The sequence below is a fragment of the Zootermopsis nevadensis genome, unplaced genomic scaffold, assembly GCF_977971745.1.
Source record: "Zootermopsis nevadensis isolate Lab colony 2312 unplaced genomic scaffold, Znev_1.0 Znev_ptg000025l, whole genome shotgun sequence".
NCBI lineage: Eukaryota > Metazoa > Arthropoda > Insecta > Blattodea > Termopsidae > Zootermopsis > Zootermopsis nevadensis.
The window spans coordinates 126277-397278 of record NW_028259157.1 but is presented as its reverse complement, the minus strand read 5'-3'; the positions used below and the strand labels follow the sequence as shown (position 1 = coordinate 397278).

At 51.3% G+C, this 271002-nt stretch overlaps 2 non-coding genes and 1 pseudogene across 2 annotated transcripts; 1 reads left to right on the top strand and 2 right to left on the bottom strand.

The window, feature by feature from the left end:
- The first annotated feature begins 39960 nt into the window (after nt 1–39960).
- LOC147872594 (uncharacterized) lies at nt 39961–171586 on the top strand (annotated as a pseudogene).
- An 82923-nt stretch (nt 171587–254509) lies between these two features.
- LOC147872593 (signal recognition particle RNA) lies at nt 254510–254803 on the bottom strand. The gene has a single exon (XR_015537141.1).
- Nucleotides 254804–270685: 15882 nt separating this feature from the next.
- Nucleotides 270686–270979, bottom strand: LOC147872592 (signal recognition particle RNA). Its single transcript, XR_015537140.1, has one exon.
- Between the last annotated feature and the right edge of the window lie 23 nt (nt 270980–271002).

Sequence of the window (271002 nt, the reverse complement as noted above, 5' to 3'; positions counted from 1 at the left end):
CCAAGGCAAGCCAAGCTTAACCAAGCCAAGGCAAGCCAAGCCAAGCCAAGTTAAGTTAAGCCAAGCCAAGCCAAGGCAAGCCAAGCCAAGCCAAGCCAAATCAAGCCATACCAAAGCAAGCGAAGTCAAGCCAAACCAAGCCAAGGCAAGCCAAGTTAAGCCAAACAAAGCCAAGCCTAGATAAGCCAAGCCAAGCCAAGATAAGACAAGCCAAGTCAAGCCAAGGCAAGCCAAGGCAAGCCAAGGCAAGCCAAGCCAAGGCAACCAAGCCAAGCCAAGCCAAGCCAAGCCAAGCAAAGACAAACCAGGCTAAGGCAATCCAAGCCAAGCCAAGGCCAGCCAAGGCAAGACAGGCCAAGCCAAGGCAAGCAAAAGCAAGCCAAGCCAAAGAAAGCCAAGCCAAGGCAAGCCAAACTAAGCCAAGCCAAGCCAAGGCAAGAGAAGACAAGCCAAAACAAGCCAAGCCATTTAATCCAAGGAAATCCACGCCAAGCCAAGTTAAGACATGGCAAGCCAAAGCAAGCCAAGCAAAGGTAATCTTAGTCTAGCCAAGCCAATCCAAGCGAAGGTAAGGCAATCCAAGATAAGTTTACCCAAGCCAAGGCAAGCCAAGCCAAGCCAAGACAAACCAAGCCAAGACAAGCCAAGCCAAGCCAAGGCAAGCACAGCCGAGCCAAGCCAAGCCAAGCCAAGCAAAACCAAGCCAAGCCAAGAAAAGGCAAGCCAAACCAAGCAAAGCCGAGCCAAGGCAAGCCAAGAAAAGCCAAGCCAAGCCAAGCTAAATCAATCCAAGGCAAGCCAAGCCTAGGAAAGCAAAGCCAAGGCAAGCCAAGCCAAGAAAAGCCAAGCCAAGCCAGGCCAAGCCAATCTAAGCCAAGACAAGCATACCAAAGCCAAGCCAAGCCAAGGTAAGCCAAGCCATGCCAAGATAAGCCAAACCAATCCAAGTCAAGGCAAGCCAAGCCAAGCCAAGCCAAGGCTGCCAAGCCAATCCAACTAAGCCAAGGGAAGCTAAGACAAGGTAAAGCAATACAAGCCAAGCTAAGGAAAGCCAAGCCAAGCCAAGCCAAGACAAGCCAAGCCAAGCCAAGCCAAGCAAAGTGAAGACAAGCTAAGCCAAAGCAAGCCAAGCCAAAACAAGCCAATCCAAGCCAATCCAAGAAAATCCAAGCCAAGCCAAGCCAAGACATGGCAACTCAAAGCAAGCCAAGCCAAGGCAAGCTTAGACAAGCCAAGCCAATCCAAGCCAAGTTAAGCCAATCCAAGAAAAAGCAAGCCAAGGCAAGCCAAGCCAAGCCAAGCAAAGCCAAGCAAAGCCAATCGAAGCCAAGGTAAGCAAATCCATGCCAAGCCAAGGTAAGCCAAGCCAAGCCAAGTCAAAGCAAGTCAAGACTAGCCAAGACAAGGCAGCCTAGCCAAGCCAAGCCAAGCCAAGGCAAGCCAAGCCAAGCCAAGTCAAGCTAAGCTAAGCCAAGAGAAGCCAAGCCAAGCCAAGCAAACCAAGCCAAGGGAAGCTAAGCCAAGCCATGCCAAGCCAAGCCAAGCTAAGACAAGCCAAGCCAAGCCAAAGCTTCGCCAAGGCAAGCCAAGCTAAACCAAGCCAAGGCAAGCCAAGCCAAGCCAAGTTAAGTTAAGCCAAGCCAAGCCAAGCCAAGCCAAGGCAAACCAAGGCAAGGCAAAACAATCCAAGCCAAGGCAAGCCAAACCAAGCCAAGCCAAGAAAAGTGAAACCAAGCCACGGCAAGCCAAGCCAAGCCAATCGAAGGCAAGCCAAGGAAATCCAAGGCAAGTAAAGCCAAGCTAAGCCAAGCCATGCCAAGGGAAGCCAAGCTAAGCCAAGCCAAGCCAATCAATCCCAGCCAAGTCAAGCAATGCCAAAGCAAGAGAAGTCAAGCCAAACCAAGCAAAGGCAAGCCAAGTCAAGCCAAAGAAAGCCAAGCCTAAATAAGCCAAGACAAGCCAAGATAAGACAAGCCAAGGCAAGCCAAGGCAAACCAAGGCAAGCCAAGCCAAGGCATGCGAAGCCAAGCCAAGCCATGCCAAGCCAAGGCAAGCCAAAACAAGCCAAGCCATTTAATCTAAGTAAATCCACGCCAAACCAAGCCAAGACATTTCAAGCCAAAGAAAGCCAAGCCAAGGCAATCTTAGCCAAGCCAAGCGAATCCAAGCCAAGGTAAGCCAATCCAAGCTAAGGCAACCCAAGCCAAGGTAAGCCAAGCCAATCCAAGCCAAGCCATGCCAAGCCAAGCCAAGACAAGCCAAACCAAGACAAGGCAAGCACAGCTAAGCCAAGCCAAACCAAGTCAAGCCAATAAAAGGCAAGCCAAACCAAGCAAAGCCCAGACAAGGCAAGCCAAGCCAAACTAAGCCAAGCCAAATCAAGCCAAGGCAAGCCAAGCCTAGGAAAGCTAAGCCAAGGCAAGCCAAGCCAAGCCAAGCCAAGCCAAGCCAGGCCAAGCCAATCTAAACCAAGCCAAGCCAACCAAAGCCAAGCCAAGCCAAGGCAAGCCAAGGCAAGTCAAGGGAAGCTAAGACAAGGTAAAGCAAGGCAAGCCAAGCTAAGGAAAGCCAAGCCAAGCCAAGCCGAGACAAGCCAAGCCAAGCCAAGCCAAGCCAAGTGAAGACAAGCTAAGCCAAAGAAGCCAAGCCAAGAAAAGGCAAACCAAGCCAAGGCAAGCCAAGCCAAGCCAATCGAAGGCAACCCAAGGCAAGCCAAGGAAATCCAAGGCAAGTAAAGCCAAGCCAAGGCAAGCCAAGCCAAGACAAGCCAAGGGAAGCCAAGCTAAGCCAACCCAAGCCAATCAAAGCCAAGCCAAGTCAAGCCATGCCAAAGAAAGCGAAGTCAAGCCAAACCAAGCAAAGGCAAGCCAAGTCAAGCCATACAAAGCCAAGCCCAAATAAGCCAAGCCAAGCCATGATAAGACAAGTCAAGGCAAGCCAAGGCAAACCAAGGCAAGCCAAGCCAAGGCATGCGAAGCCAAGCCAAGCCATGCCAAGCCAAGGGAAGCCAAAAGAAGCCAAGCCATTTAATCCAATTAAATCCAGGCCAAGCCAAGAAATGTCAAGCCTAAGCAAGTCAAGCCAAGGCAATCTTAGCCAAGCCAAGCCAAGCCAAGCCAAGGTAAGCCAATCCAAGCTAAGGCAAGCCAAGCCAAGGCATGCCAAGCCAAGCCAAGCCAAGCCAAGACAAGCCAAGAAAAGCCAAGACAAGCCAAGGCAAGCACAGCTAAGCCAAGCCAAGCCAAGCCAATAAAAGGCAAGCCAAACCAAGCAAAGCCCAGCCAAAGCAAGCTTGGCTTTGCTTGGATTGGCTTACCTTGGCTTGGATTTGTTTGGCTTGGCTTGGCTTGCATTGGCTTGCCTTGGCTTGGATTGGCTTAACTTGGCTTCGATTGGCTTTTATCGGCAAAGCTTGCCTTGGCTTGGCTTGCTTTGGCTTGGCTTGGCTTGGATTTACTTGGATTTGCTTGGCTTGGCTTGTTATGACTTGGCTTGTTTTGGCTTGGCTTGGCTTGGCTTGGCATGGCTTTCTTGGCTTCGCATGCCTTGGCTTGGCTTGGCTTTCCTTTTCTTGGCTTGGATTGGCTTACCTTGGCTTCGATTGGCTTGGCTTGGCTTGGCTTGGATTGCCCTGGCTTGGCTTCGCTTGGCTTGGCTTGGCTTGGCTTGTCCTAGCTTGACTTGGATTGGCTTGGCTTGACTTAGGTTGGCTTGGCTTGGCTTGGCTTGCTTTGGTTTGCCTTGGCTTGGCTTGGCTTGGTTTAGCTTGCCTTGTCTTGGCTTTCCTTGGCTTGGCTTGCCTTTGCTAGCCTTGGCTTGGCTTGCCTTGGCTTGGCTGGCCTTGGCTTGGCTTGGATTGCCTTGGCTCGGCTCGGCTTGGCTTGGCTTTCTTTGGCTTGGCTTGGCTTGGCTTACCTTGGCTTGCCTTGGATTTCCTTGGCTTGGCTTGGCTTGGTTTGGCTTGGCTCGGCTTGGCTTGGCTTGGCTTGGCTTGTTTGCCTTGGCTTGGCTTGGCTTGGCTTGCCTTGGCTTTCCTTGGCGTGGCTTGGCTTAGCTTGACTTGCCTTGGCTTGGCTTGACTTGGCTTGCCTTAGCTTGGCTTGGCTTTGCTTGCCTTGGCTTGCCTTTGCTTGGCTTGGCTTGTCTTGAGTTGGCTTGGGTTGCCTTGGCTTGGTTTGCCTTGGCTTGCCTTTTCTGGCTTGCCTTGTCTTGGCTTACCTTGGCTTGGCTTGTCTTAGGTTGGCTTGGCTTGGCTTGGCTTAGATTGGCTTGGCATGACTTGTCTTGGCATGCCTTGCTTTCCTTGACTTGGATTGTCTTGGCTTGGCTTGCCTTCGCTAGGCTTGGCCTGCCTTGGCTTAGCTTGGCTTGGCTTGGCTTGGCTTGGCTTCGCTTGGCTTGGCTTGGCTTTGCTTTTCTTGGCTTGGCTTGGCTTGGCTTGGCTTGGCATGACTTGGCTTGGCTTGCCTTGGCTTTCCTTGGCTTGGTTTGTCTTGGCTTGGCTTGCCTTCGCTTGGCTTGGCTTGCCTTGGCTTGGCTTGGCTTTCCTAGAATTGGCTTGGCTTGGCTTGGCTTGGCTTGGCTTGGCTTGGCTTGACTTGGTTTGGCTTGGCTTTGCTTTTCTTGCTTTGGCTTTCCTTGGCTTGGCTTGTCTTGGCTTGGCTTGCGTTCGATTGGCTTGGCTTGGCTTGGTTTGTCTTGGCTTGGCTTGGCTTGGCTTGGATTGCCTTGGCTTGGCTTGACTTGGCTTGGCTTGGCTTTGATTTTCTTGGCTTGGCTTTGCTTTTCTTGGCTTGGCTTGGCTTGCCATGGCTTGGCTTGCCTTGGCTTGGATTGGCCTGGCTTGCCTTGGATTTGTTTGCATTGGCCATGGCTTGGCATGTTTGGCGTGGCTTGGCTTGGTTTTTTTGGCTTGGCTTGACTAGCCTTTGCTTCTCTTTTTTCTTGGCTTGGCTTGGCTTGCCTTGGCTTGGCTTAGCTTGACTTTGTTTGCTTTAGCTTGGCTTCGCTTGGCTTGGCTTGAATTACCTTGGATTGGCTTGCCTTGCTTCTGTTTGCCTTGGCTTGGGTTGCCATGGCTTGGCTTGCCTTAAATTGTCTTTGCTTGGCTTGCCTTGGCTTGGTTTGTCTTGGCTTGCTTTGTGTTGCCTTGGCTTGGCTTGGTTTTGCTTGGCTTGTCTTGAGTTGGCTGGCCTTGACTTGGATTGGATTTCCTTGGCTCGGCTTGGCTTGACTTGGCTTGTCCTGGCTTGGCTTCGCTTGGCTTGGCTTGACTTGGCTAGTCCTAGCTTGACTTGGATTGGCTTGGCTTGGCTTGGTGTGGATTTACTTAGATTAAATGGCTTGGCTTGTTTTGGCTTGCCTTGGCTTGGCATGGCTTTGCTTGGCTTCGCATGCCTTGGCTTGGCTTGCCTTGGCTTGCCTTGGTTTGCCTTGGCTTGTCTTATCTTGGCTTGTCTTGGCTTATTTAGGCTTGGCTTTGTTTGGCTTGACTTCGCTTGCTTTGGCATTGCTTGACTTGGCTTGGCTTGATTGGCTTGGCTTGGCTTAGCTTGGCTTCCCTTGGCATGGCTTGGCTTAGCTTGGCTTTACTTGCCTTGGATTTCCTTGGCTTGCCTTGGGTTGCCTTCGATTGGCTTGGCTTGGCTTGCTTTCCCTTTTCTTGGCTTGGCTGGGTTTGGCTTGCCTTGGCTTGGATTGTTTTGCCTTGCCTTGGTTTGCCTTGGCTTGGCTTGGCTTGGCTTAACTTAACTTGGCTTGGCTTGGCTTGCCTTGGCTTGGTTTAGCTTGGCTTGCCTTGGGTAAGCTTTGGCTTGGCTTGGCTTGTCTTAGCTTGGCTTGGCTTGGCATGGCTTGGCTTAGCTTGCCTTGGCTTGGTTTGCTTGGCTTGGCTTGGCTTCTCTTGGCTTAGCTTAGCTTGACTTGGCTTGGCTTGGCTTGCCTAGGCTTGGCTTGGCTTGGCTAGGCTGCCTTGGCTTGGCTAATCTTGACTTGCTTTGACTTGGCTTGGCTTGGTTTACCTTGGCTTGGCTTTCCTTGGCTTGGCATGGATTGGCTTACCTTGGCTTCAATTGGCTTTGCTTTTCTTGGCTTGGCTTGGCTTGCCATGGCTTGGCTTGCTTTTTCTTGGATTGGCTTAACTTGGCTTGGATTGGCTTGGCTTGGCTAAGCTTGCCTTGGCTTGGCTTGCTTTTGCTTGCCATGTCTTGGCTTGGCTTGGCTTGGATTTTCTTGGATTGGCTTGGATTGGCATGTTTTGGCTTGGCTTGCTTTGGCTTAGCTTGTCTTCACTTGGCTTGTCTTGGCTTGGCTTGTCTTGGCTTGGCTTGGCTTGGCTTTCCTTAGCTTGGCTTGCCTTGCTTTACCTTGTCTTAGCTTCCCTTGGCTTACTTGGATTGGCTTGGCAGCCTTGGCTTGGCTTGGCTTGGCTTGCCTTGACTTGGTTTGGTTTGGCTTATCTTGGCTTGGCTTGGCTTTCCTTGGCTTGGCTTTGCTTGGCTTTGGTAGGCTTGTCTTGGCTTAGATTGGCTTGGCTTGGCTTTTCTTGGCTTGGCTTGCCTTTGCTAGCCTTGGTTTGGCTTGCTCTGGCTTGGCTGGCCTTGGCTTGGCTTGGATTGCCTTAACTCGGCTCGGCATGGCTTGGCTTCCTTTGGCTTGGCTTGGCTTGGCTTACCTTACCTTGGCTTGCTTTTGCTTGCCTTAACTTGACTTGGCTTGGCTTGGCTTGACTTCGCTTGGCTTGGTTTGGCTTGGCTTGCCTTGGCTTGGCTTGGCTTGCTTTAGGGTGCCTTGGCTTGGATTGGCTTGGCTTGCCTTGGATTGGCTTGCCTTGGCTATGGCTTGTCTTGCGTTGGCTTGGCTTGACTTCGCTTGGCTTGGCTTGCCTTTGCTGGGCTTTGCTTGGTTTGGCTTGCATTGGCTTGGCTTGGTTTGGTTTGGCTTGGCTTGGGTTTGCTTGCCTTGGCTTGGCTTGACTTGCCTTGGCTTGGCTTGGCTTGCCTTGGCTTACCTTGGCTTGGATAGGCTATTCTTGGCTTGCCTTGGCTTAGCGTGCCTTGGATTGGATTGGCTTGCCTTGGCTTGCCTTGGCTTGGCTTGGCTTGGCTTGGCTAAGCTAGCTTTGGCTTGGTTGCTTTGGCTTGCCTTGGCTTGACTTGGCTTATCTTGGCTTGTTTTGGCATGCTTTGGCGTGAATTGGCTTGCCTTAACTTAACTTGGCCTTGCTTGGCTTGCCTTTTCTTTTTTGGCTTGGCATGGCTTGGCTTGGTTTGCCTTGGATTCGCTTGCCTTGGCTTGCGTTACCTTGGTTTGCTTTGCCTTGACTTGCCTTGGATTGGCTTGCCTTGGATTGGCTTGGCTTGGCTTGTCTTGGCTTGCCTTGGCTTGGCTTGGCTTGCCAAGATTTGGCTTGCCTTGACTTGACTGGCCTTGGCTTCGCTTGGATTGACTTGGCTTGCCTTGGCTTGGCTTGCCTTTGTTTGGCTTGTCTTGGCTTGGCTTGCCTTGGCTCCGCTTGCCTAGACTTGGCTTGTCTTGCATTTTCTTTTCTTGGCTTTTCTTAGCTTGGCTTGGCATGCCTTGGCTTGGCTTGCCTTGACTTGCGTTAGCTTGGCTTGGCTTGGCATGGCTTGGCTTCACTTGGCTTACCTTGTCTTGGAATGTCTTGCTTTGGCTTGCCTTGGCTTGGCTTGCCTTGGCTTTGCTTGGCTTGGCTTAGCTTGGTTTTGCTTGGCTTGGCTTGACTTGGCTTGCCTTGTCTTGGGTTGGCTTGTCTTGGTTTGGCGTGCCTCGGCTAAATAGGAATGACTTGGCTTGACAAAGTTTGGCTTGGCTTGACAAGGCTTTGCTTGTTTTGGGTTGCCTTGGCTTGGCTTGGCTTGGCTTAGCTTGGCTTGGCTTGGCTGGGCTTGGCTTGGTATGTCTTGGCTTTGCTTGCCTTTTCCTGCATTGGCTTCTCTTGGCTTGGCTTGACTTTGCTTTGCTTGGATTGGCTTGCTTTGGCATGGCTTCACTTGGCCTGCTTGGCTTGGCTTGGCTTAGCTAGCCTTGACTTGCCTTGGCTTGGCTTGCCTAGGCTTGATTGGCCTGGCTTCGCTTTGATTGCCTTGGTATGGCTTGGCTTGGCTTGGCTTGCCTTCTCTTCGATTGGCTTGGCTTAGCTTGGATTGGCTTTTCTTGGCTTGACTTGGCTTACCTTGGCTTGGTTTGGCCTGGCTTGCCTTGGCTTGGCTTGGCTTGGCTTCTCTTGGCTTGGCTTGGCTTGGCATGGCTTGGCTTGGCTTGGCTTGCCTTGGCTTGGCTTGCTTTGGCTTGGCTTTGATTTGCCTTTGCTTTACTTGGCTTGTCTTGGCTTGGCTTGGATTTGTTTGGCTTGGCTTTACTTGGCTTGGCTTGCCTCGGTTTGGCTTGGCTTATCTTGGCTTGCCTTGGCTTGCCTTTGTTTGGCTTGGCTTGTGTTGCCATGGCTTGACTTGGCTTTGTTCAGTTTGGCTTGGCTAGGCTTGGCTTGGATTGGAATGGCTTGGCTTGGCTTAGCTTGGCTTGGTTTGGTTTGGCTTGACTTGGCTTGCCTTAGCTTCGTTTGGCTTGGCTTCGCTTGCTTTGGCATGGCTTGCCTTGACCCGACTTGGCTTGGCTTAACTTGACTTGGCCTGGCTTGGCTTGCCTTCTCTTGGCTTGGCTTGGCATGGCTTACCTTCTTTTAGCTTGGCTTTTCTTGGCTTGGATTTGATTGGCTTGGCTTGGATTCCCTTAGCTTGATTTGGCTTGTCTTGGCTTGACTTGGATTGGCTTGGCTGCCTTGGCTTGGCTTAGCTTGTCTTGTCTTGACTTGGCTTGGCTCTTCTTATCTTGGCTTGGCTTGGCTTTCCTTGGCTTGGCTTGGCTTGGCTTGCCTTGGCATGGCTTGGCTTGAATGGCTTGGCTTGGTTCGACTTTTCTTGGCTTGGCTAGGCTTGGCTTGTTTTGGCTTGCCTTGGCTTGGCTTGCCTTGGCTTGGCTTGTCTTGGCTTTGCTTGGCTTGGCTTGGCTTGATTTAGATTGGCTTGGACTTACTTGGTTTGGCTTGGCTTGGCTTGGCTTGGTTTGCATTGTCTTGGCTTGCCTTTGCTTGTCTTGTTTTGGCTTCACTTGGCTTGGCTAGGCTTGGCTTGGTTTGGCTTGGCATGACTTGGCTGGGATTTGCTTGGTTTGCCTTCCCTTGGCTTGGATTGGCTTGACTTAGCTGTGCTTGCCTTGGATTGGCTTGGATTGTCTTGCCTTGGCTTGGCTTGGCTTGGCTTAGCTTCGATTGGCTTGCCTTGGCTTGACTTGGCTTGGCTTGGCTAAGCTTGCCTTGGCTTCGCTGGCTTTGGCTTGCCATAACTTGGCTTGGCTTGGCTTGGTTTTTCTTGACTTTGCTTGGTTAGGCTTGGCTTCGATTGCTTTGGAATGGCTTGACTTGGCTTGGCTTGGCTTGGCTAGGCTTGACCTCTTTTGGCTTGTCTTGGCTTGCCTTGCCTTGGCTTGGTTTGGCTTGGCTTTGCTTGGCTTGGCTTCGCTTGTCTTGTTTTGGCTTGGCTTGGCTTGGCATCGCTTAGCTTGACTTCGCATGCCTTGGCTTTCCTTGTCTTGTCTTGGCTTGGCTTGGCTTGACTTATCTTTTCTTGGCTTGGCTTATCTTTGCTTGGCTTGAATTGGCTTGCCTTCGCTTGGTTTGGTTTGGCTTCGCTTGCTTTGGCATGGCTTGACTTCACTTGGCTTGGCTTGTCTTGGCTTCCCTTGGCTACGCTTGGCTTGGCTTGGCTTGACTTGCCTTGGATTCCCTTGGCTTGCCTTCGATTGGCTTAGTTTGGCTTGCCTTGGCTTGGCTTGCCTTGGCTTAGCTTGCCTTGGCTTACCATGTCTTTTCTTGACTTAATTTGTCTTGGATTTAGATTGGCTCGGCTTGGCTTGCCTTGGATTGGCTTGGCTGTCTTGGCTTGGTTTGTCTTGGCTTGCCTTGACTTGGCTTGCTTTGGCTATCCATGTCTTGGCTTGGCTTGGCTTGTCATTACTTGGCTTAGTTTCTCATGCCTTGGCTTGGCTTGCCTTAGCTTCTCTTGGCTTGTTTTGGATTTGGCTTGGCTTGGCTTATCTTGGCTTTTCTTTGTTTTGGATTGACTTGGCTTGCTTTCGCTTGGCTTGGCTTGGCTTAGCTTGGCTTGGCGTCCCTTGGCTTGGCTTGGCTTGGCTTGACTTGCCTTTAATTTCCTTGGCTTGCTTTGTCTTGCCTTCGATTGACTTGGCTTGGCTTGCCTTGGCTTGGTGTGCCATGGCTTGGCTTGGTTTGGCTTGACTTGGCTTGGATTAGCTGGCTTGCCTTGGCTTGTTTGCTTTTTCTTGGCTTGTTTTGGCTTGGCTTGCCTTGGCTTGGCTTGTCTTAACTTAACTTGGCTTGGCTTGAATTGTCTTGACTTGGTTTGCATTGCCTCGCTTTGTCTTGGCTTGGCTTGTCTTGGCTTAGCTTAACTTTGCTTGGCTTGGCTTGGCTTGGCTTGATTTAGCTTGTCTTACCTTGGCTTATCTTGGCTTCTCTTGTCTTAGCTTAGCTTGGCTTGGCTTGACTTGGCTTGGCTTCGCTTGGCTTGGCTTGCCTTGGCTTGGTTTTATCTTGGCTTGGTTTGACTTCACTTGGCTTGGCTTGGCTTGGCTAGCTTTGACTAGGCTTGCCTTGGCTGGCTTGATTTAACTTGAATTTTCTATCCTTGGCTTGGCTTGGCTTGGCTTATCTTGTTTTGGCTTAGCTTGCCTTGGCTTGACTTGATTTGGCTAGGTTTGGCTTGGCTTGCCTTGGCCTGCCTTTCCTTGACTTGGCTTGCCTTCGCTGGGCTTGGCTTGGCTTAGATTTGCTTGGCTTAACTTGGCTGGCCTTATCTTGGCTTGGCTTGGCTAGACTGCCTTAGCTTGGCTTGTTTTGGCTTGCTTTCATTTTCCTTGGCTTGGCTTACCTTGGCATAGCTTGTCTTTCCTTGGCTTGGCTTGGCTTTCCTTGGCTTACCTTGGCTTGGCTTGGCTTGGCTTGGCTTAGCTTTCTTGGCTTGGAATGGCTTGTCTATTCTTGTCTTGTATTGGCTTGCCTTGACTTGGCTTGTCTTAGCATGGCTTGACTTGGCCTGGCTTGGATTGGATTGGCTTAGCTTGCCTAGGCTTGATTGGCCTGGCTTCGCTTGGATTTCCTTGGTATGGCTTGGCTTGGCTAAGCTTCCCTTGGCTTCGCTTGGCTTGGCTTGCATTGGTTTCGCTTGGCTTTTCTTAGCTTGGATTGTCTTGGCTTGGCTTGGTTTGGCTCGGTTTGGATTAGCTTACCTTGGCTTGGCTTGGCTTACATTGGCTTGGTTTGGCCCGGCTTGCCTTGGCTTGGCTTGGCTTGGCTTGGTTTGGCTAGACTTGGTTTGCTTTGGCTTGGCTTGGCTAAACTTGTCTTGGTTTGGTTTGGCTTGGTATGGCTTGGCTTTAATTGGCTTGCCTTGGCTTGGCTTTAATTGGATTGCCTTGGCTTGGCCTCCCTTGGCTTGACTTTGCTTGCCTTTGCTTTACTTGGCTTGTCTTGGCTTGGCTTGGATTTGTTTTGCATGACTTTACTTGGCTTGGCTTGCCTTGTTTTGGCTTGGCTTGGCTTGGCTTGGCTTGCCTTTGTTTGGCTTGGGTTGTGTTGCCTTGGCTTGACTTAGCTTTATTTGGTTTGGCTTGGCTAGGCTTGGCTTGGTTTGGCATGGCTTGGCTTGGCTTAGCTTGGCTTTTTTTGGATTGGCTTGACTTGGATTGCCTTAGCTTGGTTTGGCTTGGCTTCTTTTGCTTTGGCATGGCTTAACTTGGCACGGCTTGGCTTGACTTAACTTGCCTTGGCCTTGCTTGGCTTGCCTTCGTTTGGCTTGTCTTGGCTTGGCTTGGCTTGGCTTTTTTTGGCTTGGCTTTGCTTGGCTTGCTTTGGCTTGACTTGCCTTGGCTAACTTGTCTTAGCTTGACTTGGCTTGGCTTGGATTTGATTGGCTTGGCTTGGCTTCCCTTGGCTTGCCTTTTCTTGTCTTGGCTTGACTTGGATTGGCTTGGCTGCCTTGGCTTGGCTTGGCTTGCCTTGACTTGGCTTTTCTTGTCTTGGCTTGACTTGGATTGGCTTGGCTGCCTTGGCTTAGCTTGGCTTTGCTTGCCTTGACTTGGCTTTTCTTGGCTTATTTTGGCTTGGCTTGGCTTGGCTTTGCTTGCCTTGGCATGGCTTGGCTTGAATGGCTTCTCTTGGTTTGGCTTTGCTTGGCATAGCTAGGCTTGGCTTGTTTTGGCTTGACTTGGCTTTTCTTGCCTTGGCTTGGCTTTGCTTTGGTTGGCTTGGCTTGGCTTAGATTGGCTTAGCCTAGCTTGGCTTAGCTTTGCTTGGCTTAGCTTGCCTTGGCATAGCTTTCCTAGGCTTGGCATGCCTTGGCTTGATTTGGCTTGGCTTGGCTTGGCTTGGCTTGGCTTGGCTTGCTTTGGCTGGGCTTTGCTTGGTTTGGCTTGCCTTTTATTGGCTTGGCTTGAATTGGCTTGGCTTAGCTTGGCTTGGCTTGGCTTAGCTGTGCTTGCCTTGGCTTGGCTTGGCTTTTCTTGGCTTGTCTTGGCTTGGCTTGGCTTGACTTGGCTTGCCTTGGCTTGGCTTTCCTTAGCTTGGATTGGCTTACCTTATCTTGGCTTGGCTTGTCTTGGCTAAGATTGCCTTGGCTTGACTTGCTTAGGCTTGACATGTCTTGGCTTGGCCTGGATTTAATTGGATTAAATGGCTTGGCTTGTTTTGGCTTCCCTTGGCTTGGCATGGCTTGGCTTGGCTTCGCATGCCTTGGCTTGGCATGCCTTGGTTTGCCTTGGCTTGCCTTGGCTTGTCTTATCTTGGCTTGGCTTGGCTTATTTGGGCTTGGCTTTGTTTGGCTTGACTTGGCTTGCCTTTGCTTGGTTTGGCTTGACTTCGCTTTCTTTGGCATGGCTTGACTTGGCTTGGCTTGGATTGGCTTGGCTTGGCTTAGCTTGGCTTCCCTTGGCTTGTCTTGGCTTGGCTTGCCTTGGCTTGTCTTTACTTGCCTTGGATTTCCTTGGCTTGCCTTGGGTTGCCTTCGATTGGCTTGGCTTGACTTGCCATGGCTTGGTTTGCCTTTTATTGGCTTGGCTTTGTTTGGTTTGCCTTGGCTATTATTATTTTGCCTTGATTTGGTTTGGCTTGGCTTGCCTTGCCTTGGCTTGGCTTGGTTTAACTTAACTTGGCTTGGCTTGGCTTGCCTTGGCTTGGTTTTGCTTGGCTTGCCTTGGCAAAGCTTTGGCTTGGCTTGTCTTGGCTTAGTTTGGCTTGGCTTGGCTTGGCTTAGCTTGCCCTGGCTTGGTTTGCAATGGCTTGGCTTGGCTTCTCTTGGCTTAGCTTAGCTTGGCTTGGCTTGGCTTGGCTTGCCTTTTCTTGGCTTGGCTTGGCTAGGCTGCCTTGTCTTGGCTTGTCTTGGCTTGCTTTGACTTGGCTTGGCCTGGCTTACCTTGACTTGGCTTGGCTTTCTTTGGCTTGGCTTGGATTGGCGTACCTTGGCTTGGATTGGCTTGGCTTGGCTTGGCTAGGCTTGCCTTGGCTTGGCTTGCTTGGCTCGGATTAGCTTAACTTGGCTTGGATTGGTTTGTCTTAGCTAAGCTTGCCTTTGCTTGGCTTGCTTTGGCTTGCCATGTCTTGGCTTGGCTTGGCTTGGATTTACTTGGATTGGCTTGGATTGGCTTGTTTTGGCTTGGCTTTTTTGGCTTAGCTTGTCTTCACTTGGTTTGGCTTGGCTTGGCTTGGCTTGTCTCGGCTTGGCTTGGCTTGGCTTTCCTTAGCTTGGCTTGCCTTGCTTTACCTTGTCTTAGCTTCCCTTGACTTGCCTTGGCTTGCCTTGGCTTGGCTTGGCTTTGGTTGGCTTGGCTTGGTTTAGATTGGCTTGGCCTGGCTTGGCTTAGCTTGGCTTGGCTTGGCTTGCCTTGGCTTAGCTTTCCTAGGCTTGGCTTGCCTTGGCTTGATTTGGCTTGGCTTAGCTTGGCTTGGCTTGCCTTGTCTGGGCTTTGCTTGGTTTGGCTTGCCTTTTATTGGCTTGACTTGGTTTGGCTTGGCTTAGCTGTGCTTGCCTTGTCTTGGCTTGGCTTGTCTTGGCTTGGCTTGGCATGGCTTGGATTGGCTTGGCTTACCTTGGCTTGGGTTGCCTTAGCTTGGATTGGCTTACCTTGGCTTGGATTCGCTTGGCTTGGCTAAGATTGCCTTGGCTTGGCTTTCTTTGGCTTGAAATGGCTTGGCTTGTTTTGGCTTGCATTGGCTTGGCATGGCTTGGCTTGGCTTCGCATGCCTTGGCTTGGCTTGCCTTGGTTTGCCTTGGCTTGCCTTGGCTTGTCTTATCTTGGCTTGTCCTGGCTTATTTAGGCTTGGCTTTGTTTGGCTTGACTTGGCTTGCCTTTGCTTGGTTTGGCTTGACTTCGCTTGCTTTGGCATTGCTTGACTTGGCTGGGCTTGATTGGCTTGGCTTGGCTTAGCTTGGCTTCCCTTGGCATGGCTTGGCTTAGCTTGGCTTTACTTGCCTTGGATTTCCTTGGCTTGCCTTGGGTTGCCTTCGATTGGCTTGGCTTGGCTTGCCTTGGCTTGGTTTCCCTTTTCTTGGCTTGGCTTGGTTTGGCTTGCCTTGGCTTGAATTGTTTTGCCTTGCCTTGGTTTGCCTTGGCTTGGCTTGGCTTGGCTTGGCTTAACTTAACTTGGCTTGACTTGGCTTGCCTTGGCTTGGTTTAGCTTGGCTTGCCTTGGCGAAGCTTTGGCTTGGCTTGGCTTGTCTTAGCTTGGCTTGGCTTGGCATGGCTTGGCTTAGCTTGCCTTGGCTTGGTTTGCTTGGCTTGGCTTGGCTTCTCTTGGCTTAGCTTAGCTTGACTTGGCTTGGCTTGGCTTGCCTTGGCTTGGCTTGGCTTGCCTTTCCTTGGCTCGGCTCGGCTTGGCTTGGCTTCCTTTGGCTTGGCTTGGCTTGGCTTACCTTGGCTTGCCTTGGATTTCCTTGGCTTGGCTTGGCTTGGTTTGGCTTGGCTCGGCTTGGCTTGGCTTGGCTTGGCTTGGCTTGGCTTGTTTGCCTTGGCTTGGCTTGGCTTGGCTTGCCTTGGCTTTCCTTGGCGTGGCTTGGCTTAGCTTGACTTGCCTTGGCTTGGCTTGACTTGGCTTGCCTTAGCTTGGCTTGGCTTTGCTTGCCTTGGCTTGCCTTTGCTTGGCTTGGCTTGTCTTGAGTTGGCTTGGGTTGCCTTGGCTTGGTTTCCCTTGGCATGCCTTTTCTGGCTTGCCTTGTCTTGGCTTACATTGGCTTGGCTTGTCTTAGGTTGGCTTGGCTTGGCTTGGCTTAGATTGGCTTGGCATGACTTGTCTTGGCTTGCCTTGCTTTCCTTGGCTTGGATTGTCTTGGCTTGGCTTGCCTTCTCTTGGCTTGGCCTGCCTTGGCTTAGCTTGGCTTGGCTTGGCTTGGCTTGGCTTCGCTTGGCTTGGCTTGGCTTTGCTTTTCTTGGCTTGGCTTGGCTTGTCTTGGCTTGGCATGACTTGGCTTGGCTTGCCTTGGCTTTCCTTGGCTTGGTTTGTCTTGGCTTGGCTTGCCTTCGCTTGGTTTGGCTTTGCTTGGCTTGGCTTGGATTGGCTTACCTTGGCTTGGATTGGTTTGGCTTGGCTTGGCTTGCCTTGGCTTGCATTGGCTTGCCTTGGCTTGGCTTGCCTTGGCTTGGATTGGCTTAACTTGGCTTCGATTGAATTTTCTCGTCTAAGCTTGCCTTGGCTTGGCTTGCTTTGGCTTGGCTTGGCTTGGATTTACTTGGATTTGTTTGGCTTGGCTTGTTATGGCTTGGCTTGTTTTGGCTTGGCTTGGCTTGGCTTGGCATGGCTTTCTTGGCTTCGCATGCCTTGGCTTGGCTTGGCTTTCCTTGGCTTGGCTTGGATTGGCTTACCTTGGCTTCGATTGGATTTGATTGTCTTGGCTTGGCTTTGCTTGCCTTGGCTTGGCTAGCTTTTTCTTGGATTGGCTTAACTTGGCTTGTTTTGGCTTGGCTTGGCTAACCTTGCCTTGGCTTGGCTTGCTTTGGCTTGCCATGTTTTGGCTTGGCTTGGCTTGGATTTTCTTGGATTGGCTTGGATTGGCTTGTTTTTGCTTGGTTTGCTTTGGCTTAGCTTGTCTTCACTTGGCTTGGCTAGGCTTGGCTTGGCTTGTCTTGGCTTGGCTTGGCTTGGCTTTCCTTAGCTTGGCTTGCCTTGCTTTACCTTGTCTTAGCTTCCCTTGGCTTCCTTGGAATGGCTTGGCAGCCTTGGCTTGGCTTGCTTTGACTTGGATTGGTTTGGCTTATCTTGGCTTGGCTTGGCTTTCCTTGGCTTGGCTTGGCTTTGGTTGGCTTTGGTAGGCATGTCTTGGCTTAGATTGGCTTGGCCTGGCTTGGTTTGGCTTTTCTTGGCTTGGTTTGCCTTGGCTTTGCTTTCCTAGGCTTGGCTTGCCTAGGATTGATTTGGCTTGGCTTGGCTTGGCTTTTCTTGGCTTGCCTTGGCTCGGCTTTGCTTGGTTGGCTTGCCTTTTCTTGGCTTGGCTTGGTTTGGGTTGGCTTGGCTTGGCTTGGCTCGGCTGTGCTTGCCTTGGCTTGGCTTGGCTTGTCTTGGCTTGGTTTAGCTTGGCTTGGCTTGGCATGGCTTGGCTTGGCATGTCTTTTCTTGTCTTCGCATGCCTTGGCTTGGCTTAACCTTGACTAGCCTTGGCATATCTTGGCTTGGCTTGGTTTTTCTTAACTTGGCTTGCCTTCGCTTGGTTTGGCTTGGCTACGCTTGCTTTGGCATGGCTTGACATGACTTGGCTTGGCTTGGCTTGGCTTGGCTTCCCTTGGCTTGCCTTGGCTTGGCTAGGCTTGACTTGCCTTGGATTTCCATGGTATGCCTTGGCTTGCCTTCGATTGGCTTGGATTGGCTTGCCTTGGCTTGGTATGTCTTGGCTTGGCTTGGCTTGGTTTGGCTTGCCATGGCTTGTATGGGCTTGGCTTGCCTTGGCTTGCCTTGGTTTGGCTTGGCCTGGTTTGGCTTGGCTTGCCTGGGCTTGGATTGGTTTGACTTAACTTAACTTGGCTTTGTTTGGCTTGGTTTGACTTTGCTTGCCTTGGCTGAGATTAGCTTGGCTTGGCTTGGCTTGGCTTGGCTTGACTTGGCTTAGCTTGCCTTCGCTTGGCTTGCCTCGGCTTTGCTGGGATTGGCTTGTCTTAGATTTGCTTGGCTTAACTTGGCTGGCCTTATCTTGGCTTGGCTTGGCTAGGCTGCCTTAGCTTGGCTTGTTTTGGCTTGTTTGACTTTTCTTGGCTTGGCTTACCTTAGATTAGCTTGGCTTTCGTTGGCTTGGCTTGGCTTTCCTTGGCTTACTTTGGCTTGGCTTGGCTTGGCTTGGCTTAGCTTGGCTTGTCTTGGCTTGGCTTGTCCAGTCTTGTCTTATATTGGCTTGCCTTGAATTGGCTTGTCTTGGCTGGGCTTGGCTTGGCTTTGCTTGGCTTGGATTGACTTGCTTTGGCAAGGCATAACTTGGCCCGGCTTGGCTTTGCTTGGCTTAGCTTGCCTGGGCTTGCTTTGGCTTGGCTTGCCTAGGCTTGATTAGCCTGTCTTCGCTTGGATTGCCTTGGTTTGGCTTGGCTTGTCTTGGCTTGCCTTGGCTTCGCTTGGCTTGGCTTGGCTTGCATTGGCTTCGCTTGGCTTGGCTTAGCTTGGATTATCTTGGCTTGGCTTGGCTTGGTTTGACTCGGCTTGGATTAGCTAACCTTGGCTTGGATTGGCTTACCTTGGCTTGGTTTGGCCTGGCTTGCCTTGGCTTGGCTTGGCTTGGCTTGGCTTCGTTAGTCTAGGCTTCGTTTGCCTTGGCTTGGCTTGGTTTCGTTTGTCTTGTCTTGACTTGGCTTGGCATGGCTTGGCTTTTCTTGGCTTGCCTTGGCTTGGCCTGCCTTGGCTTGGCTTGACTTGTCTTTGCTTTACTTGGCTTGTCTTGGCTTGGCTTGGCTTATCTGTGCTTGCCTTGGCTTGACTTGACTTGTCTTGGCTTGGAGTGGCTTGGCATGGCTTGGCTTGGCTTGGCTTGCCTTGGCTTGGCTTGGCTTGCCTTGTCTTGGCATGGCTTGGCTTGGCATGGCTTGTCTTTCCTTGGCATGCCTTGGCTTGGCTTTTCTTGCCTTTGCTTTACTTGGCTTGTCTTGGCTTGGCTTGGCTGTGCTTGCCTTGGCTTGGCGTGGCTTGGCATGGCTTGGCTTGGCTTGGCTTGCCTTGGCTTGGATTGGCTTGCCTTGGCATGGCTTGGCTTGGCTTGGCTAAGCTTACCTTGGCTTGGCTTGCTTTGGATAGCCATGGCTTGGCTTGGCTTAGCTTGGCTTTGCTTGGCTTGACTTGGCTAGGTTTTTTTTGGCTTGACTTGGCTTGGCATGGCTTGGCTTGTCTTCGCATGCCTAAGCTTGGCTTGCCTTGGCTTGTCTTGGCATATCTTGGCTTCGCTTGGTTAGTCTTGACATGGCTTGCCTTCGCTTGGTTTGGCTTGGCTACGCTTGCTTTGGCATGGCTTGACTTGGCTTGGCTTGGCTTGGCTTCCCTTGGCTTGACTTGGTTTGGCTTGGCTTGGCATGGCGTAGCTTGGCGTAGCTTGTTTTGGCTTGGAATGGCTTGTCTAGTCTTGTCTTGTACTGGCTTGCCTTGACTTAGCTTGTCTTAACTTGGCTTGGCTTGGCTTTGCTTTTCTTTAATTGGCTTGCTTTGGCATGGCTTGACTAGGCCCAGCTTGGCTTGGCTTGGCTAAGCTTGCCTTGGCTTGCCTTGGCTTGGCTTTCCTAGGCTTGATTGGCCTGTCTTCGCTTGGATTGCATTGGTATGGCTTTTCTTGGATTGGCTTGCCTTGGCTTCGCTTGACTTGGATTGGCTTGCATTGGCTTCGCATGGCTTAGCTTAGCTTTTATTAGCTTACCTTGCCTGGGCTTGGCTTACATTGGCTTGGTTTGGCCTGGCTTTCCTTGGCTTATCTTGGCTTGGCTTGGTTTGGATAGGCTTGGTTTGCCTTCGCTTGGCTTGGCTAAGATTGTCTTGGCTTGGCCTGCCTTGGCTTGGCTTGGCTTGCCTTTGCTTTACTTGGCTTGTCTTGGCTTGGCTTGGATTTGTTTTGCTTGGCTTTACTTGGCTAGGCTTGCCTTGGTTTTGCTTGGCTTGGCTTGCCTTGGCTTGCCTTTGTTTGGCTTGGCTTGGCTAGGCTTGGCTTGGCTTGGCTTGGCATGGCTTAGCTTGGCTTAGCTTGCCTTGGTCATGGCTTGTCTTGCGTTGGCTTGGATTGGCTTGGCTTGACTTGGCTTGGCTTAGCTTGACTTTGCTGGGCTTTGCTTCGTTTTGCTTGCATTGGCTTGGCTTAGTTTGGCTTGGTTTGGCTTTGCTTTGCTTGCCTTGGCTTGGCTTGGCTTGTCTTGGCTTGGCTTGGCTTGATTTTTCTTGGCTTGCTTTGCCTTGGCTTTGATTGGATTGGCTTTCCACGGCCTTTCTTGGCTTGACTTTGCTTTTCTGGGCTTGGCTTGGCATGGCTTGGCTTAGCTTGTCTTGGATAGGCTTAACTTGCCTTGTCTTTTCTTTCCTTGGCTTGTTTAGGCTTGACTTGTCTTGGCTTGGCTTGGTTTGCCTTATCTTGCCTTTACTTTGCTTTGCTTGGCTTGGCTTGGCTTACCTTGGCTTGGCTTCGCTTGGCATGGCTTGGTTTGCCTTGTCTTGACTTCGCTTGGCTTGGCTTGGCTTTTTTTGGTTGGCTTAGCTTAGCATGTCTTGGATTGACTTGGCTTGACTTCGCTTAGCTTGTCTTGGTTTAGTTTGACTTTTCATGGCTTTTCTTGTGTTCGATTGGCTTGGCTTGTCTTGGCATGGCTTGTCTTGGCTTGGCTTGTCTTGGCTTGGCTTCGCTTAGCTTGTCTTGGCTTGCCTTGGTTTGGCTTGCCTTGAATTGGCTTGGCTTGCCTTGGCTTGTCTTGCCTTGGCTTGGAGTGGCTCCTCTTGGCTTAGATTAGCTTGGTTTGGCTTGTCTTGGCTTGGCTTGGCTTGGCTTAACTTCGCTTGGCTTGCCTTGCCTTCGCTGGGCTTGGCTTGGCTTAGATTTCCTTGGCTTAACTTGGCTTGGCTTGGCTAGGCTGCCTTAGCTTGGCTTGTTTTGGCTTGCTTTGATTTTCCTTGGCTTTGCTTACCTTGGCTTAGCTTGGCTTTCCTATGCTTGGCTTGGCTTTCCTTGGCTTACCTTGGCTTGGCTTGAATTGTCTTGGCTTGGCTTTTCTTGGCTTGGAATGGCTTGTCTAGTATTGTCTTGTATTGGCTTGCCTTGACGTGGCTTGTCTTAGCTTGGCTTGACTTGGCCTGGCTTGGCTTGACTTGGCTTAGCTTGCCTAGGCTTGATTGGCCTGGCTTCGCTTGGATTGCCTTGGTATGGCTTGGCTTGGCTAAGCTTGCCTTGGCTTCGCTTGGCTTGGCTTGTCTTGCATTGGCTTCGCTTGGCTTGGCCTAGCTTGGATTGGCTTGGCTTGGCTTGGATTGGTTTGGCTCGGTTTGGATTAGCTTACCTTGGCTTGGCTTGGCTTACATTGGCTTGGTTTGGCCCGGCTTGCCTTGGCTTGGCTTGGCTTTGCTTGGTTTAGCTAGGCTTGGTTTGCATTGGCTAGGCTTGGCTAACCTTGACTTGGCTTGGTTTGGCTTGGCATGGCTTGGCTTTTCTTGGCTTACCTTGGCTTGGCCTCCCTTGGCTTGGCTTTGCTTGCCTTTACTTTACTTGGCTTGTCTTGGCTTGGCTTGGATTTGTTTGGCTTGAATTTACTCGGCTTGGCTTGCCTTGTTTTGGCTTGGCTTGGCTTGGCTTGGCTTGCCTTGGCTTGCCTTTGTTTGGCTTGACTTATGTTGCCTTGGCTTGACTTGGCTTTCTTTGGTTTGGCTTGGCTAGGCTTGGCTTGGCTTGGCATGTCTTGGCTTGGCTTAGCTTGGCTTGGTTTGGTTTGGCTTGACTTGGATTGCCTTAGCTTGGTTTGGCTTGGCTTCTTTTGCTTTGGCATGGCTTAACTTGGCACGGCTTGGCTTGACTTAACTTGCCTTGGCCTGGCTTGGCTTGCCTTCTCTTGACTTGTCTTGGCTTGGCTTAACTTGGCTTGGCTTGGCTTTTTTTGGCTTGGCTTTGCTTGGCTTGCTTTGGCTTGGCTTGCCTTGGCTTACCTTGTCTTAGCTTGACTTGGCTTGGCTTGGATTTGATTGGCTTGGCTTGGCTTCCTTTGGCTTGCCTTTTCTTGTCTTGGCTTGTCTTGGATTGGCTTGGCTGCCTTGGCTTGTTTTGGCTTGGCTTAGTTAGTCTTAACTAGCCTTGGCTTGGTTTCGCTTACCTTAACTTGTCTTGGCTTGTCTTGAATAGGCTTGGTTTGGCTTGGCTTGCCTTGGCTTCGCTTTCCTTGGCTTTGCTTAGCTTTGCTTTCCTTGACTTACCTTAAGTTAGCTTGGCTTGGCTTGGTTTAACTTGGCTTGGCGTGGCTTGGCTTGGTTAGTCTAGGCTTGTATAGGCTTGCATCTACTTGCTTTGCCTTATCTTGGCTTGGCTTGGCTTGGCTTGGCTTTGTTTGGCTTGGATTGGCTTAGCTTGGCTTCGATTGTCTTGGCTTGGCTTAACTTGTCTTGGCTTTCCGTGCCTTGCCTTGGCTTGGCTTGGTTTGGCTTGCTTTGGCTTGGTTTGCCTTGGGTTGCCTTGGTTTGGATTTGCTTAGCTTGCCTTGGCATGGCTTGCCTTGGCTATGGCTTGGCTTTCGTTGGCTTGGCTTGGCTTGGCTTAACTTTGCTGTGCTTTGGTTGGTTTGGCTTGCATTGGCTTGGCGTAGTTTGGCCTGGCTTGGTTTGGCTTTGCTTGCCTTGGCTTGGCTTGGTTTGCCTAGGCTTGGCTTGGCTTGGCTTTTCTTGGTTTGCCTTAGCTAGCTTAACTTGGCTTCGAATGGCTTGCCTTGGCTTGGCTTGACTAAGCTTGCTTTACCTTGGCTTGCTTTGACTTGCCTTCGCTTGACTTGTCTTGGCTTATGTTGACTTGGCTTGGCTTGGTTTGGCTTGGCTTGACTTGGCTTGGCTTGGCTTGCCTTAAGTTGCCTTGGCTTAGATTGGCTTTTATTGCCTTGGCTTCGTTTGGCTTGGCTTGGCTTGGCTTGGCTTAGCTTGCCTATGCTGTTCCTTGCTTGGTTTGGCTTGCATTGGCTTGGCTTGGTTTGGCTTGGCTTGGTTTGTCTTTGCTTGCCTTGGCTTGGCTTGGCTTGCCTTGGCTTGGCTTGACTTGCCTTGGCTTGGCTTGGCTTGGCTAGGCTTGGCTTGTCTTGCCTTGGCATGGCTTTCCTTAGCTTGGATTGGTTTGCCTTGGCTTTTCTTGGCTTGGCTTGAGTTTGATTGGTTTGCCTTGGCCATGGCTTGGCTTGGCTTGGCGTGGCTTGGCTTGGCTTTTCTTGGCTTGGCTTGGCTAGGCTGCCTTGGCTTGGCTTGTCTTAGCTTGCCTTAACTTGGATTGGCTTGGCTTAATTTTTTCTTGGATTGGCTTTCCTTGGCTTGGCTTGGATTGGCTTTCCTTGAATTACCTTGGCTTAGCTTGGCTTAAATTGGTTTATCTTGGCTTGGTTTGGCTTAGATTGGCTAGTTTCGGCTTGTATAGGCTTGCATTTACTTGGTTTGCCTTAGCTTGGCTTGGCTTGGCTTTGTTTGGCTTGGATTGGCTTAGCTTGGCTTGGCTAGGCTGCCTTGGCTTGGTTTGTCTTAGCTTGCTTTGACTTGGCATGGCTTGGCTTACCTTTTTCTTGGATTGGCTTTCCTTGGCTTGGCTTAGCTTGGCTTTCCTTGACTTACCTTGGCTTAGCTTGGCTTGGATTAGTTTATCTTGGCTTGGCTTGGTTTGGCTTGGCTAGTTTTGGCTTGTATAACCTTGCATTTACTTGGCTTGCCTTAGCTTGGCTTGGCTTGGCTTTGTTTGGCTTGGATTGGCTTAGTTTGGCTTCGATTGCCTTGGCTTGGCTTTAATTGTCTTAGCTTGCCGTGACTTGCCTTGGCTTGGATTGGTTTGGCTTGATTTGGTTTGCCTTGCCTTGGGTTGCCTTGGTTTGGATTTGCTTAGCTTGCCTTGGCATGGCTTGCCTTGGCCATGGCTTGTCTTTCGTTGGCTTGGCTTGGCTTAGCTTAACTTTGAGGTGCTTTGCTTGGTTTGGCTTGCATTGGCTTGGCGTAGTTTGGCTTGGCTTGGTTTCCCTTTGCTTGCCTTGGCTTGGATTGGTTTGCCTTGGCTTGGTTTGGCTTGGCTTGATTTGCCTTAGCTAGCTTGCCTTGGCTTGGAGTGGTTTGCCTTGGCTTCTCTGGGCTTGGCTTGGCTAAGCTTGTTTACCTTGGCTTGCTTTTGCTTGCCTTAACTTGACTTGGCTTGGCTTGGCTTTACTTGGCTTGGCTTGGCTTGGCTTGGCTTGCCTTGGCTTGGCGTGGCTTGCCTTGGCTTGGCTTGGCTTGGCAAGGCAAGCCAAGCCAAGTAAAGTCATGCATCCAAATCCAAGCCAAGCCAAGACAAGCCAAGTAAAGCAAAGGCAAGCAAAGCCAAGCCAAGGGAGGCCAAGCCAAATCAATCCAATTAAAGCCTAGCCAAGGCAAGCCAATTAAAGCCAAGCCATACCAAGCCAAACCAAACCAAGACAAGTTTAGCCAAGCCAAGCCAAAGCAAACCAAGTCTAGCCAAACCAAGCCAAGCCAAGCCAAGCCAAGGCAAGCCGGGCCAAACCAAGCCAATGTAAGCCAAGCCAAGCCAAGGTAAGCTAATCCAAACCGAGCCAAACCAAGCCAAGCCAAGCCAATCCAAGCTAAGAAAAGCCAAGCGAAACCAATGCAAGCCAAGCCAAGCCATGCCAAGCCAAGGGAAGCTTAGCCAAGCCAAGCCATACCAAGGCAATCCAAGCGAAGCCAGGCCAATCAAGCCTAGGCAAGCTAAGCCAAGCCAATCCAAGCCAGGCCAAGTCAAGCCATGCTAAGACAAGCCAAGTCAAGGCAAGCCAATACAAGACAAGAATTGACAAGCCATTCCAAGCCAAGAAAGCTAAGCCAAGCCAAGCCAAGCCAAGCCAAGGTAAGCCAAGGAAAGCCAAGCCAAGCCAATTAAAGACAAGCTATGCCAAGGTAAGCCAAGCCAAGGAAAATGAAAGCAAGCCAAAACAAGCCAAGCTAAGGCAGTCTAGCCAAGCCAAGCCAAGATAAGGCCAGCCAAGTTAAGCCAAGCAAATCTAAGCCAAGCCAAGCCCAGCGAAGGCAAGGCAAGCCAAGCGAAGGCAAGCCAAGCCAAGGAAAGGCAGGCCAAAGCAAGCCAAGCCAAACCTAGCCAAATCAAGTCAAGCCAAGGCAAGCTAAGCCAAAACAAGCCAAGCCAAGCCAAGCCAAGCCAAGGATAGAAAATTCAAGTTAAATCAAGCCAGCCAAGGCAAGCCTAGTCAAAGCTAGCCAAGCCAAGCCAAGCCAAGTGAAGTCAAACCAAGCCAAGATAAAACCAAGCCAAGGCAAGCCAAGCCAAGCGAAGCCAAGCCATTCAAGCCAAGCCAAGCTAAGCTAAGACAAGAAAAGCCAAGATAAGCCAAGGTAAGACAAGCTAAATCAAGCCAAGCCAAGCCAAGCCAAGCCAAGTTAAGCTAAGCCAAGACAAGCCAAGCCAAGACAAAGCGAGGCAATGCAAACCAAGTCAAGACAATTCAAGCCAAGCCAAGTTAAGTTAAGACAAGCCAAGCCAAGGCAAGCCAAGCCAAAACAAGCCAAGAAAAAGCAAACAAGCCAAGGCAAGCCAGCCAATCCAAGCCAAGTCAAGCCAAACCAAGCCAAGCCAAGGCAAACCAAGCCAAGGCAAGCCAAGCCAAGTCAATCGAAGGCAAGACAAGGCAAGCCAAGGAAATTAAAGGCAAGTCAAGCCAAGCCAAGCCAAGCCAAGGGACGCCAAGCCAAGCTAAGCCAAGCGAAGCCAAGCGAAAGCAAGCCAAGTCAATCCAAAACAAAGCCAAGCCAAGATAAGCCAAGCCAAGCCAAATCCAAAACAATCCAAGAGAAGCTAAGGCAAGCCAAGCCAAGGCATGAGAAACCAAGCCAAGTAATGACATGCCAAGCCAAGCCAAGACATGGATAGCCAAAGCAAGCCAAGTCAAGGCAAGCCAAGACAAACCAAGCCAAGACAGCCAAGCCAATCCAAGGCAAGCCAAGCCGAGCCAATCTAAATCCAAGCCAAATTAAGTCAAGAAAAGACATGGTAAGCCAAGGCAAGCTAAGCCAAGGCAAGCCAAGCCAAAGCAAGCCAAACTAAGCCAATCGAAGGCAAGCAAAGGCAAGCCAAGGGAATCCAAGGCAAGTCAAGCCAAGCCAAGCCAAGCGTAGCCAAGGGAAGCCAAGACAAGCCAAGCCAAGTGAAGTCAAGCCATGCCAAAGCAAGCGAAGCCAAACCAAACCAAGCGAAGGCAAGCCAATTCAAGCCAAGCCAAGATAAGCCAAGCCAAGAAAAGATAAGTCAAGCCAAGCCAAGCCAAGACAAGACAAGGAAAGCCAAGGCATGCGAAGTCAAGCTAAGCCATGCCAAGCCAAGCCAAGCCAAAACAAGACAAGCGAAGCCAAGCCAAGCAAAGCCAAGCCAAACCAAGCCAAGGCAAGGCAAGCCAAGACAAGCCAAAAGAAGTCAAGCCTAGCCAAGCCAAGCCAAGCCAAGCCAAGTCAAGCCATTCCAAAGCAATCGAAGCCAAGCCTAACCAAGCAAAGTCAAGAAAAACCAAGCCAAGCCAAGCCAAGTTATGGCAAGCCAAAGCCAGCGAAGCCAAGGCAAGCTTAGCCAAGCCAAGCCAAGTCAAGCCAAGGCAAGCCAATCGAAGCTAAGCCAAGCCAAGCCAAGCCAAGGCAAGACAATCCAAGCCAATCCAAGGCAAGCACAGATAAGTCAAGCCAATCCAAGCCAAGGGAAGGCAAACCAAGCAAATCCCAGCCAAGTCATGCCAAGCCAAACCAAGCCAAGCCTAGCCAAGCCAAGTGAAGCCAAAACAAGACAAGCAAAGGCAAGCCAAGACAATGCAAACCAAGCCAAGCCAAGCCAAGCTAAACCAAGTCAGTCCAAGCCAATCTAAATCAAGCCAAGCCAAGCCAAGCAAAGCCAAGACAAGCCAAGCCAAGGCAAGCCAAGCCAAGGCAAGCCAAAACAAGCCAAGCCTAGCCAAGCCAAGAAAAGTCGAACCAAGCCAAGCCATTCAAGCCAAGCCATGCCAAGGCAAGCCAAGCCAAGCCAAGCCAAGGAAGGAGAAGCCAAGCCAAGATAAGAAGAGCCAAGCCAAGTCAAGACAAGACAAGCCAAGCCAAGCCAAGGCAGCCAAGCCAATCAAAGTCAAGCCAAGACAAGCCAAATCATGCTAAGGGAATCCAAGCCAAGCCAATCAAATCCAAGCCAAGAAAAGCCAAGCTAAAAGAAGGTAAGCCATGCCAAGCCAAGCCAAGAGAAGGCAAGCCAAGCCAGGCCAAGTCAAGTTAAGCCAAGCCAAGTCGGGTCAAGGCAAGCCATGCCAAAGCAAGCGAAGCCAAGCCAAACCAAGCTAAGGCAAGCCAAGTCAAGCCAAACCAAACCAAGCCAAGCTAAGCCAAGCCAAGCTAAGCCAAGCCAAGCCATTCCAAGCCAAGGCAAGACTAGCCAAGCCAAACTGAACAAAGCCAAGTCAAGCCATGGCAACACAAGCCAAGCCAAACAAAGGCAAGCCAAGGCAAGCCAAGATAAGCCAAGCCAAACCAAGGCAAGCCAAGCCAAGTAAAACCAAGCCATACAAATCCAAGCCAAGCCAAGACAAGCCAAGTAAAGCAAAGGCAAATCAAAGCCAAGCCAAAGCAAGCCAAGCCAAGGCAAGCCAAGCCAAGCCAAGCCATGCCAAGCCAAGCCAAGCCAAGACAAGCCAAGACAAGCCAAGCCAAGGCAAGCCAGGCCAAACCAAGCCAAGGCAAGCCAAGTCAAGCCAAGAAAAGCCAATCCAAGCTAAGCCAAGCCAATCGAAGAGAAGGCAAGCCAAGCCAAGCCAAGCCATACCTAGGCAATCAAAGCGAAGCCAGGCCAATCAAGCCTAGGCAATCCAAGCCAGGGCAAGTCAAGGCTAGCTAAGCCAAGCCAAGCCAAGCCAGGCCAAGTGAAGCCATGCCAAAGCAAGCCAATCCAAGCAAAGCAAAGTCAAGCCAAGCCAAGAGAAGCCAATGCAAGAAAAGGCAAGCCAAGCCAAGACATACCAAGCCAAGCCCAGCCAAGCCAAGCCAAGGCAACCCAAAACAAGCAAAGCCTTGTCAAGCCAAGCCAAACTTTGTCAAGCGAAGTCATTCCTATTTAGCCGAGGCACGCCAAACCAAGACAAGCCAACCCAAGGCAAGGCAAGCCAAGTCAAGAAAAGCCAAGCAAAACCAAGCTAAGCCAAGCCAAGCAAAGCCAAGGCAAGCCAAGCCAAGGCAAGCCAAAGCAAGACATTCCAAGACAAGGTAAGCCAAGTGAAGCCAAGCCATGCCAAGCCAAGCCAAGCTAACGCAAGTCAAGGCAAGCCAAGCCAAGGCATGCCAAGCCAAGCTAAGAAAAGCCAAGAAAAGAAAATGCAAGCCAAGCCAAGGCTAGCCAAGCTAAGCCAAGCCATGCCAAGGCAAGCCAAGCTAACGCAAGTCTAGGCAAGCGGAGCCAAGGCAAGCCAAGCCAAGACAAGCCAAACAAATGCAAGCCAAGCCAAGGCAAGCCAAGTCAATCCAAGCGAAGCCAAGGCCAGTCAAGTCAAGGCAAGCCAAATCTTGGCAAGCCAAGCCAAGCCAAGGCAAGCCAAGACAAGCCAAGCCAAGCCAATCCAAGGCAAGCCAATCCAAGGCAAGTCAAGGCAAGACAAACCAAGGTAACGAAAGCCAAGGCAAGCGAATCCAAGGCAAGCCAAGCCAAGCCATGCCAAGCCAAAAAAGAAAAGGCAAGCCAAGCAAGGCCAAGTTAAGTTAAGGCAAGCCAATTCACGCCAAAGCATGCCAAAACAAGCCAAGCCAAGCCAAGTCAAGTCAAGGCAAGCCAAAGCAACCAAGCCAAAACTAGCTTAGCCAAGCCAAGCCAAGCCAAGCCAAGGCAAGCCAAGGCAAGCCAATCCAATCCAAGGCAAGCTAAGCCAAGGCAAGCCAAGAATAGCCTATCCAAGCCAAGGTAAGCCAAGGCAAGCCAAGCCAAGCCAAGGCAAGTCAAGCCAAGCCAAGGCAAGCAAACCCAAGCCAAGCCAAACCAAACCAAGCCAAGCCAATGCAAGCCAAACCAAGCAAAGCCCAGCAAAGGCAAGCCAAGCCAAGCCAAGTCAAGCCAAGCCAACGCAAGACAAGCCATGGCCAAGGCAAGCCAATCCAAGGCAAGCCAAGCCAATCCAAGCCAAGGCACCCTAAAGCAAGCCAAGCCAAGCCAAGGCAAGCCAAGCCAAACCAAGCCAAGCGAAGTCAAGCCAAGCCAAGCCAAGTCAAGTTAAGGCAAGCAAAAGCAAGCCAAGGTAAACAAGCTTAGCCAAGCCAAGCACAGACAAGCTAAGGCAAACCATTCCAAGCCAAGGCAAGCCTAGCCAAGCCAAGGCAAGTCAATCAAAGCCAAGGCAAGCAAAGCCAAACCAAGCCAAGCCAAACAACGCCAAGCCAATGCAAGCCAAACCAAGCAAAGCACAGCAAAGTTAAGCTAAGACAAGCCAAGCCAACGAAAGACAAGCCATGGCCAAGGCAAGCCATGCCAAGGCAAGCTAAGCCAAACGAAGCCAAGGCAACCCAAGGCAAGGCAAACCAAATCAAGCCAAACCAATCCAAGCCTTGGCAAGTCACTGCAAGCCAAGACAATTTAAGCCAAGCCAAAACAATCGAAGCCAAACTAAGAAAATCCAAGCCAAACAAAGCCAAGCCATGCCAAGCTAAGGCAAACCAAGTAAATGCAAGCTTATACAAGCCAAAACTAGCCAAGCCAAACCAAGCCAAGCCAAGATAAACCAATCCAAGCCAAGCTAAGCCAAGGTAAGTCAAAACAAGCCTAGCTAAGCCAAGCCAAGGAAAGCCAATTTAAGAAAAAGGTAAGCCAAGACAAGCCAAGTCAAAGCAAGCTAAGACAAACCAAGCCAAGGCACCCTAGCCAAGCCAAGCTAAGCCAATCCAAGCCAAACAAAGCCAAGCCAAGCCAAGCCAAGCCAAGACAAGTCAAGCCAAGCCAAGGCAAGCACAGCTAAGTCAAACCAATCCAAGCCAAGGCAAGGCAAACCAGCAAATCCCAGCCAAGTCATGCCAAGCCAAACCACGCCAAGCCTAGCCAAGCCAATCGAAGCCAAAGCAAGGCAAGCAAAGGCAAGCCAAGACAAGGCAAACCAAGCCAAGACAAGCCAAGTAAAACCAAGTCAGTCCAAGCCAATTTAAGTCAAGCCAAGCCAAGCCAAGCAAAGCCAAAACAAGCCAAGCCAAGGCAAGCCAAGCCAAGGCAAGCCAAAACAAGCCAAGCCTAGCCAAGCCAAGCGAAGTCGAACCATGCCAAACCATTCAAGCCAAGCCATGCCAAGGCAAGCCAAGCCAATCCAAGCCAAGGAAGGCCAAGCCAAGCCAAGATAAGCCAAGCCAAACCAAGTCAAGGCAAGACAAACCAAGCCAAGCCAAGGCAGCCAAGCCAATACAAGTCAAGCCAAGGCAAGCTAAGGGAATCCAAGCCAAGCCAATCAAATCCAAGCCAAGAAAAGCCAAGCTAAAAGAAGGTAAGCCAAGGCAAGCCAAGGCAAGCCAAGACAAAGCAAGTCAAGCCAAGCCAAGCCATGCCAATCCAAGCCAAGAGAAGGCAAGCCAAGCCAGGCCAAGTCAAGTTAAGCCAAGCCAAGCCGGGCCAAGGCAAGCCATGCCAAAGCAAGCGAAGCCAAGCCAAACCAAGCTAAGGCAAGCCAAGTCAAGCCAAACGAAACCAAGCCAAGCTAAGCCAAGCCAAGCCAAGCCTAGCCAAGCCAAACCGAACTAAGCCAAGTCAAGCCAAGGCAACACAAGCCAAGCCAAATAAAGGCAAGCCAAGGCAAGCCAAGCCAAGCCAAGCCAAGCCAAGCCAAACCAAGGCAAGCCAAGCCAAGTAAAGCCAAGCCAAACAAATCCAAGCCAAGCCAAGACAACCCAAGTAAAGCAAAGGCAAATCAAAACCAAGCCAAAGCAGGCCAAGCTAAGGCAAGCCAAGCCAAGCCAAGCCATGCCAAGCTAAGCCAAGCCAAGAGAAGCCAAGCCAAGCCAAGCCGGGCCAAGTGAATCCATTAAAGCAAGTCAATCCAAGCCACGCAAAGTCAAGCCAAGCCAAGAGAAGCCAATGCAAGCCAAGGCAAGATAAGACAAGACATACCAAGCCAAGCCCAGCCAAGCCAAGCCAAGCTAAGCCAAGCCAAGCCAAGCCAAAGCAACCCAAAACAAGCAAAGCCTTGTCAAGCCAAGCCAAGCTTTGTCAAGCCAAGTCAAGCCTATTCAGCCGAGTTACGCCAAACCAAGGCAAGCCAACCCAAGACAAGGCAAGCCAAGTCAAGCCAAGCCAAGCAAAACCAAGCTAAGCCAAGCCAAGCAAATCCAAGGCAAGCCAAGCCAAGGCAAGCCAAAGCAAGAAATTCCAAGACAAGGTAAGCCAAGTGAAGCCAAGGCATGCCAAGCCAAGCTAAGAAAAGCCAAGAAAAGAAAATGCAAGCCAAGCCAAGGCAAGCCACGCCAAGGCTAGCCAAGCTAAGCCAAGCCATGCCAAGCCAAGCCAAGCTAACGCAAGTCAAGGCAAGCGAAGCCAAGGCCAGTCAAGCCAAGGCAAGCCAAGCCAAGCTAATCCAAGCCAAGGCAAGCCAAGACAAGCCAAGCCAAGCCAATTCAAGGCAAGCCAATCCAAGGCAAGTCAAGGCAAGACAAACCAAGGTAACCCAAGCCAAGGCAAGCGAATCCAAGGCAAGCCAAGCCAAGCCATGCCAAGCCAAAAAAAAGCCAAGGCAAGCCAAGCCAGGCCAAGTTAAGCTAAGGCAAGCCAATCCACGCCAAAGCATGCCAAAACAAGCCAAGCCAAGCCAAGTCAAGCCAAGGCAATTAAAAGCAACCAATCCAAAGCTAGCTTAGCCAAGTCAAGCAAAGCCTAGCCAAGGCAAGCCAATCCAATCCAAGGCAAGCCAAGCCAAGGAGAGCCAAGCCTAGCCTAGCCAAGCCAAGGTAAGCCAAGGCAAGCCAAGCCAAGCCAAGGCAAGTCAAGATAAGCCAAGGCAAGCAAACCCAAGCCAAGCCAAGCCAAACCAAGCCAAGCCAATGCAAGCCAAACCAAGCAAAGCCCAGCAAAGGCAAGAAAAGCCAAGCCAAGCCAACTCAAGACAAGCCATGGCCAAGGCAAGCCAATCCAAGGTAAGCCAAGCCAATCCAAGGTAAGCCAAGCCAATCCAAGCCAAGGCACCCTAAAGCAAGCCAAGCCAAGCCAAGGCAAGCCAAGCCAAGGCAAGGCAAGCCAAGCCAAGCCAAGCCAAGCCAAGTAAAGCCAAGCCAAGCCAAGTCAAGTTAAGGCAAGCAAAAGCAAGCCAAGGTAAACAAGCTTAGCCAAGCCAAGCCCAGAGAAGCCAAGGCAAACCATTCCAAGCCAAGGCAAGCTAGCTAAGGTAAATCAAGCCAAGCCAAGCCAAGCCAAGGCAAGCCAATCCAAGCCAAGGCAAGCAAAGCCAAACCAAGCCAAGCCAAATTACGCCAAGCCAATGCAAGCCAAACCAAGCAAAGCACAGCAAAGTTAAGCTAAGCCAAGCCAAGCCAACGAAAGACAAGCCATGGCCAAGGCAAGCCATGCCAAGGCAAGCTAAGCAAATCCAAACCAAGGCAACCCAAGGCAAGGCAAACCAAATCAAGCCAAACCAATCCAAGCCAAGGCAAGTCACGGCAAGCCAAGACAATTAAAGCCAAGCCAAGGCAATCGAAGCCAAACTAAGCCAATCCAAGCCAAACAAAGCCAAGCCAAGCCAAGCTAAGGCAAGCCAAGTAAATGCAAGGTTATACAAGCCAAAACTAGCCAAGCCAAACCAAGCCAAGCCAAGATAAACTAATCCAAGCCAAGGTTAGCCAAGGTAAGTCAAGGAAAGCCAAGCTAAGCCAAGCCAAGGAAAGCCAATCCAAGAAAAAGGTAAGCCAAGCAATGCCAAGTCAAAGCAAGCTAAGACAAACCAAGCCAAGGCAGCCTAGCCAAGCCAAGCTAAGCCAATCCAAGCCAAACAAAGCCAAGCCAAGCCAAGCTAAGGCAAACCAAGTAAATGCAAGCCTATACAAGCCGAAACTAGCCAATCTAAGCCAAGCCAAGCCAAGATAAACCAATTTAAGCCAAGCTAAGCCAAGGTAAGTCAAGGAAAGCCAATCCAAGCCAAGCCAAGGAAAGCCAATTCAAAGAAAAAATTAAGCCAAGCCAATGCAAGTCAAGGCAAGCTAAGACAAGCCAAGCCAAGGCAGCCTAGCCAAGCCAAGCCAAGAAAAGCCAAGCCAAGCCACGTCAAGCCAAGCCAAGCCATGGCCAAGGCAAACCAATCAAACTCAAGCCAAGCCAAACCAAATCAAGCCAAGCCAAGAAAAGCCAAGGCAAACCAATCCAAGCTAAGGAAATCCATGCCAAAGCAAGCCAAGCCTAGCCTAGCCAAGCCAAGCCAAGCCAAGGCAAGGCAAGCCAAGCCAAGGCAAGCCAAGCCAAGCCAAGGCAAGCAAAGACAAACCAAGCCAAGCCAAACCAAGCCAAGCCAATGCAAGCCAAACCAAGCAAGGAACAGCATAGGCAAGCTAAGCCAAGCCAAGCCAAGCCAAGCCAAGCCAAACGAAGCCAAGGCAATAAAAGAAAATCCAAGCCAAGGCAACTTAAAGCAAGCCAAGCCAAGCCAAGCCAAGCCAAGCCAAACCAAGCCAAGCCAAGTCAACATAAGCCAAGACAAGTCAAGCGAAGGCAAGTCAAAGCAAGCCAAGGTAAAGCAAGCTTATTCAAGCCAAGCCAAGGCAAGCCATTCGAAGCCAAGTTAAGCTAGCTAAGGCAAACCAAGAAAAGCCAAGCCAAGCCAAGCCTAGGCAAACCAAGCCAAGCCAAGGCAAGCAAAGCCAAACAAAGCCAGGCCAAACTACGCCAAGCCAATGCAAGCCAAACCAACCAAAGCACAGCAAAGTTAAGCCAAGCCAAGCCAAGCCAACGAAAGCGAAGCCATAGCCAAGGCAAGCCATGCCAAGGCAAGCTAAGCAAATCCAAACCAAGGCAACCCAAGGCAAACCAAGCCAAAGCAAGCCAAACCAAGCCAAGCCAAGGCAAGGCACTGAAAGCCAAGACAAGTTAAGCCAAGCCAAGACAATCGAAGCCAAGCTAAGCCAATCCAAGCCAAACAAAGCCAAGCCAAGCCAAGCTAAGGCAAAGCAAGTAGATGCAAGCCTATAAAAGCCTAGATTAACCAAGCCAAGCCACGCCAAGCCAAGTTAAACCAAGCCAAGCCAAGCTAACCTAAGGTAAGTCAAGGAAAGCAAAGCCAAGGAAAGCGAAGCCAAGGCAAGCCAAGCCAAACCAAGCCTAGGCAAGACAAGCCAAGACAAGTTAAGGTAAGCGAAACCAAGCCAAGGCTAGTTAAGACTAACTAAGCCAAGCCAAAACAAGCCAAGGCAGCCAAGCCAATCCAAGACAAGCCAAGACAAGAAAAGGCAAGCCAAAGGAAGCCAAGCCAAGCCAATCAAATCCAAGCCAAGCCAAGTCAAGCTAAGACAAGGTAAGCCAAGGCAAGCCAAGCCAAAGCAAGCCAAGCAAAGCCAAGCCAAAAAAAGCCAAGCCAAGCCAAGTTAAGCCAAGCCAAGACAAGTCAAGAGAAGGCAAGCCAAGCCAGGCCAAGGCAAGTTAAGTCAAGCCAAGCCGTGCCAAGTTAAGCCATGCCAAAGCAAAAGAAGCCAAGCCAAACCAAGCTAAGGCAATCCAAGTCAAGCCAAACCGAACCAAGCTAAGCTAAGCCAAGCCAAGCCATGCCAAGCCAAGCCAAGCGTAGCGAAGCCAAACCAAAGAAAGCCAAGTCAAGCCAAGGCAACATAAGTTAAGCCAAACAAAGGCAAGCCAAGGCAAGCCAAGCCAAGCCAAGCTAAGCCAAAACAAGGCAAGCCAAGCCAAGTAAATTCAAGCCAAACAAATCCAAGCCAAGCCAAGACAAGCCAAGTAAAGCAAAGGCAAGCAAAGCCAAGCCAAGGGAGGCCAAGCCAAGGCAAGCCAAGAAAAGCCAAGCCATGCCAAGCCAAACCAAGCCAAGACAAGGTTAGCCAAGCCTAGCCAAAGCAAAACAAGCCTAGCCAAACCAAGCAAAGCCAAGCCAAGCCAAGGCAAGCCGGGCCAAACCAAGCCAATGTAAGCCAAGCCAAGCCAAGGTAAGCTAATCCAAACCGAGCCAAACCAATCCAAGCCAAGGCAAGCCAATCCAAGCTAGGCCAAGCCAAGCGAAGCCAATGCAAGACAAGCCAAGCCAAGCGAAGCCAAGGCAAGTTTTGCCAAGCCAAGCCATACCAAGGCAATCCAAGCGAAGCCAGGCCAATCAAGCCTAGGCAAGCTAAGCCAAGCCAAGCCAAGCCAGGCCAAGTCAAGCCATGCTAAGACAAGCCAAGTCAAGGCAAGCCAATACAAGACAATACTAGACAAGCCATTCCAAGCCAAGAAAAGCCAAGCCAAGCCAAGCCAAGCCAAGCCAAGGTAAGCCAAGGAAAGCCAAGCCAAGCATAGGAAAGCCAAGCTAAGCCAAGGTAAGCAAAGCCAAGGAAAATCAAAGCAAGCCAAAACAAGCCAAGCTAAGGCAGCCTAGCCAAGCCAAGCCAAGATAAGACCAGCCAAGTTAAGCCAAGGAAATCTAAGCCAAGCCAAGCCCAGCGAAGGCAAGGCAAGCCAAGCGAAGGCAAGCGAAGGCAAGCCAAGCCAAGCCAAACCAAGCTAATCTAAGCCAAGAGAAGCCACTCCAAGCCAAGGCAAGACAAGCCAAGGCAAGCCAAGCCAATTCAAGGCAAGCCAAACCAAGGCAAGCCAAGACAAGCTAAGCCAAGCCAAGCCAAGACAAGCCAAGCCAAGACAAGCCATGCCAAGACAAGCCAAGCCAATCGAACACAAGAAAAGCCATGAAAAGTCAACCTAAACCAAGACAAGCTAAGCGAAGTCAAGCCAAGTCAATCCAAGACATGCTAAGCTAAGCCAACCAAAAAAAGCCAAGCCAAGCCAAGCGAAGTCAAGACAAGGCAAACCAAGCCATGCCAAGCGAAGCCAAGCCAAGGTAAGCCAAGCCAAGACAAGCCAAGCAAAGTAAAGGCAAGCTAAGGCAAACCAAGCCAAGCCAAGACAAGTCAAGCCTAAACAAGCCAAGGAAAGAAAAGACAAGGCAAGTTAAGCCTATCCAAGACAAGCTAAGCCAAGCCATGCTTACCAAAGCCAAGCCCAGAAAAGCAAAGTCAAGCCAAGAAAGGCCGTGGAAAGCCAATCCAATCAAAGCCAAGGCAATGCAAGCCAAGAAAAAATCAAGCCAAGCCAAGCCAAGACAAGCCAAGCCAAGCCAAGGCAAGCAAAGCAAAGCCAAACCAAGCCAAACTAAGCCAAGCCAATGCAAGCAAAACGAAGCAAAGCACAGCAAAGACAAGCTAAGCCAAGCCAAGTCAAGCCAAGCCAATCCAAGCCAACGCAAGACAAGCCATGACCAAGGCAAGCCAAGCCAAGGCCAGAAAAGCCAAGCTAAGCCAAGCTAAGCCATGCCAAGCCAAGCCAAGCCAAGCCAAGCCTAGCCAAGCCAAGCCAAACAAAGGCAAGCCAAGGCAAGCCAAGAAAAAGCCAAACCAAGGCAAGCCTAGCCAAGTAAAGCCAAGCAAAACAAATCCAAGCCAAGACAAGCCAAGTAAAGCAAAGGCAAGCCAAGCCAAGCCAAGGCAGGCCAAGCCAAGTCAATCTTAGCCAAGCCAAGCGAAGGCAAACCAAGCCTATCCAAACCAAGCCAAGCCAAGATAAGCCAAGGAAAGCCGGGCCAAACCAAGCCAATGTAAGCCAAGCTCAGCCAAGGTAAGCTAATCCAAGCTAAGCCAAGCCATGCGAAGCCAATGCAAGCCAATCCAAGTCAAGCGAAGCCAAGGCAAGCCAATCCAAGAAAAGCCATTCCAATGCAATCCAAGCGAAGGCAGGCCAATCAAGCCTAGGAAAGCCAAGCCAAGGCAAGCCAAGGCAAGCTTAGCCAAGCCAAGCCAAGCTGGGCCTAGTCAAGCCATGCCAAAGCAAGCCAATTAAAGCCAAGCAAAGCCAAGCCAAGCCAAGTTAAGACAAGCTAAGTCAAGGCAAGCCAGTACAAGACAAGACTAGACAAGCCATTCCAAGCCAAGCCAAGATACGCCAAGCTACGCCATGCCAAGCCAAGCCAAACCAAGTCAAGCCAAGGGAAGCCAAGCCAAGCCAAGCCAAGTCAAGCCATGCCAAAGCAAGCGTAGCCAAGCCAAACCAAGCGAAGGTAAGCCATGTCAAGACTAACAAAGCGAAGCCAAGATATGCCAAGACAAGCCAAGGTGTGCCAAGCTTAGGCATGCGAAGACAAGCCAAGCCATGCCAAGCCAAGTCAAGCCAAAAAAAACCTAGCCAAGCCAAGCCAAGCAAAGCCAAGCTAAGCCAAGCCAAGCCATGGCAAGCCAAAGCAAGCCAAGCCAAGGTAAGCTTAGCCAAGCCAAGCCAAGCCATGCCAAGGCAAGCCATACCAAGCCAAGGCAAGCCAAGCCAAGCCATGCCAAGCCACGCCAAGCCAAGGCAAGCACAGCCAACCCAAGCCAAGACAAGCCAAGTAAAGCAAAGGCAAGAAAAGCCAAGCCAAGGCAGGCCAAGCCAAGGCAAGCCAAGGAAAGACAAGCCATGCCAAGCCAAGCCATGCTAAGACAAGGCAAGCCAAGCCAAGCCAAGGCAAGCCAAGCCAAGCCAAGCCATGCCAAGCCACTCCAAGCCAAGAACGGCCAAGTCAAGCAAAGGCAAGCACAGATAAGCCAAGCCAAGCCAAGACAAGCCAAGTAAAGCAAAGACAAGTCAAGCCAAGCCAAGGCAGGCCAAGCCAAGGCAAGCCAAGAAAAGCCAAGCCATGCCAAGCCAAGCCAAGACAAGACAAACGAAGCCAAGCCAAGCCAAGGCAAACGAAGCCTAGACTAACGAAGCCAAGCCAAGCCAAGCCAAGACAAGGCAAGCCAGGCCAAACCAAGCCAAGGTAAGCCAAGCCAAGCCAAGGTTAGCTAATCCAAGCCGAGTCAAACCAAGCCAAGCCAAGCCAAGATAATCCAAGCTAAGCCAAGCCAAGCGAAGCCAATGCAAGCCAAGCCAAGCCAAGCGAAGCCAAGGCAAGCCAAGACAAGCCAAGCCAAACCAAGGCAATCCAAGCGAAGACAGGCTAATCAAGCCTAGGCAAGCCAAGCCAAAGCAAGCCCAGGCAAGCTAAGCGAAGCAAAGCCTAGCCGGGCCAAGTTATGCCTTGCCAAAGCAAGTCAATCCAAGCCAAGCAAAGCCAAGCCAAGCCCAGCCAAGACAAGCCAAGTCAAGGCAAGCCAATATAAGACAAGAATAGACAAGCCAAGCCAAGACAAGCCAAGCTAAGCCAAGCCAAGCCAAGCCAAGCCAAAATAAGCCAAGGAAAGCCAAGCCAAGCCAACAAAAGCCAAGCTAATCTAAGGTAAGCCAAGCCAAGAAAAGTCAAACAAGCCAAAACAAGCCAAGCTAAGGCAGCCTAGCCAAGCCAAGCCAAGATAAGGCCAGCCAAGTTAAGCCAAGCAAATCTAAGACAAGCCAATCCCAGCAAAGCCGAGGCAAGCCAAGCGAAGGCAAGCTAAGCCAAGTCAAGCCAAGCCAAGCCAAGCCAAGCCAAGCTAATCTCAGCCAAGGCAAGCAAAGTCAAACCAAGCCAAACAAAGCCATGTTAAGTTAAGTCAAACGAATCCAAGCCCAGGCAAGCCAAGCTAAACCAGGCCAAGCCAAACCAAGGCAAGCCAAGGCAAGCCAAGCCCATACAAGCCATGGCAAGCCAAGCCAAGCCAAGCCAAGTCAAGCCATGCCGAAGCAAGCGTAGCCAAGCCAAACCAAGCGAAGGCAAGCCATGTCAAGACTAACCAAGCGAAGCCAAGATATGCCAAGACAAGCCAAGGCAAGCCAAGCTTAGGCATGCGAAGACAAGCCAAGCCATGCCAAGCCAAGTCAAGCCAAAAAAACCTAGCCAAGCCAAGCCAAGCAAAGCCAAGCTAAGCCAAGCCAAGCCATGGCAAGCCAAAGCAAGCCAAGCCAAGGTAAGCTTAGCCAAGCCAAGCCAAGCCATGCCAAGGCAAGCCAATCCAAGCCAAGGCAAGCCAAGCCAAGCCAAGCCATGCCAAGCCACGCCAAGCCAAGGCAAGCACAGCCAAGCCAAGCCAAGACAAGCCAAGTAAAGCAAAGGCAAGAAAAGCCAAGCCAAGGCAGGCCAAGACAAGGCAAGCCAAGGAAAGACAAGCCATGCCAAGCCAAGCCATGCCAAGACAAGGCAAGCCAAGCCAAGCCAAGGCAAGCCAAGCCAAGCCAAGCCATGCCAAGCCACTCCAAGCCAAGACAAGCCAAGTCAAGCCAAGGCAAGCACAGATAAGCCAAGCCAAGCCAAGACAAGCCAAGTAAAGCAAAGACAAGTCAAGCCAAGCCAAGGCAGGCCAAGCCAAGGCAAGCCAAGAAAAGCCAAGCCATGCCAAGCCAAGCTAAGACAAGACAAACGAAGCCAAGCCAAGCCAAGGCAAACGAAGCCTAGACTAACGAAGCCAAGCCAAGCCAAGCCAAGCCAAGGCAAGCCAGGCCAAACCAAGACAAGGTAAGCCAAGCCAAGCCAAGGTTACCTAATCCAAGCCGAGTCAAACCAAGCCAAGCCAAGCCAAGATAAATCAAGCTAAGCCAAGCGAAGCGAAGCCAATGCAAGCCAATGCAAGCCAAGCGAAGCCAAGGCAAGCCAAGACAAGCCAAGCCAAACCAAGGAAATCCAAGCGAAGACAGGCTAATCAAGCCTAGGCAAGCCAAGCCAAAGCAAGCCCAGGCAAGCTAAGCCAAGCAAAGCCAAGCCGGGCCAAGTTATGCCTTGCCAAAGCAAGTCAATCCAAGCCAAGCAAAGCCAAGCCAAGCCCAGCCAAGACAAGCCAAGTCAAGGCAAGCCAATATAAGACAAGAGTAGACAAGCCAAGCCAAGTCAAGCCAAGCTAAGCCAAGCCAAGTCAAGCCAAGCCAAAGTAAGCCAAGGAAAGCCAAGCCAAGCCAACGAAAGCCAAGCTAATCTAAGGTAAGCCAAGCCAAGAAAAGTCAAACAAGCCAAAACAAGCCAAGCTAAGGCAGCCTAGCCAAGCCAAGCCAAGATAAGGCCAGCCAAGTTAAGCCAAGCAAATCTAAGACAAGCCAATCCCAGCAAAGCCGAGGCAAGCCAAGCGAAAGAAAGCTAAGCCAAGTCAAGCCAAGCCAAGCCAAGCCAAGCCAAGCTAATCTCAGCCAAGGCAAGCAAAGTCAAACCAAGCCAAACAAAGCCAAGTTAAGTTTAGTCAAACTAATCCAAGCCCAGACAAGCCAAGCCAAACCAGGCCAAGCCAAACCAAGGCAAGCCAAGGCAAGCCAAGCCCATACAAGCCATGGCAAGCCAAACCAAGCCAAGCCAAGCCAAGACATACCAAGCCAAGGCAAGCCAATCCAAGCCAATCGAAGGCAAGCCAAGGCATACCATGGAAATCCAAGGCAAGTCAAGCCTAGCCAAGCCAAGGCAAGCCAAGGGAAGCCAAGCCAAGCCAAGCCAAGCCAAGTCATGTCAAGCCATGCCAAAGCAAGCGTAGCCAAGCCAAACCAAGCGAAGGCAAGCCAAGTTAAGACAAACCAAGCCAAGCCAAGATATGCCAAGGCTAGTCAAGGTTAAGCCAAGCCAAGGCATGCGAAGACAAGAAAAGACATGCCAAGCCAAGCCATGCCAAGCCAAGCCAAGACAAACCAAACCAAGACAAGCCAAGCCAAGGCAAGCACAGCCGAGCCAAGCCAAGCCAAGCCAACCCAAACCAAGCCAAGCCAAGAAAAGGCAAGCCAACCAAGCAAAGCCGAGCCAAGGCAAGCCAAGAAAAGCCAAGCCAAGCCAAGCCAAATCAATCCAAGGCAAGCCAAGCCTAGGAAAGCAAAGCCAAGGCAAACCAAGCCAAGAAAAGCCAAACCAAGCCAGGCCAAGCCAATCTAAGCCAAGACATGCCTACCAAAGCCAACCAAAGCCAAGCCAAGCCAAGGAAAGCCAAGCCAAGCCAAGATAAGCCAAACCAATCCAAGTCAAAGCAAGCCAAGCCAAGGCTGCCAAGCCATTCCAAGGAAGCCAAGGGAAGCTAAGACAAGGTAAAGCAAGGCAAGCCAAGCTAAGGAAAGCCAAGCCAAGCCAAGCCAAGACAAGCCAAGCCAAGACAATCAAATCCAATCGAAGCCAAGGTAAGCCAATTCAAGCCAAGCCAAGGAAAGCCAAGCCAAGCCAAGGCATGCGAAGCCAAGAAAGCCATGCCAAGCCAAGCCAAGCCAAGCCAAAACAAGCCAAGCCATAACAAGCCAAGCCAAACAAATCCAAGTAAATCCAAGCCAAGCCAAAGCAAGCCAAGCCAAGGCAAGCTTAGACGAGAAAATTCAATCGAAGCCAAGTTAAGCCAATCCAAGCCAAGGCAAGCCAAGCCAAGGCAAGCCAATGCAAGCCAAGGCAAGCCAAGCCAAGCCAAACCAATCCAAGCCAAGGTAAGCCAATACAAGCCAAGCCAAGGAAAGCCAAGCCAAGCCAAGGTAAGCCAAGAAAAGCCAAGTCCAAGCAAGCCAAGACAAGCCAAGCAAAGGCAGCCTAGACAAGCCAAGCCAAGCCAAGGCAAGTCAAGCCAAGCCAAGCAAATCCAAGTCAAGCCAAACCAAGCTAAGCTAAGCCAAGTGAAGCCAAACCAAGCCAAGGCAAACGAAGCCAAGGCAAGCTAAGCCAAGCCAAGCCAAGCCAAGCCAAGCTAAGCCAAGCCAAGCCAAGCCAAGCCAAGGCAAGCCAAGCTTAACCAAGCCAAGGCAAGCCAAGCCAAGCCAAGTTAAGTTAAGCCAAGCGAAGCAAAGGCAAGCCAAGCCAAGCCAAGCCAAATCAAGCCATACCAAAGCAAGCGAAGTCAAGCCAAACCAAGCAAAAGCAAGCCAAGTAAAGCCAAACAAAGCCAAGCCTAGATAAGCCAAGCCAAGCCAAGATAAGACAAGCCAAGGCAAGCCAAAGCAAGCCAAGGCAAGCCAAGCCAAGGCAACCAAGCCAAGCCAAGCCAAGCCAAGCAAAGACAAGCCAGGATAAGGCAATCCAAGCCAAGCCAAGGCCAGCCAAGGCAAGACAGGCCAAGCAAAGGCAAGCAAAATCAAGCCAAGCCAAAGAAAGCCAAGCCAAGGCAAGCCAAACAAAGTCAAGCCAAGCCAATTCAAGCCAAAACATGCCAAGCCATTTAATCCAAGGAAATCCACGCCAAGCCAAGATAAGACATGGCAAGCCAAAGCAAGCCAAGCAAAGGTAAACTTAGTCTAGCCAAGCCAATCCAAGCGAAGGTAAGGCAATCCAAGTTAAGTTTACCCAAGCCAAGGCAAGCCAAGCCAAACCAAGCCAAACCAAGCCAAGACAAGCCAAGCCAAGCCAAGGCAAGCACAGCCGAGCCAAGCCAAGTCAAGCCAAGCCAAACCAAGCCAAGCCAAGAAAAGGCAAGCCAAGGCAAGAAAAGTCAAGCCAAGCCAAATCAATCCAAGGCAAGCCAAGCCTAGGAAAGCAAAGCCAAAGCAAGCCAAGCCAAGAAAAGCTAAGCCAAGCCAGGCCAAGCCAATCTAAGCCAAGACATGCCTACCAAAGCCAAGCAAAGCCAAGCCAAGCCAAGGAAAGCCAAGCCAAGCCAAGATAAGCCAAACCAATCCAAATCAAGGCAAGCCAAGCCAAGCCAAGGCTGCCAAGCCATTCCAAGGAAGCCAAGGAAAGCTAAGACAAGGTAAAGCAAGGCAAGCCAAGCTAAGGAAAGCCAAGCCAAGCCAAGCCAAGACAAGCCAAACCAAGCCAAGCCAAGTGAAGGCAAGCTAAGCAAAAGAAAACCAAGCCAAAACAAGACAATCCAAGCCAATCCAAGAAAATCCAAGCCAAGCCAAGCCAAGACATGGCAAGCCAAAGCAAGCCAAGCCAAGGCAAGCTTAGCCAAGCCAAGCCAAAACAAGCCAAGTTAAGCCAATCGAAGAAAAAGCAAGCCAAGCCAAGGCAAGCCAAGCCAAGCCTAGCCAATCAAATCCAATCGAAACCAAGGTAAGCCAATCCAAGCCAAGCCAAGCCAAGGAAAGCCAAGCCAAGCCAAGGCATGCGAAGCCAAGAAAGCCATGCCAAGCCAAGCCAAGCCAAGCCAAAACAAGCCAAGCCATAAAAAGCCAAGATAAACAAATCCAAGTAAATCCAAGCCAAGCCAATCCAAAGCAAGCCAAGCCAAGGCATGCATAGCCGAGAAAAGCCAATCGAAGCCAAGTTAAGCCAATCCAAGCCAAGGCAAGCCAAGCCAAGGCAAGCCAATGCAAGCCAAGGCAAGCCAAGCGAAGCCAAAGCAATCCAAGCCAAGGTAAGCCAATCCAAGCCAAGCCAAAGAAGGCCAAGCCAAGCCAAGGTAAGCCAAGCCAAGCCAAGTCAAAGCAAGTCAAGACTAGCCAAGACAAGGCAGCCTAGCCAAGCCAAGCCAAGCCAAGGCAAGCCAAGCCAAGCCAAGTCAAGCTAAGCTAAGCCAAGTGAAGTCAAGCCAAGCCAAGCAAACCAAGCCAAGGCAATCTAAGCCAAGCCATGCCAAGCCAAGCCAATCTAAGACAAGCCAAGCCAAGCCAAAGCTTCGCCAAGGCAAGCCAAGATAAACCAAGCCAAAGCAATCCAAGCCAAACCAAGTTAAGTTAACCAAGCCAAGCCAAGCCAAGCCAAGGCAATCCAAGGCAAGGCAAAACAATCCAAGTCAAGGCAAGCCAAACCAAGCCAAGCCAATAAAAGGGAAACCAAGCCAAGGCAAGCCAAGCCAAGCCAATCGAAGGCAACCCAAGGCAAGCCAAGGAAATCCAAGGCAAGTAAAGCCATGCTAAGCCAAGCCATGCCAAGAGAAGCCAAGCTAAACCAAGCCAAGCCAATCAAGCCAAGCCAAGTCAAGCAATGCCAAAGCAAGCGAAGTCAAGCCAAACCAAGCAAAGGCAATCCAAGTAAAGCCAAACAAAGCCAAGCCTAGATAAGCCAAGCCAAGCCAAGATAAGTCAAGCCAAGGCAAGCCAAGGCAAGCCAAGGCAAGCCAAGACAAGGCAACCAAGCCAAGCCAAGCCAAGCCAAGCCAAGCAAAGACAAGCCAGGCTAACTCAATCCAAGCCAAGCCAAGGACAGCCAAATCAAGACAGGCCAAGCCAAGGCAAGCAAAAGCAAGCCAAGCCAAAAAAGCCTGGCCAAGGCAAGCCAAATAAAGCCAAGCCAAGACAAGACAAGCCAAAACAAGCCAAGCCATTTAATCAAAGGAAATCCACGCAAAGCCAAGCTGGCATGGCAAGCCAAAGCAAGCCAAGCCAAGGTAATTTTAGTCTAGCCAAGCCAATCCAAGCGAAGGTAAGGCAATCCAAGTTAAGGTTACCCAAGCCAAGGACTGCCAAGCCAAGCCAAGCCAAACCAAGCCAAGACAAGCCATGCCAAGCCAAGGCAAGCACAGCCGAGCCAAGCCAAGCCAAGCCAACCCAAACCAAGCCAAGCCAAGAAAAGGCAAGCCAAACCAAGCAAAGCCGAGCCAAGGCAAGCCAAGAAAAGCCAAGCCAAGCTAAGCCAAATCAATCCAAGGCAAACCAAGCCTAGGAAAGCAAAGCAAAGGCAAGCCAAGCCAAGAAAAGCCAAGCCAAGCCAGGCCAAGCCAATCTAAGCCAAGACATGCCTACCAAAGCCAAGCAAAGCCAAGCCAAGCCAAGGAAAGCCAAGCCAAGCCAAGATAAGCCAAACCAATCCAAATCAAGGCAAGCCAAGCCAAGCCAAGGCTGCCAAGCCATTCCAAGGAAGCCAAGGAAAGCTAAGACAAGGTAAAGCAAGGCAAGCCAAGCTAAGGAAAGCCAAGCCAAGCCAAGCCAAGACAAGCCAAGCCAAGCCAAACCAAGCCAAGCCAATTGAAGGCAAGCTAAGCCAAAGAAAACCAAACCAAAACAAGACAATCCAAGCCAATCCAAGAAAATCCAAGCCAAGCCAAGCCAAGACATGGCAAGCCAAAGCAAGCCAAGCCAAGGCAAGCTTAGACAAGCCAAGCCAAAACAAGCCAAGTTAAGCCAATCGAAGAAAAAGCAAGCCAAGCCAAGGCAAGCCAAGCCAAGCCAAGCCAATCAAATCCAATCGAAACCAAGGTAAGCCAATCCAAGCCAAGCCAAGCCAAGGAAAGCCAAGCCAAGCCAAGCCAAGGCATGCGAAGCCAAGAAAGTCATGCCTAGCCAAGCCAAGCCAAGCCAAGCCAAGCCAAGCCAAGCCAAAACAAGCCAAGACATAAAAAGCCAAGATAAACAAATCCAAGTAAATCCAAGCCAAGCCAATCCAAAGCAAGCCAAGCCAAGGCATGCATAGCCGAGAAAAGCCAATCGAAGCCAAGTTAAGCCAATCCAAGCCAAGGCAAGCCAAGCCAAGGCAAGCCAATGCAAGCCAAGGCAAGCCAAGCGAAGCCAAACCAATCCAAGCCAAGGTAAGCCAATCCAAGCCAAGCCAAAGAAGGCCAAGCCAAGCCAAGGTAAGCCAAGAAAAGCCAAGACCAAGCAAGCCAAGACAAGCCAAGCAAAGACAGTCTAGACAAGCCAAGCCAAGCCAAGGCAAGCCAAGCCAAGGCAAGCCAAGCCAAGCCAAGCAAATCCAAGTCAAGCCAAACCAAGCTAAGCTAAGCCAAGTGAAGCCAAGCCAAGCCAAGGCAAACGAAGCCAAGGCAATCTAAGCCAAGCCAAGCCAAGCCATGCCAAGCTAAGCCAAGCCAAGCCAAGCCAAGGCAAGCCAAGCTTAACCAAGCCAAGGCAAGCGAAGCTTAGCCAAGTTAAGTTAAGCCAAGGAAAGCCAAGGCAAGCCAAGCCAAGCCAAGCCAAATCAAGCCATACCAAAGCAAGCGAAGTCAAGCGAAACCAAGCCAAGGCAAGCCAAGTAAAGCCAAACAAAGCCAAGCCTAGATAAGCCAAGCCAAGCCAAGATAAGACAAGCCAAGGCAAGCCAAGGCAAGCCTAGGCAAGCCAAGGCAAGCCAAACCAAGGAAACCAAGCCAAGCCAAGCCAAGCCAAGCCAAGCAAGGACAAACCAGGCTAAGGCAATCCAAGCCAAGCCAAGGCAAGCCAAACAAAGCCAAGCCAAGCCAAGGCAAGCAAAAAAACAAGCCAAGCCATTTAATCCAAGGAAATCCACGCCAAGCCAAGCTAAGACATGGCAAGCCAAAGCAAGCCAAGCAAAGGTAATCTTAGTCTAGCCAAGCCAATCCAAGCGAAGGTAAGGCAATCCAAGATAAGTTTACCCAAGCCAAGGCAAACCAAGCCAAGCCAAACCAAGCCAAGACAAGCCAAGCCAAGCCAAGGCAAGCACAGCCGAGCCAAGCCAAGCCAAGCCAAGCCAAACCAAGCCAAGCCAATAAAAGGCAAGCCAAACCAAGCAAAGCCGAGCCAAGGCAAGCCAAGAAAAACCAAGCCAAGCCAAGCTAAATCAATCCAAGGCAAGCCAAGCCTAGGAAAGCAAAGCCAAGGCAAGCCAAGCCAAGAAAAGCCAAGCCAAGCCAGGCCAAGCCAATCTAAGCCAAGACAAGCATACCAAAGACAAGCAAAGCCAAGCCAATTCAAGGAAAGCCAAGCCATGCCAAGATAAGCCAAACCAATCCAAGTCAAGGCAAGCCAAGCCAAGCCAAGCCAAGGCTGCCAAGCCAAGGCTGCCAAGCCAATCCAACTAAGCCAAGAGAAGCTAAGACAAGGTAAAGCAATACAAGCCAAGCTAAGGAAAGCCAAGCCAAGCCAAGCCAAGACAAGCCAAGCCAAGCCAAGCCAAGTGAAGACAAGCTAAGCCAAAGCAAGCCAAGCCAAAACAAGCCAATCCAAGACAATCCAAGAAAATCCAAGCCAAGCCAAGCCAAGACATGGCAAGCCAAAGCAAGCCAAGCCAAGGCAAGCTTAGCCAAGCCAAGCCAATCCAAGCCAAGTTAAGCCAATCCAAGAAAAAGCAAGCCAAGCCAAGGCAAGCCAAGCCAAGCCAAGCCAAGCAAAGCTAATCGAACCCAAAATAAGCCAATCCACGCCAAGCCTAGGTAAGCCAAGGAAAGCCAAGTCAAAGCAAGTCAAGACTAGCCAAGACAAGGCAGCCTAGCCAAGCCAAGCCAAACCAAGGCAAGCCAAGCCAAGCCAAGTCAAGCTAAGCTAAGCCAAGAGAAGCCAAGCCAAGCAAACCAAGCCAAGGCAAGCTAAGCCAAGCAATGCCAAGCCAAGCCAAGCTAAGACAAGCCAAGCCAAGCCAAAGCTTCGCCAAGGCAAGCCAAGCTAAACCAAGCCAAGGCAAGCCAAGCCAAGCCAAGCCAAGGCAAACCAAGGCAAGGCAAAACAATTCAAGCCAAGGCAAGCCAAACCATGCCAAGCCAAGAAAAGGGAAACCAAGCCAAGGCAAGCCAAGCCAAGCCAATCGATGGCAACCCAAGGCAAGCCAAGGAAATCCAAGGCAAGTAAATCCAAGCTAAGCCAAGCCATGCCAAGGGAAGCCAAGCTAAGCCAAGCCAAGCCAATCAAGCCCAGCCAAGTCAAGCAATGCCAAAGCAAGCGAAGTCAAGCCAAACCAAGCAAAGGCAAGCCAAGTCAAGCCAAACAAAGCCAAGCCTAAATAAGCCAAGACAAGCCAAGATAAGACAAGCCAAGGCAAACCAAGGCAAGCCAAGCCAAGGCATGCGAAGCCAAGCCATGCCAAGCCAAGCCAAGACAAGCCAAGCCAAGACAAGGCAAGCACAGCTAAGCCAAGCCAAACCAAGTCAAGCCAATAAAAGGCAAGCCAAACCAAGCAAAGCCCAGACAAGGCAAGCCAAGCCAAGTTAAGCCTAGCCAAATCAAGCCAAGGCATGCTAAGCCTAGGAAAGCTAAGCCAAGGCAAGCCAAGCCAAGCCAAGCTAAGCCAAGCCAGGCCAAGCCAATCTAAACTAAGCCAAGCCAACCAAAGCCAAGCCAAGCCAAGGCAAGCCAAGGCAAGTCAAGGGAAGCTAAGACAAGGTAAAGCAAGGCAAGCCAAGCTAAGGAAAGCCAAGCCAAGCCAAGCCGAGACAAGCCAAGCCAAGCCAAGCCAAACCAAGTGAAGACAAGCTAAGCCAAAGAAGCCAAGCCAAAACAAGCCAATCCAAGCCAATCCAAGTAAATCCAAGCCAAGCCAAACCAAGACATGGCAAGCCAAAGCAAGCCAAGCAAAGGCAAGCTTAGCTAAGCCAAACCAATCCAAGCCAAGTTAAGCTAATCCGAGCCAAGCAAGCCAAGCCAAGGCAAGCCTAGCCAAGCCAAGCCAAGCCAATCCAAGCCAAGGTACGCCAATCCAAGCCAAGCCAAAGAAAGCCAAGCCAAGCCAAGGTAAGCCAGGCCAAGCCAAGTCAAAGCAAGCCAAGACAAGCCAAGACAAGGCAGCCTAGCCAAGCCAAGCCAAGAAAAGGCAAGCCAAGCCAAGCTAAGCTAAGCCAAGAGAAGCCAAGCCAAGCCCTTGCAAACCAAGCCAGGGCAAGCTAAGCCAAGCCAAGCCAAGCCAAGCTAAGCTAAGACAAGCCAAGCCAAAGCTTCGCCAAGGCAAGCCAAGCAAAACCAAGCCAAGGCAAGCCAAGCCAAGCCAAGTTAAGTTAAACCAAGCCAAGCCAAGGCAAGGCAAGCCAAGCCAAACCAAATCAAGGCAAAATAATAATAGCCAAGGCAAACCAAACAAAGCCAAGCCAAGAAAAGTCAAATCAAGCCACGGCAAGCCAAGCCAAGCCAATCGAAGGCAACCCAAGGCAAGCCAAGGAAATCCAAGGCAAGTAAAGCCAAGCCATGGCAAGCCAAGCCAAGACAAGCCAAGGGAAGCCAAGCTAAGCCAAGCCAAGCCAATTCAAGCCAAGCCAAGTCAAGCCATGCCAAAGAAAGCGAAGTCAAGCCAAACCAAGCAAAGGCAAGCCAAGTCAAGCCAAACAAAGCAAAGCCAAGCCAAGGCAAGCCAAGATAAGACAAGCCAAGGCAAGCCAAGGCAAACCAAGGCAAGCCAAGCCAAGGCATGCGAAGCCAAGCCAAGCCATGCCAAGCCATTTAATCCAATTAAATCCAGGCCAAGCCAAGACATGTCAAGCCTAAGCAAGTCAAGCCAAGGCAATCTTAGCCAAGCCAAGCCAAGCCAAGATAAGGTAAGCCAATCCAAGCTAAGGCAAGCCAAGACAACCAAGCCAAGACAAGCCAAGCCAAGCCAAGTGAAAACAAGCCAAGCCAAGCCAAACCAAGCCAATCCAATCGAAGCTAAGCTAATCCAAGCCAAGGAAAGCGAAGCCAAGGCAAGCCAAGCCAAACCAAGCCAAGGCAAGCCAACGCAAGCTAAGTTAATCTAAGACAATCCTAGGCAAGGCAAGCCAAGACAAACAAAGCCAAGCCAAGCGAAGCCAATTCAAGCCAAGCCAAGCTAAGTCAAGCCAGGCAAAGCCAAGCCAAGGCAAGCAAAGCCAGGCCAATCCAAGCAAAGCCAATTCTATCCAATCCAAGCCAAGGCAAGCCAAGACAAGGCAAACCAAGCCAAGCCATGCCAAGCCAATCGAAGGCAAGGGAAGCCAAGGCAAACAAAGCCAAGGCAAGCCAAGACCTCTAAATCCAAGGCAAGCCAAGAGAATCAAAGCGAAGCCAATCCAAGCCAAGGCAAGCCAAGCCAAACAAAGCCAAGCCAAGCCAAGCCAAGGAAAGCCAAGCCAAGTCAAGCCGGGCCAAGCTTAGCCATGCCAAAGCAAGCGTAGCCAAGCCAAACCAAGCGAAGGCAATCTAAGTCAAGCCAAACCAAGTCAAGCCTCGCCAAGCCAAACCAAGCCAAACCAACCAAGCCAATCCAATCCAACTTAAGACAAGCCAAGCCAAGCAAAGGCAATTTAAGGCAAACCAAGCCAAGCCAAGCCAAACCAAGGCAAGCCAAGCCAAGTAAAGCCAAGCCAAGCCAAGGGAAGCCAAGCCAAGACAAGCCAAGCCAAGACAAGTCAAGCAAAGACAAGCAAAGTCAAGCCAAACCAAGTCAAAGCAAGCCAAGAAAAGCCTAGCCAAGGCAGGCTAGCCAAGCCAAGCCAAGCCAAAGCAAGCCAAGCCAAGCCAAGCAAATCGAAGACAAACCAAACAAAGCCAATCCAAGCCAAGGCAAGCCAAGCCAAACCAAGCCAAGACAAGCCAAGCCAAGCTAAAAAAGCCAAGAGAAGCCAAGCCAAGCCAAGGCAAGCCAAGCCAAGCCAATCCAAACTAAGCCAAGCTAAGCCATCCAAGCCAAGCCAAGCCACGGCAAGGCAAGCCAAATTAAACCAAGCCAAGGCAAGCCAAACCAAGCCAAGTTAAGTTAAGCCAAGCCAAGCGAAGGCAAGCCAAGCTAAACCAAGTTAAGCCAAACCAAGGCAAGCCAAGGCAAGACAAAACAAACCAAGCCAAGCCATGCCAAGACAAGCCAAACCAAGGCAAGCCAAGCCAAACCAAGGCAAATCAAGTTAGCCAAGAGAATACAAGGCAAGCCAAGGCAAGCCAAGCCAAGCCAAAACATGCCAAACCATCCAAGCCAAATCAAGCCAACTCAAGACAAGCCAAGCCAAGCAAAGGCAAGCTAAGGCAAACCAAGCCAAGCCAAGCCAAACCAAGGCAAGCCAAGCCAAGTAAAGCCAAGCCAAGCCAAGCCAAGGGAAGCCAAGCCAAGCCAAGCCAAGCCAAGACAAGTCAAGCAAAGACAAGCAAAGTCAAGCCAAGCCAAGTCAAAGCAAGTCAAGACAAGCCTAGCCAAGGCAGACTAGCCAAGCCAAGCCAAGCCAAAGCAAGCCAAGCCAAGCCAAGCAAATCGAAGACAAACCAAGCCAAGCCAATCCAAGCCAAGGCAAGCCAAGCCAAGCCAAGCCAAGACAAGCCAAGCCAAGCTATAAAAACCAAGAGAAGCCAAGCCAAGCCAAGCCAAGCCAAGCCAAACTAAGCCAAGCTAAACCAAGCCAAGCCTAGCCAAGCCACGGCAAGGCAAGCCAAACTAAACCAAGCCAAGGCAAGTCAAACCAAGCCAAGTTAAGTTAAGCCAAGCCAAGCGAAGGCAAGCCAAGCTAAACCAAGTTAAGCCAAACCAAGGCAAGCCAAGGCAAGACAAAATAATCAAAGCCAACGCAAGCCAAACGAAGCCAAGCCAAGCCAGACTAAGCCAAGCCAAGTCAAGTCAAACCACACCAAAATAAGCCAAGGCAAGCCAAGGCAAGTCAAATTAAGCCAAAGCAAGTCAAAGCAAGCCAAGGCAAAGCAAGCTTAGCCAAGATAAGCCAAGGCAAACCAAGCCACGCCAAGCCAAGCCAAGCCAAGGCAGGCCAAGCCAAGAAAAGGCAAGCAAAGAAAAGCCAAGCCAAACCATCAAGCCAATGCAAGCCAAACCAAGCAAAGCCCAGCAAAGGCAAGCCAAGGCAAGCCAAGCCAAACCGATTCAACGAAAGCCAAGCCATGGCCAAGGCAAGCCAAGCCAAGGCAAGCCAAACCAAGCCAAGTTAAGTTAAGCCAAGCCAAGCGAAGGCAAGCCAAGCTAAACCAAGTTAAGCCAAACCAAGGCAAGCCAAGGCAAGACAAAATAATCAAAGCCAACGCAAGCCAAACGAAGCCAAGCCAAGCCAGACTAAGCCAAGCCCAGTCAAGTCAAACCACACCAAAATAAGCCAAGGCAAGCCAAGGCAAGTCAAATTAAGCCAAAGCAAGTCAAAGCAAGCCAAGGCAAAGCAAGCTTAGCCAAGATAAGCCAATTCAAACCAAGCCACGCCAAGCCAAGCCAAGCCAAGGCAGGCCAAGCCAAGAAAAGGCAAGCAAAGAAAAGCCAAGCCAAACCATTCAAGCCAATGCAAGCCAAACCAAGCAAAGCCCAGCAAAGGCAAGCCAAGGCAAGCCAAGCCAAACCGATTCAACGAAAGCCAAGCCATGGCCAAGGCAAGCCAAGCCAAGGCAAGCCAAACCAATCCAAGTCAAGGCAACCCAAGGCAAGCCAAGCCAAAGCAAGCCAAATTAAGCCAAACCCAAGCCAAGCCAAGGCAAGGTACGGCAAACCTAGCCAAGTTAAGCCAAGCCAAGCCAATCGAAGCCAAGCCAAGCCAATCCAAGCAAAGCAAAGACAAGCTAAGTCAAGCCAAGGCAAGCCAAGTCAATGCAAGCCAATATAAGCCAAGACTAGCCAAGCTAAGTCAAGCTAAGCCAAGCCAAGCCAAGCCAAGACAAGGTAAGCCAAGGAGAGCCAAGTTAAACCAAGAAAAGGAAAGCCAAGACAAGCCAAGGTAAGCCAAGCCAAGCCAAGTCAAAGCAAGCCAAGACAAGCTAAGCCGAGGCAGCCTAGCCTAGCCAAGCCAAGCCAAGGCAAGCCAAGCCAAGCCAAGCAAATCCAAGCCAAGCCAAGCCAAGCGAAGGCAAGGCAAGCCAGGGCATTCAAGCCAAGGCAATCCAAGCCAAACCAAGCTAAGCCAAGACAAGCTTAGCCAAGCTTATCTAAGCAAAGAGAAGCCAAGCCAAGCTAAGGCAAGACAAGCCAAGGCAAGCCAAGTCAAGCCAAGCCAAGCTAAGCTAAGCCAAGCCAAGCCAAGCCAAGCCACGGCATGGCAAATCAATTCAAGAAAAAACAATCCAAGCCAAGGCAAGCAAGACCAAGCCAAGCCAAGGCAAACCAAGCCAAGGCAAGCCAAGCCAAGTCAATCGAAGGCAAGCCAAGGCAAGCCAAATAAATCCAAGCCAAGCCAAGGCAACACAAAGCAAGCCAAGCCAATTAAAGCCAAGCCAAGGCAAGCCAAACCATACCAAGCCAAGCCAAGGCAACACAAAGCAAGCCAAGCCAAACCAAGCCAATGCAAGCCAAGCAAAGACAATTCAAGGCAAGCCAAGCCAAGGCAACCCAAGCCAAGGCAAACAAAAGCAAGGCAAGCCAATCCAAGGTAATTCAAGCCAAGCCAAGAGAAGCCAAGCTAAAGCAAACAAAGTCATGCTAAGCCAAGCCAAGGCAAGCCAAGGCAAGCCAAGCCAAGCCAAGCCAAGCCAAGCCAAGCCTAGCCAAGCCAAGCCAAGCCAAGAAAAGCAAAGCCAAGCCAAGCCAAGTCAAGCCTAGCCAAGCCAAGCCAAGCCAAGGCAAGCCAAGCCAAGGCAGCCAAGCCAAGCTAAGGCAAGTCAAGCCAAGACAAGACAAGCCAAGGAAAGCCAAGGCAAGCCAAACCAAGCCAAGCCAAGGCAACCAAGCCAAGCCAAGCCAAGAAAATCAAAGCCAAGCCAAGCCAAGTCAAGCCAAGCCAAGGCAAGCCAAGCCAATCCAAGCCAAGCCAAGAAAAGCCAAGCCAAGCCAAGCCAAGCGAAGGCAAGCCAAGCCAAGACAAGCCAAGCCAAGGAAAGCCAAGGCAAGCCAAGCCAAGTCATGCCAAGCCAAGCCAAGCCAAGCCAAGCCAAGAAAAGCAAAGCCAAGCCAAGCCAAGCAAAGCCAAGCCAAGCCAAGCCAAGCCAAGCCAAGCCAAGCCAAGGCAAGCCAAGCCTAGCGAAGGCAAGCCAAGCCAAGACAAGCCAAGCCAAGGAAAGCCAAGGCAAGCCAAGCCAAGTCATGCCAAGCCAATCTAAGCCAAGCCAAGCCAAGCCAACTTGAAACAAGGCAAGCCAAGCCAAGTTAAGCCAAGACAAGGCAAGCCAGAAAAAGGCAAGCCAAGGCAAACCAAGCCAAGGCAAGCCAAGCCAACTCAAGACAAGCCAAGCCAAGCAAAGGCAAGCCAAGGCAAGCAAAGACAAGCCAAGCTAAGGCAAGCCAAGTCAAGCAAAGTCAAGGCAAGTCAAGCCAAGCCAAGCCAAGCCAAGGCAAGGCGAACAAGCCAAGGCAAGCCAAGCCAAGCCAAGCCAAGCCAAGCCAAGCCAAGCCAAGCCGAGCCAAGCCAAACCAAGCCAAGCCAAGCCAAGGAAATCCAAGGCAAGCCAAGGTAAAGCCAAGCCAAGCCAAGCCAAAGGAAGCCAAGCCAAGCCGAGCCGAGCCAAGGCAATCCAAGCCAAGCCAAGGCCAGCCAAGCCAAGGCAAGCCCAGCCAAGGTTAGCACAGGCAAGCCAAGCCAAGGAAAGCCAAGCCAATGCAAACCAAAGCAATCCAAGCCAAGCCAAGCCAAACCAAGGCAAGCCAAGCCAAGCCAAGCCAATCCAAGTCAAGCTAGGACCAGCCAAGCCAAGCCAAGCGAAGCCAAGCCAGGGCAAGCCAAGCCAAGCCAAGCCGAGCCAAGGCAATCCAAGCCAAGTCAAGGCCAGCCAAGTCAAGACAAACCAAGCCAAGGCAAGCAAAGGCAAGCCAAGCCAAGGAAAGCCAAGCCAAGGCAAGCCAAACAAAACCAAGCCAAGCCAAGGCAACACAAAGCAAGCCAAGCCAAACCAAGCCAAGGCAAGCCAAGCAAAGACAATTCAAGGCAAGCCAAGCCAAATCAACCCAAGCCAAGGCAAGCAAAAGCAAGGCAAGGCAATCCAAGGTAATTCAAGCCAAGCCAAGCGAAGCCAAGCTAAAGCAAACAAAGTCAAGCTAAGCCAAGCCAAGCCAAGCCAAGGTAAGCCAAGCCAAGCCAATCCAAGCAAAGAGAAGCAAAGGCAAGTCAAGCCAAGCCAAGAAAAACCAAGCCAAGCCACGCCAAACAAGCCAAGCCACGCCAAACAAGCCAAGCCATGGCCAATGCAAACAAATACAAGGCAAGCCAGGCCAAGCCAAGCCAAGGCAAGCCAAGCCATGGCAAGCCAAGCCAAGCCAAGAAAAGCAAAGCCAAGCCTAGCCAAGCCAATTCAAATAAAGCCTAACCAAGCCAAGCCAAGCCAAGTCAAGCCAAGCCAAGACAGCCAAGCCAAGCGAAGGCAAGTCAAGCCAAGACAAGACAAGCCAAGGAAAGCCAAGGCAAGCCAAACCAAGCCAAGCCAAGGCAACTAAACCAAGCCAAGCCAAGAAAATCAAAGCCAAGCCAAGCCAAGTCAAGCCAAGCCAAGGCAAGCCAAGCCAAGCCAAGCCAAGCCAAGACAAGCCAAGGCAAGCCAAGCCAAGCGAACGCAAGCCAAGCCAAGACAAGCCAAGCCAAGGATAGCCATGGCAAGAAAAGCAAAGCCAAGCCAAACCAAGTCAAGCCAAGCCAAGCCAAGCCAAGCCAAGCCAAGCCAAGCCAAGGCAAGCCAAGCCAAGCGAAGGCAAGCCAAGCCAAGGCAAGCCAAGCCAAGGAAAGACAAGGCAAGCCAAGCCAAGTCATGAAAAGCCAAGCCAAGCCAAGAAAAGCAAAGCCAAGCCAAGCCAAGCCAAGCAAAGCCAAGCCAAGCCAAGCCAAGCCAAGGCAAGCCAAGCCTAGGAAATGCAAGCCAAGCCAAGACAAGCCAAGCCAAGGAAAGCCAAGGCAAGCCAAGCCAAGTCATACCAAGCCAATCTAAGCCAAGCCAAGCCAAGCCAACCTAAGACAACCCAAGCCAAGCCAAGGTAAGCCAAGACAAGGCAAGCCAGAAAAAGGCAAGCCAAGGCAAACCAAGCCAAGGCAAGCCAAGCCAACTCAAGACAAGCCAAGCCAAGCAAAGGCAAGCCAAGGCAAGCAAAGCCAAGCCAAGCTAAGGCAAGCCAAGTCAAGCCAAGCCAAGCCAAGCCAAGGAAAGCCAAGGCAAGCCAAGCCAAGCCAAGCCAAGGCAAACAAGCCAAGCCAAGCCAAGCAAAGCCGAGCCAAGCCAAACCAAGAAAAGCTAAGCCAAGGAAATCCAAGGCAATACAAGGTAAGCCAAGCCAAGCCAAGCCAAAGGAAGCCAAGCCAAACCGAGCCGAGCCAAGGCAATCCAAGCCAAGCCAAGGCCAGCCAAGCCAAGCCAATCTAAGCCAAGACAAGCATACCAAAGCCAAAGAAACCAAGCCAAGGAAAGCCAAGACAAGCCAAGATAAGCCAAACCAATCCAAGTCAAGGCAAGCCAAGCCAAACCAAGCCAAGACTGCCAAGCCAATCCAAGGAAGCCAAGGGAAGCTAAGACAAGGTAAAGCAAGGCAAGCCAAGCTAAGGAAAGCCAAGCCAAGCCAAGCCAAGACAAGCCAAGCCAAGCCAAGCCAAGTGAAGTCAAGCTAAGCCAAAGCAAGCCAAGCCAAAACATGCCAATCCAAGTGAATCCAAGAAAATCCAAGCCAAGCCAAGCCAAGACATGGCAAGCCAAAGCAAGCCAAGCCAATCCAAGCCAAGTTAAGCCAATCCAAGAAAAAGCAAGCCAAGCCATGGCAAGCCAAGCCAAGCCAAGAAAAGCAAAGCCAATTGAAGCCAAGGTAAACCAATCCATGCCAAGCCAAGGAAAGCCAAGCCAAGGTAAACCAAGCCAAGCCAAGTCAAAGCAAGTCAACATTAGCCAAGCCAAGGCAGCCTAGCCAAGCCAAGCCAAGCCTAGGCAAGCCAAGCCAAGCCAAGTCAAGCTAAGCTAAGCCAAGAGAAGCCAAGCCAAGCCAAGCAAACCAAGCCAAGGCAAGCTAAGCCAAGCCATGCCAAGCCAAGCCAAGCTAAGACAATCCAAGCCAAGCCAAAGCTTCCCCAAGGCAAGCCAAGCTAAACCAAGCCAAGGCAAGCCAAGCCAAGCCAAGTTAAGTTAAGCCAAGCCAAGCCAAGACAAGCCAAGGCAAACCAAGGCAAGCCAAAACAATCCAAGCCAAGGCAAGCCAAATCAAGCCAAGTCAAGAAAAGGGAAAGCAAGTCAAGGCAAGCCAAGCCAAGCCAATCGAAGGCAACCCAAGGCAAGCCAAGGAAATCCAAGGCAAGTAAAGCCAAGCTAAGCCAAGCCATGCCAAGGGAAGCCAAGCTAAGCCAAGCCAAGCCAATCAAGCCAAGAAAAGTCAAGCAATGTCAAAGCAAGCGAAGTCAAGCCAAACAAAGCCAAGCCTAAATAAGCCAAGACAAGCCAAGATAAGACAAGCCAAGGCAAGCCAAGGCAAACCAAGGCAAGCCAAGCGAAGGCATGCGAAGCCATGGAAAGCCATGCCAAGCCAAGGCAAGCCAAAACAAGCCAAGACATTTAATCTAAGTAAATCCACGCCAAACCAAGCCAAGACATTTCAAGCCAAAGAAAGCCAAGCCAAGGCAATCTTAGCCAAGCCAAGCCAATCCAAGCAAAGATAAGCCAATCCAAGCTAAGGCAAGCCAAGCCAAGGTAAGCCAAGCCAAGACAAGCCAAGCCAAGGATAGCCATGGCAAGAAAAGCAAAGCCAAGCCAAACCAAGTCAAGCCAAGCCAAGCCAAGCCAAGCCAAGCCAAGCCAAGCCAAGGCAAGCCAAGCCAAGCGAAGGCAAGCCAAGCCAAGGCAAGCCAAGCCAAGGAAAGACAAGGCAAGCCAAGCCAAGTCATGAAAAGCCAAGCCAAGCCAAGAAAAGCAAAGCCAAGCCAAGCCAAGCCAAGCAAAGCCAAGCCAAGCCAAGCCAAGCCAAGGCAAGCCAAGCCTAGCAAAGGCAAGCCAAGCCAAGACAAGCCAAGCCAAGGAAAGCCAAGGCAAGCCAAGCCAAGTCATACCAAGCCAATCTAAGCCAAGCCAAGCCAAGCCAACCTAAGACAACCCAAGCCAAGCCAAGGTAAGCCAAGACAAGGCAAGCCAGAAAAAGGCAAGCCAAGGCAAACCAAGCCAAGGCAAGCCAAGCCAACTCAAGACAAGCCAAGCCAAGCAAAGGCAAGCCAAGGCAAGCAAAGCCAAGCCAAGCTAAGGCAAGCCAAGTCAAGCCAAGCCAAGCCAAGCCAAGGAAAGCCAAGGCAAGCCAAGCCAAGCCAAGCCAAGGCAAACAAGCCAAGCCAAGCCAAGCAAAGCCGAGCCAAGCCAAACGAAGAAAAGCTAAGCCAAGGAAATCCAAGGCAATACAAGGTAAGCCAAGCCAAGCCAAGCCAAAGGAAGCCAAGCCAAACCGAGCCGAGCCAAGGCAATCCAAGCCAAGCCAAGGCCAGCCAAGCCAAGCCAATCTAAGCCAAGACAAGCATACCAAAGCCAAAGAAACCAAGCCAAGGAAAGCCAAGACAAGCCAAGATAAGCCAAACCAATCCAAGTCAAGGCAAGCCAAGCCAAACCAAGCCAAGACTGCCAAGCCAATCCAAGGAAGCCAAGGGAAGCTAAGACAAGGTAAAGCAAGGCAAGCCAAGCTAAGGAAAGCCAAGCCAAGCCAAGCCAAGACAAGCCAAGCCAAGCCAAGCCAAGTGAAGTCAAGCTAAGCCAAAGCAAGCCAAGCCAAAACATGCCAATCCAAGTGAATCCAAGAAAATCCAAGCCAAGCCAAGCCAAGACATGGCAAGCCAAAGCAAGCCAAGCCAATCCAAGCCAAGTTAAGCCAATCCAAGAAAAAGCAAGCCAAGCCATGGCAAGCCAAGCCAAGCCAAGAAAAGCAAAGCCAATTGAAGCCAAGGTAAACCAATCCATGCCAAGCCAAGGAAAGCCAAGCCAAGGTAAACCAAGCCAAGCCAAGTCAAAGCAAGTCAACATTAGCCAAGCCAAGGCAGCCTAGCCAAGCCAAGCCAAGCCTAGGCAAGCCAAGCCAAGCCAAGTCAAGCTAAGCTAAGCCAAGAGAAGCCAAGCCAAGCCAAGCAAACCAAGCCAAGGCAAGCTAAGCCAAGCCATGCCAAGCCAAGCCAAGCTAAGACAATCCAAGCCAAGCCAAAGCTTCCCCAAGGCAAGCCAAGCTAAACCAAGCCAAGGCAAGCCAAGCCAAGCCAAGTTAAGTTAAGCCAAGCCAAGCCAAGACAAGCCAAGGCAAACCAAGGCAAGCCAAAACAATCCAAGCCAAGGCAAGCCAAATCAAGCCAAGTCAAGAAAAGGGAAAGCAAGTCAAGGCAAGCCAAGCCAAGCCAATCGAAGGCAACCCAAGGCAAGCCAAGGAAATCCAAGGCAAGTAAAGCCAAGCTAAGCCAAGCCATGACAAGGGAAGCCAAGCTAAGCCAAGCCAAGCCAATCAAGCCAAGAAAAGTCAAGCAATGTCAAAGCAAGCGAAGTCAAGCCAAACAAAGCCAAGCCTAAATAAGCCAAGACAAGCCAAGATAAGACAAGCCAAGGCAAGCCAAGGCAAACCAAGGCAAGCCAAGCGAAGGCATGCGAAGCCATGCAAAGCCATGCCAAGCCAAGGCAAGCCAAAACAAGCCAAGACATTTAATCTAAGTAAATCCACGCCAAACCAAGCCAAGACATTTCAAGCCAAAGAAAGCCAAGCCAAGGCAATCTTAGCCAAGCCAAGCCAATCCAAGCAAAGATAAGCCAATCCAAGCTAAGGCAAGCCAAGCCAAGGTAAGCCAAGCCAAGCCAAGCCAAGCCTAGCCAAGACAAGGCAAGCACAGCTAAGCCAAGCCAAGCCAAGCCAAGCAAAGCCAAACCAAGTCAAGCCAATAAAAGGCAAGCCAAACCAAGCAAAGCCCAGCCAAGGCAAGCCAAGCCAAGCTAAGCCAAGCCAAATCAAGCCAAGGCAATCTAAACCAAGCCAAGCCAACCAAAGCAAAGCCCAGCCAAGCCAAGCCAAGCCAAGCCAAGCCAGGCCAAGCCAATCTAAACCAAGCCAAGCCAACCAAAGCCAAGCCAAGCCAAGGCAAGCCAAGGCAAGTCAAGGGAAGCTAAGACAAGGTAAAGCAAGGCAAGCCAAGCTAAGGAAAGCAAAGCCAAGCCAAGCCAAGCCAAACCAAGTGAAGACAAGCTAAGCCAAAGAAGCCAAGCCAAAACAAGCCAATCCAAGCCAATCCAAGTAAATCCAAGCCAAGCCAAGCCAAGACATGGCAAGCCAAAGCAAGCCAAGCGAAGGCAAGCTTAGCTAAGCCAAGCCAATCCAAGCCAAGTTAAGCCAATCCGAGCCAAGCAAGCCAAGCCAAGGCAAGCCAAGCCAAGCCAAGCCAATCCAAGCCAAGGTACGCCAATCCAAGCCAAGCCAAGGAAAGCCAAGCCAAGCCAAAGTAAGCCAAGCCAAGCCAAGTCAAAGCAAGCCAAGACAAGCCAAGACAAGGCAGCCCAGCCAAGCCAAGCCAAGGCAAGCCAAGCCAAACCAAGCCAAGCTAAGCTAAGCCAAGAGAAGCCAAGCCAAGCCATGGCAAACCAAGCCAAGGAAAGCTAAGCCAAGCCAAGCCAAGCCAAGCCAAGCCATGCCAAGCTAAGCCAAGCCAAGCCAAGCCAAAGCTTCGCCAAGGCAAGCCAAGCAAAACCAAGCCAAGGCAAGCCAAGCCAAGCCAAGTTAAGTTAAGCCAAGAAAAGCCAAGGCAAGGCAAGCCAAGCCAAACCAAGGGAAGGCAAAATAATAAAAGCCAAATCAAGCCAAACAAAGCCAAGCAAAGAAAAGTCAAACCAATCCAAGGCAAGCCAAGCCAAGCCAATCGAAGGCAACCCAAGGCAAGCCAAGGAAATCCACGGCAAGTAATGCCAAGGCAAGCCAAGCCAAGCCAAGCCAAGCCAAGGGAAGCCAAGGCAAACCAAGGCAAGCCAAGCCAAGGCATGCGAAGCCAAGCCAAGCCATGCCAAGCCAAGGGAAGTCAAAACAAGCCAAGCCATTTAATCCAATTAAATCCAGGCCAAGCCAAGACATGTCAAGCCTAAGCAAGTCAAGCCAAGGCAATCTTAGCCAAGCCAAGCGAATCCAAGCCAAGGAAAGCCAATCCAAGCTATGGCAAGCCAAGCCAAGCCAAGCCAAGCCAAGTCAAGCCAAGAAAAGCCAAGCCAAGCCAAGGCAAGCACAGTTAAGCCAAGCCAAGCCAAGCCAAGCCAAGCCAAACCAAGCCAAGCCAATAAAAGGCAAGCCAAACCAGGCAAAGCCCAGCCAAAGCAAGCCAAGCCAAGCCAAGCCAAGCCAAGCCAAGCCAAGCCAAGCCAAATCAAGCAAGGCAAGCCAAGCCTAGGAAAGTTAAGCCAAGGCAAGCTAAGCCAAGCAAAGCAAAGCCAGGCCAAGCCAATCTAAGCCAAGCCAAGCCAACCAAAGCCAAGCCAAGAAAAGGCAAGCCAAGCCAAGTCAAGCCAAAACAAGCCAAGCCTAGCTCTGCCAAGCCATTCCAAACCAAGCCAAGCCATTCAAGCCAAGACATGCCAAGGCAAGCAAAGAGAAGCCAAGCCTAGGAAAGCCAAGCCAAGCCAAGATAAGCCAAGAAAAGCCAAGTCAAGACAAGCAAAGCCAAGCCAAGCCAAGGCAGCAAAGCCAATCCAAGGAAGCCAAGGCAAGCTAAGACAAGGTAAAGCAAGGCAAGCCAAGCTAAGGAAAGCCAAGACAAGCCAAGCCAAGACAAGCCAAGACAAGCCAAGTGAAAACAAGCCAAGCCAAGCCAAACCAAGCCAATCCAATCGAAGCTAAGCTAATCCAAGCCAAGGAAAGCCAAGCCAAGGCAAGCCAAGCCAAACCAAGCCAAGGCAAGCCAACGCAAGCTAAGTTAATCTAAGACAATCCTAACCAAGGCAAGCCAAGACTAACAAAGCCAAGCCAAGCGAAGCCAAGGGAAGCTAAGCCAAGCTAAGCCAAGCCAAGCAAAGCCAAGCCAAGGCAAGCAAGCCAGGCCAAGCCAAGCCAAGCCAAGTCTAGCCAATCCAAGCCAAGGCAAGCCAAGACAAGGCAAACCAAGCCAAACCAAGGCAAGCAAGTCAAGCCAAGCCAAGGCAAGACAAAGAAAAGCCAAGCCATGCCAAGCCAATCGAAGGCAAGGGAAGCCAAGGCAAACAAAGCCAAGGCAAGCCAAAACCTCTCAATCCAAGGCAAGCCAAGAGAATCAAAGCGAAACCAAACCAAGCCAAGGCAAGCCAAGCCAAACAAATACAAGCCAAGCCAAGCTAAGGAAAGCCAAGCCAAGTCAAGCCGGGCCAAGCCAAGCCATGCCAATGCAAGCGAAGCCAAGCCAAACCAAGCGAAGGCAAGCTAAGTCAAGCCAAAACAATCCAAGCCAAGCCATGCCAAGACAAGCCAAACCAACCAAGCCAAGCCAAGCCAAGCCAAGCCAAGCCAAGCCAAGGCAAGCCAAGCCTAGCGAAGGCAAGCCAAGCCAAGACAAGCCAAGCCAAGGAAAGCCAAGGCAAGCCAAGCCAAGTAATGCCAAGCCAATCTAAGCCAAGCCAAGCCAAGCCAACCTAAGACAAGCCAAGCCAAGGTAAGCCAAGACAAGGCAAGCCAGAAAAAGGCAAGCCAAGGCAAACCAAGCCAAGGCAAGCCAAGCCAATTCAAGACAAGCCAAGCCAAGCAAAGGCAAGCCAAGGCAAGCAAAGCCAAGCCAAGCTAAGGCAAGCCAAGTCAAGCCAAGCCAAGGCAAGTCAAGCCAAGCCAAGCCAAGCCAAGGAAAGCCAAGGCAAGCCAAGCCAAGCCAAGCCAAGCCAAAGCAAACAAGCCAAGCCAAGCCAAGCCAAGCCAAGCCAAGCCGAGCCAAGCCAAGCCAAGCCAAGCCAAACCAAGGTAAGTCAAGCCAAGCCAAGAAAAACCAAGCCAAGGGACGCCAAACAAGCCAAGCCATGGCCAATGCAAACAAATCCAAGGCAAGCAAGGCCAAGCCAAGCCAAGGCAAGCCAAGCCATGGCAAGCCAAGCCAAGCCAAGAAAAGCAAAGCCAAGCCAAGCCAAGCCAAGCCAAGCCAAGTCAAGCCTAGCCAAGCCAAGCCAAGCCAAGGCAAGCCAAGCCAAGGCAGCCAAGCCAAGCGAAGGCAAGTCAAGCCAAGACAAGACAAGCCAAGAAAAGCCAAGGCAAGCCAAACCAAGCCAAGCCAATGCAACCAAGCCAAGCCAAGCCAAGAAAACCAAAGCCAAGCCAAGCCAAGTCAAGCCAGGCCAAGGCAAGCCAAGCCAAGCCAAGCCAAAACAAGACAAACCAAGCCAAGCCAAGCCAAGCGAACGCAAGCCAAGCCAAGAGAAGCCAAGCCAAGGAAAGCCAAGGCAAGACAAGCAAATCCAAGCCAAGCCAAGCCAAGGCAAGCCAAACCAAGCCAAGCCAAGGCAAGCCAAGCCTAGCGAAGGCAAGCCAAGCCAAGACAAGCCAAGCCAAAGAAAGCCAAGGCAAGCCAAGCCATGTCATGCCAAGCCAAGCCAAGCCAAGCCAAGCCAAGAAAATCAAAGCCAAGCCAAGCAAAGCCAAGCCAAGCCAAGCCAAGCTAAGGCAAGCCAAGCCTAGCGAAGGCAAGCCAAGCCAAGACAAGCCAAGCCAAGGAAAGCCAAGGCAAGCCAAGCCAAGTCATGCCAAGCCAATCTAAGCCAAGCCAAGCCAAGCCAACTTAAAACAAGCCAAGCAAAGCCAAGGTAAGCCAAGACAAGGCAAGCCAGAAAAAGGCAAGCCAAGGCAAACCAAGCCAAGGCAAGCCAAGCCAACTCAAGACTAGTCAAGCCAAGCAAAGGCAAGCCAAGACAAGCAAAGCCAAGCCAAGCTAAGGCATGCCAAGTCAAGCCAAGCCCAATCAAATCAAGAAAAGCCAAGCCAAGCCAAGGAAAGCCAAGGCAAGCCGAGCCAAGCCAATCCAAGCCAAGACAAGCCAAGGAATTCCAAGGCAAGCCAAGGTAAGCCAAGCCAAGCCAAGCCAAAGGAAGCCAAGCCAAGCCGAGCCGAGCCAAGCCGAGCCAAGCCAATCCAAGCCAAGCCAAGCCGAGCCAAGCCAATCCAAGCCAAGGCAAGCCAAGGAAATCCAAGGCAAGGAAAGGTAAGCCAAGCCAAGCCAAGCCAAAGGAAGCCAAGCCAAGCCGAGCCGAGCCAAGGCAATCCAAGCCAAGCCAAGGCCAGCCAATCCAAGGCAAGCCAAGCCAAGGCTAGCAAAGGCAAGCCAAGCCAAGGAAAGCCAAGCCAAGGCAAGCTAAACTAAGCCAAGCGAAGCCAAGGCAAACCAAAGCAAGCCAAGCCAAGCCAAGCCAAACCAAGGCAAGCCAAGCCAAGCCAAGCCAATCCAAGTCAAGCTAGGACAAGCCAAGCGAAGCCAAGTCAGGGCAAGCCAAGCCAAGCCAAGCCGAGCCAAGGTAATCCAAGCCAAGTCAATGCCAGACAAGTCAAGACAAGCAAAGCCAAGGCAAGCAAAGGCAAGCCAAGCCAAAGAAAGCCAAGCCAAGGCAAGCCAAAACAAACCAAGCCAAGCCAAGGCAACACAAAGCAAGCCAAGTCAAACCAAGCCAAGGCAAGCCAAGCAAAGAAAATTCAAGGCAAGCCAAGCCAAGGCAACCCAAGCCAAGATAACAAAAGCAAGGCAAGCCAAACCAAGGTTATTCAAGCCAAGCCAAGCGAAGCCAAGCTAAAGCAAACAATGTCAAGCTAAGCCAAGCCAAGGCAAGCCATGGCAAGCCAAGCCAAGCCAAGCCAAGCCAAGCAAAGAGAAGCAAAGGCAAGTCAATCCAAGCCAAGAATAACCAAGCCAAGCCAAGCCAAGTCAAGCCAAGCCAAGGCAGCCAAGCCAATCGAAGGCAAGTCAAGAGAAGACAAGACAAGCCAAGGAAAGCCAAGGCTAGCCAAACCAAGCCAAGCCAAGGCAACCAAACCAAGCCAAGCCAAGAAAATCAAAGCCAAGCCAAGCCAAGTCAAGCCAAGCCAAGGCAAGCCAAGCCAAGCCAAGCCAAGCCAAGACAAGCCAAGGCAAGCCAAGCCAAGCGAACGCAAGCCAAGCCAAGACAAGCCAAGCCAAGGAAAGCCAAGGCAAGAAAAGCAAAGCCAAACCAAGTCAAGCCAAGCCAAGCCAAGCCAAGCCAAGCCAAGGCAAGTCAAGCCAAGCCAAGCCAAGGCAAGCCAAGCCAAGCGAAGACAAGCCAAGCCAAGCCAAGACAAACCAAGCCAAGGAAAGACAAGGCAAGCCAAGCCAAGTCATGCCAAGCCAAGCCAAGCCAAGCCAAGCCAAGAAAAGCAAAGCCAAGCCTAGCCAAGCAAAGCCAAGCCAAGCCAAGCCAAGGCAAGCCAAGCCAAGCCAAGGCAAGCCAAGCCTAGCGAAGGCAAGCCATGCCAAGACAAGCCAAGCCAAGGAAAGCCAAGGCAAGCCAAGCCAAGTCATGCCAAGCCAATCTAAGCCAAGCCAAGCCAAGCCAACCTAAGACAAGCCAAGGTAAGCCAAGACAAGGCAAGCCAGAAAAAGGCAAGCCAAGGCAAACCAAGCCAAGGCAAACCAAGCCAAGGCAAGCCAAACCAACTCAAGACAAGCCAAGCCAAGCAAAGGCAAGCCAAGGCAAGCAAAGCCAAGCCAAGCTAAGGCAAGCCAAGTCAAGCCAAGCCAAGGCAAGTCAAGCCAAGCCAAGCCAAGCCAAGGAAAGCAAAGGCAAGAAAGCCAAGCCAAGCCAAGGCAAACAAGCCAAGTTAAGACAATCCGAGCCAAGCAAGCCAAGCCAAGGCAAGCCAAGCCAAGCCAAGCCAAGCCAATCCAAGCCAAGGTACGCCAATCCAAGCCAAGCCAAGGAAAGCCAAGCCAAGCCAAGGTAAGCCAAGCCAAGCCAAGTCAAATCAAGCCAAGACAAGCCAAGAGAAGGCAGCCCAGCCTAGCCAAGCCAAGGCAAGCCAAGTTAAACCAAGCCAAGCTAAGCTAAGCCAAGAGAAGCCAAGGCAAACCAAGCCAAGGAAAGCTAAGCCAAGCCAAGCCAAGCCAAGCTAAGCCAAGCCAAGCCAAGCCAAAGCTTCGCCAAGGCAAGCCAAGCAAAACCAAGCCAAGGTAAGCCAAGCCAAGCCAAGTTAAGTTAAGCCAAGAAAAGCCAAGGCAAGGCAAGCCAAGCCAAACCAAGCCAAGCCAATAAAAGGCAAGCCAAACCAAGCAAAGCAAAGCAAAGCAAAAGCAAGGCAAAATAATAAAAGCCAAATCAAGCCAAACAAAACCAAGCCAAGAAAAGTCAAACCAAGCCAAGGCAAGCCAAGCCAAGCCAATCGAAGGCAACCCAAGGCAAGCCAAGGAAATCCAAAGCAAGTAATGCCAAGGCAAGCCAAGCCAAGCCAAGCCAAGGGAAGCCAAGCTAAGCCAAGCCAAGCCAATCCAAGCCAAGCCAAGTCAAGCCATGCCAAAGCAAGCGAAGTCAAGCCAAACCAAGCAAAGGCAAGCCAAGACAAACCAAATTAAGCCAAGCCTAAATAAGCAAAGCCAAGCCAAGATAAGACAAGCCAAGGCAAGCCAAGGCAAACCAAGGCAAGCCAAGCCAAGGCATGCGGAGCCAAGCCAAGCCATGCCAAGCCAAGAGAAGTCAAAACAAGCCAAGCCATTTAATCCAATTAAATCCAGGCCAAGCCAAGACATGTCAAGCCTAAGCAAGTCAAGCCAAGGCAATCTTAGCCAAGCCAAGCCATTCCAAGCCAAGGAAAGCCAATCCAAGCTATGGCAAGCCAAGCCAAGCCAAGCCAAGCCAAGACAAGCCAAGAAAAGCCAAGCCAAGCCAAGGCAAGCACAGCTAAGCCAAGCCAAGCCAAGCCAAGCCAAGCCAAACCAAGCCAAGCCAATAAAAGGCAAGCCAAACCAAGCAAAGCCCAGCCAAAGCAAGCCAAGCCAAGCCAAGCCAAGCCAAGCCAAGCCAAATCAAGCCAAGGCAAGCCAAGCCTAGGAAAGTTAAGCCAAGGCAAGCTAAGCCAAGAAAAGCAAAGCCAGGCCAAGCCAATCTAAGCCAAGCCAAGCCAACCAAAGCCAAGCCAAGAAAAGGCAAGCCAAGCCAAGTCAAGCCAAAACAAGCCAAGCCATTCAAGCCAAGACATGCCAAGGCAAGCAAAGCCAAGCCAAGCCTAGGAAAGCCAAGCCAAGCCAAGATAGGCCAAGAAAAGCCAAGTCAAGACAAGCAAAGCCAAGCCAAGCCAAGGCAGCCAAGCCAATCCAAGGAAGCCAAGGCAAGCTAAGACAAGGTAAAGCAAGGCAAGCCAAGCTAAGGAAAGCCAAGACAAGCCAATCCAAGACAAGAGAAGACAAGCCAAGTGAAAACAAGCCAAGCCAAGCCAAACCAAGCCAATCCAATCGAAGGTAAGCTAATCCAAGCCAAGGAAAGCCAAGCCAAGGCAAGCCAAGCCAAACCAAGCCAAGGCAAGCCAACGCAAGCTAAGTTAATCTAAGACAATCCTAAACAAGGCAAGGCAAGACTAACAAAGCCAAGCCAAGCGAAGCCAAGGGAAGCTAAGCCAAGCTAAGCCAAGCCAAGCAAAGCCAAGCCAAGGCAAGCAAAGCCAGGCCAAGCCAAGCCAAGCCAAGTCTAGTCAATCCAAGCCAAGGCAAGCCAAGACAAGGCAAACCAAGCCAAACCAAGGCAAGCAAGTCAAGCCAAGCCAAGGCAAGACAAAGAAAAGCCAAGCCATGCCAAGCCAATCGAAGGCAAGGGAAGCCAAGGCAAACAAAGCCAAGGCAAGCCAAGACCTCTCAATCCAAGGCAAGCCAAGAGAATCAAAGCGAAACCAAGCCAAGCCAAGGCAAGCCAAGCCAAACAAATCCAAGCCAAGCCAAGCCAAGGAAAGCCAAGCCAAGTCAAGCCGGGCCAAGCCAAGCCATGCTAATGCAAGCGAAGCCAAGCCAAACCAAGCGAAGGCAAGCTAAGTCAAGCCAAAACAATCCAAGCCAAGCCATGCCAAGACAGGCCAAACCAACCAAGCCAAGCCAAGCCAAGCCAAGCCAAGCCAAGCCAAGCCAAGCCAAGGCAAGCCAAGCCTAGCGAAGGCAAGCCAAGCCAAGACAAGCAAAGCCAAGGAAAGCCAAGGCAAGCCAAGCCAAGTCATGCCAAGCCAATCTAAGCCAAGCCAAGCCAAGCCAACCTAAGACATCCAAGCCAAGCCAAGGTAAGCCAAGACAAGGCAAGCCAGAAAAAGGCAAGCCAAGGCAAACCAAGCCAAGGCAAGCCAAGCCAATTCAAGACAAGCCAAGCCAAGAAAAGGCAAGCCAAGGCAAGCAAAGCCAAGCCAAGCTAAGGCAAGCCAAGTCAAGCCAAGCCAAGGCAAGTCAAGCCAAGCCAAGCCAAGGAAAGCCAAGGCAAGCCAAGCCAAGCCAAGCCAAAGCAAATAAGCCAAGCCAAGCCAAGTCGAGCCAAGCCAAGCCAAGCCACCCAAACCAAGGTAAGTCAAGCCAAGCCAAGAAAAACCAAGCCAAGGGACGCCAAACAAGCCAAGCCATGGCCAATGCAAACAAATCCAAAGCAAGCAAGGCGAAGCCAAGCCAAGGCAAGCCAAGCCAAGCTAAGCCAAGCCAAGCCAAGCCAAGTCAAGCCTAGCCAAGCCAAGCCAAGCCAAGGCAAGCCAAGCCAAGCCAAGGCAGCCAAGCCAAGCGAAGGCAAGTCAAGCCAAGACAAGACAAGTTAAGGAAAGCCAAGGCAAGCCAAACCAAGCCAAGCCAATGCAACCAAGCCAAGCCAAGCCAAGAAAACCAAAGCCAAGCCAAGCCAAGTCAAGCCAAGCCAAGGCAAGCCAAGCCAAGCCAAGCCAAGCCAAGACAAACCAAGCCAAGCCAAGCCAAGCGAACGCAAGCCAAGCCAAGACAAGCCAAGCCAAGGAAAGCCAAGGCAAGACAAGCAAATCCAAGCCAAGCCAAGCCAAGCCAAGCCAAGGCAAGCCAAGCCAAGTCAAGCCAAGGCAAGCCAAGCCAAGCGAAGTCAAGCCAAGCCAAGACAAGCCAAGCCAAGGAAAGCCAAGGCAAGCCAAGCCGTGTAATGCCAAGCCAAGCCAAGCCAAGGAAAGCCAAGGCAAGCCAAGCCGTGTAATGCCAAGCCAAGCCAAGCCAAGCAAAGCCAAGAAAAGCAAAGCCAAGCCAAGCCTAGCGAAGGCAAGCCAAGCCAAGACAAGCCAAGCCAAGGAAAGCCAAGGCAAGCCAAGCCAAGTCATGCCAAGCCAATCTTAGCCAAGCCAAGCCAAGCAAACCTAAGACAAGCCAAGCCAAGCCAAGGTAAGCCAAGACAAGGCAAGCCAGAAAAAGGCAAGCCAAGGCAAACCAAGCCAAGGCAAGCCAAGCCAACTCAAGACTAGCCAAGCCAAGCAAACGCAAGCCAAGACAAGCAAAGCCAAGCCAAGCTAAGGCATGCCAAGTCAAGCCAAGCCAAGGCAAGTCAAGAAAAGCCAAGCCAAGCCAAGGAAAGCCAAGGCAAGCCGAGCCAAGCCAATCCATGCCAAGCCAAGCCAAGGAAATCCAAGGCAAGCCAAGGTAAGCCAAGCCAAGCCAAAGGAAGCCAAGCCAAGCCGAGCCGAGCCAAGCCGAGCCAAGCCAATCCAAGCCAAGCCAAGCCAAGCCGAGCCAAGCCAATCCAAGCCAAGCCAAGGAAATCCAAGGCAAGCCAAGGTAAGCCAAGCCAAGCCAAGCCAAAGGAAGCCAAGCCAAGCCGAGCCGAGCCAAGGCAATCCAAGCCAAGCCAAGGCCAGCCAAGCCAAGGCAAGCCAAGCCAAGGCTAGCAAAGGCAAGCCAAGCCAAGGAAAGCCAAGCCAAGGCAAGCTAAACTAAGCCAAGCGAAGCCAAGGCAAACCAAAGCAAGCCAAGCCAAGACAAGCCAAACCAAGGCAAGCCAAGCCAAGCCAAGCCAATCCAAGTCAAGCTAGGACAAGCCAAGCCAAGCCAAGCCAAGCGAAGCCAAGTCAGGGCAAGCCAAGCCAAGCCAAGCCGAGCCAAGGCAATCCAAGCCAAGTCAAGGCCAGCCAAACCAAGACAAGCAAAGCCAAGGCAAGCAAAGGCAATACAAGCCAAAGAAAGCCAAGCCAAGGCAAGCCAAAACAAACCAAGCCAAGCAAAGGCAACACAAAGCAAGCCAAGTCAAACCAAGTCAAGGCAAGCCAAGCAAAGAAAATTCAAGGCAAGCAAAGCCAAGGCAACCCAAGCCAAGGCAAACAAAAGCAAGGCAAGCCAAACCAAGGTAATTCAAGCCAAGCCAAGCGAAGCCAAGCTAAAGAAAACAATGTCAAGCTAAGCCAAGCCAAGGCAAGCCAAGGCAAGCCAAGGCAAGCCAAGCCAAGCCAAGCCATGCCAAGCCAAGCAAAGAGAAGCAAAGGCAAGTCAATCCAAGCCAAGAATAACCAAGCCAAGCCACGCCAAACAAGCCAAGCCATGGCCAATGCAAACAAATCCAAGGCAAGCCAGGCCAAGCCAAGCCAAGGCAAGCCAAGCCATGGCAAGCCTAGCCAAACCAAGAAAAGCAAAGCCAAGCCAAGCCAAGCCAAGCCAAGTCAAGCCTAGCCAAGCCAAGCCAAGCCAAGGCAAGCCAAGCCAAGGCAGCCAAGCCAATCGAAGGCAAGTCAAGCCAAGACAAGACAAGCCAAGGAAAGCCAAGGCAAGCCAAACCAAGCCAAGCCAAGGCAACCAAACAAAGCCAAGCCAAGAAAATCAAAGCCAAGCCAAGCCAAGTCAAGCCAAGCCAAGGCAAGCCAAGTCAAGGCAAGCCAAGCCAAGCCATGCCAAGCCAAGACAAGCCAAGGCAAGCCAAGCCAAGCGAACGCAAGCCAAGCCAAGACAAGCCAAGCCAAGGAAAGCCAAGGCAAGAAAAGCAAAGCCAAGCCAAACCAAGTCAAGCCAAGCCAAGCCAAGCCAAGGCAAGCCAAGCCAAGGCAAGTCAAGCCAAGCCAAGCCAAGGCAAGCCAAGCCAAGCGAAGACAAGCCAAGCCAAGACAAGCCAAGCCAAGGAAAGCCAAGGCAAGGCAAGCCAAGTCATGCCAAGCCAAGCCAAGCCAAGCCAAGCCAAGAAAAGCAAAGCCAAGCCTAGCCAAGCAAAGCCAAGCCAAGCCAAGCCAAGGCAAGCCAAGCCAAGCCAAGGCAAGCCTAGCCTAGCGAAGGCAAGCCAAGCCAAGACAAGCCAAGCCAAGGAAAGCCAAGGCAAGCCAAGCCAAGTCATGCCAAGGCAATCTAAGAAAAGCCAAGCCAAGCCAACCTAAGACAAGCCAAGGTAAGCCAAGACAAGGCAAGCCAGAAAAAGGCAAGCCAAGGCAAACCAAGCCAAGACAAACCAAGCCAAGGCAAGCCAAGCCAACTCAAGACAAGCCAAGCCAAGCAAAGGCAAGCCAAGGCAAGCAAAGCCAAGCCAAGCTAAGGCAAGCCAAGTCAAGCCAAGCCAAGGAAAGTCAAGCCAAGCCAAGCCAAGCCAAGGAAAGCCAAGGCAAGCCAAGCCAAGCGAAGCCAAGGCAAACAAGCCAAGTTAAGCCAAGCCAAGCCAAGCCAAGCCAAGCCGAGCCAAGCCAAACCAAGACAAGCCAAGGCCAGCAAAGGCAAGCCAAGCCAAGGAAAGCCAAGCCAAGGCAAGCTAAACCAAGCCAAGCTAAGCCAAGGCAAACCAAAGCAAGCCAAGCCAAGCCAAGCCAAACCAAGGCAAGCCAAGCCAAGCCAAGCCAATCCAAGTCAAGCTAGGACAAGCCAAGTCAAGCCAAGCCAAGCGAAGCCAAGCCACGGCAAGCCAAGCCAAGCCAAGCCGAGCCAAGGCAATCCAAGCCAAGTCAAGGCCAGCCAAGTCAAGACAAGCCAAGCCAAGGCAAGCAAAGGTAAGCCAAGCCAAGGAAAGCCAAGCCAATTCAAGCCAAACCAAACCAAGCCAAGCCAAGGCAACACAAAGCAAGCCAAGACTAACCAAGCCAAGGCAAGCGAAGCAAAGACAATTTAAGGCAAGCCAAGCCATGGCAACCCAAGCCAAGGCAAACAGAAGCAAGGCAAGCCAATCCAAGGTAATTCAAGCCAAGCCAAGCGAAGCCAAGCTAAAGCAAACAAAGTCAAGCTAAGCCAAGCCAAGGCAAGCCAAGCCCAGCCAAGCAAAGAGAAGCAAAGGCTAGTCAAGCCAAGCCAAGAAAAACCAAGCCAAACCACGCCAAACATGCCAAGCCATGGCCAATGCAAACAAATCCAAGGCAAGCCAGGCAAATCCAAGCCAAGGCAAGCCAAGCCATGGCAAGCTCAGCCAAGCTAAGAAAAGCAAAGCCAAGCCAAGCCAAGCCAAGCCAAGTCAAGCCTAGCTAAGCCAAGCCAAGCCAAGGCAAGACAAGCCAAGGCAGCCAATCCAAGCCAAGGCAAGTCAAGCCAAGACAAGACAAGCCAAGGAAAGCCAAGGCAAGCCAAACAAAGCCAAGCCAAGGCAACCAAGCCAAGCCAAGCCAAGAAAATCAAAGCCAAGCCAAGCCAAGTCAAGCCAAGCCAAGCCAAGCCAAGCCAAGAAAAACCAAGCCAAGCCAAGCGAAGCGAACGCAAGCCAAGCCAAGACAAGCCAAGCCAAGGAAAGCCAAGGCAAGAAAAGCAAAGCCAAGCCAAACGAAGTCAAGCCAAGCCAAGCCAAGCCAAGCCAAGGCTAGCCAAGCCAAGCCAAGCCAAGGCAAGCCAAGCCAAGCGAAGGCAAGCCAAGCCAAGACAAGCCAAGCCAAGGAAAGCCAAGGCAAGCCAAGCCAAGTCATGCCAAGCCAAGCCAAGCCAAGCCAAGCCAAGAAAAGCAAAGCCAAGCCAAGCCAAGCAAAGCCAAGCCAAGCAAAGCCAAGCCAAGCCAAGCCAAGGCAAGACAAGCCTAGCGAAGGCAAGCCAAGCGAAGACAAGCCAAGCCAAGAAAAGCCAAGGCAAGCCAAGAAAAGTCATGCCAAGCCAATCTAAGCCAAGCCAAGCCAACCTAAGAGAAGCCAAGCCAAGCCAAGGTAAGCCAAGACAAGGCAAGCCAGAAAAGGCAAGCCAAGGCAAACCAAGCCAAGGCAAGCCAAGCCAACTCAAGACAAGCCAAGCCAAGCAAAGGCAAGCCAAGGCAAGCAAAGCCAAGCCAAGCTAAGGCAAGCCAAGTCAAGCCAAGCCAAGGCAAGTCAAGCCAAGCCAAGCCAAGCCAAGGAAAGCCAAGGCAAGCCAAGCAAAGCCAAGCCAAGGCAAACAAGCCAAGCCAAGCCAAGCCAAGTCAAGCCAAGCCGAGCCAAGCCAAACCAAGCCAAGCCAAGCCAAGGAATCCAAGGCAAGCCAAGGTAAGCCAAGCCAAGCCAAGCCAAAGGAAGCCAAGCCAAGCCGAGCCGAGCCAAGGCAATCCAAGCCAAGCCAAGGCCAGCCAAGCCAAGGCAAGCCAAGCCAAGGCAAGCAAAGGCAAGCCAAGCCAAGGAAAGCCAAGACAAGGCAAGCTAAACCAAGCCAAGCTAAGCCAAGGCAAACCAAAGCAAGCGAAGCCAAGCCAAGCCAAACCAAGGCAAGCCAAGCCAGGCCAAGCCAATCCAAGTCAAGCTAGGACAAGCCAAGCCAAGCCAAGCGAAGCCAAGCCAGGGCAATCCAAGCCAAGCCAAGCCGAGCCAAGGCAATCGAAGCCAAGTCAAGGCCAGCCAAGTCAAGACAATCCAAGCCAAGGCAAGCAAAGACAAGCCAAGCCAAGGAAAGTCAAGCCAAGGCAAGCCAAAACAAACCAAGCCAAGCCAAGGCAACACAAAGCAAACCAAGCCAAACCAAGCCAAGGCAAGCCAAGCAAAGACAATTCAAGGCAAGCCAAGCAAAGGCAACCCAATCGAAGGCAAACAAAAGCAAGGCAAGCCAATCCAAGGTAATTCAAGCCAAGCCAAGCGAAGCCAAGCTAAAGCAAACAAAGTCAAGTTAAGCCAAGCCAAGGCAAGACAATGCAAGCCAAGCCAAGCCAAGCCATCCAAGCCAAGCAAAGAGAAGCAAAGGCAAGTCAAGCCAAGCCAAGAAAAACCAAGCCAAGCTACGCCAAACAAGCCAAGCCATGGCTAATGCAAACAAATCCAAGGCAAGCCAGGCCAAGCCAAGCCAAGGCAAGCCAAGCCATGGCAAGCCAAGCCAAGCCATGAAAAGCAAAGCCAAGCCAAGCCAAGCCAAGTCAAGCCTAGCCAAGCCAAGCCAAGCCAAGGCAAGCCAAGCCAAGGCAGCCAAGCCAAGCGAAGGCAAGTCAAGCCAAGACAAGACAAGAAAAGGAAAGCCAAGGCAAGCCAAACCAAGCCAAGCCCATTCAACTAAACCAAGCCAAGTCAAGAAAATCAAAGCCAAGCCAAGCCAAGTCAAGCCAAGCCAAGGCAAGCCAAGCCAAGACAAGCCAAGGCAAGCCAAGCCAAGCGAACGCAAGCCAAGCCAAGACAAGCCAAGCCAAGGATAGCCAAGGCAAGAAAAGCAAAGCCAAGCCAAACCAAGTCAAGCCAAGCCAAGCCAAGCCAAGCCAAGCCAAGCCAAGCCAAGCCAAGCCAAGCCAAGCCAAGCGAACGCAAGCCAAGCCAAGACAAGCCAAGCAAAGGAAAGCCAAGGCAAGAAAAGCAAAGCCAAGCCAAACCAAGTCAAGCCAATCCAAGCCAAGCCAAGCCAAGCCAAGCCAAGGCAAGTCAAGCCAAGCCAAGCCAATTCAAGCCAAGCCAAGCGAAGACAAGCCAAGCCAAGCGAAGACAAGCCAAGCCAAGGAAAGCCAAGGCAAGCCAAGCCAAGTCATGCCAAGCCAAGCCAAGCCAAGCCAAGAAAAGCAAAGCCAAGCCTAGCCAAGCAAAGCCAAGCCAAGCCAAGGCAAGCCAAGCCAAGCCAAGGCAAGCCAAGCCTAGCGAAGGCAAGCCAAGCCAAGACAAGCCAAGCCAAGGAAAGCCAAGGCAAGCCAAGCCAAGTCATGCCAAGCCAATCTAAGCCAAGCCAAGCCAAGCCAACCTAAGACATCCAAGCCAAGCCAAGGTAAGCCAAGACAAGGCAAGCCAGAAAAAGGCAAGCCAAGGCAAACCAAGCCAAGGCAAGCCAAGCCAATTCAAGACAAGCCAAGCCAAGAAAAGGCAAGCCAAGGCAAGCAAAGCCAAGCCAAGCTAAGGCAAGCCAAGTCAAGCCAAGCCAAGGCAAGTCAAGCCAAGCCAAGCCAAGGAAAGCCAAGGCAAGCCAAGCCAAGCCAAGCCAAAGCCAATAAGCCAAGCCAAGCCAAGTCGAGCCAAGCCAAGCCAAGCCAAGCCAAACCAAGGTAAGTCAAGCCAAGCCAAGAAAAACCAAGCCAAGGGACGCCAAACAAGCCAAGCCATGGCCAATGCAAACAAATCCAAAGCAAGCAAGGCGAAGCCAAGCCAAGGCAAGCCAAGCCAAGCTAAGCCAAGCCAAGCCAAGCCAAGTCAAGCCTAGCCAAGCCAAGCCAAGCCAAGGCAAGCCAAGCCAAGCCAAGGCAGCCAAGCCAAGCGAAGGCAAGTCAAGCCAAGACAAGACAAGTTAAGGAAAGCCAAGGCAAGCCAAACCAAGCCAAGCCAATGCAACCAAGCCAAGCCAAGCCAAGAAAACCAAAGCCAAGCCAAGCCAAGTCAAGCCAAGCCAAGGCAAGCCAAGCCAAGCCAAGCCAAGCCAAGACAAACCAAGCCAAGCCAAGCCAAGCGAACGCAAGCCAAGCCAAGACAAGCCAAGCCAAGGAAAGCCAAGGCAAGACAAGCAAATCCAAGCCAAGCCAAGCCAAGCCAAGCCAAGGCAAGCCAAGCCAAGTCAAGCCAAGGCAAGCCAAGCCAAGCGAAGGCAAGCCAAGCCAAGACAAGCCAAGCCAAGGAAAGCCAAGGCAAGCCAAGCCGTGTAATGCCAAGCCAAGCCAAGCCAAGCAAAGCCACGTAAAGCAAAGCCAAGCCAAGCAAAGCCAAGCCAAGCCAAGCCAAGCCAAGCTAAGGCAAGCCAAGCCTAGCGAAGGCAAGCCAAGCCAAGACAAGCCAAGCCAAGGAAAGCCAAGGCAAGCCAAGCCAAGTCATGCCAAGCCAATCTTAGCCAAGCCAAGCCAAGCCAACCTAAGACAAGCCAAGCCAAGCCAAGGTAAGCCAAGACAAGGCAAGCCAGAAAAAGGCAAGCCAAGGCAAACCAAGCCAAGGCAAGCCAAGCCAACTCAAGACTAGCCAAGCCAAGCAAACGCAAGCCAAGACAAGCAAAGCCAAGCCAAGCTAAGGCATGCCAAGTCAAGCCAAGCCAAGGCAATTCAAGAAAAGCCAAGCCAAGCCAAGGAAAGCCAAGGCAAGCCGAGCCAAGCCAATCCATGCCAAGCCAAGCCAAGGAAATCCAAGGCAAGCCAAGGTAAGCCAAGCCAAGCCAAAGGAAGCCAAGCCAAGCCGAGCCGAGCCAAGCCGAGCCAAGCCAATCCAAGCCAAGCCAAGCCAAGCCGAGCCAAGCCAATCCAAGCCAAGCCAAGCCAAGGAAATCCAAGGCAAGCCAAGGAAAGCCAAGCCAAGCCAAGCCAAAGGAAGCCAAGCCAAGCCGAGCCGAGCCAAGGCAATCCAAGCCAAGCCAAGGCCAGCCAAGCCAAGGCAAGCCAAGCCAAGGCTAGCAAAGGCAAGCCAAGCCAAGGAAAGCCAAGCCAAGGCAAGCTAAACTAAGCCAAGCGAAGCCAAGGCAAACCAAAGCAAGCCAAGCCAAGACAAGCCAAACCAAGGCAAGCCAAGCCAAGCCAAGCCAATCCAAGTCAAGCTAGGACAAGCCAAGCCAAGCCAAGCCAAGCGAAGCCAAGTCAGGGCAAGCCAAGCCAAGCCAAGCCGAGCCAAGGCAATCCAAGCCAAGTCAAGGCCAGCCAAACCAAGACAAGCAAAGCCAAGGCAAGCAAAGGCAATACAAGCCAAAGAAAGCCAAGCCAAGGCAAGCCAAAACAAACCAAGCCAAGCAAAGGCAACACAAAGCAAGCCAAGTCAAACCAAGCCAAGGCAAGCCAAGCAAAGAAAATTCAAGGCAAGCAAAGCCAAGGCAACCCAAGCCAAGGCAAACAAAAGCAAGGCAACCCAAACCAAGGTAATTCAAGCCAAGCCAAGCGAAGCCAAGCTAAAGAAAACAATGTCAAGCTAAGCCAAGCCAAGGCAAGCCAAGTCAAGCCAAGGCAAGCCAAGCCAAGCCAAGCCATGCCAAGCCAAGCAAAGAGAAGCAAAGGCAAGTCAATCCAAGCCAAGAATAACCAAGCCAAGCCACGCCAAACAAGCCAAGCCATGGCCAATGCAAACAAATCCAAGGCAAGCCAGGCCAAGCCAAGCCAAGGCAAGCCAAGCCATGGCAAGCCTAGCCAAGCCAAGAAAAGCAAAGCCAAGCCAAGCCAAGCCAAGCCAAGTCAAGCCTAGCCAAGCCAAGCCAAGCCAAGGCAAGCCAAGCCAAGGCAGCCAAGCCAATCGAAGGCAAGTCAAGCCAAGACAAGACAAGCCAAGGAAAGCCAAGGCAAGCCAAACCAAGCCAAGCCAAGGCAACCAAACAAAGCCAAGCCAAGAAAATCAAAGCCAAGCCAAGCCAAGTCAAGCCAAGCCAAGCCATGCCAAGCCAAGGCAAGCCAAGCCAAGCGAACGCAAGCCAAGCCAAGACAAGCCAAGCCAAGGAAAGCCAAGGCAAGAAAAGCAAAGCCAAGCCAAACCAAGTCAAGCCAAGCCAAGCCAAGCCAAGGCAAGCCAAGCCAAGGCAAGTCAAGCCAAGCCAAGCCAAGGCAAGCCAAGCCAAGCGAAGACAAGCCAAGCCAAGACAAGCCAAGCCAAGGAAAGCCAAGGCAAGCCAAGCCAAGTCATGCCAAGCCAAGCCAAGCCAAGCCAAGCCAAGAAAAGCAAAGCCAAGCCTAGCCAAGCAAAGCCAAGCCAAGCCAAGCCAAGGCAAGCCAAGCCAAGCCAAGGCAAGCCAAACCTAGCGAAGGCAAGCCAAGCCAAGACAAGCCAAGCCAAGGAAAGCCAAGGCAAGCCAAGCCAAGTCATGCCAAGGCAATCTAAGAAAAGCCAAGCCAAGCCAACCTAAGACAAGCCAAAATAAGCCAAGACAAGGCAAGCCAGAAAAAGGCAAGCCAAGGCAAACCAAGCCAAGACAAACCAAGCCAAGGCAAGCCAAGCCAACTCAAGACAAGCCAAGCCAAGCAAAGGCAAGCCAAGGCAAGCAAAGCCAAGCCAAGCTAAGGCAAGCCAAGTCAAGCCAAGCCAAGGAAAGTCAAGCCAAGCCAAGCCAAGCCAAGGAAAGCCAAGGCAAGCCAAGCCAAGCGAAGCCAAGGCAAACAAGCCAAGTTAAGCCAAGCCAAGCCAAGCCAAGCCAAGCCGAGCCAAGCCAAACCAAGCCAAGCCAAGGCCAGCAAAGGCAAGCCAAGCCAAGGAAAGCCAAGCCAAGGCAAGCTAAACCAAGCCAAGCTAAGCCAAGGCAAACCAAAGCAAGCCAAGTCAAGCCAAGCCAAACCAAGGCAAGCCAAGCCAAGCCAAGCCAATCCAAGTCAAGCTAGGACAAGCCAAGTCAAGCCAAGCCAAGCGAAGCCAAGCCACGGCAAGCCAAGCCAAGCCAAGCCGAGCCAAGGCAATCCAAGCCAAGTCAAGGCCAGCCAAGTCAAGACAAGCCAAGCCAAGGCAAGCAAAGGTAAGCCAAGCCAAGGAAAGCCAAGCCAATTCAAGCCAAACCAAACCAAGCCAAGCCAAGGCAACACAAAGCAAGCCAAGACTAACCAAGAAAAGGCAAGCGAAGCAAAGACAATTTAAGGCAAGCCAAGCCATGGCAACCCAAGCCAAGGCAAACAGAAGCAAGGCAAGCCAATCCAAGGTAATTCAAGCCAAGCCAAGCGAAGCCAAGCTAAAGCAAACAAAGTCAAGCTAAGCCAAGCCAAGGCAAGCCAAGCCCAGCCAAGCAAAGAGAAGCAAAGGCTAGTCAAGCCAAGCCAAGAAAAACCAAGCCAAGCCACGCCAAACATGCCAAGCCATGGCCAATGCAAACAAATCCAAGGCAAGCCAGGCAAATCCAAGCCAAGGCAAGCCAAGCCATGGCAAGCTCAGCCAAGCTAAGAAAAGCAAAGCCAAGCCAAGCCAAGCCAAGCCAAGTCAAGCCTAGCTAAGCCAAGCCAAGCCAAGGCAAGCCAAGCCAAGGCAGCCAAGCCAAGCCAAGGCAAGTCAAGCCAAGCCAAGACAAGCCAAGGAAAGCCAAGGCAAGCCAAACAAAGCCAAGCCAAGGCAACCAAGCCAAGCCAAGCCAAGAAAATCAAAGCCAAGCCAAGCCAAGTCAAGCCAAGCCAAGGCAAGCCAAGCCAAGCCAAGCCAAGCCAAGAAAAACCAAGCCAAGCCAAGCGAAGCGAACGCAAGCCAAGCCAAGACAAGCCAAGCCAAGGAAAGCCAAGGCAAGAAAAGCAAAGCCAAGCCAAACCAAGTCAAGCCAAGCCAAGCCAAGCCAAGCCAAGGCTAGCCAAGCCAAGCCAAGCCAAGGCAAGCCAAGCCAAGCGAAGGCAAGCCAAGCCAAGACAAGCCAAGCCAAGGAAAGCCAAGGCAAGCCAAGCCAAGTCATGCCAAGCCAAGCCAAGCCAAGCCAAGAAAAGCAAAGCCAAGCCAAGCCAAGCAAAGCCAAGCCAAGCAAAGCCAAGCCAAGCCAAGCCAAGGCAAGACAAGCCTAGCGAAGGCAAGCCAAGCGAAGACAAGCCAAGCCAAGGAAAGCCAAGGCAAGCCAAGAAAAGTCATGCCAAGCCAATCTAAGCCAAGCCAAGCCAACCTAAGAGAAGCCAAGCCAAGCCAAGGTAAGCCAAGACAAGGCAAGCCAGAAAAGGCAAGCCAAGGCAAACCAAGCCAAGGCAAGCCAAGCCAACTCAAGACAAGCCAAGCCAAGCAAAGGCAAGCCAAGGCAAGCAAAGCCAAGCCAAGCTAAGGCAAGCCAAGTCAAGCCAAGCCAAGGCAAGTCAAGCCAAGCCAAGCCAAGCCAAGGAAAGCCAAGGCAAGCCAAGCAAAGCCAAGCCAAGGCAAACAAGCCAAGCCAAGTCAAGCCAAGTCAAGCCAAGCCGAGCCAAGCCAAACCAAGCCAAGCCAAGCCAAGGAATCCAAGGCAAGCCAAGGTAAGCCAAGCCAAGCCAAGCCAAAGGAAGCCAAGCCAAGCCGAGCCGAGCCAAGGCAATCCAAGCCAAGCCAAGGCCAGCCAAGCCAAGGCAAGCCAAGCCAAGGCAAGCAAAGGCAAGCCAAGCCAAGGAAAGCCAAGACAAGGCAAGCTAAACCAAGCCAAGCCAAGCCAAGGCAAACCAAAGCAAGCGAAGCCAAGCCAAGCCAAACCAAGGCAAGCCAAGCCAGGCCAAGCCAATCCAAGTCAAGCTAGGACAAGCCAAGCCAAGCCAAGCGAAGCCAAGCCAGGGCAATCCAAGCCAAGCCAAGCCGAGCCAAGGCAATCGAAGCCAAGTCAAGGCCAGCCAAGTCAAGACAATCCAAGCCAAGGCAAGCAAAGACAAGCCAAGCCAAGGAAAGTCAAGCCAAGGCAAGCCAAAACAAACCAAGCCAAGCCAAGGCAACACAAAGCAAACCAAGCCAAACCAAGCCAAGGCAAGCCAAGCAAAGACAATTCAAGGCAAGCCAAGCAAAGGCAACCCAAGCGAAGGCAAACAAAAGCAAGGCAAGCCAATCCAAGGTAATTCAAGCCAAGCCAAGCGAAGCCAAGCTAAAGCAAACAAAGTCAAGTTAAGCCAAGCCAAGGCAAGACAAGGCAAGCCAAGCCAAGCCAAGCCATCCAAGCCAAGCAAAGAGAAGCAAAGGCAAGTCAAGCCAAGCCAAGAAAAACCAAGCCAAGCTACGCCAAACAAGCCAAGCCATGGCTAATGCAAACAAATCCAAGGCAAGCCAGGCCAAGCCAAGCCAAGGCAAGCCAAGCCATGGCAAGCCAAGCCAAGCCATGAAAAGCAAAGCCAAGCCAAGCCAAGCCAAGTCAAGCCTAGCCAAGCCAAGCCAAGCCAAGGCAAGCCAAGCCAAGGCAGCCAAGCCAAGCGAAGGCAAGTCAAGCCAAGACAAGACAAGCCAAGGAAAGCCAAGGCAAGCCAAACCAAGCCAAGCCCATTCAACTAAACGAAGCCAAGTCAAGAAAATCAAAGCCAAGCCAAGCCAAGTCAAGCCAAGCCAAGGCAAGCCAAGCCAAGACAAGCCAAGGCAAGCCAAGCCAAGCGAACGCAAGCCAAGCCAAGACAAGCCAAGCCAAGGATAGCCAAGGCAAGAAAAGCAAAGCCAAGCCAAACCAAGTCAAGCCAAGCCAAGCCAAGCCAAGCCAAGCCAAGCCAAGCGAACGCAAGCCAAGCCAAGACAAGCCAAGCAAAGGAAAGCCAAGGCAAGAAAAGCAAAGCCAAGCCAAACCAAGTCAAGCCAATCCAAGCCAAGCCAAGCCAAGCCAAGCCAAGGCAAGTCAAGCCAAGCCAAGCCAATTCAAGCCAAGCCAAGCGAAGACAAGCCAAGCCAAGCGAAGACAAGCCAAGCCAAGGAAAGCCAAGGCAAGCCAAGCCAAGTCATGCCAAGCCAAGCCAAGCCAAGCCAAGAAAAGCAAAGCCAAGCCTAGCCAAGCAAAGCCAAGCCAAGCCAAGGCAAGCCAAGCCAAGCCAAGGCAAGCCAAGCTTAGCGAAGGCAAGCCAAGCCAAGACAAGCCAAGCCAAGGAAAGCCAAGGCAAGCCAAGCCAAGTCATGCCAAGCCAATCTAAGCCAAGCCAAGCCAAGCCAACCTAAGACAAGCCAAGGTAAGCCAAGACAAGGCAAGCCAGAAAAAGGCAAGCCAAGGCAAACCAAGCCAAGGCAAACCAAGCCAAGGCAAGCAAAGCCAACTCAAGACAAGCCAAGCCAAGCAAAGGAAAGCCAAGGCAAGCAAAGCCAAGCCAAGCTAAGGCAAGCCAAGTCAAGCCAAGCCAAGGCAAGTCAAGCCAAGCCAAGCCAAGCCAAGGAAAGCCAAGGCAAGCCAAGCCAAGCCAAGCCAAGGCAAACAAGCCAAGCCAAGGCTAGCCAAGCCAAGCCAAGCCAAAGCAAGCCAAGCCAAACCAAGCCAAGCCAAGGCCAGCAAAGGCAAGCCAAGCCAAGGAAAGCCAAGCCAAGGCAAACTAAACCAAGCCAAGCTAAGCCAAGGCAAACCAAAGCAAGCCAAGCCAAGCCATTCAAACCAAGACAAGCCAAGCCAAGCCAAGCCAATCCAAGTCAAGCTAGGACAAGCCAAGTCAAGCCAAGCCAAGCGAAGCCAAGCCACGGCAAGCCAAGCCAAGCCAAGCCGAGCCAAGGCAATCCAAGCCAAGTCAAGGCCAGCCAAGTCAAGACAAGCCAAGCCAAGGCAAGCAAAGGTAAGCCAAGCCAAGGAAAGCCAAGCCAATTCAAGCCAAACCAAACCAAGCCAAGCCAAGGCAACACAAAGCAAGCCAAGGCAAACCAAGCCAAGGCAAGCCAAGCAAAGCCAATTTAAGGCAAGCCAAGCCATGGCAACCCAAGCCAAGGCAAACAGAAGCAAGGCAAGCCAATCCAAGGTAAATCAAGCCAAGCCAAGCGAAGCCAAGCTAAAGCAAACAAAGTCAAGCTAAGCCAAGCCAAGGCAAGCCAAGCCAAGCCAAGCAAAGAGAAGCAAAGGCTAGTCAAGCCAAGCCAAGAAAAACCAAGCCAAGCCACGCCAAACATGCCAAGCCATGGCCAATGCAAACAAATCCAAGGCAAGCCAGGCAAATCCAAGCCAAGGCAAGCCAAGCCATGGCAAGCCAAGCCAAGCCAAGAAAAGCAAAGCCAAGCCAAGCCAAGCCAAGCCAAGTCAAGCCTAGCCAAGCCTAGCCAAGCCAAGGCAAGCCAAGCCAAGGCAGCCAAGCCAAGCGAAGGCAAGTCAAGCCAAGACAAGACAAGCCAAGGAAAGCCAAGGCAAGCCAAACCAAGCCAAGCCAAGGCAACAAAGCCAAGCCAAGCCAAGAAAATCAAAGCCAAGCCAAGCCAAGTCAAGCCAAGAAAAGGCAAGCCAAGCCAAGCCAAGCCAAGCCAAGACAAACCAAGCCAAGCCAAGCCAAGCGAACGCAAGCCAAGAAAAGACAAGCCAAGCCAAGGAAAGCCAAGGCAAGAAAAGCCAAGCCAAGCCAAGCCAAGCCAAGCCAAGCCAAGGCTAGCCAAGCCAAGCCAAGCCAAGGCAAGCCAAGCCAAGCGAAGGCAAGCCAAGCCAAGACAAGCCAAGCCAAGGAAAGCCAAGGCAAGCCAAGCCAAGTCATGCCAAGCCAAGCCAAACCAAGAAAAGCCAAGAAAAGCAAAGCCAAGCCAAGCCAAGCAAAGCCAAGCCAAACAAAGCCAAGCCAAGCCAAGCCAAGGCAAGCCAAGCCTAGCGAAGGCAAGCCAAGCCAAGACAAGCCAAGCCAAGGAAAGCCAAGGCAAGCCAAGACAAGTCATGCCAAACCAATCTAAGCCAAGCCAAGCCAAGCCAACCTAAGACAAGCCAAGCCAAGCCAAGGTAAGCCAAGACAAGGCAAGCCAGAAAAGGCAAGCCAAGGCAAACCAAGCCAAGGCAAGCCAGCCAACTCAAGACAAGCCAAGCCAAGCAAAGGCAAGCCAAGGCAAGCAAAGCCAAGCCAAGCTAAGGCAAGCCAAGTCAAGCCAAGCCAAGGCAAGTCAAGCCAAGCCAAGCCAAGCCAAGGAAAGCCAAGGCAAGCTAAGCCAAGCCAAGCCAAGGTAAACAAGCCAAGCCAAGGCCAGCCAAGCCAAGGCAAGCCAAGTCAAGGCAAGCCAAGCCAAGGCTAGCAAAGGCAAGCCAAGCCAAGGAAATCCAAGACAAGGCAAGCTAAACCAAGCCAATCCAAGCCAAGGCAAACCAAAGCAAGCCAAGCCAAGCCAAGCCAAACCAAGGCAAGCCAAGCCAGGCCAAGCCAATCCAACTCAAGCTAGGACAAGCCAAGCCAAGCCAAGCCGAGCCAAGGCAATCGAAGCCAAGTCAAGGCCAGCCAAGTCAAGACAAGCCAAGCCAAGGCAAGCAAAGGCAAGCCAAGCCAAGGAAAGCCAAGCCAAGGCAAGCCAAAACAAACCAAGCCAAGTCAACACAAAGCAAACCAAGCCAAACCAAGCCAAGGCAAGCCAAGCAAAGACAATTCAAGGCAAGCCAAGCAACGGCAACCCAAGCCAAGGCAAGCAAAAGCAAGGCAAGCCAATCCAAGGTAATTCAAGCCAAGCCAAGCGAAGCCAAGCTAAAGCAAACAAATTCAAGCTAAGCCAAGCCAAGGCAAGACAAGGCAAGCCAAGCCAAGCCAAGCCAAGCCAAGACAAGCAAAGAGAAGCAAAGGCAAGTCAAGCCAAGCCAAGAAAAACCAAGCCAAGCTACGCCAAACAAGCCAAGCCATGGCCAATGCAAACAAATCCAAGGCAAGCCAGGCCAAGCCAAGCCAAGGCAAGCCAAGCCATGGCAAGCCAAGCCAAGCCATGAAAAGCAAAGCCAAGCCAAGCCAAGCCAAGCCAAGTCAAGCCTAGCCAAGCCAAGCCAAGCCAAGGCAAGCCAAGCCAAGGCAGCCAAGCCAAGCGAAGGCAAGTCAAGCCAAGGAAAGCCAAGGCAAGCCAAACCAAGCCAAGCCAAGGCAACTAAACCAAGCCAAGCCAAGAAAATCAAAGCCAAGCTAAGCCAAGTCAAGCCAAGCCAAGTCAAGCCAAGCCAAGACAAGCCAAGGCAAGCCAAGCCAAGCGAACGCAAGCCAAGCCAAGACAAGCCAAGCCAAGGATAGCCAAGGCAAGAAAAGCAAAGCCAAGCCAAACCAAGTCAAGCCAAGCCAAGCCAAGCCAAGCCAAGCCAAGCCAAGCCAAGCCAAGCCAAGGCAAGCCAAGCCAAGCCAAGCCAAGGCAAGCCAAGCCAAGCGAAGGCAAGCCAAGCCAAGACAAGCCAAGCCAAGGAAAGCCAAGGCAAGCCAAGCCAAGTCATGCCAAGCCAAGCCAAGCCAAGCCAAGCCAAGAAAAGCAAAGCCAAGGCCAAGCCAAGCAAAGCCTAGCCAAGCCAAGCCAAGCCAAGCCAAGGCAAGCCAAGCCTAACGAAGGCAAGCCAAGCCAAGAGAAGCCAAGCCAAGGAAAGCCAAGGCAAGCCAAGTCATGCCAACCCAATCTAAGCCAAGCCAAGCCAAGCCAACCTAAGACAAGCCAAGCCAAGCCAAGGTAAGCCAAGAAAAGGCAAGCCAGAAAAGGCAAGCCAAGGCAAACCAAGCCAAGGCAAGCCAAGCCAACTCAAGACAAGCCAAGCCAAGCAAAGGCAAGCCAAGGTAAGCAAAGCCAAGCCAAGCTAAGGCAAGCCAAGTCAAGCCTAGCCAAGGCAAGTCAAGCCAAGGCAAGCAAAAGCAAGCCAAGCCAAAGAAAGCCAAGCCAAGGCAAGCCAAACAAAGCCAAGCCAAGCCAAGGCAAGCCAAAACAAGCCAAGCCATTTAATCCAAGTAAATCAACGCCAAGCCAAGCTAAGACATGGCAAGCCAAAGCAAGCCAAGCCAAGGTAATCTTAGTCTAGCCAAGCCAATCCAAGCGAAGGTAAGGCAATCCAAGTTAAGTTTACCCAAGCCAAGGCAAGCCAAGCCAAGCCAAGCCAAACCAAGCCAAGACAAGCCAAGCCAAGCCAATTCAAGCACAACCGAGCCAAGCCAAGCCAAGCCAAGCCAAACCAAGCCAAGCCAAGAAAAGGCAAGCCAAACCAAGCAAAGCCGAGCCAAGGCAAGCCAAGAAAAGCCAAGCCAAGCCAAGCCAAATCAATCCAAGGCAAGCCAAGCCTATGAAAGCAAAGCCAAGGCAAGCCAAGCCAAGAAAAGCCAAGCCAAGGCAGGCCAAGCCATTCTAAGCCAAAACAAGCCTACCAAAGCCAAGCAAAGCCAAGCCAAGCCAAGGAAAGCCAAGCCAAGCCCAGATAAGCCAAACCAATCCAAGTCAAGGCAAGCCAAGCCAAGCCAAGCCAAGGCTGCCAAGCCAATCCAAGGAAGCCAAGGGAAGCTACGACAAGGTAAAGCAAGGCAAGCCAAGCTAATGAAAGCCAAGCCAAGCCAAGCCAAGCCAAGACAAGCCAAGCCAATCCAAGAAAAGCCAAGTGATGACAAGCTAAGCCAAATCAAGCCAAGCCAAAACAAGCCAATCCAAGCCAATCCAAGAAAATCCAAGCCAAGCCAAGCCAAGCTAAGCCAATCCAAGAAAATGCAAGCCAAGCCAAGGCAAGCCAAGCCAAGCCAAGCAAAGCCAATCGAAGCCAAGGTAAGCCAATCCATGCCAAGCCAAGGAAAGCCAAGACAAGCCAAGGCAAGCGAAGTCAAGCCAAACCAAGCAAAGGCAAGCCAAGTCAAGCCAAACAAAGCCAAGCCTAAATAAGCCAAGACAAGCCAAGATAATACAAGCCAAGGCAAGCCAAGGCAAACCAAAGCAAGCCAAGCCAAGGCATGCGAAGCCAAGCAAAGCCATGCCAAGCAAAGGCAAGCCAAAACAAGCCAAGCCATTTAATCTAAGTAAATCCACGCCAAACCAAGCCAAGATATTTCAAGCCAAAGAAAGCCAAGCCAAGGCAATCTTAGCCAAGCCAAGCCAATCCAAGCCAAGATAAGCCAATCCAAGCTAAGGCAAGCCAAGCTAAGGTAAGGCAAGCCAAGCCAAGCCAAGCCAAGCCAAGCCAAGACAAGCCAAGATAAGACAAGGCAAGCACAGCTAATCCAATAAAAGGCAAGCCAAACCAAGCAAAGACCAGCCAAGGCAAGCCAATACAAGCTAAGCCAAGCCAAATCAAGCCAAGGCAAGCCAAGCCTAGGAAAACTAAGCCAAGGCAAGCCAAGCCAAGCCAAGCTAGGCCAAGCCAATCTAAACCAAGCCAAGCCAACCAAAGCCAAGCCAAGCCAAGACAAGCCAAGGCAAGACAAGGGAAGCTAAGACAAAGTAAAGCAAGGCAAGCCAAGCTAAGGAAAGCCAAGCCAAGCAAAGCCGAGACAAGCCAAGCCAAGCCAAGCCAAACCAAGTGAAGACAAGCTAAGCCAAAGAAGCCAAGCCGAAACAAGCCAATCCAAGCCAATCCAAGTAAATCCAAGCCAAGCCAAGACAAGACATGTCAAGCCAAAGCAAGCCAAGCAAAGGCAAGCTAAGCTAAGCCAAGCCAATCCAAGAAAAGTTAAGCCAATCCGAGCCAAGCAAGCCAAGCCATGGCAAGCCAAGCCAAGCCAAGCCAAGCCAATCCAAGCCAAGGTACGCCAATCCAAGCCAAGCCAAGGAAAGCCAAGCCAATCCAAGGTAAGCCAAGCCAAGCCAAGTCAAAGCAAGCCAAGACAAGCCAAGACAAGGCAGCCTAGCAAAGCCAAGCCCAGCCAAGGCAAGCCAAGCCAAACCAAGCCAAGCTAAGCTAAGCCAAGAAAAGCCAAGCCAAGCCATGGCAAACCAAGCCAAGGCAAGCTAAGCCAAGCCAAGCCAAGGTAAGCCAAGCCAAGCCAAGCCAAAGCTTCGCCAAGGCAAGCCAAGCAAAACCAAGCCAAGGCAAGCCAAGCCAAGCCAAGTTAAGTTAAGCCAAGAAAAGCCAAGGCAAGGCAAGCCAAGCCAAACCAAGGCAAGGCAAAATAATAAAAGCCATGGCAAGCCAAACAAAGCCAAGCCAAGAAAAGGCAAACCAAGCCAAGGCAAGCCAAGCCAAGCCAATCGAAGGCAACCCAAGGCAAGCCAAGGAAATCCAAGGCAAGTAAAGCCAAGCCAAGGCAAGCCAAGCCAAGCCAAGCCAAGGGAAGCCAAGCTAAGCCAAGCCAAGCCAATCCAAGCCAAGCCAAGTCAAGCCATGCCAAAGCAAGCGAAGTCAAGAAAAACCAAGCAAAGGCAAGCCAAGTCAAGAAAAACAAAGCCAAGCCTAAATAAGCCAAGCCAAGCCAAGAAAAGACAAGCCAAGGCAAGCCAAGGCAAACCAAGGCAAGCCAAGCCAAGGCATGCGAAGCCAAGCCAAGCCATGAAAAGCCAAGGGAAGCCAAAACAAGCCAAGCCATTTAATCCAATTAAATCCAAGCCAAGCCAAGACATGTCAAGCCTAAGCAAGTCAAGCCAAGGCAATCTTAGCCAAGCCAAGCCAATCCAAGCCAAGGTAAGCCAATCCAAGCTATGGGAAGCCAAGCCAAGGCAAGCCAAGCCAAGCCAAGCCAAGACAACACAAGACAAGCCAAGCCAAGCCAAGGCAAGCACAGCTAAGCCAAGCCAAGCCAAGCCAAGCCAAGCCAAACCAAGCCAAGCCAATAAATGGAAGCCAAACCAAGCAAAGCCCAGCCAAAGGAAGCCAAGCCAAGCCAAGCCAAGCCAAGACAAGCCAAAACAAGCCAAGGCAAGCCAAGCTTAGGAAAGCTAAGCCAAGGCAAGCTAAGCCAAGCAAAGCCAAGCCAAGCCAGGCCAAGCCAATCTAAGCCAAGCCAAGCCAACCAAAGCCAAGCCAAGCCAAGGCAAGCCAAGAAAAGTCAAGCCAAAACAAGCAAAGCCAAGCCAAGCCAAGGAAAGCCAAGCCAAGCCAAGATAAGCCAAGAAAAGCCAACTCAAGGCAAGCAAAGCCAAGCCAAGCCAAGGCAGCCAAGCCAATCCAAGGAAGCCAAGGCAATTTAAGACAAGGTAAAGCAAGGCAAGCCAAACTAAGGAAAGCCAAGACAAGCCAAGCCAAGACAAGCCAAGCCAAGCCAAGTGAAAACAAGCCAAGCCAAGCCAAACCAAGCCAATCCAATCGAATCTAAGCTAATCCAAGCCAAGGAAATCCAAGCCAAGGCAAGCCAAGCCAAACCAAACCAAGGCAAGCCAACGCAAGCTAAGTTAATCTAAGACAATCCTAACCAAGGCAGGCCAAGACAAACAAAGCCAAGCCAAGCGATGCCAAGGCAAGCCAAGCCAAGCTAAGCCAAGCCAAGCAAAGCCAAGCCAAGGCAAGCAAAGCCAGGCCAAGCCAAGCCAAGCCAAGTCTAGCCAATCCAAATCAATTCAAGCCAAGACAAGGCAAACCAAGCCAAACCAAGACAAGCAAGTCAAGCCAAGCCAAGGCAAGACAAAGAAAAGCCAAGCCATGCCAAGCCAAGGCAAGCTTAGCCAAGCCAAGCCAAAACAAGCCAAGTTAAGCCAATCGAAGAAAGAGCAAGCCATGCCAAGCCAAGCCAATCAAATCCAATCGAAGCCAAGGTAAGCCAATCCAAGCCAAGCCAAAGAAAGCCAAGCCAAGCCAAGGCATGCGAAGACAAGAAAGCCATGCCAAGCCAAGCCAAGCCAAGCAAAAACAAGCCAAGCCATAACAAGCCAAGCCAAACAAATCCAAGTAAATCCAAGCCAAGCCAATCCAAAGCAAGCCAAGCCAAGGCATGCATAGCCGAGAAAAGCCAATCGAGCCAAGTTAAGCCAATCCATTCCAAGGCAAGCCAAGCCAAGGCAAGCCAATGCAAGCCAAGGAAAGCCAAGCCAAGCCAAACCAATCGAAGCCAAGTTAATCCAATCCAAGCCAAGCCAAAGAAGGCCAAGCCAAGCCAAGTTAAGCCAAGAAAAGCCAAGTCCAAGCAAGCCAAGACAAGCCAAGCAAAGACAGCCTTGACAAGCCAAGCCAAGCCAAGGCAAGCCAAGCCAAGCCAAGCAAATCCAAGTCAAGCCAAACCATCTAAGCTAAGCCAAGTGAAGCCAAGCCAAGCCAAGGCAAACGAAGCCAAGGCAAGCTAAGCCAAGCCAAGCCAAGCCAAGCCAAGCTAAACCAAGCCAAGCCAAGACAAGCCAAGCCAAGGCAAGCCAAGCTTAACCAAGCCAAGGCAAGCCAAGCCAAGCCAAGTTAAGTTAAGCCAAGCCAAGCCAAGGCAAGCCAAGCCAAGCCAAGCCAAATCAAGCCATACCAAAGCAAGCGAAGTCAAGCCAAACCAAGCCAAGGCAAGCAAAGTAAAGCCAAACGAAGCCAAGCCTAGATAAGCCAAGCCAAGCCAAGATAAGACAAGCCAAGGCAAGCCAAGGCAAACCAAGCCAAGGCAACCAAGCCAAGCCAAGCCAAGCCAAGCCAAGCAAAGACAAACCAGGCTAAGGCAATCCAAGCCAAGCCAAGGCCAGCCAAGGCAAGACAGGCCAAGCCAAGGCAAGCAAAAGCAAGCCAAGCCAAAGAAAGCCAAGCCAAGGCAAGCCAAACAAAGCCAAGCCAAGCCAAGGCAAGAGAAGGCAAGCCAAAACAAGCCAAGCCATTTAATCCAAGGAAATCCACGCCAAGCCAAGCTAAGACATGGCAAGCCAAAGCAAGCAAAGCAAAGGTAATCTTAGTCTAGCCAAGCAAATCCAAGCGAAGGTAAGGCAATCCAAGATAAGTTTACCCAAGCCAAGGCAAGAAAAGCCAAGCCAAGCCAAACCAAGCCAAGACAAGCCAAGCCAAGCCAAGGCAAGCACAGCCGAGCCAAGCCAAGCCAAGCCAAACCAAGCCAAGCCAAGAAAAGGCAAGCCAAAAAAAGCAAAGCCGAGCCAAGGCAAGCCAAGAAAAGCCAAGCCAAGCCAAGCTAAATCAATCCAAGTCAAGCCAAGCCTAGGAAAGCAAAGCCAAGGCAAGCCAAGCCAAGAAAAGCCAAGCCAAGCCAGGCCAATTCAATCTAAGCCAAGACAAGCATACCAAAGCCAAGCAAAGCCAAGCCAAGCCAAGGAAAGTCAAGCCATGCCAAAATAAGCCAAACCAATCCAAGTCAAGGCAAGCCAAGCCAAGCCAAGCCAAGGCTGCCAAGCCAATCCAACTAAGCCAAGGGAAGCTAAGACAAGGTAAAGCAATACAAGCCAAGCTAAGGAAAGCCAAGCCAAGCCAAGCCAAGACAAGCCAAGCCAAGCCAAGCCAAGCCAAGTGAAGACAAGCTAAGCCAAAGCAAGCCAAGCCAAAACAAGCCAATCCAAGCCAATCCAAGAAAATCCAAGCCAAGCCAAGCCAAGACATGGCAACCCAAAGCAAGCCAAGCCAAGGCAAGCTTAGCCAAGCCAAGCCAATCCAAGCCAAGTTAAGCCAATCCAAGAAAAAGCAAGCCAAGGCAAGCCAAGCCAAGCCAAGCAAAGCCAAGCAAAGCCAATCGAAGCCAAGGTAAGCAAATCCATGCCACGCCAAGGTAAGCCAAGCCATACCAAGTCAAAGCAAGTCAAGACTAGCCAAGACAAGGCAGCCTAGCCAAGCCAAGCCAAGCCAAGGCAAGCCAAGCCAAGCCAAGCCAAGTCAAGCTAAGCTAAGCCAAGAGAAGCCAAGCCAAGCCAAGCAAACCAAGCCAAGGCAAGCTAAGCCAAGCCATGCCAAGCCAAGCCAAGCTAAGACAAGCCAAGCCAAGACAAAGCTTCGCCAAGGCAAGCCAAGCTAAACCAAGCCAAGGCAAGCCAAGCCAAGCCAAGTTAAGTTAAGCCAAGCCAAGCCAAGCCAAGCCAAGGCAAACCAAGCGAAGGCAAAACAATCCAAGCCAAGGCAAGCCAAACCAAGCAAAGCCAAGAAAAGGGAAACCAAGCCACGGCAAGCCAAGCCAAGCCAATCGAAGGCAAGCCAAGGAAATCCAAGGCAAGTAAAGCCAAGCTAAGCCAAGACATGCCAAGGGAAGCCAAGCTAAGCCAAGCCAAGCCAATCAATCCCAGCCAAGTCAAGCAATGCCAAAGCAAGAGAAGTCAAGCCAAACCAAGCAAAGGCAAGCCAAGTCAAGCCAAACAAAGCCAAGCCTAAATAAGCCAAGACAAGCCAAGATAAGACAAGCCAAGGCAAGCCAAGGCAAACCAAGGCAAGCCAAGCCAAGGCATGCGAAGCCAAGCCAAGCCATGCCAAGCCAAGGCAAGCCAAAACAAGCCAAGCCATTTAAACTAAGTAAATCCACGCCAAACCAAGCCAAGACATTTCAAACCAAAGAAAGCCAAGCCAAGGCAATCTTAGCCAAGCCAAGCGAATCCAAGCCAAGGTAAGCCAATCCAAGCTAAGGCAACCCAAGCCAAGGTAAGCCAAGCCAATCCAAGCCAAGCCATGCCAAGCCAAGCCAAGACAAGCCAAGCCAAGACAAGGCAAGCACAGCTAAGCCAAGCCAAACCAAGTCAAGCCAATAAAAGGCAAGCCAAACCAAGCAAAGCCCAGACAAGGCAAGCCAAGCCAAACTAAGCCAAGCCAAATCAAGCCAAGGCAAGCCAAGCCTAGGAAAGCTAAGCCAAGGCAAGCCAATCCAAGCCAAACCAAGCCAAGCCAGGCCAAGCCAATCTAAACCAAGCCAAGCCAACCAAAGCCAAGCTAAGCCAAGGCAAGCCAAGGCAAGTCAAGGGAAGCTAAGACAAGGTAAAGCAAGGCAAGCCAAGCTAAGGAAAGCCAAGCCAAGCCAAGCCGAGACAAGCCAAGCCAAGCCAAGCCAAGCCAAGTGAAGACAAGCTAAGCCAAAGAAGCCAAGCCAAGAAAAGGCAAACCAAGACAAGGCAAGCCAAGCCAAGCCAATCGAAGGCAACCCAAGGCAAGCCAAGGAAATCCAAGGCAAGTAAATCCAAGCCAAGGCAAGCCAAGCCAAGACAAGCCAAGGGAAGCCAAGCTAAGCCAAGCCAAGCCAATCCAAGCCAAGCCAAGTAAAGCCATGCCAAAGAAAGCGAAGTCAAGCCAAACCAAGCAAAGGCAAGCCAAGTCAAGCCAAACAAAGCCAAGCCCAAATAAGCCAAGCCAAGCCAAGATAAGACAAGTCAAGGCAAGCCAAGGCAAACCAAGGCAAGCCAAGCCAAGGCATGCGAAGCCAAGCCAAGCCATGCCAAGCCAAGGGAAGCCAAAAGAAGCCAAGCCATTTAATCCAATTAAATCCAGGCCAAGCCAAGAAATGTCAAGCCTAAGCAAGTCAAGCCAGGGCAATCTTAGCCAAGCCAAGCCAAGCCAAGCCAAGGTAAGCCAATCCAAGCTAAGGCAAGCCAAGCCAAGGCAAGCCAAGCCAAGCCAAGACAAGCCAAGAAAAGCCAAGACAAGCCAAGGCAAGCACAGCTAAGCCAAGCCAAGCCAAAAAAATAAAAGGCAAGCCAAACCAAGCAAAGCCCAGCCAAAGCAAGCCAAGCCAAGCCAAGCCAAGCAAATCCAAGGCAAATCAAGCCAAGGCATGCCAAGCCTAGGAAAGCTAAGCCAAGGCTAGCTAAGCCAAGCAAAGCCAAGCCAAGCTAGGCCAATCTAAGCCAAGCCAAGCCAACCAAAGCAAAGCCAAGGCAAGGCAAGAAAAGCCAAGTCAAGCCAAAACAAGCCAAGCCTTAGCTATGCCAAGCAAAGCCAAACCAAGAGAAGCCATTCTAGCCAAGCCATGCCAAGGCAAGCAAAGCCAAGCCAAGCCAAGGAAAGCCAAGCCAAGCCAAGATAAGCCAAGAAAAGCCAAGTCAAGGCAAGCAAAGCCAAGCTAAGCCAAGGCAGCCAAGCCAATCCAAGGAAGCCAAGGCAAGCTAAGACAAGGTAAAGCAAGGCAAGCCAAGCTAAGGAAAGCCATGACAACCAAGCCAAGACAAGCCAAGCTAAGATAAGTGAAAACAAGCCAAGCCAAGCCAAACCAAGCCAATCCAATCGAAGCTAAGCTAATCCAAGCCAAAGAAAGCCAAGCCAAGGCAAGCCAAGCCAAGCCAAGCCAAGGCAAGCCACCGCAAACTAAGTTAATCTAAGACAATCCTAGCCAAGGCAAGCCAAGACAAACAAAGCCAAGCCAAGCGAAGCCAATTTAAGCCAAGCCAAACTAAGCCAAGCCAGGCAAAGCCAAGCCAAGGCAAGCAAAGCCAGGCCAAGCCAAGCCAAGCCAAGTCTAGCCAATCCAAGCCAAGGCAAGCCAAGACAAGGCAAACCAAGCCAAACCAAAGCAAGCAAGTCAAGCCAAGCCAAGGCAAGACAAAGAAAAGCCAAGCCATGCCAAGCCAATCGAAGGCAAGGGAAGCCAAGGCAAACAAAGCCAAGGCAAGCCAAGACCTCTAAATCCAAGGCAAGCCAAGAGAATCAAAGCGAAGCGAAGCCAAGCCAAGGCAAGCCAAGCAAAACAAAGCCAAGCCAAGCCAAGCCAAGGAAAGCCAAGCCAAGTCAAGCCGGGCCAAGCCAAGCCATGCCAAAGCAAGCGAAGCCAAGCCAAACCAAGCGAAGGCAATCTAAGTAAAGCCAAACCAAGGCAAGCCAAGCCAAACCAAGGCAAACCAAGTAAGCCAAGAGAATCCAAGGCAAGCCAAGCCAAGTCAAGCCTCGCCAAGCCAAACCAAGCCAAACCAACCAAGCCAATCCAATCCAACTCAAGACAAGCCAAGCCAAGCAAAGGCAATTTAAGGCAAACCAAGCCAAGCCAAGCCAAACTAAGGCAAGCCAAGCCAAGTAAAGCCAAGCCAAGCCAGGGAAGCCAAGCCAAGACAAGCCAAGCCAAGACAAGTCAAGCAAAGACAAGCAAAGTCAAGCCAAACCAAGTCAAAGCAAGCCAAGACAAGCCTAGCCAAGGCAGGCTAGCCAAGCTAAGCCAAGCCAAAGCAAGCCAAGCCAAGCCAAGCAAATCGAAGACAAACCAAGCCAAGCCAATCCAAGCCAAGGCAAGCCAAGCCAAACCAAGCCAAGACAAGCCAAGCCAAGATAAAAAAACCAAGAGAAGCCAAGCCAAGCCAAGGCAAGACAAGCCAAGGCAAGCCAAGCCAAGCCAATCCAAACTAAGCCAATCTAAGAAAAGCCATGCCAAGCCAAGCCACGGCAAGGCAAGCCAAATTAAACCAAGCCAAGGCAAGCCAAACCAAGCCAAGTTAAGTTAAGCCAAGCCAAGCGAAGGCAAGCCAAGCTAAACCAAGTTAAGCCAAACCAAGGCAAGCCAAGGCAAGACAAAACAAACCAAGCCAAGCCATGCCAAGACAAACCAAACCAAGGCAAGCCAAGCCAAACCAAGGCAAAACAAGTTAGCCAAGAGAATCCAAGGCAAGCCAAGGCAAGCCAAGCCAAGCCAAAACATGCCAAACCATCCAAGCCAAACCAAGCCAACTCAAGACAAGCCAAGCCAAGCAAAGGCAAGCTAAGGCAAACCAAGCCTAGCCAAGCCAAACCAAGGCAAGCCAAGCCAATTAAAGCCAAGCCAAGCCAAGCCAAGGGAAGCCAAGCCAAGCCAAGCCAAGCCAAGACAAGTCAAGCAAAGACAAGCAAAGTCAAGCCAAGCCAAGTCAAAGCAAGCCAAAACAAGCCTAGCCAAGGCAGACTAGCCAATCCAAGCCAAGCCAAAGCAAGCCAAGCCAAGCAAATCGAAGACAAACCAAGCCAAGCCAATCCAAGCCAAGGGAAGCCAAGCCAAGCCAAGCCAAGAGCAGCCAAGCCAAGCTATAAAAACCAAGAGAAGCCAAGCCAAGCCAAGCCAAGCCAAACTAAGCCAAGCTAAGCCAAGCCAAGCCTAGCCAAGCCACGGCAAGGCAAGCCAAACTAAACCAAGCCAAGGCAAGTCAAACCAAGCCAAGTTAAGTTAAGCCAAGCCAAGCGAAGGCAAGCCAAGCTAAACCAAGCCAAGCCAAGCCAAGAAATGCAAAGCCAAGCCAAGCCAAGCAAAGCCAAGCCAAGCCAAGCCAAGCCAAGCCAAGGCAAGCCAAGCCTAGCGAAGGCAAGCCAAGCCAAGACAAGCCAAGCCAAGGAAAGCCAAGGCAAGCCAAGTCATGCCAAGCCAATCAAAGCCAAGCCAAGACAAGCCAAACCATTCAAGCCAATGCAAGCCAAACCAAGCAAAGCCAAGCCAAGCCAAGCGAAGGCAAGCCAAGCCAAGACTAGCCAAGCCAAGGAAAGCCAAGGCAAGCCAAGCCAAGTCATACCAAGCCAAGCCAAGCCAAGCCAAGCCAAGAAAAGCAAAGCCAAGCCAAGCCAAGCAAAGCCAAGCCAAGCAAAGCCAAGCCAAGCCAAGCCAAGCCAAGCCAAGCCAAGGCAAGCCAAGCCTAGCGAAGGCAAGCCAAGCCAAGACAAGCCAAGCCAAGGAAAGCCAAGACAAGCCAAGGCAAGTCATGCCAAGCAAATCTAAGCCAAGCCAAGCCAAGCCAACCTAAAACAAGCCAAGCCAAGCCAAGGTAAGCCAAGACAAGGCAAGCCAGAAAAAGGCAAGCCAAGGCAAACCAAGCCAAGGCAAGCCAAGCCAACTCAAGACAAGCCAAGCCAAGCAAAGGCAAGCCAAGGCAAGCAAAGCCAAGCCAAGCTAAGGCAAGCCAAGTCAAGCCAAGCCAAGGCAAGTCAAGCCAAGCCAAGCCAAGCCAAGCCAAGGCAAACAAGCCAAGCCAAGCCAAGCCAAGCCAAGCCAAGCCAAGCCAAGCCAAGCCGAGCCAAGCCAAACCAAGCCAAGCCAAGCCAAGGAAATCCAAGGCAAGCCAAGGTAAAGCCAAGCCAAGCCAAAGGAAGCCAAGCCAAGCCGAGCTGAGCCAAGGCAATCCAAGCCAAGCCAAGGCCAGCCCAGCCAAGGCAAGCCCAGACAAGGTTAGCACAGGCAAGCCAAGCCAAGGAAAGCCAAGCCAAGGCAAGCTAAACCAAGCGAAGCCAAGCCAATGCAAACCAAAGCAAGCCAAGCCAAGCCAAGCCAAACCAAGGCAAGCCAAGCCAAGCCAAGCCAATCCAAGTCAAGCTAGGACCAGCCAAGCCAAGCCAAGCCAAGCGAAGCCAAGCCAGGGCAAGCCAAGCCAAGCCAAGCCGAGCCAAGGCAATCCAAGCCAAGTCAAGGCCAGCCAAGTCAAGACAAGCCAAGCCAAGGCAAGCAAAGGCAAGCCAAGCCAAGGAAAGCCAAGCCAAGGCAAGCCAAACAAAACCAAGCCAAGCCAAGGCAACACAAAGCAAGCCAAGCCAAACCAAGCCAAGGCAAGCCAAGCAAAGATAATTCAAGGCAAGCCAAGCCAAGGCAACCCAAGCCAAGGCAAGCAAAAGCAAGGCAAGGCAATCCAAGGTAATTCAAGCCAAGCCAAGCGAAGCCAAGCTAAAGCAAACAAAGTCAAGCTAAGCCAAGCCAAGGCAAGCCAATGCAAGCCAAGGCAAGCCAAGCCAAACCAAGCCAAGCCAAGCCAAGCAAAGAGAAGCAATGGCAAGTCAAGCCAAGCCAAGAAAAACGAAGCCAAGCCACGCCAAACAAGCCAAGCCATGGCCAATGCAAACAAATCCAAGGCAAGCCAGGCCAAGCCAAGCCAAGGCAAGCCAAGCCATGGCAAGCCAAGCCAAGCCAAGAAAAGCAAAGCCAAGCCTAGCCAAGCCAAGCCAAGTAAAGCCTAGCCAAGCCAAGCCAAGCCAAGGCAAGCCAAGCCAAGGCAGCCAAGCCAAGCGAAGGCAAGTCAAGCCAAGAGAAGACAAGCCAAGGAAAGCCAAGGCAAGCCAAAACAAGCCAAGCCAAGGCAACTAAACCAATTCAAGCCAAGAAAATCAAAGCCAAGCCAAGCCAAGTCAAGCCAAGCCAACGCAAGCCAAGCCAAGCCAAGCCAAGCCAAGACAAGCCAAGGCAAGCCAAGCCAAGCGAACGCAAGCCAAGCCAAGACGAGCCAAGCCAAGGATAGCCAGGGCAAGAAAAGCAAAGCCAAGCCAAACCAAGTCAAGCCAAGCCAAGCCAAGATAAGCCAAGCCAAGGCAAGCCAAGCCAAGCCAAGCCAAGGCAAGCCAAGCCAAGCGAAGGCAAGCCAAGGCAAGCCAAGCCAAGGAAAGCCACGGCAAGCCAAGCCAAGTCATGCCAAGCCAAGCCAAGAAAAGCCAAGCCAAGCCAAGCAAAGCCAAGCCAAGCCAAGGCAAGCCAAGCCTAGCAAAGGCAAGCCAAGCCAAGACAAGCCAAGCCAAGGAAAGCCAAGGCAAGCCAAGCCAAGTCATGCCAAGCCAATCTAAGCCAAGCCAAGCCAACCTAAGACAAGCCAAGCCAAGCCAAGGTAAGCCAAGACAAGGCAAGCCAGAAAATGCAAGCCAAGGCAAACCAAGCCAAGGCAAGCCAAGCCAACTCAAGACAAGCCAAGCCAAGCAAAGGCAAGCCAAGGCAAGCAAAGCCAAGCCAAACTAAGGCAAGCCAAGTCAAGCCAAGCCAAGCCAAGCCAAGGAAAGCCAAATCAAGCCAAGCCAAGCCAAGCCAAGGCAAACAAGCCAAGCCAAGCCAAGCCAAGCCAAGCCAATCCGAGCCAAGCCAAACCAAGCCAAGCCAAGCCAAGGAAATCCAAGGCAAGCCAAGGTAAGAAAAGCCAAGCCAAGCCAAAGGAAGCCAAGCCAAGCCGAGCCGAGTTAAAGCAATCCAAGCCAAGCCAAGGCCAGCCAAGCCAGAGCAAGCCAAACCAAGGCTAGCAAAGGCAAGCCAAGCCAAGAAAAGCCAAGCCAAGCCAGCCCAAGCCAATCTAAGCCAAGACAAGCCTACCAAAGCCAAGCAAAGCCAAGCCAAGGAAAGCCAAGCCAAGCCAAGATAAGCCAAACCAAACCAAGTCAAGGCAAGCCAAGCCAAGCCAAGCCAAGGCTGCCAAGCCAATCCAAGTAAGCCAAGGGATGCTAAGACAAGGTAAAGCAAGGCAAGCCAAGCTAAGGAAAGCCAAGCCAAGCCAAGCCAAGACAAGCCAAGCCAAGCCAAGCCAAGTGAAGACAAGCTAAGCCAAAGAAAGCCAAGCCAAAACATGCCAATCCAAGCCAATCCAAGAAAATCCAAGCCAAGCCAAGCCAAGACATGGCAAGCCAAAGCAAGCCAAGCCAAGGCAAGCTTAGCCAAGCCAAGCCAATCCAAGCCAAGTTAAGCCAATCCAAGAAAAAGCAAGCCAAGCCATGGCAAGCCAAGCCAAGCCAAGAAAAGCAAAGCCAATTGAAGCCAAGGTAAGCCAATCCATGCCAAGCCAAGGAAAGCCAAGCCAAGGTAAACCAAGCCAAGCCAAGTCAAAGCAAGTCAAGATTAGCCAAGCCAAGGCAGCCTAGCCAAGCCAAGCCAAGCCTAGGCAAGCCAAACCAAGCCAAGTCAAGCTAAGCTAAGCCAAGAGAAGCCAAGCCAAGCCAAGCAAACCAAGCCAAGGCAAGCTAAGCCAAGCCATGCCAAGCCAAGCCAAGCTAAGACAAGCCAAGCCAAGCCAAAGCTTACCCAAGGCAAGCCAAGCTAAACCAAGCCAAGGCAAGCCAAGCCAAGCCAAGTTAAGTTAAGCCAAGCCAAGGCAAGCCAAGGCAAACCAAGGCAAGGCAAAACAATCCAAGCCAAGGCAAGCCAAACCATGCCAAGTCAAGAAAAAGGAAAGCAAGCCAAGGCAAGCCAAGCCAAGCCAATCGAAGGCAACCCAAGGCAAGCCAAGGAAATCCAAGGCAAGTAAAGCCAAGCTAAGCCAAGCCATGCCAAGGGAAGCCAAGCTAAGCCAAGCCAAGCCAATCAAGCCAAGCCAAGTCAAGCAATGCCAAAGCAAGCGAAGTCAAGCCAAACAAAGCCAAGCCTAAATAAGCCAAGACAAGCCAAGATAAGACAAGCCAAGGCAAGCCAAGGCAAACCAAGGCAAGCCAAGGCAAGCCAAGCGAAGGCATGCGAAGCCAAGCAAAGCCATGCCAAGCCAAGTCAAGCCAAAACAAGCCAAGCCATTTAATCTAAGTAAATCCACACCAAGCCAAGCCAAGCCAATCCAAGTCAAGCTAGGACTAGCCAAGTCAAGCCAAGCCAAGCGAAGCCAAGCCAGGGCAAGCCAAGTCAAGCCAAGCCGAGCCAAGGCAATCCAATCCAAGTCAAGGCCAGCCAAGTCAAGACAAGCCAAGCCAAACCAAGCCAAGCCAAGGCAACACAAAGCAAGCCAAGACAAACCAAGCCAAGGCAAGCCAAGCAAAGACAATTTAAGGCAAGCCAAGCCATGGCAACCCAAGCCAAGGCAAACAGAAGCAAGGCAAGCCAATCCATGGTAATTCAAGCCAAGCCAAGCGAAGCCAAGCTAAAGCAAACAAAGTCAAGCTAAGCCAAGCCAAGGCAAGCCAAGCCAAGCCAAGCAAAGAGAAGCAAAGGCTAGTCAAGCCAAGCCAAAAAAACCAAGCCAAGCCACGCCAAACATGCCAAGCCATGGCCAATGCAAATAAATCCAAGGCAAGCCAGGCCAATCCAAGCCAAGGCAAGCCAAGCCATGGCAAGCCAAGCCAAGCCAAGAAAAGCAAAGCCAAGCCAAGCCAAGCCAAGCCATGTCAAGCCTAGCCAAGCCAAGCCAAGCCAAGGCAAGCCAAGCCAAGGCAGCCAAGCCAAGCGAAGGCAAGTCAAGCCAAGTCAAGACAAGCCAAGGAATGCCAAGGCAAGCCAAACCAAGCCAAGCCAAGGCAACCAAGCCAAGCCAAGCCAAGAAAATCAAAGTCAAGCCAAGCCAAGTCAAGCCAAGCCAAGGCAATCCAAGCCAAGCCAAGCCAAGCCAAGACAAACCAAGCCAAGCCAAGCCAAGCGAACGCAAGCCAAGCCAAGACAAGCCAAGCCAAGGAAAGCCAAAGCAAGAAAAGCAAAGCCAAGCCAAACCAAGTCAAGCCAAGCCAAGCCAAGCCAAGCCAAGGCTAGAAAAGCCAAGCCAAGCCAAGGCAAGCCAAGCCAAGCGAAGGCAAGCCAAGCCAAGACAAACCAAGCCAAGGAAAGCAAGGCAAGCCAAGACAAGTCATGCCAAGCCAATCTAAGCCAAGCCAAGCCAAGCCAACCTAAGACAAGCCAAGCCAAGTCAAGGTAAGCCAAGACAAGGCAAGCCAGAAAAGGCAAGCCAAGGCAAACCAAGCCAAGGCAACCCAAGCCAACTCAAGACAAGCCAAGCCAAGCAAAGGCAAGCCAAGGCAAGCAAAGCCAAGCCAAGCTAAGGCAAGCCAAGTCAAGCCAAGCCAAGGCAAGTCAAGCTAAGCCAAGCCACGCCAAGGAAAGCCAAGGCAAGCCAAGCCAAGCCAAGCCAAAGCAAACAAGCCAAGCCAAGCCAAGCCAAGCCAAGCCGAGCCGAGCCAAGCCAAACCAAGCCAAGCCAAGCCAAGGAAATCCAAGGCAAGCCAAGGTAAGCCAAGCCAAGCCAAGCCAAAGGAAGCCAAGCCAAGCCGAGCCGAGCCAAGGCAATCCAAGCCAAGCCAAGGCCAGCCAAGCCAAGGCAAGCCAAGCCAAGGCTAGCAAAGGCAAGCCAAGCTAAGGAAAGCCAAGACAAGGCAAGCTAAACCAAGCCAAGCCAAGCCAAGGCAAACCAAAGCAAGCCAAGCCAAGCCAAGCCAACCTAAGACAAGCCAAGCCAATCCAAGTCAAGCTAGGACAAGCCAAGCCAAGCCAAGCCAAGCGAAGCAAAGCCAGGGCAACCCAAGCCAAGCCAAGCCAAGCCAATCGAAGCCAAGGTAAGCCAATCCAAGCCAAGAAAAGGAAAGCCAAGCCAAGCCAAGGCATGCGAAGCCAAGAAAGCCATGCCAAGCCAAGCCAAGCCAAGCCAAAACAAGCCAAGTCATAACAAGCCAAGCCAAGCAAATCCAAGTAAATCCAAGCCAAGCCAAGCCAAAGCAAGCCAAGCCAAGGCAAGCTTTGCCGATAAAAGCCAATCGAAGCCAAGTTAAGCCAATCCAAGCCAAGGCAAGCCAAGCCAAGGCAAGCCAATGCAAGCCAAGCCAAGCCAAACAAATCCAAGCCAAGGTAAGCCAATCCAAGCAAAGCCAAGGAAAGCCAAGCCAAGCCAAGGTAAGCCAAGCCAAGCCAAGTCCAAGTAAGCCAATACAAGCCAAGCAAAGGCAGCCTAGACAAGCCAAGCCAAGGCATCCAAGCCAAGCCAAGCAAATCCAAGTCAAGCCAAGCCAAGCTAAGCTAAACCAAGTGAAGCCAAGCCAAGCCAAGGCAAACGAAGCCAAGGCAAGCTAAGACAAGCCAAGCCAAGCCAAGCCAAGCTAAGCCAAGCCAAGCCACGCCAAGGCAAGCCAAGCTAAACCAAGCCAAGGCAAGCCAAGCCAAGCCAAGTTAAGTTAAGCCAAGCCAAGCCAAGGCAAGCCAAGCCAAGACAAGCCAAATCAAGCCATACCAAAGCAAGCGAAGTCAAGCCAAACCAAGCAAAGGCAAGCCAAGTAAAGCCAAACAATGCCAAGCCTAGATAAGCCAAGCCAAAGCAAGCCAAGGCAAGCCAAGGCAAGCCAAGCCAAGGCAACCAAGCCAAGCCAAGCCAAGCCAAGCAAAGACAAGCCAGGCTAAGACATTCCAAGCCGAGCCAAGGCCAGCCAAGGCAAGACAGGCCAAGCCAAGGCAAGCAAAAGCAAGGCAAGCCAAACAAAGCCAAGCCAAGGCAAGCCAAACAAAGCCAAGCCAAGCCAAGGCAAGCCAAAACAAGCCAAGCCATTTAATCCAAGTAAATCCACGCCAAGCCAAGCTAAGACATGGCAAGCCAAAGCAAGCCAAGCCAAAGTAATCTTAGTCTAGCCAAGCCAATCCTAGCGAAGGTAAGGCAATCCAAGTTATGTTTACCCAAGCCAAAGCAAGCCAAGCCAAGCCAAGCCAAACCAAGCCAAGACAAGCCAAGCCAAGCCAATTCAAGCACAACCGAGCCAAGCCAAGCCAAGCCAAGCCAAACCAAGCCAAGCCAAGAAAAGGCAAGCCAAACCAAGCAAAGCCGAGCCAAGCCAAGCCAAATCAATACAAGGCAAGCCAAGCCTAGGAAAGCAAAGCCAAGGCAAGCCAAGCCAAGAAAAGCCAAGCCAAGCCAGGCCAAGCCAATCTAAGCCAAAACAAGCCTACCAAAGCCAAGCAAAGCCAAGCCAAGAAAAGCCAAATAAAGCCAAGCCAAGCCAAGATAAGCCAAACCAATCCAAGTCAAGGCAAGCCAAGCCAAGCCAAGCCAAGGCTGCCAGGCCAATCCAAGGAAGCCAAGGGAAGCTAAGAAAAGGTAAAGGAAGGCAAGCCAAGCTAATGTTAGCCAAGCCAAGCCAAGCCAAGACAAGCCAAGCCAATCCAAGCCAAGCCAAGTGATGACAAGCTAAGCCAAAGCAAGCCAAGCCAAAACAAGCCAATCCAAGCCAATCCAAGCCAATCCAAGAAAATCCAAGCCAAGCCAAGCCAAGACATGGCAAGCCAAAGCAAGCCAAGCCAAGGCAAGCTTAGCCAAGCCAAGTCAATCCAAGCCAAGTTAAGCCAATCCAAGAAAAAGCAATCCAAGCCAAGCCAAGCCAAGCCAAGCCAAGCAAAGCCAATCGAAGCCAAGGTAAGCCAATCCATTCCAAGCCAAGGAAAGCCAATCCAAGCCAAGGAAAGCCAATGCAAGCCAAGACAAGTCATGCCAAGCCAAGCCAAGACAAGCCAAGCCAAGCCAATTCAAGCACAACCGAGCCAAGCCAAGCCAAGCCAAGCCAAACCAACCCAAGCCAAGAAAAGGCAAGCCAAACCAAGCAAAGCCGAGCCAAGGCAAGCCAAGAAAAGCCAAGCCAAGCCAAGCCAAATCAATCCAAGGCAAGCCAAGCCTAGGAAAGCAAAGCCAAGGCAAGCCAAGCCAAGAAAAGCCAAGCCAAGCCAGGCCAAGCCAATCTAAGCCAAAACAAGCCTACCAAAGCCAAGCAAAGCCAAGCCAAGCCAAGCCAAGGAAAGCCAAGCCAAGCCAAGATAAGCCAAACTAATCCAAGTCAAGGCAAGCCAAGCCAAGCCAACCCAAGGCTGCCAAGCCAATCCAAGGAAGCCAAGGGAAGCTAAGACAAGGTAAAGGAATGCAAGCCAAGCTAATGAAAGCCAAGCCAAGCCAAGCCAAGACAAGCCAAGCCAATCCAAGCCAAGCCAAGTGATGACAAGCTAAGCCAAAGCAAGCCAAGCCAAAACAAGCCAATCCAAGCCAATCCAAGAAAATCCAAGCCAAGCCAAGCCAAGACATGGCAAGCCAAAGCAAGCCAAGCCAAGGCAAGCTTAGCCAAGCCAAGCCAATCCAAGCCAAGTTAAGCCAATCCAAGAAAAAGCAAGCCAAGCCAAGGCAAGTCAAGCCAAGCCAAGCCAAGCAAAGCCAATCGAAGCCAAGGTAAGCCAATCCATGCCAAGCTAAGGAAAGCCAAGACAAGCCAAGGTAAGCCAAGCCAAGCCAAGTCAAAGCAAGTCAAGACTAGCCAAGCCAAGGCAGCCTAGCCAAGCCAAGCCAAGCCAAGGCAAGCCATGCCAAGCCAAGTCAAGCTAAGCTAAGCCAAGAGAAGCCAAGCCAAGCCAAACAAACCAAGGCAAGGCAAAACAATCCAAGCCAAGGCAAGCCAAACCAAGCCAAGACAAGGCAACCAAGCCAAGCCAAGCCAAGAAAATCAATGCCAAGCCAAGCCAAGTCAAGCCAAGCCAAAGCAAGCCAAGCCAAGCCAAGGCAAGCCAAGACAAGCCAAGCCAAGCCAAGCGAACGCAAGCCAAGGAAAGCCAAGGCAAGAAAAGCAAAGCCAAGCCAAACAAAGTCAAGCCAAGCCAAGCCAAGCCAAGCCAAGGCAAGCCAAGGAAAGCCAAGCCAAGGCAAGCCAAGCCAAGCGAAGGGAAGCCAAGCCAAGACAAGCCAAGCCAAGGAAAGCCAAGGCAAGCCAAGCCAAGTCATGCAAAGCCAAGCCAAGCCAAGCCAAGCCAAGAAAAGCAAAGCCAAGCCAAGCCAAGCAAAGCCAAGCCAAGCCAAGCCAAGCCAAGGCAAGCCAAGCCTAGCGAAGGCAAGCCAAGCCAAGACAAGCCAAGCCAAGGAAAGCCAAGGCAAGCCAAGTCATGCCAAGCCAATCTAAGCCAAGCCAATCTAAGCCAAGCCAAGCCAAGCCAACCTAATACAAGCCAAGCCAAGCCAAGGTAAGCCAAGACAAGGCAAACCAGAAAAAAGCAAGCCAAGGCAAACCAAGCCAAGGCAAGCCAAGCCAACTCAATACAAGCCAAGCCAAGCAAAAGCAAGAAAAGGCAAGCAAAGCTAACCAAGCTAAGGCAAGCCAAGTCAAGCCAAGCCAAGGCAAGTCAAGCCAAGCCAATCCAAGCCAAGGAAAGCGAAGGCAAGATAAGCCAAGCCAAGCCAAATCAAACAAGCCAAGCCAAGCCAAGCCAAGCCAAGCAGAGCCAAGCCAAACCAAGCCAAGCCAAGCCAAGGAAATCCAAGGCAAGTCAAGGTAAGCCAAGCCAAGCCAAGCCAAAGGAAGCCAAGCCAAGCCGAGCCGAGCCAAGGCAATCCAAGCCAAGCCAAGGCAAGGCAAGCCAAGGCTAGCAAAGGCAAGCCAAGCCAAGGAAAGCCAAGCCAAGGCAAGCTAAACCAAGCCAAGCGAAGCCAAGGCAAACCAAAGCAAGCCAAGCCAAGCCAAGCCATAACCAAGGCAACCCAAGCCAAGCCAAGCCAATCCAAGTCAAGCTAGGACAAGCCAAGCCAAGCCAAGCCAAGCCAAGCCAAGCCATGGCAACCAAGCCAAGCAAAGCCGAGAAAAGGCAATCCAAGCCAAGTCAAGGCCAGCCAAGTCAAGACAAGCCAAGCCAAGGCAAGCAAAGGCAAGCCAAGCCAAGGAAAGCCAAGCCAAGTCAAGCCAAACCAAACCAAGCCAAGCCAAGGCAACACAAAGCAAGCCAAGCCAAACCAAGCCAAGGCAAGCCAAGCAAAGACAATTCAAGGCAAGCCAAGCCAAGGCAACCCAAGCCAGAGCAAACAAAAGCAAGGCAAGCCAATCCAAGGAAATTCAAGCCAAGCCAAGCGAAGCCAAGCTAAAGCAAACAAAGTCAAGCTAAGCCAAGCCAAGGCAAGCCAAGGCAAGCCAAGCCAAGCCAAGCCAAGCCAAGCCAAGCAAAGAGAAGCAAAGGCAAGTCAAGCCAAGAAAAGAAAAACCAAGCCAAGCCACGCCAAACAAGCCAAGTCATGGCCAATGCAAACAAATCCAAAACAAGCAAGGCGAAGCCAAGCCAAGAAAAGCAAAGCCAAGCCAAGCCAAGCCAAGTCAAGCCTAGCCAAGCCAAGGCAAGCCAAGCCAAGGCAGCCAAGCCAAGCGAAGGCAAGTCAAGCCAAGACAAGACAAGCCAAGGAAAGCCAAGGCAGGCCAAACCAAGCCAAGCCAAGGCAACCAAGCCAAGCCAAGCCAAGAAAATCAAAGCCAAGCCAAGCCAAGTCAAGCCAAGCCAAGGCAAGCCAAGCCAAGGCAAGCCAAGCCAAGCCAAGCCAAGCCAAGACAAGCCAAGCCAAGCCAAGCCAAGCGAACGCAAGCCAAGCCAAGACAAGCCAAGCCAAGGAAAGCCAAGGCAAGAAAAGCAAAGCCAAGCCAAACCAAGTCAAGCCAAGCCAAGCCAAGCCAAGCCAAGACAAGCCAAACCATTCAAGCCAATGCAAGCCAAACCAAGCAAAGCCAAGCCAAGCCAAGCGAAGGCAAGCCAAGCCAAGACTAGCCAAGCCAAGGAAAGCCAAGGCAAGCCAAGCCAAGTCATACCAAGCCAAGCCAAGCCAAGCCAAGCCAAGAAAAGCAAAGCCAAGCCAAGCCAAGCAAAGCCAAGCCAAGCCAAGCCAAGCCAAGGCAAGCCAAGCCAAGACAAGCCAAGCCAAGGAAAGCCAAGGCAAGCCAAGCCAAGTCATGCCAAGCCAATCTAAGCCAAGCCAAGCCAAGCCAACCTAAGACAAGCCAAGCCAAGGTAAGCCAAGACAAGGCAAGCCAGAAAAAGGCAAGCCAAGGCAAACCAAGCCAAGCCAAGCCAAGCCAACTCAAGACAAGCCAAGCCAAGCAAAGGCTAGCCAAGGCAAGCAAAGCCAAGCCCCAAGGCGTGTATAGGCAAGGCGTGGCTAAATAAGGCTAGGAGTGGCTAGGCAAGGCAAGGCAGCGCAAGGCAGGGTAGTGCAGGGCAGGGTAGGGCAGGGCAGGGGAGGCCAGGGCAATGCAGAGCAGGGCAAGGAGGTACAGGTCAGGGCAGAGCAAGGCAGGGCAGGGCAGTGCAAGGCAGGGCAAGGCTAGGCAAGGCGTGGCTATGCAAAGAAATGTAAGGTCGGGCAAGGCAAGGCAAGGCGTGTCTAGGCATGGCAAGGCGTATCTACGGAAGGCAAGGTGCGGCTAGGCAGAACAAGGCTTGGCTAGGCTAAAGAAGGCGTGGCAACGCAAGGCAAGACGTGGCTAGTCATGGCAAGGCGTGGCCATGCAAGGCAAGGCAAGGCGAGCCTAGGCAAGGCAAGGCGTGGCTAATCAAAACAAAGCAAGCCAAGGAGTAAATAGGCAAGTCAACGCGTCGCTAGGCATAGCAAGGCAAGGCATAGCGTTACTAGGCAAGGCAGGACAAGGCAAGTCAAGGGAAGGCAAGGTAATGCAATTCAAGGCAAGGCAAGGCAAGGTGTGTCTAGGCAAGGCAAGGCAAGGCGTGACTAGGCAAGGCAAAGCGTGGCTAGGAAAGGCAAGGCAAGGCGTGGCTAGGCAAAGCGAGGCGTGGCTAGGCAACGCAATGCGTGGCTAGGCAAGGCAAGGCAATGCAAGGCAAGGCAAGCCAAAACAAAGCAAGGCAAGGCAAGGCAAAGCAAAGTAAGGAAAGGCAATGCAAGGCAAGGCAAAGCGTGGCTGGGCAAGGCAAGGCAAGGCATGAAAGCCAAGGCAAGGCAATTCCAGGCGTTTCTAAGCAAGCCAAGGCGTGGCTAGGCAAGGCAAGGCGTGGATAAGGACGGCAGGCGTGGCTAGGCAAGGCAAGGTGCGGCTAGGCAAGGCAAGGCGTGACTAGGCAAGGCAATGCATGGCTTGGCAAGGCAAGGCGTGGCTAGGCAAGGAAAGGCAAGGCGTAGCTAGGCAAGGAAAGGCAAGGCGTGGCTAGGCATGCAAGCAAGGCAAGGAAAGGCAAGGCAAGGCAGGGCAAGGCAAGGAGTGGCTAGGCAAGGCAAGGAGTGGCTAGGCAAGGAAAGGCGTTTCTAGGAAAGGAACGGCAAGGCGTGGCTAGGCAAGGCAAGGCTAGGCTAGGCAATGCAAGGCAAGGCAAGGCAGGGCAAGTCAGGGCAAAGCAAGGCAAGGCAATATAGGGCAAGGCAGGGCAAAGGAGGGCAGTGCGGGGCAGGGCAAGGCTTGGCAAAGCAGGGCAAGGCAAGACAATGCAAGGCAAGGCAAAGCGTGGCTAGGCAAGGCAATTCGTGGCTACGCAAGGCAAGGCGTGGCTACGCAAGGCAAAGCGTGGCTATGCAAGGTAAGGCGTGGCTAGGCAAGGCAAGGCAAGGCGTGGCTAGGCAAGGCTAGGCAAGGCAGGGCAAGACAAGGGCAAGGCTAGGAAAGGCAAACAAGGCAAGGCGTGGCTAGGCAAGTCTAGGCAAGGCGTGGCTATGCAAAGCAATGTAAGGCAGGGTAAGGCAAGGTAAGGGAAGGCAAGGCAAGGCAAGGCCAGGCAAGACAAGGAGTCGCTAGGCAATGCAAGGCAATGCGTAGCTAGACAAAGCAAGGCAAAGCAAATCAAGGGAAGGAATGACAAGGCTTGGCTAGGCAAGACAAGGCGAGGCTAGGCAAGGCAAGGCGTTGCTAGGCATGTCAAAGCGTGGCTAGGCAAGGCAAGGCAAGCGTGTCTAGGCAAGGCAAGGCTTGGCTAGGGAAGGCAAGGTGCGGTTAGGCAAGGCAAGGCGTGGCTAGGCAAGGGAAGGCTTGGCTATGCAAGCCAAGGCGTGGCTAGGCAAGGCAAGGCGTGTCAAGGCAAGGCCTGGCTAGGCAAGACAAGGCAAGGCGTGTCTATTCAATTCTAGGAAAGGCGTGGCTAGGCAAGGCAAGGCAAAGGTTGGCAAGGCAAGTTAGGGCAAAGCATGGCAAGTTAGGGCAAGGCAGGGCGGCGGAAGGCAGGGCGGGAAAGGGCAATGCAGTGCAAGGCAGTGCAAGGCAGGGCATACAAGCCAAGGCAAGGCAAGGCAAGGCAAGCAGGCAAGGCAAGGCAAGGCAAGGCGTGGCTAGGCAAGGGAAGGCGTAAGTAGGCATGGCAAGGCAAGGCGTGGCTAAGCATATCAAGGCAAGGCAAAGCGTGTCTAGGCAAGGCAAGGCAAGGCAAGGCAAAGAACGCAATGCAAGGCAAGCAAGGCATTGCAATTCAAGGCAAAGCAAGGCAAAGCAAGGCAAGGCAAGGCAAGGCAAATCAAGGCTAGGCAAGGCAAAGCAAAGAAAGGCAACGCAGGGTAGTGGAGGGCAGGCATGACAGGGCAGGGCAGGGAAGGGCAGTTAGTGTTAGGCAAGGAAAAACAAGGCAAGACGAGACAAGGCAAGGCAAGGCAAGACAAGGCAAGTCAAGGCAAGGCAATGAGAGGCAAGGCAAGGCAATCACGGCAAGGCTAGGCAATCAAAGCTTGGCTAGGCATGGCAAGGCAAGGCAAAGCAAGGCAAAGAAAGGCAAGGCAAAGCAAGGATTGGCAAGGCAATGCGTGTCTTGGCAAGGCAATGCGTGGCTAGGCAAGGCAAGGCGTGGCTAGGCAAGGCAAGGCGTGACTAGGAGAGACAAGGCGTGGCTGGGCAAGGCAAGGAAAGGCAAGGCATGAAAGCCAAGGCAAGGCAAGGCAAGGCATGGCAAAGCAAGGCAAGGCAGGGCAAGGCAGGCAAGGCAGGACAGCGGAAGGCAGGGCGGGGCAGGGCAATGCAGGGCAAGGCAGGGCAAGGAAATTCAAAGCATGGCAAGGCAAGGCAAGGCAGGCAAGGCAAGGCAGGGCCAGGAAAGGAAAGACAAGGTAAGGCAAAGACATGCAGGGCCATTCAAGGGGAGGCGTCGCTAGGCAAGGCAAAACAAGGCGTGGATAGGCAAGGAAAGGCAAGGCAAAGCAAGGCTAGGCAATGCTAGGTAAGGTAAGGCGTTACTAGGCAATGCAAGAAGTGTCTAGGCAAGGCAAGGCGTGACTAGGAAAGGCAAGGCGCGGCTAAGCTAGGCAAGGCGTGGCCATGCAAGGCAAGGCAAAGCGTTTCTAGGCAAGGCAAGGCAAAGCGTGGCTAGGCAAGGCAAGGCAAAGCAAGGCAAGGCAAGGCAAGGCGTGTCTAGGCAAGGCAAGGCGTGGCTATGATAGGCAATGCGTGGCGTGGCCTGGCTAGGCAAGGCGTGGCTAGGCAAGGCAAGGCGTAATTAGGCAAGACAAGGCGTGGCTAAGGAAGGCAATGCGCGGCTGGTTAAGGCAAGGCGTGGGTAGGCAAGGGAAGCCGTGTCTAGGCAAGGCAAGGCATGACTAGAAAAGGCAAAGCGTTTCTATGTAAGGGAAGGCGTGGCTAGGCAAGGCAAGGCGTGGCTAGGTAATTCAAGGCAAGGCGTGGCTAGGCAAGGCAAGGCAAGGAATGGAAGCCAAGGCAAGGCAAGGCAAGGCGTGGCTAGGCAAGGTAAGGCAAGGCAAGGCAAGGCAGGGCAATGAAGGGCAAAGCAAGGCAAGGCAAGGCAGGGCAAGGCAAGGCATGGCAAGGTGTGGCTAGGCAAGGCAATGAAATGTATTTCTAGGCAAGGCAAAGCGTGGCTATGTAAGACAAGACTTGGCTAGGCAAGGCAAGGCGTGGCTAGGCAAGGCAAGGCAGGGCAAAGCAAGGCAAGGCAAGGCAGAGCAAGGCAAGGCAAGGCATGACATGGGAGGGCAGAGCGGAGCAGGGCAGGGCAGAGCGGGGCAGGGCAGGGCAAGACAATGAGAGGCAAGGCAAAGCAAGGCAAGGAAGAGCAACGAAAAGGAAGGCAGGGCAAGGCAAAACAAGGCAGAGCAGGAGAGGTAGGGCAGAGCTGGGTAGGACAGGACAATGCATGGCGGGGAAGAGCGGGGCAGAGCAGGGCAGGGTGGGAAAGGGTGGGTCAGGCGAGGCAGGGCAATTTACGGCAGGGCATAGCAGGTCATGGGGAACAGAGCATGACAAGTGATGATGAACAAGGCAGGTCAGGGCAGGGCAAGGCAAGGCAAGGCAACGCAAGACACGGCAGGGGAGGGCAGGGCGGGGCAGGGAAGGGCAGGGCGTTCAGGTCGTTGCAAGGCAGGGCATAGAGGGACAGGCGGGGCAGGGCAAGACAACACAAGATAGGGCAAGTCTAGGCAAGGCAAGGTAATGCAAGGCAAGGCAAAGCAAAACCAGGCAAGGCAAGGCAAGGCAAGCAGGCAACGCAAGGCAATGCAAGGCGTGGCTAGGCAAGGCAAGGCGTGGCTAGTGTAGAGAAGGGCAGGGCAGGGCAGGGCAAGGAAAGTCAGGTCAGTTCAGAGCAGGGAAGGGCATGGTAGGGCAAGGCAGGGCAAGGCAAGGCAAGCGAAGGCAAACCAAGCCAAGGCAAGCCAAGCCAAAGCAAGACAAGGCAAGGCAAGTAAAGTCAGGGCAGTGCAGAGCAGGTTAGGGCAGGCCAGGGCAGGGCAAGTCAGGGCAAGACAAGGCAAGTCAGGGCATTGCAAGGCAGGGCAGGGCACGGCAGGGCAGGGTAGAACAGGGCAGGGCAGGCCAGGGCAGAGCAAGACAGAGCAAGGCAAGGCAAGGCAAGGCAAGGCAGGGCAAGGGAGGGCAGTGCAGGGCAGGGCAGGACAGTGCAGTGCAGTGCTGGGAAGGTCGGGCAAGGCAAGTCAAGACAAGGCATTACAAGGAAGGGCAATGCAAGGCAAGGCAAGGCAGGACACGGCAAAGCATGGTTATGCAAGGAAAGGCGTAGCTAGGCAAGGCAAGGCGTGGATAAAGAAGGCAAGGCGTGGCTAGGCAAGGCAAGGCATAGCTAGGGAAGGCAAGGCGTGATTAGACAAGTCAAGGCGTGTCTTGGCAAGGCAAGGCAACGCAAGGCAAGGCAAGGGAGGGCAGGGCAGGGCAGGGCAGGGCAGGGCAGTGCAGGGCAGTGCAGAGCAGGCCTGGGAAGGCAGGGCAAGGCAAGGCAAGGCAAGGCAGGCCAAGGAAGGGCAATGCAAGGCAAGGCAAGGCAGGATACTGCAAGGCATGGCTATGCAATTAAAGGCGTTTATCGGCAAGGCAAGGAGTGGCTAAACAAGGCAAGGCGTGGCTAGGCAAGGCAAGGCTTGACTAGGCAAGGCAAGTTGTGCCTAGGCAAGTCAAGGCGTGGCTAGGCAAGGCAAGGCAAGGCAAGGCAGGAAAAGGCAGGGCAAGGCAAGGCATGGCAAGTCAAGACAAGACAAGACTAAGCAAGGCAAGGAAAAGAAAGGCAAGGCAAGGCCAGGACAGGCAAATCAAAGCAAGGAAGTTAAAGGCAAGGCAAGGCAAGTCAAGGCAGAGCAAGTTGGGGCAAGGCAAGGCATGGCAGGGCAAGTCAAGGCAATGAAAGCCAAGTCAAGGCATGGCAATTCAAGGCAGGTCAAGGCAGGGCAAGGCAAGGCAAGGCGTGGGGAGGCAAGGCAAGGCGTGTCTAATCAAGGCAAGGCAAGGCAAGGCGTGGATAGGCAAGGCAAGCAAGGCAGGGCAAGACAGGGCAAGGCAAGGCAAGGCAAGGCATGGCAAGGCAAGGCAAGGCGTGGCTAGGCAAAGCTAGGCAAGGCGTGGCTATGAAAAGCAATTTAAGGCAGGGCAAGGCAAAGAAAGGCAAGGTAAGGCAAGGCAAGGCAAGGCCAGGCAAGGCAAGGCAATGCGTGGGTAGGCAAGGCAAGGCGAAGCTAATCAAGGCAATGCTTGGCAAGTTGTGGTTAGGCAAGGCAAGGCGAGGCTAGGCAAGGCAAGGCGTTGCTAACAAGGCAAAGCGTGGCTAGGCAAGGCAAGGCAAGGCGTGTCTATTAAAGGCAAGTCGTAGATAGGCAAGGCAAAGCGTGGCTAGGCAAGGCAAGTTGTGTCTAGGCAAGGCAAGGCGTGGCTAGGGAAGGCAAGGTGCGATTAGGCAAGGCAAGGCGTGGCTAGGAAAGGGAAGGATTGGCTATGCAAAGCCAAGGCGTGGCTAGGCAAGGCAAATCGTAGTTAGGCAAGGCAAGATAAGGTCAGGCAAGGCAAGATAAGGCTAGGCAAGGCAAGGCAGGACAAGGCAAGGCATGACAGGGGAGGACAGAGCGGGGCAGGGCAGGGCAAGACAATGAGAGGCAATGCAAAGCAAGGCAAAGCAAACAGAATAGGAAGGGCAGGGCGGGCCAGGGCAGGGCGGGCCAGGGCAGGGCGGGCCAGGGCAGGGCAGGGCGGGGAAGGGTGGGTCAGGCGGGGCAGGGCAATGCACGGCAAGGCATAGCAGGTCATGGAGAACACAGCATGGCAAGTCATGGGGAAGAAGGCAGGGTAGGGTAGGGCAAGGCAAGGCAAGGCAAAGCAAGACACAGCAGGAGAGGGCAGGGCGGGGCAGGGCAGGGCAAAGCGTTCAGGTCGTTGCAAGGAAGGGCATAGCGGGACAGGCGGAGCAGGGCAAGACAACACAAGGTAAGGCAAGTCTAGGAAAGGCAAGGCTAAGCTAGGCAAGGCGTGGTTGGGAAAGGGAAGGCGTGGCTAGGCAATGCAAGGCGTGGCTAGGCAAGGAAAAGCGTGGCTAGTAAAGGTATGTCGTGGCTAGGCAAGGAAAGGTGTGGTTAGGTAAAGCAAGGCGTGGCTAGGCAAGGAAAGGGAAGGCTAGGCAAGGCAAGGGAAGGCAAAGCAAGGCAAGGCAGGGCAAGGCAGGGCTAAGCAAGGCAAGGCAAGGTAGGGCAAGGAAGCTCAATGAAAGGCAAAGCAGCGCAATGCAAGGCAAGGCAGAGAAGGGGAGGGCAGGCCGAGGCAGGGCAGATCAGGACGGGGCATGGCGGGACAGGGCGGTCAGAGCAGGGCAGGGCGGAGCAGGATTGGTCAGGCGGGTCAGGGCAAACACGGCAGGGAATAGCAGTTCATGGAGAACAAGGCATGACAGGTCATGGAAAAAAAGGCAGGGCAGGGCAGGGCAAGGCAAGGCAAGGCAAGTCAAGGCAAAGCAAGACACGGCAGAGGAGGGCAGGGCGGGGCAGGATAGGGCATGGCGTTCAGGTCGTTACAAGGCAACGCTGGGCGGAAAAGGCGGGTGATGTCAAGACAAGACAAGGTAAGGCAAGGCAAAACTAGGCATGGCAAGGCAAGGCAAAGCAAGGCAAGGCAAGCTAAGACAAGGCAAGGCAAATCAAGGCTAGGCAAGGCAAGGCAAAGAAAGGCAACGCAGGGTAGTGGAGGGCAGGCAAGACAGGGCAGGGCAGGGAAGGGCATTGCGGGGCAGGCGAAATAGTGCAAGGCAAGAAAAGGCAAGGCAAGAACAGACAAGGCAAGGCAAGGCAAGACAAGGCAAGTCAAGGCAAGGCAATGAAAGGCAAGGCAAGGCAAGCAAGGCAAGGCAAGGCATGGCAAAGCGTGGCTAGGCAAGGCAAGGCAAGGCAAAGCAAGGCAAGGAAAGTCAAGGCAAAGCAAGGCTTGCCAATGCAATGCGTGGCTTGGTAAGAGAATGCGTGGCTAGGCAAGGCAACGCGTGGCTAGGCAAGGCAAGGCGTGGCTAGGCAAGGCAAGGCGTGGCTAGGCAAGGCAAGGCAAGCGTGGCTAGGCAAGGATAGGCAAGGCGTGGCTAGGCAAGGCAAGGCAGTTCAAAGCATGGCAAGGCAGAGCAAGGCAACGCAATGCAGGGCAAGGCAGAGCAGGGCAGTGTAGAGAAGGGGAAGGCAGGGCAGGGCAAGGAAGGTCAGGTCATTTCAGAGCAGGGCAGGGCATGGCAGGGCAAGGCAGGGCAAGGCAAGGCAAGCAAAGGCAAGGCAAGCCAAGGCAATGCAAGACAAGCCAAGGCAAGTAAAGTCAGGGCAGGGTTGAGCAGGTTAGGGCAGGCCAGGGCAGGGCAAGGCAAGGCAGGACACGGCAAAGCATTGTTATGCAAGGAAAGGCGTGGCTAGGCAAGGCAAGGCGTGGCTAAAGAAGGTAAGGCGTGGCTAGGCAAGGCAAGGCATGGCTAGGGAAGGCAAGGCGTGATTAGGCAAGTCAAGGCGTGTCTTGGCAAGGCAAGGCTACGCAAGGCAAGGCAAGGGAGGGCAGGGCAGGGCAGGACAGGGCAGTGCAGAGCAAGGCTGGGAAGGCAGGGCAAGGCAGGCCAAGGAAGGGCAATGTAAGGCAAGGCAAGACAGGATACGGCAAGGAAGGTTTATGGAAGGAAAGGCGTTTATAGGCAAGGCAAGGAGTGGCAAAACAAGGCAAGGCGTGGATAGTCAAGGCAAGGCTTGGCTAGGCAAGGCAAGTTGTGCCTAGGTAAGTCAAGGCGTGGCTAGGCAAGGCAAAACAAGGCAAGGCAGGGCAAGGCAGGACAATGCAAGGCATTGCAAGGCAAGTCAAGGCAGAGCAAGTTAGGGCAAGGCTAGGCAAGGCAAGGCAAAGTAGGGCCAGACAGGGCAACGAAAGCCAAGTCAAGGCAAGGCAAGGCAAGGCAAGGCACGTCAAGGCAGGGCAAGGCAAGGCAAGGCAAGGCAAGGTGTGGCTTGGAAAGGCAAGGCGTGGGGAGGCAAGGCAAGGCAAGTCAAAGCGTGGCTAGGCAAGGCAAGGCAAGGCAAGGCAAAAAACGCAAGGCAAGGCAAGGCAAGGCAAGGCAGGCAAGGCAGGGCAAGGAAAGGCAAAGCAAGGCAAGGCAAGGCAAGGCAGGCAAGTCAGGGCCGGAAAGGAAAGACAAGGTAAGGCAAATCAATGCAAGGCCAGGCAAGGGAAGGCGTTGCTAGGCAAGGCAAAACAAGGCGTGGCTAGGCAAGGCAAGGCAAGGCAAAGCAAGGCTAGGCAAGGCTAGGTAAGGTAAGGCTTGGCTAGGCAAGGCAAGGTAAGGCTAGGCAAGGCAAGGTAAGGCAAAGCAAAGCAAGGCAGGTCAAGGCAGGGCAAAGCAAGGCAAGGCAAGGCAGGGCAAGGCAAGGCAAGGCATGACATGGGAAGGCAGAGCGGGGCAGGGCAGGGCAGAGCGGGGCAGGGCAGGGCAAGACAATGAGAGGCAAGGCAAAGCAAGGCAAGGCAAGAAAGAGCAACGAAGAAGAAGGCAGGGCAAGGCAAAACAAGGCAGAGAAGGAGAGGAAGGGCAGAGCAGGGTAGGGCTGGACGATGCATGGCGGGGAGGAGCGGGGCAGAGCAGGGCACGGCGGGACAGGGTGGGTCAGGCGGGGCAGGGTAATTTACGGCAGGGCATAGCAGGTCATGGAGAACAGAGCATGGCAAGTCATGAAGAACAATTCAGGGCAGGGCAGGGCAAGGCAAGGCAAGGCAAGGAAAGGCAGGGCAAGGGATGGCAGGGAAGGGCAGGGCAGGGCAGGGCTGGCAATGCAGGGCAAGGCAAGTCAAGGCTTGTCTTGGCAAGGCAATGCGTGGATAGGCAAAGCCATTCGTAACTAAACAAGGCAACGCGTGACTAGGCAAGACAAGGCGTGTCTAGGGAAGGAAAGGCGTGGCTAGGCAAGGAAAGGCAAGGCGTGGCTAGGTAATTCAAGGCAAGGCGTGGCTGGGCAAGGCAAGGCATGAAAGCCAAGGCAAGGCAAGGCAAAGCAGGGCAAGGCAAGTCAAAGCAAGGCAAGGCAAGGCAGTGCAAGTCGTGGCTAGGTAATTCAAGGCAAGGCGTGGCAAGACAAGGCAAGGCAAAGCAAGGCATGAAAGCCAAGTCAAGGCAAGGCAAGGCAAGGCAGAGCAAGGCAGGGCAATGCACGGCAAGGCAGAGCAAGGCAAGGCAAGGCAAGGCATGGCAAGGCAAGGCACGGAAAGGCAAGGCACGGCAAGGCAAGGCACGGCAAGGCAGGCAAGGCAAGGCAGGGCGAGGAAAGGAAAGACAAGATACGGCAAAGCAAGGCAAGGCCAGGCAAGGGAAGGCGTCGCTAAGCAAGGCAAAACAAGGCGTGGTTAGGCAAGGCAAGGCAAGGCAAAGCAAGGCAAGGCAAAGCTACGTAAGGTAAGGCGTGGCTAGAGAAGGCAAGGTGTGTCTAGGCAAGGCAAGGCGTGACTAGGCAAGGCAAGGCGTGGCTAAGCAAGGCAAGGCGTGGCCATGCAAGGCAAGGCAAAGCGTGGCTAGGCAAGGCAAGGCAAATCGTGGCTAGGCAAGGCAAGGCAAGGCAAGGCAAGGAAAGGCAAAGCAAGGCAAGGCAAGGCAAGACAATTCGTGTCTAAGCAAGGCAAGGCGTGGCTAGGCAAGGCAAGGAAAAGCGTGTCTAGGCAAGGCAAGGCGTGGCGCGGCTAGTTAAGGCAATGCGTGGCTAAGCAATGGAAGCCGTGGCTAGGCAAGGCAATGCATGGCTAGTCAAAGCAAAGCGTTTCTATGCAAGGGAAGGCGTGGCTAGGCAAGGCAAGGCGTGGCTAGGCAATTCAGGGCAAGGAAAGGCAAAGCAAGGCAAGGCAAGACAGGGCAAAGCATTGCAAGTCATGGCAAGGCAAGGCAAGGCGTGGCTAGGCAAGGCAATGCAAGGTGTGGCTAAGCAAGTCAAGGCGTGGCTATGTAAGGCAAGACGTAGCTTAGCAAGGCAAGGCGTGGATACGCAAGGCAAAGCGTTTCTAGGCAAGGTAAGGCGTGGCTAGGCAAGGCAAGGCAAGGCGTGGCTAGGCAAGTCTAGGCAAGGCAGGGCAAGAAAGGGCAAGGCAAGGAAAGGCAAGGAAGGGAAGGCAAGGCAAGGCGTCGCTAGGCAAGGCAAGGCAATGCGTGGCTAGGCAAGGCAAGGCAAAGCAAATCAAGGCAAGGAATGGCAAGGCGTGGCTAGGCAAGGCAAGGCGAGGCTAGGCAAGGCGTTGCTAGGCAAGGCAAAGCGTGGCTAGGCAAGACAAGGCAAGACGTGTCTAGGCAAGGCAAGGCGTGTCTAGGCAAGGCAAGGCGTTTCTAGGGAAGGCACGGTACGGCTAGGCAGGGCAAGGCGTGGCTAGGCAAGTGAAGGCGGGGCTAGGCAAGGCAAGACGTGGATAGGCAAGGCAAGGCGTGGCAAAGCAAGGCAAAGCGTGGCTAGGAAAGGCAAGGTTAGTCTAAGCAAGGCAAGGGAAGGCAAGGCAAGGTAAGGCAAGGCAAGGCAAGTCAAGGCAAGGCAAAGCAAAGCAAGGCAAGGCAAGGTAGGGCAAGGAAGCTCAATGAAAGGCAAGGCAGCCCATGGCAAGGCAAGGCAGAGCTGGGGAGGGCAGGGCTGGGCAAGGCAGGACAGGACGGATCATGGCGTGTCAGGGCGAGCAGAGTAGGGCATTGCGGAGCAGGATTGGTCAGGCGTGGCAGAGCAAACACGGCAGGGCATAGCAGGTCATGGAGAACAGGGCATGACATGTCATGGAGAAAAAGGCAGGGCAGGGCAAGGCAAGGCAAGGCAAGTTAAGACTAGGCAAGGTAAGTTAAAACTAGGCAAGGCAAGGCATAGCAAGACAAGGCAAGGCAAATCAAGTCTAGGTAAGGCAAGTCAAAGAAAGGCAACGCAGGGTAGTGGAGGGCAAGCAAGACAGGTCAGGGCAGGGAAGGGCAGGGCGGGGCAGGCGAAATAGTGCAAGGCAAGTAAAGGCAAGGCAAGACCAGACAAGGCAAGGCAATGCAAGACAAGGCAAGTCAAGGCAAGACAGTGAAAGGCAAGGCAAGGCAAGGCAAAGCAAAGCAAGGCAAGGCAAGGTAGGGCAAGAAAGCTCAATGAAAGGCAAGGCAGCCCATGGCAAGGCAAGGCAGAGCTGGGGAGGGCAGGGCTGGGCAAAGCAGGACAGGACGTATCATGGCGTGTCAGGGCGATCAGAGTAGGGCAGGGCGGAGCAGGATTGGTCAGGCGTGGCAGAGCAAACACGGCAGGGCATATCAGGTCATGGAGAACAGGGCATGACATGTCATGGAGAAAAAGGCAGGGCAGGGCAAGGCAAGGCAAGGCAAGTTAAGACTAGGCAAGGTAAGTTAAGACTAGGCAAGGCAAGGCATAGCAAGACAAGGCAAGGCAAATCAAGTCTAGGTAAAGCAAGTCAAAGAAAGGCAACGCAGGGTAGTGGAGGGGAGGCAAGACAGGGCAGGGCAGGGAAGGGCAAGGCGGGGCAGGCGAAATAGGGCAAGGCAAGGAAAGGCAAGGCAAGACCAGACAAGGCAAGGCAAGGCAAGACAAGGCAAGTCAAGACAAGGCAATGAAAGGCAAGGCAAGGCAAGGCAAATCGTGGCTAGGCAAGGCAAGGCGTGGTTAGGCAAGGCAAGGAAAGGCGTGGCTAGTCAAGGCAAGTCGTGGCTTGTCTAGGCAAGGCAAGGCGTGATTAGGCAAGGCGTGGCTAGGGAAGGCAAGGCGCGGTTAGGCGAGGCAGGGCAAGGAAAGGCAAAGCAAGGCAAGGCAGGGCAAGGTAATGCAGGGCAAGGCAAGGCAAGGCAAGTCGTGGCTAGGAAAGGCAATGCAAGGTGTGGCTAGGCAAGGCAAGGCGTGGCTATGTAAGGCAAGACGTGGCTTGGCAAGGCAAGGCGTGGATACGCAAGGCAAGGCGTGGCTATTCAAGGTAAGGCGTGGCTAAGAAAGGCAAGGCAAGGCGTGGCTAGGCAAGTCTAGGCAAGGCAGGGCAAGAAAGGTCCTTGCCTTGCCTTGGCAAGGCGTGGCTATGCAACGCAATGTAAGGCAGGGCAAGGCAAGGAAAGGCAAGGTAAGGGAAGGCAAGGCAAGGCCTGGCAAGGCAAGGCGTCGCTAGGCAAGGCAAGGCAATGCGTGGCTAGGCAAGGCAAGGCAAGGCAAAGCAAATCAAGGCAAGGAATGGCAAGGCGTGGCTAGGCAAGTCAAGGCGAGGCTAGGCAAGGCGCTGCTAGGCAAGGCAAAGCGTGGCTAGGCAAGACAAGGCAAGGCGTGTCTATGAAAGGCAAGGCGTGTCTATGCAAGGCAAGGGGTGGCTAAGGAAGTCAAGGTACGGCTAGGCAGGGCAAGGCGTGGCTAGGCAAGGCAAGGCGTTGCTAAGCAAGGCAAAGCGTGGCTAGGCAAGGCAAGGCAAGGCGTGTCTAGGCAAGGTAAGGCGTGGCTAAGCAAGGCAAGTCGTAGATAGGCAAGGTAAAGCGTGGCTAAGCAAGGCAAGGCGTGTCTACGCAAGGCAAGGCGTGGCTAGGGAAGGCAAGGTTCGATTAGGCAAGGCAAGGCGTGGCTAGGAAAGGGAAGGATTGGCTTTGCAAAGCCAAGGCGTGGCTAGGCAAGGCAAGGCAAGGCAAGGCAAAGAACGCAAGGCAAGACAAGGCAAGGCGTAGTTAGGCAAAACAAGATCAGGCTAGGCAAGGCAAGATAAGGCTAGGCAAGGCAAGGCAGGACAAGGCAAGGCAAGGCATGAAAGGGGAGGGCAGAGCGGGGCAGGGCAGGGCAAGACAATGAGAGGCAATGCAAAGCAAGGCAAAGCAAGGAAAAGTAGGGAGGGCAGGGCGGGGCAGGGCAGGGCAGGGCGGAGCAGGGTGGGGCAGGCGGGGCACGGAAATGCACGGCAAGGCATAGCAGGTCATGGAGAACAGAGCATGGCAAGACATGGGGAAGAAGGCAGGGTAGGGTAGGGCAAGGCAAGGCAAGGCAAAGCAAGACACAGCAGGGGAGGGCAGGGCGGGGCAGGGCAAAGCGTTCATGTCGTTGCAAGGAAGGGCATAGCGGGACAGGCGAAGAAGGGCAAGACAACACAAGGTAATTCAAGTCTAGGCAAGGCAAGGCTAGGCAAGGCAAAGCTTGGCTAGGCAAGGGAAGGCGTGGCTAGGCAATGCAAGGCGCGGCGTGGCAAGGAAAGGCGTGGCTTGGAAAGGCAAGGCGTGGCTAGGCATGGCAAGGTGTGGTTATGTAAGGCAAGGCATGGCTAGGCAAGGCAAGGTAAGGCTAGGCAAGGCAAGGTAAGGCAAAGCAAGGCAAGGCAGGGCGAGGCAGGGCAAAGCAAGGCAAGGCAAGGTAGGGCAAGGAAGCTCAATGAAAGGCAAAGCAGCGCAAGGCAAGGCATAGCAGAGCAGGGGAAGGCATGGCGGGGCAGGGCAGGGCAGGACTTGGCATGGCGGGACAGGGCGGGGCAGAGAACGGCAGGGCGGAGCAGGAAAGGTCAGGCGGTTCAGGGCAAACACGGCAGGGCAATGTAGGGCAAGGCAAGGCAAGGCAAAGCAAGGTAAGGCCAGGCAAGGCAAGACAAGGAAAGTCAAGGTAAGGCAAGGCAAGTCAAGGCAAGGCAAAGCAAGGCAAGGCAAGGCAAGCAGGCAAGGCAAGGCAAGGCAAGGCGTGGCAAGGCAAGGCAAGGCATGGCTAGGCAAGGCAAGGCGTGGCTAGGCAAGGCAAGGAAAGGCAAGGCAAGGCGTAGCTAGGCAAGGCAAGGCGAGGCTAGGCAAGGCAAGGCGTGGCTAGGCAAGGCAAGGCGTGTCTAGGCAAAACTAGGCAAGGCGTGGCTAGGCAAGGCAAATCAAAGCTTGGCAAGGCAAGCAAGTCAAGGCAGGGCAAGAAAGGGCAAAGCATGGCAAGGCAGGGCAGGGCAGGACAAGGCAAGGCAAGGCAAGCAGGCAAGGCAAGGCGTGGCTAGGCAAGGCAAGGCGTGGCTAGGCATGGCAAGGCGTGGCTTGGTAAGGCAAGGCGTGGCTAGGCAAGGCGCTATTAGGCAAGGCGCGGTTAGGCAAGGCGCGGTTAGGCAAGGCGCAGTTAGGCAAAGCAAGGCAAGGCGTGGCTAGGCAAGGCAAGGCAAGGCAAAGCGTGGATAGGCAAGGCAAGGCAAGGCAAGGCAAAGAACGCAAGGCAAGGCAAGCAAGGCAAGGCAAGGCAATGCGTAGTTAGGCAAGGCAAGGTAAGGCTAGGTAAGGCAAGATAAGGCTAGGTAAGGCAAGGCAGGGCAAGACATTGCAAGGGAAGTCAGGGCAAGTCAAGGAAAGGCATGACAGGGGAGGGCAGAGCGGGGCAGGGCAGGGCAAGACAATGAGAGGCAAGGAAAAGCAAGGCAAAGCAAGGCAGTGTAGGGAGGGCAGGGCGGTGCTAGGAAAATAAAGGCGTGGCTAGGCAAGGCAAGGCAAGGCGTGGCTAGGTAATTCAAGGCAAGGAGTGGCTGGGCAAGGCAAGGCAAGGCAAGGCATGAAAGCCAAGGCAAGACAAGGCAAGGCATGAAAGCCAAGGCAAGACAAGGCAAGGCAAGGCTGGGCAAGGCAGGGCAAAGCAAGTCAAGGCAAGGCAGGGCAAGGCAGTTCAAGGCAGGGCTATTCAGGGCAGCGGAAGGCAGGGCGGGGAAGGGCAATGCAGGGCAAGGCAGGGCAAGGAAAGGCCAACCAAGGCAATTCAAGGCAGGCAAGGCAAGGCAGGGTTGGAAAGGAAAGACAAGGTAAGGCAAATTAATGCAAGGCCAGGCAAGGGAAGGCGTTGCTAAGCAAGGCAAAAGAAGGCGTGGCTAGGCAAGGCAAGGCAAAGCAAGGCTAGGCAAGGTAAGGCTAGGCAAGGCAAGGTAAGGCAAAGCAAGGCAATGCAGGTCAAGGCAGGGCAATGCAAGGCAAGGCATGACATGGGAGGGCAGAGCGGGGCTGGTCAGGGCAGAGCGGGGCAGGTCAGGGCAGAGCGGCTCAGGACAGGGCAAGACAATAAGAGGCAAGGCAAAGCAAGGCAAGGCAAGAAATAGCAACGAAGAAGAAGGCAGGGCAAGGCAAAACAAGGCAGAGCTGGAGAGGTAGGGCAGAGCAGGGTAGGGCTGGACGATGCATGGCGGGGAATAGCGGGGCAGAGCAGGGCACGGCGGGACAGGGTGGGTCAGGCGGGGCAGGGTAATTTACGGCAGGGCATAGCAGGTCATGGAGAATAGAGCATGGCAAGTCATGGAGAACAATTCAGGTCAGGGCAGGGCAAGGCAAGGCAATGCAAGGCAAGTCAGGGCAAGGGATGGCAGGGAAGGGCAGGGCAGGGCAAGGCAGGGCAGCGGAAGGCAGGCCGGAGCAGAGAAATGAAGGGCAAGGCAGGGCAAGGCAATTCAAGGCAAGGCAAGAAAAGCAAGGCAAGAAAAGGCAAGGCAGGCAAGGCAAGGCAGGGCAAGGCAAGGAAAGACAAGGCAAGGCAAGACAGGCAAATCAGGGCAAGGCAAGGAAAGACAAGGTAAGGCAAAGCAAGGCAAGGCCAGCAAGGGAAGGCGTCGCTACGAAAGGCAAAACAAGGCGTGGCTAGGCAAGGCAAGGCAAGGTAAAGCAAGGCTATACAATGCTAGGTAAGTTAAGGCGTGGCTAGTCAAGGCAAGGTGTGTGTAGGCAAGGCAAGGCAAGGCGTGGCTAGGCAAGGCAAGGAGTGATTAGGCAAGACAAGGCGTGGCTAGGGAAGGCAAGGCGCGGCTAGGCAAGGGAAGGCGTGGCTAGGCAAGGAAAGGCGTGGCTAGGCAAGGCAAGGCGTGGCTAGGCAAGGCAAGGCGTGGTTAGGCAAGGCAAAGCGTGGCTACGCAAGGCAAGGCGTGGCAAGGCAAGGCAAGGCGTGGCAAGGTAATTCAAGGCAAGGCGTGGCTAGGCAAGGCAAGGTAAGGCAAAGCAAGGCAAGGCAGGGCAAGGAAGGACAAAGCAAGGCAAGGCAGGGCAAGTCAAGGCAAAGCAAACCGTGGCTAAGCAAGGCAATGCAAGGTGTGACTAGGCAAGGCAAGGCGTGGCTTGGCAAGGCAAGGCGTGACTAGGCATAGAATTTCGTGGCTAGGCAAGGAAAGGCAAGGCGTGGCTAGGCACGGCAAGGCAAGGCAAGGCAGGGCAATGAAGGGAAAAGCAAGGCAAGGCAATATAGGGCAAGGCAGGGCAGCGGAAGGCAGTACGGTTCAGGGCAAGGCAGGGCAAAGCTAGGCAAGGCAATGCAAGGAAAGGCAGGCAAGGCAAGGCAAGGCGTGGCTAGGCAAGGCAAGGCGTGGCTAGGCAAGGCAAGGCGTTTCTACGTAAGGCAAGGCGTGGCTAGGCAAGGTAAGGCGTGGCTACGCAAGGCAATTCAAGGCGTGGCTAGGTAAGGCTAGGCAATGCAGGGCAAGTGAGGGAAAAGCTAGGCAAGGCAAGGCAAGGCAAGGCAAGGCAAGGCAAGGCAAGGCAAGGCGTTGCTAGGCAAGTCTAGTCAAGGCATGGCTATGCAAAGCAATGTAAAGCAGGGCAAGGCAAGGAAAGGCAAGGTAAGGCAAGGCAAGGCAAGGCCAGGCAAGTCAAGGCGTCGCTAGGCAAGGGAAGGCAATCCGTAGCTAGGCAAGACAAGGCAAAGCAAATCAAGGCAAGGCTAGGCAAGCAAGGCAAGGCAAAGCGTGGCTAGGCAAGTCAAGGAAAAGCAAGGCAAGGGAAGGCAAGGCAAAGCAAAGCTTGGCAAGGCAATGCGTGGCTTTGTAAGGCAATGTGTGGCTAGGCAAGGCAAGGCGTGACTAGGCAAGACAAGGCGTGGCTAGGGAAGGAAAGGCGTGGCTCGGCAAGGAGAGGCGTGGCTAGGCAAGGCAATGCAAAGCTTGGCTAGGTAATTCAAGGCAAGGCGTTGCTGGGCAAGGCAAAGCATGCAAGGCAAGGCATGAAAGCCAAGGCAAGGCAAGGCAAAGGAGGGCAAGGCAGGGCAAAGCAAGGCAAGGCAAAACATTGCAAGGCAGATCAAGGAAGGGCAGCGGAAAGCAGGGCGGGGCAAGGCAATGCAGGGCAAGGCAGAGCAAGGAAAGGCAAAGCAAGGCAAGGCAAGGCAAGGCAGGCAAGGCAAGTCAGGGCCAGGAAAGGAAAGAGAAGGTAAGGCAAAGCAATGCAAGGCCAGGCAAGGGATGGATTCGCTAGGCAAGGCAAAACAAAGCGTGGCTAGGCAAGGCAATCAAGGCAAAGCAAGGCTAGGCAAGGCTAGGTAAGGTAAGGCGTGGCTAGGCAAGTTAAGGTGGGTCAAGGCAACGCAAGGCGTAACTAGGCAAGGCAAGGCGTGGCTAAGCAAGGCAAGGCGTGGCCAAGGAAGGCAAGGCGAAGCGTGGATAGTCAAGGCAAGGCAAAGCAAGGCAATGCAAGGCAAGGCGTTTCTAGGCAAGGCAAGGCGTGGCTAGGCAAGGCAATGCGTGGCGTGGCTAGGCAAGGCAAGGCGTGGCTAAGCAAGGCAAGGCGTGATTAGGCAAGTCAAGGCGAAGCTAGGGAAGGCAAAGGGAGGCTAGGCAAGGGAAGCCGTGGCTAGACAAGGGGAGCCGTGGCAAGGCAAGGCAAGATAAAGCATTTCTATGCAAGGGAAGGCTTGGCTAGGCAAGGCAAGGCGTGATAAGGCAAGGCAAGGCCTGGCTACGCAAGGCAAGGCGTGGCTAGGCAAGGCAAGGCGAGGCTAGGTAATTCAAGGCAAGGCGTGGCTAGGCAAGGCAAGGCAAGGAATGCAATCCAAGGCAAGGCTAGGCAAGGCGTGGCTAGGCAAAGCAAGGTAAGGCAAAGCAAGGCAAGGCAGGTCAAGGAATGTCAAGGAAAGGCAAGGCAAGGCAGGGCAGGGCAAGGCAAGGCAAGGTGTGGCTAGGCAAGGCAATGAATTGTGTGGCTAGGCAACGCAAGGCGTGGCAATGTAAGGCAAGACTTGGCTAGGCAAGGCAAGGCGTGGCTAGGCAAGGCAAGGCAAGGTAAGCAAGGAAGGCAAGGAAAGGCGTGGCTAGGCAAGGTATGGTAAGGCTAGGCAAGGCAAGGTAAAGCAAAGCAAGGCAAGGCAGTTCAAGGCAGGGCAAAGCAAGGCAAGGCAAGGCAGGGCAAGTCAAGGCAAGGCATGACATGGAAGTGCAGAGCGGGGCAGGGCAGGGCAGAGCGGGGCAGGTCAGGGCAAGACAATGAGAGGCAAGGCAAAGCAAGGCAAGGCAAGGAAGAGCAACGAAAAGGAAGGCAGTGTAAGACAAAACAAGACAGAGCAGGAGAGTTAGGGTAGAGCAGGGTAGGGCAGGACGATGCATGGCGGGGAAAAGCGGGGCAGAGCAGGGCAGGGCGGGAGAGTGTGGGTCAGGTGGGGCAGGGCAATTTAAGGCAGTTCATAGCAGATCATAGGGAACAGAGCATGGCAAATCATGGAAAATAAGGCAGGGCAGGGCAGGGCAAGGCAAGGCGAGGCAAGGCAACGAATGACACGGCAGGGTAGGGCAGGGCGGGGCAGGGCAGGGCAGGGCGTTCAGGTCGTTGCAAGGCAGAACATAGCGGGATAGGCGGCAGGGCAAGACAACACAAGGTAGGGCAAGTCTAGGCAAGGCAAGGCTAAACAAGGCAAGGCGTGGCTAGACAAGGGAAGGCGTGGTTAGGCAATGCAAGGTGAGGCTAGGAAACGGAAGGCGTGGCATGGCAAGGCAAGGCGTGGCTAGGCTAGGCAAAAAAAAGGCGTGGTTAGGCAAGGCAAAGCGTGGCTAGGTAAGGCAAAGCGTTGCTATACAAGGCAAGGCGTGGCTAAGCAAGGCAAGGCGTGGCTAAGCAAGGCAAGGCAAGGCGAGGCGTGGTTAGGCAATTAAAGGCGTGGCTACTCAAGACAAGGCGTGGCTAGGCATGGCAAGGCAAGGCAAAGCGTGGCTAGGCAAGGCAAGGCAAGTCAAGGCAAGGCAAAGTAATCAAAGGCAAGGCAAGGTAAGGCGTGGTTAGGCAAGGCAAGGCGTGTCTAGGCAAAGAGAGGCGTGTCTACTCAAGGCAAAGCGTGGCTAGGCAAGGCAAAGCAATGCAAGGCAAGGAAAGGCAAAACAAAACAAGGCAAGGTAAGTCAAGGCAAGGCAAGGCAAAGCAAGGTAAGGCCAGGCAAGGCAAGTCGTAGCTAGGGAAGGCAAGGTGCAGTTAGTCAAGGCAAGGCGGGGCTAGGCAAGGGAAGGCTTGGCTATGCAAGCTAAGGCATGGCTAGGCATGGTAAGGCGTGGCTAGGCAAGGCGAGGCGTGCCTAGGCAAGGCAAGGAAAGGCAAGGCAAAGCGACGATAGGCAAGGAAAGGCGCGGCCCGGCAAGGTAAGGCGTGGCTAGGCAAGGCAAGGCGTGGCTAGGCAAGGCAGGGCAAGGCAGGGCAAGGCAAAGCATGACAAGGCAAGAGAAGGCAAGGCAAGACAAGGCGAGGCGAAGATAGGCAAGGGAAGGCGTGGCTAGGCATGGCTAGGCGTGACTAGGTAAGACAAGGCAAGGCAAGGAAAGGCAAAGCAAAGTAAGGCAATGAAAGGCAAGGCAAACAAATCAAGGCAGGGCAAGGTAGGGCAAGGCAAGACAAGGCAAGGCAAGTCAAGTTAGGGCAAGGCAAGGCAAGGCAAAGCAAGGTGTGGCTAGGCAAGGCAGGGCGTGGGGAGGCAAGGCAAGGCGTGTCTAGGCAAGGCAAGCCGTGGCTATTCAAGTGAAGGCTAGGCTAGGCAAGGCAAGACGTGACTAGGCAAGGCAAGGCGTGGCTAGGCAAGGCAAGGCGTGGCAATGCAAGGCAAAGCGTGGCTAGGGAAGGTAAGGTGCGGCTACGGAAAGCAAGGCGTGGCTAGGCAAAGCAAGGCGTGGCTAGGCAAAGCAAGGCGTGGCTAGGCAAGGCATGGCAGGGCTGGGCATGCCAGGGAAGGGCAAGGCAAGGCAAGGCGTGGCTAGGCAAGGCAAGGTGTGGTTAGGTAAGGCCTGGCGTGGCTATGCAAGGCAAGGTAAGGCTATGCAAGGCAAGGTAAGGCAAAGCAAGGCAATGCAGGGCAAGGCAGGGCAAAGCAAGGCAAGGCAAGGTAGGGCAAGGAAGCTCAATGAAAGGCAAAAAAGCGCAAGGCAAGGCTGTGCAGAGCAAGGGAGGGCAGGGGGGCAGGTCAGAGCAGGACGGGGCATCGCGGGACAGGGCAGGGCAGAGCAGGACAGGGCGGAGCAGGATTGGTCAGGCGGGGCAGGGCAAACACGGCAGGGCATAGCAGGCCATCTAGAACAAGGCGTGATAAGTCATGGAGAACAAGGCAGGGTAGGGCAGGGCAATGCAAGGGAAGGCAAGGCAAGGCAAAGCAAGACACAGCAGTGGAGGGCAGTGCGGTGTAGGGTAGGGCATGGCGTTCCGGTCGTTGAAAGGCAACGCAGGGCGGGACAGGCGGGTAAGGGCAAGACAAGACAAGGTAAGGCAAGGCAAGACAAAGCATGGCAATTCAAGGCAAGACAAGGCAAGGCAAATCAAGGCTAGGCAAGGCAAGGCAAAGAAAGGCAACGCAGGGTAGTGGAGGGGAGGCAAGACAGGGCAGGGCAGGGAAGGGCAAGGCGGGGCAGGCGAAATAGGGCAAGGCAAGGAAAGGCAAGGCAAGACCAGACAAGGCAAGGCAAGGCAAGACAAGGCAAGTCAAGGCAAGGAAATGAAAGGCAAGGCAAGCAAGGCAAGGCAAGGCAAGGCAAATCGTGGCTAGGCAAGGCAAGGCAAGGTAAAGCAAGGCAAGGAAAGGCAAGGCAAAGCAAGGCTTGGCAAGGCAATGCGTGGCTTGGCAATTCAATGCGTGACTAGGGAAGGCAAGGCGTGGCTAGGCAAGGAAATGCGTCGCTACGCAAGGCAATGCAAGGCGTGGCTAGGTAATTCAAGGCAAGGCGTGGCAAGACAAGGCAAGCCAAGGCAAGGCATGGAAGCCAAGGCAAGGCATGGCAAGGTAAGGCGTGGCTAGGCAAGGCTAGGCAAGGAGTGGCTATGCAAAGCAATGTAAGGCAGTGCAAGGCAAGGAAAGTAAAGGTGAGGGAAAGCAAGGCAAGTCCAGGCAAGGCAAGGCGTCGCTAAGCAAGGCAAAACAATGCGTGGCTAGGCAAGGCAAGGCAAAGCAAATCAAGGCAAGGAATGGCAATTCGTCGCTAGGCAAGACAAGGCAAAGCGTGTAAAGGCAAGCTAATGCGTGGCTAGGGAAGGAAAGGTGCGGCTAGGCAGGGAAAGGCGTAGCTAAGCAAGGGAAGGCGTGGCTAGGCAAGACAAGACGTGGCTAGGCAAGGCAAGGCGTGGCTAGGCAAGGCAAGTCGTTGCAAGGCAAGGCAAAGCGTGTCTAGGGAAGGCAAGGTGCGTCTAGGTAAAGCAAGGCGTGGCTAGGCAACGCAAGGCGTGGCTAGGCAAGGCAAATCGTGGCTAGGCAAGGCAAGGAAAGGCAAGGCAAGGCAAGGCTAGGCAAGGCAAGGCAAGGCAAGGCCAGGCAAGGCAAAGCAAGGCCAGACAAGGCAAGCCAAAGCAAGGCAATGAAAGGCAAGGCAAGACAAGGCAAGACAGGGCAAGGCGTGGCTAGGCAAGGCAATTCGTTTCTAGGGAAGGCAAGGCGTGGCTAGGCAAGGCAAGGCGTGGCAAGGCAAGGCAAGGCAAGTCTAGCCAAGGCAAGGCAAAGCAAGACAATGCAAGCCTGGACAAAGCTGGGCAAAGCAAGGAAAGGCAAGGCAAGGCAATGCAAGTCATGGCAAGGCAAGACAGAAACAAAGATATGTGTGAATATATACGTTGCAATGTTATCTACAGACTTACACGTGTTTTGATGGTTTTTGATGACGTCTTATCATATACATATTTTATATTAAAATATCATTTCTTTTGAGGTAATAAATCTTGACATGCCTCGAACATTGTTATCCTTTTAAAATAACATATAAACGTTAAAATACAAACAGAATTTAGTGACGAAAATATCAGACCGCAAAAATCAAAACATTAAACCATCCGTACATTACAGGTAACACAAAAACTGTTAGAATTTGTGGTTAATAAACTTGAAGGGAAATATTTCAAATTATTATAAAATATATATTTAGGATAGATATTAATTGTTCTAAAGTAGCACTTTAGTCCGATTAATATTATGCAAGTTACAAGCTGATTAGTGTGTAGTCATATTATGCTTTTTCAACTCTGAATAGCACACAATTCTGCATCAACGAACATTGGTGTGCATCGTCCACAGAGTTCATCGGGGATTATCGCAGAAACACAGATGTGTGTGAATATATACGTTGCAATGTTATCTACAGACAGCAATGAGTTTTGAATGTAGTTTGAAGACGTCTTATCATATACATGTCTTATATAGAAAAAACACTATTCTTTTAAGGAAATAATGCATTATGTTCATCGATCATCGTCATCCTTGCAAAGATACGTACAAACGTGAAAATACAATCAGTTTTAGTGACACAGGGCTCAGTACGCAAAATTCAAACATTAGTAAACCCGTACATAACAGGGCGTCTAATAATTGTCGGAAATGGTGATGCATATAATTGAAGGGATTATTTCGTATTATTATAAACATATACATTAGGATTTGATATAATTGGAATTAAGTAGCCCTTTGTCCGATTATTATTGTTTAACAAACTGGCAGAATGTAGTGTTAACATATTATGCGTTTTAAACTCTGAATAGATTACTATTCAGTATCAATGAACATCGGCGCACAGCAACCACATTGTATTTTGAAGTTAATCTCAGTTATAAAGATATGTGTGATTATATACGATGAAATGAAACTTACAGACAAGTTTGAGTTTTGATAGTTGTTAGAATACGACTTATCATATACATATTTTATATTAAAAACACTATTCTTTTGAGGTAATGTAGCATGTTGTACCTCGAACAATGTTATCATTATAAAAATACATATAAACGTTAAAATACAAAATGAATTTACTGGCACAAAGATCAGAACGCAAAAATCAAAACATTATATCATCCGTACATTACATTTAGTACAAAAACTGTTAGAAGTTGTAGTTCATAAAGTTGAAGAGAAATATAAACAATTATTATAAACATGTATATTTAGAATCGATATTAATTGCTTTAAAGTAACACTTTTTTTCGATTAATATTATGTAAGATACTAACATATTACTGTGCTGTCATATTATGCGTTTTCATCTCTAAATAGCACACAACTCTATCAACGAACATCGGCGTGCAGCGACCACACAATTAGTCGGGGATATTCGCAGAAATAAAGATGTGTGTGAATATATACGATGCAATATTATCTACAGACAGACTTTTGATGGTTGTTTGAAGACGTCTTAACATATACATGTTTTATATTAAAAAACTATTCATTTGAGCTCATCAAGCTTGATGTACCTCGAATAATATTATCCTTTCAAAACTACATGAGTTTATCAGGGCTGAAATCGAGTGAATGACTACACCCTAATTTGCCTGTAACTTAAATAATATTAAAATGGCAAAAGTGCTAATATAAATAAATGTATATAAAACCCTAATGCATATGTTTAAAGAAATTGGTAACACTTCCCGTCAACATTATGAAACTCCATTTCTGACAGTTTTTGGACGATCTGATATATGCGGGTGGACTAATGTTTTGAATTTTGCGTTGTGAGCTGTGTCCACGAAATACTGTTTGTATTTTTACGTTTGCATGTAATTTTAAAAGGATAACATAGTTCGAGGTACATCATGCTTGATTAGCACAAAGGAATAGTGTTTTTAATATTAGACATTTATATCGATAATACGTCTTCAAACAACCTTAAAAACTCATGTCTGTCTGTAGATAACATTGCAACGTATATATTCACAAACATCTGTGTTTCTGCGGTAATCCCCAAAGAACTCTGTGGTCGCTGCACGCCGATGTTCGTTCATACAGATTTTTTTTTCCCTTCAACTTTATGAACCACAACATCTCACAGTTTTTTGTACTACCTGTAATGTACGGATGATTTGATTTTTGCGTTCTGATCTTTGTGCCACTAAATTCTTTTCACTATTGTACGTATCTTTGCAAGGATGGCGAAGTTTGATGAACATAATGCATTATTTCCTTAAAAGAATGGTGTTTTTTTTATGTAAGACATTTATATGATAAAACGTTTTCAAACAACCGTGAAAACTCATGTCTGTCTGCAGATTACATTGCATCGTATATATTCACACACATGTGTGTTTCTGCGATAATCCCCGACGAACTCTGTGGTCGCTGCACGTTGATGTTTGTTGACACAAAATTGTGAGCTATTTAGAGCAGAAAACGCATAATATGACATTACACTAATCTGCTTGTAACCTACATAATATTAAACGGACAAAGGTGCTACACTAGAGCAATTAATATCTATCCTTAATAAAAAAATTTATAATATTTTAAAAATTATTCCCTTCAACTTCATGAAACACAATGAATTTAGAGGCTTAAAAGATCAGAACGCAAAATACAAAACATTTTCAACCCATACATAACATGTAATCCTATAATTGTCAGATATGGAGATTCATTAAGTTGAATGAAATTGTTTCTAATTATTATATACTTATAATTTACGATTTGATATCATTGGTTTAAAGTAGCACTTTAGTCCGATTAATATTGTTTAAGTTACAGGCAGAATGTTGTGTTAACATTTTATGCGTTTTAAACTGTGAATAGCTAACTATTCTGTATCGACGAACATCTGCGTGCAAGCCAAGCTAAACCAAGCCATGCCATTCAAACCAAGCCATTCCAAGGGAAGCCAAGCCAAGCCAAGCCAAGGAAAGCCAAGCCAAGCCAAAATAAGCCAAGCCAAGAAATGTGAAGGTAGCCAAGCCAAACCAAGGCAAGCCAAAGCAAGCCAAGCCAATCCAATCAAATCCAAACCAAGCCAAAGGAAGCCAAGACAAGCCAAGCAAAGAGAATGCAAGCCAAGCCAAGCCAAACCAAGAGAAGACAAGACAAGCCAAGGCAAGCCAAGCAAAGGCAAGCGAAGACACGACAAGCCAAGCCAAGCCAACCAAATCCAAGCCAAGCTAATCCAAGACAAGCAAAGCCAAGTCAAGGCAGGCCATGCAAACCAAGCCAAAGCAAGCCAATGGAAGCCACGTTAAGCTAAGACAAGCCAAGGCAAGCCAAGCCAAACCCACCCAAGAAATGCCAAGGCAAACCATGGCAAGCTAAGCCAAGCCAAGCAAAACCAAGCCAAGGCAAGCCAATCCAGGCAAAGCCAAGCCAAGCCAAGACAAGCCAATCCAAGACAAGGCAAGCCAAGCCAAGGCAAGGTAAGCCAAGCCAAGCCAAGCCAAGGCAAGCCAAGTCAAGCCAAGCCAAGGAAAGCCAAGAAAAGCCAAGGCAAGCCAAGTCAAGTCAAGCCAAGGCAAGCCAATTCAAAAAAAGCCAAGGCAATCCAAGCCAAGGCAATCCAAGCCAAGCCAATCCAAGTAAGCTAAGGCAAGTCAAGCCAAGCCAAGGCAAGCCAAGTCAAGCCAAGCTAAGGCAAGCCAAGAAAAGCTAAGGCAAGCCAAGCCAAGTCAAGCCAAGGCAAGCCAATTCAAACTAAGCCAAGGCAATCCAAGCCAAGCCAGGCCAAGGCAGTCTAAGCCAAGCCAAGCCGGGCAAATTCAAGCCATGCCAAAGCAAGCGAAGCCAAGCCAAACCATGCGAAGGCAAGCCAAGGCAAGCCAAGTAAAGTCATATCAAACCAAGCCAAGCTAAGCCAATCCAAGCCAAGGCAAGCCAAGCCAAGCCAAGCCAAGCCAAGGCAAACCAAGGCAAGCCAAGCCAAGCCCAGCCAAGCCAAGCCAAAGCGAGCCAAGCCAAGGCAAACCAAGTAAGCCAAGGAAATCCAAGGCAAGCCAAGCCAAGGCAAGCCTAGCCAAGCCAAGCCAAGCCAAACCAAATAAAAGCCAAGCCAAGGCAACACAAGCCAAGCCAAGCAAAGAGAAAAAAGGCAAACTAAGCCAAGCCAAGCCAAGCCAAACCAAGGCAAGCCAAGCCAAGTAAAGCCAACCCAAACAAATTCTAGCCAAGCCAAGACAAGCCAAGTAAAGCAAAGGCAAGCCAATCCAAGCCAAGACATTCTAAGCAAAGGCAAGCCAAGCCAAGCTAAGCCAATTCAAGCCTAGAGAAGCCAAGCCAATCCAAGCCAAGCCAAGGCAAGCCAAGTCAAGCCAAAGCAAACCAAGCCTAGCCAAACCAAGCCAAGTCAAGCCAAGCCAAGCCAAGGCAAGCCAGGCAAAACCAAGCCAAGACAAGCGAAGCCAAGCCAAGGCAAGCTAAGCCAAGCCAAGCCAAACCAAGCCCAGCCAAGCCAAGCCAAGCCAAGGCAGGCCAAGCCAAGGCAAGTCAAGACAAGCCAAACCAAGGCAACCCAAGCCAAGGATAGCGAAGCCAAGACAAGCCAAGCCAAGCTATGCCAAGCCAAGCCAAGCCAAGGCAAGCCAAGCCAGGCCAAGTTAAGCTAAGGCAAGCCAATCCACGCCAAACCATGCCAAGGCAAGCCGAGCCAAACCAAGTCAAGCCAAGACAAGCCAAACAAGCCAAGCCAAAGCAAGCTTAGCCAAACCTAGCCAAGCCAAGCCAAGGCAAGCCAATCGAAGCCAATTGAAGCCAAGCCAAGGCAAGTCAAGCCTAGCCAAGGCAAGCCAACCCAAGCCAAGGGAAGCCAAGCCAGGTCAAGTTAAGCTAAGGCAAGCCAATCCACGGCAAACCATGCCAAGGCAAGCCAAGCCAAGCCAAGTCAAGCCAAGCGAAGCCAAAGCAAGCCAAGCCAAAGCAAGCTTAGTCAAGCCAAGCCAAGCCAAGCCAAGGCAAGCCAATCGAAGCCAAGGCAGGCCAAGCCAAGCCAAGCCAAACCAAGCCAAGCCAATGCAAGCCAAACCAATCAAAGCCCAGCAAAGGCTAGCCAAGACAAGCCAAGCCAAGCCAAGCCAATGAAAGCCAAGCCATGGCCAAAACAAACCAATCCAAGGCAAGCCAAGCCAATCCAAGCCAAGGCAACCCAATTCAAGCCAAGCCAAAGCAAGCCAAGCCAAGGCACGACACGGCAAGCCAAGCCAAGTTAACCCGTCAGCTGGGGGGTTTAAATGCCGCAGTCAAGCTCGTACAGTGGGGGTTTTTTCGATGTCCATTTAAATTTTGCTGTAAAACAGTTTTTTTATCATAACTTTTAAACTATATGAGACATAATAATGAAATTTCACTGAAATCCTTTTAAAAGATGGTTTTATAATCTTACCTTATAAGATGAGCACTCTGTGTGTGAGGAATAGAAGCAGGTGGTTTAGAATTTCAATTTCATGTGATAGTTCTTGAAACATCCATCTATACACAACCCTGCCCCACATTCACTACACCAATATTTTGAGTCTTTCCTCATCCCGTGTTTCGTACACACCACACATCTCCTTTGAGGTCTAGCCTTCTTTCCAGTGGGTGGAATACATTCCGTTAAATGTCGTTCTGAGAGTCTCTTAGGTGGGGGGCTCAAGTGATGGACGGCCGGTTACAGGACGTGGAACAGCAGGACCGTGTTTCTCTACGAGACCTTGGACGAGAAGAATCCTGAATTTCAGTGTGTCTATTTTCCTGTTACTTGGAACAGACCGATACATGACCATTGCGTTATATATTGATACATTCAGTAATCTTTTGAACAATGTCATGTACCACTTTGTTCCTCGTATTCGTTCCAGCACTTTGCTGCAGAGAATGCAACAGGATTGCAACATCGTCACATAGTGGAAGAAGTTGAGTTTTGTATGGTGGTTCTTGAAACTTCACCAAAACAAAACACTACACAAACAAAGAGATTCTATCCTCTTAGGTCACGCATTCATACACGGACTTTGCCATGACAGATCCAAAAATGCGACGTTGCCACAACATGAACAGAAAGAGCATTTTTTCCACGACAAATCAATTACAAACATCATATATCAGTCGTTATTATTTCCATACTTATGGGCATTTGAAATTAGGCTTACAGCCGCACGTCATTGAACGTGGTTCCGAAGACCTACATTTAAATGCCAGCACGTCTTAAGACGACTTCTCTCAGCGAGGGGTTAAGCCAATCGAAGTTAATCGAAGCCAAGCCAAGCCAATCCAAGCCAAGAAAAGACAAGCCAAGATAAGCCAAGGCAAGCCAAGTCAATGTTTGCCAATAAAAGAAAAGACTAGCCAATCCAAGCTAAGCCAAGCTAAGCTAAGCCAAGCCAAGCCAAGCCAAGAAAAGTTAAGCCAAGGAAAGCCAGGCCAAGCCAAGATAAGGAAAGCCAAGCCAAGCCAAGGTAAGTTAGGCCTAGCCAAGTCATAGGAAGCCAAGACAAGCCCAGCTAAGGCAGCCTAGCCAAGCCAAGCCATGTCAAGTCAAGCCAAGCCAAGCCAAGCAAATCCAAGCCAAGCTAAGCGAAGCAAACCATGCCAAGCCAAGGCAAGACCATCCAAGGCAAGCCAAGCCAAGCCAAGCCAAGCCAAGCTAAGCCAAGCCAAGCCAAGCCTAGCCAAGCGAAGCCAAGGCAAGACAAGACAAACAAAGCCTAGGCAAGACAAGCGAAGTTAAGGTATGCCAAGCCAAGCCAAGGCAAGTTAAGACAAACCAAGCCAAGCCAAACCAAGGCAAGCCAAGCCAATCCAAGCCAAGGCAAGCCAAACCAAGCCAAGCCAAACCAAGGCAAACCAAGCCAAGGCAAGCCAAACTAAGCCAATCGAAGGCAAGCAAAGGCAAGCCAAGGGAATCCAAGGCAAGTCAAGCCAAGCCAAGCCAAGCGTAGCCAAGGGAAGCCAAGACAAGCCAAGCCAAGCGAAGTCAAGCCATGCCAAAGCAAGCGAAGCCAAACCAAACCAAGCGAAGGCAAGCCAATTCAAGCCAAATCAAGCCAAGCCAAGATAAGCCAAGTCAAGCCAAGATAAGTCAAGCCAAGCCAAGCCAAGCTAAAACAAGCCAAGGAAAGCCAAGGCATGCGAAGCCAAGCTAAGCCATGCCAAGCCAAGCCAAGCCAAAATAAGACAAGCCAAGCCAAGCCAAGCAAAGCCAAGCCAAACCAAGATAAGGCAATACAAGCCAAGGCAAGCCAAAAGAAGCCAAGGCTAGCTAAGCCAAGCCAATCCAAGCCAAGTCAAGCCATTCCAAAGCAATCGAAGCTAAGCCTAACCAAGCTAAGGCATGCGAAGCCAAGCCAAGCCAAGTTATGGCAAGCCAAAGCCAGCGAAGCCAAGGCAAGCTTAGCCAAGTCAAGCCAAGGCAAGCCAATCCAAGCCAAGCCAAGCCAAGCCAAGACAATCCAAGCCAAGCCAAGGCAAGCACAGCTAAGTCAAGCCAATCCAAGCCAAGACAAGGCAAACCAAGCAAATCCCAGCCAAGTCATGCCAAGCCAAACCAAGCCAAGCCTAGACAAGCCAAGCGAAGCCAAAGCAAGACATGCAAAGGCAAGCCAAGACAATGCAAACCAAGCCAAGCCAAGCCAAGCCAAACCAAGTCAGTCCAAGCCAATCTAAGTCAAGCCAAGCCAAGCAAAGCAAAGCAAAGACAAGCCAAGCCAAGGCAAGCCAAGCCAAGGCAAGCCAAAACAAGCCAAGCCTAGCCAAGCCAAGCGAAGACGAACCAAGCCAAGCCATTCAAGCCAAGCCATGCCAAGGCAAGCCAAGCCAAGCCAAGCCAAGGAAAGCCAAGCCAAGCCAAGATAAGCCAAGCCAAGCCAAGTCAAGACAAGACAAGCCAAGAAAAGACAAGGCAGCCAAGACAATAAAAGTCAAGAAAAGGCAAGCCAAGGCAAGCGAAGGGAATCCAAGCCAAGCCAATCAAATCCAAGCCAAGAAAAGCCAAGCTAAAAGAAGGTAAGCCAAGGCAAGCCAAGCCAAAGCAAGCCAAGCCAAGCCAAGCCATGCCAAGCCAAGCCAAGAGAAGGCAAGCCAAGCCAGGCCAAGTCAAGTTAAGCCAAGCCAAGCCGGGCAAAGGCAAGCCATGCCAAAGCAAGCGAAGCCAAGCCAAACCAAGCTAAGGCAAGCCAAGTCAAGCCAAAACAAACCAAGCCAAGCTAAGCCAAGCCAATCCATTCTAAGCCAAGCCAAGCCTAGCCAAGCCAAGCCAAGCCATGCCAAGCCAAACCAAGCCAAGACAAGCCAAGCCAAGACAAGCCAAGCCAAGCCAAGCCAAGCCAAGCCAGGCCAAAACAAGCCAAGGCAAGCCACGTCAAGCCAAAGTAAGCTAAGCCAAGCTAAGCCAAACAAAGCCAAGCCAAGCCAAGCCAATCCAAGCTAAGCCAAGCCAATTGAAGAGACGGCAAGCCAAGCCAAGCCAAGCCATACCAAGGCAATCCAAGCGAAGCCAGGCCAATCAAGCCTAGGCAAGCCAAGCCAAGGCAAGGCAAGGCTAGCTAAGCCAAGTCAAGCCAAGCCGGGCCAAGTGAAGCCATGCCAAAGCAAGCCAATCCAAGCCAAGCAAAGTCAAGCCAAGCCAAGAGAAGCCAATGCAAGCCAAGGCAAGCCAAGCCAAGACATAGCAAGCCAAGCCCAGCCAAGCCAAGCCAAGCTAAGCCAAGCCAAGCCAAGCCAAGGCAACCCAAAAGAAGCAAAGTCTTGTCAAGCCAAGCCAAGTTTGACAAGCCAAGTCAAGCCTATTCAGCCGAGGCACGCCAAACCAAGGCAAGCCAACCCAAGACAAGGCAAGCCAAGTCAATCCAAGCCAAGCAAAAACAAGCTAAGCCAAGCCAAGCAAAGCCAAGGCAAGCCAAGCCAAGACAAGCCAAAGCAAGACATTCCAAGACAAGGTAAGCCAAGTGAAGACAAGCCATGCCAAGCCAAGCCAAGCTAACGCAAGTCAAGGCAAGCCAAGAAAAGGCATGCCAAGCCAAGCCAAGGCAAGCCACGCCAAGGCTAGCCAAGCTAAGCCAAGCCATGCCAAGCCAAGCCAAGCTAACGCAAGTCAAGGCAAGCGAAGCCAAGGCAAGCCAAGCCAAGACAAGCCAAACAAAAGCAAGCCAAGCCAAGGCAAGCCAAGTCAATCCAAGCGAAGCCAAGGAAAGTCAAGCCAAGGCAAGCCAAATCTTGGCAAGCCAAGCCAAGCCAAGCCAAGGCAAGCCAAGACAAGACAAGCCAAGCCAATCCAAGGCAAGCCAATCCAAGGCAAGTCAAGGCAAGACAAACCAAGGTAACGCAAGCCAAGGAAAGCGAATCCAAGGCAAGCCAAGCCAAGCCATGCCAAGCCAAAAAAGAAAAGGCAAGCCAAGCAAGGCCAAGTTAAGTTAAGGCAAGCCAATTCACGCCAAAGCATGCCAAAACAAGCCAAGATAAGCCAAGGCAAGCCAAAGCAACCAAGCCAAAGCTAGCTTAGCCAAGCCAAGCCAAGGCAAGCCAATCCAATCCAAGGCAAGCCAAGCCAAGGCAAGCCAAGCCTAGCCTAGCCAAGCCAAGGTAAGCAAAGGTAAGCCAAGCCAAGACAAGGCAAGTCAAGCCAAGCCAAGGCAAGCAAACCCAAGCCAAGCCAAGCCAAACCAAGCCAAGCCAATGCAAGCCAAACCAAGCAAAGCCAAGCAAAGGCTTTCCAAGCCAAGCCATGTCAAGCCAAGCCAACGTAAGACAAGCCATGGCCAAGGCAAGCCAATCCAAGGCAAGCCAAGCCAATCCAAGCCAAGGGACCCGAAAGCAAGCCAAGCCAAGCCAAGGCAAGCCAAGCCAAGCCAAGCCAAGTCAAACCAAGCCAAGCCAAGTCAAGTTAAGGCAAGCAAAAGCAAGCCAAGGTAAACAAGCTTAGCCAAGCCAAGCCCAGACAAGCCAAGGCAAACCATTCCAAGTTAAGGCAAGCTAGCTAAGGCAAATCAAGCCAAGCCAAGCCAAGGCAAGCCAATCCAAGCCAAGGCAAGCAAAGCCAAACCAAGCCAAGCCAAACTACGCCAAGCCAATGCAAGCCAAACCAAGCAAAGCACAGCAAAGTTAAGTTAAGCCAAGCCAAGAAAACGAAAGCCAAGCCATGGCCAAGGCAAGCTAAGCCAAACGAAGCCAAGGCAACCCAAGGCAAGGCAAACCAAATCAAGCCAAACCAATCCAAGCCAAGGCAAGTCACGGCAAGCCAAGACAATTTAAGCCAAGCAAAGACAATCGAAACCAAACTAAGCCAATCCAAGCCAAACAAAGCCAAGCCAAGCCAAGCTAAGGCAAGCCAAGTAAATGCAAGCTTATACAAGCCAAAACTAGCCAAGCCAAACCAAGCCAAGCCAAGACAAACCAATCCAGGCCAAGCTAAGCCAAGGTAAGTCAAGGAAAGCCAAGCTAAGCCAAGCCAAGGAAAGCCAATCCAAGAAAAAGGTAAGCCAAGCCAAGCCAAGTCAAAGCAAGCTAAGACAAATCAAGCCAAGGCAGCCTAGCCAAGCCAAGCTAAGCCAATCCAAGCCAAAAAAGCCAAGCCAAGCCAAGACAAGCCAAGCCAAGCCAAGGCAATCACAGCTAAGTCAAGCCAATCCACGCCAAGGCAAGGCAAAGCAAGCAAATCCCACCCAAGTCATGCCAAGCCAAACCAAGCCAAGCCTAGCCAAGCCAAGCGAAGCCAATGCAAGACAAGCAAAGGCAAGCCAAGACAAGGCAAACCAAGCCAAGCCAAGCCAAACCAAGTCAGTCCAAGCCAATCTAAGTCAAGCCAAGCTAAGCCAAGCAAAGCCAAGAAGAGCCAAGCCAAGGCAAGCCAAACCAAGGCAAGCCAAAACAAGCCAAGCTTAGCCAAGCCAAGCGAAGACGAACCAAGCCAAACCATTTAAGCCAAGCCATGCCAAGGCAAGCCAAGCCAAGCCAAGCCAAGATAAGCCAAGCCTAGCCAAGTCAAGGCAAGACAAGGCAAGCCAAGCCAAGGCAGCCAAGCCAATCCAAGTCAAGCCAAGGCTAGCCAAGGCAAGCTAAGGGAATCCAAGCAAATCCAATCAAATCCAAGCCAAGAAAAGCCAAGCTAAAAGAAGGTAAGCCAAGGCAAGCCAAGCCAAAGCAAGCCAAGCCAAGCCAAGCCATGCCAAGCCAAGCCAAGAGAAGGCAAGCCAAGCCAGGCCAAGTCAAGTTAAGCCAAGCCAAGCCGGGCCAAGGCAAGCCATGCCAAAGCAAGCGAAGCCAAGCCAAACCAAGCTAAGGCAAGCCAAGTCAAGCCAAACCAAACCAAGCCAAGCTAAGCCAAGCCAAGCCATTCCAAGACAAACCAAGCCTAGCCAAGCCAAACCGAACAAAGAAAAGTCAAGCCAAGGCAACACAAGCCAACCAAACAAAGGCAAGCCAAGGCAAACCAAGCCAAGCCAAGCCAAACCAAGGCAAGCCAAACCAAGTAAAGCCAAGCCAAACAAATCCAAGCCAAGCCAAGACAAGCCAAGTAAAGCAAAGGCAAATCAAAGCCAAGCCAAAGCAGGCCAAGCCAAGGCAAGCCAAGCCAAGCCAAGCCATGCCAAGCCAAGCCAAGCCAAGACAAGCCAAGCCAAGCCAAGCCGGGCCAAGTGAATCCATGCTAAAGCAAGCCAATCCAATCCAAGCAAAGTCAAGCCAAGCCAAGAGAAGCCAATGCAAGCCAAGGCAAGCCAAGCCAAGACATACCAAGCTAAGCCAAGCCAAACCAAGCCAAGGCAACCCAAAACAAGCAAAGCCTTGTCAAGCCAAGCCAAGCTTTGTCAAGCCAAGTCAAGCCTATTCAGCCGAGGCACGCCAAACCAAGGCAAGCCAACCCAAGACAAGGCAAGCCAAGTCAAGCCAAGCCAAGCAAAATCAAGCTAAGCCAAGCCAAGCAAAGCCAAGGCAAGCCAAGCAAAGGCAAGCCAAAGCAAGACATTCCAAGACAAGGTAAGCCAAGTGAAGCCAAGCCATGCCAAGTCAAGCCAAGCTAACGCAAGTCAAGGCAAGCCAAGCTAAGGCATGCCAAGCCAAGCTAAGAAAAGCCAAGAAAAGAAAATACAAGCCAAGCCAAGGCAAGCCACGCCAAGGCTAGCCAAGCTAAGCCAAGCCATGCCAAGCCAAGACAAGCCAACGCAAGTCAAGGCAAGCGAAGCCAAGGAAAGCCAAGCCAAGTCAAGCCAAAAAAAGGTAAGCCAAGCCAAAGCAAGCCAAGTCTATCCAAGCGAAGCCAAGGCCACTCAAGCCAAGGCAAGTTAAATCTTGGCAAGCCAAGCCAAGCCAAGCCAAGGCAAGCCAAGACAAGCCAAGCCAAGCCAATCCAAGGCAAGCCAATCCAAAGCAAGTCAAGGCAAGACAAACCAAGGTAACCCAAGCCAAGGCAAGCGAATCCAAGGCAAGCCAAGCCAAGCCATGCCGAGCCAAAAAAAGCCAAGGCAAGCCAAGCCATGCCAAGTTAAGTTAAGGCAAGCCAATCCACGAAAAAGCATGCCAAAACAAGCCAAGCCAAGCCAAGTCAAGCCAAGGCAAGCCAAAGCAACCAAGCCAAAGCTAGCTTAGCCAAGCCAAGCCAAGCCAAGCCAAGGCAAGCCAAGGCAAGCCAAGGCAAACCAATCCAATCCAAGGCAAGCCAAGGCAAGCCAAGCCAAGCCTAGCCTAGCCAAGCCAAGGTTAGCCAAGGCAAGCCAAGCCAAGCCAAGGCAAGTCAAGCCAAGCCAAGCCAAACCAAGCCAAGCCAATGCAAGAAAAACCAAGCAAAGCCCAGCAAAGGCAAGCCAAGCCAAGCCAAGTCAAGCCAAGCCAACGCAAGACAAGCCATGGCCAAGGCAAGCCAATCCAAGGCAAGCCAAGCCAATCCAAGCCAAGGCACCCTAAAGCAAGCCAAGCCAAGCCAAGGCAAGCCAAGCCAAGCCAAGCCAAGCCAAGTCAAGCCAAGCCAAGCCAAGTCAAGTTAAGGCAAGCAAAAGCAAGCCAAGGTAAACAAGCTTAGCCAAGCCAAGCCAAGCCAAGCCAAGGCAAGCCAATCCAAGCCAAGGCAAGCAAAGCCAAACCAAGCAAAGCACAGCAAAGTTAAGCTAAGCCAAGCCAAGCCAACGAAAAACAAAGCCATTGCCAAGGCAAGCCATGCCAAGGCAAGCTAAGCCAAACGAAGCCAAGGCAACCCAATGCAAGGCAAACCAAATCAAGCCAAACCAATCCAAGCATAGGCACGTCACGGCAAGCCAAGACAATTAAAGCCAAGCCAAGACAATCGAAGCCAAACTAAGCCAATCCAAGCCAAACAAAGCCAAGCCAAGCTAAGGCAAGCCAAGTAAATGCAAACATATACGAGCCAAAACTAGCCAAGCCAAACTAAGCCAAGCCAAGATAAAAAAATCCAAGCCAAGCAAAGCCAAGGTAAGTCAAGGAAAGCCAAGCTAAGCCAAGCCAAGGAAAGCCAATCCAAGAAAAAGGTAAGCCAAGCCAAGCCAATTCAAAGCAAGCTAAGACAAACCAAGCCAAGACAGCCTAGCCAAGCCTAGCTAAGCCAAGAAAAGCCAAACAAAGCCAAGCCAAGCCAACCTAAGGCAAACCAAGTAAATGCAAGCCTATACAAGCCAAAACTAGCCAAGCTAAGCCAAGCCAAGCCAAGATAAACTAATTTAAGCCAAGCTAAGCCAAGGTAAGTCAAGGAAAGCCAAGCTAAGACAAGCCAAGGAAATCCAATCCAAGAAAAAGGTAAGCCAAGCCAAGCCAAGTCAAGGCAAGCTAAGACAACCAAGACAAGGCAGCCTAGCCAAGCCAAGCCAAGAAAAGCCAAGCCAAGCCACGTCAAGCCAAGCCAAGCCATGGCCAAGGCAAACCAATCAAACTCAAGCCATGCCAAATAAAATCAAGCCAAGCCAAGAAAAGCCAAGGCAAACCAATCCAAGCTAAGGCAAGTCATGCCAAGGCAAGCCAAGCTTAGCCTAGCCTAGCCAAGCCAAGCCAAGCCAAGCCAAGGCAAGGCAAGGCAAGCCAAGCCAAGGCAAGCCAAGCCAAGGCAAGCAAAGCCAAACCAAGCCAAGCCAAACCAAGCCAAGCCAATGCAAGCCAAACCAAGCAAAGAACAGCAAAGGCAAGCTAAGCCAAGCCAAGTCAAGCCAAGCCAGGCCAAGCCAAGCCAAACCAAGCCAAGGCAAGAAAAGCCAATCCAAGCCAAGGCTACTTAAGGCAAGCCAAGCCAAGCCAAGTCAAGCCAAGCCAAGGCAAGCAAAGCCAAACCAAGCCAGGCCAAACTACGCCAAGCCAATGCAAGCCAAACCAAGCAAAGCACAACAAATTAAGCCAAGCCAAGCCAAGCCAACGAAAGCCAAGCCATGGCCAAGGCAAGCCATGCCAAGGCAAGCTAAGCAAATCCAAACTAAGGCAACCCAAGGCAAACCAAGCCAAAGCAAGCCAAACCAAGCCAAGCCAAGGCAAGGCACGGAAAGCCAAGAGAAGTTAAGCCAAGCCAAGACAATCGAAGCCAAGCTAAGCCAATCCAAGCAACACAAAGCTAAGCCAAGCCAAGCTAAGGCAAAGCATGTAGATGCAAGCCTATACAAGCCTAGACTAGCCAAGCCAAGCCACGCCAAGCCAAGTTAAACCAAGCCAAGCCAAGCTAAGCTAAGGTATGTCAAGAAAAGCAAAGCTAAGCAAAGCCAAGGAAAGCGAAGCCAAGGCAAGCCAAGCCAAACCAAGCCTAGGCAAGACAAGCCAAGACAAGTTAAGGTAAGCGAAACCAAGCCAAGGCTAGTTAAGTCTAACTAAGCTAAGCCAAACCAAGGCAAGCCAAGGCAAGCCAAGCCAATCCAAGCTAAGGCAAGCCAAACCAAGCCAAGCCAAGCCAAGGTAACCCAAGCCAAGGCAAGCCAAACCAAGCCAATCGAAGGCAAGTAAAGGCAAGCTAACGAAATCCAAGGCAAGTCAAGCCAAGCCAAGCCAATCGTAGCCAAGGGAAGCCAAGACAAGCCAAGCCAAGCGAAGTCAAGCCATGTCAAAGCAAGCGAAGCCAAACCAAACCAAGCGAAGGCAAGCCAATTCAAGCCAAATAAAGCCAAGCCAAGATAAGCCAAGCCAAGATAAGTCAAGCCTAGCCAAGCCAAGACAAGCCAAGGAAAGCCAAGACATGCGAAGCCAACCTAAGCCATGCCAAGCCAAGCCAAGCCAAAAAAAGACAAGCCAAGCCAAACCAAACAAAGCCAAGCCAAGCTAATCTATCCAAGGCAAGCCAAAAGGAGCCAAGCCTAGCCAAGCCAAGCCTAGCCAAGCCAAGCCAAGCCAAGTCAAGTCAAGCCATGCCAAACCAAGCGAAGCCAAGCCTAACCAAGCGAAGGCAAGCCAATTCAAGCCAAACAAATCCACGGGAAAATAAGCCAAGACAAGCCAAGTCAATACAAGCTAAGGCAAGCCAAGGCATGCGAAGCCAAGCTAAGCCATGCGAAGCCAAGCCAAGCCAAAACAAGCCAAGCCAAGCAAAGCCAAGAAAAACCAAGCCAAGCCAAGTCAAGTTATGGCAAGCCAAATCAAGCCAAGCCAAGGCAAGCTAAGAGAAGCCAAGCCAAACCAAGCTAAGGCAAGCCAATCCAAGCGAATCCAAACCAAGCCAAGCCAAGCCAAGCCAAGACAAGCCAAGCCAAGCCAAGGCAAGCACAACTAAGCCAAGCCAATCCAAGCCAAACCAAGCCAGGCCAAGCCAAGCTATGGCAAGGCAAACTAAGCAAAGCCCAGCCAAGGCATGACAAGCCAAGCCAAGCCAAGTCTAGCCAAGCCAATCTAAGCCAAGCCAAGACAAGTCAAGCCAAGCCAAGTAAAGCCAAGACAAGTCAAGCCAAGCAAGCCAGGCCAATGCAAGCCAAAACAAGCAAATCCTAGCCAAGCCAAGCGAAGTCAAACCATGCCAAGCCATTCAAGCCATGCCATGCCAAGGCAAGCCAAACCAAGCCATACCAAGGAAAGCCAAGCCAAGCCAAGATAAGCCATGCCAAGCCAAGTCAAGGCAAGCCAAGCCAAGCCAAGCCAAGGCAGCCAAGCCAATCCAAGTCAAGCCAAGACAAGAAAAGGCAAGCCAAGGGAAGCCAAGCCAAGCCAATCAAATCCAAGCCAAGCCAAGTCAAGCTTAGACAAGGAAAGCCAAGGCAAGTCAAGCCAAAGCAAGCCAAGCAAAGCCAAGCCAAAAAAAGCCAAGCCAAGCCAAGCCAAGACAAGCCAAGGGAAGGCAAGCCAAGCAAGGCCAAGGCAAGTTAAGTCAAGCGAAGCCGTGCCAAGTTAAGCCATGCCAAAGCAAAAGAAGCCAAGCCAAAAAAGCTAAGGCAATCCAAGTCAAGCCAATCCAAACCAAGCCAAGCTAAGCCAAGCCAAGCCATGCCAAACCAAGCCAAGCTAGCCAAGCCAAACCAAATAAAGCTAAGTCAAGCCAAGGCAACACAAGCCAAGCCAAACAAAGGCAAGCCAAGGCAAGCCAAGCCAAGCCAAGCCAAGCCAAAACAAGGCAAGCCAAGCCAAGTAAAGTCATGCAAAACAAATCCAAGCCAAGCCAAGACAAGCCAAGTAAAGCCAAGCCATGCCAAGCCAAGCCAAGAGAAGGCAAGCCATGCCAGGCCAAGTCAAGTTAAGCCAAGCCAAGCCGGGCCAAGGCAAGCCATGCCAAAGCAAGCGAAGCCAAGCCAAACCAAGCTAAGGCAAGCCAAGTCAAGCCAAACCAAACCAAACCAAGCTAAGCCAAGCCAAGCCATTCCAAGACAAGCCAAGCCTAGCCAAGCCAAACCGAACAAAGAAAAGTCAAGCCAAGGCAACACAAGCCAACCAAACAAAGGCAAGCCAAGGCAAACCAAGCCAAGCCAAGCCAAACCAAGGCAAGCCAAACCAAGTAAAGCCAAGCCAAACAAATCCAAGCCAAGCCAAGACAAGCCAAGTAAAGCAAAGGCAAATCAAAGCCAAGCCAAAGCAGGCCAAGCCAAGGCAAGCCAAGCCAAGCCAAGCCATGCCAAGCCAAGCCAAGCCAAGACAAGCCAAGCCAAGCCAAGCCGGGCCAAGTGAATCCATGCTAAAGCAAGCCAATCCAATCCAAGCAAAGTCAAGCCAAGCCAAGAGAAGCCAATGCAAGCCAAGGCAAGCCAAGCCAAGACATACCAAGCTAAGCCAAGCCAAACCAAGCCAAGGCAACCCAAAACAAGCAAGCCAAGCCAAACCAAATAAAGCTAAGTCAAGCCAAGGCAACACAAGCCAAGCCAAACAAAGGCAAGCCAAGGCAAGCCAAGCCAAGCCAAGCCAAGCCAAAACAAGGCAAGCCAAGCCAAGTAAAGTCATGCAAAACAAATCCAAGCCAAGCCAAGACAAGCCAAGTAAAGCAAAGGCAAGCAAAGCCAAGCCAAGGGAGGCCAAGCCAAGGCAATCCAATTAAAGCCAAGCCAAGGCAAGCCAATTAAAGCCAAGCCATACCAAGCCAAACCAAACCGAGACAAGTTTAGCCAAGCCAAGCCAAAGCAAACCAAGCCTAGCCAAACCAAGCCAAGCCAAGCCAAGCCAAGGCAAGCCGGGCCAAACCAAGCCAATGTAAGCCAAGCCAAGCCAAGGTAAGCTAATCCAAACCGAGCCAAACCAAGCCAATCCAAGCTAAGAAAATCCAAGCGAAACCAATGCAAGCCAAGCCAAGCCAAGCGAAGCCAAGGGAAGCTTAGCCAAGCCAAGCCATACCAAGGCAATCCAAGCGAAGCCAGGGCAATCAAGCCTAGGCAAGCTAAGCCAAGCCAAGCCAAGCCAGGCCAAGTCAAGCCATGCTAAAACAAGCCAAGTCAAGGCAAGCCAATACAAGACAAGAATAGACAAGCCATTCCAAGCCAAGAAAAGCTAAGCCAAGCCAAGCCAAGCCAAGCCAAGCTAAGCCAAGGAAAGCCAAGCCAAGCCAAGGAAAGACAAGCTATGCCAAGGTAAGCCAAGCCAAGGAAAATGAAAGCAAGCCAAAACAAGCCAAGCTAAGGCAGTCTAGCCAAGCCAAGCCAAGATAAGGCTAGCCAAGTTAAGCCTAGCAAATCTAAGCCAAGCCAAGCCCAGCGAAGGCAAGGCAAGCCAAGCGAAGGCAAGCCAAGCCAAGGAAAGGCAGGCCAAGGCAAGCCAAGCCAAACCTAGCCAAATCAAGTCAAGCCAAGGCAAGCTAAGCCAAAACAAGCCAAGCCAAGCCAAGCCAAGCCAAGGATAGAAAATTCAAGTTAAATCAAGCCAGCCAAGGCAAGCCTAGTCAAAGCTAGCCAAGCCAAGAAAAGCCAAGTGAAGTCAAACCAAGCCAAGATAAAACCAAGCCAAGGCAAGCCAAGCCAAACGAAGAAAAGCCAAGTCAAGCCAAGCCAAGCTAAGCTAAGACAAGAGAAGCCAAGATAAGCCAAGGTAAGACAAGCTAAATCAAGCCAAGCCAAGCCAAGCCAAGTTAAGCTAAGCCAAGACAAGCCAAGCCAAGACAAAGCGAGGCAATGCAAACCAAGTCAAGACAATTCAAGCCAAGCCAAGTTAAGTTAAGACAAGCCAAGCCAAGGCAAGCCAAGCCAAAACAAGCCAAGAAAAAGCAAACAAGCCAAGGCAAGCCAGCCAATCCAAGCCAAGTCAAGCCAAACCAAGCCAAGCCAAGGCAAGCCAAGCCAAGTCAATCGAAGGCAAGACAAGGCAAGCCAAGGAAATTAAAGGCAAGTCAAGCCAAGCCAAGCCAAGCCAAGGGACGCCAAGCCAAGCTAAGCCAAGCCAAGCCAAGCGAAAGCAAGCCAAGTCAATCCAAAACAAAGCCAAGCCAAGATAAGCCAAGCCAAGCCAAATCCAAAACAAGCCAAGAGAAGCTAAGGCAAGCCAAGCCAAGGCATGAGAAACCAAGCCAAGTAATGACAAGCCAAGCCAAGCCAAGACATGGATAGCCAAAGCAAGCCAAGTCAAGGCAAGCCAAGACAAACCAAGCCAAGACAGCCAAGCCAATCCAAGGCAAGCCAAGCCGAGCCAATCTAAATCCAAGCCAAATTAAGTCAAGAAAAGACATGGTAAGCCAAGGCAAGCTAAGCCAAGGCAAGCCAAGCCAAGGCAAGCCAAACTAAGCCAATCGAAGGCAAGCAAAGGCAAGCCAAGGGAATCTAAGGCAAGTCAAGCCAAGCCAAGCCAAGCGTAGCCAAGGGAAGCCAAGACAAGCCAAGCCAAGTGACGTCAAGCCATGCCAAAGCAAGCGAAGCCAAACCAAACCAAGCGAAGGCAAGCCAATTCAAGCCAAGCCAAGATAAGCCAAGCGAAGCCAAGATAAGTCAAGCCAAGCCAAGCCAAGACAAGACAAGGAAAGCCAAGGCATGCGAAGTCAAGCTAAGCCATGCCAAGCCAAGCCAAGCCAAAACAAGACAAGCGAAGCCAAGCCAAGCAAAGCCAAGCCAAACCAAGCCAAGGCAAGGCAAGCCAAGACAAGCCAAAAGAAGTCAAGCCTAGCCAAGCCAAGCCAAGCCAAGCCTAGCCAAGCCAAGTGAAGCCAAAACAAGACAAGCAAAGGCAAGCCAAGACAATGCAAACCAAGCCAAGCCAAGCCAAGGTAAACCAAGTCAGTCCAAGCCAATCTAAATCAAGCCAAGCCAAGCCAAGCAAAGCCAAGACAAGCCAAGCCAAGGCAAGCCAAGCCAAAGCAAGCCAAAACAAGCCAAGCCTAGCCAAGCCAAGAAAAGTCGAACCAAGCCAAGCCATTCAAGCCAAGCCATGCCAAGGCAAGCCAAGCCAAGCCAAGCCAAGGAAAGCCAAGCCAAGCCAAGATAAGAAGAGCCAAGCCAAGTCAAGACAAGACAAGCCAAGCCAAGCCAAGGCAGCCAAGCCAATCCAAGTCAAGCCAAGACAAGCCAAATCAAGCTAAGGGAATCCAAGCCAAGCCAATCAAATCCAAGCCAAGAAATGCCAAGCTAAAAGAAGGTAAGCCATGCCAAGCCAAGCCAAGAGAAGGCAAGCCAAGCCAGGCCAAGTCAAGTTAAGCCAAGCCAAGTCGGGTCAAGGCAAGCCATGCCAAAGCAAGCGAAGCCAAGCCAAACCAAGCTAAGGCAAGCCAAGTCAAGCCAAACCAAACCAAGCCAAGCTAAGCCAAGCCAAGCCATTCCAAGCCAAGGCAAGACTAGCCAAGCCAAACTGAACAAAGCCAAGTCAAGCCATGGCAACACAAGCCAAGCCAAACAAAGGCAAGCCAAGGCAAGCCAAGATAAGCCAAGCCAAACCAAGGCAAGCCAACCAAGTAAAGCCAAGCCAAACAAATCCAAGCCAAGCCAAGAAAAGCCAAGTAAAGCAAAGGCAAATCAAAGCCAAGCCAAAGCAAGCCAAGCCAAGGCAAACCAAGCCAAGCCAAGCCATGCCAAGCCAAGCCAAGCCAAGACAAGCCAAGCCAAGCCAAGCCAAGGCAAGCCAGGCCAAACCAAGCCAAGGCAAGCCAAGTCAAGCCAAGAAAAGCCAATCCAAGCTAAGCCAAGCCAATCGAAGAGAAGGCAAGCCAAGCCAAGCCAAGCCATACCAAGGCAATCAAAGCGAAGCCAGGCCAATCAAGCCTAGGCAAGCCAAGCCAGGGCAAGTCAAGGCTAGCTAAGCCAAGCCAAGCCAAGCCAGGCCAAGTGAAGCCATGCCAAAGCAAGCCAATCCAAGCAAAGCAAAGTCAAGCCTAGCCAAGAGAAGCCAATGCAAGAAAAGGCAAGCCAAGCCTTGACATATCAAGCCAAGCCCAGCCAAGCCAAGCCAAGCTAAGCCAAGCCAAGCCAAGCCAAGGCAACCCAAAACAAGCAAAGCCTTGTCAAGCCAAGCCAAACTTTGTCAAGCGAAGTCATTCCTATTTAGCCGAGGCACGCCAAACCAAGACAAGCCAACCCAAGACAAGGCAAGCCAAGTCAAGCCAAGCCAAGCAAAACCAAGCTAAGCCAAGCCAAGCAAAGCCAAGGCAAGCCAAGCCAAGGCAAGCCAAAGCAAGACATTCCAAGACAAGGTAAGCCAAGTGAAGCCAAGCCATGCCAATCCAAGCCAAGCTAACGCAAGTCAAGGCAAGCCAAGCCAAGGCATGCCAAGCCAAGCTAAGAAAAGCCAAGAAAAGAAAATGCAAGCCAAGCCAAGGCTAGCCAAGCTAAGCCAAGCCATGCCAAGCCAAGCCAAGCTAACGCAAGTCTAGGCAAGCGGAGCCAAGGCAAGCCAAGCCAAGACAAGCCAAACAAAGGCAAGCCAAGTCAATCCAAGCGAAGCCAAGGCCAGTCAAGTCAAGGCAAGCCAAATCTTGGCAAGCCAAGCCAAGGCAAGCCAAGACAAGCCAAGCCAAGCCAATCCAAGGCAAGCCAATCCAAGGCAAGTCAAGGCAAGACAAACCAAGGTAACGCAAGCCAAGGCAAGCGAATCCAAGGCAAGCCAAGCCAAGCCATGCCAAGCCAAAAAAGAAATGGCAAGCCAAGCAAGGCCAAGTTAAGTTAAGGCAAGCCAATTCACGCCAAAGCATGCCAAAACAAGCCAAGCCAAGCCAAGTCAAGCCAAGGCAAGCCAAAGCAACCAAGCCGAAGCTAGCTTAGCCAAGCCAAGCCAAGCCAAGCCAAGGCAAGCCAAGGCAAGCCAATCCAATCCAAGGCAAGCTAAGCCAAGGCAAGCCAAGAATAGCCTATCCAAGCCAAGGTAAGCCAAGGCAAGCCAAGCCAAGCCAAGGCAAGTCAAGCCAAGCCAAGGCAAGCAAACCCAAGCCAAGCCAAACCAAACCAAGCCAAGCCAATGCAAGCCAAACCAAGCAAAGCCCAGCAAAGGCAAGCCAAGCCAAGCCAAGTCAAGCCAAGCCAACGCAAGACAAGCCATGGCCAAGGCAAGCCAATCCAAGGCAAGCCAAGCCAATCCAAGCCAAGGCACCCTAAAGCAAGCCAAGGCAAGCCAAGCCAAACCAAGCCAAGCGAAGTCAAGCCAAGCCAAGCCAAGTCAAGTTAAGGCAAGCAAAAGCAAGCCAAGGTAAACAAGCTTAGTCAAGCCAAGCACAGACAAGCCAAGGCAAACCATTCCAAGCCAAGGCAAGCCTAGCCAAGCCAAGGCAAGTCAATCAAAGCCAAGGCAAGCAAAGCCAAACCAAGCCAAGCCAAACAACGCCAAGCCAATGCAAGCCAAACCAAGCAAAGCACAGCAAAGTTAAGCTAAGCCAAGCCAAGCCAACGAAAGCCAAGCCATGGCCAAGGCAAGCTAAGCCAAACGAAGCCAAGGCAACCCAAGGCAAGGCAAACCAAATCAAGCCAAACCAATCCAAGCCTTGGCAAGTCACTGCAAGCCAAGACAATTTAAGCCAAGCCAAAACAATGGAAGCCAAACTAAGAAAATCCAAGCCAAACAAAGCCAAGCCATGCCAAGCTAATGCAAACCAAGTAAATGCAAGCTTATACAAGCCAAAACTAGCCAAGCCAAGCCAAGCCAAGCCAAGATAAACCAATCCAAGCCAATCTAAGCCAAGGTAAGTCAAGGCAAGCCAAGCTAAGCCAAGCCAAGGAAAGCCAATCCAAGAAAAAGGTAAGCCAAGCCAAGCCAAGTCAAAGCAAGCTAAGACAAACCAAGCCAAGGCACCCTAGCGAAGCCAAGCTAAGCCAATCCAAGCCAAACAAAGCCAAGCCAAGCCAAGCCAAGACAAGTCAAGCCAAGCCAAGGCAAGCACAGCTAAGCCAAGCCAATCCAAGCCAAGGCAAGGCAAACCAGCAAATCCCAGCCAAGTCATGCCAAGCCAAACCACGCCAAGCCTAGCCAAGCCAATCGAAGCCAAAGCAAGGCAAGCAAAGGCAAGCCAAGACAAGGCAAATCAAGCCAAGACAAGCCAAGTAAAACCAAGTCAGTCCAAGCCAATCTAAGTCAAGCCAAGCCAAGCCAAGCAAAGCCAAAACAAGCCAAGCCAAGGCAAGCCAAAACAAGCCAAGCCTAGCCAAGCCAAGCGAAGTCGAACCAAGCCAAACCATTCAAGCCAAGCCATGCCAAGGCAAGCCAAGCCAATCCAAGCCAAGGAAGGCCAAGCCAAGCCAAGATAAGCCAAGCCAAACCAAGTCAAGGCAAGACAAACCAAGCCAAGCCAAGGCAGCCAAGCCAATCCAAGTCAAGCCAAGGCAAGCTAAGGGAATCCAAGCCAAGCCAATTAAATCCAAGCCAAGAAAAGCCAAGCTAAAAGAAGGTAAGCCAAGGCAAGCCAAGACAAAGCAAGCCAAGCCAAGCCAAGCCATGCCAATCCAAGCCAAGAGAAGGCAAGCCAAGCCAGGCCAATTCAAGTTAAGCCAAGCCAAGCCGGGCCAAGGCAAGCCATGCCAAAGCAAGCGAAGCCAAGCCAAACCAAGCTAAGGCAAGCCAAGTCAAGCCAAACGAAACCTTGCCAAGCTAAGCCAAGCCAAGCCAAGCCTAGCCAAGCCAAACCGAACTAAGCCAAGTCAAGCCAAGGCAACACAAGCCAAGCCAAATAAAGGCAAGCCAAGGCAAGCCAAGCAAAGCCAAGCCAAACCAAGGCAAGCCAAGCCAAGTAAAGCCAAGCCAAACAAATCCAAGCCAAGCCAAGACAACCCAAGTAAAGCAAAGGCAAATCAAAGCCAAGCCAAAGCAGGCCAAGCTAAGGCAAGCCAAGCTAAGCCAAGCCATGCCAAGCCAAGCCAAGCCAAGAGAAGCCAAGCCAAGCCGGGCCAAGTGAATCCATTAAAGCAAGTCAATCCAAGCCAAGCAAAGTCAAGCCAAGCCAAGAGAAGCCAATGCAAGCCAAGGCAAGATAAGACAAGACATACCAAGCCAAGCCCAGCCAAGCCAAGTCAAGCTAAGCCAAGCCAAGCCAAACCAAAGCAACCCAAAACAAGCAAAGCCTTGTCAAGCCAAGGCAAGCTTTGTCAAGCCAAGTCAAGCCTATTCAGCCGAGTTACGCCAAACCAAGGCAAGCCAACTCAAGACAAGGCAAGCCAAGTCAAGCCAAGCCAAGCAAAACCAAGCTAAGCCAAGCCAAGCAAATCCAAGGCAAGCCAACCCAAGGCAAGCCAAAGCAAGACATTCCAAGACAAGGTAAGCCAAGTGAAGCCAAGGCATGCCAAGCCAAGCTAAGAAAAGCCAAGAAAAGAAAATGCAAGCCAAGCCAAGGCAAGCCACGCCAAGGCTAGCCAAGCTAAGCCAAGCCATGCCAAGCCAAGCCAAGCTAACGCAAGTCAAGGCAAGCTAAGCCAAGGCAAGCCAAGCCAAGACAAGCCAAACAAAGGCAAGCCAAGCCAAGGCAAGCCAAGTCAATCCAAGCGAAGCCAAGGCCAGTAAAGCCAAGGCAAGCCAAGCCAAGCTAAGCCAAGCCAAGGCAAGCCAAGACAAGCCAAGCCAAGCCAATTCAAGGCAAGCCAATCCAAGGCAAGTCAAGGCAAGACAAACCAAGGTAACCCAAGCCAAGGCAAGCGAATCCAAGGCAAGCCAAGCCAAGCCATGTCAAGCCAAAAAAAGCAAAGGCAAGCCAAGCCAGGCCAAGTTAAGCTAAGGCAAGCCAATCCACGCCAAAGCATGCCAAAACAAGCCAAGCCAAGCCAAGTCAAGCCAAGGTAATTAAAAGCAACCAATCCAAAGCTAGCTTAGCCAAGTCAAGCAAAGCCAAGCCAAGGCAAGCCAATCCAATCCAAGGCAAGCCAAGCCAAGGATAGCCAAGCCTAGCCTAGCCAAGCCAAGGTAAGCCAAGTCAAGCCATGCCAAGCCAAGGCAAGTCAAGCCAAGCCAAGGCAAGCAAACCCAAGCCAAGCCAAGCCAAACCAAGCCAAGCCAATGCAAGCCAAACCAAGCAAAGCCCAGCAAAGGCAAGAAAACCAAGCCAAGCCAACTCAAGACAAGCCATGGCCAAGGCAAGCCAATCCAAGGTAAGCCAAGCCAATCCAAGCCAAGGCACCCTAAAGCAAGCCAAGCCAAGCCAAGGCAAGCCAAGCCAAGGCAAGGCAAGCCAAGCCAAGCCAAGCCAAGCCAAGTAAAGCCAAGCCAAGCCAAGTCAAGTTAAGGCAAGCAAAAGCAAGCCAAGGTAAACAAGCTTAGCCAAGCCAAGCCCAGAGAAGCCAAGGCAAACCACTCCAAGCCAAGGCAAGCTAGCTAAGGCAAATCAAGCCAAGCCAAGCCAAGCCAAGGCAAGCCAATCCAAGCCAAGGCAAGCAAAGCCAAACCAAGCCAAGCCAAACTACGCCAAGCCAATGCAAGCCAAACCAAGCAAAGCACAGCAAAGTTAAGCTAAGCCAAGCCAAGCCAACGAAAGACAAGCCATGGCCAAGGCAAGCCATGCCAAGGCAAGCTAAGCAAATCCAAACCAAGGCAACCCAAGGCAAGGCAAACCAAATCAAGCCAAACCAATCCAAGCCAAGGCAAGTCACGGCAAGCTAAGACAATTAAAGCCAAGCCAAGGCAATCGAAGCCAAACTAAGCCAATCCAAGCCAAACAAAGCCAAGCCAAGCCAAGCTAAGGCAAGCCAAGTAAATGCAAGGTTATACAAGCCAAAACTAGCCAAGCCAAACCAAGCCAAGCCAAGATAAACTAATCCAAGCCAAGCTAAGCCAAGGTAAGTCAAGGAAAGCCAAGCTAAGCCAAGCCAAGGAAAGCTAATCCAAGAAAAAGGTAAGCCAAGCCATGCCTAGTCAAAGCAAGCTAAGACAAACCAAGCCAAGGCAGGCTAGCCAAGCCAAGCTAAGCCAATCCAAGCCAAACAAAGCCAAGCCAAGCCAAGCTAAGGCAAACCAAGTAAATGCAAGCCTATACAAGCCGAAACTAGCCAATCTAAGCCAAGCCAAGCCAAGATAAACCAATTTAAGCCAAGCTAAGCCAAGGTAAGTCAAGGAAAGCCAATCCAAGCCAAGCCAAGGAAAGCCAATCCAAGAAAAAATTAAGCCAAGTCAATCCAAGTCAAGGCAAGCTAAGACAAGCCAAGCCAAGGCAGCCTAGCCAAGCCAAGCCAAGAAAAGCCAAGCCAAGCCACGTCAAGCCAAGCCAAGCCATGGCCAAGGCAAACCAATCAAACTCAAGCCAAGCCAAACCAAATCAAGCCAAGCCAAGAAAAGCCAAGGCAAACCAATCCAAGCTAAGGAAAGCCATGCCAAAGCAAGCCAAGCCAAGCGTAGCCAAGCCAAGCCAAGCCAAGGCAAGGCAAGCCAAGCCAAGGCAAGCCAAGCCAAGCCAAGGCATGCAAAGACAAACCAAGCCAAGCCAAACCAAGCCAAGCCAATGCAAGCCAAACCAAGCAAGGAACAGCATAGGAAAGCTAAGCCAAGAAAAGCCAAGCCAAGCCAAGCCAAACGAAGCCAAGGCAATAAAAGCCAATCCAAGCCAAGGCAACTTAAGGCAAGCCAAGCCAAGCCAAGTCAAGCCAAGCCAAACCAAGCCAAGCCAAGTCAACATAAGCCAAGACAAGTCAAGCGAAGGCAAGTCAAAGCAAGCCAAGGTAAAGCAAGCTTAGTCAAGCCAAGCCAAGGCAAGCCATTCGAAGCCAAGTTAAGCTAGCTAGGGCAAACCAAGAAAAGCCAAGCCAAGCCAAGCCTAGGCAAACCAAGCCAAGCCAAGGCAAGCAAAGCCAAACCAAGCCAGGCCAAACTACGCCAAGCCAATGCAAGCCAAACCAACCAAAGCACAGCAAAGTTAAGCCAAGCCAAGCCAAGCCAACGAAAGCCAAGCCATAGCCAAGGCAAGCCAAGCCAAGGCAAGCTAAGCAAATCCAAACCAAGGCAACCCAAGGCAAACCAAGCCAAAGCAAGCCAAACCAAGCCAAGCCAAGGCAAGGCACTGAAAGCCAAGACAAGTTAAGCCAAGCCAAGACAATCGAAGCCAAGCTAAGCCAATCCAAGCCAAACAAAGCCAAGCCAAGCCAAGCTAAGGCAAAGCAAGTAGATGCAAGCCTATACAAGCCTAGACTAACCAAGCCAAGCCACGCCAAGCCAAGTTAAACCAAGCCAAGCCAAGCTAACCTAAGGTAAGTCAAGGAAAGCAAAGCTAAGCAAAGCCAAGGAAAGCGAAGCCAAGGCAAGCCAAGCCAAACCAAGCCTAGGCAAGACAAGCCAAGACAAGTTAAGGTAAGCGAAACCAAGCCAAGGCTAGTTAAGACTAACTAAGCCAAGCCAAAACAAGCCAAGGCAGCCAAGCCAATCCAAGACAAGCCAAGACAAGAAAAGGCAAGCCAAAGGAAGCCAAGCCAAGCAAATCAAATCTAAGCCAAGCCAAGTCAAGCTAAGACAAGGTAAGCCAAGGCAAGCCAAGCCAAAGCAAGCCAAGCAAAGCCAAGCCAAAAAAAGCCAAGCCAAGCCAAGTTAAGCCAAGCCAAGACAAGTCAAGAGAAGGCAAGCCAAGCCAGGCCAAGGCAAGTTAAGTCAAGCCAAGCCGTGCCAAGTTAAGCCATGCCAAAGCAAAAGAAGCCAAGCCAAACCAAGCTAAGGCAATCCAAGTCAAGCCAAACCAAACCAAGCCAAGCTAAGCCAAGCCAAGCCATGCCAAGCCAAGCCAAGCCTAGCCAAGACAAACCAAAGAAAGCCAAGTCAAGCCAAGGCAACATAAGTCAAGCCAAACAAAGGCAAGCCAAGGCAAGCCAAGCCAAGCCAAGCCAAGCCAAAACAAGGCAAGCCAAGCCAAGTAAATTCAAGCCAAACAAATCCAAGCCAAGCCAAGACAAGCCACGTAAAGCAAAGGCAAGCAAAGCCAAGCCAAGGGAGGCCAAGCCAAGGTAAGCCAAGAAAAGCCAAGCCATGCCAAGCCAAACCAAGCCAAGACAAGGTTAGCCAAGCCTAGCCAAAGCAAACCAAGCCTAGCTAAACCAAGCAAAGCCAAGCCAAGCCAAGGCAAGCCGGGCCAAACCAAGCCAATGTAAGCCAAGCCAAGCCAAGGTAAGCTAATCCAAACCGAGCCAAACCAATCCAAGCCAAGCCAAGCCAATCCAAGCTAGGCCAAGCCAAGCGAAGCCAATGCAAGACAAGTCAAGCCAAGCGAAGCCAAGGCAAGCTTAGCCAAGCCAAGCCATACCAAGGCAATCCAAGCGAAGCCAGGCCAATCAAGCCTAGGCAAGCTAAGCCAAGCCAAGCCAAGCCAGGCCAAGTCAAGCCATGCTAAGACAAGCCAAGTCAAGGCAAGCCAATACAAGACAATACTAGACAAGCCATTCCAAGCCAAGAAAAGCCAAGCCAAGCCAAGCCAAGCCAAGCCAAGGTAAGCCAAGGAAAGCCAAGCCAAGCATAGGAAAGCCAAGCTAAGCCAAGGTAAGCAAAGCCAAGGAAAATCAAAGCAAGCCAAAACAAGCCAAGCTAAGGCAGCCTAGCCAAGCCAAGCCAAGATAAGGCCAGCCAAGTTAAACCAAGGAAATCTAAGCCAAGCCAAGCCCAGCGAAGGCAAGGCAAGCCAAGCGAAGGCAAGCCAAGCCAAGCCAAGCCAAGACAAGCCAAACCAAGCTAATCTAAGCCAAGAGAAGCCACTCCAAGCCAAGGCAAGACAAGCCAAGGCAAGCCAAGCCAATTCAAGGCAAGCCAAACCAAGGCAAGCCAAGACAAGCTAAGCCAAGCCAAGCCAAGACAAGCCAAGCCAAGACAAGCCATGCCAAGACAAGCCATGCCAAGACAAGCCAAGCCAATCGAACACAAGAAAAGCCATGAAAAGTCAACCTAAACCAAGACAAGCTAAGCGAATTCAAGCCAAGACAAGCCAAGCCAAGACAAGCCATGCCAAGACAAGCTAAGCCAAGCCAAGCCAAGACAAGCCAAGCCAAGACAAGCCATGCCAAGACAAGCCAAGCCAATCGAACACAAGAAAAGCCATGAAAAGTCAACCTAAACCAAGACAAGCTAAGCGAAGTCAAGCCAAGTCAATCCAAGACATGCTAAGCTAAGCCAACCAAAAAAAGCCAAGCCAAGCCAAGCGAAGTCAAGACAAGGCAAACCAAGCCATGCCAAGCGAAGCCAAGCCAAGGTAAGCCAAGCCAAGCCAAGCCAAGCAAAGTAAAGGCAAGCTAAGGCAAACCAAGCCAAGCCAAGACAAGTCAAGCCTAAACAAGCCAAGGAAAGAAAAGACAAGGCAAGTTAAGCCTATCCAAGACAAGCTAAGCCAAGCCATGCTTACCAAAGCCAAGCCCAGAAAAGCAAAGTCAAGCCAAGAAAGGCCGTGGAAAGCCAATCCAATCAAAGCCAAGGCAAAGCAAGCCAAGAAAAATCAAGCCAAGCCAAGCCAAGACAAGCCAAGAAAAGCCAAGGCAAGCAAAGCAAAGCCAAACCAAGCCAAACTAAGCCAAGCCAATGCAAGCGAAACGAAGCAAAGCCCAGCAAAGACAAGGTAAGCCAAGCCAAGTCAAGCCAAGCCAATCCAAGCCAACGCAAGACAAGCCATGACCAAGGCAAGCTAAGCCAAGCTAAGCCATGCCAAGCCTAGCCAAGCCAAGCCTAGCCAAGCTAAGCCAAACAAAGGCAAGCCAAGGCAAGCCAAGCCAAGCAAAACCAAGGCAAGCCTAGCCAAGTAAAGCCAAGCAAAACAAATCCAAGCCAAGCCAAGACAAGCCAAGTAAAGCAAAGGCAATCCAAGCCAAGCCAAGGCAGGCCAAGCCAAGATAAGCCAAGCCAAGCCAAGATAAGTCAAGCCAAGCCAAGCCAAGCTAAAACAAGCCAAGGAAAGCCAAGGCATGCGAAGCCAAGCTAAGCCATGCCAAGCCAAGCCAAGCCCAGGCAAGCCAAGCCAAACCAGGCCAAGCCAAACCAAGGCAAGCCAAGGCAAGCCAAGCCCATACAAGCCATGGCAAGCCAAACCAAGCCAAGCCAAGCCAAGACATACCAAGCCAAGGCAAGCCAATCCAAGCCAATCGAAGGCAAGCCAAGGCATACCATGGAAATCCAAGGCAAGTCAAGCCTAGCCAAGCCAAGGCAAGCCAAGGGAAGCCAAGCCAAGCCAAGCCAAGCCAAGTCATGTCAAGCCATGCCAAAGCAAGCGTAGCCAAGCCAAACCAAGCGAAGGCAAGCCAAGTTAAGAAAAACCAAGCCAAGCCAAGATATGCCAAGGCTAGTCAAGGTTAAGCCAAGCCAAGGCATGCGAAGACAAGAAAAGACATGCCAAGCCAAGCCATGCCAAGCCAAGCCAAGCTAAACCAAGCCAAGACAAGCCAAGCCAAGCCAAGGCAAGCACAGCCGAGCCAAGCCAAGCCAAGCCAACCCAAACCAAGCCAAGCCAAGAAAAGGCAAGCCAACAAAGCAAAGCAGAGCCAAGGCAAGCCAAGAAAAGCCAAGCCAAGCCAAGCCAAATCAATCCAAGGCAAGCCAAGCCTAGGAAAGCAAAGAAAAGGCAAACCAAGCCAAGAAAAGCCAAACCAAGCCAGGCCAAGCCAATCTAAGCCAAGACATGCCTACCAAAGCCAACCAAAGCCAAGCCAAGCCAAGGAAAGCCAAGCCAAGCCAAGATAAGCCAAACCAATCCAAGTCAAACAAGCCAAGCCAAGGCTGCCAAGCCATTCCAAGGAAGCCAAGGGAAGCTAAGACAAGGTAAAGCAAGGCAAGCCAAGCTAAGGAAAGCCAAGCCAAGCCAAGCCTAGCCAAGCCAAGTGAAGACAAGCTAAGCCAAAGCAAACCAAGCAAAAACAAGCCAATCCAAGCCAATCCAAGAAAATCCAAGCCAAGCCAAGCCAAAACATGGCAAGCCAAAGCAAGCCAAGCCAAGGCAAGCTTAGCCAAGCCAAGCCAAAACAAGCCAAGTTAAGCCAATCCAAGAAAAAGCTAGCCAAGCCAAGGCAAGCAAAGCCAAGCCAAGCCAATCAAATCCAATCGAAGCCAAGGTAAGCCAATCCAAGCCAAGCCAAGGAAAGCCAAGCAAAGCCAAGGCATGAGAAGCCAAGAAAGCCATGCCAAGCCAAGCCAAGCCAAGCCAAAACAAGCCAAGCCATAACAAGCCAAGCCAAACAAATCCAAGTAAATCCAAGCCAAGCCATAACAAGCCAAGCCAAACAAATCCAAGTAAATCCAAGCCAAGCCAAGCCAAAGCAAACCAAGCCAAGGCAAGCTTAGACGAGAAAATTCAATCGAAGCCAAGTTAAGCCAATCCAAGCCAAGGCAAGCCAAGCCAAGGCAAGCCAATGCAAGCCAAGGCAAGCCAAGCCAAGCCAAACCAATCCAAGCCAAGGTAAGCCAATCCAAGCCAAGCCAAGAAAAGCCAAGCCAAGCCAAGGTAAGCCAAGAAAAGCCAAGTCCAAGCGAGCCAAGACAAGCCAAGCAAAGGCAGCCTAGACAAGCCAAGCCAAGCCAAGGCAAGACAAGCCAAGCCAAGCAAATCCAAGTCAAGCCAAACCAAGCTAAGCTAAGCCAAGTGAAGCCAAACCAAGCCAAGGCAAACGAAGCCAAGGCAAGCTAAGCCAAGCCAAGCCAAGCCAAGCCAAGCTAAGCCAAGCCAAGCCAAGCCAAGGCAAGCCAAGCTTAACCAAGCCAAGGCAAGCCAAGCCAAGCCAAGTTAAGTTAAGCCAAGCGAAGCCAAGGCAAGCCAAGCCAAGCCAAGCCAAGCCAAGCCAAGCCAAATCAAGCCATACCAAAGCAAGCGAAGTCAAGCCAAACTAAGCAAAAGCAAGCCAAGTAAAGCCGAACAAAGCCAAGCCTAGATAAGCCAAGCCAAGCCAAGATAAGACAAGCCAAGGCAAGCCAAGGCAAGCCAAGCCAAGGCAACCAAGCCAAGCCAAGCCAAGCCAAGCCAAGCAAAGACAAGCCAGGCTAAGGCAATCCAAGCCAAGCCAAGGCCAGCCAAGGCAAGACAGGCCAAGCAAAGGCAAGCAAAATCAAGCCAAGCCAAAGAAAGCCAAGCCAAGGCAAGCCAAAACAAGCCAAGCCATTTAATCCAAGGAAATCCACGCCAAGCCAAGCTAAGACATGGCAAGCCAAAGCAAGCCAAGCAAAGGTAAACTTAGTCTAGCCAAGCCAATCCAAGCGAAGGTAAGGCAATCCAAGTTAAGTTTACCTAAGCCAAGGCAAGCCAAGCCAAACCAAGCCAAACCAAGCCAAGCCAAGGCAAGCACAGCCGAGCCAAGCCAAGTCAAGCCAAGCCAAACCAAGCCAAGCCAAGAAAAGGCAAGCCAAACCAAGCAAAGCCGAGCCAAGGCAAGCCAAGAAAAGCCAAGCCAAATCAATCCAAGGCAAGCCAAGCCTAGGAAAGCAAAGCCAAAGCAAGCCAAGCCAAGAAAAGCCAAGCCAAGCCAGGCCAAGCCAATCTAAGCCAAGACAAGCCTACCAAAGCCAAGCAAAGTCAAGCCAAGCCAAGGAAAGCCAAGCCATGCCAAGATAAGCCAAACCAATCCAAGTCAAGGCAAGCCAAGCCAAGCCAAGCCAATGCTGCCAAGCCAATCCAACTAAGCCAAGGGAAGCTAAGACAAGGTAAAGCAATACAAGCCAAGCTAAGGAAAGCCAAGCCAAGGCAAACCAAGACAAGCCAAGCCAAGCCAAGCCAAGCCAAGTGAAGACAAGCTAAGCCAAAGCAAGCCAAGCCAAAACAAGCTAATCCAGAAAATCCAAGCCAAGCCAAGCCAAGACATGGCAAGCCAAAGCAAGCCAAGCCAAGGCAAGCTTAGCCAAGCCAAGCCAATCCAAGCCAAGTTAATCCAATCCAAGAAAAAGCAAGCCAAGCCAATTCAAGCCAAGCCAAGCCAAGCCAAGCAAAGCCAATCGAAGCCAAGGTAAGCCAATCCATGCCAAGCCAAGGAAAGCCAAGCCAAGCCAAGGTAAGCCAAGCCAAGCCAAGTCAAAGCAAGTCAAGACTAGCCAAGACAAGGCAGCCTAGCCAAGCCAAGCCAAGCCAAGGCAAGCCAAGCCAAGCCAAGTCAAGCTAAGCTAAGCCAAGTGAAGTCAAGCCAAGCCAAGCAAACCAAGCCAAGGCAAGCTAAGCCAAGCCATGCCCAGCCAAGCCAATCTAAGACAAGCCAAGCCAAGCCAAAGCTTCGCCAAGGCAAGCCAAGATAAACCAAGCCAAGGCAATCCAAGCCAAACCAAGTTAAGTTAAACCAAGCCAAGCCAAGCCAAGCCAAGGCAATCCAAGGCAAGGCAAAACAATCCAAGTCAAGGCAAGCCAAACCTAGCCAAGCCAATAAAAGGGAAACCAAGCCAAGGCAAGCCAAGCCAAGCCAATCGAAGGCAACCCAAGGCAAGCCAAGGAAATCCAAGGCAAGTAAAGCCATGCTAAGCCAAGCCATGCCAAGAGAAGCCAAGCTAAGCCAAGCCAAGCCAATCAAGCCAAGCCAAGTCAAGCAATGCCAAAGCAAGCGAAGTCAAGCCAAACCAAGCAAAGGCAATCCAAGTAAAGCCAAACAAAGCCAAGCCTAGATAAGCCAAGCCAAGCCAAGATAAGTCAAGCCAAGGCAAGCCAAGGCAAGCCAAGACAAGGCAACCAATCCAAGCCAAGCCAAGCCAAGCCAAGCAAAGTCAAGCCAGGCTAAGGCAATCCAAGCCAAGCCAAGGACAGCCAAGGCAAGACAGGCCAAGCTAAGGCAAGCAAAAGCAAGCCAAGCCAAAGAAAGCCTGGCCAAGGCAAGCCAAACAAAGCCAAGCCAAGACAAGCCAAAACAAGCCAAGCCATTTAATCCAAGGAAATCCACGCAAAGCCAAGCTAAGACATGGCAAGCCAAAGCAAGCCAAGCCAAGGTAATTTTAGTCTAGCCAAGCCAATCCAATCGAAGGTAAGGCAATCCAAGTTAAGGTTACCAAAGCCAAGGACAGCCAAGCCAAGCCAAGCCAAACCAAGCCAAGACAAGCCATGCCAAGCCAAGGCAAGCACAGCCGAGCCAAGCCAAGCCAAGCCAACCCAAACCAAGCCAAGCCAAGAAAAGGCAAGCCAAACCAAGCAAAGCCGAGCCAAGCCAAGCCAAATCAATCCAAGGCAAGCCAAGCCAAGAAAAGCCAAGCCAAGCCAGGCCAAGCCAATCTAAGCCAAGACATGCCTACCAAAGCCAAGCAAAGCCAAGCCAAGCCAAGGAAAGCCAAGCCAAGCCAAGATAAGCCAAACCAATCCAAATCAAGGCAAGTCAACCCCAACCAAGGCTGCCAAGCCATTCCAAGGAAGCCAAGGAAAGCTAAGACAAGGTAAAGCAAGGCAAGCCAAGCTAAGGAAAGCCAAGCCAAGCCAAGCCAAGACAAGCCAAGCCAAGAAAAAGCCAAGCCAAGCCAATTGAAGGCAAGCTAAGCCAAAGAAAACCAAACCAAAACAAGACAATCCAAGCCAATCCAAGAAAATCCAAGCCAAGCCAAGCCAAGACATGGCAAGCCAGAGCAAGCCAAGCCAAGGCAATCTTAGCCAAGCCAAGCCAAAACAAGCCAAGTTAAGCCAATCGAAGAAAAAGCAAGCCAAGCCAAGGCAAGCCAAGCCAAGCCAAGCCAATCAAATCCAATCGAAACCAAGGTAAGCCAATCCAAAACAAGCCAAGCCAAGGAAAGCCAAGCCAAGCCAAGGCATGCGAAGCCAAGAAAGCCATGCCAAGCCAAGCCAAGCCAAGCCAAAACAAGCCAAGCCATAAAAAGCCAAGATAAACAAATCCAAGTAAATCCAAGCCAAGCCAATCCAAAGCAAGCCAAGCCAAGGCATGCATAGCCGAGAAAAGCCCATCGAAGCCAAGTTAAGCCAATCCAAGCCAAGGCAAGCCAAGCCAAGGCAAGCCAATGCAAGCCGAGGCAAGCCAAGCGAAGCCAAACCAATCCAAGCCAAGGTAAGCCAATCCAAGCCAAACCAAAGAAGGCCAAGCCAAGCCAAGGTAAGCCAAGAAAAGCCAAGACCAAGCAAGAAAAGACAAGCCAAGCAAAGACAGTCTAGACAAGCCAAGCCAAACCAAGGCAAGCCAAGCCAAGGCAAGCCAAGCCAAGCCAAGCAAATCCAAGTCAAGCCAAACCAAGCTAAGCTAAGCCAAGTGAAGCCAAGCCAAGCCAAGGCAAACGAAGCCAAGGCAATCTAAGCCAAGCCAAGCCAAGCCAAGCCAAGCTAAGCCAAGCCAAGCCAAGCCAAGGCAAGCCAAGCTTAACCAAGCCAAGGCAAGCGAAGCTTAGCCAAGTTAAGTTAAGCCAAGCCAAGCCAAGGCAAGCCAAGAAAGCCAAGTCAAATCAAGCCATACCAAAGCAAGCGAAGTCAAGCCAAACCAAGCCAAGGCAAGCCAAGTAAAGCCAAACAAAGCCAAGCCTAGATAAGCCAAGCCAAGCCAAGATAAGACAAGCCAAGGCAAGCCTAGGCAAGCCAAGGCAAGCCAAACCAAGGAAACCAAGCCAAGCCAAGCCAAGCCAAGCCAAGCAAGGACAAACCAGGCTAAGGCAATCCAAGCCAAGCCAAGGCCAGCCAAGGCAAGACAGGCCAAGCCAAGGCAAGCAAAAGCAAGCCAAGCCAAAGAAAGCCAAGCCAAGGCAAGCCAAACAAAGCCAAGCCAAGCCAAGGCTAGCCAAGGCAAGCAAAAAAACAAGCCAAGCCATTTAATCCAAGGAAATCCACGCCAAGCCAAGACATGGCAAGCCAAAGCAAGCCAAGCAAAGGTAATCTTAGTCTAGCCAAGCCAATCCAAGCGAAGGTAAGGCAATCCAAGATAAGTTTACCCAAGCCAAGACAAGCCAAACCAAGCCAACACAAGCCAAGCCAAGCCAAGGCAAGCACAGCCGAGCCAAGCCAAGCCAAGCCAAGCCAAGCCAAGCCAAACCAAGCCAAGCCAATAAAAGGCAAGCCAAACCAAGCAAAGCCGAGCCAAGGCAAGCCAAGAAAAGCCAAGCCAAGCCAAGCTAAATCAATCGAAGGCAAGCCAAGCCTAGGAAAGCAAAGCCAAGGCAAGCCAAGCCAAGAAAAGCCAAGCCAAGCCAGGCCAAGCCAATCTAAGCCAAGACAAGCATACCAAAGCCAAGCAAAGCCAAGCCAAGCCAAGGAAAGCCAAGCCATGCCAAGATAAGCCAAACCAATCCAAGTCAAGGCAAGCCAAGCCAAGCCAAGCCAAGGCTGCCAAGCCAATCCAACTAAGCCAAGGGAAGCTAAGACAAGGTAAAGTAATACAAGCTAAGCTAAGGAAAGCCAAGCCAAGCCAAGACAAGACAAGCCAAGCCAAGCCAAGCCAAGCCAAGTGAAGACAAGCTAAGCCAAAGCAAGCCAAGCCAAAACAAGCCAATCCAAGCCAATCCAAGAAAATCCAAGCCAAGCCAAGCCAAGACATGGCAAGCCAAAGCAAGCCAAGCCAAGCCAATCCAAGCCAAGTTAAGCCAATCCAAGTCAAGTTAAGCCAATCCAAGAAAAAGCAAGCCAAGCCAAGGCAATCCAAGCCAAGCCCAGCCAAGCAAAGCCAATCGAAGCCAAAATAAGCCAATCCACGCCAAGCCAAGGTAAGCCAAGCCAAGCCAAGTCAAAGCAAGTCAAGACTAGCCAAGACAAGGCAGCCTAGCCAAGCCAAGCCAAGCCAAGGCAAGCCAAGCCAAGCCAAGTCAAGCTAAGCTAAGCCAAGAGAAGCCAAGCCAAGCCAAGCAAACCAAGCCAAGGCAAGCTAAGCCAAGCCATGCCAAGCCAAGCCAAGCTAAGACAAGCCAAGCCAAGCCAAAGCTTCGCCAAGGCAAGCCAAGCTAAACCAAGCCAAGGCAAGCCAAGCCAAGCCAAGTTAAGTTAAGCCAAGCCAAGCCAAGCCAAGCCAAGGCAAACCAAGGCAAGGCAAAACAATTCAAGCCAAGGCAAGCCAAACCAAGCCAAGCCAAGAAAAGGGAAACCAAGCCAAGGCAAGCCAAGCCAAGCCAATCGAAGGCAAACCAAGGCAAGCCAAGGAAATCCAAGGCAAGTAAAGCCAAGCTAAGCCAAGCCATGCCAAGGGAAGCCAAGCTAAGCCAAGCCAAGCCAATCAAGCCCAGCCAAGTCAAGCAATGCCAAAGCAAGCGAAGTCAAGCCAAACCAAGCAAATTCAAGCCAAGTCAAGCCAAACAAAGCCAAGCCTAAATAAGCCAAGACAAGCCAAGATAAGACAAGCCAAGGCAAGCCAAGGCAAACCAAGGCAAGCCAATCCAAGGCATGCGAAGCCAAGCCAAGCCATGCCAAGCCAAGGCAAGCCAAAACAAGCCAACCCATTTCAAGCCAAAGAAAGCCAAGCCAAGGCAATCTTAACCGAGCCAAGCGAATCCAAGCCAAGGTAAGCCAATCCAAGCTAAGGCAACCCAAGCTAAGGTAAGCCAAGCCAAGCCAAGCCATGCCAAGCCAAGCCAAGACAAGCCAAGCCAAGACAAGGCAAGCACAGCTAAGCCAAGCCAAACCAAGTCAAGCCAATAAAAGGCAAGCCAAACCAAGCAAAGCCCAGACAAGGCAAGCCAAGCCAAGCTAAGCCAAGCCAAATCAAGCCAAGGCAAGCCAAGCCTAGGAAAGCTAAGCCAAGGCAAGCCAAGCCAAGCCAAGCTAAGCCAAGCCAGGCCAAGCCAATCTAAACCAAGCCAAGCCAACCAAAGCCAAGCCAAGCCAAGGCAAGCCAAGGCAAGTCAAGGGAAGCTAAGACAAGGTAAAGCAAGGCACGCCAAGCTAAGGAAAGCCAAGCCAAGCCAAGCCAAGCCGAGACAAGCCAAGCCAAGCCAAGCCAAACCAAGTGAAGACAAGCTAAGCCAAAAAAGCCAAGCCAAAACAAGCCAATCCAAGCCAATCCAAGTAAATCCAAGCCAAGCCAAGCCAAGACATGGCAAGCCAAAGCAAGCCAAACAAAGGCAAGCTTAGCTAAGCCAAACCAATCCAAGCCAAGTTAAGCTAATCCGAGCCAAGCAAGCCAAGCCAAGGCAAGCCTAGCCAAGCCAAGCCAAGCCAATCCAAGCCAAGGTACGCCAATCCAAGCCAAGCCAAAGAAAGCCAAGCCAAGCCAAGGTAAGCCAGGCCAAGCCAAGTCAAAGCAAGCCAAGACAAGCCAAGACAAGGCAGCCTAGCCAAGCCAAGCCAAGAAAAGGCAAGCCAAGCCAAGCTAAGCTAAGCCAAGAGAAGCCAAGCCAAGCCATTGCAAACCAAGCCAGGGCAAGCTAAGCCAAGCCAAGCCAAGCCAAACTAAGCCAAGACAAGCCAAGCCAAAGCTTCGCCAAGGCAAGCCAAGCAAAACCAAGCCAAGGCAAGCCAAGCCAAGCCAAGTTAAGTTAAACCAAGCCAAGCCAAGGCAAGGCAAGCCAAACCAAACCAAATCAAGGCAAAATAATAATAGCCAAGGCAAACCAAACAAAGCCAAGCCAATAAAAGGCAAACCAAGCCAAGGCAAGCCAAGCCAAGCCAATCGAAGGCAACCCAAGGCAAGCCAAGGAAATCCAAGGCAAGTAAAGCCAAGCCAAGGCAAGCCAAGCCAAGACAAGCCAAGGGAAGCCAAGCTAAGCCAAGCCAAGCCAATCCAAGCCAAGCCAAGTCAAGCCATGCCAAAGAAAGCGAAGTCAAGCCAAACCAAGCAAAGGCAAGCCAAGTCAAGCCAAACAAAGCCAAGCCCAAATAAGCCAAGCCAAGCCAAGATAAGACAAGCCAAGGCAAGCCAAGGCAAACCAAGGCAAGCCAAGCCAAGGCATGCGAAGCCAAGCCAAGCCATGCCAAGCCAAGGGAAGCCAAAACAAGCCAAGCCATTTAATCCAATTAAATCCAGGCCAAGCCAAAACATGTCAAGCCTAAGCAAGTCAAGCCAAGGCAATCTTAGCCAAGCCAAGCCAAGCCAAGTTAAGGTAAGCCAATCCAAGCTAAGGCAAGCCAAGCCAAGGCAAGCCAAGTCAAGCCAAGCCAAGCCAAGACAAGCCAAGAAAAGCCAAGCCAAGCTAAGGCAAGCACAGCTAAGCCAAGCCAAGCCAAGCCAAGCCAAGCCAATTCAAGCCAAGCCAATAAAAGGCAAGCCAAACCAAGCAAAGCCCAGCCAAAGCAAGCCAAGCCAAGCCAAGCCAAGCCAAGCCAAATCAAGCCAAGGCATGCCATGCCTCGGAAAGCTAAGCCAAGGCAAGCTAAGCCAAGCAAAGCCAAGCCAAGCTAGGCCAAGCCAATCTAAGCCAAGCCAAGCCAACCAAAGCAAAGCCAAGCCAAGGCAAGAAAAGCCAAGTCAAGCCAAAACAAGCCAAGCCTAGCTATGCCAAGCAAAGCCAAACCAAGAGAAGCCATTCAAGCCAAGCCATGCCAAGGCAAGCAAAGCCAAGCCAAGCCAAGCCAAGATAAGCCAAGAAAAGCCAAGTCAACTCAAGCAAAGCCAAGCTAAGCCAAGGCAGCCAAGCCAATCCAAGTCAAGCCAAGACAAGAAAAGCCAAGTCAAGGCAAGCCAAGCCAAGCCAAGCCAAGGCAGCCAAGCCAATCCAAGTCAAGCCAAGACAAGAAAAGGCAAGCCAAGGGAAGCCAAGCCAAGCCAATCAAATCCAAGCCAAGCCAAGTCAAGCTAAGACAAGGTAAGCCAAGGCAAGTCAAGCCAAATCAAGCCAAGCAAAGCCAAGCCAAAAAAAGCCAAGCCAAGCCAAGCCAAGACAAGCCAAACGAAGGCAAGCCAAGCAAGGCCAAGGCAAGTTAAGTCAAGCCAAGCCGTGCCAAGTTAAGCCATGCCAAAGCAAAAGAAGCCAAGCCAAACCAAGCTAAGGCAATCCAAGTCAAGCCAATCCAAACCAAGCCAAGCTAAGCCAAGCCAAGCCATGCCAAACCAAGCCAAGCCTAGCCAAGCCAAACCAAATAAAGCTAAGTCAAGCCAAGGCAACACAAGCCAAGCCAAACAAAGGCAAGCCAAGCCAAGCCAAGCCAAGCCAAAACAAGGCAAGACAAGCCAAGTAAAGCAAAGGCAAGCAAAGCCAAGCCAAGGGAGGCCAAGCCAAGGCAATCCAATTAAAGCCAAGCCAAGGCAAGCCAATTAAAGCCAAGCCATACCAAGCCAAACCAAACCAAGACAAGTTTAGCCAAGCCAAGCCAAAGCAAACCAAGTCTAGCCAAACCAAGCCAAGCCAAGCCAAGCCAAGGCAAGCCGGGCCAAACCAAGCCAATGTAAGCCAAGCCAAGCCAAGGTAAGCTAATCCAAACCGAGCCAAACCAAGCCAAGCCAAGCCAATCCAAGCTAAGAAAAGCCAAGCGAAACCAATGCAAGCCAAGCCAAGCCAAGCGAAGCCAAGGGAAGCTTAGCCAAGCCAAGCCATACCAAGGCAATCCAAGCGAAGCCAGGCCAATCAAGCCTAGGCAAGCTAAGCCAAGCCAATCCAAGCCAGGCCAAGTCAAGCCATGCTAAGACAAGCCAAGTCAAGGCAAGCCAATACAAGACAAGAATAGACAAGCCATTCCAAGCCAAGAAAGCTAAGCCAAGCCAAGCCAAGCCAAGCCAAGGTAAGCCAAGGAAAGCCAAGCCAAGCCAAGGAAAGACAAGCTATGCCAAGGTAAGCCAAGCCAAGGAAAATGAAAGCAAGCCAAAACAAGCCAAGCTAAGGCAGTCTAGCCAAGATAAGGCCAGCCAAGTTAAGCCAAGCAAATCTAAGCCAAGCCAAGCCCAGCGAAGGCAAGGCAAGCCAAGCGAAGGCAAGCCAAGCCAAGGAAAGGCAGGCCAAGGCAAGCCAAGCCAAACCTAGCCAAATCAAGTCAAGCCAAGGCAAGCTAAGCCAAAACAAGCCAAGCCAAGCCAAGGATAGAAAATTCAAGTTAAATCAAGCCAGCCAAGGCAAGCCTAGTCAAAGCTAGCCAAGCCAAGCCAAGCCAAGTGAAGTCAAACCAAGCCAAGATAAAACCAAGCCAAGGCAAGCCAAGCCAAGGCAAGCCAAGCCAAGCGAAGCCAAGCCAAGTCAAGCCAAGCCAAGCTAAGCTAAGACAAGAGAAGCCAAGATAAACCAAGGTAAGACAAGCTAAATCAAGCCAAGCCAAGTTAAGCTAAGCCAAGACAAGCCAAGCCAAGACAAAGCGAGGCAATGCAAACCAAGTCAAGACAATTCAAGCCAAGCCAAGTTAAGTTAAGACAAGCCAAGCCAAGGCAAGCCAAGCCAAAACAAGCCAAGAAAAAGCAAACAAGCCAAGGCAAGCCAGCCAATCCAAGCCAAGTCAAGCCAAACCAAGCCAAGCCAAGGCAAACCAAGCCAAGGCAAGCCAAGCCAAGTCAATCGAAGGCAAGACAAGGCAAGCCAAGAAAATTAAAGGCAAGTCAAGCCAAGCCAAACCAAGCCAAGGGACGCCAAGCCAAGCTAAGCCAAGCCAAGCCAAGCGAAAGCAAGCCAAGTCAATCCAAAACAAAGCCAAGCCAAGATAAGCCAAGCCAAGCCAAATCCAAAACAAGCCAAGAGAAGCTAAGGCAAGCCAAGCCAAGGCATGAGAAACCAAGCCAAGTAATGACAAGCCAAGCCAAGCCAAGACATGGATAGCCAAAGCAAGCCAAGTCAAGGCAAGCCAAGACAAACCAAGCCAAGACAGCCAAGCCAATCCAAGGCAAGCCAAGCCGAGCCAATCTAAATCCAAGCCAAATTAAGTCAAGAAAAGACATGGTAAGCCAAGGCAAGCTAAGCCAAGGCAAGCCAAGCCAAGGCAAGCCAAACTAAGCCAATCGAAGGCAAGCAAAGGCAAGCCAAGGGAATCCAAGGCAAGTCAAGCCAAGCCAAGCCAAGCGTAGCCAAGGGAAGCCAAGACAAGCCAAGCCAAGTGAAGTCAAGCCATGCCAAAGCAAGCGAAGCCAAACCAAACCAAGCGAAGGCAAGCCAATTCAAGCCAAGCCAAGATAAGCCAAGCCAAGAAAAGATAAGTCAAGCCAAGCCAAGCCAAGACAAGACAAGGAAAGCCAAGGCATGCGAAGTCAAGCTAAGCCATGCCAAGCCAAGCTAAGCCAAAACAAGACAAGCGAAGCCAAGCCAAGCAAAGCCAAGCCAAACCAAGCCAAGGCAAGGCAAGCCAAGACAAGCCAAAAGAAGTCAAGCCTAGCCAAGCCAAGCCAAGCCAAGCCAAGTCAAGCCATTCCAAAGCAATCGAAGCCAAGCCTAACCAAGCAAAGTCAAGAAAAACCAAGCCAAGCCAAGCCAAGTTATAGCAAGCCAAAGCCAGCGAAGCCAAGGCAAGCTTAGCCAAGCCAAGCCAAGTCAAGCCAAGGCAAGCCAATCGAAGCTAAGCCAAGCCAAGCCAAGCCAAGGCAAGACAATCCAAGCCAATCCAAGGCAAGCACAGCTAAGTCAAGCCAATCCAAGCCAAGGGAAGGCAAACCAAGCAAATCCCAGCCAAGTCATGCCAAGCCAAACCAAGCCAAGCCTAGCCAAGCCAAGTGAAGCCAAAACAAGACAAGCAAAGGCAAGCCAAGACAATGCAAACCAAGCCAAGCCAAGCCAAGCCAAACCAAGTCAGTCCAAGCCAATCTAAATCAAGCCAAGCCAAGCCAAGCAAAGCCAAGACAAGCCAAGCCAAGGCAAGCCAAGCCAAGGCAAGCCAAAACAAGCCAAGCCTAGCCAAGCCAAGAAAAGTCGAACCAAGCCAAGCCATTCAAGCCAAGCCATGCCAAGGCAAGCCAAGCCAAGCCAAGCCAAGGAAAGCCAAGCCAAGCCAAGATAAGAAGAGCCAAGCCAAGTCAAGACAAGACAAGCCAAGCCAAGCCAAGGCAGCCAAGCCAATCCAAGTCAAGCCAAGACAAGCCAAATCAAGCTAAGGGAATCCAAGCCAAGCCAATCAATTCCAAGCCAAGAAAAGCCAAGCTAAAAGAAGGTAAGCCATGCCAAGCCAAGCCAAGAGAAGGCAAGCCAAGCCAGGCCAAGTCAAGTTAAGCCAAGCCAAGTCGGGTCAAGGCAAGCCAGGCCAAAGCAAGCGAAGCCAAGCCAAACCAAGCTAAGGCAAGCCAAGTCAAGCCAAACCAAACCAAGCCAAGCATAGCAGGTCGTCCAATAATTGTCAGAAATAGTGATTCATTTAGTTGAAGGGAAATATTTAAATTATTATAAACATGTATATTTAGGTTACATATTAATTGCTCAAAAGTAGGACTTTTGTCCGATTATTATTATGTGAGTTACAAGTAGATTAGTTTGTTGTCATATTATTCGTTCTCGGCTCTGAATAGTTCACAATTTTGTATCAACGAACATCGGCGTGCAGCGAACACAGAGTACGTCAGGGATGTTTGCAGAAATAAAGATGTGTTTGAATAAATACGATGTAATATTATCTACAGACAGTCTTGAGTTTTGATGGTTGTTTGTAGACGTCTTATCATATACATGTTTTATATTAAAAAACCATTCATTTGAGATAATCAAGAATGATGTACCCCGATCAATGTTATCCTTTCAAAATTACTTACAAACGTAAAAATACTAATAGTATTTTGTAGACACAGCTCACAACGCAAAATTCAAAACATTAGTTCACCCGCATATTTCAGGTCGTCCAAAAACTGTCAGAAATGGAGTTTCATAATGTTGACGGGATTTGTTACCAATTTTTATAATCATATACATTAGGGTTAAATATACATTTATTTAAAGTAGCATTTTTTTCCTTTTAATATTATTTAAGTTACATTCAAATTAGTGTGTTGTCATTCTACTCGTTTTCAGCTCAGAAAAACTTATAATTAAATATGACCGTACACCGCCGAACAGCGACTACATGTTACATAGATATCTGTGATTATATACGATGCAATAAAATATACTGACAAATTTGAGTTTTGATGTTTTTTTGGTGACGTCTTATCATATACATATTTTTACATATACTATTCTTTTGAAGTAATAAAACAAGATGTAACTCGAATATTGTTATCCTTGTATAATTACATTTTAAGTTTAAAAAACAAACAGAATTTAGTGACACACAGATCAAACCGAAAAAATCAAAACATTAGATCATCCGTACATTACAGGTAGTTTAAAAACTGTTATTAGTTGTGGCTAATAAAGTTGAAGGAAAATATTTCAAATTATTATAAAATGTATATTTAGGATAGATACTAATTGCTCTAAAGTAGCACTTTTGTCCGATTAATATTATGTAAGTTACAAGCAGATATCTGTGTTTCTTATTATGCTTTTTCAGCTCTGAATAGCAACCAATTCTGTATCAACGAACATCGCCGAACAGCGATGACATGTTACTTTTGAGAACATCTCCGTTACAAAGATATGTGTGATTATAGGTGATGCAATGACATTTACAGACAAATTTGAGATTTGATGTTTTTTTGATGACGTCTAATCATATACATATTTTACATAAAAATCACATTTCTTTTTAGGTAATAAAGCATCATATACTTCGAACATAGTTATCCATTGATAATAATATATAATCGTTAAAATACAAACAGAATTTAGTGGCACAAATATCAGATCGCAGAAATCAAAACATAAGACCATCCGAACATTACAGGAAGTACAAAATCTGTTATAATTTGTGGTCATATAGTTCAAGGGAAATATTTCAAATTATTATAAACATGTATATTTATGATAGATATTAATTGCTTTAAAGTAGCACTTTTGTTCAATTAATAATATGTAAGTTACAAGCAGATTACTGTGTTGTCATATTAAGCGTTTTCAGCTCTAAATAGCACACAATTCTGTATCAACGAACATCGGCGTGCAGAGTTCGTCGGGGATTATCGCAGAAACACAGATGTGGGTGAATATATACGATGTAATGTTATCTACAGACAGACATGAGTATTGACGGTTTTTTGAAGACGTCTAATCATATACGTCTCTTATATAAAGAACACTATTCTTTTAAGGATATCATGCATTATGTTCATCGAACTTCGTTATCCTTACTTGGAAATCCCCTGTTCCATTAATCATAAAGAAAACAATGCCACATGTGATCATCATATGGTGTGATCATAGCCTTAAGACACATATGTGAAAGTGGAAACTTTCTAGCAAATACAGACTTCTGACATACGAAGATTTCGTTCATTGCACGTTGCTCTTTAATCCCGGTGTTCAGCGATTTGATGAGACATCACACTTTGTCTCTCTTGAGCTCATCGTTCACCTCGTGCTCGTCATCCACCACGAGGACATAATACTTCTGGGGGTCATTATCCACCGCAAGGTCATCGTTCTTCTCGAGCTCGTCATTTACCTCGGGGTCATCATTCTCCGCGGAGTCATCGTCCACCTCGAGCTCGTTGTTGTGATCCTAGGACCAGAATGATAACATTTACACTGCAGCTGGCAGCTTTAAGTGCAAGCGGGAGGGATCTTTTACATAGGGTAGGTGTTACTCAGGTAATCATGTAATAACATATGATTCCCCATATGGAATGTAAATTAAATAATATTAAAGGGACAAAAGTGTTAATTTATATAAATGTATATCTAACCCAAATGTATATGTTTATAAAAATTGGTAACAAGGCAAGTAAAGCCAAGTCGAGCCAAGCCAAGCCAAGCCAAGCCAAACCAAGGCAAGCCAAGCCAAGTCAAGCCAAGCCAAGGCAAGCCAAGCCAAGCCAAGCAAAGGCAATCCAATCGAAGCCAGGCCAATCAAGCAAAGGCAAGCAAAGGGAAGGAAAGCCAAGCCAAGACAAGCCAATGCAAGCCAAGCCAAAGCAAGCCAAAACAATGCAAGCCTAGCCAAGCCAAGCCAAGCTAATCCAAGCCATGCCATTCAAGCCAAGCCATTCCAAGGCAAGCCAAGCCAAGCAAAGACAAGCCAAGCCAAGGAAAGCCAAGCCAAGCCAAGAAATGTCAAGGTAGCCAAGCCAAACCAAGGCAAGCCAAGGCAAGACAAGCCAATCCAATCAAATCCAAACCAAGCCAAAGCAAGCCAAGAAAAGCCAAAGCAAGCCAAAGCAAGCCTAACCAAGGCAAACTTAGCCAAGCAAAGCCAAGCCAAGCAAAGGCAAGTCAATCCAAGCCAAGGCAAGCCAAGGTAAGGCAAGCCAAGCCAAGCCAAGCCTTGCCAAGCCAAGCCAAGACAAGCCAAGCCAAGCCAAGCCAAGCCAAGGAAAGCACAACTAAGCCAAACCAAGCCAAGCCAAACCAAGCAAAGCCCAGCCAAGGCAAGCCAAGCCAAGACAAGCCAAGCCAAGCCAAGCCAAGCCAAACCAAGGCAAGCCAAGCCAAAGCAAGCCAAAACAATCCAAGCCTAGCCAAGCCAAGCCAAGCTAATCCAAGCCTTGCTATTCAAGCCAAGCCATTCCAAGGCAAGCCAAGCCAAGCCAAGACAAGCCAAGCCAAGGAAAGCCAAGCCAAGCCAAGATAAGCCAAGCCAAGAAATGTCAAGGTAGCCAAGCCAAACCAAGGCAAGCCAAGGCAAGCCTAGCCAATCCAATCAAATCCAAACCAAGCCAAAGCAAGCCAAGAAAAGACAAGGCAACCAAAGCAAGACTAAGCAAGGCAAGCTTATCCAAGCAAAGCCAAGCCAAGCAAAGGCAAGTCAATCCAGGCCAAGGCAAGCCAAGCTAAGGCAAGCCAAGCCAAGAAAAGCCATGCCAAGTCAAGCCAAGACAAGCCAAGACAAGCACAGCTAAGCCAAACCAAGCCAAGCCAAACGAAGCAAAAGCAAGCCAAGGCAAGCGAAACAAAGCAAAGCCCAGCCAAGGCAAGCCAAGCCAAGACAAGCCAAGCCAAGCCAACCCAAGACAAACCAAGGCAAGCCAAGCCAAGTAAGCCAAGCCAAGGCAAGCTAAGCCAAGATAAGCCAAGGCAATCCAAGCGAAGCCAGGCCAATCAAGCCAAGGCAAACAAAGGCAAGGAAAGAAAAGCCAAGTCAAGCCAATGCAAGCCAAGCCAATGCAAACCAAAAAAAAACCAAGCCTAGCCAATCCAAGCCAAGCTAAACCAAGCCATGCCATTCAAGCCAAGCCAAGCCAAGCAAAGTGTAGAAAAGGCAAACTAAGCCCAGCCAAGCCAAGCCAAACCAAGGCAAGCCAAGGCAAGCAAAGCCAAGTAAAGCCAAGCCAAGACAAGCCAAGCCAAGACAAGCCAAGTAAATTCAAGGCACGGCAAGCCAAGCCAAGTCATGCCAAGCCAAGCCAAGCGAAGCCAAGAAAAGCATAGCCAAGCGAAGCCAAGCCAAGCCAAGCCAAGCAAAGACAAGCCAAGCCAAGCCAAGCCAAGGCAAGAAAAGCCAAGCCAAGCCAAGCCAAGGCAAGCCAAGCCAAGCCAAGCCAAGGCAACCAAGCCAAGATAAGCCAAGCCAAGCCAAGCCAAGGCAAGAATAGGCAAGCCAAATCTAGCCAAGCCAAGGCAACCCAAGCCAAGGCAAGCCAAGCCAAGACAAGCTAAAGCAAGACAAGGCAAGCCAAGGTAAGCCAAGTTAAGCCAAGCCAAGCCAAGGCAAGCCAAGTTAAGCCAAGCCAAGGCAAGCCAAGCCAAGCTAAGCCAAGCCAAGCCAAGAGACACCAAGCCAAGACAAGCCAAGCCAAGCCAAGTAAAGCAAAGCCAAGCAAAGTCAAGCAAAGACAAAGCCAAGCTAAGCGAATGCAAGCCTATTCAAGCCAGGCCAAGCTTAGCTAAACGAAGCCAAAAAAGCCAAGCCAAGCCAAGCGAATTTAACACAAGGCAAGCCAAGCCACCAAACCAAGCCAAGCCAAAGTAAGCCAAACCAAGCGAAGCCAAGTCAAGCCAAGTCAAACCAAACCAAGCCAAGACAAGCCAAGCTAAAACAAGCCAAGGCAAGCCAAGCCAAGGCAAGTCAAGCTTATTCAAGCCAAGCCAAGCCAAGCCAAGCTTATCAAAGCCAAGCCAGGCCAAGTTAAGTCAAGCTAAGCCAAGCCGAAGAAAGCCCATCCAATCCAAGCAATGCAAGCCAAGCCAAACCAAGACAAGCCAAGCCAAGACAAGACAAGCCAAGCCAAGCAAGCTCAAACCAAGCTAACCCAAGGCAAGCTAAGGCAATCCAAGGCAAGCCAAGCCAAGACAAGCCAAGCAAAGGCAAGCCAAGCCAAGCCAAGCCAAGGCAAGCCAAGTCCATTCAAGCGAAGCCAAGTCCAGTCAAGCCAAGGCAAGCCAAATCTTGGCAACCCAAGCCAAGCCAAGCCAAGCCAATTCAAGCCAAGCCAAGCCAAGCCAAAGCAAGACAAGCCAAGCCAAGACAAGCCAAGCCAAGCCAAGCCAAGTCAATCCAAGGCAAGCCAAGCCAAGGCAAGTCAAGCCAAGGGAAGCCAAGCCAAGGCAATACAAGCAAAATCAGGCCAATCAATCCAAAGCAAGCAAAAGCCAAGGAAATCCAAGCCAAGTCAAGCCAATGCAAGCCAAGCCAAGGCAAGCCAAAACATACCAAGCCTAGCCAAGCCAAGCCAAGCCAAGCCAAGCCAAGCCAAGCCAAGCTAAACCAAGCCATGCCATTCAAACCAAGCCATTCCAAGGGAAGCCAAGCCAAGCCAAGCCAAGGAAAGCCAAGCCAAGCCAAAATAAGCCAAGCCAAGAAATGTGAAGGTAGCCAAGCCAAACCAAGGCAAGCCAAAGCAAGCCAAGCCAATCCAATCAAATCCAAACCAAGCCAAAGGAAGCCAAGACAAGCCAAGCAAAGAGAAGGCAAGCCAAGCCAAGCCAAACCAAGAGAAGACAAGACAAGCCAAGGCAAGCCAAGCCAAGGCAAGCGAAGACACGACAAGCCAAGCCAAGCCAACCAAATCCAAGCCAAGCTAATCCAAGCCAAGCAAAGCCAAGTCAAGGCAGGCCATGCAAACCAAGCCAAAGCAAGCCAATGGAAGCCACGTTAAGCTAAGACAAGCCAAGGCAAGCCAAGCCAAACCCACCCAAGAAATGCCAAGGCAAACCATGGCAAGCTAAGCCAAGCCAAGCAAAACCAAGCCAAGGCTAGCCAATCCAGGCAAAGCCAAGCCAAGCCAAGACAAGCCAATCCAAGACAAGGCAAGCCAAGCCAAGGCAAGGTAAGCCAAGCCAAGCCAAGCCAAGGCAAGCCAAGTCAAGCCAAGCCAAGGAAAGCCAAGAAAAGCCAAGGCAAGCCAAGTCAAGTCAAGCCAAGGCAAGCCAATTCAAAAAAAGCCAAGGCAATCCAAGCCAAGGCAATCCAAGCCAAGCCAATTCAAGTAAGCTAAGGCAAGTCAAGCCAAGCCAAGGCAAGCCAAGTCAAGCCAAGCCAAGGCAAGCAAAGAAAAGCCAAGGCAAACCAAACCAAGTCAAGCCAAGGCAAGCCAATTCAAACTAAGCCAAGGCAATCCAAGCCAAGCCAGGCCAAGGCAATCTAAGCCAAGCCAAGCCGGGCAAATTCAAGCCATGCCAAAGCAAGCGAAGCCAAGCTAAACCATGCGAAGGCAAGCCAAGGCAAGCCAAGTAAAGTAATATCAAACCAAGCCAAGCTAAGCCAATCCAAGCCAAGGCAAGCCAAGCCAAGCCAAGCCAAGCCAAGGCAAACCAAGGCAAGCCAAGCCAAGCCCAGCCAAGCCAAGCCAAAGCGAGCCAAGCCAAGGCAAACCAAGTAAGCCAAGGAAATCCAAGGCAAGCCAAGCCAAGGCAAGCCTAGCCAAGCCAAGCCAAGCCAAACCAAATAAAAGCCAAGCCAAGGCAACACAAGCCAAACCAAGCAAAGAGAAAAAAGGCAAACTAAGCCAAGCCAAGCCAAGCCAAACCAAGGCAAGAAAAGCCAAGTAAAGCCAAGCCAAACAAATTCTAGCCAAGCCAAGACAAGCCAAGTAAAGCAAAGGCAAGCCAATCCAAGCCAAGACATTCTAAGCAAAGGCAAGCCAAGCCAAGCTAAGCCAATTCAAGCCTAGAGAAGCCAAGCCAATCCAAGCCAAGCCAAGGCAAGCCAAGTCAAGCCAAAGCAAACCAAGCCTAGCCAAACCAAGCCAAGTCAAGCCAAGCCAAGCCAAGGCAAGCCAGGCAAAACCAAGCCAAGACAAGCGAAGCCAAGCCAAGGCAAGCTAAGCCAAGCCAAGCCAAACCAAGCCCAGCCAAGCCAAGCCAAGACAAGCCAAGCAAAGGCAAGCCAAGCCAAGCCAAGGCAATCCAAGCGAAGCCAAAGCATGCCCAGCCAAGCCAAACCAAGCGAAACAAAGGCAATACACGCGAAGCAAAAGCCAGTCAAGACAAGCCAAGCCAAACCTTGGCAAGCCAAGCCAAGCCAAGTTAAGTTTAGTTAAGCCAAGGCGTGGAAAGCCAATCTAATCCAAGCCAAGCCAATGCAAGCCAAGCCATTCCAAGACAAGCCAAGCCAAGCAAGGGCAAACCAAGCTAACCCAAGACAAGCAAAGGCAAGCCAAGGCAAGCCAAGCTAAGACAAGTCAAGCAAAGGGAAGCCAAGCCAAGCCAAGCCAAGGCAAGCCAAGTCAATCCAAGCGAAGCCAAGGCCAGTCAATCCAAGGCAAGCCAAGCCAAGCCAAGCGAAGCCAAGGCAAGCCAAGCCAAGCCAAGCCAAGGCAGGCCAAGCCAAGGCAAGTCAAGACAAGCCAAACCAAGGCAACCCAAGCCAAGGATAGCGAAGCCAAGACAAGCCAAGCCAAGCTATGCCAAGCCAAGCCAAGCCAAGGCAAGCCAAGCCAGGCCAAGTTAAGCTAAGGGAAGCCAATCCACGCCAAACCATGCCAAGGCAAGCCGAGCCAAACCAAGTCAAGCCAAGACAAGCCAAACAAGCCAAGCCAAAGCAAGCTTAGTCAAACCTAGCCAAGCCAAGCCAAGGCAAGCCAATCGAAGCCAAGTGAAGCCAAGCCAAGGCAAGTCAAGCCTAGCCAAGGCAAGCCAACCCAAGCCAAGGGAAGCCAAGCCAGGTCAAGTTAAGCTAAGGCAAGCCAATCCACGGCAAACCATGCCAAGGCAAGCCAAGCCAAGCCAAGTCAAGCCAAGCCAAGCCAAAGCAAGCCAAGCCAAAGCAAGCTTAGTCAAGCCAAGCCAAGCCAAGCCAAGGCAAGCCAATCGAAGCCAAGGCAGGCCAAGCCAAGCCAAGCCAAACCAAGCCAAGCCAATGCAAGCAAAACCAAGCAAAGCCCAGCAAAGGCTAGCCAAGACAAGCCAAGACAAGCCAAGCCAATGAAAGCCAAGCCATGGCCAAAACAAGCCAATCCAAGGCAAGCCAAGCCAATCCAAGCCAAGGCAACCCAATTCAAGCCAAGCCAAAGCAAGCCAAGCCAAGGCACGACACGGCAAGCCAAGCCAAGTTAACCCGTCAGCTGGGGGGTTTAAATGCCGCAGTCAAGCTCGTACAGTGGGGGTTTTTTCGATGTCCATTTAAATTTTGCTGTAAAACAGTTTTTTTATCATAACTTTTAAACTATAAGAGACATAATAATGAAATTTCACTGAAATCCTTTTAAAAGATGGTTTTATAATCTTACCTTATAAGATGAGCACTCTGTGTGTGAGGAATAGAAGCAGGTGGTTTAGAATTTCAATTTCATGTGATAGTTCTTGAAACATCCATCTATACACAACCCTGCCCCACATTCACTACACCAATATTTTGTGTCTTTCCTCATCCCGTGTTTCGTACACACCACACATCTCCTTTGAGGTCTAGCCTTCTTTCCAGTGGGTGGAATACATTCCGTTAAATGTCGTTCTGAGAGTCTCTTAGGTGGGGGGCTCAAGTGATGGACGGCCGGTTACAGGACGTGGAACAGCAGGACCGTGTTTCTCTACGAGACCTTGGACGAGAAGAATCCTGAATTTCAGTGTGTCTATTTTCCTGTTACTTGGAACAGACCGATACATGACCATTGCGTTATATATTGATACATTCAGTAATCTTTTGAACAATGTCATGTACCACTTTGTTCCTCGTATTCGTTCCAGCACTTTGCTGCAGAGAATGCAACAGGATTGCAACATCGTCACATAGTGGAAGAAGTTGAGTTTTGTATGGTGGTTCTTGAAACTTCACCAAAACAAAACACTACACAAACAAAGAGATTCTATCCTCTTAGGTCACGCATTCATACACGGACTTTGCCATGACAGATCCAAAAATGCGACGTTGCCACAACATGAACAGAAAGAGCATTTTTTCCACGACAAATCAATTACAAACATCATATATCAGTCGTTATTATTTCCATACTTATGGGCATTTGAAATTAGGCTTACAGCCGCACGTCATTGAACGTGGTTCCGAAGACCTACATTTAAATGCCAGCACGTCTTAAGACGACTTCTCTCAGCGAGGGGTTAAGCCAATCGAAGTTAATCGAAGCCAAGCCAAGCCAATCCAAGCCAAGAAAAGACAAGCCAAGATAAGCCAAGGCAAGCCAAGTCAATGTTTGCCAATAAAAGAAAAGACTAGCCAATCCAAGCTAAGCCAAGCTAAGCTAAGCCAAGCCAAGCCAAGCCAAGAAAAGTTAAGCCAAGGAAAGCCAGGCCAAGCCAAGATAAGGAAAGCCAAGCCAAGCCAAGGTAAGTTAGGCCTAGCCAAGTCATAGGAAGCCAAGACAAGCCCAGCTAAGGCAGCCTAGCCAAGCCAAGCCATGTCAAGTCAAGCCAAGCCAAGCCAAGCAAATCCAAGCCAAGCTAAGCAAAGCAAACCATGCCAAGCCAAGGCAAGACCATCCAAGGCAAGCCAAGCCAAGCCAAGCCAAGCCAAGCTAAGCCAAGCCAAGCCAAGCCTAGCCAAGCGAAGCCAAGGCAAGACAAGACAAACAAAGCCTAGGCAAGACAAGCGAAGTTAAGGTATGCCAAGCCAAGCCAAGGCAAGTTAAGACAAACCAAGCCAAGCCAAACCAAGGCAAGCCAAGCCAATCCAAGCCAAGGCAAGCCAAACCAAGCCAAGCCAAACCAAGGCAAACCAAGCCAAGGCAAGCCAAACTAAGCCAATCGAAGGCAAGCAAAGGCAAGCCAAGGGAATCCAAGGCAAGTCAAGCCAAGCCAAGCCAAGCGTAGCCAAGGGAAGCCAAGACAAGCCAAGCCAAGCGAAGCCAAGCCATGCCAAAGCAAGCGAAGCCAAACCAAACCAAGCGAAGGCAAGCCAATTCAAGCCAAATCAAGCCAAGCCAAGATAAGCCAAGCCAAGCCAAGATAAGTCAAGCCAAGCCAAGCCAAGCTAAAACAAGCCAAGGAAAGCCAAGGCATGCGAAGCCAAGCTAAGCCATGCCAAGCCAAGCCAAGCCAAAATAAGACAAGCCAAGCCAAGCCAAGCAAAGCCAAGCCAAACCAAGCCAAGGCAAGACAAGCCAAGGCAAGCCAAAAGAAGCCAAGGCTAGCTAAGCCAAGCCAATCCAAGCCAAGTCAAGCCATTCCAAAGCAATCGAAGCCAAGCCTAACCAAGCTAAGGCATGCGAAGCCAAGCCAAGCCAAGTTATGGCAAGCCAAAGCCAGCGAAGCCAAGGCAAGCTTAGCCAAGCCAAGCCAAGTCAAGCCAAGGCAAGCCAATCCAAGCCAAGCCAAGCCAAGCCAAGCCAAGCCAAGACAAGCCAAGCCAAGCCAAGGCAAGCACAGCTAAGTCAAGCCAATCCAAGCCAAGACAAGGCAAACCAAGCAAATCCCAGCCAAGTCATGCCAAGCCAAACCAAGCCAAGCCTAGCCAAGCCAAGCGAAGCAAAAGCAAGACAAGCAAAGGCAAGCCAAGACAATGCAAACCAAGCCAAGCCAAGCCAAGCCAAACCAAGTCAGTCCAAGCCAATCTAAGTCAAGCCAAGCCAAGCCAAGCAAAGCAAAGACAAGCCAAGCCAAGGCAAGCCAAGCCAAGGCAAGCCAAAACAAGCCAAGCCTAGCCAAGCCAAGCGAAGACGAACCAAGCCAAGCCATTCAAGCCAAGCCATGCCAAGGCAAGCCAAGCCAAGCCAAGCCAAGGAAAGCCAAGCCAAGCCAAGATAAGCCAAGCCAAGCCAAGTCAAGACAAGACAAGCCAAGAAAAGACAAGGCAGCCAAGACAATAAAAGTCAAGAAAAGGCAAGCCAAGGCAAGCGAAGGGAATCCAAGCCAAGCCAATCAAATCCAAGCCAAGAAAAGCCAAGCTAAAAGAAGGTAAGCCAAGGCAAGCCAAGCCAAAGCAAGCCAAGCCAAGCCAAGCCATGCCAAGCCAAGCCAAGAGAAGGAAAGCCAAGCCAGGCCAAGTCAAGTTAAGCCAAGCCAAGCCGGGCAAAAGCAAGCCATGCCAAAGCAAGCGAAGCCAAGCCAAACCAAGCTAAGGCAAGCCAAGTCAAGCCAAAACAAACCAAGCCAAGCTAAGCCAAGCCAAGCCATTCCAAGCCAAGCCAAGCCTAGCCAAGCCAAACCGAACAAAGCCAAGTCAAGCCATGGCAACACAAGCCAATCCAAACAAAGGCAAACCATGGCAAGCCAAGCCAAGCCAAGCCAAGCCAAACCAAGACAAACCAAGCCAAGTAAAGCCAAGTAAAGCAAAGGCAAATCAAAGCCAAGAATAAGCAGGCCAAGCCAAGGCAAGCCAAGCCAAGCCAAGCCATGCCAAGCCAAACCAAGCCAAGACAAGCCAAGCCAAGACAAGCCAAGCCAAGCCAAGCCAAGCCAAGCCAGGCCAAAACAAGCCAAGTCAAGCCACGTCAAGCCAAAGTAAGCTAAGCCAAGCTAAGCCAAACAAAGCCAAGCCAAGCCAAGCCAATCCAAGCTAAGCCAAGCCAATTGAAGAGAAGGCAAGCCAAGCCAAGCCAAGACATACCAAGGCAATCCAAGCGAAGCCAGGCCAATCAAGCCTAGGCAAGCCAAGCCAAGGCAAGGCAAGGCTAGCTAAGCCAAGTCAAGCCAAGCCGGGCCAAGTGAAGCCATGCCAAAGCAAGCCAATCCAAGCCAAGCAAAGTCAAGCCAAGCCAAGAGAAGCCAATGCAAGCCAAGGCAAGCCAAGCCAAGACATAGCAAGCCAAGCCCAGCTAAGCCAAGCCAAGCTAAGCCAAGCCAAGCCAAGCCAAGGCAACCCAAAAGAAGCAAAGGCTTGTCAAGCCAAGCCAAGTTTGACAAGAAAAAGTCAAGCCTATTCAGCCGAGGCACGCCAAACCAAGGCAAGCCAACCCAAGACAAGGCAAGCCAAGTCAAGCCAAGCCAAGCAAAAACAAGCTAAGCCAAGCCAAGCAAAGCCAAGGCAAGCCAAGCCAAGACAAGCCAAAGCAAGACATTCCAAGACAAGGTAAGCCAAGTGAAGACAAGCCATGCCAAGCCAAGCCAAGCTAAGGCAAGTCAAGGCAAGCCAAGAAAAGGCATGCCAAGCCAAGCCAAGGCAAGCCACGCCAAGGCTAGCCAAGCTAAGCCAAGCCATGCCAAGCCAAGCCAAGCTAACGCAAGTCAAGGCAAGCGAAGCCAAGGCAAGCCAAGCCAAGACAAGCCAAACAAAGGCAAGCCAAGCCAAGGCAAGCCAAGTCAATCCAAGCGAAGCCAAGGAAAGTCAAGCCAAGGCAAGCCAAATCTTGGCAAGCCAAGCCAAGCCAAGCCAAGGCAAGCCAATCCAAGGCAAGCCAATCCAAGGCAAGTCAAGGCAAGACAAACCAAGGTAACGCAAGCCAAGGCAAGCGAATCCAAGGCAAGCCAAGCCAAGCCATGCCAAGCCAAAAAAGAAAAGGCAAGCCAAGCAAGGCCAAGTTAAGTTAAGGCAAGCCAATTCACGCCAAAGCATGCCAAAACAAGCCAAGATAAGCCAAGTCAAGCCAAGGCAAGCCAAAGCAACCAAGCCAAAGCTAGCTTAGCCAAGCCAAGCCAAGCCAAGCCAAGGCAAGCCAAGGCAAGCCAATCCAATCCAAGGCAAGCCAAGCCAAGGCAAGCCAAGCCTAGCCTAGCCAAGCCAAGGTAAGTAAAGGTAAGCCAAGCCAAGCCAAGGCAAGTCAAGCCAAGCCAAGGCAAGCAAACCCAAGCCAAGCCAAGCCAAACCAAGCCAAGCCAATGCAAGCCAAACCAAGCAAAGCCAAGCAAAGGCAATCCAAGCCAAGCCATGTCAAGCCAAGCCAACGTAAGACAAGCCATGGCCAAGGCAAGCCAATCCAAGGCAAGCCAAGCCAATCCAAGCCAAGGGACCCTAAAGCAAGCCAAGCCAAGCCAAGGCAAGCCAAGCCAAGCCAAGCCAAGTCAAACCAAGCCAAGCCAAGTCAAGTTAAGGCAAGCAAAAGCAAGCCAAGGTAAACAAGCTTAGCCAAGCCAAGCCCAGACAAGCCAAGACAAACCATTCCAAGTTAAGGCAAGCTAGCTAAGGCAAATCAAGCCAAGCCAAGCCAAGCCAAGGCAAGCCAATCCAAGCCAAGGCAAGCAAAGCCAAACCAAGCCAAGCCAAATTACGCCAAGCCAATGCAAGCCAAACCAAGCAAAGCACAGCAAAGTTAAGTTAAGCCAAGCCAAGAAAACGAAAGCCAAGCCATGGCCAAGGCAAGCTAAGCCAAACGAAGCCAAGGCAACCCAAGGCAAGGCAAACCAAATCAAGCCAAACCAATCCAAGCCAAGGCAAGTCACGGCAAGCCAAGACAATTTAAGCCAAGCAAAGACAATCGAAACCAAACTAAGCCAATCCAAGCCAAACAAAGCCAAGCCAAGCCAAGCTAAGGCAAGCCAAGTAAATGCAAGCTTATACAAGCCAAAACTAGCCAAGCCAAACCAAGCCAAGCCAAGACAAACCAATCCAGGCAAAGCTAAGCCAAGGTAAGTCAAGGAAAGCCAAGCTAAGCCAAGCCAAGGAAAGCCAATCCAAGAAAAAGGTAAGCCAAGCCAAGCCAAGTCAAAGCAAGCTAAGACAAACCAAGCCAAGGCAGCCTAGCCAAGCCAAGCTAAGCCAATCCAAGCCAAAAAAGCCAAGCCAAGACAAGACAAGCCAAGCCAAGCCAAGGCAATCACAGCTAAGTCAAGCCAATCCACGCCAAGGCAAGGCAAAGCAAGCAAACCCCACCCAAGTCATGCCAAGCCAAACCAAGGCAAGCGAAGCCAATGCAAGACAAGCAAAGGCAAGCCTAGACAAGGCAAACCAAGCCAAGCCAAGCCAAGCCAAACCAAGTCAGTCCAAGCCAATCTAAGTCAAGCCAAGCTAAGCCAAGCAAAGCCAAGAAGAGCCAAGCCAAGGCAAGCCAAACCAAGGCAAGCCAAAACAAGCCAAGCTTAGCCAAGCCAAGCGAAGACGAACCAAGCCAAACCATTTAAGCCAAGCCATGCCAAGGCAAGCCAAGCCAAGCCAAGCCAAGATAAGCCAAGCCAAGCCAAGTCAAGGCAAGACAAGGCAAGCCAAGCCAAGGCAGCCAAGCCAATCCAAGTCAAGCCAAGGCTAGCCAAGGCAAGCTAAGGGAATCCAAGCAAACCAATCAAATCCAAGCCAAGAAAAACCAAGCTAAAAGAAGGTAAGCCAAGGCAAGCCAAGCCAAAGCAAGCCAAGCCAAGCCAAGCCATGCCAAGCCAAGCCAAGAGAAGGCAAGCCAAGCCAGGCCAAGTCAAGTTAAGCCAAGCCAAGCCGGGCCAAGGCAAGCCATGCCAAAGCAAGCCAAGCCAAGCCAAACCAAGCTAAGGCAAGCCAAGTCAAGCCAAACCAAACCAAGCCAAGCTAAGCCAAGCCAAGCCATTCCAAGACAAGCCAAGCCTAGCCAAGCCAAACCGAACAAAGAAAAGTCAAGCCAAAGCAACACAAGCCAAGCCAAACAAAGGCAAGCCAAGGCAAACCAAGCAAAGCCAAGCCAAACCAAGGCAAGCCAAACCAAGTAAAGCCAAGCCAAACAAATCCAAGCCAAGCCAAGACAAGCCAAGTAAAGCAGAGGCAAATCAAAACCAAGCCAAAGCAGGCCAAGCCAAGGCAAGCCAAGCCAAGCCAAGCCATGCCAAGCCAAGCCAAGCCAAGACAAGCCAAGCCAAGCCAAGCCGGGCCAAGTGAATCCATGCTAAAGCAAGCCAATCCAAGCCAAGCAAAGTCAAGCCAAGCCAAGAGAAGCCAATGCAAGCCAAGGCAAGCCAAGCCAAGACATAACAAACCACGCCCAGCCAAACCAAGCCAAGCTAAGCCAAGCCAAACCAAGCCAAGGCAACCCAAAACAAGCAAAGCCTTGTCAAGACAAGCCAAGCTTTGTCAAGCCAAGTCAAGCCTATTCAGCCGAGGCACGCCAAACCAAGGCAAGCCAACCCAAGACAAGGCAAGCCAAGTCAAGCCAAGCCAAGCAAAATCAAGCTAAGCCAAGCCAAGCAAAGCCAAGGCAAGCCAAGCAAAGGTAAGCCAAAGCAAGACATTCCAAGACAAGGTAAGCCAAGTGAAGCCAAGCCATGCCAAGTCAAGCCAAGCTAACGCAAGTCAAGGCAAGCCAAGCCAAGGCATGCCAAGCCAAGCTAAGAAAAGCCAAGAAAAGAAAATACAAGCCAAGCCAAGGCAAGATACGCCAAGGCTAGCCAAGCTAAGCCAAGCCATGCCAAGCCAAGACAAGCTAACGCAAGTCAAGGCAAGCGAAGCCAAGGAAAGCCAAGCCAAGACAAGCCAAAAAAAGGTAAGCCAAGCCAAAGCAAGCCAAGTCTATCCAAGCGAAGCCAAGGCCACTCAAGCCAAGGCAAGCCAAATCTTGGCAAGCCAAGCCAAGCCAAGCCAAGGCAAGCCAAGACAAGCCAAGCCAAGCCAATCCAAGACAAGCCAATCCAAGGCAAGTCAAGGCAAGACAAACCAAGGTAACCCAAGCCAAGGCAAGCGAATCCAAGGCAAGCCAAGCCAAGCCATTCCGAGCCAAAAAAAGCCAAGGCAAGCCAAGCCAGGCCAAGTTAAGTTAAGGCAAGCCAATCCACGAAAAAGCATGCCAAAACAAGCCAAGCCAAGCCAAGTCAAGCCAAGGCAAGCCAAAGCAACCAAGCCAAAGCTAGCTTAGCCAAGCCAAGCCAAGCCAAGCCAAGGCAAGCCAAGGCAAACCAATCCAATCCAAGGCAAGGCAAGCCAAGCCAAGCCAAGCCTAGCCTAGCCAAGCCAAGGTAAGCCAAGGCAAGCCAAGCCAAGCCAAGGCAAGTCAAGCCAAGCCAAGCCAAACCATGCCAAGCCAATGCAAGAAAAACCAAGCAAAGCCCAGCAAAGGCAAGCCAAGCCAAGCCAAGTCAAGCCAAGCCAACGCAAGACAAGCCATGGCCAAGGCAAGCCAATCCAAGGCAAGCCAAGCTAATCCAAGCCAAGGCACCCTAAAGCAAGCCAAGCCAAGCCAAGGCAAGCCAAGCCAAGCCAAGCCAAGCCAAGTCAAGCCAAACCAAGCCAAGTCAAGTTAAGGCAAGCAAAAGCAAGCCAAGGTAAACAAGCTTAGCCAAGCCAAGCCAAGCCAAGCCAAGGCAAGCCAATCCAAGCCAAGGCAAGCAAAGCCAAACCAAGCAAAGCACAGCAAAGTTAAGCTAAGCCAAACCAAGCCAACGAAAGCCAAGCCATGGCCAAGGCAAGCCATGCCAAGGCAAGCTAAGCCAAACGAAGCCAAGGCAACCCAAGGCAAGGCAAACCAAATCAAGCCAAACCAATCCAAGCATAGGCACGTCACGGCAAGCCAAGACAATTAAAGCCAAGCCAAGACAATCGAAGCCAAACTAAGCCAATCCAAGCCAAACAAAGCCAAGCCAAGCTAAGGCAAGCCAAGTAAATGCAAACATATACGAGCCAAAACTAGCCAAGCCAAACTAAGCCAAGCCAAGATAAAAAAATCCAAGCCAAGCAAAGCCAAGGTAAGTCAAGGAAAGCCAAGCTAAGCCAAGCCAAGGAAAGCCAATCCAAGAAAAAGGTAAGCCAAGCCAAGCCAATTCAAAGCAAGCTAAGACAAACCAAGCCAAGGCAGCTTAGCCAAGCCAAGCTAAGCCAAGCCAAGCCAAACAAAGCCAAGCCAAGCCAACCTAAGGCAAACCAAGAAAATGCAAGCCTATACAAGCCAAAACTAGCCAAGCTAAGCCAAGCCAAGCCAAGATAAACTAATTTAAGCCAAGCTAAGCCAAGGTAAGTCAAGGAAAGCCAAGCTAAGCCAAGCCAAGGAAATCCAATCCAAGAAAAAGGTAAGCCAAGCCAAGCCAAGTCAAGGCAAGCTAAGACAACCAAGACAAGGCAGCCTAGCCAAGCCAAGCCAAGAAAAGCCAAGCCAAGCCACGTCAAGCCAAGCCAAGCCATGGCCAAGGCAAACCAATCAAACTCAAGCCAAGCCAAATAAAATCAAGCCAAGCCAAGAAAAGCCAAAGCAAACCAATCCAAGCTAAGGCAAGTCATGCCAAGGCAAGACAAGCCTAGCCTAGCCTAGCCAAGCCAAGCCAAGCCAAGCCAAGGCAAGGCAAGGCAAGCCAAGCCAAGGCAAGCCAAGCCAAGCCAAGGCAAGCAAAGCCAAACCAAGCCAAGCAAAACCAAGCCAAGCCAATGCAAGCCAAACCAAGCAAAGAACAGCAAAGGCATGCTAAGCCAAGCCAAGTCAAGCCAAGCCAGGCCAAGCCAAGCCAAACCAAGCCAAGGCAAGAAAAGCCAATCCAAGCCAAGGCTACTTAAGGCAAGCCAAGCCAAGCCAAGTCAAGCCAAGGCAAGGCAAGCAAAGCCAAACCAAGCCAGGCCAAACTACGCCAAGCCAATGCAAGCCAAACCAAGCAAAGCACAACAAATTAAGCCAAGCCAAGCCAAGCCAACGAAAGCCAAGCCATGGCCAAGGCAAGCCATGCCAAGGCAATCCATGCCAAGGCAAGCTAAGCAAATCCAAACTAAGGCAACCCAAGGCAAACCAAGCCAAAGCAAGCCAAACCAAGCCAAGCCAAGGCAAGGCACGGAAAGCCAAGAGAAGTTAAGCCAAGCCAAGACAATCGAAGCCAAGCTAAGCCAATCCAAGCCACACAAAGCTAAGCCAAGCCAAGCTAAGGCAAAGCATGTAGATGCAAGCCTATACAAGCCTAGACTAGCCAAGCCAAGCCACGCCAAGCCAAGTTAAACCAAGCCAAGCCAAGCTAAGCTAAGGTATGTCAAGAAAAGCAAAGCTAAGCAAAGCCAAGGAAAGCGAAGCCAAGGCAAGCCAAGCCAAACCAAGCCTAGGCAAGACAAGCCAAGACAAGTTAAGGTAAGCGAAACCAAGCCAAGGCTAGTTAAGTCTAACTAAGCTAAGCCAAACCAAGGCAAGCCAAGGCAAGCCAAGCCAATCCAAGCTAAGGCAAGCCAAACCAAGCCAAGCCAAGCCAAGGTAACCCAAGCCAAGGCAAGCCAAACCAAGCCAATCGAAGGCAAGTAAAGGCAAGCTAACGAAATCCAAGGCAAGTCAAGCCAAGCCAAGCCAATCGTAGCCAAGGGAAGCCAAGACAAGCCAAGCCAAGCGAAGTCAAGCCATGTCAAAGCAAGCGAAGCCAAACCAAACCAAGCGAAGGCAAGCAAATTCAAGCCAAATAAAGCCAAGCCAAGATAAGCCAAGCCAAGATAAGTCAAGCCAAGCCAAGCAAAGGCAAGCCAAGGAAAGCCAAGGCATGCGAAGCCAACCTAAGCCATGCCAAGCCAAGCCAAGCCAAGCCAAAAAAAGACAAGCCAAGCCAAACCAAGCAAAGCCAAGCCATAACAAGCCAAGCTAATCCAAGCCAAGCCAAGCCAAGTCAAGCCAAGTCAAGCCATGCCAAAGCAGGCGAAGCCAAGCCTAACCAAGCGAAAAGGAAAGCCAATTCAAGCCAAACAAATCCAAGGGAAAATAAGCCAAGACAAGCCAAGTCAATACAAGCTAAGGCAAGCCAAGGCAAGCCAAGGTATGCGAAGCCAAGCTAACCCATGCGAAGCCAAGCCAAGCCAAAACAAGCCAAGCCAAGCAAAGCCAAGTAAAACCAAGCCAAGCCAAGTCAAGTTATGGCAAGCCAAATCAAGCCAAGCCAAGGCAAGCCAATCGTAGCCAAGGGAAGCCAAGACAAGCCTAGCCAAGCGAAGTCAAGCCATGTCAAAGCAAGCGAAGCCAAACCAAACCAAGCGAAGGCAAGCCAATTCAAGCCAAATAAAGCCAAGCCAAGATAATCCAAGCCAAGGTAAGTCAAGCCAAGCCAAGCCAAGACAAGCCAAGGAAAGCCAAGACATGCGAAGCCAACCTAAGCCATGCCAAGCCAAGCCAAGCCAAAAAAAGACAAGCCAAGCCAAACCAAGCAAAGCCAAGCCAAAACAAGCCAAGCTAATCTAAGCCAAGGCAAGCCAAAAGGAGCCAAGCCTAGCCAAGCCAAGCCTAGCCAAGCCAAGTCAAGTCAAGCCATGCCAAACCAAGCGAAGCCAAGCCTAACCAAGCGAAGGCAAGCCAATTCAAGCCAAACAAATCCACGGGAAAATAAGCCAAGACAAGCCAAGTCAATACAAGCTAAGGCAAGCCAAGGCATGCGAAGCCAAGCTAAGCCATGCGAAGCCAAGCCAAGCCAAAACAAGCCAAGCCAAGCAAAGCCAAGAAAAACCAAGCCAAGCCAAGTCAAGTTATGGCAAGCCAAATCAAGCCAAGCCAAGGCAAGCTAAGAGAAGCCAAGCCAAACCAAGCTAAGGCAAGCCAATCCAAGCGAATCCAAACCAAGCCAAGCCAAGCCAAGCCAAGACAAGCCAAACCAAGCCAGGCCAAGCCAAGCTATGGCAAGGCAAACTAAGCAAAGCCCAGCCAAGGCATGACAAGCCAAGCCAAGCCAAGTCTAGCCAAGCCAATCTAAGCCAAGCCAAGACAAGTCAAGCCAAGCCAAGTAAAGCCAAGACAAGTCAAGCCAAGCAAGCCAGGCCAATGCAAGCCAAAACAAGCAAATCCTAGCCAAGCCAAGCGAAGTCAAACCATGCCAAGCCATTCAAGCCATGCCATGCCAAGGCAAGCCAAACCAAGCCATACCAAGGAAAGCCAAGCCAAGCCAAGATAAGCCATGCCAAGCCAAGTCAAGGCAAGCCAAGCCAAGCCAAGCCAAGGCAGCCAAGCCAATCCAAGTCAAGCCAAGACAAGAAAAGGCAAGCCAAGGGAAGCCAAGCCAAGCCAATCAAATCCAAGCCAAGCCAAGTCAAGCTAAGACAAGGAAAGCCAAGGCAAGTCAAGCCAAAGCAAGCCAAGCAAAGCCAAGCCAAAAAAAGCCAAGCCAAGCCAAGCCAAGACAAGCCAAGGGAAGGCAAGCCAAGCAAGGCCAAGGCAAGTTAAGTCAAGCGAAGCCGTGCCAAGTTAAGCCATGCCAAAGCAAAAGAAGCCAAGCCAAACCAAGCTAAGGCAATCCAAGTCAAGCCAATCCAAACCAAGCCAAGCTAAGCCAAGCCAAGCCATGCCAAACCAAGCCAAGCTAGCCAAGCCAAACCAAATAAAGCTAAGTCAAGCCAAGGCAACACAAGCCAAGCCAAACAAAGGCAAGCCAAGGCAAGCCAAGCCAAGCCAAGCCAAAACAAGGCAAGCCAAGCCAAGTAAAGTCATGCAAAACAAATCCAAGCCAAGCCAAGACAAGCCAAGTAAAGCAAAGGCAAGCAAAGCCAAGCCAAGGGAGGCCAAGCCAAAGCAATCCAATTAAAGCCAAGCCAAGGCAAGCCAATTAAAGCCAAGCCATACCAAGCCAAACCAAACCAAGACAAGTTTAGCCAAGCCAAGCCAAAGCAAACCAAGCCTAGCCAAACCAAGCCAAGCCAAGCCAAGCCAAGGCAAGCCGGGCCAAACCAAGCCAATGTAAGCCAAGACAAGCCAAGGTAAGCTAATCCAAACCGAGCCAAACCAAGCCAAGCCAAGCCAATCCAAGCTAAGAAAATCCAAGCGAAACCAATGCAAGCCAAGCCAAGCCAAGCGAAGCCAAGGGAAGCTTAGCCAAGCCAAGCCATACCAAGGCAATCCAAGCGAAGCCAGGCCAATCAAGCCTAGGCAAGCTAAGCCAAGCCAAGCCAAGCCAGGCCAAGTCAAGCCATGCTAAGACAAGCCAAGTCAAGGCAAGACAATACAAGACAAAAATAGACAAGCCATTCCAAGCCAAGAAAAGCTAAGCCAAGCCAAGCCAAGCCAAGCCAAGGTAAGCCAAGGAAAGCCAAGCCAAGGAAAGAAAAGCTATGCCAAGGTAAGCCAAGCCAAGGAAAATGAAAGCAAGCCAAAACAAGACAAGCTAAGGCAGTCTAGCTAAGCCATGCCAAGATAAGGCCAGCCAAGTTAAGCCTAGCAAATCTAAGCCAAGCCAAGCCCAGCGAAGGCAAGGCAAGGCAAGCGAAGGCAAGCCAAGCCAAGGAAAGGCAGGCCAAGGCAAGCCAAGCCAAACCTAGCCAAATCAAGTCAAGCCAAGGCAAGCTAAGCCAAAACAAGCCAAGCCAAGCCAAGCCAAGCCAAGGATAGAAAATTCAAGTTAAATCAAGCCAGCCAAGGCAAGCCTAGTCAAAGCTAGCCAAGCCAAGCCAAGCCAAGTGAAGTCAAACCAAGCCAAGATAAAACCAAGCCAAGGCAAGCCAAGCCAAGCGAAGCCAAGCCAAGTCAAGCCAAGCCAAGCTAAGCTAAGACAAGAGAAGCCAAGATAAGCCAAGGTAAGACAAGCTAAATCAAGCCAAGCCAAGCCAAGCCAAGCCAAGTTAAGCTAAGCCAAGACAAGCCAAGCCAAGACAAAGCGAGGCAATGCAAACCAAGTCAAGACAATTCAAGCCAAGCCAAGTTAAGTTAAGACAAGCCAAGCCAAGGCAAGCCAAGCCAAAACAAGCCAAGAAAAAGCAAACAAGCCAAGGCAAGCCAGCCAATCCAAGCTAAGTCAAGCCAAACCAAGCCAAGCCAAGGCAAACCAAGCCAAGGCAAGCCAAGCCAAGTCAATCGAAGGCAAGACAAGGCAAGCCAAGGAAATTAAAGGCAAGTCAAGCCAAGCCAAGCCAAGCCAAGGGACGCCAAGCCAAGCTAAGCCAAGCCAAGCCAAGCGAAAGCAAGCCAAGTCAATCCAAAACAAAGCCAAGCCAAGATAAGCCAAGCCAAGCCAAATCCAAAACAAGCCAAGAGAAGCTAAGGCAAGCCAAGCCAAGGCATGAGAAAACAAGCCAAGTAATGACAAGCCAAGCCAAGCCAAGACATGGATAGCCAAAGCAAGCCAAGTCAAGGCAAGCCAGGACAAACCAAGCCAAGACAGCCAAGCCAATCCAAGGCAAGCCAAGCCGAGCCAATCTAAATCAAAGCCAAATTAAGTCAAGAAAAGACATGGTAAGCCAAGGCAAGCTAAGCCAAGGCAAGCCAAGCCAAGGCAAGCCAAACTAAGCCAATCGAAGGCAAGCAAAGGCAAGCCAAGAGAATCTAAGGCAAGTCAAGCCAAGCCAAGCCAAGCGTAGCCAAGGGAAGCCAAGACAAGCCAAGCCAAGTGAAGTCAAGCCATGCCAAAGCAAGCGAAGACAAACCAAACCAAGCGAAGGCAAGCCAATTCAAGCCAAGCCAAGATAAGCCAAGCCAAGCCAAGATAAGTCAAGCCAAGCCAAGCCAAGACAAGACAAGGAAAGCCAAGGCATGTGAAGTCAAGCTAAGCCATGCCAAGCCAAGCCAAGCCAAAACAAGACAAGCGAAGCCAAGCCAAGCAAAGCCAAGCCAAACCAAGCCAAGGCAAGGCAAGCCAAGACAAGCCAAAAGAAGTCAAGCCTAGCCAAGCCAAGCCAAGCCAAGCCAAGTCAAGCCATTCCAAAGCAATCGAAGCCAAGCCTAACCAAGCAAAGTCAAGAAAAACCAAGCCAAGCCAAGCCAAGTTATGGCAAGCCAAAGCCAGCGAATCCAAGGCAAGCTTAGCCAAGCCAAGCCAAGTCAAGCCAAGGCAAGCCAATCGAAGCTAAGCCAAGCCAAGCCAAGCCAAGGCAAGACAATCCAAGACAATCCAAGGCAAGCACAGCTAAGTCAAGCCAATCCAAGCCAAGGGATGGCAAACCAAGCAAATCCCAGCCAAGTCATGCCAAGCCAAACCAAGCCAAGCCTAGCCAAGCCAAGTGAAGCCAAAACAAGACAAGCAAAGGCAAGCCAAGACAATGCAAACCAAGCCAAGCCAAGCCAAGCCAAACCAAGTCAGTCCAAGCCAATCTAAATCAAGCCAAGCCAAGCCAAGCAAAGCCAAGACAAGCCAAGCCAAGGCAAGCCAAGCCAAGGCAAGCCAAAACAAGCCAAGCCTAGCCAAGCCAAGAAAAGTCGAACCAAGCCAAGCCATTCAAGCCAAGCCATGCCAAGGCAAGCCAAGCCAAGCCAAGCCAAGGAAAGCCAAGCCAAGCCAAGATAAGAAGAGCCAAGCCAAGTCAAGACAAGACAAGCCAAGCCAAGCCAAGGTAGCCAAGCCAATCCAAGTCAAGCCAAGACAAGCCAAATCAAGCTAAGGGAATCCAAGCCAAGCCAATCAAATCCAAGCCAAGAAAAGCCAAGCTAAAAGAAGGTTAGCCATGCCAAGCCAAGCCAAGAGAAGGCAAGCCAAGCCTGGCCAAGTCAAGTTAAGCCAAGCCAAGTCGGGTCAAGGCAAGCCATGCCAAAGCAAGCGAAGCCAAGCCAAACCAAGCTAAGGCAAGCCAAGTCAAGCCAAACCAAACCAAGCCAAGCTAAGCCAAGCCAAGCCATTCCAAGCCAAGGCAAGACTAGCCAAGCCAAACTGAACAAAGCCAAGTCAAGCCATGGCAACACAAGCCAAGCCAAACAAAGGCAAGCCAAGGCAAGCCAAGATAAGCCAAGCCAAACCAAGGCAAGCCAAGCCAAGTAAAGCCAAGCCAAACAAATCCAAGCCAAGCCAAGACAAGCCAAGTAAAGCAAAGGCAAATCAAAGCCAAGCCAAAGCAAGCCAAGCCAAGGCAAGCCAAGCCAAGCCAAGCCATGCCAAGCCAAGCCAAGCCAAGACAAGCCAAGCCAAGCCAAGCCAAGGCAAGCCAGGCCAACCCAAGCCAAGGCAAGCCAAGTCAAGCCAAGAAAAGCCAATCCAAGCTAAGCCAAGCCAATCGAAGAGAAGGCAAGCCAAGCCAAGCCAAGCCATAACAAGGCAATCAAAGCGAAGCCAGGCCAATCAAGCCTAGGCAAGCCAAGCCAGGGCAAGTCAAGGCTAGCTAAGCCAAGCCAAGCCAAGCCAGGCCAAGTGAAGCCATGCCAAAGCAAGCCAATCCAAGCAAAGCAAAGTCAAGCCTAGCCAAGAGAAGCCAATGCAAGAAAAGGCAAGCCAAGCCAAGACATACCAAGCCAAGCCCAGCCAAGCCAAGCCAAGCTAAGCCAAGCCAAGCCAAGCCAAGGCAAGCCAAGCTTAACCAAGCCAAGGCAAGCCAAGCCAAGCCAAGCCAAGTCAAGTTAAGGCAAGCAAAAGCAAGCCAAGGTAAACAAGCTTAGTCAAGCCAAGCACAGACAAGCCAAGGCAAACCATAACAAGCCAAGGCAAGCCTAGCCAAGCCAAGGCAAGTCAATCAAAGCCAAGGCAAGCAAAGCCAAACCAAGCCAAGCCAAACAACGCCAAGCCAATGCAAGCCAAACCAAGCAAAGCACAGCAAAGTTAAGCTAAGCCAAGCCAAGCCAACGAAAGCTAAGCCATGGCCAAGGCAAGCCATGACAAGGCAAGCTAAGCCAAACGAAGCCAAGGCAACCCAAGGCAAGGCAAACCAAATCAATCCAAACCAATCCAAGCCTTGGCAAGTCACTGCAAGCCAAGACAATTTAAGCCAAGCCAAAACAATCGAAGCCAAACTAAGAAAATCCAAGCCAAACAAAGCCAAGCCATGCCAAGCTAAGGCAAACCAAGTAAATGCAATCTTATACAAGCCAAAACTAGCCAAGCCAAACCAAGCCAAGCCAAGATAAACCAATCCAAGCCAAGCTAAGCCAAGGTAAGTCAAGGCAAGCCAAGCTAAGCCAAGCCAAGGAAAGCCAATCCAAGAAAAAGGTAAGCCAAGCCAAGCCAAGTCAAAGCAAGCTAAGACAAACCAAGCCAAGGCACCCTAGCCAAGCCAAGCTAAGCCAATCCAAGCCAAACAAAGCCAAGCCAAGCTAAGCCAAGACAAGTCAAGCCAAGCCAAGGCAAGCACAGCTATGTCAAGCCAATCCAAGCCAAGGCAAGGCAAACCAGCAAATCCCAGCCAAGTCATGCCAAGCCAAACCACGCCAAGCCTAGCCAAGCCAATCGAAGCCAAAGCAAGGCAAGCAAAGGCAAGCCAAGACAAGGCAAACCAAGCCAAGACAAGCCAAGTAAAACCAAGTCAGTCCAAGCCAATCTAAGTCAAGCCAAGCCAAGCCAAGCAAAGCCAAAACAAGCCAAGCCAAGGCAAGCCAAGCCAAGGCAAGCCAAAACAAGCCAAGCCTAGCCAAGCCAAGCGAAGTCGAAACAAGCCAAACCATTCAAGCCAAGCCATGCCAAGGCAAGCCAAGCCAATCCAAGCCAAGGAAGGCTAAGCCAAGCCAAGATAAGCCAAGCCAAACCAAGTCAAGGCAAGACAAACCAAGCCAAGCCAAGGCAGCCAAGCCAATCCAAGTCAAGCCAAGGCAAGCTAAGGGAATCCAAGCCAAGCCAATCAAATCCAAGCCAAGAAAAGCCAAGCTAAAAGAAGGTAAGCCAAGGCAAGCCAAGACAAAGCAAGCCAAGCCAAGCCAAGCCATGCCAATCCAAGCCAAGAGAAGGCAAGCCAAGCCAGGCCAAGTCAAGTTAAGCCAAGCCAAGCCGGGCCAAGACAAGCCATGCCAAAGCAAGCGAAGCCAAGCCAAACCAAGCTAAGGCAAGCCAAGTCAAGCCAAACGAAACCAAGCCAAGCTAAGCCAAGCCAAGCCAAGCCTAGCCAAGCCAAACCGAACTAAGCCAAGTCAAGCCAAGGCAACACAAGCCAAGCCAAATAAAGGCAAGCCAAGGCAAGCCAAGCAAAGCCAAGCCAAACCAAGGCAAGCCAAGCCAAGTAAAGCCAAGCCAAACAAATCCAAGCCAAGCCAAGACAACCCAAGTAAAGCAAAGGCAAATCAAAGCCAAGCCAAAGCAGGCCAAGCTAAGGCAAGCCAAGCCAAGCCAAGCCATGCCAAGCCAAGCCAAGCCAAGAGAAGCCAAGCCAAGCCAAGCCGGGCCAAGTGAATCCATTAAAGCAAGTCAATCCAAGCCAAGCAAAGTCAAGCCAAGCCAAGAGAAGCCAATGCAAGCCAAGACAAGATAAGACAAGACATACCAAGCCAAGCCCAGCCAAGCCAAGTCAAGCTAAGCCAAGCCAAGCCAAACCAAAGCAACCCAAAACAAGCAAAGCCTTGTCAAGCCAAGCCAAGCTTTGTCAAGCCAAGTCAAGCCTATTCAGCCGAGTTACGCCAAACCAAGACAAGCCAACCCAAGACAAGGCAAGCCAAGTCAAGCCAAGCCAAGCAAAACCAAGCTAAGCCAAGCCAAGCAAATCCAAGGCAAGCCAAGCCAAGGCAAGCCAAAGCAAGACATTCCAAGACAAGGTAAGCCAAGTGAAGCCAAGGCATGCCAAGCCAAGCTAGGAAAAGCCAAGAAAAGAAAATGCAAGCCAAGCCAAGGCAAGCCACGCCAAGGCTAGCCAAGCTAAGCCAAGCCATGCCAAGCCAAGCCAAGCTAACGCAAGTCAAGGCAAGCGAAGCCAAGGCAAGCCAAGCCAAGACAAGCCAAACAAAGGCAAGCCAAGCCAAGGCAAGCCAAGTCAATCCAAGCGAAGCCAAGGCCAGTAAAGCCAAGGCAAGCCAAGCCAAGCTAAGCCAAGCCAAGGCAAGCCAAGACAAGCCAAGCCAAACCAATTCAAGGCAAGCCAATCCAAGGCAAGTCAAGGCAAGACAAACCAAGGTAACCCAAGCCAAGGCAAGCGAATCCAAGGCAAGCCAAGCCAAGCCATGCCAAGCCAAAAAAAGCCAAGGCAAGCCAAGCCAGGCCAAGTTAAGCTAAGGCAAGCCAATCCACGCCAAAGCATGCCAAAACAAGCCAAGCCAAGCCAGTCAAGCCAAGGGAATTAAAAGCAACCAATCCGAAGCTAGCTTAGCCAAGTCAAGCAAAGCCAAGCCAAGGCAAGCCAATCCAATCCAAGGCAAGCCAAGCCTAGCCTAGCCAAGCCAAGGTAAGCCAAGGCAATCCAAGCCAAGCCAAGGGAAGTCAAGCCAAGCCAAGGCAAGCAAACCCAAGCCAAGCCAAGCCAAACCAAGCCAAGCCAATGCAAGCCAAACCAAGCAAAGCCCAGCAAAGGCAAGAAAACCAAGCCAAGCCAACTCAAGACAAGCCATGGCCAAGGCAAGCCATGCCAATGCAAGCTAAGCAAATCCAAGCCAAGGCAAACCACTCCAAGCCAAGGCAAGCTAGCTAAGGCAAATCAAGCCAAGCCAAGCCAAGCCAAGGCAAGCCAATCCAAGCCAAGGCAAGCAAAGCCAAACCAAGCCAAGCCAAACTACGCCAAGCCAATGCAAGCCAAACCAAGCAAAGCACAGCAAAGTTAAGCTAAGCCAAGCCAAGCCAACGAAAGACAAGCCATGGCCAAGGCAAGCCATGGCCAAGGCAAGCCATGCCAATGCAAGCTAAGCAAATCCAAACCAAGGCAACCCAAGGCAAGGCAAACCAAATCAAGCCAAACCAATCCAAGCCAAGGCAAGTCACGGCAAGCTAAGACAATTAAAGCCAAGCCAAGGCAATCGAAGCCAAACTAAGCCAATCCAAGCGAAACAAAGCCAAGCCAAACCAAGCTAAGGCAAGCCAAGTAAATGCAAGGTTATACAAGCCAAAACTAGCCAAGCCAAACCAAGCCAAGCCAAGATAAACTAATCCAAGCCAAGCTAAGCCAAGGTAAGTCAAGGAAAGCCAAGCTAAGGCAAACCAAGTAAATGCAAGCCTATACAAGCCGAAACTAGCCAATCTAAGCCAAGCCAAGAGAAGATAAACCAATTTAAGCCAAGCTAAGCCAAGGTAAGTCAAGGAAAGCCAATCCAAGCCAAGCCAAGGAAAGCCAATCCAAGAAAAAATTAAGCCAAGCCAATCCAAGTCAAGGCAAGCTAAGACAAGAGAAGCCAAGGCAGCCTAGCCAAGCCAAGCCAAGAAAAGCCAAGCCAAGCCACGTCAAGCCAAGCCAAGCCATGGCCAAGGCAAACCAATCAAACTCAAGCCAAGCCAAACCAAATCAAGCCAAGCCAAGAAAAGCCAAGGCAAACCAATCCAAGCTAAGGAAAGCCATGCCAAAGCAAGCCAAGCCAAGCATAGCCAAGCCAAGCCAAGCCAAGGCAAGGCAAGCCAAGCCAAGGCAAGCCAAGCCAAGCCAAGGCAAGCAAAGAAAAACCAAGCCAAGCCAAACCAAGCCAAGCCAATGCAAGCCAAACCAAGCAAGGAACAGCATAGGCAAGCTAAGCCAAGCCAAGCCAAGCCAAGCCAAACGAAGCCAAGGCAATAAAAGCCAATCCAAGCCAAGGCAACTTAAGGCAAGCCAAGCCAAGCCAAGTCAAGCCAAGCCAAACCAAGCCAAGCCAAGTCAACATAAGCCAAGACAAGTCAAGCGAAGGCAAGTCAAAGCAAGCCAAGGTAAAGCAAGCTTAGTCAAGCCAAGCCAAGGCAAGCCATTCGAAGCCAAGTTAAGCTAGCTAAGGCAAACCAAGAAAAGCCAAGCCAAGCCAAGCCTAGGCAAACCAAGCCAAGCCAAGGCAAGCAAAGCCAAACCAAGCCAGGCCAAACTACGCCAAGCCAATGCAAGCCAAACCAACCAAAGCACAGCAAAGTTAAGCCAAGCCAAGCCAAGCCAACGAAAGCCAAGCCATAGCCAAGGCAAGCCATGCCAAGGCAAGCTAAGCAAATCCAAACCAAGGCAACCCAAGGCAAACCAAGCCAAAGCAAGCCAAACCAAGCCAAGCCAAGGCAAGGCACGGAAAGCCAAGACAAGTTAAGCCAAGCCAAGACAATCGAAGCCAAGCTAAGCCAATCCAAGCCAAACAAAGCCAAGCCAAGCCAAGCCAAGCCAAGCTAAGGCAAAGCAAGTAGATGCAAGCCTATACAAGCCTAGACTAACCAAGCCAAGCCACGCCAAGCCAAGTTAAACCAAGCCAAGCCAAGCTAACCTAAGGTAAGTCAAGGAAAGCAAAGCTAAGCAAAGCCAAGGAAAGCGAAGCCAAGGCAAGCCAAGCCAAACCAAGCCTAGGCAAGACAAGCCAAGACAAGTTAAGGTAAGCGAAACCAAGCCAAGGCTAGTTAAGACTAACTAAGCTAAGCCAAAACAAGCCAAGGCAGCCAAGCCAATCCAAGACAAGCCAAGACAAGAAAAGGCAAGCCAAAGGAAGCCAAGCCAAGCCAATCAAATCCAAGCCAAGCCAAGTCAATCTAAGACAAGGTAAGCCAAGGCAAGCCAAGCCAAAGCAAGCCAAGCAAAGCCAAAAAAAAAGCCAAGCCAAGCCAAGTTAAGCCAAGCCAAACCAAGCCAAGACAAGGTTAGCCAAGCCTAGCCAAAGCAAACCAAGCCAAGCCAAGGCAAGCCGGGCCAAACCAAGCCAATGTAAGCCAAGCCAAGCCAAGGTAAGCTAATCCAAACCGAGCCAAACCAATCCAAGCCAAGCCAATCCAAGCTAGGCCAAGCCAAGCGAAGCCAATGCAAGACAAGCCAAGCCAAGCGAAGCCAAGGCAAGCTTAGCCAAGCCAAGCCATACCAAGGCAATCCAAGCGAAGCCAGGCCAATCAAGCCTAGGCAAGCTAAGCCAAGCCAAGCCAAGCCAGGCCAAATCAAGCCATGCTAAAACAAGCCAAGTCAAGGCAAGCCAATACAAGACAATACTAGACAAGCCATTCCAAGCCAAGAAAAGCCAAGCCAAGCCAAGCCAAGCCAAGGTAAGCCAAGGAAAGCCAAGCCAAGCATAGGAAAGCCAAGCTAAGCCAAGGTAAGCAAAGCCAAGGAAAATCAAAGCAAGCCAAAACAAGCCAAGCTAAGGCAGCCTAGCCAAGCCAAGCCAAGATAAGGCCAGCCAAGTTAAGCCAAGGAAATCTAAGCCAAGCCAAGCCCAGCGAAGGCAAGGCAAGCCAAGCGAAGGCAAGCCAAGCCAAGCCAAACCAAGACAAGCCAAACCAAGCTAATCTAAGCCAAGAGAAGACACTCCAAGCCAAGGGAAGACAAGCCAAGGCAAGCCAAGCCAATTCAAGGCAAGCCAAACCAAGGCAAGCCAAGACAAGCTAAGCCAAGCCAAGCCAAGACAAGCCAAGCCAAGACAAGCCATGCCAAGACAAGCCAAGCCAATCGAACACAAGAAAAGCCATGAAAAGTCAACCTAAACCAAGACAAGCTAAGCGAAGTCAAGCCAAGTCAATCCAAGACATGCTAAGCTAAGCCAACCAAAAAAAGCCAAGTCAAGCCAAGCGAAGTCAAGACAAGGCAAACCAAGCCATGCCAAGCGAAGCCAAGCCAAGGTAAGCCAAGCCAAGCCAAGCCAAGCAAAGTAAAGGCAAGCTAAGGCAAACCAAGCCAAGCCAAGACAAGTCAAGCCTAAACAAGCCAAGGAAAGAAAAGACAAGGCAAGTTAAGCCTATCCAAGACAAGCTAAGCCAAGCCATGCTTACCAAGCCAAGCCCAGAAAAGCAAAGTCAAGCCAAGAAAGGCCGTGGAAAGCCAATCCAATCAAAGCCAAGGCAAAGCAAGCCAAGAAAAATCAAGCCAAGCCAAGCCAAGACAAGCCAAGCCAAGCCAAGGCAAGCAAAGCAAAGCCAAACTAAGCCAAACTAAGCCAAGCCAATGCAAGCAAAACGAAGCAAAGCCCAGCAAAGACAAGCTAAGCCAAGCCAAGTCAAGCCAAGCCAATCCAAGCCAACGCAAGACAAGCCATGACCAAGGCAAGCTAAGCCAAGCTAAGCCATGCCAAGCCTAGCCAAGCCAAGCCTAGCCAAGCCAAGCCAAACAAAGGCAAGCCAAGGCAAGCCAAGCCAAGCAAAACCAAGGCAAGCCTAGCCAAGTAAAGCCAAGCAAAACAAATCCAAGCCAAGCCAAAACAAGCCAAGTAAAGCAAAGGCAAGCCAAGCCAAGCCAAGGCAGGCCAAGCCAAGACAATCTTAGCCAAGCCAAGCGAAGGCAAACCAAGCCTATCCAAACCAAGCCAAGCCAAGATAAGCCAAGGAAAGCCGGGCCAAACCAAGCCAATGTATGCCAAGCCCAGCCAAGGTAAGCTAATCCAAGCTAAGCTAAGCCATGCGAAGCCAATGCAAGCCAATCCAAGTCAAGCGAAGCCAAGGTAAGCCAATCCAATAAAAGCCATACCAATGCAATCCAAGCGAAGACAGGCCAATCAAGCCTAGGAGAGCCAAGCCAAGGCAAGCCAAGGCAAGCTTAGCCAAGCCAAGCCAAGCTGGGCCTAGTCAAGCCATGCCAAAGCAAGCCAATTAAAGAAAAGCAAAGCCAAGCCAAGCCAAGTTAAGACAAGCTAAGTCAAGGCAAGCCAGTACAAGACAAGACTAGACAAGCCATTCCAAGCCAAAACAAGCTACGCCATGCCAAGCCAAGCCAAACCAAGTCAAGCCAAGGGAAGCCAAGCCAAGCCAAGCCAAGTCAAGCCATGCCAAAGCAAGCGTAGCCAAGCCAAACCAAGCGAAGGCAAGCCATGTCAAGACTAACCAAGCGAAGCCAAGATATGCCAAGACAAGCCAAGGCAAGCCAAGCTTAGGCATGCGAAGACAAGCCAAGCCATGCCAAGCCAAGTCAAGCCAAAAAAAACCTAGCCAAGCGAAGCCAAGCAAAGCCAAGCTAAGCCAAGCCAAGCCATGGCTATCCAAAGCTAGCCAAGCCAAGGTAAGCATAGCCAAGCCAAGCCAAGCCATGCCAAGGCAAGCCAATCCAAGCCAAGGCAAGCCAAGCCAAGCCAAGCCATTCCAAGCCACGCCAAGCCAAGGCAAGCACAGCCAAGCCAAGCCAAGACAAGCCAAGTAAAGCAAAGGCAAGAAAAGCCAAGCCAAGGCAGGCCAAGCCAAGGCAAGCCAAGGAAAGACAAGCCATGCCAAGCCAAGCCATGCCAAGACAAGTCTAGCCAAGCCAAGCCAAGGCAAGCCAAGCCAAGCCAAGCCATGCCAAGCCACTCCAAGCCAAGACAAGCCAAGTCAAGCCAAGGCAAGCACAGATAAGCCAAGCCAAGCCAAGACAAGCCAAGTAAAGCAAAGACAAGTCAAGCCAAGCCAAGGCAGGCCAAGCCAAGGCAAGCCAAGAAAAGCCAAGCCATGCCAAGCCAAGCCAAGACAAGACAAACGAAGCCAAGCCAAGCCAAGGCAAACGAAGCCTATACTAACGAAGCCAAGCCAAGCCAAGCCAAGCCAAGGCAAGCCAGGCCAAACCAAGCCAAGGTAAGCCAAGCCAAGCCAAGGTTAGCTAATCCAAGCCGAGTCAAACCAAGCCAAGCCAAGCCAAGATAATCCAAGCTAAGCCAAGCCAAGCGAAGCCAATGCAAGCCAAGCCAAGCCAAGCGAAGCCAAGGCAAGCCAAGACAAGCCAAGCCAAACCAAGGCAATCCAAGCGAAGACAGGCTAATCAAGCCTAGGCAAGCTAAGTCAAAGCAAGCCCAGGCAAGCTAAGCCAAGCAAAGCCAAGCCGGGCTAAGTTATGCCTTGCCAAAGCAAGTCAATCCAAGCCAAGCAAAGCCAAGCCAAGCCCAGCCAAGACAAGCCAAGTCAAGGCAAGCCAATATAAAACAAGACTAGACAAGCCAAGCCAAGACAAGCCAAGCTAAGCCAAGCCAAGCCAAGCCAAGCCAAAGTAAGCCAAGGAAAGCCAAGCCAAGCCAACGAAAGCCAAGCTAATCTAAGGTAAGCCAAGCCAAGAAAAGTCAAACAAGCCAAAACAAGCAAAGCTAAGGCAGCCTAGCCAAGCCAAGCCAAGATAAGGCCAGCCAAGTTAAGCCAAGCAAATCTAAGACAAGCCAATCCCAGCAAAGCCGAGGCAAGCCAAGCGAAGGCAAGCTAAGCCAAGTCAAGCCAAGCCAAGCCAAGCCAAGCCAAGCTAATCTCAGCCAAGGCAAGCAAAGGCAAACCAAGCCAAACAAAGCCATGTTAAGTTAAGTCAAACCAATCCAAGCCCAGGCAAGCCAAGCCAAACCAGGCCAAGCCAAACCAAGTCAAGCCAAGGCAAGCCAAGCCCATACAAGCCATGGCAAGCCAAACCAAGCCAAGCCAAGCCAAGACATACCAAGCCAAGGCAAGCCAATCCAAGCCAATCGAAGGCTAGCCAATCCAAGCCAATCGAAGGCAAGCCAAGGCATACCATGGAAATCCAAGGCAAGTCAAGCCTAGCCAAGCCAAGGCAAGCCAAGGGAAGCCAAGCCAAGCCAAGCCAAGCCAAGTCATGTCAAGCCATGCCAAAGCAAGCGTAGCCAAGCCAAACCAAGCGAAGGCAAGCCAAGTTAAGAAAAACCAAGCCAAGCCAAGATATGCCAAGGCTAGTCAAGGTTAAGCCAAGCCAAGGCATGCGAAGACAAGAAAAGACATGCCAAGCCAAGCCATGCCAAGCCAAGCCAAGCTAAACCAAGCCAAGACAAGCCAAGCCAAGCCAAGGCAAGCACAGCCGAGCCAAGCCAAGCCAAGCCAACCCAAACCAAGCCAAGCCAAGAAAAGGCAAGCCAACCAAGCAAAGCCGAGCCAAGGCAAGCCAAGAAAAGCCAAGCCAAGCCAAGCCAAATCAATCCAAGGCAAGCCAAGCCTAGGAAAGCAAAGCCAAGGCAAACCAAGCCAAGAAAAGCCAAACCAAGCCAGGCCAAGCCAATCTAAGCCAAGACATGCCTACCAAAGCCAACCAAAGCCAAGCCAAGCCAAGGAAAGCCAAGCCAAGCCAAGATAAGCCAAACCAATCCAAGTCAAAGCAAGCCAAGCCAAGGCTGCCAAGCCATTCCAAGGAAGCCAAGGGAAGCTAAGACAAGGTAAAGCAAGGCAAGCCAAGCTAAGGAAAGCCAAGCCAAGCCAAGCCAAGACAAGCCAAGCCAAGCCTAGCCAAGCCAAATGAAGACAAGCTAAGCCAAAGCAAACCAAGCAAAAACAAGCCAATCCAAGCCAATCCAAGAAAATCCAAGCCAAGCCAAGCCAAAACATGGCAAGCCAAAGCAAGCCAAGCCAAGGCAAGCTTAGCCAAGCCAAGCCAAAACAAGCCAAGTTAAGCCAATCCAAGAAAAAGCTAGCCAAGCCAAGGCAAGCAAAGCCAAGCCAAGGCAAGCAAAGCCAAGCCAAGCCAATCAAATCCAATCGAAACCAAGGTAAGCCAATCCAAGCCAAGCCAAGGAAAGCCAAGCCAAGCCAAGGCATGCGAAGCCAAGAAAGCCATGCCAAGCCAAGCCAAGCCAAGCCAAAACAAGCCAAGCCATAACAAGCCAAGCCAAACAAATCCAAGTAAATCCAAGCCAAGCAAAGCCAAAGCAAGCCAAGCCAAGGCAAGCTTAGACGAGAAAATTCAATCGAAGCCAAGTTAAGCCAATCCAAGCCAAGGCAAGCCAAGCCAAGGCAAGCCAATGTAAGCCAACTCAAGCCAAGCCAAGCCAAACCAATCAAAGCCAATGTAAGCCAATCCAAGCCAAGCCAAGCAAAGCCAAGCCAAGCCAAGGTAAGCCAAGAAAAGCCAAGTCCAAGCAAGCCAAGACAAGCCAAGCAAAGGCAGCCTAGACAAGCCAAGCCAAGCCAAGGCAAGACAAGCCAAGCCAAGCAAATCCAAGTCAAGCCAAACCAAGCTAAGCTAAGCCAAGTGAAGCCAAACCAAGCCAAGGCAAACGAAGCCAAGGCAAGCTAAGCCAAGCCAAGCCAAGCCAAGCCAAGCTAAGCCAAGCCAAGCCAAACCAAGGCAAGCCAAGCTTAACCAAGCCAAGGCAAGCCAAGCGAAGCCAAGTTAAGTTAAGCCAAGCGAAGCCAAGGCAATCCAAGCCAAGCCAAGCCAAGCCAAGCCAAGCCAAATCAAGCCATACCAAAGCAAGCGAAGTCAAGACAAACCAAGCAAAAGCAAGCCAAGTAAAGCCAAACAAAGCCAAACCTAGATAAGCCAAGCCAAGCCAAGATAAGACAAGCCAACGCAAGCCAAGGCAAGCCAAGGCAAGCCAAGCCAAGGCAACCAAGCCAAGCCAAGCCAAGCCAAGCCAAGCAAAGACAAGCCAGGCTAAGGCAATCCAAGCCAAGCCAAGGCCAGCCAAGGCAAGACAGGCCAAGCAAAGGCAAGCAAAATCAAGCCAAGCCAAAGAAAGCCAAGCCAAGGCAAGCCAAAACAAGCCAAGCCATTTAATCCAAGGAAATCCACGCCAAGCCAAGCTAAGACATGGCAAGCCAAAGCAAGCCAAGCAAAGGTAAACTTAGTCTAGCCAAGCCAATCCAAGCGAAGGTAAGGCAATCCAAGTTAAGTTTACCCAAGCCAAGGCAAGCCAAGCCAAACCAAGCCAAACCAAGCCAAGACAAGCCAAGCCAAGCCAAGGCAAGCACAGCCGAGCCAAGCCAAGTCAAGCCAAGCCAAACCAAGCCAAGCCAAGAAAAGGCAAGCCAAACCAAGCAAAGCCGAGCCAAGGCAAGCCAAGAAAAGCCAAGCCAAATCAATCCAAGGCAAGCCAAGCCTAGGAAAGCAAAGCCAAAGCAAGCCAAGCCAAGAAAAGCCAAGCCAAGCCAGGCCAAGCCAATCTAAGCCAAGACAAGCCTACCAAAGCCAAGCAAAGTCAAGCCAAGCCAAGGAAAGCCAAGCCATGCCAAGATAAGCCAAACCAATCCAAGTCAAGGTAAGAAAAGCCAAGCCAAGCCAATGCTGCCAAGCCAATCCAACTAAGCCAAGGGAAGCTAAGACAAGGTAAAGCAATACAAGCCAAGCTAAGGAAAGCCAAGCCAAGCCAAACCAAGACAAGCCAAGCCAAGCCAAGCCAAGCCAAGCCAAGTGAAGACAAGCTAAGCCAAAGCAAGCCAAGCCAAAACAAGCTAATCCAAGAAAATCCAAGCCAAGCCAAGCCAAGACATGGCAAGCCAAAGCAAGCCAAGCCAAGGCAAGCTTAGCCAAGCCAAGCCAATCCAAGCCAAGTTAATCCAATCCAAGAAAAAGCAAGCCAAGCCAAGCCAAGCAAAGCCAATCGAAGCCAAGGTAAGCCAATCCATGCCAAGCCAAGGATAGCCAAGCCAAGCCAAGGTAAGCCAAGCCAAGCCAAGTCAAAGCAAGTCAAGACTAGCCAAGACAAGGCAGCCTATCTAAGCCAAGCCAAGCCACGGCAAGCCAAGCCAAGCCAAGTCAAGCTAAGCTAAGCCAAGTGAAGTCAAGCCAAGCCAAGCAAACCAAGCCAAGGCAAGCTAAGCCAAGCCATGCCAAGCCAAGCCAATCTAAGTCAAGCCAAGCCAAGCCAAAGCTTCGCCAAGGCAAGCCAAGATAAACCAAGCCAAGGCAATCCAAGCCAAACCAAGTTAAGTTAACCCAAGCCAAGCCAAGCCAAGCCAAGGCAATCCAAGGCAAGGCAAAACAATCCAAGTCAAGGCAAGCCAAACCAAGCCAAGCCAATAAAAGTGAAACCAAGCCAAGGCAAGCCAAGCCAAGCCAATCGAAGGCAACCCAATTCAAGCCAAGGAAATCCAAGGCAAGTAATGCCATGCTAAGCCAAGCCATGCCAAGAGAAGCCAAGCTAAGCCAAGCCAAGCCAATCAAGCCAAGCCAAGTCAAGCAATGCCAAAGCAAGCGAAGTCAAGCCAAACCAAGCAAAGGCAATCCAAGTAAAGCCAAACAAAGCCAAGCCTAATAAGCCAAGCCAAGCCAAGATAAGTCAAGCCAAGGCAAGCCAAGGCAAGCCAAGACAAGGCAACCAAGCCAAGCCAAGCCAAGCCAAGCCAAGCAAAGACAAGCCAGGCTAAGGCAATCCAAGCCAAGCCAAGGACAGCCAAGGCAAGACAGGCCAAGCCAAGGCAAGCAAAAGCAAGCCAAGCCAAAGAAAGCCTGGCCAAGGCAAGCCAAACAAAGCCAAGCCAAGACAAGACAAGCCAAAACAAGCCAAGCCATTTAATCCAAGCAAATCCACGCAAAGCCAAGCTAAGACATGGCAAGCCAAAGCAAGCCAAGCCAAGGTAATTTTAGTCTAGCCAAGCCAATCGAAGCAAAGGTAAGGCAATCCAAGTTAAGGTTACCCAAGCCAAGGACAGCCAAGCCAAGCCAAGCCAAACCAAGCCAAGACAAGCCATGCCAAGCCAAGGCAAGCACAGCCGAGCCAAGCCAAGCCAAGCCAACCCAAACCAAGCCAAGCCAAGAAAAGGCAAGCCAAACCAAGCAAAGCCGAGCCAGGCCAAGCCAATCTAAGCCAAGACATGCCTACCAAAGCCAAGCAAAGCCAAGCCAAGCCAAGGAAAGCCAGGCCAAGCCAAGATAAGCCAAACCAATCCAAATCAAGGCAAGCCAAGCCAAGCCAAGGCTGCCAAGCCATTCCAAGGAAGCCAAGGAAAGCTAAGACAAGGTAAAGCAAGGCAAGCCAAGCTAAGGAAAGCCAAGCCAAGCCAAGCCAAGACAAGCCAAGCCAAGCCAAGCCAAGCCAAGCCAAGCCAATTGAAGGCAAGCTAAGCCAAAAAAAACCAAACCAAAACAAGACAATCCAAGCCAATCCAAGAAAATCCAAGCCAAGCCAAGCCAAGACATGGCAAGCGAAAGCAAGCCAAGCCAAGGCAAGCTTAGCCAAGCCAAGCCAAAACAAGCCAAGTTAAGCCAATCGAAGAAAAAGCAAGCCAAGCCAAGGCAAGCCAAGCCAAGCCAAGCCAATCAAATCCAATCGAATCCAAGGTAAGCCAATCCAAGCCAAGCCAAGCCAAAGAAAGCCAAGCCAAGCCAAGGCATGCGAAGGCAAGAAAGCCATGCCAAGCCAAGCCAAGCCAAGCCAAAACAAGCCAAGCCATAAAAAGCCAAGATAAACAAATCCAAGTAAATCCAAGCCAAGCCAATCCAAGGTAAGCCAAGAAAAGCCAAGACCAAGCAAGCCAAGACAAGCCAAGCAAAGACAGTCTAGACAAGCCAAGCCAAGCCAAGGCAAGCCAAGCCAAGGCAAGCCAAGCCAAGCCAAGCAAATCCAAGTCAAGCCAAACCAAGCTAAGCTAAGCCAAGTGAAGCCAAGCCAAGCCAAGGCAAACGAAGCCAAGGCAATCTAAGCCAAGCCAAGCCAAGCCAAGCCAAGCTAAGCCAAGCCAAGCCAAGCCAAGGCAAGCCAAGCTTAACCAAGCCAAGGCAAGCGAAGCTTAGCCAAGTTAAGTTAAGCCAAGCCAAGCCAAGGCAAGCCAAGCCAAGCCAAGTCAAATCAAGCCATACCAAAGCAAGCGAAGTCAAGCCAAACCAAGCCAAGGCAAGCCAAGTAAAGCCAAACAAAGCCAAGCCTAGATAAGCCAAGCCAAGCCAAGCCAAGATAAGACAAGCCAAGGCAAGCCTAGGCAAGCCAAGGCAAGCTAAACCAAGGAAACCAAGCCAAGCCAAGCCAAGCAAAGGCAAACCAGGCTAAGGCAATCCAAGCCAAGCCAAGGCCAGCCAAGGCAAGACAGGCCAAGCCAAGGCAAGCAAAAGCAAGCCAAGCCAAAGAAAGCCAAGCCAAGGCAAGCCAAACAAAGCCAAGCCAAGCCAAGGCAAGCCAAGGCAAGCAAAAAAACAAGCCAAGCCATTTAATCCAAGGAAATCCACGCCAAGCCAAGCTAAGACATGGCAAGCCAAAGCAAGCCAAGCAAAGGTAATCTTAGTCTAGCCAAGCCAATCCAAGCGAAGGTAAGGCAATCCAAGATAAGTTTACCCAAGCCAAGGCAAGCCAAGCCAAGCCAAACAAAGCCAAGACAAGCCAAGCCAAGCCAAGGCAAGCACAGCCGAGCCAAGCCAAGCCAAGCCAAGCCAAACCAAGCCAAGCCAATAAAAGGCAAGCCAAACCAAGCAAAGCCGAGCCAAGGCAAGCCAAGAAAAGCCAAGCCAAGCCAAGCTAAATCAATCCAAGGCAAGCCAAGCCTAGGAAAGCAAAGCCAAGGCAAGCCAAGCCAAGAAAAGCCAAGCCAAGCCAGGCCAAGCCAATCTAAGCCAAGACAAGCATACCAAAGCCAAGCAAAGCCAAGCCAAGCCAAGGAGAGCCAAGCCATGCCAAGATAAGCCAAACCAATCCAAGTCAAGGCAAGCCATGCCAAGCCAAGCCAAGGCTACCAAGCCAATCCAACTAAGCCAAGGGAAGCTAAGACAAGGTAAAGTAATACAAGCCAAGCTAAGGAAAGCCAAGCCAAGCCAAGCCAAGACAAGCCAAGCCAAGCCAAGCCAAGTGAAGACAAGCTAAGCCAAAGCAAGCCAAGCCAAAACAAGCCAATCCAAGCCAATCCAAGAAAATCCAAGCCAAGCCAAGACATGGCAAGCCAAAGCAAGCCAAGCCAAGGCAAGCTTAGCCAAGCCAAGCCAATCCAAGACAAGTTAAGCCAATCCAAGAAAAAGCAAGCCAAGCCAAGGCAAGCCAAGCCAAGCCAAGCCAAGCAAAGCCAATCGAAGCCAAAATAAGCCTTTCCACGCCAAGCCAAGGTAAGCCAAGCCAAGCCAAGTCAAAGCAAGTCAAGACTAGCCAAGACAAGGCAGCCTAGCCAAGCCAAGCCAAGCCAAGGCAAGCCAAGCCAAGCCAAGTCAGGCTAAGCTAAGCCAAGAGAAGCCAAGCCAAGCCAAGCAAACCAAGCCAAGGCAAGCTAAGCCAAGCCATGCCAAGCCAAGCCAAGCTAAGACAAGCCAAGCCAAGCCAAAGCTTCGCCAAGGCAAGCCAAGCTAAACCAAGCCAAGGCAAGCCAAGCCAATCCAAGTTAAGTTAAGCCAAGCCAAGCCAAGCCAAGCCAAGGCAAACCAAGGCAAGGCAAAACAATTCAAGCCAAGGCAAGCCAAACCAAGCCAAGCCAAGAAAAGGGAAACCAAGCCAAGGCAAGCCAAGCCAAGCCAATCGAAGGCAACCCAAGGCAAGCCAAGGAAATCCAAGGCAAGTAAAGCCAAGCTAAGCAAAGCCATGCCAAGGGAAGCCAAGCTAAGCCAAGCCAAGCCAATCAAGCCCAGCCAAGTCAAGCAATGCCAAAGCAAGCGAAGTCAAGCCAAACCAAGCAAAGGCAAGCCAAGTCAAGCCAAACAAAGCCAAGCCTAAATAAGCCAAGACAAGCCAAGATAAGACAAGCCAAGGCAAGCCAAGGCAAACCAAGGCAAGCCAATCCAAGGCATGCGAAGCCAAGCCAAGCCATGCCAAGCCAAGGCAAGCCAAAAGAAGCCAAGCCATTTCAAGCCAAAGAAAGCCAAGCCAAGGCAATCTTAGCCAAGCCAAGCGAATCCAAGCCAAGGTAAGCCAATCCAAGCTAAGGTAACCCAAGCCAAGGTAAGCCAAGCCAAGCCAAGCCATGCCAAGCCAAGCCAAGACAAGCCAAGCCAAGACAAGGCAAGCACAGCTAAGCCAAGCCAAACCAAGTCAAGCCAATAAAAGGCAAGCCAAACCAAGCAAAGCCCAGACAAGGCAAGCCAAGCCAAGCTAAGCCAAGCCAAATCAAGCCAAGGCAAGCCAAGCCTAGGAAAGCTAAGCCAAGGCAAGCCAAGCCAAGCCAAGCTAAGCCAAGCCAGGCCAAGCCAATCTAAACCAAGCCAAGCCAACCAAAGCCAAGCCAAGCCAAGGCAAGCCAAGGCAAGTCAAGGGAAGCTAAGACAAGGTAAAGCAAGGCACGCCAAGCTAAGGAAAGCCAAGCCAAGCCAAGCCAAGCCGAGACAAGCCAAGCCAAGCCAAGCCAAACCAAGTGAAGACAAGCTAAGCCAAAAAAGCCAAGCCAAAACAAGCCAATCCAAGCCAATCCAAGTAAATCCAAGCCAAGCCAAGCCAAGACATGGCAAGCCAAAGCAAGCCAAACAAAGGCAAGCTTAGCTAAGCCAAACCAATCCAAGCCAAGTTAAGCTAATCCGAGCCAAGCAAGCCAAGCCAAGGCAAGCCTAGCCAAGCCAAGCCAAGCCAATCCAAGCCAAGGTACGCCAATCCAAGCCAAGCCAAAGAAAGCCAAGCCAAGCCAAGGTAAGCCAGGCCAAGCCAAGTCAAAGCAAGCCAAGACAAGCCAAGACAAGGCAGCCTAGCCAAGCCAAGCCAAGAAAAGGCAAGCCAAGCCAAGCTAAGCTAAGCCAAGAGAAGCCAAGCCAAGCCATTGCAAACCAAGCCAGGGCAAGCTAAGCCAAGCCAAGCCAAGCCAAACTAAGCCAAGACAAGCCAAGCCAAAGCCAAGCCAAGCCAAGGCAAGCCAAGGCAAGTCAAGGGAAGCTAAGACAAGGTAAAGCAAGGCAAGCCAAGCTAAGGAAAGAAAAGCCAAGCCAAGCCGAGACAAGCCAAGCCAAGCCAAGCCAAACCAAGTGAAGACAAGCTAAGCCAAAGAAGCCAAGCCAAAACAAGCCAATCCAAGCCAATCCAAGTAAATCCAAGCCAAGCCAAGACATGGCAAGCCAAAGCAAGCCAAGCCAAGGCAAGCTTAGCTAAGCCAAACCAATCCAAGCCAAGTTAAGCTAATCCGAGCCAAGCAAGCCAAGGCAAGCCTAGCCAAGCCAAGCCAAGCCAATCCAAGCCAAGGTACGCCAATCCAAGCCAAGCCAAGGAAAGCCAAGCCAAGCCAAGTTAAGCCAGGCCAAGCCAAGTCAAAGCAAGCCAAGACAAGCCAAGACAAGGCAGCCTAGCCAAGCCAAGCCAAGAAAAGGCAAGCCAAGCCAAGCCAAGCCAAGCTAAGCTAAGCCAAGAGAAGCCAAGCCAAGCCATTGCAAACCAAGCCAGGGCAAGCTAAGCCAAGCCAAGCCAAACTAAGCCAAGACAAGCCAAGCCAAAGCTTCGCCAAGGCAAGCCAAGCAAAACCAAGCCAAGGCAAGCCAAGCCAAGCCAAGTTAAGTTAAACCAAGCCAAGCCAAGGCAAGGCAAGCCAAGCCAAACCAAATCAATCAAAATAATAATAGCCAAGGCAAACCAAACAAAGCCAAGCCAATAAAAGGCAAACCAAGCCAAGGCAAGCCAAGCCAAGCCAATCGAAGGCAACCCAAGGCAAGCTAAGGAAATCCAAGGCAAGTAAAGCCAAGCCAAGGCAAGCCAAGCCAAGACAAGTCAAGGGAAGCCAAGCTAAGCCAAGCCAAGCCAATCCAAGCCAAGCCAAGTCAAGCCATGCCAAAGAAAGCGAAGTCAAGCCAAACCAAGCAAAGGCAAGCCAAGTCAAGCCAAACAAAGCCAAGCCCAAATAAGCCAAGCCAAGCCAAGATAAGACAAGCCAAGGCAAGCCAAGGCAAACCAAGGCAAGCCAAGCCAAGGCATGCGAAGCCAAGCCAAGCCATGCCAAGCCAAGGGAAGCCAAAACAAGCCAAGCCATTTAATCCAATTAAATCCAGGCCAAGCCAAGACATGTCAAGCCTAAGCAAGTCAAGCCAAGGCAATCTTAGCCAAGCCAAGCCAAGCCAAGATAAGTTAAGCCAATCCAAGCTAAGGCAAGCCAAGCCAAGGCAAGCCAAGTCAAGCCAAGCCAAGCCAAGACAAGCCAAGAAAAGCCAAGCCAAGCCAAGGCAAGCACAGCTAAGCCAAGCCAAGCCAAGCCAAAACAATTCAAGCCAAGCCAATAAAAGGCAAGCCAAACCAAGCAAAGCCCAGCCAAAGCAAGCCAAGCCAAGCCAAGCCAAGCCAAGCCAAATCAAGCCAAGGCATGCCAAGCCTAGGAAAGCTAAGCCAAGGCAAGCTAAGCCAAGCAAAGCCAAGCCAAGCTAGGCCAAGCCAATCTAAGCCAGCCAAGCCAACCAAAGCAAAGCCAAGCCAAGGCAAGAAAAGCCAAGTCAAGCCAAAACAAGCCAAGCCTAGCTATGCCAAGCAAAGCCAAACCAAGAGAAGCCATTCAAGCCAAGCTATGCCAAGGCAAGCAAAGCCAAGCCAAGCCAAGCCAAGATAAGCCAAGAAAAGCCAAGTCAAGGCAAGCAAAGCCAAGCTAAGCCAAGGCAGCCAAGCCAATCCAAGTCAGGCCAAGACAAGAAAAGCCAAGTCAAGGCAAGCCAAGCCAAGCCAAGCCAAGGCAGCCAAGCCAATCCAAGTCAAGCCAAGACAAGAAAAGGCAAGCCAAGGGAAGCCAAGCCAAGCCAATCAAATCCAAGCCAAGCCAAGTCAAGCTAAGACAAGGTAAGCCAAGGCAAGTCAAGCCAAAGCAAGCCAAGCAAAGCCAAGCCAAGCCAAGCCAAGACAAGCCAAACGAAGGCAAGCCAAGCAAGGCCAAGGCAAGTTAAGTCAAGCCAAGCCGTGCCAAGTTAAGCCATGCCAAAGCAAAAGAAGCCAAGCCAAACCAAGCTAAGGCAATCCAAGTCAAGCCAATCCAAACCAAGCCAAGCTAAGCCAAGCCAAGCCATGCCAAACCAAGCCAAGCCTAGCCAAGCCAAACCAAATAAAGCTAAGTCAAGCCAAGGCAACACAAGCCAAGCCAAACAAAGGCAAGCCAAGCCAAGCCAAGCCAAAACAAGGCAAGCCAAGCCAAGTAAAGTCATGCAAAACAAATCCAAGCCAAGCCAAGACAAGCCAAGTAAAGCAAAGGCAAGCAAAGCCAAGCCAAGGGAGGCCAAGCCAAGGCAATCCAATTAATGCCAAGCCAAGGCAAGCCAATTAAAGCCAAGCCATACCAAGCCAAACCAAACCAAGACAAGTTTAGCCAAGCCAAGCCAAAGCAAACCAAGTCTAGCCAAACCAAGCCAAGCCAAGCCAAGCCAAGGCAAGCCGGGCCAAACCAAGCCAATGTAAGCCAAGCCAAGCCAAGGTAAGCTAATCCAAACCGAGCCAAACCAAGCCAAGCCAAGCCAATCCAAGCTAAGAAAAGCCAAGCGAAACCAATGCAAGCCAAGCCAAGCCAAGCGAAGCCAAGGGAAGCTTAGCCAAGCCAAGCCATACCAAGGCAATCCAAGCGAAGCCAGGCCAATCAAGCCTAGGCAAGCTAAGCCAAGCCAATCCAAGCCAGGCCAAGTCAAGCCATGCTAAGACAAGCCAAGTCAAGGCAAGCCAATACAAGACAAGAATCGACAAGCCATTCCAAGCCAAGAAAGCTAAGCCAAGCCAAGCCAAGCCAAGCCAAGGTAAGCCAAGGAAAGCCAAGCCAAGGAAAGAAAAGCTATGCCAAGGTAAGCCAAGCCAAGGAAAATGAAAGCAAGCCAAAACAAGCCAAGCTAAGGCAGTCTAGCCAAGCCAAGCCAAGATAAGGCCAGCCAAGTTAAGCCAAGCAAATCTAAGCCAAGCCAAGCCCAGCGAAGGCAAGGCAAGCCTAGCGAAGGCAAGCCAAGCCAAGGAAAGGCAGGCCAAGGCAAGCCAAGCCAAACCTAGCCAAATCAAGTCAAGCCAATGCAAGCTAAGCCAAAACAAGCCAAGCTAAGCCAAGCCACGCCAAGGATAGAAAATTCAAGTTAAATCAAGCCAGCCAAGGCAAGCCTAGTCAAAGCTAGCCAAGCCAAGCCAAGCCAAGTGAAGTCAAACCAAGCCAAGATAATACCAAACCAAGGCAAGCCAAGCCAAGCGAAGCCAAGCCAAGTCAAGCCAAGCCAAGCTAAGCTAAGACAAGAGAAGCCAAGATAAGACAAGGTAAGACAAGCTAAATCAAGCCAAGCCAAGCCAAGCCAAGCCAAGTTAAGCTAAGCCAAGACAAGCCAAGCCAAGACAAAGCGAGGCAATGCAAACCAAGTCAAGACAATTCAAGCCAAGCCAAGTTAAGTTAAGACAAGCCAAGCAAAGGCAAGCCAAGCCAAAACAAGCCAAGAAAAAGCAAACAAGCCAAGGCAAGCCAGCCAATCCAAGCCAAGTCAAGCCAAACCAAGCCAAGCCAAGGCAAACCAAGGCAAGGCAAGCCAAGCCAAGTCAATCGAAGGCAAGACATGGCAAGCCAAGGAAATTAAAGGCAAGTCAAGACAAGCCAAGCCAAGCCAAGGGACGCCAAGCCAAGCTAAGCCAAGCCAAGCCAAGCGAAAGCAAGCCAAGTCAATCCAAAACAAAGCCAAGCCAAGATAAGCCAAGCCAAGCCAAATCCAAAACAAGCCAAGAGAAGCTAAGGCATGCCAAGCCAAGGCATGAGAAACCAAGCCAAGTAATGACAAGCCAAGCCAAGCCAAGACATGGATAGCCAAAGCAAGCCAAGTCAAGGCAAGCCAAGACAAACCAAGCCAAGACAGCCAAGCCAATCCAAGGCAAGCCAAGCCGAGCCAATCTAAATCCAAGCCAAATTAAGTCAAGAAAAGACATGGTAAGCCAAGGCAAGCTAAGCCAAGGCAAGCCAAGCCAAGGCAAGCGAAACTAAGCCAATCGAAGGCAAGCAAAGGCAAGCCAAGGGAATCCAAGGCAAGTTAAGCCAAGCCAAGCCAAGCGTAGCCAAGGGAAGCCAAGACAAGCCAAGCCAAGTGAAGTCAAGCCATGCCAAAGCAAGCGAAGCCAAACCAAACCAAGCGAAGGCAAGCCAATTCAAGCCAAGCCAAGATAAGCCAAGCCAAGAAAAGATAAGTCAAGCCAAGCCAAGCCAAGACAAGACAAGGAAAGCCAAGGCATGCGAAGTCAAGCTAAGCCATGCCAAGCCAAGCCAAGCCAAAACAAGACAAGCGAAGCCAAGCCAAGCAAAGCCAAGCCAAACCAAGCCAAGGCAAGGCAAGCCAAGACAAGCCAAAAGAAGTCAAGCCTAGCCAAGCCAAGCCAAGCCAAGCCAAGTCAAGCCATTCCAAAGCAATCGAAGCCAAGCCTAACCAAGCAAAGTCAAGAAAAACCAAGCCAAGCCAAGCCAAGTTATGGCAAGCCAAAGCCAGCGAAGCCAAGGCAAGCTTAGCCAAGCCAAGCCAAGTCAAGCCAAGGCAAGCCAATCGAAGCTAAGCCAAGCCAAGCCAAGCCAAGGCAAGACAATCCAAGCCAATCCAAGGCAAGCACAGCTAAGTCAAGCCAATCCAAGCCAAGGGAAGGCAAACCAAGCAAATCCCAGCCAAGTCATGCCAAGCCAAACCAAGCCAAGCCTAGCCAAGCCAAGTGAAGCCAAAACAAGACAAGCAAAGGCAAGCCAAGACAATGCAAACCAAGCCAAGCCAAGCCAAGCCAAACCAAGTCAGTCCAAGCCAATCTAAATCAAGCCAAGCCAAGCCAAGCAAAGCCAAGACAAGCCAAGCCAAGGCAAGCCAAGCCAAGGCAAGCCAAAACAAGCCAAGCCTAGCCAAGCCAAGAAAAGTCGAACCAAGCCAAGCCATTCAAGCCAAGCCATGCCAAGGCAAGCCAAGCCAAGCCAAGCCAAGGAAAGCCAAGCCAAGCCAAGATAAGAAGAGCCAAGCCAAGTCAAGACAAGACAAGCCAAGCCAAGCCAAGGCAACCAAGCCAATCCAAGTCAAGCCAAGACAAGCCAAATCAAGCTAAGGGAATCCAAGCCAAGCCAATCAAATCCAAGCCAAGAAAAGCCAAGCTAAAAGTAGGTAAGCCATGCCAAGCCAAGCCAAGAGAAGGCAAGCCAAGCCAGGCCAAGTCAAGTTAAGCCAAGCCAAGTCGGGTCAAGGCAAGCCATGCGAAAGCAAGCGAAGCCAAGCCAAACCAAGCTAAGGCAAGCCAAGTCAAGCCAAACCAAACCAAGCCAAGCTAAGCCAAGCCAAGCCATTCCAAGCCAAGCCAAGCCTAGCCAAGCCAAACTGAACAAAGCCAAGTCAAGCCATGGCAACACAAGCCAAGCCAAACAAAGGCAAGCCAAGGCAAGCCAAGATAAGCCAAGCCAAACCAAGGCAAGCCAAGCCAAGTAAAGCCAAGCCAAACAAATCCAAGCCAAGCCAAGACAAGCCAAGTAAAGCAAAGGCAAATCAAAGCCAAGCCAAAGCAAGCCAAGCCAAGGCAAGCCAATCCAAGCCAAGCCATTCCAAGCCAAGCCAAGCCAAGAGAAGCCAAGCCAAGCCAAGCCAAGGCAAGCCAGGCCAAACCAAGCCAAGCCAAGAGAAGCCAATGCAAGAAAAGGCAAGCAAAGCCAAGACATACCAAGCCAAGCCCAGCCAAGCCAAGCCAAGCTAAGCCAAGCCAAGCCAAGCCAAGGCAACCCAAAACAAGCAAAGCCTTGTCAAGCCAAGCCAAACTTTGTCAAGCCAAGTCATTCCTATTTAGCCGAGGCACGCCAAACTAAGACAAGCCAACCCAAGACAAGGCAAGCCAAGTCAAGCCAAGCCAAGCAAAACCAAGCTAAGCCAAGCCAAGCAAAGCCAAGGCAAGCCAAGCCAAGGCAAGCCAAAGCAAGACATTCCAAGATAAGGTAAGCCAAGTGAAGCCAAGCCATGCCAAGCCAAGCCAAGCTAACGCAAGTCAAGGCAAGCCAAGCCAAGGCATGCCAAGCCAAGCTAAGAAAAGCCAAGAAAAGAAAATGCAAGACAAGCCAAGGCTAGCCAAGCTAAGCCAAGCCATGCCAAGCCAAGCCAAGCTAACGCAAGTCTAGGCAAGCGGAGCCAAGGCAAGCCAAGCCAAGACAAGCCAAACAAAGGCAAGCCAAGCCAAGGCAAGCCTAGTCAATCCAAGCGAAGCCAAGGCCAGTCAAGTCAAGGCAAGCCAAATCTTGGCAAGCCAAGCCAAGCCAAGGCAAGCCAAGACAAGCCAAGCCAAGCCAATCCAAGGCAAGCCAATCCAAGGCAAGTCAAGGCAAGACAAACCAAGGTAACGCAAGCCAAGGCAAGCGAATCCAAGGCAAGCCAAGCCAAGCCATGCCAAGCCAAAAAAGAAAAGGCAAGCCAATTCACGCCAAAGCATGCCAAAAGAAGCCAAGATAAGCCAAGTCAAGCCAAGGCAAGCCAAAGCAACCAAGCCAAAGCTAGCTTAGCCAAGCCAAGCCAAGCCAAGCCAAGGCAAGCCAAGGCAAGCCAATCCAATCCAAGGCAAGCTAAGCCAAGACAAGAAAAGAATAGCCTATCCAAGCCAAGGTAAGCCAAGGCAAGCCAAGCCAAGCCAAGGCAAGTCAAGCCAAGCCAAGGCAAGCAAACCCAAGCCAAGCCAAACCAAACCAAGCCAAGCCAATGCAAGCCAAACCAAGCAAAGCCCAGCAAAGGCAAGCCAAGCCAAGCCAAGTCAAGCCAAGCCAACGCAAGACAAGCCATGGCCAAGGCAATCCAATCCAAGGCAAGCCAAGCCAATCCAAGCCAAGGCACCCTAAAACAAGCCAAGCCAAGCCAAGGCAAGCCAAGCCAAACCAAGCCAAGCGAAGTCAAGCCAAGCCAAGCCAAGTCAAGTTAAGGCAAGCAAAAGCAAGCCAAGGTAAACAAGCTTAGCCAAGCCAAGCACAGACAAGCCAAGGCAAACCATTCCAAGCCAAGGCAAGCCTAGCCAAGCCAAGGCAAGTCAATCAAAGCCAAGGCAAGCAAAGCCAAACCAAGTCAAGCCAAACAACGCCAAGCCAATGCAAGCCAAACCAAGCAAAGCACAGCAAAGTTAAGCTAAGCCAAGCCAAGCCAACGAAAGCCAAGCCATGGCCAAGGCAAGCCATGCCAAGCCAAGCTAAGCCAAACGAAGCCAAGGCAACCCAAGGCAAGGCAAACCAAATCAAGCCAAACCAATCCAAGCCTTGGCAAGTCACTGCAAGCCAAGACAATTTAAGCCAAGCCAAAACAATCGAAGCCAAACTAAGCCAATCCAAGCCAAACAAAGCCAAGCCATGCCAAACTAAGGCAAACCAAGTAAATGCAAGCTTATACAAGCCAAAACTAGCCAAGCCAAACCAAGCCAAGCCAAGATAAACCAATCCAAGCCAAGCTAAGCCAAGGTAAGTCAAGGCAAGCCAAGCTAAGCCAAGCCAAGGAAAGCCAATCCAAGAAAAAGGTAAGCCAAGCCAAGCCAAGTCAAAGCAAGCTAAGACAAACCAAGCCAAGACACCCTAGCCAAGCCAAGCTAAGCCAATCCAAGCCAAACAAAGCCAAGCCAAGCCAAGCCAAGCCAAGCCAAGACAAGTCAAGCCAAGCCAAGGCAAGCACAGCTAAGTCAAGCCAATCCAAGCCAAGGCAAGGCAAACCAGCAAATCCCAGCCAAGTCATGCCAAGCCAAACCACGCCAAGCCTAGCCAAGCCAATCGAAGCCAAAGCAAGGCAAGCAAAGGCAAGCCAAGACAAGGCAAACCAAGCCAAGACAAGCCAAGTAAAACCAAGTCAGTCCAAGCCAATCTAAGTCAAGCCAAGCCAAGCCAAGCAAAGCCAAAACAAGCCAAGCCAAGGCAAGCCAAGCCAAGGCAAGCCAAAACAAGCCAAGCCTAGCCAAGCCAAGCGAAGTCGAACCAAGCCAAACCATTCAAGCCAAGCCATGCCAAGGCAAGCCAAGCCAATCCAAGCCAAGGAAGGCCAAGCCAAGCCAAGATAAGCCAAGCCTTAACCATGTCAAGGCAAGACGAACCAAGCCAAGCCACCAAGTCAAGCCAAGGCAAGCTAAGGGAATCCAAGCCAAGCCAATCAAATCCAAGCCAAGAAAAGCCAAGCTAAAAGAAGGTAAGCCAAGGCAAGCCAAGACAAAGCAAGCCAAGCCAAGCCAAGCCATGCCAATCCAAGCCAAGAGAAGGCAAGCCAAGCAAGGCCAAGTCAAGTTAAGCCAAGCCAAGCCGGGCCAAGGCAAGCCATGCCAAAGCAAGCGAAGCCAAGCCAAACCAAGCTAAGGCAAGCCAAATCAATCCAAACGAAACCAAGCCAAGCTAAGCCAAGCCAAGCCAAGCCTAGCCAAGCCAAACCGAACTAAGCCAAATCAAGCCAAGGCAACACAAGCCAAGCCAAATAAAGGCAAGCCAAGGCAAGCCAAGCCAAGCCAAGCCAAACCAAGGCAAGCCAAGCCAAGTAAAGCCAAGCCAAACAAATCCAAGCCAAGCCAAGACAACCCAAGTAAAGCAAAGGCAAATCAAAGCCAAGCCAAAGCAGGCCAAGCTAAGGCAAGCCAAGCCAAGCCAAGCCATGCCAAGCCAAGCCAAGCCAAGAGAAGCCAAGCCAAGCCAAGCCGGGCCAAGTGAATCCATTAAAGCAAGTCAATCCAAGCCAAGCAAAGTCAAGCCAAGCCAAGAGAAGCCAATGCAAGCCAAGGCAAGATAAGACAAGACATACCAAGCCAAGCCCAGCCAAGCCAAGCCAAGCTAAGCCAAGCCAAGCCAAGCCAAAGCAACCCAAAACAAGCAAAGCCTTGTCAAGCCAAGCCAAGCTTTGTCAAGCCAAGTCAAGCCTATTCAGCCGAGTTACGCCAAACCAAGGCAAGCCAACCCAAGACAAGGCAAGCCAAGTCAAGCCAAAGCAAGACATTCCAAGACAAGGTAAGCCAAGTGAAGCCAAGGCATGCCAAGCCAAGCTAAGAAAAGCCAAGAAAAGAAAATGCAAGCCAAGCCAAGGCAAGCCACGCCAAGGCTAGCCAAGCTAAGCCAAGCCATGCCAAGCCAAGCCAAGCTAACGCAAGTCAAGGCAAGCGAAGCCAAGGCAAGCCAAGCCAAGACAAGCCAAGCCAAGGCAAGCCAAGTCAATCCAAGCGAAGCCAAGGCCAGTCAAGCCAGGGCAAGCTAAGCCAAGCTAAGCCAAGCCAAGGCAAGCCAAGACAAGCCAAGCCAAGCCAATTCAAGGCAAGCCAATCCAAGGCAAGTCAAGGCAAGACAAAAACCAAGGTAAACCAAAGCCAAGGCAAGCGAATCCAAGGCAAGCCAAGCCAAGCCATGCCAAGCCAAAAAAAGCCAAGGCAAGCCAAGACAGGCCAAGTTAAGCTAAGGCAAGCCAATCCACGCCAAAGAATGCCAAAACAAGCCAAGCCAAGTCAAGCCAAGGCAATTAAAAGCAACCAATCCAAAGCTAGCTTAGCCAAGTCAAGCAAAGCCAAGCCAAGGCAAGCCAATCCAATCCAAGGCAAGCCAAGCCAAGGAGAGCCAAGCCTAGCCTAGCCAAGCCAAGGTAAGCCAAGGCAAGCCAAGCCAAGTCAAGGCAATTCAAGCCAAGCCAAGGCAAGCAAACCCAAACCAAGCCAAGCAAAACCAAGCCAAGCCAATGCAAGCCAAACCAAGCAAAGCCCAGCAAAGGCAAGAAAAGCCAAGCCAAGCCAACTCAAGACAAGCCATGGCCAAGGCAAGCCAATCCAAGGTAAGCCAAGCCAATCCAAGCCAAGGCACCCTAAAGCAAGCCAAGCCAAGCCAATGCAAGCCAAGCCAAGCCAAGCCAAGCCAAGTAAAGCCAAGCCAAGCCAAGTCAAGTTAAGGCAAGCAAAAGCAAGCCAAGGTAAACAAGCTTAGCCAAGCCAAGCCCAGAGAAGCCAAGGCAAACCATTCCAAGCCAAGGCAAGCTAGCTAAGGCAAATCAAGCCAAGCCAAGCCAAGCTAAGGCAAGCCAATCCAAGCCAAGGCAAGCAAAGGGAAACCAAGCCAAGCCAAACTACGCCAAGCCAATGCAAGCCAAACCAAGCAAAGCACCTCAAAGTTAAGCTAAGCCAAGCCAAGCCAACGAAAGACAAGCCATGGCCAAGGCAAGCCATGCCAAGGCAAGCTAAGCAAATCCAAACCAAGGCAACCCAAGGCAAGGCAAACCAAATCAAGCCAAACCAATCCAAGCCAAGGCAAGTCACGGCAAGCCAAGACAATTAAAGCCAAGCCAAGGCAATCGAAGCCAAACTAAGCCAATCCAAGCCAAACAAAGCCAAGCCAAGCCAAGCTAAGGCAAGCCAAGTAAATGCAAGGTTATACAAGCCAAAACTAGCCAAGCCAAACCAAGCCAAGCCAAGATAAACTAATCCAAGACAAGGCAAGCAAAGCCAAACCAAGCCAAGCCAAACTACGCCAAGCCAATGCAAGCCAAACCAAGCAAAGCACAGCAAAATTAAGCTAAGCCAAGCCAAGCCAACGAAAGACAAGCCATGGCCAAGGCAAGCCATGCCAAGGCAAGCTAAGCAAATCCAAACCAAGGCAACCCAAGGCAAGGCAAACCAAATCAAGCCAAACCAATCCAAGCCAAGGCAAGGCACGGAAAGCCAAGACAAGTTAAGCCAAGCCAAGACAATCGAAGCCAAGCTAAGCCAATCCAAGCCAAACAAAGCCAAGCCAAGCCAAGCCAAGCCAAGCTAAGGCAAAGCAAGTAGATGCAAGCCTATACAAGACTAGACTAACCAAGCCAAGCCACGCCAAGCCAAGTTAAACCAAGCCAAGCCAAGCTAAGCTAAGGTAAGTCAAAAAAAGCAAAGCTAAGCAAAGCCAAGGAAAGCGAAGCCAAGGCAAGCCAAGCCAAACCAAGCCTAGGCAAGACAAGCCAAGACAAGTTAAGGTAAGCGAAACCAAGCCAAGGCTAGTTAAGACTAACTAAGCCAAGCCAAAACAAGCCAAGGCAGCCAAGCCAATCCAAGACAAGCCAAGACAAGAAAAGGCAAGCCAAAGGAAGCCAAGCCAAAGCCAATCAAATCCAAGCCAAGCCAAGTCAAGCTAAGACAAGGTAAGCCAAGGCAAGAAAAGCCAAAGGAAGCCAAGCAAAGCCAAGCCAAAAAAAGCCAAGCCAAGCCAAGTTATGCCAAGCCAAGACAAGTCAAGAGAAGGCAAGCCAAGCCAGGCCAAGGCAAGTTAAGTCAAGCCAAGCCGTGCCAAGTTAAGCCATGCCAAAGCAAAAGAAGCCAAGCCAAACCAAGCTAAGGCAATCCAAGTCAAGCCAAACCAAACCAAGCCAAGCTAAGCCAAGCCAAGCCATGCCAAGCCAAGCCAAGCCTAGCCAAGCCAAACCAAAGAAAGCCAAGTCAAGCCAAGGCAACATAAGTCAAGCCAAACAAAGGCAAGCCAAGGCAAGCCAAGGCAAGCCAAGCCAAGCCAAGCCAAGCCAAAACAAGGCAAGCCAAGCCAAGTAAATTCAAGCCAAACAAATCCAAGCCAAGCCAAGACAAGCCAAGTAAAGCAAAGGCAAGCAAAGCCAAGCCAAGGGAGGCCAAGCCAAGGCAAGCCAAGAAAAGCCAAGCCATGCCAAGCCAAACCAAGCCAAGACAAGGTTAGCCAAGCCTAGCCAAAGCAAACCAAGCCTAGCCAAACCAAGCAAAGCCAAGCCAAGCCAAGGCAAGCCGGGCCAAACCAAGCCAATGTAAGCCAAGCCAAGCCAAGGTAAGCTAATCCAAACCGAGCCAAACCAATCCAAGCCAAGCCAAGCCAATCCAAGCTAGGCCAAGCCAAGCGAAGCCAATGCAAGACAAGCCAAGACAAGCGAAGCCAAGGCAAGCTTAGCCAAGCCAAGCCATACCAAGGCAATCCAAGCAAAGCCAGGCCAATCAAGCCTAGGCAAGCTAAGCCAAGCCAAGCCAAGCCAGGACAAGTCAAGCCATGCTAAGACAAGCCAAGTCAAGGCAAGCCAATACAAGACAATACTAGACAAGCCATTCCAAGCCAAGAAAAGTTAAGCCAAGCCAAGCCAAGCCAAGCCAAGCCAAGCCAAGGTAAGCCAAGGAAAGCCAAGCCAAGCATAGGAAAGCCAAGCTAAGCCAAGGTAAGCAAAGCCAAGGAAAATCAAAGCAAGCCAAAACAAGCCAAGATAAGGCAGCCTAGCCAAGCTAAGCCAAGATAAGGCCAGCCAAGTTAAGCCAAGGAAATCTAAGCCAAGCCAAGCCCAGCGAAGGCAAGGCAAGCCCAGCGAAGGCAAGGCAAGCCAAGCGAAGGCAAGCCAAGCCAAGCCAAGCCAAACCAAGCTAATCTAAGCCAAGAGAAGCCACTCCAAGCCAAGGCAAGACAAGCCAAGGCAAGACAAGCCAAGGCAAGCCAAGCCAATTCAAGGCAAGCCAAACCAAGGCAAGCCAAGACAAGCTAAGCCAAGCCATGACAAGACAAGCCAAGCCAAGACAAGCCATGCCAAGACAAGCCAAGCCAATCGAACACAAGAAAAGCCATGAAAAGTCAACCTAAACCAAGATAAGCTAAGCGAAGTCAAGCCAAGTCAATCCAAGACATGCTAAGCTAAGCCAAGCAAAAAAAGCCAAGCCAAGCCAAGCGAAGTCAAGACAAGGCAAACCAAGCAATGCCAAGCGAAGCCAAGCCAAGGTGAGCCAATCCAAGCCAAGCCAAGCAAAGTAAAGGCAAGCTAAGGCAAACCAAGCCAAGCCAAGACAAGTCAAGCCTAAACAAGCCAAGGAAAGAAAAGAAAAGGCAAATTAAGCCTATCCAAGACAAGCTAAGCCATGCCATGCTTACCAAAGCCAAGCCCAGAAAAGCAAAGTCAAGCCAAGAAAGGCCGTGGAAAGCCAATCCAATCAAAGCCAAGGCAATGCAAGCCAAGCCAAGCCAAGACAAGCCAAGCCAAGCCAAGGCAAGCAAAGCAAAGCCAAACCAAGCCAAACTAAGCCAAGCCAATGCAAGCAAAACGAAGCAAGGCCCAGCAAAGACAAGCTAAGCCAAGCCAAGTCAAGCCAAGCCAATCCAAGCCAACGCAAGACAAGCCATGACCAAGGCAAGCCAAGCCAAGGCCAGAAAAGCCAAGCTAAGCCAAGCTAAGCCATGCCAAGCCAAGCCAAGCCAAGCCTAGCCAAGCCAAGCCAAACAAAGGCAAGCCAAGGCAAGCCAAGCCAAGACAAACCAAGGCAAGCCTAGCCAAGTAAAGCCAAGCAAAACAAATCCAAGCCAAGACAAGCCAAGTAAAGCAAAGGCAAGCCAAGCCAATCCAAGGCAGTCCAAGCCAAGACAATCTTAGCCAAGCCAAGCGAAGGCAAACCAAGCCTATCCAAACCAAGCCAAGCCAAGATAAGCCAAGGAAAGCCGGGCCAAACCAAGTCAATGTAAGCCAAGCCCAGCCAAGGTAAGCTAATCCAAGCTAAGCCAAGCCATGCGAAGCCAATGCAAGCCAATCCAAGTCAAGCGCAGCCAAGGCAAGCCAATCCAAGAAAAGCCATACCAATGCAATCCAAGCGAAGACAGGCCAATCAAGCCTAGGAAAGCCAAGCCAAGGCAAGCTTAGCCAAGCCAAGCCAAGCTGGGCCTAGTCAAGCCATGCCAAAGCAAGCCAATTAAAGCCAAGCAAAGCCAAGCCAAGCCAAGTTAAGACAAGCTAAGTCAAGGCAAGCCAGTACAAGACAAGACTAGACAAGCCATTCCAAGCCAAGCCAAGCTACGCCAAGCTACGCCATGCCAAGCCAGGCCAAACCAAATCAAGCCAAGGGAAGCCAAGCCAAGCCAAGCCAAGTCAAGCCATGCCAAAGCAAGCGTAGCCAAGCCAAACCAAGCGAAGGCAAGCCATGTCAAGACTAACCAAGCGAAGCCAAGATATGCCAAGACAAGCCAAGGCAAGCCAAGCTTAGGCATGCGAAGACAAGCCAAGCCATGCCAAGCCAAGTCAAGCCAAAAAAAACCTAGCCAAGCCAAGCCAAGCAAAGCCAAGCTAAGCCAAGCCAAGCCATGGCAAGCCAAAGCAAGCCAAGCCAAGGTAAGCTTAGCCAAGCCAAGCCAAGCAATGCCAAGGCAAGCCAATCCAAACCAAGGCAAGCCAAGCCAAGCCAAGCCATGCCAAGCCACGCCAAGCCAAGGCAAGCACAGCCAAGCCAAGCCAAGACAAGCCAAGTAAAGCAAAGGCAAGAAAAGCCAAGCCAAGGCAGGCCAAGCCAAGGCAAGCCAAGGAAAGAAAAACCATGCCAAACCAAGCCATGCCAAGACAAGGCAAGCCAAGCCAAGCCAAAGCAAGCCAAGCCAAGCCAAGCCATGCCAAGCCACTCCAAGCCAAGACAAGCCAAGTCAAGCCAAGGCAAGCCAGCCAATCCAAGCCAAGTCAAGCCAAACCAAGTCAAGCCAAGGCAAACCAAGCCAAGGCAAGCCAAGCAAAGTCAATCGAAGGCAAGACAAGGCAAGCCAAGGAAATTAAAGGCAAGTCAAGCCAAGCCAAGCCAAGCCAAGGGACGCCAAGCCAAGCTAAGCCAAGCCAAGCCAAGCGAAAGCAAGCCAAGTCAATCCAAAACAAAGACAAGCCAAGATAAGCCAAGCCAAGCCAAATCCAAAACAAACCAAGAGAAGCTAAGGCAAGCCAAGCCAAGGCATGAGAAACCAAGCCACGTAATGACAAGCCAAGCCAAGCCAAGACATGGATAGCCAAAGCAAGCCAAGTCAAGGCAAGCCAAGACAAACCAAGCCAAGACAGCCAAGCCAATCCAAGGCAAGCCAAGCCGAACCAATCTAAATCCAAGCCAAATTAAGTCAAGAAAAGACATGGTAAGCCAAGGCAAGCTAAGCCAAGGCAAGCCAAGCCAAGGCAAGCCAAACTAAGCCAATCGAAGGCAAGCAAAGGCAAGCCAAGGGAATCCAAGGCAAGTCAAGCCAAGCCAAGCCAAGCGTAGCCAAGGGAAGCCAAGACAAGCCAAGCCAAGTGAGGTCAAGCCATGCCAAAGCAAGCGAAGCCAAACCAAACCAAGCGAAGGCAAGCCAATTCAAGCCAAGCCAAGATAAGCCAAGCCAAGCCAAGATAAGTCAAGCCAAGCCAAGCCAAGACAAGACAAGGAAAGCCAAGGCATGCGAAGTCAAGCTAAGCCATGCCAAGCCAAGCCAAGCCAAAACAAGACAAGCGAAGCCAAGCCAAGCAAAGCCAAGCCAAACCAAGCCAAGGCAAGGCAAGCCAAGACAAGCCAAAAGAAGTCAAGCCTAGCCAAGCCAAGCCAAGCCAAGCCAAGTCAAGCCATTCCAAAGCAATCGAAGCCAAGCCTAACTAAGCAAAGTCAAGAAAAACCAAGCCAAGCCAAGCCAAGTTATGGCAAGCCAAAGCCAGCGAAGCCAAGGCAAGCTTAGCCAAGTCAAGCCAAGGCAAGCCAATCGAAGCTAAGCCAAGCCAAGCCAAGCCAAGGCAAGACAATCCAAGCCAATCCAAGGCAAGCACAGCTAAGTCAAGCCAATCCAAGCCAAGGGAAGGCAAACCAAGCAAATCCCAGCCAAGTCATGCCAAGCCAAACCAAGCCAAGCCTAGCCAAGCCAAGTGAAGCCAAAACAAGACAAGCAAAGGCAAGCCAAGACAATGCAAACCAAGCCAAGCCAAGCCAAGCCAAACCAAGTCAGTCCAAGCCAATCTAAATCAAGCCAAGCCAAGCCAAGCAAAGCCAAGACAAGCCAAGCCAAGGCAAGCCAAACCAAGGCAAGCCAAAACAAGCCAAGCCTAGCCAAGCCAAGAAAAGTCGAACCAAGCCAAGCCATTCAAGCCAAGCCATGCCAAGGCAAGCCAAGCCAAGCCAAGCCAAGGAAAGCCAAGCCAAGCCAAGATAAGAAGAGCCAAGCCAAGTCAAGACAAGACAAGCCAAGCCAAGCCAAGGCAGCCAAGCCAATCCAAGTCAAGCCAAGACAAGACAAATCAAGCTAAGGGAATCCAAGCCAAGCCAATCAAATCCAAGCCAAGAAAAGCCAAGCTAAAAGAAGGTAAGCCATGCCAAGCCAAGCCAAGCCAGGCCAAGTCAAGTTAAGCCAAGCCAAGTCGGGTCAAGGCAAGCCATGCCAAAGCAAGCGAAGCCAAGCCAAACCAAGCTAAGGCAAGCCAAGTCAAGCCAAACCAAACCAAGCCAAGCTAAGCCAAGCCAAGCCATTCCAAGCCAAGCCAAGCCTAGCCAAGCCAAACTGAACAAAGCCAAGTCAAGCCATGGCAACACAAGCCAAGCCAAACAAAGGCAAGCCAAGGCAAGCCAAGATAAGCCAAGCCAAACCAAGGCAAGCCAAGCCAAGTAAAGCCAAGCCAAACAAATCCAAGCCAAGCCAAGACAAGCCAAGTAAAGGAAAGGCAAATCAAAGTCAAGCCAAAGCAAGGCAAGCCAAGGCAAGCCAAACCAAGCCAAGCCATGCCAAGCCAAGCCAAGCCAAGACAAGCCAAGCCAAGCCAAGCCAAGGCAAGCCAGGCCAAACCAAGCCAAGGCAAGCCAAGTCAAGCCAAGAAAAGCCAATCCAGCTAAGCCAAGCCAATCGAAGAGAAGGCAAGCCAAGCCAAGCCAAGCCATACCAAGGCAATCAAAGCGAAGCCAGGCCAATCAAGCCTAGGCAAGCCAAGCCAGGGCAAGTCAAGGCTAGCTAAGCCAAGCCAAGCCAAGCCAGGCCAAGTGAAGCCATGCCAAAGCAAGCCAATCCAAGCAAAGCAAAGTCAAGCCAAGCCAAGAGAAGCCAATGCAAGAAAAGGCAAGCCAAGCCAAGACATACCAAGCCAAGCCCAGCCAAGCCAAGCCAAGCTAAGCCAAGCCAAGCCAAGGCAACCCAAAACAAGCAAAGCCTTGTCAAGCCAAGCCAAACTTTGTCAAGCGAAGTCATTCCTATTTAGCCGAGGCACGCCAAACCAAGACAAGCCAACCCAAGACAAGGCAAGCCAAGTCAAGCCAAGCCAAGCAAAACCAAGCTAAGCCAAGCCAAGCAAAGCCAAGACAAGCCAAGCCAAGGCAAGCCAAAGCAAGACATTCCAAGACAAGGTAAGCCAAGTGAAGCCAAGCCATGCCAAGCCAAGCCAAGCTAACGCAAGTCAAGGCAAGCCAAGCCAAGGAATGCCAAGCCAAGCTAAGAAAAGCCAAGAAAAGAAAATGCAAGCCAAGCCAAGGCTAGCCAAGCTAAGCCAAGCCATGCCAAGGCAAGCCAAGCTAACGCAAGTCTAGGCAAGCGGAGCCAAGGCAAGCCAAGCCAAGACAAGCCAAACAAAGGCAAGCCAAGCCAAGCCAAGTCAAGCCAAACCAACGCAAGACAAGCCATGGCCAAGCCAAGTCAATCCAAGCGAAGCCAAGGCCAGTCAAGTTAAGGCAAGCCAAATCTTGGCAAGCCAAGCCAAGCCAAGGCAAGCCAAGACAAGCCAAGCCAAGCCAATCCAAGGCAAGCCAATCCAAGGCAAGTCAAGGCAAGACAAACCAAGGTAACGCAAGCCAAGGCAAGCGAATCCAAGGCAAGCCAAGCCAAGCCATGCCAAGCCAAAAAAGAAAAGGCAAGCCAAGCAAGGCCAAGTTAAGTTAAGGCAAGCCAATTCACGCCAAAGCATGAAAAACAAGCCAAGCCAAGCCAAGTCAAGCCAAGGCAAGCCAAAGCAACCAAGCCAAAGCTAGCTTAGCCAAGCCAAGCCAAGCCAAGCCAAGGCAAGCCAATCCAATCCAAGGCAAGCTAAGCCAAGGCAAGCCAAGAATAGCCTATCCAAGCCAAGGTAAGCCAAGGCAAGCCAAGCCAAGCCAAGGCAAGTCAAGCCAAGCCAAGGCAAGCAAACCCAAGCCAAGCCAAACCAAACCAAGCCAAGCCAATGCAAGCCAAACCAAGCAAAGCCCAACAAAGGCAAGACAAGCCAAGCCAAGTCAAGCCAAACCAACGCAAGACAAACCATGGCCAAGGCAAGCCAATCCAAGGCAAGCCAAGCCAATCCAAGCCAAGGCACCCTAAAGCAAGCCAAGCCAAGCCAAGGCAAGCCAAGCCAAACCAAGCCAAGCGAAGTCAAGCCAAGCCAAGAGAAGTCAAGTTAAGGCAAGCAAAAGCAAGCCAAGGTAAACAAGCTTAGCCAAGCCAAGCACAGACAAGCCAAGGCAAACCATTCCAAGTCAAGGCAAGCCTAGCCAAGCCAAGGCAAGTCAATCAAAGCCAAGGCAAGCAAAGCCAAACCAAGCCAAGCCAAACAACGCCAAGCCAATGCAAGCCAAACCAAGCAAAGCACAGCAAAGTTAAGCTAAGCCAAGCCAAGCCAACGAAAGACAAGCCATGGTCAAGGCAAGCCATGCCAAGGCAAGCTAAGCCAAACGAAGCCAAGGCAACCCAAGGCAAGGCAAACCAAATCAAGCCAAACCAATCCAAGCCTTGGCAAGTCACTGCAAGCCAAGACAATTTAAGCCAAGCCAAAACAATCGAAGCCAAACTAAGAAAATCCAAGCCAAACAAAGCCAAGCCATGCCAAGCTAAGGCAAACCAAGTAAATGCAAGCTTATACAAGCCAAAACTAGCCAAGCCAAACCAAGCCAAGCCAAGATAAACCAATCCAAGCCAAGCTAAGCCAAGGTAAGTCAAGGCAAGCCAAGCTAAGCCAAGCCAAGGAAAGCCAATCCAAGAAAAAGGTAAGCCAAGCCAAGCCAAGTCAAAGCAAGCTAAGACAAACCAAGCCAAACAAAGCCAAGCCAAGCCAAGCCAAGCCAAGTCAAGCCAAGCCAAGCCAAGGCAAGCACAGCTAAGTGAAGCCAATCCAAGCCAAGGCAAGGCAAACCAACAAATCCCAGCCAAATCATGCCAAGCCAAACCACGCCAAGCCTAGCCAAGCCAATCGAAGCCAAAGCAAGGCAAGCAAAGGCAAGCCAAGACAAGGCAAACCAAGCCAAGACAAGCCAAGTAAAACCAAGTCAGTCCAAGCCAATCTAAGTCAAGCCAAGCCAAGCCAAGCAAAGCCAAAACAAGCCAAGCCAAGGCAAGCCAAAACAAGCCAAGCCTAGCCAAGCCAAGCGAAGTCGAACCAAGCCAAACCATTCAAGCCAAGCCATGCCAAGGCAAGCCAAGTCAATCCAAGCCAAGGAAGGCCAAGCCAAGCCAAGATAAGCCAAGCCAAACCAAGTCAAGGCAAGACAAACCAAGCCAAGCCAAGGCAGCCAAGCCAATACAAGTCAAGCCAAGGCAAGCTAAGGGAATCCAAGCCTAGCCAATCAAATCCAAGCCAAGAAAAGCCAAGCTAAAAGAAGGTAAGCCAAGGCAAGCCAAGGCAAGCCAAGACAAAGGAAGCCAAGCCAAGCCAAGCCATGCCAATCCAAGCCAAGAGAAGGCAAGCCAAGCCAGGCCAAGTCAAGTTAAGCCAAGCCAAGCCGGGCCAAGGCAAGCCATGCCAAAGCAAGCGAAGCCAAGCCAAACCAAGCTAAGGCAAGCCAAGTCAAGCCAAACGAAACCAAGCCAAGCTAAGCAAAGCCAAGCCAAGCCTAGCCAAGCCAAACCGAACTAAGCCAAGTCAAGCCTAGGCAACACAAGCCAAGCCAAATAAAGGCAAGCCAAGGCAAGCCAAGCCAAGCCAAGGCAAGCCAAGCCAAGCCAAGCCAAGAGAAGCTAAGCCAAGCCAAGCCGGGCCAAGTGAATCCATTAAAGCAAGTCAATCCAAGCCAAGCAAAGTCAAGCCAAGCCAAGAGAAGCCAATGCAAGCCAAGGCAAGATAAGACAAGACATACCAAGCCAAGCCCAGCCAAGCCAAGCCAAGCTAAGCCAAGCCAAGCCAAGCCAAAGCAACCCAAAACAAGCAAAGCCTTGTCAAGCCAAGCCAAACTTTGTCAAGCCAAGTCAAGCCTATTCAGCCGAGTTACGCCAAACCAAGGCAAGCCAACCCAAGACAAGGCAAGCCAAGTCAAGCCAAGCCAAGCAAAACCAAGCTAAGCCAAGCCAAGCAAATCCAAGGCAAGCCAACCCAAGGCAAGCCAAAGCAAGACATTCCAAGACAAGGTAAGCCAAGTGAAGCCAAGGCATGCCAAGCCAAGCTAAGAAAAGCCAAGAAAAGAAAATGCAAGCCAAGCCAAGGCAAGCCACGCCAAGGCTAGCCAAGCTAAGCCAAGCCATGCCAAGCCAAGCCAAGCTAACGCAAGTCAAGGCAAGCGAAGCCAAGGCAAGCCAAGCCAAGACAAGCCAAACAAAGGCAAGCCAAGCCAAGGCAAGCCAAGTCAATCCAAGCGAAGCCAAGGCCAGTCAAGCCAAGGCAAGCCAAGCCAAGCTAAGCCAAGCCAAGGCAAGCCAAGACAAGCCAAGCCAAGCCAATTCAAGGCAAGCCAATCCAAGGCAAGTCAAGGCAAGACAAACCAAGGTAACCCAAGCCAAGGCAAGCGAATCCAAGGCAAGCCAAGCCAAGCCATGCCAAGCCAAAAAAAAGCCAAGGCAAGCCAAGCCAGGCCAAGTTAAGCTAAGGCAAGCCAATCCATGCCAAAGCATGCCAAAACAAGCCAAGCCAAGCCAAGTCAAGCCAAGGCAATTAAAAGCAACCAATCCAAAGCTAGCTTAGCCAAGTCAAGCAAAGCCAAGCCAAGGCAAGCCAATCTAATCCAAGGCAAGCCAAGCCAAGGAAAGCCAAGCCTAGCCTAGCCAAGCCAAGGTAAGCCAAGGCAAGCCAAGCCAAGCCATGGCAAGTCAAGCCAAGCCAAGGCAAGCAAACCCAAGCCAAGCCAAGCCAAACCAAGCCAAGCCAATGCAAGCCAAACCAAGCAAAGCCCAGCAAAGGCAAGAAAAGCCAAGCCAAGCCAACTCAAGACAAGCCATGGCCAAGGCAAGCCAATCCAAGGTAAGCCAAGCCAATCCAAGCCAAGGCACCCCAAAGCAATCCAAGCCAAGCCAAGGCAAGCCAAGCCAAGGCAAGGCAAGCCAAGCCAAGCCAAGCCAAGCCAAGTAAAGCCAAGCCAAGCCAAGTCAAGTTAAGGCAAGCAAAAGCAAGCCAAGGTAAACAAGCTTAGCCAAGCCAAGCCCAGAGAAGCCAAGGCAAACCATTCCAAGCCAAGGCAAGCTAGCTAAGGCAAATCAAGCCAAGCCAAGCCAAGCCAAGGCAAGCCAATCCAAGCCAAGGCAAGCAAAGCCAAACCAAGCCAAGCCAAACTACGCCAAGCCAATGCAAGCCAAACCAAGCAAAGCACAGCAAAGTTAAGCTAAGCCAAGCCAACGAAAGACAAGCCATGGCCAAGGCAAGCCATGCCAAGGCAAGCTAAGCAAATCCAAACCAAGGCAACCCAAGGCAAGGCAAACCAAATCAAGCCAAACCAATCCAAGCCAAGGCAAGTCACGGCAAGCCAAGACAATTAAAGCCAAGCCAAGGCAATCGAAGCCAAACTAAGCCAATCCAAGCCAAACAAAGCCAAGCCAAGCCAAGCTAAGGCAAGCCAAGTAAATGCAAGGTTATACAAGCCAAAACTAGCCAAGCCAAACCAAGCCAAGCCAAGATAAACTAATCCAAGCCAAGCTAAGCCAAGGTAAGTCAAGGAAAGCCAAGCTAAGCCAAGCCAAGGAAAGCCAATCCAAGAAAAAGGTAAGCCAAGCCATGCCAAGTCAAAGCAAGCTAAGACAAACCAAGCCAAGGCAGCCTAGCCAAGCCAAGCTAAGCCAATCCAAGCCAAACAAAGCCAAGCCAAGCCAAGCTAAGGCAAACCAAGTAAATGCAAGCCTATTCAAGCCGAATCTAGCCAATCTAAGCCAAGCCAAGCCAAGATAAACCAATTTAAGCCAAGCTAAGCCAAGGTAAGTCAAGGAAAGCCAATCCAAGCCAAGCCAAGGAAAGCCAATCCAAGACAAAATTAAGCCAAGCCAATCCAAGTCAAGGCAAGCTAAGACAAGCCAAGCCAAGGCAGCCTAGCCAAGCCAAGCCAAGAAAAGACAAGCCAAGCCACGTCAAGCCAAGCCAAGCCATGGCCAAGGCAAACCAATCAAACTCAAGCCAAGCCAAACCAAATCAAGCCAAGCCAAGAAAAGCCAAGGCAAAGCAATCCAAGCTAAGGAAAGCCATGCCAAAGCAAGCCAAGCCTAGCCTAGCCAAGCCAAGCCAAGCCAAGGCAAGGCAAGCCAAGCCAAGGCAAGCCAAGCCAAGCCAAGGCAAGCAAAGACAAACCAAGCCAAGCCAAACCAAGCCAAGCCAATGCAAGCCAAACCAAGCAAGGAACAGCATAGGCAAGCTAAGCCAAGCCAAGCCAAGCCAAGCCAAGCTAAACGAAGCCAAGGCAATAAAAGAAAATCCAAGCCAAGGCAACTTAAGGCAAGCCAAGCCAAGCCAAGTCAAGCCAAGCCAAACCAAGCCAAGCCAAGTCAACATAAGCCAAGACAAGTCAAGCGAAGGCAAGTCAAAGCAAGCCAAGGTAAAGCAAGCTTATTCAAGCCAAGCCAAGGTAAGCCATTCGAAGCCAAGTTAAGCTAGCTAAGGCAAACCAAGAAAAACCAAGCCAAGCCAAGCCTAGGCAAACCAAGCCAAGCCAAGGCAAGCAAAGCCAAACCAAGCCAGGCCAAACTACGCCAAGCCAATGCAAGCCAAACCAACCAAAGCACAGCAAAGTTAAGCCAAGCAAAGCCAAGCCAACGAAAGCCAAGCCATAGCCAAGGCAAGCCATGCCAAGGCAAGCTAAGCAAATCCAAACCAAGGCAACCCAAGGCAAACCAAGCCAAAGCAAGCCAAACCAAGCCAAGCCAAGGCAAGGCACGGAAAGCCAAGACAAGTTAAGCCAAGCCAAGACAATCGAAGCCAAGCTAAGCCAATCCAAGCCAAACAAAGCCAAGCCAAGCCAAGCCAAGCCAAGCTAAGGCAAAGCAAGTAGATGCAAGCCTATACAAGCCTAGACTAACCAAGCCAAGCCACGCCAAGCCAAGTTAAACCTAGCCAAGCCAAGCAAACCTAAGGTAAGTCAAGGAAAGCAAAGCTAAGCAAAGCCAAGGAAAGCGAAGCCAAGGCAAGCCAAGCCAAACCAAGCCTAGGCAAGACAAGCCAAGACAAGTTAAGGTAAGCGAAACCAAGCCAAGGCTAGTTAAGACTAACTAAGCCAAGCCAAAACAAGCCAAGGCAGCCAAGCCAATCCAAGACAAGCCAAGACAAGAAAAGGCAAGCCAAAGGAAGCCAAGCCAAGCCAATCAAATCCAAGCCAAGCCAAGTCAAGCTAAGACAAGGTAAGCCAAGGCAAGCCAAGCCAAAGCAAGCCAAGCAAAGCCAAGCCAAAAAAAGCCAAGCCAAGCCAAGTTAAGCCAAGCCAAGACAAGTCAAGAGAAGGCAAGCCAAGCCAGGCCAAGGCAAGTTAAGTCAAGCCAAGCCGTGCCAAGTTAAGCCATGCCAAAGCAAAAGAAGCCAAGCCAAACCAAGCTAAGGCAATCCAAGTCAAGCCAAACCAAACCAAGCCAAGGTAAGCCAAGCCAAGCCATTCCAAGCCAAGCCAAGCCTAGCGAAGCCAAACCAAAGAAAGCCAAGTCAAGCCAAGGCAACATAAGTCAAGCCAAACAAAGGCAAGCCAAGGCAAGCCAAGCCAAGCCAAGCCAAGCCAAAACAAGGCAAGCCAAGCCAAGTAAATTCAAGCCAAACAAATCCAAGCCAAGCCAAGACAAGCCAAGTAAAGCAAAGGCAAGCAAAGCCAAGCCAAGGGAGGCCAAGCCAAGGCAAGCCAAGAAAAGCCAAGCCATGCGAAGCCAAACCAAGCCAAGACAAGGTTAGCCAAGCCTAGCCAAAGCAAACCAAGCCTAGCCAAACCAAGCAAAGCCAAGCCAAGCCAAGGCAAGCCGGGCCAATCCAAGCCAATGTAAGCCAAGCCAAGCCAAGGTAAGCTAATCCAAACCGAGCCAAACCAATCCAAGCCAAGCCAAGCCAATCCAAGCTAGGCCAAGCCAAGCGAAGCCAATGCAAGACAAGCCAAGCCAAGCTAAGCCAAGGCAAGCTTAGCCAAGCCAAGCCATACCAAGGCAATCCAAGCGAAGCCAGGCCAATCAAGCCTAGGCAAGCTAAGCCAAGCCAAGCCAAGCCAGGCCAAGTCAAGCCATGCTAAGACAAGCCAAGTCAAGGCAAGCCAATACAAGACAATACTAGACAAGCCATTCCAAGCCAAGAAAAGCCAAGCCAAGCCAAGCCAAGCCAAGCCAAGGTAAGCCAAGGAATGCCAAGCCAAGCATAGGAAAGCCAAGCTAAGCCAAGGTAAGCAAAGCCAAGGAAAATCAAAGCAAGCCAAAACAAGCCAAGCTAAGGCAGCCTAGCCAAGCCAAGCCAAGATAAGGCCAGCCAAGTTAAGCCAAGGAAATCTAAGCCAAGCCAAGCCCAGCGAAGGCAAGGCAAGCCAAGCGAAGGCAAGCGAAGGCAAGCCAAGCCAAGCCAAGCCAAACCAAGCTAATCTAAGCCAAGAGAAGCCACTCCAAGCCAAGGCAAGACAAGCCAAGGCAAGCCAAGCCAATTCAAGGCAAGCCAAACCAAGGCAAGCCAAGACAAGCTAAGCCAAGCCAAGCCAAGACAAGCCAAGCCAAGACAAGCCATGCCAAGACAAGCCAAGCCAATCGAACACAAGAAAAGCCATGAAAAGTCAACCTAAACCAAGACAAGCTAAGCGAAGTCAAGCCAAGTCAATCCAAGACATGCTAAGCTAAGCCAACCAAAAAAAGCCAAGCCAAGCCAAGCGAAGTCAAGACAAGGCAAACCAAGCCATGCCAAGCGAAGCCAAGCCAAGGTAAGCCAAGCCAAGACAAGCCAAGCAAAGTAAAGGCAAGCTAAGGCAAACCAAGCCAAGCCAAGTCAAGTCAAGCCTAAACAAGCCAAGGAAAGAAAAGACAAGGCAAGTTAAGCCTATCCAAGACAAGCTAAGCCAAGCCATGCTTACCAAAGCCAAGCCCAGAAAAGCAAAGTCAAGCCAAGAAAGGCCGTGGAAAGCCAATCCAATCAAAGCCAAGGCAATGCAAGCCAAGAAAAAATCAAGCCAAGCCAAGCCAAGACAAGCCAAGCCAAGCCAAGGCAAACAAAGCAAAGCCAAACCAAGCCAAACTAAGCCAAGCCAATGCAAGCAAAACGAAGCAAAGCACAGCAAAGACAAGCTAAGCCAAGCCAAGTCAAGCCAAGCCAATCCAAGCCAACGCAAGACAAGCCATGACCAAGGCAAGCCAAGCCAAGGCCAGAAAAGCCAAGCTAAGCCAAGCTAAGCCATGCCCAGCCAAGCCAAGCCAAGCCTAGCCAAGCCAAGCCAAACAAAGGCAAGCCAAGGCAAGCCAAGCCAAGCCAAACCAAGGCAAGCCTAGCCAAGTAAAGCTAAGCAAAACAAATCCAAGGCAAGCCAAGACAAGCCAAGTAAAGCAAAGGCAAGCCAACCCAAGCCAAGGCAGGCCAAGCCAAGGCAATCTTAGCCAAGCCAAGCGAAGGCAAACCAAGCCTATCCAAACCAAGCCAAGCCAAGATAAGCCAAGGAAAGCCGGGCCAAACCAAGCCAATGTAAGCCAAGCCCAGCCAAGGTAAGCTAGTCCAAGCTAAGCCAAGCCATGCGAAGCCAATGCAAGCCAATCCAAGTCAAGCGAAGCCAAGGCAAGCCAATCCAAGAAAAGCCATACCAATGCAATCCAAGCGAAGGCAGGCCAATCAAGCCTAGGAAAGCCAAGCCAAGGCAAGCTTAGCCAAGCCAAGCCAAGCTGGGCCTAGTCAAGCCATGCCAAAGTAAGCCAATTAAAGCCAAGCAAAGCCAAGCCAAGCCAAGTTAAGACAAGCTAAGTCAAGGCAAGCCAGTACAAGACAAGACTAGACAAGCCATTCCAAGCCAAGCCAAGCTACGCCAAGCTACGCCATGCCAAGCCAAGCCAAACCAAGTCAAGCCAAGGGAAGCCAAGCCAAGCCAAGCCAAGTCAAGCCATGCCAAAGCAAGCGTAGCCAAGCCAAACCAAGCGAAGGTAAGCCATGTCAAGACTAACCAAGCGAAGCCAAGATATGCCAAGACAAGCCAAGGTGTGCCAAGCTTAGGCATGCGAAGACAAGCCAAGCCATGCCAAACCAAGTCAAGCCAAAAAAAACCTAGCCAAGCCAAGCCAAGCAAAGCCAAGCTAAGCCAAGCCAAGCCATGGCAAGCCAAAGCAAGCCAAGCCAAGGTAAGCTTAGCCAAGCCAAGCCAAGCCATGCCAAGGCAAGCCAATCCAAGCTAAGGCAAGCCAAGCCAAGCCAAGCCATGCCAAGCCACGCCAAGGCAAGGCAAGCACAGCCAAGCCAAGCCAAGACAAGCCAAGTAAAGCAAAGGCAAGAAAAGCCAAGCCAAGGCAGGCCAAGCCAAGGCAAGCCAAGGAAAGACAAGCCATGCCAAGCCAAGCCATGCTAAGACAAGGCAAGCCAAGCCAAGCCAAGGCAAGCCAAGCCAAGCCAAGCCATGCCAAGCCACTCCAAGCCAAGACAAGCCAAGTCAAGCCAAGGCAAGCACAGATAAGCCAAGCCAAGCCAAGACAAGCCAAGTAAAGCAAAGACAAGTCAAGCCAAGCCAAGGCAGGCCAAGCCAAGGCAAGCCAAGGAAAGGCAAGCCATGCCAAGCCAAGCCAAGACAAGACAAACGAAGCCAAGCCAAGCCAAGGCAAACGAAGCCTAGACTAACGAAGCCAAGCCAAGCCAAGCCAAGCCAAGGCAAGCCAGGCCAAACCAAGCCAAGGTAAGCCAAGCCAAGCCAAGGTTAGCTAATCCAAGCCGAGTCAAACCAAGCCAAGCCAAGCCAAAATAATCCAAGCTAAGCCAAGCCAAGCGAAGCCAATGCAAGCCAAGCCAAGCCAAGCCAAACCAAGGCAATCCAAGCGAAGACAGGCTAATCAAGCCTAGGCAAGCCAAGCCAAAGCAAGCCCAGGCAAGCTAAGCCAAGCAAAGCCAAGCCGGGCCAAGTTATGCCTTGCCAAAGCAAGTCAATCCAAGCCAAGCAAAGCCAAGCCAAGCCCAGCCAAGACAAGCCAAGTCAAGGCAAGCCAATATAAGACAAGAATAGACAAGCCAAGCCAAGACAAGCCAAGCTAAGCCAAGCCAAGCCAAGCCAAGCCAAAGTAAGCCAAGGAAAGCCAAGCCAAGCCAACGAAAGCCAAGCTAATCTAAGGTAAGCCAAGCCAAGAAAAGTCAAACAAGCCAAAACAAGCCAAGCTAAGGCAGCCTAGCCAAGCCAAGCCAAGATAAGGCCAGACAAGTTAAGCCAAGCAAATCTAAGACAAGCCAATCCCAGCAAAGCCGAGGCAAGCCAAGCAAAGGCAAGCTAAGCGAAGTCAAGCCAAGCCAAGCCAAGCCAAGCCAAGCTAATCTCAGCCAAGGCAAGCAAAGTCAAACCAAGCCAAACAGAGCCATGTTAAGTTAAGTCAAACCAATCCAAGCCCAGACAAGCCAAGCCAAACCAGGCCAAGCCAAACCAAGGCAAGCCAAGCCCATACAAGCCATGGCAAGCCAAACCAAGCCAAGCCAAGCCAAGATATACCAAGCCAAGGCAAGCTAATCCAAGCCAATCGAAGGCAAGCCAAGGCATACCATGGAAATCCAAGGCAAGTCAAGCCTAGCCAAGCAAAGGCAAGCCAAGGGAAGCCAAGCCAAGCCAAGCCAAGTCATGTCAAGACATGCCAAAGCAAGCGTAGCCAAGCCAAACCAAGCGAAGGCAAGCCAAGTTAAGACAAACCAAGCCAAGCCAAGATATGCCAAGGCTAGTCAAGGTTAAGCCAAGCCAAGGCATGCGAAGACAAGAAAAGACATGCCAAGCCAAGCCATGCCAAGCCAAGCCAAGCCAAACCAAACCAAGACAAGCCAAGCCAAGGCAAGCACAGCCGAGCCAAGCCAAGCCAAGCCAACCCAAACCAAGCCAAGCCAAGAAAAGGCAAGCCAACCAAGCAAAGCCGAGCCAAGGCAAGCCAAGAAAAGCCAAGCCAAGCCAAGCCAAATCAATCCAAGGCAAGCCAAGCCTAGGAAAGCAAAGCCAAGGCAAACCAAGCCAAGAAAAGCCAAACCAAGCCAGGCCAAGCCAATCTAAGCCAAGACATGCCTACCAAAGCCAACCAAAGCCAAGCCAAGCCAAGATAAGCCAAACCAATCCAAGTCAAAGCAAGCCAAGCCAAGGCTGCCAAGCCATTCCAAGGAAGCCAAGGGAAGCTAAGACAAGGTAAAGCAAGGCAAGCCAAGCTAAGGAAAGCCAAGCCAAGCCAAGCCAAGACAAGCCAAGCCAAGCCTAGCCAAGCCAAGTGAAGACAAGCTAAGCCAAAGCAAACCAAGCAAAAACAAGCCAATCCAAGCCAATCCAAGAAAATCCAAGCCAAGCCCCAGCCAAAACATGGCAAGCCAAAGCAAGCCAAGCCAAGGCAAGCTTAGCCAAGCCAAGCCAAAACAAGCCAAGTTAAGCCAATCCAAGAAAAAGCTAGCCAAGCCAAGGCAAGCAAAGCCAAGCCAAGCCAATCAAATCCAATCGAAGCCAAGGTAAGCCAATTCAAGCCAAGCCAAGGAAAGCCAAGCCAAGCCAAGGCATGCGAAGCCAAGAAAGCCATGCCAAGCCAAGCCAAGCCAAGAAAAAACAAGCCAAGCCATAACAAGCCAAGCCAAACAAATCCAAGTAAATCCAAGCCAAGCCAAGCCAAAGCAAGACAAGCCAAGGCAAGCTTAGACGAGAAAATTCAATCGAAGCCAAGTTAAGCCAATCCAAGCCAAGGCAAGCCAATGCAAGCCAAGGCAAGCCAAGCCAAGCCAAACCAATCCAAGCCAAGGTAAGCCAATCCAAGCCAAGCCAAGGAAAGCCAAGCCAAGCCAAGGTAAGCCAAGAAAAGCCAAGTCCAAGCAAGCCAAGACAAGCCAAGCAAAGGCAGCCTAGACAAGCCAAGCCAAGCCAAGGCAAGTCAAGCAAAGCCAAGCAAATCCAAGTCAAGCCAAACCAAGCTAAGCTAAGCCAAGTGAAGCCAAACCAAGCCAAGGCAAACTAAGCCAAGGCAAGCTAAGCCAAGCCAAGCCAAGCCAAACCAAGCTAAGCCAAGCCAAGCCAAGCCAAGGCAAGCCAAGCTTAACCAAGCCAAGGCAAGCCAAGCCAAGCCAAGTTAAGTTAAGCCAAGCGAAGCCAAGGCAAGCCAAGCCAAGCCAAGCCAAATCAAGCCATACCAAAGCAAGCGAAATCAAGCCAAACCAAGCAAAAACAAGCCAAGTAAAGCCAAACAAAGCCAAGCCTAGATAAGCCAAGCCAAGCCAAGATAAGACAAGCCAAGGCAAGCCAAGGCAAGCCAAGACAACGCAACCAAGCCAAGCCAAGCCAAGCCAAGCCAAGCAAAGACAAGCCAGGATAAGGCAATCCAAGCCAAGCCAAGGCCAGCCAAGACAAGACAGGCCAAGCAAAGGCAAGCAAAATCAAGCCAAGCCAAAGAAAGCCAAGCCAAGGCAAGCCAAACAAAGTCAAGCCAAGCCAATTCAAGCCAAAACAAGCCAAGCCATTTAATCCAAGGAAATCCACGCCAAGCCAAGCTAAGACATGGCAAGCCAAAGCAAGCTAAGCAAAGGTAAACTTAGTCTAGCCAAGCCAATCCAAGCGAAGGTAAGGCAATCCAAGTTAAGTTTACCCAAGCCAAGGCAAGCCAAGCCAAACCAAGCCAAACCAAGCCAAGACAAGCCAAGCCAAGCCAAGGCTAGCACAGCCGAGCCAAGCCAAGTCAAGCCAAGCCAAACCAATCCAAGCCAAGAAAAGTCAAGCCAAACCAAGCAAAGCCGAGCCAAAGGCAAGCCAAGGCAAGCCAAGCCAAGCCAAGCCAAATCAATCCAAGGCAAGCCAAGCCTAGGAAAGCAAAGCCAAAGCAAGCCAAGGCAAGAAAAGCCAAGCCAAGCCAGGCCAAGCCAATCTAAGCCAAGACAAGCCTACCAAAGCCAAGCAAAGTCAAGCCAAGCCAAGGAAAGCCAAGCCATGCCAAGATAAGCCAAACCAATCCAAGTCAAGGCAAGCCAAGCCAAGCCAAGCCAAGGCTGCCAAGCCAATCCAACTAAGCCAAGGGAAGCTAAGACAAGGTAAAGCAATACAAGCCAAGCTAAGGAAAGCCAAGCCAAGCCAAACCAAGACAAGCCAAGCCAAGCCAAGCCAAGCCAAGTGAAGACAAGCTAAGCCAAAGCAAGCCAAGCCAAAACAAGCTAATCCAAGAAAATCCAAGCCAAGCCAAGCCAAGACATGGCAAGCCAAAGCAAGCCAAGCCAAGGCAAGCTTAGCCAAGCCAAGCCAATCCAAGCCAAGTTAATCCAATCCAAGAAAAAGTAAGCCAAGCCAAGGCAAGCCAAGCCAAGCCAAGCAAAGCCAATCGAAGCCAAGGTAAGCCAATCCATGCCAAGCCAAGGAAAGCCAAGCCAAGCCAAGGTAAGCCAAGCCAAGCCAAGTCAAAGCAAGTCAAGACTAGCCAAGACAAGGCAGCCTAGCCAAGCCAAGCCAAGCCAAGGCAAGCCAAGCCAAGCCAAGTCAAGCTAAGCTAAGCCAAGTGAAGTCAAGCCAAGCCAAGCAAACCAAGCCAAGGCAAGCTAAGCCAAGCCATGCCAAGCCAAGCCAAGCTAAGACAAGCCAAGCCAAGCCAAAGCTTCGCCAAGGCAAGCCAAGATAAACCAAGCCAAGGCAATCCAAGCCAAACCAAGTTAAGTTAACCCAAGCCAAGCCAAGCCAAGCCAAGGCAATCCAAGGCAAGGCAAAACAATCCAAGTCAAGGCAAGCCAAACCAAGCCAAGCCAATAAAAGGGAAACCAAGCCAAGGCAAGCCAAGCCAAGCCAATCGAAGGCAACCCAAGGCAAGCCAAGGAAATCCAAGGCAAGTAAAGCCATGCTAAGCCAAGCCATGCCAAGAGAAGCCAAGCTAAGCCAAGCCAAGCCAATCAAGCCAAGCCAAGTCAAGCAATGCCAAAGCAAGCGAAGTCAAGCCAAACCAAGCAAAGGCAATCCAAGTAAAGCCAAACAAAGCCAAGCCTAGATAAGCCAAGCCAAGCCAAGATAAGTCAAGCCAAGGCAAGCCAAGGCAAGCCAAGACAAGGCAACCAAGCCAAGCCAAGCCAAGCCAAGCCAAGCAAAGACAAGCCAGGCTAAGGCAATCCAAGCCAAGCCAAGGACAGCCAAGGCAAGACAGGCCAAGCCAAGGCAAGCAAAAGCAAGCCAAGCCAAAGAAAGCCTGGCCAAGGAAAGCCAAACAAAGCCAAGCCAAGACAAGAAAAGCCAAAACAAGCCAAGCCATTTAATCCAAGGAAATCCACGCAAAGCCAAGCTAAGACATGGCAAGCCAAAGCAAGCCAAGCCAAGGTAATTTTAGTCTAGCCAAGCCAATCCAAGCGAAGGTAAGGCAATCCAAGTTAAGGTTACCCAAGCCAAGGAAAGCCAAGCCAAGCCAAGCCAAACCAAGCCAAGACAAGCCATGCCAAGCCAAGGCAAGCACAGCTGAGCCAAGCCAAGCCAAGCCAAGAAAAGGCAAGCCAAACCAAGCAAAGCCGAGCCAAGGTAAGCCAAGAAAAGCCAAGCCAACCTAAGCCAAATCAATCCAAGGCAAGCCAAGCCTAGGAAAGCAAAGCCAAGGCAAGCCAAGCCAAGAAAAGCCAAGCCAAGCCAGGCCAAGCCAATCTAAGCCAAGACATGCCTACCAAAGCCAAGCAAAGCCAAGCCAAGCCAAGGAAAGCCAAGCCAAGCCAAGATAAGCCAAACCAATCCAAATCAAGGCAAGCCAAGCCAAGCCAAGGCTGCCAAGCCATTCCAAGGAAGCCAAGGAAAGCTAAGACAAGGTAAAGCAAGGCAAGCCAAGCTAAGGAAAGCCAAGCCAAGCCAAGCCAAGACAAGCCAAGCCAAGCCAAGTGAAGGCAAGCTAAGCCAAAGAAAACCAAGCCAAAACAAGACAATCCAAGCCAATCCAAGAAAATCCAAGCCAAGCCAAGACATGGCAAGCCAAAGCAAGCCAAGCCAAGGCAAGCTTAGCCAAGCAAAGCCAAAACAAGCCAAGTTAAGCCAATCGAAGAAAAAGCAAGCCAAGCCAAGGCAAGCCAAGCCAAGCCTAGCCAATCAAATCCAATCGAAACCAAGGTAAGCCAATCCAAGCCAAGCCAAGCCAAGGAAAGCCAAGCCAAGCCAAGGCATGCGAAGCCAAGAAAGCCATGCCAAGCCAAGCCAAGCCAAGCCAAAACAAGCCAAGCCATAACAAGCCAAGCCAAACAAATCCAAGTAAATCCAAGCCAAGCCAATCCAAAGCAAGCCAAGCCAAGGCATGCATAGCCGAGAAAAGCCAATCGAAGCCAAGTTAAGCCAATCCAAGCCAAGGCAAGCCAAGCCAAGGCAAGCCAATGCAAGCCAAGGCAAGCCAAGCGAAGCCAAACCAATCCAAGCCAAGGTAAGCCAATCCAAGCCAAGCCAAAGAAGTCCAAGCCAAGCCAAGGTAAGCCAAGAAAAGCCAAGACCAAGCAAGCCAAGACAAGCCAAGCAAAGACAGTCTAGACAAGCCAAGCCAAGCCAAGCCAAGGCAAGCCAAGCCAAGGCAAACCAAGCCAAGCCAAGCAAATCCAAGTCAAGCCAAACCAAGCTAAGCTAACCCAAGTGAAGCCAAGCCAAGGCAAACGAAGCCAAGGCAATCTAAGCCAAGCCAAGCCAAGCCAAGCCAAGCTAAGCCAAGCCAAGCCAAGCCAAGGCAAGCCAAGCTTAACCAAGGCAAGGCAAGCGAAGCTTAGCCAAGTTAAGTTAAGCCAAGCCAAGCCAAGGCAAGCCAAGCCAAGCCAAGCCAAATCAAGCCATACCAAAGCAAGCGAAGTCAAGCCAAACCAAGCCAAGACAAGCCAAGTAAAGCCAAACAAAGCCAAGCCTAGATAAGCCAAGCCAAGCCAAGATAAGACAAGCCAAGGCAAGCCAAGGCAAGCCTAGGCAAGCCAAGGCAAGCCAAACCAAGGAAACCAAGCCAAGCCAAGCCAAGCCAAGCAAAGACAAACCAGGCTAAGGCAATCCAAGCCAAGCCAAGGCCAGCCAAGGCAAGACAGGCCAAGGCAAGCAAAAGCAAGCCAAGAAAAAGAAAGCCAAGCCAAGGCAAGCCAAACAAAGCCAAGCCAAGCCAAGGCAAGCCAAGGCAAGCAAAAAAACAAGCCAAGCCATTTAATCCAAGGAAATCCACGCCAAGCCAAGCTAAGACATGGCAAGCCAAAGCAAGCCAAGCAAAGGTAATCTTAGTCTAGCCAAGCCAATCCAAGCGAAGGTAAGGCAATCCAAGATAAGTTTACCCAAGCCAAGGCAAGCCAAGCCAAGCCAAACCAAGCCAAGACAAGCCAAGCCAAGCCAAGGCAAGCACAGCCGAGCCAAGCCAAGCCAAGCCAAGCCAAACCAAGCCAAGCCAATAAAAGGCAAGCCAAACCAAGCAAAGCCGAGCCAAGGCAAGCCAAGAAAAACCAAGCCAAGCCAAGCTAAATCAATCCAAGCCAAGCCAGGCCAAGCCAATCTAAGCCAAGACAAGCATACCAAAGACAAGCAAAGCCAAGCCAATTCAAGGAAAGCCAAGCCATGCCAAGATAAGCCAAACCAATCCAAGTCAAGGCAGGCCAAGCCAAGCCAAGCCAAGCCAAGCCAAGGCTGCCAAGCCAAGGCTGCCAAGCCAATCCAACTAAGCCAAGGGAAGTTAAGACAAGGTAAAGCAATACAAGCCAAGCTAAGGAAAGCCAAGCCAAGCCAAGCCAAGCCAAGACAAGCCAAGCCAAGCCAAGCCAAGCCAAGTGAAGACAAGCTAAGCCAAAGCAAGCCAAGCCAAAACAAGCCAATCCAAGACAATCCAAGAAAATCCAAGCCAAGCCAAGCCAAGACATGGCAAGCCAAAGCAAGCCAAGCCAAGGCAAGCTTAGCCAAGCCAAGCCAATCCAAGCCAAGTTAAGCCAATCCAAGAAAAAGCAAGCCAAGCCAAGGCAAGCCAAGCCAAGCAAAGCCAAGCAAAGCTAATCAAAGCCAAAATAAGCCAATCCACGCCAAGCCTAGGTAAGCCAAGCCAAGCCAAGTCAAAGCAAGTCAAGACTAGCCAAGACAAGGCAGCCTAGCCAAGCCAAGCCAAGCCAAGGCAAGCCAAGCCAAGCCAAGTAAAGCTAAGCTAAGCCAAGAGAAGCCAAGCCAAGAAAACCAAGCCAAGGCAAGCTAAGCCAAGCAATGCCAAGCCAAGCCAAGCTAAGACAAGCCAAGCCAAGCCAAAGCTTCGCCATGGCAAGCCAAGCTAAACCAAGCCAAGGCAAGCCAAGCCAAGCCAAGCCAAGCCAAGGCAAACCAAGGCAAGGCAAAACAATTCAAGCCAAGGCAAGCCAAACCAAGCCAAGCCAAGAAAAGGGAAACCAAGCCAAGGCAAGCCAAGCCAAGCCAATCGAAGGCAACCCAAGGCAAGCCAAGGAAATCCAAGGCAAGTAAAGCCAAGCTAAGCCAAGCCATGCCAAGGGAAGCCAAGCTAAGCCAAGCCAAGCCAATCAAGCCCAGCCAAGTCAAGCAATGCCAAAGCAAGCGAAGTCAAGCCAAACCAAGCAAAGGCAAGCCAAGTCAAGCCAAACAAAGCCAAGCTTAAATAAGCCAAGACAAGCCAAGATAAGACAAGCCAAGGCAAACCAAGGCAAGACAAGCCAAGGCATGCGAAGCCAAGCCAAGCCATGCCAAGCCAAGGCAAGCCAAAACAAGCCAAGCCATTTAATCTAAGTAAATCCACGCCAAAACAAGCCAAGACATTTCAAGCCAAAGAAAGCCAAGCCAAGGCAATCTTAGCCAAGCCAAGCGAATCCAAGCCAAGGTAAGCCAATCCAAGCTATGGCAACCCAAGCCAAGGTAAGCCAAGCCAAGCCAAGCCAATCCATGCCAAGCCAAGCCAAGACAAGCCAAGCCAAGACAAGGCAAGCACAGCTAAGCCAAGCCAAACCAAGTCAAGCCAATAAAAGGCAAGCCAAACCAAGCAAAGCCCAGACAAGGCAAGCCAAGCCAAGTTAAGCCAAGCCAAATCAAGCCAAGGCAAGCTAAGCCTAGGAAAGCTAAGCCAAGGCAAGCCAAGCCAAGCCAAGCTAAGCCAAGCCAGGCCAAGCCAATCTAAACCAAGCCAAGCCAACCAAAGCCAAGCCAAGCCAAGGCAAGCCAAGGCAAGTCAAGGGAAGCTAAGACAAGGTAAAGCAAGGCAAGCCAAGCTAAGGAAAGCCAAGCCAAGCCGAGACAAGCCAAGCCAAGCCAAGCCAAACCAAGTGAAGACAAGCTAAGCCAAAGAAGCCAAGCCAAAACAAGCCAATCCAAGCCAATCCAAGTAAATCCAAGCCAAGCCAAGCCAAGACATGGCAAGCCAAAGCAAGCCAAGCAAAGGCAAGCTTAGCTAAGCCAAACCAATCCAAGCCAAGTTAAGCTAATCCGAGCCAAGCAAGCCAAGCCAAGGCAAGCCTAGCCAAGCCAAGCCAAGCCAATCCAAGCCAAGGTACGCCAATCCAAGCCAAGCCAAAGAAAGCCAAGCCAAGCCAAGGTAAGCCAGGCCAAGCCAAGTCAAAGCAAGCCAAGACAAGCCAAGACAAGGCAGCCTAGCCAAGCCAAGCCAAGAAAAGGCAAGCCAAGCCAAGCTAAGCTAAGCCAAGAGAAGCCAAGCCAAGCCATTGCAAACCAAGCCAGGGCAAGCTAAGCCAAGCCAAGCCAAGCCAAGCTAAGCCAAGACAAGCCAAGCCAAAGCTTCGCCAAGGCAAGCCAAGCAAAACCAAGCCAAGGCAAGAAAAGCCAAGCCAAGTTAAGTTAAACCAAGCCAAGCCAAGGCAAGGCAAGCCAAGCCAAACCAAATCAAGGCAAAATAATAATAGCCAAGGCAAACCAAACAAAGCCAAGCCAAGAAAAGGCAAATCAAGCCAAGGCAAGCCAAGCCAAGCCAATCGAAGGCAACCCAAGGCAAGCCAAGGAAATCCAAGGCAAGTAAAGCCAAGCCAAGGCAAGCCAAGCCAAGACAAGCCAAGGGAAGCCAAGCTAAGCCAAGCCAAGCCAATCCAAGCCAAGCCAAGTCAAGCCATGCCAAAGAAAGCGAAGTCAAGCCAAACCAAGCAAAGGCAAGCCAAGTCAAGCCAAACAAAGCCAAGCCCAAATAAGCCAAGCCAAGCCAAGATAAGACAAGCCAAGGCAAGCCAAGGCAAACCAAGGCAAGCCAAGCCAAGGCATGCGAAACCAAGCCAAGCCATGCCAAGCCATTTAATCCAATTAAATCCAGGCCAAGCCAAGACATGTCAAGCCTAAGCAAGTCAAGCCAAGGCAATCTTAGCCAAGCCAAGCCAAGCCAAGATAAGGTAAGCCAATCCAAGCTAAGGCAAGCCAAGCCAAGGCAAGCCAAGTCAAGCCAAGCCAAGCCAAGACACGCCAAGAAAAGCCAAGCCAAGCCAAGGCAAGCACAGCTAAGCCAAGCCAAGCCGAGCCAAGCCAAGCCAATTCAAGCCAAGCCAATAAAAGGCAAGCCAAACCAAGCAAAGCCCAGCCAAAGCAAGCCAAGCCAAGCCAAGCCAAGCCAAGCCAAGCCAAGCCAAGCCAAGCCAAGCCAAATCAAGCCAAGGCATGCCAAGCCTAGGAAAGCTAAGCCAAGGCAAGCTAAGCCAAGCAAAGCCAAGCCAAGCTAGGCCAAGCTAGGCCAAGCCAATCTATGCCAAGCCAAGCCAACCAAAGCAAAGCCAAGCCAAGGCAAGAAAAGCCAAGTCAAGCCAAAACAAGCCAAGCCTAGCTATGCCAAGCAAAGCCAAACCAAGAGAAGCCATTCAAGCCAAGCCATGCCAAGGCAAGCAAAGCCAAGCCAAGCCAAGCCAAGATAAGCCAAGAAAAGCCAAGTCAAGGCAAGCAAAGCCAATCTAAGCCAAGGCAGCCAAGCCAATCCAAGGAAGCCAAGGCAAGCTAAGACAAGGTAAAGCAAGGCAAGCCAAGCTAAAGAAAGCCAAGACAACCAAGCCAAGACAAGCCAAGCCAAGCCAAGTGAAAACAAGCCAAGCCAAGCCAAACCAAGCCAATCCAATCGAAGCTAAGCTAATCCAAGCCAAGGAAAGCCAAGCCAAGGCAAGCCAAGCCAAACCAAGCCAAGGCAAGCCAACGCAAGCTAAGTTAATCTAAGACAATCCTAGGCAAGGCAAGCCAAGACAAACAAAGCCAAGCCAAGCGAAGCCAATTCAAGCCAAGCCAAGCAAATCGAAGACAAACCAAGCCAAGCCAATCCAAGCCAAGGCAAGCCAAGCCAAGCCAAGCCAAGACAAGCCAAGCCAAGCTATAAAAACAAAGAGAAGCCAAGCCAAGCCAAGCCAAGCCAAGCCAAACTAAGCCAAGCTAAGCCAAGCCAAGCCTAGCCAAGCCACGGCAAGGCAAGCCAAACTAAACCAAGCCAAGGCAAGTCAAACAAGCCAAGTAAAGTTAAGCCAAGCCAAGCGAAGGCAAGCCAAGCTAAACCAAGTTAAGCCAAACCAAGGCAAGCCAAGGCAAGACAAAATAATCAAAGCCAACGCAAGCCAAACGAAGCCAAGCCAAGCCAGACTAAGCCAAGCCAAGTCAAGTCAAACCACACCAAAATAAGCCAAGGCAAGCCAAGGCAAGTCAAATTAAGCCAAAGCAAGTCAAAGCAAGCCAAGGCAAAGCAAGCTTAGCCAAGATAAGCCAAGGCAAACCAAGCCACGCCAAGCCAAGCCAAGCCAAGGCAGGCCAAGCCAAGAAAAGGCAAGCAAAGAAAAGCCAAGCCAAACCATTCAAGCCAATGCAAGCCAAACCAAGCAAAGCCCAGCAAAGGCAAGCCAAGGCAAGCCAAGCCAAACCGATTCAACGAAAGCCAAGCCATGGCCAAGGCAAGCCAAGCCAAGGCAAGCCAAACCAATCCAAGTCAAGGCAACCCAAGGCAAGCCAAGCCAAAGCAAGCCAAATTAAGCCAAAACCAAGCCAAGCCAAGGCAAGGTACGGCAAACCTAGCCAAGTTAAGCCAAGCCAAGCCAATCGAAGCCAAGCCAAGCCAATCCAAGCAAAGCAAAGACAAGCTAAGTCAAGCCAAGGCAAGCCAAGTCAATGCAAGCCAATATAAGCCAAGACTAGCCAAGCTAAGTCAAGCTAAGCCAAGCCAAGCCAAGCCAAGACAAGGTAAGCCAAGGAGAGCCAAGTTAAACCAAGAAAAGGAAAGCCAAGACAAGCCAAGGTAAGCCAAGCCAAGCCAAGCCAAAGCAAGCCAAGACAAGCTAAGCCGAGGCAGCCTAGCCTAGCCAAGCCAAGCCAAGACAAGCCAAGCCAAGCCAAGCAAATCCAAGCCAAGCCAAGCCAAGCGAAGGCAAGGCAAGCCAGGGCATTCAAGCCAAGGCAATCCAAGCCAAACCAAGCTAAGCCAAGACAAGCTTAGCCAAGCTTAGCTAAGCAAAGAGAAGCCAAGCCAAGCTAAGGCAAGACAAGCCAAGGCAAGCCAAGTCAAGCCAAGCCAAGCTAAGCTAAGCCAAGCCAAGCCAAGCCAAGCCACGGCAAGGCAAGCCAAGCTAAACCAAGCCAAGGCAAGCCAAGCCAAGTAAAGTTAAGTTAAGCCAAGCCAAGCCAAGGCAAGCCAAGACAAACCAAGCCAATCCAAACCAAGGCAAATCAAGGCAAGACAAAACAATCCAAGCCAAGGCAAGCAAGACCAAGCCAAGCCAAGGCAAACCAAGCCAAGGCAAGCCAAGCCAAGTCAATCGAAGGCAAGCCAAGGCAAGCCAAATAAATCCAATCCAAGCCAAGGCAACACAAAGCAAGCCAAGCCAATTAAAGCCAAGCCAAGGCAAGCCAAACCATACCAAGCCATGCCAAGGCAACACAAAGCAAGCCAAGCCAATCCAAGCCAATGCAAGCCAAGCAAAGACAATTCAAGGCAAGCCAAGCCAAGGCAACCCAAGCCAAGGCAAACAAAAGCAAGGCAAGCCAATCCAAGGTAATTCAAGCCAAGCCAAGAGAAGCCAAGCTAAAGCAAACAAAGTCAAGCTAAGCCAAGCCAAGGCAAGCCAAGCCAAGCCAAGCCAAGCCAAGCCAAGCCTAGCCAAGCCAAGCCAAGCTAAGAAAAGCAAAGCCAAGCCAAGCCAAGTCAAGCCTAGCCAAGCCAAGCCAAGCCAAGGAAAGCCAAGCCAAGGCAGCCAAGCCAAGCGAAGGCAAGTCAAGCCAAGACAAGACAAGCCAAGGAAAGCCAAGGCAAGCCAAACCAAGCCAAGCCAAGGCAACCAAGCCAAGCCAAGCCAAGAAAATCAAAGCCAAGCCAAGCCAAGTCAAGCCAAGCCAAGGCAAGCCAAGCCAAGCCAAGCCAAGACAAGAAAAGCCAACTTAAGCCAAGCCAAGCGAAGGCAAGCCAAGCCAAGACAAGCCAAGCCAAGGAAAGCCAAGGCAAGCCAAGCCAAGTCATGCCAAGCCAAACCAAGCCAAGCCAAGCCAAGAAAAGCAAAGCCAAGCCAAGCCAAGCAAAGCCAAGCCAAGCCAAGCCAAGCCAAGCCAAGAAAAGCCAAGCCAAGGCAAGCCAAGCCTAGCGAAGGCAAGCCAAGCCAAGACAAGCCAAGCCAAGGAAAGCCAAGGCAAGCCAAGCCAAGTCATGCCAAGCCAATCTAAGCCAAGCCAAGCCAAGCCAACTTGAAACAAGGCAAGCCAAACCAAGTTAAGCCAAGACAAGGCAAGCCAGAAAAAGGCAAGCCAAGGCAAACCAAGCCAAGGCAAGCCAAGCCAACTCAAGACAAGCCAAGCCAAGCAAAGGCAAGCCAAGGCAAGCAAAGCCAAGCCAAGCTAAGGCAAGCCAAGTCAAGCCAAGTCAAGGCAAGTCTAGCCAAGCCAAGCCAAGCCAAGGCAAGGCAAACATGCCAAGCCAAGCCAAGCCAAGCCAAGCCAAGCCAGGCCAAGCCGAGCCAAGCCAAACCAAGCCAAGCCAAGCCAAGGAAATCCAAGGCAAGCCAAGGTAAAGCCAAGCCAAGCCAAGCCAAAGGAAGCCAAGCCAAGCCGAGCCGAGCCAAGGCAATCCAAGCCAAGCCAAGGCCAGCCAAGCCAAGGCAAGCCCAGCCAAGTTTAGCACAGGCAAGCCAAGCCAAGGAAAGCCAAGCCAAGGCAAGCTAAACCAAGCCAAGCCAAGCCAATGCAAACCAAAGCAATCCAAGCCAAGCCAAGCCAAACCAAGGAAAGCCAAGCCAAGCCAATCCAAGTCAAGCTAGGACCAGCCAAGCCAAGCCAAGCGAAGCCAAGCCAGGGCAAGCCAAGCCAAGCCAAGCCGAGCCAAGGCAATCCAAGCCAAGTCAAGGTTAGCCAAGTCAAGACAAACCAAGCCAAGGCAAGCAAAGGCAAGCCAAGCCAAGGAAAGCCAAGCCAAGGCAAGCCAAACAAAACCAAGCCAAGCCAAGGCAACACAAAGCAAGCCAAGCCAAACCAAGCCAAGGCAAGCCAAGCAAAGACAATTCAAGGCAAGCCAAGCCAAATCAACCCAAGCCAAGGCAAGTAAAAGCAAGGCAAGGCAATCCAAGTTAATTCAAGCCAAGCCAAGCGAAGCCAAGCTAAAGCAAACAAAGTCAAGCTAAGCCAAGCCAAGCCAAGCCAAGGCAAGCCAAGCCAAGCCAAGCCAAGCAAAGAGAAGCAAAGGCAAGTCAAGCCAAGCCAAGAAAAACCAAGCCAAGCCACGCCAAACAAGCCAAGCCATGGAAAATGCAAACAAATACAAGGCAAGCCAGGCCAAGCCAAGCCAAGGCAAGCCAAGCCATGGCAAGCCAAGCCAAGCCAAGAAAAGCAAAGCCAAGCCTAGAAAAGCCAAGCCAAATAAAGCCTAACCAAGCCAAGCCAAGCCAAGGCAAGCCAAGCCAAGGCAGCCAAGCCAAGCGAAGGCAAGTCAAGCCAAGACAAGACAAGCCAAGGAAAGCCAAGGCAAGCCAAACCAAGCCAAGCCAAGGCAACTAAACCAAGCCAAGCCAAGAAAATCAAAGCCAAGCCAAGCCAAGTCAAGCCAAGCCAAGGCAAGCCAAGCCAAGCCAAGCCAAGCCAAGACAAGCCAAGGCAAGCCAAGCCAAGCGAACGCAAGCCAAGCCAAGACAAGAAAAGCCAAGGATAGCAAAGGCAAGAAAAGCAAAGCCAAGCCAAACCAAGTCAAGCCAAGCCAAGCCAAGCCAAGCCAAGCCAAGCCAAGCCAAGCCAAGGCAAGCCAAGCCAAGCGAAGGCAAGCCAAGCCAAGGCAAGCCAAGCCAAGGAAAGCCAAGGCAAGCCAAGCCAAGTCATGCCAAGCCAAGCCAAGCCAAGAAAAGCAAAGCCAAGCCAAGCCAAGCAAAGCCAAGCCAAGCCAAGCCAAGCCAAGCCAAGGCAAGCCATGCCTAGCAAAGGCAAGCCAAGCCAAGGAAAGCCAAGGCAAGCCAAGCCAAGTCATGCCAAGCCAATCTAAGCCAAGCCAAGTCAAGCCAACCTAAGACAACCCAAGCCAAGCCAAGGTAAGCCAAGACAAGGCAAGCCAGAAAAAGGCAAGCCAAGGCAAACCAAGCCAAGGCAAGCCAAGCCAACTCAAGACAAGCCAAGCCAAGCAAAGGCAAGCCAAGGCAAGCAAAGCCAAGCCAAGCTAAGGCAAGCCAAGTCAAGCCAAGCCAAGCCAAGCCAAGGCAAGCCAAGCCAAGCCAAGCCAAGGCAAACAAGCCAAGCCAAGCCTAGCAAAGCCGAGCCAAGCCAAACCAAGCCAAGCTAAGCCAAGGAAATCCAAGGCAAGACAAGGTAAGCCAAGCCAAGCCAAGCCAAAGGAAGCCAAGCCAAGCCGAGCCGAGACAAGGCAATCCAAGCCAAGCCAAGGCCAGCAAAGCCAAGCCAATCTAAGCCAAGACAAGCATACCAAAGCCAAGGAAAGCCAAGCCAAGGAAAGCCAAGACAAGCCAAGATAAGCCAAACCAATCCAAGTAAAGGCAAGCCAAGCCAAGCCAAGCCAAGCCAAGCCAAGGCTGCCAAGCCAATCCAAGGAAGCCAAGGGAAGCTAAGACAAGGTAAAGCAAGGCAAGCCAAGCTAAGGAAAGCCAAGCCAAGCCAAGCCAAAACAAGCCAAGCCAAGCCAAGCCAAGTGAAGACAAGCTAAGCCAAAGCAAGCCAAGCCAAAACATGCCAATCCAAGTCAATCCAAGAAAATCCAAGCCAAGCCAAGCCAAAGCAAGCCAAGCCAATCCAAGCCAAGTTAAGCCAATCCAAGAAAAAGCAAGCCAAGCCATGGCAAGCCAAGCCAAGCCAAGAAAAGCAAAGCCAATTGAAGCCAAGGTAAACCAATCCATGCCAAGCCAAGGAAAGCCAAGCCAAGGTAAACCAAGCCAAGCCAAGTCAAAGCAAGTCAAGATTAGCCAAGCCAAGGCAGCCTAGCCAAGCCAAGCCAAGCCTAGGCAAGCCAAGCCAAGCCAAGTCAAGCTAAGCTAAGCCAAGAGAAGCCAAGCCAAGCCAAGCAAACCAAGCCAAGGCAAGCTAAGCCAAGCCATGCTAAGCCAAGCCAAGCTAAGACAATCCAAGCCAAGCCAAAGCTTCCCCAAGGCAAGCCAAGCTAAACCAAGCCAAGGCAAGCCAAGCCAAGCCAAGTTAAGTTAAGCCAAGCCAAGCCAAGCCAAGCCAAGGCAAACCAAGGCAAGGCAAAACAATCCAAGCCAAGGCAAGCCAAATCAAGCCAAGCCAAGAAAAGGGAAAGCAAGCCAAGGCAAGCCAAGCCAAGCCAATCGAAGGCAACCCAAGGCAAGCCAAGGAAATCCAAGGCAAGTAAAGCCAAGCTAAGCCAAGCCATGCCAAGGGAAGCCAAGCTAAGCCAAGCCAAGCCAATCAAGGCAAGAAAAGTCAAGCAATGCCAAAGCAAGCGAAGTCAAGCCAAACAAAGCCAAGCCTAAATAAGCCAAGACAAGTGAACCCCCCCGAGGAGGAGATTTGCCATATTACGTTACTGAGGCCACGATCGTCCCAGGCCGGGAGGTGGTACGGCTTGGGGAGGGTAAAGCGGTGAAAAGTCAAAAGAAACTACGTCGAATAATCGAAGTATATTATTTAATGAAAAATATTTAAATATAGGATAAAAAGAAACAAGACACCTTTCAGGGCTCAAACTCCGGCTGGGTATCCAACTCCAGATGCCCAACTCAACCCCCACAAACCCTGACTTGCCTTCCGACTTTCTCCTCGAGTCGTTCTCTCTCCGGCGGACACACACAGACTGTCCTTCTGCCCTGCTGTCTCATCAGGGTCTCGAAGCCGCCGACTCCAAAGAACTTAGATATGGGAGATAAGCCACTTCGAGCCATGAGGCATGGCTCATCCTCCCCCCCCAAAACTGCTCCCTGGGCCGGGGTTGTCGTAGTAAACGTGCCGGTAGCTTGGATCGCAGGTGACTTCAGGTCTGCCTCCAAGCAGCTCCCACTTTTCATGCACGATCCCATCACAACTCCACGGGACTTTTCTGCCTGTTGAGTTTCCTCTCTGGCCCGGTCCAGCCCTAGTTAACCAACCTGAGCACCCCGGGCTCCCCCAGGGTGTCCATATTGATACCGAGCTTCAGCGCGGTCGTCCAGTCAAATTGGCATACAGCAAACCAGATCTCCAAACTACAAGTCATTACCAGCACGTCAGAGCCCTAGCCCTGGCTTTCAGCTTCGTAGAGGGCAGTTTCCTTATGAGAGCAGGGCGCCGAAAGTGCATGTACACAGAGACGCCGAGAGTCACGACCGAGAATACCCCAAAAAGAAATTACAAATCAATGTGCTTGTGGTACAACACCCAACCGGAACGCAAGCCTCAATTGGTGTTACAATGGAACATACAGAATGGTATTCTGCATAAACAAGAAACAAGAATGTAACTTCACAAAAACAATGTGATAACTTTTCACAAACATCTGAGTGCCCTCATATAGCATTTATACAGATCGAAAGAGAAGTTTTTAACATTATAACCAACTTCGTACATACAAGATCTGTTATACAAACATTTCACATTGAAACTTTACTCCTCATTGATGCAAATCAACACATACATCACAGGTTTCAAATGTTTGCATCTCCAAGACATTACGAATACTGCACTTGGTTTTATCTCCATCCCTTTTGTCACTTCATATTACACCAAACCTCTTCTCTTTAAGTGAGGCTGGAATTTTCTCAGCAAGGACAAGCGGATTCATTTCCACTCCAATGAGTTCATCCCCAGTCAGCCAATCTACATGAACAGGATGCTTATATTTTCCGTGATTACAACATCTCGCCTCGAGGACCGACACAACAATGCCAAAGGCATTTTCATACAGTTATGACATATTCATTCAATACTCTACAGCACTATATCTAAACATCATATCCATAACACTCTCCACCTAAATACCAAACTAAACTTAAACTGAACTTAAACTAAATACCAAATCTATTATAACTATGATGGCCATCCTATCTAAGATCTATATATGTCACACTATCATTACTTACAATATACCATGCCATGTGTATAGAGAACCTGTCCCCTTGCATGGCAAAGGGGACGAGGGTGTCTGTGTGTGTCCATCGGACAGTCTTCTCCGGCTAGTCTACACGCCCTATTGTTTTGGGAAGGAGAGCCCAAAGGATTTCTTTTTCCCCAACTATGCCCAATTTGAACAGTGAATTGGCCTTCATCAGAAAGTTCACCAATGCCTTTGGCGAACTGCCATCAACCACGTCGACAGGACGAATGGATTCCTCCACGGGCATTTCCCCACCAACCGAAGGGAGCCCTCCAGCTTTAACCTCAGCCAACTCAACATCAACGGGATATTCAGCTCCCCTTACCTCCATGCGAATCGCCGAGATCTCCCGTTCCTCCTGTGTTCGCAAGAACGCGACGAAGCGGGATCGAAGCTCGGCAAGAGGACCAGTGGCATCCACTCGGTACCTCTCACAGAGCTTCGTAAGGTTCTCCTTACTGAGGTCGTAGACCCAGCCAATTGTCGGAGCCATGAGAGAGAGAAGAAAAAAAAAAACACCAAAAACAAATAAATAAACAATTAATTCCACCAAACCGCAACACCCAGTGGTCTAAAGCAAGGCCCATCCAACGCCCCACCTGACAAACTTGCCCGCTAGCACGCTCAAATACAAACAAGCGCTAGCACTGGCAAGGACGGCAGGCCATATCAGAACCTGTCTGTGCCACACGGTGTCCTAATAGCGCGTTCACCACAACACACTTAGGACCTACAAACCGTCAAAACCGTTGGAATCCAAAAGAAAACTTCCGCAAACTAAATTTCCGAAACCACGAAATTTCCGAAACCACGGAATTTCCGAAACCACGCTCTGCTACCATTTTGAACCCCCCCGAGGAGGAGATTTGCCATATTACGTTACTGAGGCCACGATCGTCCCAGGCCGGGAGGTGGTACGGCTTGGGGAGGGTAAAGCGGTGAAAAGTCAAAAGAAACTACGTCGAATAATCGAAGTATATTATTTAATGAAAAATATTTAAATATAGGATAAAAAGAAACAAGACACCTTTCAGGGCTCAAACTCCGGCTGGGTATCCAACTCCAGATGCCCAACTCAACCCCCACAAACCCTGACTTGCCTTCCGACTTTCTCCTCGAGTCGTTCTCTCTCCGGCGGACACACACAGACTGTCCTTCTGCCCTGCTGTCTCATCAGGGTCTCGAAGCCGCCGACTCCAAAGAACTTAGATATGGGAGATAAGCCACTTCGGGCCATGAGGCATGTCTCACAAGCCAAGATAAGACAAGCCAAGGCAAGCCAAGGCAAACCAAGGCAAGCCAAGCGAAGGCATGCGAAGCCAAGCAAAGCCATGCCAAGCCAAGGCAAGCCAAAACAAGCCAAGATATTTAATCTAAGTAAATCCACGCCAAACCAAGCCAAGACATTTCAAGCCAAAGAAAGCCAAGCCAAGGCAATCTTAGCCAAGCCAAGCCAATCCAAGCAAAGGTAAGCCAATCCAAGCTAAGGCAAGCCAAGCCAAGGTAAGCCAAGCCAAGCCAAGCCAAGCCTAGCCAAGACAAGCCAAGCCAAAACAAGGCAAGCACAGCTAAGCCAAGCCAAGCCAAGCCAAGCAAAGCCAAACCAAGTCAAGCCAATAAAAGGCAAGCCAAACCAAGCAAAGCCCAGCCAAGGCAAGCCAAGCCAAGCTAAGACAAGCCAAATCAAGCCAAGGCAATCTAAACCAAGCCAAGCCAACCAAAGCAAAGCCCAGCCAAGCCAAGCCAAGCCAAGCCAAGCCAGGCCAAGCCAATCTAAACCAAGCCAAGCCAACCAAAGCCAAACCAAGCCAAGGCAAGCCAAGGCAAGTCAAGGGAAGCTAAGACAAGGTAAAGCAAGGCAAGCCAAGCTAAGGAAAGCAAAGCCAAGCCAAGCCGAGACAAGCCAAGCCAAGCCAAGCCAAACCAAGTGAAGACAAGCTAAGCCAAAGAAGCCAAGCCAAAACAAGCCAATCCAAGCCAATCCAAGTAAATCCAAGCCAAGCCAAGCCAAGACATGGCAAGCCAAAGCAAGCCAAGCGAAGGCAAGCTTAGCTAAGCCAAGCCAATCCAAGCCAAGTTAAGCCAATCCGAGCCAAGCAAGCCAAGCCAAGGCAAGCCAAGCCAATCCAAGCCAAGGTACGCCAATCCAAGCCAAGCCAAGGAAAGCCAAGCCAAGCCAAGGTAAGCCAAGCCAAGCCAAGTCAAAGCAAGCCAAGACAAGCCAAGACAAGACAGCCCAGCCAAGCCAAGCCAAGGCAAGCCAAGCCAAACCAAGCCAAGCTAAGCTAAGCCAAGAGAAGCCAAGCCAAGCCATGGCAAACCAAGCCAAGGAAAGCTAAGCCAAGCCAAGCCAAGCCAAGCCAAGCCAAGCCAAGCCAAGCTAAGCCAAGCCAAGCCAAGCCAAAGCTTCGCCAAGGCAGGCCAAGCAAAACCAAGCCAAGGCAAGCCAAGCCAAGCCAAGTTAAGTTAAGCCAAGAAAAGCCAAGGCAAGGCAAGCCAAGCCAAACCAAGGGAAGGCAAAATAATAAAAGCCAAATCAAGCCAAACAAAGCCAAGCAAAGAAAAGTCAAACCAAGCCAAGGCAAGCCAAGCCAAGCCAATCGAAGGCAACCCAAGGCAAGCCAAGGAAATCCAAGGCAAGTAATGCCAAGGCAAGCCAAGCCAAGCCAAGCCAAGCCAAGGGAAGCCAAGCTAAGCCAAGCCAAGCCAATCCAAGATAAGCCAAGTCAAGCCATGCAAAAGCAAGCGAAGTCAAGCCAAACCAAGCAAAGGTAAGCCAAGACAAGCCAAACAAAGCCAAGCCTAAATAAGCAAAGCCAAGCCAAGATAAGACAAGCCAAGGCAAGCCATGGCAAACCAAGGCAAGCCAAGCCAAGGCATGCGAAGCCAAGCCAAGCCATGCCAAGCCAAGGGAAGTCAAAACAAGCCAAGCCATTTAATCCAATTAAATCCAGGCCAAGCCAAGACATGTCAAGCCTAAGCAAGTCAAGCCAAGGCAATCTTAGCCAAGCCAAGCCAATCCAAGCCAAGGAAAGCCAATCCAAGCTATGGCAAGCCAAGCCAAGCTAAGTCGAGCCAAGAAAAGCCAAGCCAAGCCAAGGCAAGCACAGCTAAGCCAAGCCAAGCCAAGCCAAGCCAAGCCAAACCAAGCCAAGCCAATAAAAGGCAAGCCAAACCAAGCAAAGCCCAGCCAAAGCAAGCCAAGCCAAGCCAAGCCAAGCCAAGCCAAGCCAAGCCAAGCCAAATCAAGCAAGGCAAGCCAAGCCTAGGAAAGTTAAGCCAAGACAAGCTAAGCCAAGCAAAGCAAAGCCAGGCCAAGCCAATCTAAGCCAAGCCAAGCCAACCAAAGCCAAGCCAAGAAAAGGCAAGCCAAGCCAAGTCAAGCCAAAACAAGCCAAGCCTAGCTATGCCAAGCCAAGCCAAACCAAGCCAAGCCATTCAAGCCAAGACATGCCAAGGCAAGCAAAGCCAAGCCAAGCCTAGGAAAGCCAAGCCAAGCCAAGATAAGCCAAGAAAAGCCAAGTCAAGACAAGCAAAGCCAAGCCAAGGCAGCCAAGCCAATCCAAGGAAGCCAAGGCAAGCTAAGACAAGGTAAAGCAAGGCAAGCCAAGCTAAGGAAAGCCAAGACAAGCCAAGCCAAGACAAGCCAAGACAAGCCAAGTGAAAACAAGCCAAGCCAAGCCAAACCAAGCCAATCCAATCGAAGCTAAGCTAATCCAAGCCAAGGAAAGCCAAGCCAAGGCAAGCCAAGCCAAACCAAGCCAAGGCAAGCCAACGCAAGCTAAGTTAATCTAAGACAATCCTAACCAAGGCAAGCCAAGACTAACAAAGCCAAGCCAAGCGAAGCCAAGGGAAGCTAAGCCAAGATAAGCCAAGCCAAGCAAAGCCAAGCCAAGGCAAGCAAAGCCAGGCCAAGCCAAGCCAAGCCAAGTCTAGCCAATCCAAGCCAAGGCAAGCCAAGACAAGGCAAACCAAGCCAAACCAAGGCAAGCAAGTCAAGCCAAGCCAAGGCAAGACAAAGAAAAAGCAAGCCATGCCAAGCCAATCGAAGGCAAGGGAAGCCAAGGCAAACAAAGCCAAGGCAAGCCAAAACCTCTCAATCCAAGGCTAGCCAAGAGAATCAAAGCGAAACCAAGCCAAGCCAAGGCAAGCAAAGCCAAACAAATCCAAGCCAAGCCAAGCCAAGGAAAGCCAAGCCAAGTCAAGCCGGGCCAAGCCAAGCCATGCCAATGCAAGCGAAGCCAAGCCAAACCAAGAGAAGGCAAGCTAAGTCAAGCCAAAACAATCCAAGCCAAGCCATGCCAAGACAAGCCAAACCAACCAAGCCAAGCCAAGCCAAGCCAAGGCAAGCCAAGCCTAGCGAAGGCAAGCCAAGAAAAGACAAGCCAAGCCAAGGAAAGCCAAGGCAAGCCAAGCCAAGTCATGCCAAACCAATCTAAGCCAAGCCAAGCCAAGCCAACCTAAGACAAGCCAAGCCAAGGTAAGCCAAGACAAGGAAAGCTAGAAAAAGGCAAGCCAAGGCAAACCAAGCCAAGGCAAGCCAAGCCAATTCAAGACAAGCCAAGCCAAGCAAAGGCAAGCCAAGGCAAGCAAAGCCAAGCCAAGCTAAGGCAAGCCAAGTCAAGCCAAGCCAAGGCAAGTCAAGCCAAGCCAAGCCAAGCCAAGGAAAGCCAAGGCAAGCCAAGCAAAGCCAAGCCAAAGCAAACAAGCCAAGAAAAGCCAAGCCAAGCCAAGCCAAGCCGAGCCAAGCCAAGCCAAGCCAAGCCAAACCAAGGTAAGTCAAGCCAAGCCAAGAAAAACCAAGCCAAGGGACGCCAAACAAGCCAAGCCATGGCCAATGCAAACAAATCCAAGGCAAGCAAGGCCAAGCCAAGCCAAGGCAAGCCAAGCCATGGCAAGCCAAGCCAAGCCAAGAAAAGCAAAGCCAAGCCAAGCCAAGCCAAGCCAAGCCAAGTCAAGCCTAGCCAAGCCAAGCCAAGCCAAGGCAAGCCAAGCCAAAGCAGCCAAGCCAAGCGAAGGCAAGTCAAGCCAAGACAAGACAAGCCAAGGAAAGCCAAGGCAAGCCAAACCAAGCCAAGCCAATGCAACCAAGCCAAGCCAAGCCAAGAATACCAAAGCCAAGCCAAGCCAAGTCAAGCCAGGCCAAGGCAAGCCAAGCCAAGCCAAGCCAAAACAAGACAAACCAAGCCAAGCCAAGCCAAGCGAACGCAAGCCAAGCCAAGACAAGCCAAGCCAAGGAAAGCCAAGGCAAGACAAGCAAATCCAAGCCAAGCCAAGCCAAGCCAAGCCAAGGCAAGCCAAGCCAAGCCAAGCCAAGGCAAGCCAAGCCAAGCGAAGGCAAGCCAAGCCAAGACAAGCCAAGCCAAGGAAAGCCAAGGCAAGCCAAGCCATGTCATGCCAAGCCAAGCCAAGCTAAGCCAAGCCAAGAAAAGCAAAGCCAAGCCAAGCCAAGCAAAGCCAAGCCAAGCCAAGCCAAGCTAAGGCAAGCCAAGCCTAGCGAAGGCAAGCCAAGCCAAGACAAGCCAAGCCAAGGAAAGCCAAGGCAAGCCAAGCCAAGTCATGCCAAGCCAATCTAAGCCAAGCCAAGCCAAGCCAACCTAAGATAAGCCAAGCCAAGCCAAGGTAAGCCAAGACAAGGCAAGCCAGAAAAAGGCAAGCCAAGGCAAACCAAGCGAAGGCAAGCCAAGCCAACTCAAGACTAGCCAAGCCAAGCAAAGGCAAGCCAAGACAAGCAAAGCCAAGCCAAGCTAAGGCATGCCAAGTCAAGCCAAGCCCAGGCAAATCAAGAAAAGCCAAGCCAAGCCAAGGAAAGCCAAGGCAAGCCGAGCCAAGCCAATCCAAGCCAAGACAAGCCAAGGAAATCCAAGGCAAGCCAAGGTAAGCCAAGCCAAGACAAAGGAAGCCAAGCCAAGCCGAGCCGAGACAAGCCGAGCCAAGCCAATCCAAGCCAAGCCAAGCCGAGCCAAGCCAATCCAAGCCAAGCCAAGCCAAGGAAATCCAAGGCAAGGAAAGGTAAGCCAAGCCAAGCCAAGCCAAAGGAAGCCAAGCCAAGCCGAGCCGAGCCAAGGCAATCCAAGCCAAGCCAAGGCCAGCCAATCCAAGGCAAGCCAAGCCAAGGCTAGCAAAGGCAAGCCAAGCCAATGAAAGCCAAGCCAAGGCAAGCTAAACTAAGCCAAGCGAAGCCAAGGCAAACCAAAGCAAGCCAAGCCAAGCCAAGCCAAACCAAGGCAAGCCAAGCCAAGCCAAGCCAATCCAAGTCAAGCTAGGACAAGCCAAGCCAAGCCAAGCCAAGCGAAGCCAAGTCAGGGCAAGCCAAGCCAAGCCAAGCCGAGCCAAGGCAATCCAAGCCAAGTCAATGCCAGACAAGTCAAGACAAGCAAAGCCAAGGCAAGCAAAGGCAAGCCAAGCCAAAGAAAGCCAAGCCAAGGCAAGCCAAAACAAACCAAGCCAAGCCAAGGCAACACAAAGCAAGCCAAGTCAAACCAAGCCAAGGCAAGCCAAGCAAAGAAAATTCAAGGCAAGCCAAGCCAAGGCAACCCAAGCCAAGGCAAACAAAAGCAAGGCAAGCCAAACCAAGGTTATTCAAGCCAAGCCAAGCGAAGCCAAGCTAAAGCAAACAATGTCAAGCTAAGCCAAGCCAAGCCAAGCCAAGCCAAGCAAAGAGAAGCAAAGGCAAGTCAATCCAAGCCAAGAATAACCAAGCCAAGACACGCCAAACAAGCCAAGCCATGGCCAATGCAAACAAATCCAAGGCAAGCCAGGCCAAGCCAAGCCAAGGCAAGCCAAGCCATGGCAAGCCAAGCCAAGCCAAGAAAAGCAAAGCCAAGCCAAGCCAAGCCAAGCCAAGTCAAGCCTAGCCAAGCCAAGCCAAGGCAAGCCAAGCAAAGGCAGCCAAGCCAATCGAAGGCAAGTCAAGAGAAGACAAGACAAGCCAAGGAAAGCCAAGGCAAGCCAAATCAAGCCAAGCCAAGGCAACCAAACCAAGCCAGGCCAAGAAAATCAAAGCCAAGCCAAGCCAAGTCAAGCCAAGCCAAGGCAAGCCAAGCCAAGCCAAGCCAAGCCAAGACAAGCCAAGGCAAGCCAAGCCAAGCGAACGCAAACCAAGCCAAGACAAGCCAAGCCATGGAAAGCCAAGGCAAGAAAAGCAAAGCCAAACCATGTCAAGCCAAGCCAAGCCAAGCCAAGCCAAGCCAAGGCAAGTCAAGCCAAGCCAAGCCAAGGCAAGCCAAGCCAAGCGAAGACAAGCCAAGCCAAGCCAAGACAAACCAAGCCAAGGAAAGCCAAGGCAAGCCAAGCCAAGTCATGCCAAGCCAAGCCAAGCCAAGCCAAGCCAAGAAAAGCAAAGCCAAGCCTAGCCAAGCAAAGCCAAGCCAAGCCAAGCCAAGGCAAGCCAAGCCAAGCCAAGGCAAGCCAAGCCTAGCGAAGGCAAGCCAAGCCAAGACAAGCCAAGCCAAGGAAAGCCAAGGCAAGCCAAGCCAAGTCATGCCAAGCCAATCTAAGCCAAGCCAAGCCAAGCCAACCTAAGACAAGTCAAGGTAAGCCAAGACAAGGCAAGCCAGAAAAAGGCAAGCCAAGGCAAACCAAGCCAAGGCAAGCCAAGCCAACTCAAGGCAAGCCAAGCCAAGCAAAGGCAAGCCAAGGCAAGCAAAGCCAAGCCAAGCTAAGGCAAGCCAAGTCAAGCCAAGCCAAGGCAAGTCAAGCCAAGCCAAGCCAAGCCAAGGAAAGCCAAGGCAAGAAAGCCAAGCCAAGCCAAGGCAAATAAGCCAAGTTAAGCCAATCCGAGCCAAGCAAGCCAAGCCAAGGCAAGCCAAGCCAAGCCAAGCCAAGCCAATCCAAGCCAAGGTACGCCAATCCAAGCCAAGCCAAGGAAAGCCAAGCCAAGCCAAGGTAAGCCAAGCCAAGCCAAGTCAAAGCAAGCCAAGACAAGCCAAGACAAGGCAGCCCAGCCTAGCCAAGCCAAGGCAAGCCAAGCCAAGGAAAGCTAAGCCAAGCCAAGCCAAGCCAAGCTAAGCCAAGCCAAGCCAAGCCAAAGCTTCGCCAAGGCAAGCCAAGCAAAACCAAGCCAAGGTAAGCCAAGCCAAGCCAAGTTAAGTTAAGCCAAGAAAAGCCAAGGCAAGGCAAGCCAAGCCAAACCAAGGCAAGGCAAAATAATAAAAGCCAAATCAAGCCAAACAAAGCCAAGCCAAGAAAAGTCAAACCAAGCCAAGGCAAGCCAAGCCAAGCCAATCGAAGGCAACCCAAGGCAAGCCAAGGAAATCCAAAGCAAGTAATGCAAAGGCAAGCCAAGCCAAGCCAAGCCAAGCCAAGGGAAGCCAAGCTAAGCCAAGCCAAGCCAATCCAAGCCAAGCCAAGTCAAGCCATGCCAAAGCAAGCGAAGTCAAGCCAAACCAAGCAAAGGCAAGCCAAGACAAGCCAAATTAAGCCAAGCCTAAATAAGCAAAGCCAAGCCAAGATAAGACAAGCCAAGGCAAGCCAAGGCAAACCAAGGCAAGCCAAGCCAAGGCATGCGAAGCCAAGCCAAGCCATGCCAAGCCAAGGGAAGTCAAAACAAGCCAAGCCATTTAATCCAATTAAATCCAGGCCAAGCCAAGACATGTCAAGCCTAAGCAAGTCAAGCCAAGGCAATCTTAGCCAAGCCAAGCCAATCCAAGCCAAGGAAAGCCAATCCAAGCTATGGCAAGCCAAGCCAAGCCAAGCCAAGACAAGACAAGCCAAGAAAAGCCAAGCCAAGCCAAGGCAAGCACAGCTAAGCCAAGCCAAGCCAAGCCAAGCCAAGCCAAACCAAGCCAAGCCAACAAAAGGCAAGCCAAACCAAGCAAAGCCCAGCCAAAGCAAGCCAAGCCAAGCCAAGCCAAGCCAAGCCAAATCAAGCCAAGGCAAGCCAAGCCTAGGAAAGTTAAGCCAAGGCAAGCTAAGCCAAGCAAAGCAAAGCCAGGCCAAGCCAATCTAAGCCAAGCCAAGCCAACCAAAGCCAAGCCAAGAAAAGGCAAGCCAAGCCAAGTGAATCCAAAACAAGCCAAGCCTAGCTATGCCAAGCCAAGCCAAACCAAGCCAAGCCATTCAAGCCAAGACATGCCAAGGCAAGCAAAGCCAAGCCAAGCCTAGGAAAGCCAAGCCAAGCCAAGAAAGGCCAAGAAAAGCCAAGTCAAGACAAGCAAAGCCAAGCCAAACCAAGGCAGCCAAGCCAATCCAAGGAAGCCAAGGCAAGCTAAGACAAGGTAAAGCAAGGCAAGCCAAGCTAAGGAAAGCCAAGACAAGCCAATCCAAGACAAGAGAAGACAAGCCAAGTGAAAACAAGCCAAGCCAAGCCAAACCAAACCAATCCAATCGAAGCTAAGCTAATCCAAGCCAAGGAAAGCCAAGCCAAGGCAAGCCAAGCCAAACCAAGCCAAGGCAAGCCAACGCAAGCTAAGTTAATCTAAGAAAATCCTAACCAAGGCAAGCCAAGACTAACAAAGCCAAGCCAAGCGAAGCCAAGGGAAGCTAAGCCAAGCTAAGCCAAGCCAAGCAAAGCCAAGCCAAGGCAAGCAAAGCCAGGCCAAGCCAAGCCAAGCAAAGTCTAGCCAATCCAAGCCAAGGCAAGCCAAGACAAGGCAAACCAAGCCAAACCAAGGCAAGCAAGTCAAGCCAAGCCAAGGCAAGTCAAAGAAAAGCCAAGCCATGCCAAGCCAATCGAAGGCAAGGGAAGCCAAAGCAAACAAAGCCAAGGCAAGCCAAGACCTCTCAATCCAAGGCAAGCCAAGAGAATCAAAGCGAAACCAAGCCAAGCCAAGGCAAGCCAAGCCAAACAAATCCAAGCCAAGCCAAGCCAAGGAAAGCCAAGCCAAGTTAAGCCGGGCCAAGCCAAGCCATGCTAATGCAAGCGAAGCCAAGCCAAACCAAGCGAAGGCCAGCTAAGTCCAGCCAAAACAATCCAAGCCAAGCCATGCCAAGACAAGCCAAACCAAACAAGCCAAGCCAAGCCAAGCCAAGCCAAACCAAGCCAAGCCAAGCCAAGGCAAGCCAAGCCTAGCGAAGGCAAGCCAAGCCAAGACAAGCTAAGCCAAGGAAAGCCAAGGCAAGCCAAGCCAAGTCATGCCAAGCCAATCTAAGCCAAGCCAAGCCAAGCCAACCTAAGACAAGCCAAGCCAAGCCAAGGTAAGCCAAGACAAGGCAAGCCAGAAAAAGGCAAGCCAAGGCAAACCAAGTCAAGGCAAGCCAAGCCAATTCAAGACAAGCCAAGCCAAGAAAAGGCAAGCCAAGGCAAGCAAAGCCAAGCCAAGCTAAGGCAAGCCAAGTCAAGACAAGCCAAGGCAAGTCAAGCCAAGCCAAGCCAAGCCAAGGAAAGCCAAGGCAAGCCAAGCCAAGCCAAGCCAAAGCAAACAAGCCAAGCCAAGCCAAGCCAAGCCAAGCCAAGCCGAGCCAAGCCAAGCCAAGCCAAGCCAAACCAAGGTAAGTCAAGCCAAGCCAAGAAAATCCAAGCCAAGTGACGCCAAACAAGCCAAGCCATGGCCAATGCAAACAAATCCAAAGCAAGCAAGGCCAAGCCAAGCCAAGGCAAGCAAAGCCAAGAAAAGCCAAGCCAAGCCAAGCCAAGTCAAGCCTAGCCAAGCCAAGCCAAGCCAAGGCAAGCCAAGCCAAGGCAGCCAAGCCAAGCGAAGGCAAGTCAAGCCAAGACAAGACAAGCCAAGGAAAGCCAAGGCAAGCCAAACCAAGCCAAGCCAATGCAACCAAGCCAAGCCAAGCCAAGCCAAGTCAAGCCAAGCCAAGGCAAGCCAAGCCAAGCCAAGCCAAGCCAAGACAAACCAAGCCAAGACAAGCCAAGCGAACGCAAGCCAAGCCAAGACAAGCCAAGCCAAGGAAAGCCAAGGCAAGACAAGCAAATCCAAGCCAAGCCAAGCCAAGCCAAGCCAAGGCAAGCCAAGCCAAATCAAGCCAAGGCAAGCCAAGCCAAGCGAAGGCAAGCCAAGCCAAGACAAGCCAAGCCAAGGAAAGCCAAGGCAAGCCAAGCCATGTAATGCCAAGCCAAGCCAAGCCAAGCCAAGCCAAGCCAAGCCAAGAAAAGCAAAGCCAAGCCAAGCCAAGCCAAGCCAAGCTAAGGAAAGCCAAGCCTAGCGAAGGCAAGCCAAGCCAAGACAAGCCAAGCCAAGGAAAGCCAAGGCAAGCCAAGCCAAGTCATGCCAAGCCAATCTAAGCCAAGCCAAGCCAACCTAAGACAAGCCAAGCCAAGCCAAGGTAAGCCAAGACAAGGCAAGCCAGAAAAAGGCAAGCCAAGGCAAACCAAGCCAAGGCAAGCCAAGCCAACTCAAGACTAGCCAAGCCAAGCAAACGCAAGCCAAGACAAGCAAAGCCAAGCCAAGCTAAGGCATGCCAAGTCAAGCCAAGCCAAGGCAAGTCAAGAAAAGCCAAGCCAAGCCAAGGAAAGCCAAGGCAAGCCGAGCCAAGCCAATCCATGCCAAGCCAAGCCAAGGAAACCAAGGCAAGCCAAGGTAAGCCAAGCCAAGCCAAGCCAAAGGAAGCCAAGCCAAGCCGAGCCGAGCCAAGCCGAGCCAAGCCAATCCAAGCCAAGCCAAGCCAAGCCGAGCCAAGCCAATCCAAGCCAAGCCAAGCCAAGGAAATCCAAGGCAAGCCAAGGTAAGCCAAGCCAAGCCAAGCCAAAGGAAGCCAAGCCAAGCCGAGCCGAGCCAAGGCAATCCAAGCGAAGCCAAGGCCAACCAAGCCAAGGCAAGCCAAGCCAAGGCTAGCAAAGGCAAGCCAAGCCAAGGAAAGCCAAGCCAAGGCAAGCTAAACTAAGCCAAGCGAAGCCAAGGCAAACCAAAGCAAGCCAAGCCAAGCCAAGCCAAACCAAGGCAAGCCAAGCCAAGCCAAGCCAATCCAAGTCAAGCTAGGACAAGCCAAGCCAAGCCAAGCCAAGCGAAGCCAAGTCAGGGCAAGCCAAGCCAAGCCAAGCCGAGCCAAGGCAATCCAAGCCAAGTCAAGGCCAGCCAACTCAAGACAAGCAAAGCCAAGGCAAGCAAAGGCAAGACAAGCCAAAGAAAGCCAAGCCAAGGCAAGCCAAAACAAACCAAGCCAAGCAAAGGCAACACAAAGCAAGCCAAGTCAAACCAAGCCAAGGCAAGCCAAGCAAAGAAAATTCAATGCAAGCCAAGCCAAGGCAACCCAAGCCAAGGCAAACAAAAGCAAGGCAAGCCAAACCAAGGTAATTCAAGCCAAGCCAAGCGAAGCCAAGCTAAAGAAAACAATGTCAAGCTAAGCAAAGCCAAGGCAAGCCAAGCCAAGGCAAGCCAAGGCAAGCCAAGCCAAGCCAAGCCAAGCCAAGCCAAGCAAAGAGAAGCAAAGGCAAGTCAATCCAAGCCAAGAATAACCAAGCCAAGCCACGCCAAACAAGCCATGGCCAATGCAAACAAATCCAAGGCAAGCCAGGCCAAGCCAAGCCAAGGCAAGCCAAGCCATGGCAAGCCTAGCCAATCCAAGAAAAGCAAAGCCAAGCCAAGCCAAGCCAAGCCAAGTCAAGCCTAGCCAAGCCAAGCCAAGCCAAGGCAAGCCAAGCCAAGGCAGCCAAGCCAATCGAAGGCAAGTCAAGCCAAGACAAGACAAGCCAAGGAAAGCCAAGGCAAGTCAATCCAAGCCAAGCCAAGGCAACCAAACTAAGCCAAGCCAAAAAAATCAAAGCCAAGCCAAGCCAAGTCAAGCCAAGCCAAGGCAAGCCAAGCCAAGCCATGCCAAGCCAAGACAAGCCAAGGCAAGCCAAGCCAAGCGAACGCAAGCCAAGCCAAGACAAGCCAAGCCAAGGAAAGCCAAGGCAAGAAAAGCAAAGACAAGCCAAACCAAGTCAAGCCAAGCCAAGCCAAGCCAAGGCAAGCCAAGCCAAGGCAAGTCAAGCCAAGCCAAGCCAAGGCAAGCCAAGCCAAGCGAAGACAAGCCAAGCCAAGCCAAGACAAGCCAAGCCAAGGAAAGCCAAGGCAAGCCAAGCCAAGTCATGCCAAGCCAAGCCAAGCCAAGCCAAGCCAAGAAAAGCAAAGCCAAGCCTAGCCAAGCAAAGCCAAGCCAAGCCAAGCCAAGGCAAGCCAAGCCAAGCCAAGGCAAGCCAAGCCTAGCGAAGGCAAGCCAAGCCAAGTCAAGCCAACCTAAGACAACCCAAGCCAAGCCAAGGTAAGCCAAGACAAGGCAAGCCAGAAAAAGGCAAGCCAAGGCAAACCAAGCCAAGGCAAGCCAAGCCAACTCAAGACAAGCCAAGCCAAGCAAAGGCAAGCCAAGGCAAGCAAAGCCAAGCCAAGCTAAGGCAAGCCAAGTCAAGCCAAGCCAAGCCAAGCCAAGGCAAGCCAAGCCAAGCCAAGCCAAGGCAAACAAGCCAAGCCAAGCCTAGCAAAGCCGAGCCAAGCCAAACCAAGCCAAGCTAAGCCAAGGAAATCCAAGGCAAGACAAGGTAAGCCAAGCCAAGCCAAGCCAAAGGAAGCCAAGCCAAGCCGAGCCGAGACAAGGCAATCCAAGCCAAGCCAAGGCCAGCAAAGCCAAGCCAATCTAAGCCAAGACAAGCATACCAAAGCCAAGGAAAGCCAAGCCAAGGAAAGCCAAGACAAGCCAAGATAAGCCAAACCAATCCAAGTAAAGGCAAGCCAAGCCAAGCCAAGCCAAGCCAAGCCAAGGCTGCCAAGCCAATCCAAGGAAGCCAAGGGAAGCTAAGACAAGGTAAAGCAAGGCAAGCCAAGCTAAGGAAAGCCAAGCCAAGCCAAGCCAAAACAAGCCAAGCCAAGCCAAGCCAAAACAAGCCAAGCCAAGCCAAGCCAAGTGAAGACAAGCTAAGCCAAAGCAAGCCAAGCCAAAACATGCCAATCCAAGTCAATCCAAGAAAATCCAAGCCAAGCCAAGCCAAGACATGGAAAGCCAAAGCAAGCCAAGCCAATCCAAGCCAAGTTAAGCCAATCCAAGAAAAAGCAAGCCAAGCCATGGCAAGCCAAGCCAAGCCAAGAAAAGCAAAGCCAATTGAAGCCAAGGTAAACCAATCCATGCCAAGCCAAGGAAAGCCAAGCCAAGGTAAACCAAGCCAAGCCAAGTCAAAGCAAGTCAAGATTAGCCAAGCCTAGGCAGCCTAGCCAAGCCAAGCCAAGCCTAGGCAAGCCAAGCCAAGCCAAGTCAAGCTAAGCTAAGCCAAGAGAAGCCAAGCCAAGCCAAGCAAACCAAGCCAAGGCAAGCTAAGCCAAGCCATGCTAAGCCAAGCCAAGCTAAGACAATCCAAGCCAAGCCAAAGCTTCCCCAAGGCAAGCCAAGCTAAACCAAGCCAAGGCAAGCCAAGCCAAGCCAAGTTAAGTTAAGCCAAGCCAAGCCAAGCCAAGCCAAGGCAAACCAAGGCAAGGCAAAACAATCCAAGCCAAGGCAAGCCAAATCAAGCCAAGCCAAGAAAAGGGAAAGCAAGCCAAGGCAAGCCAAGCCAAGCCAATCGAAGGCAACCCAAGGCAAGCCAAGGAAATCCAAGGCAAGTAAAGCCAAGCTAAGCCAAGCCATGCCAAGGGAAGCCAAGCTAAGCCAAGCCAAGCCAATCAAGGCAAGAAAAGTCAAGCAATGCCAAAGCAAGCGAAGTCAAGCCAAACAAAGCCAAGCCTAAATAAGCCAAGACAAGTGAACCCCCCCGAGGAGGAGATTTGCCATATTACGTTACTGAGGCCACGATCGTCCCAGGCCGGGAGGTGGTACGGCTTGGGGAGGGTAAAGCGGTGAAAAGTCAAAAGAAACTACGTCGAATAATCGAAGTATATTATTTAATGAAAAATATTTAAATATAGGATAAAAAGAAACAAGACACCTTTCAGGGCTCAAACTCCGGCTGGGTATCCAACTCCAGATGCCCAACTCAACCCCCACAAACCCTGACTTGCCTTCCGACTTTCTCCTCGAGTCGTTCTCTCTCCGGCGGACACACACAGACTGTCCTTCTGCCCTGCTGTCTCATCAGGGTCTCGAAGCCGCCGACTCCAAAGAACTTAGATATGGGAGATAAGCCACTTCGAGCCATGAGGCATGGCTCATCCTCCCCCCCCAAAACTGCTCCCTGGGCCGGGGTTGTCGTAGTAAACGTGCCGGTAGCTTGGATCGCAGGTGACTTCAGGTCTGCCTCCAAGCAGCTCCCACTTTTCATGCACGATCCCATCACAACTCCACGGGACTTTTCTGCCTGTTGAGTTTCCTCTCTGGCCCGGTCCAGCCCTAGTTAACCAACCTGAGCACCCCGGGCTCCCCCAGGGTGTCCATATTGATACCGAGCTTCAGCGCGGTCGTCCAGTCAAATTGGCATACAGCAAACCAGATCTCCAAACTACAAGTCATTACCAGCACGTCAGAGCCCTAGCCCTGGCTTTCAGCTTCGTAGAGGGCAGTTTCCTTATGAGA